The sequence below is a fragment of the Macaca fascicularis genome, chromosome 14 (assembly GCF_037993035.2).
Source record: "Macaca fascicularis isolate 582-1 chromosome 14, T2T-MFA8v1.1".
Taxonomy (NCBI): domain Eukaryota; kingdom Metazoa; phylum Chordata; class Mammalia; order Primates; family Cercopithecidae; genus Macaca; species Macaca fascicularis.
In genome coordinates this window covers 12360966-12643384 of record NC_088388.1, presented here as the reverse complement: position 1 = coordinate 12643384, position 282419 = coordinate 12360966, and the positions used below count along the sequence as shown (strand labels likewise).

At 51.7% G+C, this 282419-nt stretch overlaps 5 protein-coding genes, 1 long non-coding RNA gene and 2 pseudogenes across 48 annotated transcripts; 6 read left to right on the top strand and 2 right to left on the bottom strand.

The window, feature by feature from the left end:
- Positions 1-1693: 1693 nt before the first annotated feature.
- On the bottom strand, positions 1694-30350 carry CPSF7 (cleavage and polyadenylation specific factor 7). Of its 22 annotated transcripts, none has more exons than XM_074013469.1 (11): positions 30196-30350; positions 29536-29644; positions 21357-21575; positions 21159-21224; positions 20424-20527; positions 19877-20049; positions 16090-16504; positions 15589-15707; positions 11664-11832; positions 10832-10999; positions 1694-3686 (listed from the first exon to the last, which is right to left on the bottom strand). In XM_074013469.1, the coding sequence occupies exons 7-10, from the start codon at positions 16350-16352 to the stop codon at positions 10837-10839; spliced, it is 714 nt and encodes a 237-aa protein (XP_073869570.1). In that variant the 5' UTR covers positions 16353-16504; positions 19877-20049; positions 20424-20527; positions 21159-21224; positions 21357-21575; positions 29536-29644; positions 30196-30350; the 3' UTR covers positions 1694-3686; positions 10832-10836. The 22 variants fall into 22 exon arrangements, with proteins under 22 accessions (XP_073869570.1, XP_073869564.1, XP_073869566.1 ...); XM_074013463.1 differs by lacking the exon at positions 21159-21224 and adding an exon at positions 21021-21097; XM_074013465.1 differs by lacking the exon at positions 21159-21224 and adding an exon at positions 21021-21094 and having other exon boundaries at positions 19904-20049.
- Positions 30351-30404: 54 nt separating this feature from the next.
- Positions 30405-49870, top strand: SDHAF2 (succinate dehydrogenase complex assembly factor 2). Of its 10 annotated transcripts, none has more exons than XM_065528074.1 (5): positions 30478-30536; positions 39437-39524; positions 39670-39893; positions 40068-40177; positions 49086-49870. In XM_065528074.1, the coding sequence occupies exons 3-5, from the start codon at positions 39670-39672 to the stop codon at positions 49214-49216; spliced, it is 465 nt and encodes a 154-aa protein (XP_065384146.1). In that variant the 5' UTR covers positions 30478-30536; positions 39437-39524; the 3' UTR covers positions 49217-49870. The 10 variants fall into 10 exon arrangements, with proteins under 10 accessions (XP_065384151.1, XP_065384146.1, XP_065384145.1 ...); XM_065528073.1 differs by having other exon boundaries at positions 39431-39524; XM_065528076.1 differs by lacking the exon at positions 39437-39524 and adding an exon at positions 36682-36740.
- A 33141-nt stretch (positions 49871-83011) lies between these two features.
- Positions 83012-92676, top strand: SAXO4 (stabilizer of axonemal microtubules 4). The gene is made up of 13 exons (XM_005577643.4): positions 83012-83169; positions 83566-83683; positions 83910-84063; positions 85895-86023; positions 86546-86609; positions 86978-87090; positions 87714-87773; positions 88209-88295; positions 88632-88745; positions 88829-88923; positions 91525-91689; positions 92245-92328; positions 92559-92676. The coding sequence occupies exons 1-12, from the start codon at positions 83061-83063 to the stop codon at positions 92312-92314; spliced, it is 1278 nt and encodes a 425-aa protein (XP_005577700.3). The 5' UTR covers positions 83012-83060; the 3' UTR covers positions 92315-92328; positions 92559-92676.
- Positions 92677-97459: 4783 nt separating this feature from the next.
- On the top strand, positions 97460-117551 carry LOC141408441 (uncharacterized). The gene is made up of 2 exons (XR_012423160.1): positions 97460-97535; positions 116082-117551. It is a non-coding gene; the product is annotated as an uncharacterized lncRNA (long non-coding RNA).
- Positions 117552-119053: 1502 nt separating this feature from the next.
- LRRC10B (leucine rich repeat containing 10B) lies at positions 119054-121318 on the top strand. Its single transcript, XM_005578864.4, has one exon. The coding sequence runs from the start codon at positions 119304-119306 to the stop codon at positions 120180-120182; it is 879 nt and encodes a 292-aa protein (XP_005578921.2). The 5' UTR covers positions 119054-119303; the 3' UTR covers positions 120183-121318.
- A 2633-nt stretch (positions 121319-123951) lies between these two features.
- SYT7 (synaptotagmin 7) lies at positions 123952-189636 on the bottom strand. Of its 13 annotated transcripts, XR_012423159.1 has the most exons (14): positions 189352-189636; positions 164491-164594; positions 159828-159907; positions 155614-155745; positions 154472-154696; positions 150655-151023; positions 146648-146770; positions 141504-141639; positions 136436-136706; positions 135614-135723; positions 132884-133053; positions 132347-132461; positions 131631-131830; positions 126986-128982 (listed from the first exon to the last, which is right to left on the bottom strand). XR_012423159.1 is itself a non-coding variant. In XM_005577633.5 (13 exons), exons 1-13 carry the CDS (start codon positions 189380-189382, stop codon positions 128878-128880), a joined length of 2061 nt encoding a protein of 686 aa, XP_005577690.2. In that variant the 5' UTR covers positions 189383-189636; the 3' UTR covers positions 123952-128877. The 13 variants fall into 13 exon arrangements, 12 of the variants coding, with proteins under 12 accessions (XP_005577690.2, XP_073869553.1, XP_065384138.1 ...); XM_005577633.5 differs by lacking the exon at positions 135614-135723 and having other exon boundaries at positions 123952-128982; XM_074013452.1 differs by lacking the exons at positions 135614-135723; positions 189352-189636 and adding an exon at positions 184616-184716 and having other exon boundaries at positions 123952-128982.
- A 6700-nt stretch (positions 189637-196336) lies between these two features.
- LOC107126514 (large ribosomal subunit protein uL10 pseudogene) lies at positions 196337-249982 on the top strand (annotated as a pseudogene).
- Positions 249983-261294: 11312 nt separating this feature from the next.
- On the top strand, positions 261295-261432 carry LOC123568982 (U2 spliceosomal RNA; annotated as a pseudogene).
- The last annotated feature ends 20987 nt before the right edge of the window (positions 261433-282419 follow it).

Below are 282419 nucleotides of genomic sequence, written 5' to 3'. Positions count from 1 at the left end.
TGAGGCTGTGATTAGGAATAGGAAGTCCTCTTGTTTACTGGATGGTTATGTGGAGGTTTAGGACATTGTGCTTCCTGTGGGTTGCTTGATAAATGTTCATTTTTCTGATGCTTGATGGAACCACCTGTGTAGATGCAGTTAGTCACGTGATTAAGACATACAACAGAAACCGAGGCAGTGGAGGACAGGAATCAGTGTACTAGTCTTTGAGATTTATCGTGGCCAGAGGCTGTGCTCACTAGAGTCAAGGGAAGCGCTTTACAATCCACACAGAACTGGAGGTGCCAACATTCTGGGACAGTGGTGAGAACTGAGCAAAGCAACAGGCCCTGGGCATAAACTGGCAGAGGCCTGCTCAGCTACTCACACTCATGGCTAGAACCAGCAAGTGACTGCAGTGGTCTGGCCCAGTTTAGGAAGCATTTAGGACACAGATTCAGATTCTGGCTGCATACCATGGCAGCAGCTTGTGGAGACTACTAATCATCCAGTGCCTGGCAAAGTGTTACTTCATTCATATAATGATCCTATGAGGCAGAAGGAAATTAATCAGATGTTAAGTCATGTGTCCAAGGGCATTCAGCTTAGAAATGGAATTGGGATTTGAACCTAGAGTAACCATAAAGTCCTTCCTTTTCTACACCACCATGGTACCTCCTAGATGCAGCTCAATTTTGCCTCTAAGCTACCAGTCCTCACAATTTAGTTTGTAAGTCATCTGGGGCATAAAAACCAGACACCTAGACCTTAACTAGAGATTGCTACAGCACAGGAACAGGTGTCTTAGCAAGCATGACGTACAACTAAGATGTGGGTTACCATGGAACCCAATTTGAAAGTAATAGTTTACATTCTGAGGTATTCCAACTACTTTTTTTTCCTCCTTTAAGTTTCACATCTTGATAGCCCCTCTATGGAATGTCTCTTCTCCTAAAGCTTGTTTTTACACTCATCTTGCCATTCCTGGTACCAATACACATTATCATCTGGTCTGTGGCTCACTTTTTTATCATTGAACCCTCCTTCACCTGGCTTTTTAAAGCCAAAAGCTTTTCTGGAGCCCAAGATCACCCACACTATATACTTCCTCATATTTAGATAGTTTATAAAACATTCACATTTGTTATGTTTCTTAAAACATTCACGTGCAGAAGGCAGAACAGCTATTATTTTCATTTTGTAGGTGAAAAAGACCAGGGTTACACTGCTTGTCCATATTTACAGGTGGTGAACTAGGCACTACCAGTCAGGTCTTCTAACTCCTATTAAAAGATTCTTCCCTTCTTGAACTTGACATTGGAATTTGACTGTACAAGGTAGAACATTTGCTCTGAAAATAAGTCTTAGGAATCTTGAAGGGTAAAGGATAATAACTTGGAAGTTTAACCAGCTTAAACGTTTAGATGGCCAAGGAAAAAAGCTAAACCTTAAGGGATGCCTCCAAAGGTTTGCATTAGAGGTCTCTTAGGAGGCCTTCCACAGTCAACTAAAGCCATGTATCACTGCCTGACATGCAATCCTGGCTAAGAACTTGGCATTTCACGGTATTCGTGTGTCTACATCAGCCCATGCCCATACCCCAGACACCTCAACAAATCTATTCAATGCAGAATCCATAAAACAGCTCACACCCCATTTATTATTTAAAAATATTTTGTTACAAAAGGAAAAAAATACAATGCAGTATAAAAGATTGACAGCGTCATCAAGTTTATTACACAATTTTCAACCTATCAGAAAGACAAACAAATCACCGACAACAGGGGGACGGGACCTTGGCCTTTTTGAGGGATGGGTGTTTTTTTTTCCTTTTGCTATCAGGAAATAAAACTAAAAATTGTGTCATTGAGAGTAAAAACAAAACAAAAATGGGGAGAAAAAAATTCTCCGGGCAAACGGCATTTCTGGTATTCTATATATATTTTTCCTTAAACTGTCACCTTGTTTTTCTCTACATTTTAAAAGACACCCGGAGTTGCTCTCAATAAGCACATCACTTAACACTTGGCCAGTTGTGGGTGGGGTGCCATGTTCTGAAGTGGAGGTGGGGATGGGATTGGGGGACAGGGGGAAAAAAAGCTCCAACCTGTAGCCTCTGTCCCAAGGGAATGTGCCTCTCCAACCCTGCGGGGGACTCCCTCAGTGACTGAGGGCTATATGAGAAACGTGCTGGGAACAGAGGAAGGGTTTAGTCCAATTCAGTCTCTCTCCTCTGACCCAGAAGGGTCTCTAGTGACCCTATGTCTCACATGCCAAGTCTCATCTCACATGCCACATCTCATGTTAGATGTCAGATGCCCTGTAGATGCATGCAGAAGTAGCATCGCCCCATGGGTACCGCAGGACCTCGCTGCTGCCTCCTCCTTCAGCAGCAACCATATTACAATTTGGATGTTATGGAAAAGCAATTCCATTTGCCTGTAGAGAAAATGGCCCCCAGAATGCTGGTCCTTAGAACTCTTGAGCTGAGTTCATTCAAGTCGGGCTTTGTTTCTTCTGGCTCCTCATCTGAGGCAGGAAGTATCTCCAGGCAGAGTGAGAGGAGCTATTAAGTCAACAGTCAAAAGGTGAAAAGACACCAAATTTGTGACTTTACCTGCCTACTAGTGCCAGGTTATCCCACAATAAGTAAAAGTATGTACCTGGGGGATGCAAGCCCATGCTTACATCAAACCTGAAAGAAGAAAAGCCTATGAAAGTAGGCCATATCCTGCCCAACTTGCTTCTTTCCCCATTCCTCCTGGTTACTTCACAAGGGTTCTTCATTGCTGAGGTCCCAATGTCCCCATCTCCCAATGGGCAGTACCTTCCTCTAAAACAAGGAAGTAGCCTTCTGGGGGAAGGGCTCCATGTGTTAAATGGAAAAGCCCCAGGGAAAGGGAACAACTAAGAGCTGGTTATTGCAAGAGGTACCCAAGCACTAAGCAGCAGAGGGTGGTAATTGGCTCTGCCAGGCTTCCCAGCAGAAAGCAACCTCATAGGCCTTCTCTGCTTAGGAGGGGCAAGTCCACTGAGAAGGCTGGGCAGCGCAGAGTTGAAAGAGTTCAGCCCTCTGGGAGGTCAAGGAAATAAACCGTCAATATGTGAGAGGGAAAGGAGGAACAGAAGTAGCTTTGCATAAGGTAATTTCTGTTCTCATGGTCCCTCCTCAAAGGGCTGGGAAGGTAAAGGAGTTAAACAAAGAAGTGGTATGTTAGCAAGGGGGTTTGGACCCTCTTGGCCCCATTAAATCTAGTGCTGAGGGCAGGACCCTGGGCATATTTTGGCACACCCAGTCACTCTCCTAGATCCTGCATGGAGGATCTATTTTCTTTGGGAAGGAAGTCTTCCCATCAACCTCACCATTGAACTGCTCCCGGAGAATCAGAAACTCATACGTTTTCTTGGACAAAGCACCATTCTCTATGGAGACCAGGGGCCTGGACATGTTCTTTTCTTCCTGTCTGCCACCCCTCCCAATCACACGAAGTCTTTAGGTTCTTTCCCCTGGCAAACAGGAGCTGTGGGATTGGGAGGGCTGCCAAGCAGTCTTCAATCCTGTGGGGCAGAGGGTATTCCCTGGGTGTCTGGAGGGAGTTAGGGGTTTGGAGGAAAGGGAAGGGGGTGGGGCGGCCTCCGTCCTTTAGTCCTGATCAAGGTGAGGAGATGCAAGTCCATTAAAAAAACATTTGCTTCCAACCAGACTCCTGCAATGAGAACATCAGAAGAGAAGAAAGAAAACACAAGTTAGAGGTTACTTTCTGAATGACAGGGGCTTATATAAAACACACATTTTCTAACGCTACAACATAAGAAGTAGGGAATGCAGACAGAGAATGCAAGCCTGGGAAAACAAAGCAGCATTGTCTGACACTAGAAGTGGTGAGGAATGGTTGGAGGAGAAGCTACAGTGTGTAGAGAGAAAAAAAGCAGTGACATCCACTATAAAGATTAGGTGAAAAAACAGAATGAAATGAGGTCTCTGAAAGTTTGACTGAAAAGGAGACTTTGGCTGCCAAAGTATGGAAACTCTGACACATTTCAAGAAAAGTTACTAAAAGGGAATAAGGTGAGTTTAAATATGGGTTCAGAAATCTATTCTGTGCAAGTCATAGCTTACCTTAAGGGGAAGGGGGAAAAATCTGGAAATGGGAGGTTTAGTGGTAAGGAAACAAGTATGTACACAACCAAATCCATTAATCCCCAAACACCCAAGAGGTTCTAGCAGGCAGGATGCACATACACAGGAAACTCCTAAATCCTTTTTTTTTTTCTTTTTAAAGGAGTCCTGGCTAAAAGTGCTTTTATGAGTACGTGTATGCACAAACACAGCCCCAGAGATTTTCCAAGATGTACTAAAACTCAAGAGATTTTTAAGTCTTTCCTCGCATGACAGCCATGGGTGAGGAACCAGGAAACATACTAACACTAAGCAGGAGTCACGTGGCCAGGCCAGAACAGAAAGCAGAGCATGGAAGAAACCTAAATGCAGTTAAGAACTTTTACCCGGCCGGGCGCGGTGGCTCATGCCTGTAATCCCAGCACTTTGGGAGGCCGAGAAGGGCAGATCACAGGGTCAGGAGATTGAGGCCATCCTGACTAACATGGTGAAACCCGTCTCTACTAAAAATACAAAAAATTAGCCGGGCGTGGTGGTGGGTGCCTGTAGTCCCAGCTACTGGGGAGGCTGAGGCAGGAGAATGGCATGTACCCAGGAGGCAGAACTTGCAGTGAGCCAGATCACGCCACTGCACTCCAGCCTGGGTGACAGAGTGAGACTCCGTCTCATAAAAAAAAAAAAAAAAAAACTTTTACCCAAAAGTAAGGGTCTATTAAGCCACCTGTCACATGGCCACCAAACAAAGTTCCTAGTACACTCAGCCCCTGTTCCAATGCTGCAATATCCATCTGTGGGTGGTGGTATGGTCAGTCTGAGCATATAAAACATTATTAATAGTCAAAGGGAAAATGAGGAATTAGAATTTCTCCTAATGCCCAAACCAGCAACACAGCCTACACACAAATGTTTACCTTTTACATAACTACTTCTGTAAAGTGGCCTTATAAAACCTAGAGGAGACATCTACGTCCTCCCTGATCCTTCTACACACCGAAATGACACTATTTTCAGCTTGGGTCCTCAGAATCTATATGACCTAAGCCTTCCTGGCCTGTCTAAACACCTATGCAGGCTGGTATTTGTCCCATTTTCTCTAAGGGAAAACTGAAGCCCTCAGTGCACTCAATTTCATACCATTAGGGCTTCTTAATCTTTGAATTAGATCCAAATTGAAGAGAAAGCTCAGTTTTCAATGGATAATGAGTATAGGAAAGAGGTGAGAATGACTGTATTTCAAGTAGCATAATATCCTAAAATAATGAGATAACTGACATAGTTGAGAACTACAAAAAGTCGAAGACACAGGTTGCAGAGAATAACTTGTACACCAAGAGAAGCAAGCCACAGCACTCAATTCTTAAATCTCCATGGCTACATTTTGGTGCCAATGTTGGAATGCAGGCAGAAATCAGAGATTCCCTCACTGGGCCAATTAGCCTTCAGGCCCCAGAACTGGGTCCTATGCTGAGAAAAGATGGACAAAGAAGGCTACTGTTCTATTGCTGCCTCTGAACAAAATGTACCTTTCACTCTCACGGAACACCTGTCATCATAGAATATAAATACAATTCATTTCTAACTAAAAGGTTGCTATAAATGAGGACCATGTACCATCTTCCCAACATGAAACTTCCTAAGCCATTACTTGGTCACTACAGATGGAAATAAGAGTCCTTAGGGTGAGAATGTAAGAAATTGACATTCTTGGGGTGCCTGATTCAGTGCTTTTAGACTGTATTATTCAGATGAAATAACCACCATATCAAAGGGGTGACCAGGAAAAGTGGGGAAGTAGAAAACGTGCCTCAGAGTTAATTTTTCCCATCTTGTCATGGGCCTACACAAGTCAAATGACTGTTTTCTAGGCAATATTGTTACGGCATTTTCTGTCTTTCTTTTTTTTTTTTTTTTTTTTTTTTTTTTGAGACGGAGTCTCGCTCTGTCGCCCAGGCTGGAGTGCAGTGGCCGGATCTCAGCTCACTGCAAGCTCCGCCTCCCGGGTTCACGCCATTCTCCTGCCTCAGCCTCCCGAGTAGCTGGGACTACAGGCGCCCGCCACCTCGCCCGGCTAGTTTTTTGTATTTTTTAGTAGAGACGGGGTTTCACCGTGTTAGCCAGGATAGTCTCGATCTCCTGACCTCGTGATCCACCCGTCTCGGCCTCCCAAAGTGCTGGGATTACAGGCTTGAGCCACCGCGCCCGGCCTGTTACGGCATTTTCAAAGTTACCAAAAGAGAGTTATCCTCATAATGGGAGAAATAGTCTCGTCTTATTTTATTTTTATTACTATTATTTTTTGAGACGAGGTCTTGCTCTATTGCCCAGGCTGGAGTGCAGTGGCACAAACATGGCTCACTGCAGCCTCCATCTCCCGGGCTCAAGCGATCCTCCCGCCTCAGTGCCCCCAAGTAGCTGGGACTCTTCCCGCCTCAGCCCCCCCAAGTAGCTGGGACTACAGGAGCACACCACCATGCCCAGCTAGTTTTGTATTTCTGGTAGATACGAGTGTTTTGCCATATTCCCCAGGCCAGTCCCTGAGCTCAAGTGATCTGCCCCTCTCGGCCTCCCAAATAGTTGAAGTTACAGGAGTAAGCCACTGTGCCTGGCCCCATTTTATAAGTGGAAGAAATAATGCAAAGTGACAGCTAAAGACTCAGGTTGAGATGTTTAATTCTCAAACTACTGCTGGATCAGTGGATCTCGCTGGTAATTTCCCTGTCCTAGGCTGTCAGGAGCAAAGCCATCAGGAATGGTGACATGCAGTCATGTTCTAACTACTAAACTGAATGCAGCCCCAAAGACGACAGTTCATACTCTGCACAGGTCAGCCATCACCTCCCTGGTCACTCTCATCCCAGTCAGCTCCAAAAGACATACACTGTAGCCTACATGTGCTTTTCAATCCACAAGTAACACCAGCAACTGTGCAGACTCAAAACAAGAAAACGGAGTGAGGACTGGACCAAGACCTACTCTAATGCCTGCCCTCATGCCCACCTGAGACTGAGTTAGGCCAAAGCTGTTTGTGGTCTCCATCTACATTAGTGTCTGCTTTTCCAGAGGATACGTGGGCATCTCCCCAAACTCAACCTGTTGCAAAATCTAGAAAGAAGTACCTAGAACCCACAGCCTAACTGTTGATTCTACATGGGTTATCCTAGATTTCAATGATGTTAAGCACTCTAGGATTTTGTGGAATAAATGAGTGGCTAACAACAGAGAACAGAGACAAAAATATTAGTAATTTTTCATCTTCCCACTTATTTGCCTCTTTTGGGAGAAGATAAAAACAATTCCTGGCTATAAATGTTTTTAAGCTAATGGCCAAAGGACAAGATAGAGGGCAGTAGCCAAACCTAAAAGGAGTATTTTGGTTTTTAGTATTTTCCAACTATTTACATTCCAGCTATTGCTCAAACTACAGGGGCTCACAGGTGGTGAGAGTTTCTTTCTCCTTCTTTATCCAGACATCACCATCCCAAAAACACCAAACAGAACTACTATTCTTTCCCCTCACCTTCCTTTTCAATTACCATTACTTTAGATCAAGCAGGCAAAAGATCAAGGACATCTTTTTCTTTTTTTTTTTTTTTGAGACAAAGTCTCTTTCGCCCAGGCTGGAGTAGAGTGGTGCGATCTCAGCTCACTGCAACCTCCACCTCCCGGGTTCACGCCATTCTCCTGCCTCAGCCTCCCGAATAGCTGGGACTACACGCGCCCGCCACAACGCCCGGCTAATTTTTCGTATTTTTAGTAGAGACGGGGTTTCACCGTGTTAGCCAGGATGGTCTCGATTTCCTGACCTTGTGATCCGCCCACCTTGGCCTCCCAAAGTGCCGGGATTACAGGCGTGAGACACTGCGCCCAGCCAAGGACATCTTCTTAATGTACTTGATATGAGACAGAAAAATGAGAAGTCCTAGAGACAATCTGCAACCACAAAATTGAGAAAGGACCCTGAAGTTACCTGGGTCACGCAGTAGCCTCCAGGAACTACAGATGGACCCCTAGCCAGTCTGGCCTATTTTAAAGATTTCCATAGAAGCAGAGTCAACACCTGCTCCTATATGCTTATATATTAGAAACAATCTTTCCAGAAGCTTTCCTTCAATTGGGATTGCTAAGCTGGTAGAATGCAACCTAAAGATGCAGCATCCCTTCTGACTCCCTACCAATATGGAGCCTGTCTAAGAATGAAAGCAACAGAGAAAAGCAGAGCTGAGAGATGCAGATAAAGTCTGGATGACACAGCCAGAGCTCCTGGATCCAACTAATCTTAACTGAACTTCTCCATTACTTAACAGTTTTTCTCTCCAAGCTTCCTGCTTTCATTTTGCTTCAAAAGAAAATTATAACCAGTCACAGTGGCTTCATGCCCATAATTCCACAGCACATTGGGAGGCTGAGACAGGAGGATCACTTGAGGCCAGGAGTTCAAGACCAGCCTGGGCAACAAAGCGAGACTCTACAAAAAACTTAAAAATTAGCCCTCAGGAGGCTGAGGCAGGAAGATCACCTGAACCCAGGAGGTTGATGTTACAGAGCCATGATAGTGCCTCACGGAAGTGCACTCCAGCCTGGGTGACAGAGCAAGACCCTGTGTCTATTTAAAAAAACAAAACAAAACAGCCAGGCGCGGTGGCTCACGCCTTTAATCCCAGCACTTTGGGAGGCCAAGTCGGGTGGATCACGAAGTCAGGAGTTCAAGACCAGCCTGGCCAAGATGGTGAAACCCCGTCTCTACTAAAAATACAAAAATTAGCCAGGCATGGTGGTGGGCGCTTGTAATCCCAGCTACTCGGGAGGCCAAGGCAGAGAACTGCTTGAAACCAGGAGGCAGAGGTTGCAGTGAGCCGAGATCACGCCACTGCACTCCAACATGGGCAAAAGAGGGAGACTCTGTCTCAAAAACAAAACAAAACAAAACAAAAAATACAACAAAATAAACAACCTTGTCACTAAGTCTTTTCCAAAAGCAAAAAACCCTTCTGTTGAGGTTAATTATCCACCACAAAGCCCCTAAACCTATTAAAAGATAATTTTTCAGATCAGCTTTCTCCTCTCGGACTAAAGCATATTAATTTTCAAAATATTTTAAATAAACTAATTTTTCTTTCTTTTTCTTTTTCTTTTTTTGAGATGGAGTCTGGCTCTGTCACCCAGGCTGGAGTGCAGTGGCCGGATCTCAGCTCACTGCAAGCTCTGCCTCCCGGGTTCACGCCATTCTCCTGCCTCAGCCTCCCGAGCAGCTGGGACCACAGGCGCCTGCCACCTCGCCCAGCTAGTTTTTTGTATTTTTTTTTTTTTTTAGTAGAGACGGGGTTTCACCGTGTTATCCAGGATGGTCTCGATCTCCTGACCTCGTGATCCGCCCATCTCAGCCTCCCAAAGTGCTGGGATTACAGGCTTGAGCCACCGCGCCCGGCCTCTTTTTTGTTGTTGTTTTTAATAAGAGATGAGGTATCAGCCGGGTGTGGTGGCTCACACCTGTAATCCCAGCACTTTGGGAGGTCAAGGTGGGCTGATCACGAAGTCAGGAGTTCAAGGCCAACCTGGCCAATATGGTGAAGTCCTGCCTCTACTAAAAATAGAAAAATCAGTGGGCGTGGTGAGGCGTACCTGTAGCCCCAGCTGCTGAGGAGGCTGAGGCAGAATGGCTTGAACCCGGGGAGCGGAGCTTGCAGTGAGCCAAGATCATTCCACTGCACTCCAACCTGGGCAGCAAAGTGAGGCTCCGTCTCAAAAAAAAAAAAATAGGGTCTCACTATGTTGCTCAGGCTGGTCTCAAACTCCTGCTTAAGTGATCCTCTAGCCTCTGCCTCCCAAATTACTGAAGTGCTGGGATTACAGGCATGAGGCACCCGCCTACCCCTCCTCCCCACCTTTTTTGAAACAAGGTCTCACTGTTTGCTCAGTCTGGAGTGCAGTGGTGCAATCACAGATCACTGCAGCCTCGACCTCCTGGGCTTGAGCAACCCTTCCACCTCCACCTCCTAAGTAGCTGGGACGACGAGATGTGTACCACCACACTTGGCTAATTTTTGTATTTTTTGTAGAGTCAGGGTCTCCCTATGTTGCCCAGGCTGGTCTCGAACTCCTGGGCTCAAACAATCCTCCTGTCTTGGCCTCCCAAAGTGCTGCGATCATAGGTGTGAGCCACTGTACTGAGCCTAATTCTTAAAATCATTAATGTTGCACCTTGAAAACTAAGTAGGCAATGGCGTTACTATTCTTAGTCAATTTTCCTAATTTTTTAAATTGAAAGTTCATAATAATAACGATGGCTATTAATTATTGAGAACTATGTGACAGGTACCATGAGTGCTAAATGGTCTACATGGACTCTCACACTAAAACTTAGCAAGTCATTGGGACAGTTGCTTTTATTATCTTCATTTACAAATGAAGAAACTGTGGAACAGAAAGTAATATGGCCAATTATTAGTGAAGGAACTGGGATTCAAATTGGTGCCTGAATGCAGACACCATGCTCTCACTCAGATACCAAGCTTTTCAGTTAAGAAACAAGCAGAAATCTCAGAAAGAGGTGAATCTCAGAGTCAGATTCCCCACAAATGTGCAGAAAATCTGCCCTGCAATTCCAGTTATGTAAATCAGAAGTTCCCCCTACCCTTGCTGCATTTACTTTTGCTTTAAAGAGAGAGAACTCTTCACTATAAATCTTTTTTTAACAAAAGATCCCCCAGCAGCCAGGAACGGGGCTTCTCCCACCTTTCTCAGTGGTGCCGGTCCCGTTCTCTATCCCGGTGTCTCTCGTGCTCCCGGTTCCTTTCTTGGAAATAATCATCATGCCGATCTTCATTATGAAGCAGATCCCGGTGCCTCCTGCTGCTCTCCCGGGACCGGCTAGGTGATCTTTCCCGGGACCGATGTCTTTTCCTAATTAGAAAGATCCTTCAGCCTCACTCAGAGGGCCTACCACATTCTTTCTGAAAGAATGTGGTGTTTGGTGTCTTCCGATATTTGCCTAAACTACTCCTCTATTACTCTATCATAGGCCCACTGTCTGAGAATTTTAGCTCTTTGAGGACTAGTCTTTTTTGGGAAGATGATTAACGGGTAAATTTATCTGTTGAGAACATAATTTATCAGGTGCAGTGCTAATAGTTTTGTATGGATTATCTGACCTAATCTTTATAGCAGGTCTATAAGATAAATACCATCATTGTCCATTTTAAAAAATGAGAAAAATGAGGCTTGGAAAGTTAACTAACTTCCATATGCAAGAAGGTCATACAGATAGTTAGCAGCAGAACTGGGATTCCAATCCAAGCTTGTAGCATTCCAAAGCCCATGTTCTTAACAATACCTTTCTGTATTTTTTTCCTACATGAGCCCACGCCTCACCTACCAGATTCCAGATGTTACAATACTTATTAATGAAAGTATCTGATTAGTTTCTTCCCCATAAAGACATGAAGGCTTAGGTCCAGACTTTCAGCCAGGTCTTTCCCAGATTCCCTGGGCTCCATTTGTCCATACTCCCTATCCCTGGAAGAGTGCTGCTTGGGGCTGGTAGGTGAGGACACAATCACCAACTCACCTGGAAGAGCTCCCACTGGCACCCACACTGTAGGACTTGGCTTCGATGCCATGAAGACAGTCCTTAAGAGAGGAGATGAGGACACGGCAACGCTCATCATTGGCAACCCGGGACTGTTTGATAACCGCAATGGCTGTGAGCAGCGTCTCAATAGCGTCACTATAATCCCCTGAAAAAGGATGAATGAGAAAGGCCAAGGGTGAGGAGAGATGGTAAACTAACTGGACCAAAAGGAGAACTCAGGAGGACACAAACCAAGAGTAGCTAGCTGTCCTAAACAACCACGGTAAAAGAGACGAGGCAGATGTTGCAAATGTAAAACTGGATGACACCTATATTCCAGCGGTTTAGAATCTGACAGATGTTTTCAGATGAACAAACTGACACGTTGCTGTCCAGGGGCTATTTGACATCTATTAAAATAAACAATGTGCATATTTTTTGAGCCAGCAATTCTACTAAAAATTTTCTACTTCTGTTCACAAGTGTGTATGTTTAACAGTGTTTTAGTGTTGTTTATTATCTTCAATAGGATCTGGCTATATAAAGGAACATTGGTTCTATAGAGTATTACATAGTTGTTAAAAAGCAGGAGGTAAACCTGTATGTAAACAAAGTAATCCATGTAAAGCCATTAGCACAGTGCCAGGCACATAGTAAGGATCAGTAAATTTTATATGTTGATATAACAGGTGTCCAGAATATACTAATTGAAACAAGCAAATTTCAAAACCATATCCCATTTTTGTAAAACAATAAAAATTATATATAAATTGTCATATGCACAAAAAAAATTCTGGAGGAATATATACTAAACTATAAAAGATGGTCTTATTGGTGGTCCTTGTATAGAGGACTATTTTGTTTTTGAGACGGGTCTTGTTTTATCATCCAGGCTGAAGTGCAGTGGTATGATCATAGCTCACTGCATCCTTGAACTCCTGGGCTCAAGCCATCCTCCTGCCACCTCACCTGGCTTATTTTTCAAAGTTTTTTGGTAGAGATGGAGTCTCACTATGGTGACCACGCTGGTCTCAAATTCCTGGCCTCAAGTGATCCTCCTGCCTGGGCCTCCTAAAATGCTGGGATTACAGGTATGAGCCACTGTACCTCATGAGACTTTCTAAACAATGTGTATTTCTACAAATTATTTTTAACCTACAATCAGATGTATATGTGTATATATATGTTATTTACATAAAATACATATGTGTAGTATATGTATACATTAAAAAAATTATGGCTGGATGCAGTGACTCACGCTTGTAATCCCAGCACTTTGGGAGGCCGAGGTGGGCAGATCACTTGAGGCCAGAGGTCAAGACCAGTCTGGCCAACATGGTGAAACCCGGTCTCTACTAAAAATACAAAAACTAGCCAGGTGGTGTGGCATGCACCTGTAATGCCAGTTATTTGGGGGGCTGAGGCAGGAGAACTGCTTAAATCTGGGAGGGAGAGGTTGCAGCGAGTCGGGATCATACCACTACACTACTCCGGCCTAGGCAATAGGGCCAGACTTCGTCTCAAAAAAAAAATAATAATAATAATGCTGTCATAAAAAACTAGACCTTTCATTTCCCAACTCTGAGCAATGCCTGGCTCAGGGATAGTGGTCATGGGGCGGGTACCTGCACTTTGCTTTTCCAAGCTAAGTCAAGAGCATTAAGGACAGAAGTTAATACAAAGAAAATATGAATCTAGGCAGGGGTCCAGTGAAAATGAAGCCTGGCAGCTTCCTCTGTGCAAGGCAACAAGAATAGAAACTATGGAGAAACTGTCCAGTGGAGGCGCAAGAATATGAAGACATCAGCTCCATCCTGGCAGGGAATTTTTGCCTGTTTTTGTAGGCACCTTCAATAAGTATTTGTGGTTTGAATGACTGGAATGAGAACAACAAAAAGGGAAGGAGGTCAAGATTCAGTTATTGATCATCTTAGTGTGAAAGGGTTGATGAGGAAGAAGGAACAATGAGTACTTTCTTTATACTGCTCTGTGTATTTAACCCATATAATCCATGGGTATATATTACTTTCGAATTTAAAAAGAGGAATTTTTTTTTTTTTTTCTGAGACACAGTTTCACTCTGTTGCCCAGGCTGAAGTGCAGTGGCACAATCTTGGCTCACCACAACCTCCACGTCCTGGGCTCAAGCACTTAAGCACTTCTCAATTCTCATGCCTCAGCCTCCCAAGTAGCTGGGACTACAGCGTGTGCCACCATGACTGGCTCATTTTTGTATTATTAGTAGAGAAGGGGTTTTGCCATGTTGGCCATGTTGGTCTCAAACTCCTGACCTCAAGTGATTCACCCGCCTTGGTCTCCCAAAGTGCTGGGATTACAGGCATGAGCCACTGCACCTGGCCTAAAAAGATTAATTTAGATGTCAATGTAGATTTTTCTGGTGGGAAAAAATGAAGGGAACATACATACTTTCTGTCTTTAACCTACTCTGTGGATTCAAGTTTGGCAAGATGGGGGCCGGGCGCGGTGGCTCAAGCCTGTAATCCCAGCACTTTGGGAGGCCGAAACGGGTGGATCACGAGGTCAGGAGATCGAGACCATCCTGGATAACACGGTGAAACCCCGTCTCTACTAAAAAATACAAAAAACTAGCCGGGCGAGGTGGCAGGCGCCTGTAGTCCCAGCTACTCGGGAGGCTGAGGCAGAAGAACGGCGTGAACCCGGGAGGCGGAGCTTGCAGTGAGTTGAGATCGTGCTACTGCACTCCAGCCTGGGCCACAGAGCGAGACTCCGTCTCAAAAAAAAAAAAAAAAAAAAGTTTGGCAGGATGATGCAAAGATGAAAACTGAGGGAAAGCAGATGGTAATATTTAGGGCTAAGTTATTTCTCAGGAGATCTGATAATCACAGACATTTACATTCATGTAGGGAACGCGCAGGAAGGAAGTGAATACGGCTAATGTCATGATGTGAAAACTGGACCAGTACTCTGAAACTTCCTGTAGCCTCTTCTTTTAGAAACCAAAGATCTTATGCTCAGGGCTTTCAGAATCGTGGCTGCTGGTTCTACCCACTTACTACTGAGAGCAGGGCAAAAGTTTGCTGTAAGGGCATAACATGCTTTAAGATGACTATCTATAGACTTGCCTCTTTTTAGAACAGGCTACCTACCAGCTCTGCTTAGACTCCCAAATGTAATGAGATTTCATAGCAAACCATTATCTAGATGTGGTGGCTCACACCTGTAATCCCAGCACTTTGGGAGGCTGAGGCAGGCGGATCACTTGAGGTCAGGAGTTCAAGACCATCCTGGCCAATATGGTGAAACCCTGTCTCTACAAAAAAAAAAAAAAAAAAAATTAGCTGGGCGTGGTGGTAAGTGCCTGTAATCCCAGCTACTCAGGAGGCTGAGGCAGGAGAATCACTTGAACCCAGGAGGTTGTAGTGAGCCAAGATTGCGCCACTGAATTCCAGCCTGGGCGACTCCCTCTCAAAACAAACAAACAAAAAAACACATTATCCAGTCAAGACATCATTCCTAAAAAAAACCTAGGGTCTATATCTGGTATTCGGTAGACACTAAACCTAAAGATCAACCACTGAGATGGAGATTTCCACGAGGCAGGAATTTCATTCTACAGCAAATACCATATTGAGATTGTATTAATTCTTTATATTCCAGGCATTAAGTTGGTTTTCATGAGGGCAGGCCTAGATACAGGCTAAGTAATACAGTCGGACTTCCCCAAGGCCAAGAAATCAGGTTACGTATTGCTCTTCAAAGTGTGCCGCTCTTGATATCTACAGTACTCCAACTTTATCTTGTTGAACTTTTGCCCAGCTACTCAGGAGGCTGAGGCAGGAGAATCGCTTGAACCCAGGAGGTTGTAGTGAGCCAAGAAATGACAAAATCAGGAAAAAAAGTAAAGGTTAAGGAGAAGGCAGTGAAGGTAGGCATGAGTTACCTGCACTGGCTCCAGATACCGCTTTGGAAATGGCACTGCTGGAAATTGCTCTGTTTCGCTTCATGATATCTTCAAATTCGGCTTCACTTACTGTAGAGGGTGGAGGGCCCGAATCTCGGCTGTACAAAGAAAATACCATCCTTGATTGCTCACATCCCTTATTATTTTTACTGTACTCTACAATACTTTTGTAATTTTGGCATAACACACAACAATGCTAGACATCTGTAGTATTCACAACACCTGCTCCAGCATTTAATTTAAGTACCTTTAAAAGGGATATAAAGGACATGGTTTGGGTCAAGTGGTTAAGATGCAATCAAAACATCAAATGAAAACACTAACAAATTGTAAACTACTTCCCAGGAGTCAATGCTGTGACAACAGAATATCCATAAGGGAAAGAACAAGGATTCAGTGCTCACTTTCTCAGGGAGAATACAATGCTTAACACACTTGTTAACCCTGGCTCAAATCTGAAAGGAACAAGATAGTCCTTACCTGCCATGGTGGTTATAGGGGGCAGAGGCCTTCATGTAAGTATCTGGTGGAGGCCCCACTGTAGCGTTTGGTGGGGGGAAGAAGGCTGGATTGAGGTGAAGGGCAGGTGGGATGGCCCCAGGGGGAGGTACAGCAAGATGAGGAGGTAATCGAGGAGGTGGGGGCATGAGATGCTGGTAGTGGATACCAGGAGGAGGAGGAGGGACCCCAAAGCTTGAGGAGAGAGGTGGTGGGGGTGGAATTGGTGGTGGGGGCAGACCCATCAGGGGAAGGGCCGAAGGAGGACGATTGAAGTAGGGCAGCACACTGGGGGGCTTATCCACACGAGCAGATGAGGGTACAAGGTTCTCAGAGGGTGTGGCCCGTCCATCAGCAGAGTCACTAGAATCTCGGGAATGGGCCCGTGGAGGTATTCCTATGAAGCAAAACAGAACTAACGTTACTGCCCAGGCTTTACACAAACCCACAGGACCAGTTCATCCTTCAGGAGTTACCAGACACCCCACAGAGGAAGGTGACTAAAGTGGCTAAGAAGGTAAAATCATCTGCCTTTTCTTTGGCTTCAGAGAAGGTCAGAAGCAACTCAGTAAAGACAAAGACATTAAATCCAAAAAACAGTATCATCCTAAATCCTGTCAAAGAATGTTTTTCATCCAGAACTCCAGAAGTGCTTCAGAACAGATTTAATTTATCCTTACATATATGTTCTATTTTTAAATGTAGAAGGATCCTGATAGCCCACGAGAAAATGACAGTATTCACTGATGTTCAGGTGAATTGCAGTTGACTTGAAACCCCACATCTCCTGAAGAGTTCAGGATCTCTCTCCTTAAACTAATACTAGTTAACCTCTTCCTGTTGCACATTTAAAATGTTCTCTTTGCCACAGGGTGTTGGCTAGGGAATTTATGGGAAGAGAGGGAGTGGCAGGAACTGGATGACACTTCTATTTACATACTAAAACCAGTAATCAGGGTAAGAAAGAGACACGCATAAAGACTAGACAATTAGAGGTTAAGTGAAAGAAAAATTGGGAGATAGGCCAATAAAAGATCTGCCCACAGCACGAGCACATGACACACAGCTGACAGTAAGGATGCTTAGCAAAAGCTTGCTACAAACCATGTCTTAAATCTGGGGAACTCCTGCTACATTTCAATGGCCAAAATCCTCTACTCCTCAGGGCAGCCTAACACGAACACCATCACCACATGCCAGTATGGTGCTGTGCACAACAGGAGCTCAGAACATGTTTTAAACAGCTGGAAGCATGGATTCTGACACTGTCAAGTCACTTGATTAAACTTGTTCCTTCTCTCCAGTTTAACAGTTTAAGCCTGTTTAATGTGGAATCCAATAGAACAAGATCACATTACACCAGGGAAGTCTTAGAAATAGAAAGATGCCATTGGCAGCAAGTGTGGAGGGAAAGAGTGCTCCTTAAACTAGAACACGATAGTTAATCCCAGCTCCTGAGTAAAGCCTAAGGTGGAATCAATTATGCTGACAACCACCTAGACTTCTCTACTACAGAAACAGTGTCAGTGCTGTCTTGTTCTTCATGTCCCAAACACATGGCAACTGGCTCTTTCCTAGAGTTCTCTCAAACTGAAGAACAAAAAGGTATTAGGCAAGTGTCATCTGACAGCTAACCACTTCCCCAGCTACTACTGTTGTCACATCTGCAAGGATTCTGTTTTTTACCTATGGCTACAAGTCCCAAAAGAGGCAACCATTTTTATGCAGAGGAAGTCCACCAGCTTTACTTAGTGATTAACAGAGCCCAGGTTTATCAGCACGACAGAGAAAAACTGCACTCAGTTACTACAATCTTTTCAGCAAAGAAAGGTAACATGAAAAGCAGCTGAGTAGAAGTAGGAATGCTATTCCCAATACAACTGTAAAATTACATACCTAAGGAAGGTCAGCGGCGAATTACAGAAAGACTCCAAAACAGAGGGAACTTGAAAATACTTGTCAAGGAAGAAAAGTGTGTCCTTTCTAACATGGAGCAGTAAGAGTTCACCCCAAATCTATCTAGGCTGTCAATCTAGTTAAAAGAACAGCTGTTCCTATGCAAGAACAAAGTGGTCCTATTTCTACTTGGAGGATAAACCCAATCAATACAAGGCACTATTTTGAGAGCTGGACCTAAGCAGTGACAGAACATTGGTGATGAAACTCTGCTGTTCCTCCCACTGTAGCAAAAGAAAGTAAGGGTGGCTGACTGTCTCAGGGAGGGCCTTGCAGGGTGGCTGCACTTTATCAGGTCAGGAAAATCCAAGGTCTAGTCCTCAGGTTTCTCAGATTCAGAAACTTGCTTCAACCGGGGTGACTAGGCCGTAGGAGACTGATTCATGCTAACCAAACTCACAAGAGACTGACTCATAAACCAGAACACCAATTTATTAATTTACAATGAAAAATGTAACTGCCAAGCAAACCGGAGTACTTAGTACTCTTCCCAGTAGGAGACCCTAATTGGGAAACCAAATTAGCATAAGAAAGTGGCTTAGTGAGTACAGTCAGAATAAAGAGAGTAAGATGAATGTAAGGGAAACTGTCCTCAAACTAGGGTAGTCTGGTGTAGCTTGCTTTTTTTTTTTTTTGAGACTCACTCTGTCACCCAGGCTGGAGGGTGATGGTGCAATTTCAGGTCATTGCAACCTCCACCTCTGGGGTTCAAGAGATTCACCTGCCTCAGCCTCTCAAGTAGCTGAGATTACAGGCATGTGCCACCATAACCGGCTAAGTTTTGTATTTTTAGTAGAGACAGGGTTTTGCCATGTTGCCAAGGCTGGTCTCCAACTCCTGACCTCAGGTGATCTGCCCGCCTTGGCCTTCTGAAGTGCTGGGATTACGGTGTGAGCCACCACGCCCAGCCCCTAACTCTCCCACCCACCCCCGAGACGGAGTCTTGCTCTGTCGCCCAGGCTGGAGTGCAGTGGCCTGATTTCAGCTCACTGCAACCTCCGTCTCCCGTGTTTAAGCAATTCTCTTGCCTCAGTCTCCCGTGTAGCTGGGATTACAGGCATGTGTCACCACACCCAGCTAATTTTTGTATTCCTAGTAGAGATGGGGGTTTCACCATGTTGGTGAGGCTGGTCTCAAATTCTTGACCTCATGATCCACCCACCTTGGCCTCTCAAAGTGCTGGGATTATAGGCATGAGCCACTGCGCCCGGCCTCTAACTTTACTAATGGGATATACCTGCCAAACAGACTAAAACATTTGGTAATCAAAAGAGCACCCTCTCCCCTGGACAATGCTGGAGAAATATTGTTCAATTCTTATTCTCCACCACTCCTCTTGGTTGATTCCTTTCAATATCTTTCCAATTAACGTTTATGAAAAGATTATAGGCACCTTTTAGTTACATTTTAGGGTGGCTGTTTCTTGATAATTTATAGAGAGGCATGTCTTAAAAATTAAGCCCATTCACCATATGCCAATTTTTAGACAGAAACACAGAATTTAGAGCTGATGGAACTTTAAATATCATGTCACTAGTCCAGATGAGGAAACAGGCCCTAAGCAGTAAAGTGACTTGGCCAAGGTCACACAATGAATTATTGGCAGAACCAAACTACAACCTGAACCTGCTTGACTCCCAGCACAATGCTCTTTCTTCTATACAGACCTATTTTGGGGACTACTTGTTGACCATGACACCACTTACAACCACCATCACCCTCCCCCAAACTCATCCACACTGTAGGCTGAGCCTACACCACAGAAAACAAACCCACAAACATCCCCCCCTTCATACAGATGGTCTCCACGTACCCCCTCTTGGGACTCGGACACACTCACGTTTCCGAGCCTGTGCCTCAAACTGTGACAGGTTCTGCCGGGTGGCCGGCCTCACGTCCACTTTTTCTCCATTAAGAACTTTTCCTGGTAGGAGTTCCAACAATTTGTGGACAGAGTTTTCAGAGGCTACCACCACCTCAGCATACCTTAGGAAGGAAAAATTAAAAATGAATGAAATCTGTAGACAACCAAGAGAAGAAAAAAGAAATTCTCTTCTATTTTTAGTAAAAACTGATAAAGCAGAGGACATCTTGCTAAACTAAACACACACACAGCACTACTAACAACAAAGAGCCTAAATCTTTGTTTTTTTGGAATTAAAAATCAGTATTCTTCGCCCCTTAAGAGATAAATGTTCTACCACACTGCAGCTAGGTCCCTTTCTAAGGCAGTTTGCCAAAACCAAGGCATTAAGCTGGGCCAGGGGTGGGAGGGATTAAAATTCAGGGCCAAAATATAGTGCTGATCTGTTATCCCAATGGTTACAAATTAAAAGGGGCTTCTCAAATCCAGACCTCACCCTTTGGACTGGCCATTTGCTCGATTCTCTGCAAATTTCAACTCCACCACATCATAGACTCCTATAGAGCGAATAACCTGGATCAGCTGCTGGTCTGTGGTCCACTGGGGCCGGCAAGATGGAAAAGGAAGAGATGTCAAGAGCTATACCCCCGCCTGCCAATGTCCCAGACCCTGCCCCCCAAACCCAGGATTCTAGTCACAACTAAATCCCCCCAGAGGAAACTCAAAAGCCTGGCAATATTTCAGTTAGTGCAGACTTTTCTTACTGTCCTCACCCATACAGAATTCCAAACCCACTCACCCCCAATCCCCATCTTTAGAGATTGAGAAGATTAAAACTTATTGTAACTTTGACTGCCATTTGGACTGGCTGGTCATCAGTTCAAACACTGACAGCTAGCAATTTTTAAATTATAGATCTGACAGGCTAGAGTTGACCATTGCCAGAACTTCCCCACAGTAAATATATTTTCTAACTTGGAAAAACCACCCCCACCACCAGCCCCAAAACATGACAAAATAACTTGCAGAACAACAGTCACCACCTACCCCAAGTATACTAGAGTTATCAAGGTCTTTAATCCCCATCACCCACCATTATCACAGGACCATCTAATGACCACCAAGAGTTCAAGGTGTTCACTCTGAAATCTCGTCCCACAGATGACCCTGCTAGACATAAAGCCCCAGGGTCAGGGGCAGTAACAAGATGGCAGAAAAAGCAACTACCCACTTAATCATTGCTTTCTTCGGCACCAGTACGTCCTCAGGATAGTTCTCTTTCAGAGATCAATCCAACCTGATCCCAGGAAAAAGAAATCCAACCCCATCAGAGCACAAAACAGTGCAACAGTGGTTTCTGAAAATGCCATCACCTCCCAGTGCTCTCCCTCCAGCCCACCCATAAGCATTTTTGGTTACCCACACTCACCCAGGAGAAGCTGCCCACATAGACGGCAGCTCGTCTATTACGCAGGCCACTGTAGGTATACAGAATTGCAGGGGTCTTGTTGTTGGGCTTGGGAGATGGCTCCTGGCGAACAGGAGGAGGTGGCTCAGTGCTGCTGCTTCTGTCATCTGAGGGCTGTGAGGTGGCTGTCAGCACATCATCATACAGGTCAATCTGATCTGTATTGTTGAACTCTGGGTCCTAAGAGATGAGGGGTTGGCAAAGGTAGGTTTGCAAATTTCATTTTGTTCATTCTGTTTCACTCTAGTTTATTACAATCCAGTTAAATACTTGATAAAACATGTACAAAACTTCCTTGTCCTACCCTAGGAAACAAGGTAAGAAAAACTTCCTGTTGAAACTGTATCACTTAATTCAGATTATGTACATTTTTTTTTCCTCAAGATTCTGGTAACAGTCTGTAAAGTTTATGGCTTTAGCCACTGGCAAGAATCAAAAGGCACTGGGTGATTAAGCAAGCAAAGAGAGAATGCATAATGAGATGCATGGGCTGCTATGATCAATAAGGTCAACTTCTAAAGACCACATCTAAGATAAGCTAATGAAAACTTATTTTCAACATCTTATGCTATTTCCAAAATCAAATGTTACATAAAATTCACTTGTCTACTTAATAATAAATTTATTTAGAAACTGAATGCAGAGGAAAAGCATGAAAGTGGGTACAAAAATGCAAAAAAGATTGGGAGTTACTGATTTAAATCCCTTGATTGGTACAAATGATTTAGGAAAGCTCTAAACTCATTGTATACAATCCCATCTTTCCATTAGAGAAAATAAAAAATAAATAAAAGGGAAGGGAATAACAACAGTGGTTTTCCCCTACTAAGTTCTATTTCTTAAATGACATACAGACCCAATGCATTACCATGACATGTATCTAGGAGATGTACTTTTTTTTTCTGAGACAGGGTCTCACTTTGTCACCCAGGCTGGAGGGCAGTGGTGCAATTAAAACTCACTGCAACTTCAACCTCCTGGGCTCAAGTGATCCTCCCACCTCAGCCTCCAAGTAACTGGGGACTACAGACATGCACAACCATGCCCAGCTAATTTTCAAATTTTTTGTAGAGACAGGGTTTCACCATGTTGCCCAGGCTAGTCTGGAACTGCTGGACTCAAGTGATCCACTGGCCTCGGCCTCCCAAAGTGCTGGGATTACAGGGGTGACTACCATGCCCAGCCGATATTCAATGATATACAAAAAACAGTTAAAAGTTCTCTAAAATATAAGGGCCAGAAAATACGACAAGAACCTATACCATAAACTGTATCACAGTGAGCATTTATAATATGAATATGTATTACAGAAGATGTGCAAATTATACATTCTGCCTATGTGATATATTACTATATACCAAAACCCCTAAACTACAACTATTACTACTACTACTACAATATGGGACCTTAATGTTTAGGATTTTACAGGCCGGGTGCAGTGGCTGACGCCTGTATCCCAGCACTCTAGGACACACAGACAGGCAAACTGCTCGAGCCCAAAAGTTTCAGACCAGCCTGGGCAACGTGGTGAAACCTTATCTCTACAATAAATACAAAAATTAGCTGGGCATGGTGGCACAAACCTATAATCCTAGCTACTTGAGAGGCAGGAGGATCACCTGAGCCTGGGAGGTTGACGTTGAAGTGAGCCATGAGTGGACCACTGCAGTCCAGCCTGGGCAACAGAGTTAGACCCTGTTATTAAAAAAAAAAAAAAAAAAAAGTGTTCAGGATTTTACAACGTAATTATCTCAGAGAAATTGTATCTTTCTTTTTTTTTTTTTGGAGACAGAGTCTTGCTGCAACCTCCAACTCTTGGGTTCAAGCGATTCTCCTGCCTAAGCCTCCTGAGTAGCTGGGATTAGAGGTGCGTGCCACCATGCCCAGCTAATTTTTGTATTTTTAGTAGAGATGTGGTTTCACCACGTTGGTCAGGCTGGTCTCGAACTCCTGACCTCGTGATCTGCCCACCTTGGCCTCCCAAAGTGCTAGGATTACAGGCGTGAGCCACCGTGCCTAGCCTCAGAGAAATCTTTTTAAGGATTAGACAAATATTTTATTTTTATTGCAAGAATTAGACAAAACATTCAAACAATGCTAAAGACAATGCTGCCAAAATGACAGAGACAGCAAGTAGTTCAGTGTTTTAAGGGTGCTACAGCAGTTTCACATTGCTATTCTTTTAAAGAGGGAATAAAGGAGGCACCTAAGTTGGGCCACTTGTCCAGTACCCTGAAGAAATACTTTCTTCAAGGCAACTAAAGACAGGTAACTCCCATAACTTTCTCCCTCCAATATCACGGCAAGAACTGCTAATTCTGAAGTGATCTGAAGAAGACTCACTAAAAAATTTACTCTTAGACCAATCCTTGTATTATAAGAACCTTTGGAAACAATCTTTTAGTTTTTTAGTTTATGTGAAGTATAGTGGAAGAAAACGCACACTAAGAGAATAATCTTGGGTTGTTCTGATAGAGAAGGGGGAAGGATTCTACTTCCTGAAGCATATAAATAATTTCAAATATTATAAACACTCTAAGAAACCCACCAGGAGCAGCTACTCGGGAGGCTGAGGCAGGAGAATGGCATAAACCCGGGAGGCGGAGGTTGCAGTGAGCTGAGATCCGGCCACTGCACTCCAGCCTGGGCGACAGAGCAAGACTCTGTCTCAAAAAAAAAAAAAAGGAAACCCACCAGGAGAGCTTAACCCTTCTAAAAACGTTAGAAAAAGAATAGCAAGAGAGAGTAAACTTTTAGGGGGCAACTTAACAAGAAAAGGAATCAGCGAGGCAAATAAGCACAGGAAGCTTGTTCCATGTAGTCAAACCCATAAGAAAGGATTGTACACAAAAAGGATCAGCATATAAAGAATGAGGAGAGAAGCTAACACTGCAGAGGACAGGGTGGATAATAAAGTAAGATGAGGTCAGCTAGGGCTAATAAGTGGGAAAACATTTTGTGTGTAAGTAATCACCATAAAATATTTCATAGCTCTTATGTCTCAAACCATCCTAACTCTAGACGAAATCACTCTTCATGTACCAGGTATGGTGAGTTGCTTCTGTGGTTCAAGGTAGAGAAAGGATTTATACACATCACTTGATCCTATCCAATGCTCAAATCCTTAGAAAGCACTACTTCACACCAAGATTCTTCTTTTTTTCTGAGATAGAGTGTCAGTTTGTCAGCCAGGTTGAAGTGCAGTGGCGAGATCTCAGCTCACTGCAACCTCCGCCTCCTGGCTTCAAGCAATTCTCCTGCCTCAGCCTCCTGAGCAGCTGGAATTACAGGTGTGCACCACCACATCCAGCTAATTTTTGTATTTTTAGTAGAGACGGGGTTTCAGGCTGGTCTCAAACACCAGACCTCAGGTGATCCTCCCACCTCAGTCTCTCAAAGTGCTGGGATTACAGGAGTAAGCCACCGCACCCAGCCTTCTTTTTTTTATATCAAGGATTTTCAAATGAAACTTAAAGGGAATAAGGAGACACATTATCTCAGATAATCAAATGGAACCAAATTGAGATTCCCTTCCATGCAGTATCTGTAATTCAGATATATGTGTCTAAAATTTCTAATGTAAAAATCATCACTGAAAATTGAGTAGTGGACTAACATGCAGATTTGGACAGCTCAGAGACCAAATGCATCACCAGGAAACCCTTCATACTGTAAGCTTAGGCAACCAATATACTGTTTTAAGATCCCTTAAAAAATAGGATAGACTAGATCCTGGAGGATCTTGGTATGGCTACCACTTTTAGAAACAAAAGGATTGAATGAATACAAAATTATCACAAGATTTAAATGGTCTCTGTGGGCCATAGAGTCTCAGTTCAAAGAAGTTGGTGGGAACTGCACAGGGCAAGACTGTTGAGGGTTCTACTGAAGAAACAAGGTATCAAATTGTTTGGATTTTAATCCCCCAGCATCATAATTCATTTTACTTGTTCAGCTAGTAAAACAGAAACACAGTTAAGGGCCAGAGATTTTTCTCAGGCGATTTATGCAGTGATAGATTAAACTAAAATCAAATTCTATAAATTAAGTGAAAAGTACATTTTACATGCACTGATGTTCAAAGTTTCATTCCAGGGAGATTAAACATGAAACATATATTTAATATTGAACGACTATCTCAAATAATTTTGTGTTCAATAGCACAGAAAGAACTGTGACTGTCTCATGAAACTTCTTGCTTCTCTATAAACAAAAGAGGTGTGTGATTTTCAGTTTAAGTAAGATCTTCTCCACTTGTCTGCTCAACGTTCCTACCCTCCATCCTCTTCTTCCTGATATCCCACTGAGGAAAGTAACTAGCCTAGGATTTATTTTTCTCAGAGCAACCAACTTGATACCATTGTTTCTTTTAATTGTAACCAAGGCTTAATCAAAAATTTTGGCTTTATAATGACCATTTCCACAGTTCTCACTTTACACCCTCCTTTTCCTTCATTGTACATTGCCATTGTCCACCACCCCTACCCACCAGGAGTGGAATCTGTTTTGAGTACAGGGACCCTTTTTTTTCCTTTTACTTCACTAGTCCTGGCACAGCACTTAGCAAACACAAGTAGCTCAATAAATAAATACTTATTGATGGACGTAAGGAAGAGAACTGGGCACACTGTGCAAAGCCTGTCTCAGTATGAGAAGCCAAAACTCCCAGCAGAGCAACTGATCTCAGTCACCTTTCCAGAGTTCTCCCTGGTCCAAGAGAGCCAGTGTGAATCCCAGGACTCCCTATGTTACAGGAATAAAGTAGCTCTGGCAAAAAAGGCTTTTGCAGCAAATGCTCTAAGAGATCTGGGAATAAGCACCATAGGGTTCCATCTAGGAAAAATATTAATTTTCCTTGGGGAGCAAAGTGCACATGAAAGGCTTCCTGTGCATAGGCCAGCCTGGGGCGAAATCGGTAACATTCTTAAAACATTCTAAAACACAATTTGTACTGGGTGCCTTCAGACTAAGCCAGCTTCTAACAATTGTAGCCAAAGTTTTTTTTTTTTTTTTTTTTAAATAATTTCTGTAGGTTCCAGATGACACTAACACTAACTTTGTCAAAAATAACTAATTTGCATGTGTGTGGGGGGGAAACACTCATCCCATCACCTTCCACAAAACATAAGATATTCAAAATTCACACTTTCTTCAGCTTGCCCCGTGTCAAATATTGCCTGTTGGATATATACATCTATTAAAGTCCACATACTATCTTTAGCCTGTCTTAGACCTGTAAAAAAGTCCTTTTTAACAGAGGAGACCAGAGAACAAACTGTCGAGGTCAATAACTTCTACTCTAACAAAGCAGTTCCACTGGACAATGGATTCTGCCTATTTCTCAAAATGAAATGAATGGCACCATTATCAATCCACAGATAAGAAATTAGAAGGGGAAAAACTTTTCATTAATAACAGAGAAGGCGGCTGGGTGTGATGGCTCACACCTGTAATCCCAGCACTTTGGGAGGCCGAGGTGGGCGGATCGTAAGGTCAAGAGATTGAGACCATCCTGGCCAACATGGTGAAGCTCTCTACTAAAAATACAAAAATTAGCTGGGCGAGGCAGCGTGCACCTGTAGTTCCAGCTACTCAGGAGGCTGAGACAGGAGAATCACTTGAACCCGGAAAACGGAGGTTGCAGTGAGCCAAGATGGTGCCACTGCACTCCAGCCTGGCGACAAAGAAAGATTCTGTCTCAAAAAGAAAAAAAAAGAGAAGAACTAAGGAGCGCTCTTGTTATCTTAGTGGGGGAAAAACATAATCTGCAAAAAGTCTGAACTGGGCAGAGTGGCTCACACCTGTAATCCCAACAGTTTGGGAGGCTGAAGTGGGAGAATCACTTAAGCTCAGGAGTTGAGAGACGAGCCTAGGCAACACAGCAAGACTGTTTCTTTTTTTTTTAAGGTAGTAAAAGTCTGATTCAAGTGAATATGGAAAACAATGATTTTGTAACTAAATTAACATCTGGAACTTTTTTATCCATAACTATTCGATTTATTTAAAATTAAAATTTTTTTTTGCTGTGCACAGTGGCTCACGCCTGTAATCCCAGCACTTTGGGAGGCCAAGGCGGGCAGATCACCAGGTCAGGCATTCAAGACCAACCCGGCCAACATGGTGAAACCCCATCTCGATCAAAAATACAAAAATTAGCCAGGCGTGGTGGCCCACGCCTGTAGTCCCAGCTACTCAGGAGGCTGAGGCAGGAGAATCGCTTGAACCTGGGAGGCAGAGGTTGCAGTGAGCCGAGATCGCGCCATTGCACTCCAGCCTGGGTGACAGAGAGACTCCGTCTCAAGAAAAAAGAAAAAAAAAAAAGAGGAAAATTCATGTATTTAAGACAACCAGCAGCTATATTTAAAGGACCATAGTTAGCCAGAGCAGAGACAAGAAACCTGCCATTAAAATGTATAATTGGTGAAGCTGTATAATGGGTACAATGTATTATTCTACTTTTGTGTATGGTTTATAATTTCCACGTTACAAATCCATAATGCATCAAAAAATAGACTTTAATGTAAACTTATGCCAAGTGAAAAATAAATGGCATGTATCCGCCTCTTCTGTTGCCTTCTATCAAAGTCAGGGTCCAACCAGGGAACATTCCTTTTCTAGCCCATTCATTACTCGCTCTTACCAGGTCCTTATGTGTACCCACTGGAAGATGCAAATGGGAAGAGCCAGCTTAACTTATGTAGAATGGTGCTGAAAATAACCCAGGCAACGTATTAGTAAGTTTTCAATAGAAACTTTGGAACATTCTTGAGAACTGACCTCAAGACGGAAAAACTGAACTGCATGGAAGATTATTCCTTTGAGAGAATTTTTCTTGTGTTTTTAAGAGTCAGGAGGATCTTGCTCTGTTGCCCAGGATAGCGTGCAGCAGCCCAATCATGGCTCACTGCAGCCTTGCACTCCTGGGCTCAGGGAGTACTTCTTGCCTCACTCTCCAGAGCAGATGGGACTACAGGCACAAGCCACCACATCTGGTTGTGTTTTTTTTTTTTTTTACATTTTTGTAGAGACTGCATCTTGTTATGTTGCCTTGGCTGGTATTGAACTCCTGGCCTTAAGCAATCTTCCCATCTCAACCTCTGGAGCAGCTGAGATTACAGTCAAGAGTCACCGTGCCCAGCTCTAGATAAATTTCTGTATAATGTTCCCTGGTACAATAAAAACAAATCCAACTGAGGGTCTGTGCATGAGTCTATATCTGTCATCTAAATGGTGTGTCTAACGTCTTTACCCTTTTATTCCCTCTAGAAAGACTAAAGTTAATCAATACAATTTATTATACCAAAATGCCTGTGGACTTCTCATGACTGGAGTCAAACTACTTATTTTTTTTTTTTGAGACGGAGTCTCGCTCTGTCACCCAGGCTGGAGTGCAGTGGCCAGATCTCAGCTAACTGCAAGCTCCTCCTCTCGGGTTCACGCCATTCTCCTGCCTCAGCCTCCCGAGTAGCTGGGACTACAGGCGCCCGCCACTTCGCCCGGCTAGTTTTTTGTATTTTTTAGTAGAGACGGGGTTTCACCGTATTAGCCAGGATGGTCTCAATCTCCTGACCTCATGATCCGCCCATCTCGGCCTCCCAAAGTGCTGGGATTACAGGCTTGAGCCACCGCGCCCGGCCCAAACTACTTATAAAAGCAAGTAAAACTTAATTGGAATGGAGTTGAAACTAAATGTTAAAGTTATCTTTTCTACTTTGTCTTTGCACTGTTTCGGTGGAGGGGACTATACTTCTCCAGCTGCAGGCTGAGAATGTAAAGGAACAGGTATCAACACTGTCCTCATGAATACTGTAGCAAATGTACTTTTGATTTTTAAGTGTGGTTAGTCTGATATCCAACTTTGGCTTCCTGGGGAGTAAATTCTACAGGTTGATTCACCATTCTATTACACTTGCTTTTTATTTGCTCTTAAATCAAAGCCTTTAAAATTAAGCCTGGAGCTTCAAATTAACATAAAGAGGAACGGAGTGTAGTCTTTAAAGTTTCTGCAGGGGAAAAATTTTAGACCGGATAGACGCGTGTTCAAGCCTAGAACTGGTACAGCTTGAAACCACTGCCAGTTTGCTGAAAATGATTCCTCAGATGATCAAGGAAAATCCCAAAGCTCCTGATGACCCCTCACCTGGTTGAACTCCTCATCAGCATATATATCAATCAAGTCCACTCCTTCTGACATGGCTCCGGAAGGAAGATCGCGAGCCCGGAGGATGGACAAAGTAAGGAAGATGCCACTGCGGGATTCGGAAAAATGCAAGAATTAGAAGGCATGAGGGTCCTGGCCTGGGAGGAGGGCAATGGTTGCTAACCTCCCATCTCCAGAGACGCAGCATCCTAGCGGCCCGAGCTCGGCCCCACCCGCTCCGCCCCGCCCCCGGCCTCGCGCCGCCCCCCGCTCTCCCAGGCCGCCGGGGGTCGCTGCCCATCACCCTCGGGCCCGACCCGGGTAGCGCCGCGTCGGCGCCGCAGCTGCCTATGGCGCGACGGAAAAGTCCCACCTTCGGCTCCTAGGGGCCCTAGGACCGCGTTGCGAAGAAAGACCGCGGCGAAGCCCGCATCCCCTGTCCGTCGCACCTGCCTAGGCCCCAAAGCAGCTCCGGCCAGGGCCCCCGGGTGTCAAGCTACTCCAGCCGCCTCTGCTCCCCACCCAGGCCTACTCTTCGCCCCCAGCTAGGCCCGCCCCGCTCCCTCCCCACACACCCGGCCCGGCGCTCTCTCTGCCCCCTCCCTCAAAGGCCCGCGCCTCCCTCCGCCCGCAGACTCCGGCCGTCCCATCTCAACCGACCCCCTCCCCGCCTCAGCGCCGGCCCGGACCCCTCTTCCGGCCCAACCTGCCCCCGGCCGCGCGCCCCCGTTACCGGGAATATGGCGGCGGCAGCGGCGAGTCCGGACTAGGCCCGAAGCGCGCGAACCGCTCTCCGCCCCAGGTCCCGCCCCCCCGCCGCCGGCGTCACACGCACCGCCACTTCCGGCATACGCAAGGACGCACCTTCCGCTTCAGGTCCTCCGTGGCTGCCGTAGTCGGCTGGCCGTGAGGCTAGGAGTTCCCGGAAGTGCCCGGGCAGCCGGTTTCCGGTGCAGGTGGGGAAAATGGCGGTGTCCACAGTGTTCTCGATTTCATCGCGGGTGAGGAGAGAGAACGTTCTAGCGTCCGGGGCGGGCGGCAGCGCGGATTACACTTTGTCTTCTTCTGTGGTCTCTATCTTGGGGAGCGTTCGTCTGCCCGATAGCCTAGGGCAAGGGCAGGCCCAGGGAGAGGCCGATTCTGCAGCTCAGGAAATAAAGGTCGCTTCCATTCTTTGGTGAGCCTACTGTGTGCCGGTCTGGAAATAACTGCTTAAACGACAAGTCATCGTCCAAGACTCAATTCACCTCTCACCTACGTCGCAGGCGGGGTTAGCCCAACTTCCTCTGGACGCCCCTTCTCCCCGTTCTTTAGTCGTTAATGCCTTTCGTGGTTTCACATAGTATCTTGAGCTCTTTGTTTTGTTTATAACGGACATATAATAATTGTACGTGTTTATGGGAGTACAGTGTAATGTTTTAATACGTGTGTACATTGTATAATCAAATCAGCGTAGTTAGCATGTCCATCACCGCAAATCTCTATCATTTCTTTGTGGTGATAACTTTTCAAGATCTTTTTCTAGCCATCTTGACATACACAGTACAGTGTTACTAGCTGTAGTCACTCTAATATGTAATAGAGCACTGGAACTTATTCTTTTTTCCTATCCTGCTCTTACAAAGTAACGAACTTTGTCTCTATCTTCCCCTCCTACCCCCATCCTTGTCTTTGTTCTTTTTTTTTTTTTTTTTTTCCTATAGACCCAGGGACTTGATCTTTATTCTGTTTTGATGTAGGCGTTTACACTATAAACTTCCTTCTTAGTACTGCTTTTGTGGCATCTCACAATTTTGTATATGTTGGGTTGTAGTTTGTCTCAGGATGTTTCCTTTTTGTTTGTTTTTTGTTGTTTTCCTTCTTTTTTCTTTTCTTTTTTTTTTTTTTTTTTGGAGAGACAGGGTCTCACTGTGTTGCTCAGGCTGGTCTCAAACTCCTAGCCTCAAGTGATCCTCCCGCCTCAGCTTTCCAAAAAGTTCTGGGATTACTGGCGTGAGCCACCATTCCCGGCGTGTCTCAAGGTATTTTCTAATTTTCCTTTTGATGTCTTCTTTGACTCATTGATTATTCAAGAGTGTGTTGTTTAATTTCCACATATTTGTGAATTTTTCAGCTTTTCTTTTGCCATTGATTTCCAGGTTTTAATAAAATGTCTCTTGTACAGCATATAGTTGAATCTTTTTTTAGAAATTAATTCAGCCATTTCATGTCTTTTGATTGGGGAGTTTATTTTATTTTATTATTATTAAATTTTTGAGACAGAGTCTCGCTCTGTTGCACAGGTTGGAGTGCAGTGGCGTGATCTCAGCTCACTGCAAGCTCTGCCTCCCGGGTTCATGCCATTCTCCTGCCTCAGCCTCCCGAGTAGCTGGGATTACAGGCGCCCGCCACCATGCCCAGCTAATTTTTTGTATTTTTAGTAGAGACTGGGTTTCACCGTGTTAGCCGGGATGGTTTCGATCTCCGGACCTCGTGATCCGCCCACCTTGGCCTCACAAAGTGCTGGGATTATAGGCGTGAGCCTCCGTGCCCAGCCTGGAGTTTAATCCATTTATACTTAAAGTAAATAGTGGCCGAGGTGAGTGGATCATGTGAGTCCTGAAGTTCGAGACCAGCCTGGGCAACATGGCAAAACCCCTTCTCTACTAAAAAAATTTACAGGTGTGGTAGTGCACACCTGTAGTCCCAGCTACTTGAGAGGCTGAGGTGGGAGTGAGTCTGAGAAGTCAAGGCTGCATTGAGCTGTGATTTTGCAACTGCACTCCAGCCCGGGCATTAGGAGTGAGACCTTGTCTCAAAAAATAAATAAAATAAAATAGGGAAGTACAATTATCCCTTTGTATCCATGGGATGAATGTTGTAGGACCCTCTGTGGATATCAAAATCTGCAGATGCTCAGTCTCATATAAAATGGCATAGTAGTTGCATATAATCTACACATATCCTTTCTTTTTTTTTCTTTCCTTTTTTTTTTAATTATACTTTATGTTTTAAGGTACATGTGCACAACGTGCAGGTTTGTTACATGTGTATACATGTGCCATGTTGGTGTGCTGCACCTATTAACTCGTCATTTACATTAGGTATGTCTCCCCCACCCCACACATCCTTTCATATGCTTTAAATTATTTCTAGATTACTTATAATACCGAAAACAATGTCAAGACTATGTAAATACTTGTTATACTATATATCAGTTGTTTTTTAATTGTTGTATTATTTGTTATTTCTTTTGAATATTTTTGATCCACGGTTGAGTGTGCAGTTGGTTGAGTGTGCAGTTGGTTGAATTTGCAGGTGTGGAACCCACAGATATGGAGGGCCAACCATGCTTGCTGTTGCCATTTTGTGAACTGTTCTCTGTCTTACAATTTTTTTGCTCCTCTTTTCCACTCTTGTCATCCTTTATATTTCATTGACTTTTTTTTCTTTTTGTAGTCACATAGTTTGAGAAATGAATTTCTCATTTCCTTGTATGTCTTACGCAGGTATTTCTTTGTGGTTACCACGTGGCTTATGTAAAACATAACAATCTGTTTTGATTGATAACTTAATTTCCATTGCATACAAAAACTCTGCTCTTTTATGACCCCTTTTATGTTATTGGTGTCACAAATTACATCTTTTTATATTGTCTCCATTAACAAATTTTTATAGTTATTTTTATACTTTTGTCTTTAATTTCTATACCAAAATTAAAAGTGATTTACATACCATAGTTACAGTATTATAGTATTCTGTACTTGTCTATATATATATACACGCAGATATATGTATATATTTTTTTTTTTTGAGATGGAGTCTTGCTCTGTTGCCAGGCTGGAGTGCAGTGGCACGATGTTGGCTCACTGCAACCTCCACCTCCTGGGTTCAAGCGATTCTCCTGCCTCAGCCTCCTGGGTAGCTGGGAGTGTAGGTGCGTGCCGCCAGGCCCAGCTAATTTTTGTATTTTTAGTAGAGATGGGATTTCACCATGTTGGCCAGGATGGTCTCTATCTCTTGAATTTGTGATCCTCCTGCCTCGGCCTCCCAAAGTGCTGGGAGTGTAGGTGTGAGCCACCACATCCAGCCCTGTATTTGTCTATATATTTACCATTAACAGTGAGCTTTATGTTTTCTTTCTTTCTTTTTTTTTTTTGAGACAAAGTCTCGCCTTGTCACCCAGGCTGGAGTGCAGTGGCGTGATCTCAGCCCACTGCAACCTCTGTCTCCCGGGTTCAAGCAGTTCTCCTGCCTCAGCCTCCTGAGTAGCTGGGATTACAGTCGTGTGCCACCACACGTAGCTAATTTTCATATTTTTAGTAGAGACAGAGTTTCGCCATGTTGGCCAAGCTGGTCTCTAACGCCTGACCTCATGATCCGCCTGCCTTGACCTGCCAAAGTGCTGGGATTATAGACCGTGATTTTCTTTTGTTGTCTAGTGTCTTTCCTTTTCTACTTGGAGGACTTCTTTTAGCATTTCTTGTAAGGCAGGTCTAGTGGTGATGAACTCCCTAGCTTTTATCTGGTGAAGTCTTTATTTCTCCAACGTTTTTAAAGGACAGCTTTGCCAGATATAAGTATATTGGGTTGGCAATTCTTTTCTTTCAGCATCTTGAATTATATTATCCCACTCCTAGCCAGCAAGGTTTCTGTTGAGAAATCTGATAGTCTTTTGGAGGCCTTCTCATATGTGGTAAGTTGCTTTTTCTCTTGCTGCTTCCAAAATTTGTCTTTGACTTTTGACAGTTTTTTTTTTGGAAAGATAACTGTCTTTAACTGACAGGATATAAAACATGAGCCAGAGAAGCATACAATTATTTTTCATAAATTTTTTGTAATGTCTTAGAAACCTTTATTCTTAGAGTTTTGGGGATTTTGTTGTTGTTATTGTTGCTCTATCTAGGCTGCATTTTGTTGTTGTTGTTGTTGTTGTTGTTTGAAATGGAGTCTCGTTCTGTTGCCCAAACTGGAGTACAGTGTCCCGATCTCAGCTCATTGCAACCTATGCCTCCCGGGTTCAAGTGATTCTTCTGCCTCAGCCTCCTGAGTAGCTGGGACTACAGGGCACCATGCCTGGCTAATGTTTGTGTTTTAGTAGAGATTGGGTTTCACTGTGTTGGCCAGGCTGGTCTTGAACTCCTGACCTCAAGTGATCTGCCCGCCTCAGTCTCAGAAAGTGCTGGGATTACAGGCATGAGCCACTGCGCCCAGCTATTTTTTATAGAGAGCTATTCCTGCCTGCAAAGACAAATATATTCCAATAGAAATTTCCGGTGATTATTTAACGCAACTCGTAACAGTGTCACACAATTCCCTGGAACTATGTGACAACCATTATTGTTTCTTGTATGGAATGCTGCCTTGATAGTAACAGGAAAAAAAGGGTGAAATTTGGCTAAAATAATAAGACATCCCAATTATTAGAATAATTACCTTGTACTGATGATGATAGTCCTCCCCATCCGCATTTATTTCTGTAGAATTTACTCAACCATGTTATTTTAGTACAGAAAGTAGGAATCCCTGCCTTCAGTCTGCATCAGAATCTCTTAGAGGGGGCCGGGCGCGGTGGCTCGAGCCTGTAATCCCAGCACTTTGGGAGGCCGAGACGGGCGGATCACGAGGTCAGGAGATCGAGACCATCCTGGCTAACACGGTGAAACCCCGTCTCTACTAAAAAATACAAAAAACTAGCCGGGCGAGGTGGCTGGCGCCTGTAGTCCCAGCTACTCGGGAGGCTGAGGCAGGAGAATAGCGTAAACCCGGGAGGCGGAGCTTGCAGTGAGCTGAGATCCGGCCACTGCACTCCAGTCTGGGCGACAGAGCGAGACTCCGTCTCAAAAAAAAAAAAAAAAAAGAATCTCTTAGAGGGCTGTTAAAAATTCATTCACCAAGGCCCAGTCCTAGAGATTCTGATCCAGAATGTTTATGGTGGGGCTTGGGAATCTGAATTTTCATTGCATGCTGTGTTAGTTTACCTGTGTGGTTTGAAAAACAGAAATTAATTTTCTCATAGAAATTTCTAGCCTGGAGGCTAGAAGTCAAGAGCAAGGTGTTGGCAGGTTTGGTTTCTTTTGAGGCCTCACTCTTTGGCTTGCAGATGGCCACCTTTTCACTGTGTCCTCACATTTCTGTGTGCGTGCACATCCCTGGTGTCTCTTTTCTGACTTTTTTTTTTTTTTTTTGAGACGGAGTCTCGCTGTGTCTCCCAGGCTGGAGTGCAGTGGCGTGATCTCGGCTCACTGCAAGCTCCGCCTCCCGGGTTCACGCCATTCTCCCGCCTCAGCCTCCCAAGTAGCTGAGACTACAGGCGCCCGCCACCTCGCCCGGCTAGTTTTTTGTATTTTTAGTAGAGACGGGGTTTCACCATGTTAGCCAGGATAGTCTCGATCTCCTGACCTCGTGATCCACCCGCCTCGGCCTCCCAAAGTGCTGGGATTACAGGCTTGAGCCACCGCGCCCGGCCTCTTTTCTGACTTTAAAGAGATAGGGTCTTGCTTTGTTGCTCAGGTTGTAATTTAACTCTTGGGTTCAAGCAGTCCTCCCACCTCGGCCTCCCAGGTAGCTGGGACTACAGGCACAGGCCACTGCACCCAGCTTTTTCTGACTTTTGACAGTTTGATTAAAATATGTCTCAGTGTGGACTTCTTTGGGTTTGTGCTAATTGAGATCTGTTGGACTTGAATCTGGATGTCCACTTCTTTCCCCAACTTTGGGGGTTTTCAGCCATTATGTCTTTTTTTTGAGATGGAGTCTCACTCTGTCACCGAGGCTGGAGTGCGAAGGCACAGTCTCAGCTCACTGCAACCTCTGTCTCCTGGGTTCAAGCAATCCTCCTGCCTCAGACTCCCCAGTAACTGGGGTTACAGGCATGCGCCACCATGCTTGGCTACTTTTTGTATTTTTAGTAGAGACGGGGTTTTGCCATGTTGGCCAGGCTGGTCTAGAACTCCTGATCTCAGGCGATGCGTTCATCTCAGCCTCCCAAAGTGCTGGGATTACAAGCATTAGCCACTGAGCCCAGCCAATTATGTCTTCTAATAAGCTTTCCGCCCCTGTCTTTCTCCTATAGGACTCTCATAATGTGTATATTGATCTCCTTGATGGAGTCCCTAAGGCTTTCTTCACTCTTTCTCATTTTTTTTTTTTTTTTTTTTTTTTTAGGAAAAACCCTTATTTCAAATGACTGGTCCTTGAGTTTGCTGACTCCGCTGCTTGATCAGGTCTACTATTGATCTTCTCTAGTAAATTTTTGTGTTTATTTTATTTTATTTTATTTTATTTTTTTGAGATACAGTCTCGCTGTGTCGCCCAGGCTGGAGTGCAGTGGCGCGATCTCGGCTCACTGCAAGCTCTGCCTCCCAGGTTCACGCCATTCTCCTGCCTCAGCCTCCCTATCAGCTGGGACTACAGGTGCCCGCCACCACGCCCAGCTAATTTTTTGTATTTTTTATTAGAGATGGGGTTTCACCACATTAGCCGGGATGGTCTCCACCTCCTGACCTCGTGATCCATCCGCCTCGGCCTTTCAAAGTGCTGAGATTACAGGCGTCAGCCACCGCGCCCGGCCTAATTTTCAAATTTTTATATAGTTTTATTTTTTAGAGACGGGGTCTCACTGTGTTGCCCAGGCTGGTTCTCGAACCCCTGAGCTCAAGTGATCCTCCAGCCTCAGCCTCCCAAAGTGCTACAATTATAGACGTGAGCCACCATGCCTGGCCTCCTCTAGTGAATTTTTCAATTCAGTTACTGTATTCTTCAGCTCCAAAATTTTCATTTGGTTATTTTTTAATGTTTTCTGTCTTTTTATTGGTATTCTCATTTTGTTCAAGCATCACTTTCCAAAGCTCATTGAACATCTTTATTATGACTAGTTTGAATTCTTTATCAGGTGATTCATATACTTCTGTTTCTTTAAGGTTCGTTTCTGGAGATTTATTTCATTCCTTTAATTGGACCATGTTTTCCTCTTTATTCATGTACTTGGTAACTTGTACTGGTGATTTCTACATTTGAAAAATCATCTGTCTCTCCTGGTCTTTGTACTGGTGATTGGCCTTCACCAGTCAGCATGGATAGAGATTCTGAGGACCTCTCAATCCTTTCCTGAGGATGTGTCTTTTCTGGACTTGTGGATGTAAATTCCCAATGAGAGGGACTTGCCGGTTTCCTTTTGCAGGAGCTCGTAATTTCTTGCTCCCTCTAGTGTCTGCCTGTGATACTGCAGTTTCTCTGGAGCTGCTGCAAGTCTCCCAGCTGTCTTCTTCGGTGGCCTCCAGACTTTTAGAGTATGCCATGTCCCATCAGTGCCCCAAGCTGGGCAAGACAGAAACCAGTCCCTCTGGTAGCTTCTCCAAAAGACAGAATGTTACAAGGGTGTGGTGGCTCGCGCCTGTAATCCCAGCACTTTGGGAGGCCAAGGTGGGTGGATCACCTGAGGTCAGGAGTTTGAGACCATCCTGACCAACATGGAGAAACCCTGTCTCTACTAAAAATACAAAATTAGCCGGGCATGGTGGGGCATGCCTGAAATCCCAGCTACTCGGGAGGCTGAGGCAGGAGAATCGCTTGATCCTGGGAGGCGGAGGTTGCGGTGAGCTGAGATCACGCCGTTGCACTCCAGCCTGGGCAACAAGAGCAAAACTCAATCTCAAAAAAAAAAAAAAAAAGTCAGAATGTTAGATGCACACTCCACTCCCCCTAACCCTGGGAGAGGCCAATGGGCTGTATTGGCCTTTCTCTGCGGTTTCAGGGAAGCTCTGGATCAGCAGCAAGCCACGAGGCATTTAGAGTGTGCTAGATCCTTTCAAGTGCTTAGAGACAGAAACCAGTTCCCCAGGGAGCCCCTGAAAAGCTAGAATGTTGGATGCACACTGCACCTCTTTCCCTCCCTAGGGAGAAGCTGGGAGGTGGGAGTTTTCTCCTGCTTGTTCTGCACTGAGTCAAGGATGAGTGATGAGGGAGTGAGTGCTTGCCAGTCTAAACTGTCACCTTTGTTCTCCATGGTTCTTTGTTCTCCCTCAACCTGCTGCCCTTTTCTGTCAGTACTTAGATTCAAACAAAACAGAAACCTGATCCCCCCAAAGGTCCGAACATTATACATACTTTTCAGTCTTCTCTTTCCATCTTAGGTAGAAGCTAGGAGCTGGGGGTTATCTCATGATCATGCTTGGGCAGGGAGGGGAGAGACTGGCATATGAGTGCTACAAATTGTTCTGCTGGCTTTGATGCAACTGGTTTTGTGCTCACCTGGGGAGCAGGAGCCTCTCACTGGTTTCTGGATTTCTCATAGGGAATTGGTTTGTTTGTTGCTGTTGGCTCAGTGTCTCCATCAGGGGAGGAAGATCTGGGGTTTCCTACTCCACCATCTTCACCTCTTGCTGAGGTCACCACCTTGACATCATATCTTGATAGTTTGTCCACTTCTCTGGATTGGGAGCCTTTGGGGGATTAGGGATCATGCTGTCTCTGTGTGCTCAGGATTTGACACAGGTGAGTGAGTAGAGTATAAACCATACGGTAAGAATGTTAAGGGAGTGCAAAGGAAGGAAAAATTGTTTCTGCCGGCATACTTTCTGGCAAGGAACTGGCTAAGGACACATTTGCAGTTAGGACTGCGTTTTAATTCTAATTGCAGTTACTATTTGGATGATTTGGGGTGAGTTTTTGAACCTTCCTGAGCCTCTCTTTCCTTGGCTGTAAAGTGGGGACAATATCAGCATAATTTCTTTTCTTTTTTCGGGGGGCTAGGGTCTGTTGCCCAGGCTGGCATGCGGTGGTACGATCACAGCTCACTGCAGCTTTGACCTTCCCAGGCTCAGATGGTCTTCCCACTTCAGCCTCCTGAGTAGCTGGGACTACAGGCATCATGGTGGGACTACCCCACTTTGACTAATTTTTGTATTTTTTGTAGAGACAGGGTCTCACTATGTTGCCCAGGCTGGTCTCGAACTCCTGAACTCAAGTAATCATGCTCGCGTCAACATCCCAAAGTGCTGGGATTATAGGTATGCGCCGCTATGCCTGGCCAGCAGCATAATTTCCTCATGACTAAATGTGATTGAATGCATTCAGCACCTAGTAAGCATTGAGTAAATGATAGTGATGATAGTTGTCATTACTGTAAAGATGTTTGTGGTTTGTTCTTTTCAGATGCTTGCTCTGTCAAGGCACAGCCTGTTGTCTCCTTTGCTCAGCGTGACATCATTCAGACGCTTCTACAGAGGTGACAGCCCAACAGATTCCCAAAAGGACATGATCGAAATCCCTTTGCCTCCATGGCAGGAGAGAACTGATGAATCCATAGAAACCAAAAGAGCCCGCCTGCTCTATGAGAGCAGAAAGAGGGGAATGTTGGAAAACTGCATTCTTCTTAGGTATGGGACTGGGAGCCTTTTTTTTTTTTTTTTTTTTTTTTTTTTAAATCAGGCAGCCTCCTGAGCCAGAGTAGGTTCAGAGAGACTCCCGGGAGTAGGATTCTTGGTGTCACTTCTCTTTTATTAGACATAGCCTTCTCAACCTCTTTTTCTTTTTCTCTTTCTTGTTTTTAGCCTTTTTGCTAAAGAACACCTGCAGCACATGACAGAGAAGCAGCTGAATCTCTATGACCGCCTGATTAATGAGCCTAGTAATGACTGGGATATTTACTACTGGGCCACAGGTACTGGGCACGATAAGCAGCATAATGTGAAAATAGGCTGATTTGAGTCTAGAATTGTATCCTAGATAATTTTTTTCTTTCTTTCTTTCTTTCTTTTTTTTTTTCTTTTTTTTTTTTTTGAGACTGAGTTTCTCTCTTGTTGCCCAGGCTGGAGTGCAATGGCATAACCTCGGCTCACCGCAACCTCTACCTTCCAGGTTCAAGCGATTCTCCTGCCTCGGCCTCCTGAGTACCTGCGATTACAGGCATGTGCCACCACGCCTGGGTAATTTTGTATTTTTAGTAGAGACGGGATTTCTCTGTATTGGTCAGGCTGGTCTCGAACTCCTGACCTCAGGTGATCCACCTGCCTCGGCCTCCCAAAGTGCTGGGATTACAGGCATGAGCCACCGTGCCTGGCCTATAATTTTTTTCTTTTATTCATGAAGTAGACACTCAACCCAAACACTGTTCAAATTTTTGTTAAGTGTATAAAATTTGTTTTAACAGTTAAGGTTCTTTATTTGCAAGACAGAGTAGAAACTTGTCTGTCTCACTTAAGCAAAAAGGAGTTTAGTGGAAGGGTATGTGACGCTCACAGTGTCAAAGGCTGAAGAAGAACCATGCTGGGAATGGAATGGAATCAGACAACTAAGTCTGCATAGCCAGAGCTCCTCAATAGTTTCATTCTGGCTGGGCGCGGTGGCTCATGCCTCTAATCTGAGCACTTTGGGAGGCTGAGGCGGATGGATCACTTGAGGTTAGGAGCTTGAGACCAGCCTGGCCAACACAGGGAAACCTCATCTCTACAAAAAATACAAAAATAAGCCGAGGAAGGTGGTGGGCACCTGCAATCTCAGCTATTTGGGAGGCTGAGGCAAGAGAATCGTTTGAGCCTGGGAGACAGAGATTGCAGTGAGCTGAGATTGCACCACTGCACTCCATCCTGGGCAACAGAGTGAGACTATGTCTCAAAAAAAAAGTTTCATTCAGACACTGCCTTTATGAGGAATGAATTCTAACTGTGTATAGTTAGGATTAACTTTAGCTGTGAGTAAAAAAAAATCCAAAACAATAATGGCTTAAACCAGGTAGAACGGTCTTTCTCATGACAGAAGTCCAGAGGAAGGCACACTCCAGAGCTAACAGAGGGGCGTCAAAAAGTCATGGGTCCAGGTCACCCCAACTTGCTGCTCTTTCATCCTAGCATGTATTGTCTACTTCTTGATGCAGGACAGCTGCTGGAGCTGTCCTGTTCACATTTCAGCCCGGAAAAAGTGTGTGGAAGTGCATACCCCTCCTTGGTAGATCCCGCTCAGGAAATTATCCAGCATACTCCCACTTATTTGCCATTGGCCACAGCTTAGTTACTTGGCTACATCTGACCATAAGGAAAAATAATATAGTCTATTCCATCTGCCCCGCTATGTTGGAGATTCTGTTATCGATGAAAATTGGATATTAGGGGATGTGTCATTCATTTCTGCCACACTCTGCGACTGCTGTTTTTGTGTCTCAATATTTGTATCAGAAATGATACAAAACTCCTGCCTCCCAGGAGTTTGAGAACAGCCTGGCCAGCATGACAATACCCCGTCTCTACTAAAAATGCAGAAGTTAGCTGTGTGTGGTGGTGCACCCAACTCCTCTGGACGCTGAAGCAAGAGAATCGCTTGAATCCAGGAGGTAGAGGTTGCAGTGAGCCGAGATCATGCCACTGCACTCCTGCCTGGGTGACAGAGCGAGACTCTCTCAAAAAAATAAATAAGGCTGGGTGCAGTGACTCACGCCTGTAATCACAGCACTTTGGGAGGTCAAGGCGAGTGGATCACTTGAGGTCAGGAGATCCTGACCATCCTGGCTAACACGGTGAAGCCCCGTCTCTACTAAAACTACGAAATATTAGCTGGGTGTGGTGGCGGGTGCCTGTAGTCCCAGCTACTCAGGAGGCTGAGGCAGGAGAATCGCTTGAACCTGGGAGGCAGAGGTTGCAGTGAGCCAAGGTCAGGCCACTGCACTCCAGCCTGGGCAACAGAATGAGACTCTGTCTCAAAAATAAGTAAATAAATAAAACTTTTAATATGTTTTTTCTGTAATAGGTAAATATAGATAGTAAGCTTTTTCTGTAATAGGTAAATATAGATAGTACATATAGAGAGTGAATATTTTAGGCTTTGCAGGCCATACAGCCTTTCATAACTATTCAAACCTCGACCTTTGTAGCATGAAAGCAGCCACAGACAACGGATAAACAAAAGAATATGATTGTGTTTCAATAAAGCCTTATTGTGGACACTGAAATTTGAATTTCATACTGTTTTCACCAGTTATGAAATATACTTTTGATTTTTTTCCCCCAACCATTGAAAAATCATTCTTGGCTGGATGTAGTGGCTCACACCTGTAATTCCAGCGCTTTGGGAGGCTGAGGCAAAGGATCTCTTGAGGCCAGGAGTTTGGGACCAGCCTGGGCAACATAGACCCCGTCTCCAAAAATAAAAATAAATTAGCTGGGCTTGGTGGTGCGCGCTGTATTCCTAGCTACTTGGGAGGATCACTTGAGCCCAGGAGTTCAGAGACTGCAATGACCTATGATCACGCCACTGCATTTCAGCCTGGGCAAGAGTGAGATCCAATCTCTAAAACTCATTCTTAGCTCACAGGGCATAGTTTGCCAACTTCTGTGCTAAGCAAAAGAGGTCAGACTCAGCCGGGCGCGGTGGCTCACGCCTGTAATCTCAGCACTTTGGTAGGCTGAGGTGGGCGGATCATGAAGTCAGGAGATCGAGACCATCCTGGCCAACATGGTGAAACCTTGTCTCTACTAAAAATACTGGGTGTGGTGGTGGGTGCCTGTAATCCCAGCTACTTGGGAGGCTGGGACAGGAGAATCTCTCAAACCGGGGAGTCGGAGGTTGCAGTGAGCTGAGATCATGCCACTGTACTCCAGCCTGGGCGACAGAGCGAGACTCCATCTCAAAAAAAAAAAAAAAAAAAGAGGTCAGACTCAAAGAGTACATACTCAGTACATAATCGGGCTCAAAGAATGTGATTCTGTTTACATGATAATCTGAAAAAGGCAAAATTTACAGGGACAAATCAGTGATTGCCAGGGTGTTGGACCTGAAGGGAGGGATTGGTGTTCCACATCTTTACCCACACTTTGTATTATCAGGATTTTGTTTTTGTTTTTAGCCGTTCCAAGAAGTATATATTGGTATATCACTATAGCTTTAATTGGCATGTCTGGAATGACTAATAATATTGAGGATCTTTTCATGGGCTTATCAGCCCTTTATGTATATTTGGTGACGTGTCTCTTCAAATTTGCCCCCCACCCCCGCCTCCTCCCTTTTTTTTTTTTCTTTCTAAGACAGGATCTCACTCTGTCACCCAGACTGGAGTGCAGTGGTGCAGTCATGGCTCAGTGCAGGCTCCACCTCCTGGGCTCAAGCGATCCTCCTACCTCAGCCTCCATAATAGCTGGAACTATGGGCCTGCACCACCATGCCCAGCTAATTTTTGTTGTTGTTACTGTATTTTTTGTGGAGATGAGGGTTTGCCATGTTGCCCAGACTGGTCTCAAACTCCTGAGCTCAAGTGATCCACCTGCCTTGGCCTCCCAAAGTGCTGGGATTACAGGTGTGAGCCACCATGCCTGGCCAGATTTTCCATTTTGGAAGATACTTTCACTGGATACAGAATTCGAGGGTCACAATGTTTTTTCTTCTGTTAAATAGATATACTTCTGCCTCCAGCTCTTAGTGTACAAGATCAGGTAGTCAAGAGTTCCACTGGGTTTGGGCTTTGGTTTTGCTCTGGTTACCTTCGGTGTGTCGCCAGCTTCACATTCCCTCTTGTGTTACCATGTGCTATTTTCTCATTTCCATAGTTTGTGACGAGGTCTGCTGTATCTTTGTTCCTTTGTGTGTATCTTCTTTTTCTGAATCTTTTCAATAGTTTGTCTTTGGTTTCTAGCTATTTCAATATTATATATGTAGGTATTTATTTGATATTTATCATGCTTTTGGGTTCTCTGGGCATTTTGGATCTGCGTTTTCATCTTTTATTATTGTTGAAAAATTCTCAGCTATTATCCCTTCAGATATTTCTTCTGCTTTGTTTTCTCCCTCTTTTCCTTCTAGGATTCTAGTTATACTTAGTTAAATGGTTTAATATTGTCCAACAGCTTTTGTGGGGGTTGTTTGTTTTGGTTTTTTGGTTTTTTGAGACAGTCTTGCTGTGTCACCCAGGCTGGAGTGCAGTGGCGTGATCTTGGCTCACTGCAACCTCTTCCTCCTGGGTCCAAGTGATTCTCATGCCTCAGCCTCCTGAGCAACTGGGACCACAGGCACGTGCCACCATGCCTAGCTAATTTTTTTGTATTTTTAGTAGAGACAGGTTTCACCGTGTTGGCCAGGCTGGTCTTGTACTCCTGGCCTCAAGTGATCCATCCACCTCAGCCCCTTAAAGTGTTGGGGTTACAGGCGTGAGCCACTGTGCTCAGTCTGTCCAACAGCTTTTGGGTTCTCTGTTTTGTGTTTTTTCACTCTTTTTTCTCTTTGTATATCAGTTTGGGTAATTTGTATTAGATAATATCTCTTGACTTATCTTCCACTAATTCTTTCCTTGATGATGCCAAATCTCATGATGAGCCTGTTGAAATCATTCTGCATATCTGCTACTGTATTTATTTTTAGCATTTCCGTTTGACTTTTGGAGTTTCTAACTCTGCTAGAATTTCTCATCTGTTCATATATTTTGTCTGCTTTTTCCACGGGCGCCTTTAATATTAGTCATAGTCATTTTTAATTCCCTGTCTGATAGTTCTAACGTCTGGGTCATCCCTCAATCTGCTTCTGTTGATTTCTTTGTCCCTTGACAGTGTGTTGTTTTTCCTTCTTTCGTGTATGTGTCTCTAGTAATTTTGTGTTGATTATTAGACATTGGGGTAAGACAGTAAAGACTGAGGTATGTATTTATGCTTACAATCGGGGTGCTTCTGCTTTACTGTTAGTATGGGGATCAAGTCAGTGAGTTGGGAGGTAAGCTCAACTTGGGTTTTGTTTTTGCTTTGGTTACCTTCATTGCATTACCAGTGTCTAGTGTTAGTTAACATGTGCTTAGGGTGGAAGCTGGCTCTGTCGCCCAGCCATCTCGGCTCCCTGCAACCTCCACCTCCCGGGTTGAAGCGATTCTCCTGCCTCAGCCTCCTGAGTAGCTGGGATTACAGGTGCGTGCCACCACGCCTGGCTAATTTTTTGTAGAGATGGGGTTTCACCGTGTTAGCCAGGATGGTCTCGATCTCCTGACCTCATGATCCGCCCTCCTGGGCCTCCCAAAGTGCTGGGGTTATAGGCGTGAGCCACCGCGCATGGCCTCCAAAGGGTTTCTTCTTTTTTTTTTTTTTTTCTTTTTTTTGAGACGGAGTCTTGCTCCGTCACTCAGGCTGGAGTGCAGTGGCACGATCTCGGCTCACTGCAAACTCTACCTCCCAGGTTCACGCCATTCTCCTGCCTCAGTCTCCCAACTAGCTGGGTCTACAGGTGCCTACCACCACCCCTGGCTAATTTTTTGTATTTTTAGTAGAGACGGGGTTTCACCGTGTTGGCCAGGATGGTCCCGATCTCCTGACCTTGTGATCCGCCCGCCTCTGCCTCCCAAAGTGCTGGGAGTACAGGCTTGAGCCACCGCGCCTGGCCAAGGGTTTCTTAAGAGAAACCCTATTCTACCTTCAGCTCTCAGCCTTCCTTGCATTTCTGTGTCTCAGAGGGAATCTCTGTCCGTGTTCTTGTCATCCCCCAGTGCAGCAGCCTTCCTGTTGCTTTCCACCTGATGCTTGGTTCAGGAGAGGAGAGGTTGGGATGGCACTCTCTGTTGTCCTAGTCTAGCCTTAGTCCCAAGTAGCCCATGTGGTCCTGGGTCTTGGAGCTGGGATTTCTCAGTGATAGTGCCTCTCCCATAGGGGTAGAAGAAAAGAGTCCAGGCTGGGCTTTATGCTTTTTTTTTTTTTTTTTCCTGAGACGGGGTCTCATTCTGTTACCAAAGCTAAAGTACAGTGGTGCAATCTTAGCTCACTGCAGCTTCGAGCTCGGCTCACATAATCCTCCTGCTTCAGCTTCCCAAGTAGGTAGGACTAGAGGTGCATGCCACCACACCCAGCTATTTTTGTTTGTTTGTTTTTGTAGAAATGGGGTCTCACTGTGTTGCTCAAGCTGGTCTCAAACTCCTGGCCTCAAGCAGTTCTGCTTTGGGTTCCCAAAGCACTGGGATGTGCATTTTTTTGGCCGCATTGGCTTTTCCCCTCCTCCTGGTCTTTATCAATGAGGGAGGTTCTTTCTAGCCTCCTGCTTTCTACCCAGTCTTTGTCAAGAGCACACCTTTGTGAGAAGAACCTGTGAGTGGGTGCATATTCCATTTGTCTGGGGTTTTATTTTTATTTTTATTTATTTTTTTTTTGAGATGGAGTTTCACTCTTGTAGCCCAGGCTAGAGTGCAGTGGCACAATCTTGGCTCACTGCAACCTCTGCCTCCTGGGTTCAAGCAATTCTCCTGCCTTAGCCTCCCGAGTAGCTGGGATTACAGGCGCCCGCCACCAAACCTGGCTAATTTTTGTATTTTCAGTAGAGACGGGTTTCACCATGTTGGCCAGGCTGGTCTCGAACTCCTGACATCAGGTGATCCACCCGCCTCAGCCTCCCAAAGTGCTGGGATTACAGGTGTGAGCCACTGTGCCCAACCTGTATCTGTGGTTTTATACACTCATGCTAGCCCACACTTGGCTTTTTTTTTGAGATGGAGTCTCGCTGTGTCTCCCAGACTGGAGTGCAGTGGCACGATCTCAGCTCACTGCAAGCTCCACCTCCTAGGTTCATGCCATTCTCCTGCCTCAGCCTCCCGAGTAGCTGGGACTACAGGCGCCCGCCACTACGCCCAGCTAATTTTTTGTATTTTTAGTAGAGACGGAGTTTCACCGTGTTAGCCAGGATGGTCTCGATCTCCTGACCTCGTGATCCACCCGCCTTGGCCTCCCAAAGTGCTGGGATTACAGGCGTGAGCCACCACGCTCAGCCTCCACACTTGGCTTTTAACAATTCATTGCAAATTTTAGTGGCACAGGCCTGCAGTCCCGGCTGCCCTGGAAGGCAGCAGGATTGCTGGAGTCCAGGAGTTCTGGGCTGCAGTGCACTATACAGGTCAGGTGTCTGCTGTAATAAGCTTGGCATCAATATGTTGACGTCTCAGAAGCAGGTGACCACCCGATTCCCTAAGGAGGGGTGAACCAGCCCACACTAGGAGTGAAACAGATCAGAATTCCTGTGCTGATCAATAGTGGAACTGCACCTCTGACTAGCTACTGCAGTCTACCCTGGACAACATAAGGCTGGCCCTGTCTGTATTAATTTAAAAAAAAAAATTTTTTTTTTTTTTTTTTTTTTTTTGGAGACAGAGTCTTGCTCTGTCGCCCAGGCTGGAGTGCAGTGGCCGGATCTCAGCTCACTGCAAGCTCTGCCTCCCGGGTTTACGCCATTCTCCTGCCTCAGCCTCCCAAGTAGCTGGGACTACAGGCGCCCGCCACCTCGCCCGGCTAGTTTTTTTTTTTTTGTATTTTTTAGTAGAGACGGGGTTTCACCGTGTTAGCCAGGATGGTCTCGATCTCCTGACCTCGTGATCCGCCCATCTCGGCCTCCCAAAGTGCTGGGATTACAGGCTTGAGCCACTGCGCCCGGCCAAAAAAAAAATTTTTTTTTAGCTGAATTTCTTTTACCCATTTGTATGTTGTCCAGTGTCTCTTATTCCTGTGCCTGCCACAGGTGAGCAAGTACACGGCTCTTGTTTCTCCTTTGAAGGGCCTCTTTTTTCTTAGGTTTCATCTGTTGGGTTACCCTGTGACCTCAGCTCTCTGATATCTTTGAGAAGAGTCATGATATTTGTAGTTTATGTGGCTTTTTTTGTTGTTACAGTGAGTGTGATATTCTTTCCAACTTTCTGCATTCTTGGAGGAAGCCAAAACCTCTTTGATCTTATTTTGATTGTCACATGAAAACAGAGCCCTCACTAGATGCCAGGCCCTGTGCCGAGTAAGGGAGAATCTGACTTGGTTTTGAGGAATTCTCTCTCCTGGCATCATACCTAGAGTTGGTGGAAGGGTAATTCTGGAGCACATTTCCTCGGCTTTGGCAGTGGGAGGCTTTGCTTGTAATTGGCATCTTAAATAAGTGTCCCGAGGGTGTAGAGAAAGGTCAGAGGGAGCAGTACACTGCCAGACCTGCTGCCGTAGACCGAGGCTGACCTTCTCATTCTTCTGACTCAGTATCTTTGTTGCCCGTTCACTGAAATCTGGTTCTTTAGGCCCATGACAGTTCTGTGTGCCTCTAATATCCTTCCAATAAATTCCTTTTTGCTTATGTTTACTAGAGTTGTTAGTTTCTGTCTCTTAAAACTGAGGACCTCTAACTGATTGACAAAGGAGAAAGAGGTTTTGTTTCAAGAAATGTATACATTGCAAGGGAAAACACAATGTCTGGGGAACAATGGAATTGACAAATGCAAAGCAAAGTAGTACAGCTAAGATTGTGCGGGCCAGGGGTCAGCAAACTTGTTCATAAAGGATCAGATAGTAAATATTTTACTTGTAGTCATATGGTCTCTGTTGCAAGTACCCGATTCTGCTGTCGTAACACAAAAGCAGCATGGATAATATGTAAACCATTGGGAGCAGCTGTTCCAATAAAACGACTTGCAAATATAGGCTCCCACAGTTTGCCACCCCCTGGTATAGGCTAACATCGTGTATATTTAGAAGAAGGATGGAGACAGTCTATATATCCATCTGTGGTTCTTGGCCAATGTTTCAAGTTTTAAGATTCTCATACCTGAGCATTGACTGATTATGGCATAATTTTTTCTGCCCACTCTTCTCTTGCAGAAGCTAAACCAGCCCCAGAAATATTTGAAAATGAAGTCATGGCCCTGCTGAGAGACTTTGCTAAAAACAAAAACAAAGAGCAGAGACTGCGTGCCCCAGATCTCGAATACCTCTTTGAAAAGCCACGTTGAGCTGTGCTGGCATAGGGGTTCAGTCTGCGGATGGTAACTACTTATGATGGACGTTAGCCTTGGCTTCCAGCTTCTCTTTAGATGCCCAGCTGCCCCACCCCAGACCATTGGTCCCGCCTCAAGTGATGGACACAACCCTTTCCCAGGACATACATGTAAATGCAATGTGACTCATTCTCATACTTTTTTGTTCAACTGTGAGCCTCAAAAGTGATTTGTCAGCAATGCTGGCATGCAGGCCTTGCCTGGCTGCTATCTCTAGAGGAAGTCTGCCACGAGAGGGCGCTGCAGGCGAAGCAATTGTGCTTGTTCATTGCCTCAGCCCAAGTGTACTCAAAGAAAAGAGGCAGCCAGCTGTGCGTGCGGAATGGAAAGCGGCCCGCCCTCCCTGCAGCTCCCTGCCCTCAGTGGCCCAGGGCTTTGTTGAAGTGGAACTCCCCACTTCCAACCTGGTATGGCTCCTTCTGCGAAGGGAAGCTGATCCCAGCCTCCTGAGCCAAATCCTTCAAAGGCACAGCAGGCAGAATGAGGGCCACAGGCAAGAATGGCGTAGGCACACTGCTTAAGAGTCAACATCTTCATCATTGGGCTTTCTTTAAAACATACACTTTGTAAGTTGAAAGAGAATTATTAAAGAATACTGAGAAAAGGAAATTTACAATTTCCCAGCCCTCACAATTAATTTTAATTTTGTCTATTTTCATATAACCCATAGTCATATGTTTATGGAGTTTTACAAATTCACAATTACAGGTTCTATTTTCATGTAGCACTATAGAAAACTTTCCCCCTCATTCCTACAGTCTTCACAGTTATTTTAGTTGACTAAATAATAATACATAAGAAATAATATATTAGAATGAATTAGTTAGAAGTGTTTTTAAAAGCTCTGTGTGACTTCTGTGTTGCTAGTGGTGCCCTCCCTGGAGGGGTTTTGCCCTCAGAGCTGTAATCTAGGCAGTAGAATCAGTCACCCAAACTGGACCAGGTGCATCTAAAGGTGTTGACCAGAAGAAGGTCGGCCAGATTTGATGAGCAGGTGGTGGGTGATTATAGGAGCCGCACAAGGGAAAGACACACGTACATGTTTACAGCATTGTTGAGCTCCAGGGTTCCTACAGAGCCACCTCATGGTTCCTGCCTGCCCTTCAGTATCCCTGGCTCAGGAGGAAAGGGAAGAGATGTAGCCTTTACATAATCACAGTAAAGCCTCAGCACTCCTCCAGACTGGTGGTGGTATCTGTATTTTATACATAAGAAAGTGGGCTCAGAGAGAGGAAGTAATTTGTCCAAGGTCAGGTAGCTATTGAGTCGAAAAAGCAGAATTTAGTATAGCTCCGTCTGCCTCCAAAGCTCCTGAACTGTCTACTAGAACACCCTGTTTTACTGCTGGAAATTTAATAGACGTCTCTGTTTGGAGAAGCTGTGGCAAGTTAAACGTGACAATTCTGAGACATGACCTCTGTGTTACACGGTGGGTAGGAATCTGCCAGGTGCTTCGTCAAGTGAGTAGATCTGAACTTGGCCACTCAGGAAGCAGCGCAGTGCACTGGTTACACATTCAAATCCTGGCTCTGCTGCTTACCTGCTGGATACATTAATTGACCTGAGCCTCAGTTGCCTCTTCTATAAAATGGGGATGATAATGCTTCCTGTCTCAGCTAGTTGATGAGATGAAATGAAACACACAAAGCTCTTACAGGGTAACTTGCACAGTACGTACTCTGTAGATGTGAATGTCAGCATTTAGTCATAGCCTCAGTCTGAGACTTAAAACCTGTCCCTAACACAAATTGCCTGGCATATCAGTGAGGTCACCATAGCTACATCCAGGGTGTCTCATCTGCAGGTTGGAAAGCTGAGCCTATTAATAGAAGCACAGAGTGTCTTACCTCCCAGTGAAGACTAGAGAGAAAACAGACCCTGGTGACGAGACCTTTGATGGAAAAATCTAGCACTCTCCCCTAAGCAAGGAATGGAAGTGAGACTCGCAGAAGCAGGGCAGGCGAGGGAGGAGACATCTCCCTGGGAGCTTGCTGAAGACTCTGGCTATTCTCTCGGGCTGCATTTGAGGTACCCTGGGGAGAATGTTAAGCAGGCCCAGAGTTTATATATAGACATAGATCTGGACTGTACGAAGTGCACATGAATCGGGCGGTTACTTACCCATTTATCCTTTGCATGTTATGCAACAAACCCCAGTAGCCAAGGATGTAGTTGGAACTTTTCTTCCCCTCGGGTTTGATCCCTTCTTAGCCTGATTTTGTCTTATTTAACACAATGTTCAATTGCTGCCACTTTCACCTGGGAATGGCATGCTTCTAGAGGAATTGTTTTCCTCCCAGGCTGCTGGATTGTGTCATCTTTGAAAGTGAAGGATCTTGCTAAGTTCAGCTGCTCAGTTGTCAGGCCCAGGGGTGCTATGTGAACAGTTTTTCCCTTCATTAAGCATTAAGTGAAACTAGGCCGGCCACAGTGCATTTTTTAAGAAATTAATAAACATATAGCAAGGGCCAGCAGCCCTCGAAGGACCCCTGATGAACAGAAGCTAGACTCACTCCTTTTACTTTGACATATCCCTGCTTACTGACCTCATTCAGAGCCTGCGTGGGGCAGATGAGCGTCTGGCCCTGTCCTGACCGACTCAAGTGGTCTTGTGAGTCCTCCTGCACAGGCTCCCCGCGTGACACCTTAAATTGGGTCAGGAAAGGCTGTTCTCTTCCCATCGTTTCCTTTTAATCATCCTAAGTCTTAAAAATCCATGAGCCAAACACCTTGTGCTGGAGCTGTCTCTGCCTTAGATAGAGTATGTCTTTTGGGGGTCATTGTAGAAGCACCTCTTACCGGTACCTCTTACTGGCTTTGAGCATTATCTGGAGGTCATCTGGTATGTCTCTTCTGCTCCAGCCAGGGTGGCACCAGCACAGACCTGGTTCATGTTTTTAAACATCACCGGGAAAAGATTCCGCTGGGATAGTTGAGGGCTCACATTTATCCTTCAGTTCATCTGTAGCTATTTGTGGCTAGACAAAGAGAGGAAGGTTTGATGATAAGCTAAACAGCCTTAAATGGCAAGCAGGTGGCCGGGCGCGGTGGCTCAAGCCTGTAATCCCGGCACTTTGGGAGGCCGAGACGGGCGGATCACGAGTTCAGGAGATCGAGACCATCCTGGCTAACACGGTGAAACCCCGTCTCTACTAAAATACAAAAAAAATTAGCCGGGCGAGGTGGCGGGCGCCTGTACTCCCAGCTACTCGGGAGGCTGAGGCAGGAGAATGGCGTGAACCCGGGAGGCGGGGCTTGCAGTGAGCTGAGATCCGGCCACTGCACTCCAGCCTGGGCAACAGAGCTAGACTCCGTCTCAAAAAAAAAAAAAAATGGCAAGCAGGTCTGTGAGATTTTTGACCTGACAGCCCCACTTAATAGTATGTTCTGTAGTATCTGAGGACAGTGGACTCACCATCCCACAGCTATCAAGTTGATGACACTGATGAGTACCCACTTAAGCTACTTCCTGACACCACAGTTTCCCAGTGAGCCCTCTGGAAATGAGGAGTGGTGTTCGAATTTTCCTGTCAGGGAAGATGGCATTGGTAAGATAGGTGGCTTCAGGCCAGCAGTACTTTGTGTGACTTAAGAAACAAATGTTGTTAGCAGTTTGTTAGAGGGGTGGTAGAAAGTTTAAGCTATCCAGGACAACATCAATCTTTAAAGGAAATGGGTAGATTTATCATCACCTATAGCTGCAAAAGAAGAGTTAAAGCCTTTCGTTGGATCCCGGATCTCAGACCCCAGATACTCTTTTTTTTTTTTTTTTTTCGAGACAGGGTCTCATTGTCTCACTGTCGCCCAGGCTGGAGTGCACTGGCAGGATCTCCCCTCACTGCAAGCTCCACCTCCTGGGTTCAAGCGATTCCATGCCTCAGCCACCCGAATAGCTGGGATTACAGGTGCAGGCCACCATGCCTGGCCAATTTTTGTGTTTTTAGTAGAGACAGAGTTTCGCCATGTTGGCCAGAGTGGTCTCGAACTACAGGCCTCGTGATCTGCCTGCCTCGGCCTCCCAAAGTGCCAAATATTCCTTTCAAAGAGGAGAATGTTTCTTTAAGAAGGGGATTGTATAATCTGTCATGAGATTAGAGTATAAAAGGAAAAAAGTGGGGGAGGGTGGATATATCACTTTCTGTAACAACACATCACAGCATGGAACTTTCAGCAAGTGAGGACGTTAAGATGTACATTCTGTTTCCCAGTGGATTTCAGGTGATTTGGCTAATGTTTAACAAAATGTTCTCCTCTGGTGATGCCCTGGAACATGTGTTCAGGGGAAATAGAGTAGTTAAGAGGAGCTGTTTAGGAATCAGGCCTAACCTAGAATCCTGGAGCTCCCATTGATCAGCTGGGTGGCCTCAGACACGTCATTTAACCTCTCCAAGCTTCTGTTTCTCATCTGTGAAAAGGAAAGAAAAGGAACCCGACCTCACAGTGTGGGTATAAGGACCAAGTAAAGTCCTGCCCCTGGAGAGCTTCGTACAGCCCCTGTGCCCCAAGTAACACTTGGTAGTAGTAACTGCTAATGGTTAGGCTTGTGTACCCAACACTGCTGAGTGCTTTACATCATTTCATCCCATAATACCATGAGATAGGTGCAATGATGATTCCCCTCTTAGAGATAAGGAAAGTGAGGCTCAGTGAGATGAAGTTGCTAGCTCAAAGTCACAGATAGGAAGCGGTGGGGCTAGGGTTTGAAGCCAGGCAGTGGGCCCCAGGGCCCTTGCACTTAGGTGCCATGTGCTACCGTGCCTCAAAACATGAAAACCATCAGCATCTCTCTTCTAACGACTTTTCATCCTGAATCTTGTCTTGGTCCATGGAAGACTGCTGGCGTGGACAACTTTGCACAGATTGGGCTACCCTCTCTTGTCTCCCTATCGGACCTGGGGACCATGACTCAATGTCACAGCCTCAGCTGCTCCAGACTTAACCACCTGAGCCTTATAAGGAGGACACATGCAGCCTAGCTCTCCAGGTGAGAGTTTGGAGTTCAGAGACTTCCTGTGGATTTGGAGGGGAGCCAGAGGGAAGGGCTCAAGTTCTGCCCTGTTTCAAGCGTTTTCTCCTTACCCTGAGCAGTAGAAATGAGCTCTGATGCTTTCTGGCCTTCCCATCACTGGCTGTCCTTTCTATCCAAGTGGGAGGCTGCCTCTGAGAGTTGGATGTGCCTGTTAGGAAGCCCACATAGAACTCATTCCACGTCCCAAGATGAGTTGCACAACCTCTATCGCACCCACTGGCTCCAGTGCCTTTGCTGACGAACTGGTGCTGGTTCCTCCCAAGGCCCAAGGTTCTGGGGCCAGGCCCTCTGTGAGCAGGACCCTCACTCACCTGTCTTCTCGGGGCTCCCATCTCAGCAGAGTCATGCAGCGGTGAGAAGGTTTTTATAGATGGTGTGTGAGATACTGTGTTTCCAGCAGAAGCAGAAACAGGTAGTTGTCTTGGTCCAAATTGGAAAAGTGATGCTTAGAAATCTAACTGGAGGCTGGGCACAGTGGCTCATGCCTGTAATCCCAGCATTTTGGGAGGCCAAGGAGGGTGGATCATCTGAGATCAGGAGTTCAAGACCAGCCTGGCCAACATGGTGAAACCCCGTCTCTACTAAAAATACAAAAAAATTTAGCCGGGCCTGGTGGCACGTGCCTGTAATCCCAGCTACTCAGGAGGCGGAGGCAGGAGAATCACTAGAACCCGGGAGGTGGAGATTGCAGTGAGCTGAGATGGCGCCATTGCACTGCAGCCTGGACAACAAGTGAAACTGCATCTCAAAAAGAAAAAAAAGAAGAAAAAAAGCTAATTGGAAAGACACTGTCATGGTCTTCACTAAATGCTGAGGGTGGAGAAGAATGCATCTTGTCTGTCCTTGAGGAACTCATTGTTCTTTGTGCTTTATTTCATTGATTGCCCAGCAGAAGTTGTCTGCACTAGCACAGTGTGCTCCACCCAGTGCCAGACACGAAGACGCGGAGATCAGTGAGATAGAGCTCGTGCCCCAGAGGTCCTCTGAAGAAGAGATAAGTGAATGGAAGGCACGCAAGGATCTCTCTATGGGTCTTAGGTACTGACCCTGTGAGAGCAGACAGCAGGACATTTAGCCTTGTATGCCAGGTCTATCCTCACAGCATAGATGAGGACACCAGGCCACTGAGCTCTGAGACACCTACTTTTAATACAGAAATAATTTCTTTTGTTCTGAATTCACCCTCAGCAATCAGTTATGATCGTCTGGTAGATTTAATTTTCATAGAGACAGGGTCTCACTCTGCCACCCAGGCTGGAGTGCAGTGATGTGATCAACTCCTGGGCTCAAGGGATTATCCTGTCTCAGCCTCCCGAGAAGCTAGGACTGCAGGCGCATGCCACCACACCCAGCTAATTTTTTTAAAAAAGTTTATTTTGGGCCTGGTGCAGTGGCTCACACCTGTAATCCCAGCACTTTGGGAGGCCGAGGCGGGTGGATCCTGAGGTCAGTAGTTTGAGACCAGCCTGGACAACATGGTGAAACCCCGTCTTTACTGAAGATACAAAAAATTAGCCGGGTGAGGTGGCACGTGCCTATAATCCCAGCTACTCAGGAGGCTGAGACAGGAGAATCGCTTGAACCCAGGAGGTGGAGGTTGCAGTGAGCCGAGATCACGCCATTGCACTCCAGCCTGGGCGGGAGACTCCGTCTCAAAAATATATATATATTTTGTAGAGACAGGGTCTTGCTGTGTTGCCCAGGCTGGTCTTGAACTGCTGGTTTCAAGTGATCCTCTCACCTCAGCCTCTCAAAGCACTGGGATTATAGGCATGAGTCACTAAGCCAGGTCTGTCTGGTAGATTCTTACCCTGTGTCCTTGCTGTTTGCCATGTAGCTTTTAGGGCTTTCCGCCCTGATGCTGGGGTCAACTCATTGCTTTGATCAATGAGATATCAATAATTGGGAAGCAAGCACAGCCTCAGAAAGCACTTCCCCTTTAGCTCTTGTACCCCTGCCACCACCTGACAACCTGCCCATGGTAGACTTCTGGAGGATGAGATGTGTGGCCCAGTCACTCCAGTTGCCTCAGCCAAAGTCAGCTGACAGTTAAGTGAGCCCAGTGAAGACCAGAAGAATTACCCAGCTAAACCCAGTCCAAATTGTGAACCCGCAGACTTTTAAGCTAAGGAATGCTTATTATTTTAAGTTACCAAGTTTTGGGGTCATTTGTTATGCAGCATTATTGTAGCAATTGGTAACAGATACAGATGGCAACAGAGCTTTCCATGTAGATTTGCTTTATAGGGAGAAAAATCACTGACTGGCCAGCATGAGTGAACATCTTGTCCCTTGGATGGGTCGATCTCTCATTTGATTTTTTCTTTATTTTTTATTTTCATTTTTATTTTTGAGATGGAGTCTGTTCTATTTATTGCCCAGGCTGGAGTGCAATAGTGCGATCTTGGCTCACTGCAACCTCCACCTTATAGATTCAAGCGATTCTCTGGCCTCAGCCTCCTGAGTAGCTGGGATTACAGGCATGTGCCACCATGCGCAGCTAATTTTTGTATTTTTAATAGAGACGGGGTGTCACCATGTTGGCCAGGCTGGTCTCAAACTCCTGACCTCATGATCCACCCGCCTCGGCCTCCTAAAGTGCTGGGATTACAGGCATAAGCCACCATGCCAGGCCGTTGAATTTTTAAAAAGGCAGCTGCCTAGTATAGATCAGACTCTAGTGAACTTAGTATAGCAATCGCATATGAACACACGTGATTCCTATTGATCTATTTGAACAGCAGCAATAACATTTACTGAGCACTTACTCCAGAGCAGACATTAGGCTAACACCATACATGGCTTGTTCTGCTGAATTCCATAGCAGTCTGATGAAGTTGCTTATATTGTCTTCATTTTGCCAATGAGGAAACAGGCCCAGAGAGACTGAGTTACACACCTATGGTGACAATGGCTTAGCACTTGGGCAGAAGCAAACAAACTGATGTAGGACCCTTGGAAAGTTGGATATCTGTGTTATGCATTAGCAACATGTTTGGTAAAACTACTGCCTGCTGTAACTTGGGAGGGTATCCCATGTGCTTTCCAGGCTGACAGCCAAAGGCAACGTGGTTGGAAAGCAGAAAACTTGTCATCTCTCTTGGCTACTGTAGGCTATATTTGTTGATATTTGTTGAGGATTTATAAGGAAGGGATGAGCTCAGGTGAGGATTGCCTGGTGGTTGAGCAGTAATGAAAGGAAATAAAGTCCAGAAACCCAGGGTCTTTCAGGGTTGGAAAATCTGCTACACCTCAGATAGGAAGAGATGAGATATGAGACTCATCTGGGCAAGGAAAGCCGGGTGAAACTTTTCTCTTGGATGCAGTTACTCAGGGCAAGGGGCAGGTTAAAGGTGGGCCTCCTATTTATTGTTCCACATAGCCCCAAGCTGGCCGTTGAGTAGAAAGGCCAGGCAGAAAGGATGAACAGGCAAAACATACAGACCTAAGAGCTGGATCTAGGAAAAGACGTGGCGCGTGTGAGCTTGGCCACTGGCCCACAAAACTGACGAGAGCAAGTAGGTTAGACACTCACTATGTAAAGAATTGTATCGCCAAGGAACCGGGAGCCAGCCCTTTGGACAGTTCCAGCTATAAAACAACTCTTGGGCCTCCAATCATCCATGAGCAGGAGGGACGGTGCTCAGCCCCCAGGGAGGACAGGCTCTGCCACTCCCATTTCAGCTGTAGCCAGAGACGGTGATGGAAAAGGAGGAATGTCCCAGAGAGAAGAGCCAGGGCTCGTGTGGAGAGTGGATAAGGAGAGTGTCTCCCGAGGAGCAGCACTGGCGTTTAATGAACGGGTCTCCTCTGAGTCCTGTCCCTGCTCCACCACTGTGTGGCACGGGGTGAGGGGGGCAACTTGCCTGTCTTTTTGGTCATGGCTCACTGGACTGAGAAGAGCCACACTGGATGAGAAGTGACTACTGCACATCACCAGAGACCCTGGGCTTTGAGCCAGATATAAGGACTAGATAGGACTTTGGGTCCCTCGGGAAGAGGGTGAGTGTGTTTCCTGAGTGAAAAGAAAAACTTGATGGTTTGGCAAACAGAAGGGTGGATTGTGGCAGAGATGATGGTGTCCACCCGCCACACCATTTGTTCTTCCTGAGCATATAGAAAGACCATTTCCTGTAGCATCCTGGAAATGCCCTGAGCATGTGGGAAATTAGAAGCAGACTCTCCGGGCCAGGTGCAGTGGCTAATACTTGTAATCCCAGCAGTTTGGGAGGCTGAGGCGGACAGATCACTTGAGGTCAGGAGTTCTAGACCAGCCCGGCCAATATGGTGAAACCCTGTCTCTACCAAAAATATAAAAAATTAGCCAGGTGTGGTGGCAGGTGCCTGTAATCCCAGCTACTCGGGAGGCTGAGGCAAGAGAATTGCTTGAACCCAGGAGGCAGAGGTTGCAGTGAGCTGAGATGGTGCCACTGCACTCCAGCCTGGGCAACAAAGTGAGACTCTGTTTCAAAAAAAAACAAAAAAAACCAGGAGCCGCGCTGATAACAAGGCTGGTGCTATGCGATTGGGTCCGGCCAATAGAATGTAAGTGAAAGCAATGAAAGCCACTTCCAGGCCTGGTCCTGGGAAACATCTTGAGTTGCAGCCCGCTGTTACCCTGCTGCAGACATTCCAGAGACCACACGTCCAGACAATGTGGCACACGAAGGAGGAGGGCCACCTAAACTCTTGCAAACTACTTGTGAATGAGAAGTAAGCCTTCATTGTGTTAAGTCAAGGGGGATTTCATGCTTTATTCATTTCCTCATCATCGTCTATTCGATCCTGACTAGCACCTCTTAGTGTAGCAGGCTCATAGGATATCGCTGGCACATCTTAGTATATCAGACCTCATCTTGGCCAGGCCCTCAGTTTCTGTGGTCCAGCCTCTAAGATAGTCTTTCAACCTCACCGTTTCAGAATTCTTCCTGACACAGGACCTTTGTACATGCTGTATGTCTTTGGCCAGTCTGCCCTTCCATGCTCCGCAATGACTGGGTCAAACCTCCCACCCATTCCTCAAACCTGTGACTTTTCCTTCTCTCCGTTCTCCCATGACCTCACTGACTTCCATCAGAGGACATTGAAGCCCTCAGGAACTCCCTTACCTTCCCACATCTGCACACCCATTCTCCTGTGACACAGGGACTTTGGGTTCTACCCTTACCTTGTTCCGCACCATCACTAGCAGCCTGCCTCTTGTATGCTCATCTGTCCCACTTGGCTCAGTGCTACTCCCAAGCCCCGGCTTCTTTGTCAAATCCAGTGACTCTCCTTTTTCTTTTCTTTCTTTTTTTTTTTTTTTTTTGAGACAGAGTCTCACTCTGTCACCCAGGTTGGAGTGCAGTGGTGCAATCTCGGCTCACTGCAACCTCCGCCTCCCGGGTTCAAGTGATTCTCCTGCCCTAGCCTCCTGAATAGCTGAGACTACAGGCGTGTGCCGCCACACCCAACTAATTTTTTTATTTTTAGTAGAGACAGGGTTTCACCATGTTGGCCAGGCTGGTCTCAAACTCCTGACCTCAAGTAATCCGCCCGCCTTGGCCTTCCAAAGTGCTGGAATTACAGGCGTGAGCCACCGCGCTTGGCTGACTCTTCTTTTCCTTTCCTCCCCTTCGTAATCCAGCTTCTCCAAGGGGTTGACTATACTCGTCTCCACTTTCTTAAAATCTCACTCATTCTTTATCTTAATCTATCCATGTTTCCACTTCATTATGCTATGAAAGCATCTCTAACTAAAGTCACCTGTGACTTCCGTGTTGCTAATCCAATAGGCTTTATTAAAATTTTGTCTTTGCCTCTGACCAATTATGGACACCTCCACTTCCCTTGATTTTCATTATTCTGTTTCCTTCTGCCTCTCTAGCCATGCTTCTGCCTCTGTGAGGCACACCGTCGTCTTCCCAGTCATTCTATTTGGAGTTCTTCACAGTGCTCTCCTAGGAGCCTCCTCTCTCCTCTGGATACTCTCTCTAGTGATCTCACCCATACCAGGGTAACCATCACCGCCTATATGTGGACAGTTCTCACATCTTCCTCTGAGCTCCAGCTTGCATATCTAACTGCCAACTTGACTCCTCCTTTGAAAGAGGCTGAAAAACCCTTCAAACTCAGCCAGGCCACCCTCCCTCCCTGTTCTATTCACCAAAAACTCCCTCGTCGTGAGAGCCTCGGTGAATGGCATAATCAATCATCCAGTTGCTCAAGCTAGGAATTGTCCTATGCTGCTGCTCCTCCCTCCATGGTTATCAATATGGTGACTTAGGCCTGTTGACTTAGCTCCAAAATAGTTCTTGAATCCATCACTTCTTCCCATCTCTAGCACCATCACTGTAGTCAAAGGTACTCTCATCTCTCTGATGGACAACAGGTACGGCCATCTGATCTGCCTTCATCATCTGGCATTCCCTTGAATCTGTTCTCTGCCTGCAGCTCCCAAATGAGTGTGCAGTTAACCCTTGAACAACACAGGGGTTGGGGCACCAACCCCGCATAGTCGAAAATCTGCGTATACCTTGATTCTCCAAAAACTTTACTAATAGCCTGCTGTTGACCAAAAGCCTTACTGAGAACAGTTGATTAACATATATTTTATGTTACATGTATTATATATTGTATTCTTAGAAGAGAGTTAGCTAGAGAAAAGAAATGCTATTAAGAAAATCAGGCCAGGCACAGCATCTCACACCTGTAATTACTTTGGGAGGCTAAGGTAGGAGTTGGAGACCAGTCTGGACAGCATGAGACCCCAGCTCTACAAAAAAAATTTTTGAAGTTAGGCAAGTGTGGTGGCACACCTTGTAGTCCCAGCTACTGGGGGTCTGGGGCAGGAGGTCGAGGCTACAGTGAGCTGTGATCACACCAGTGCTCTCCAGCCTAGACAACAGAGTCAGACTCTGTCTCTTAAAAACATCATAAAGAAGAAGAAATATATTTACTGTTCATTAAGTGGAAGTGGATCATCATAAAAGTCTTCATCTGTGTTGTCTTCACAGTGAGTGGGCTGAGGAGGTGGAGGAAGAGGATGGGTGGGTTTTATTGTCTCGGGGTGACAGAGGTGGAAGAAAATCTGTGTATAAGCCAGCCACAGTAGTTCACATCTGTAATCCCAGCACTTTGGGAGGCCAAGATGGGAGCTCAGGGCTGACAGAGGTGAAAGAGAATCGGTGTATAAGGCCAGACGCAGTGACTCACACCTGTAGTCCGAGCACTTTGGGAGGCTGAGTTGGGAGGATTGCTTGAGTCGAGGAGTTCAAGATCAGCTTGGATAACCTGGAGAGACCCTGTCTCTACAAAAAATATTTTTTAAAAAATTAGCTAGGCATGGCCGGGTGTGAAGGCTCACAGCTATAATCCCAGCACTTTGGGAGGCCGAGGTGCGCAGATCACCTGAGGTCAGGAGTTCGAGGCCATCCTGGCTAACATGGTGAAGCCCTGTTTCTACTAAAAATACAAAAAATTAGCCAGGCATGGTGGTGTGCACCTGTAGTCTCAGCTACTCGGGAGGCTGAGGCAGGAGAATCGCTTGAACCTGGGAGGCGGAGGTTGCAGTGAGCTGAGATCGCGCCACTGCACTCCAGCCTGGGCAATAAATAGAGCAGACTCTGTCTCAAAAAAAAAAAAAAAAAAAAAAAAGGCCAGGTGCAGTGGCTCACGCCTGTAATCCCAGCAGTTTGGGAGGCCAAGGTGGGCGAATCACGAGGTCAGGAGATCGAGGCCATCCTGGCTAACACGGTGAAACCCCATCTCTACTAAAAAAAAAAAAAAATACAAAAAATTAGCTGGGTGTGGTGGCGGGCGCCTGTAGTCCCAGCTACTCGGGAGGCTGAGGCAGGAGAATAGTGTGAACCCAGGAGGTGGAGCTTGCAGCGAGCCAAGATCGCACCACTGCACTCCAGCCTGGGCGACAGAGCAAGACTCCGTCTCAAAAAAAAAAAAAGAGCTAGGCATGGTGGCTCGCACCTGTGGTCCCAGCTACGTGGGAGGCTGAGGTGGGTAGATTGCTTGAGTCCCATGGGTTGAGCCTGCAGTGAGCAATAATCACACCACTGCATGCCAACCTGTGCAACAGAATGAAACCCTGTCTCTAAAAAAATGAAAGAAAAGAAAAATCGGTATATAAGTGGACCCATGCAGTTCAAACTTACTGTTGAAGGGTCACTTGAATTTCAATACCTTGGTCTGAACATGTCTTCCACTTCCTTAAAACCCTTCTGTGGCTGCTGATTGCTCTTAAAAAAATGAAAATTCTTAACACAACCTACAGTGGCGCACTGCAGCCTTGACTTCCCAGACTCAAGCAATCCTCCCACCTCAGCCTCCCAAGTAGGCTAATTTATTTATTTTTTTATTTGTAGAGATGGGGGTCTCACTATGTTGCCCAGGCTGGTCTTGAACTCCTGGGCTCAACTGATCCTCCTGCCTTGGCCTCCCAAAATGCTAGGCTTATAGACATGAGCTACCGCACCTGGCCTAACGTCTACATTTTATTTATTTATTTATTTATTTATTTATTTATTTATTTATTTATTTATTTTTGAGATGGAGTCTGGCTCTGTCACCCAGGCTGGAGTGCAGTAGTATGATCTCGGCTCACTGCAACCTCTGCCTCCCAGGCTCAAGTGATTCTCGTGCCTCAGCCTCCCAAGTAGCTAGGACTACAGGCGCCCACCACCATGCCCAGCTAATTTTTTGTATTTTTGTAAAGACAGGGTTTCACCATGTTGCCCAGGGTGGTCTCAAACTCCTAAGCTCAGGCGATCCACCTGCCTCAGCCCCGCAAAGTGCTGGGATTACAGATGTGAGCCGCCATACCCGGTCTCCATTTTAAATCCATATGGTGATTCTCCCGGGAATGCCTGTCTCTCCACCAGAATTTTAAGCCCCATGAAGACAAGGAAGGACTAGATCTATTTTTTGTTGACTTTATATCCTGGCGCCTAGCACAGCCCTTGGCATATAGAGGGTGTTCCTAATTGTTTAAGAAACGAGTATGGTTCATGCCTGTAATCCCAGCACCTTGGGAGGCCAAGGCAGGCAGATTGCTTGAGGCCAGGGGTTCAAGACCAGCCTGGTCAAACCCCATGAAACCCCGTCTCTACTAAAAATACAAAAAGTGAGCCGGGCATGGTGGTGCACACCTATAGTCCCAGCTACTCTGGAGGCTGAGGCAGGAGAATGGCTTGAACCCGGGAGGCAGAGGTTGCAGTGAGCCAAGATTGCACCACTACATTCCAGCCTGGGCGGGCAACAGAACAAGGCTCCATCTCAAAAAAAAAAAGTAAAAAAAAAAAAAATCAGTTGATGGATCCCTCTGATTTCAGAACTCAGAGTAAACCTTCCTAACAGTGAGAGCTATGCGGGTGCAGGAGCCAGAGGCGCCTTGGGCCTCCCGCTGTGATGACAGATTTTTTTCCCCTCCCAGGTTCAGTGTGCCTGAAGCATTAGTCCCGCTTTCCAGGTGGCTGGATGCCCTGTGGCTGGGGAGAAGAGTTTTAATGAATTAGGTCTGTCTCTCTTGTGCAAAGTGGAGAGTTCTTGGTTCTCTGCCCAGGCCTCCGGAAGACCTGGGATGTTAAAAGAAGCAAACTCCCAAACCCAGGTGTGCTCCAGGAAATAGAAGCTGCATCACATAGTCCTGGAACCTGGGGCTCCAAGATCCGTCCACCCCCGCCGAGGGTGGGCATTACATTTCTCACGAGGAGGATGTGCTGGAGAAGCAGAAATAGTTGGCCATCTAAGTGACTGTGTGGGTGCTCTGTACTAGCTCTTTCTGCTTCCTTACTCCCCATTCAATCTGGTGGGCCATCTTTGACTCTCTCCCACTGCCTAGCCCCAGTGCACACACATATACTCCCTGCTCCAGTTGTATTCTTCAAACTGTTTTCCCAGAAGAGAATGTCCTCTGCCTTTCTCCCCTCAGTGCGAGGGAGGTGCCGCTTACTGAGGCCTCCAAACTACGCTCTCCCCGGGTTCTCTCATTCATACTCGCAGACCTCCCTTCGGAGATTGTATCATCCCATTTCCTACATGAGGCTTGTCCAAGGTCACACCGCTGGGAGGCAGCAGGGCTGAAATTTAAACCCAGGTTGCCCTAGAGATGGTGGTGTTCCCAACTCCCTACTCATCCTCCCAGACTTACTCCGTTCACTCATTGCCTTCATGAGCACTGCGGATCTGTGACCATTTATACCGATATTCACTTAGTCTCTTTTCTTAAATAGAGCCCCTTTTTTATTTAAATGAATTACTTTTAAAAGGAAACTTTACATGACAACTATAAGTGAAAAAATCTCATCAATAGCGTCTTGTGCCACAATTAAAACTCTAAAAACAAATACATTCAATGTTGTCAGAGTTTTTTTTAACATTTTACTATAAAAAATTTCAAACATACAGCTGAAGTTGAAAGAGTTTTACAGTGAGCACTGGTATAGCCTCCACCTAGATTCTACCCTTAACTTTTTTTTTTTTTTTTTTGAGACAGGGTCTCACTCTGTTGCCCAGGATGGTGATCACAGCTCATTGCAGCCTCAACCTCCTGGGCTCAAGTGATCTTCCCATCTCAGCCTCCCAAGTAGCTGGGACTACAGACATATACCACCACACCTGGGGTTTTACCATGTTGCCCGGGCTGGTCTCAAACTCCTGGGCTCAACCCATCCGCCTATTTCTGCCTCTCAAAGTGCTGGGATTACAGGCATGAGCTACTGCACCGGCCTACCCTTAATTTTTTACTCTGCTGGGCTCTTCACATATCAGTTTATCTTTCCATCCCTCTCTCCACCCAGTAATCCATCTCCTTTTTGGTACATTTCAAAGCAAATTACAGACATCAGAGCCCTCTCGCTAAAAGCTTCACAATGTATGTTATTAACTAGAATTCAATATTTAAAGTTATTCTTTTGCTGTAAAATTTACATACAATGAAATTCACACATCTTAAGTGTATGTTTGCTGAATTTTGACAAAGGCCTACACCAGACTCTTACTGAAATGGAAAAATTGCCATCACCCCAGAAAGTTCCCTCCTACTCCATCCCCGTGCCCCACCACACGTCCCAGCTCCAGACAACTTTATCTCTGGTTTTGTCTATCCTATTTGCTGGGTGTGGTGGTGCACGCCTATAGTCCCAGCTACTTGGGAGGCTGAGGCAGGAGAATTGTTTGAACTTGGGAGGCAGAGGTTGCAGTGAGCCGAGATCATGCCACTGCACTCCAGCCTGGCAACAGAGTCAGACTACATCTCAAAAAAAAAAAAAAAAAAAAAAGAAAAGAAAAAAAGAAAAGAGGTTTAATTGACTCACAGTTTTGCAAGCTGTACAGGAAGCATGGCTTGGAAGACCTCAGGAAAATTACCATCATGGCAGAAGGTGAAGGGGAAGCAGGCACGTCTTACATGGCCAGAGAAGGAGGAAGACGGTGAATGAAGAGGTGCTACATACTTTTAAACAACCAGATCTCATGAGAACGCACTATCACAAGAACAGCAAGGGGGAAATCCACCCCCATGATCCAATCACTTCCTCCAACACTGGGGATTACAATTCAACAGGAGATTTGGGTGGGGACACAAATTCAAACCATATCACCAGGTTTTGCCATGTTGCCCAGGCTGGTCTCAAACTCCTAGAGCTCAAGCAATCTGCCTGCCTCTGTCTCCCAAAGTGCTGGGATCACAGGCGTGAGCCACTGCATCCAGCTGTGGTCATTCTTTATATATCTTACATACCAGTCCTTTGCCACATGTGTTTGGAAATATTTCTACCCAGTTCGTAATTTGTCTTTCTCCTCTCCTTCTCCCCTTCCCTTCTCTACTCTTCCATCCCCTCCCCTCCCCTCTTCTTCCCTCCCCTCCCTTCCCTCCCCTCTTCCCTTCCCTCCCCTCTTCCCTCCCCTCTTCCCTTCCCTCCCCTCTTCCCTTCTCTCATCTCTTCCCTCTCCTATTGCCTTCCCTCCCCCTTCTCTTCCCTTCCCTTTTCCCTTCTCTTCCCTCTTCCTTTCCCTTCTCTTTTCCCTTCCCTTCCCTCTTCCCTTCCCCCCTGCCCTGCCCTGCCCTGCCCTTCTTCCCTGCCCTGCCCTTCTTATAGGGTCTCACTATGTCACCCAGCCTGGAGTGCAGTGGCATGGTCATAGCTCACTGAGCCTCCAACTCCTGGGCTCAAGTGATCCTCCCACCTCCACCTCCCATGTAGTTGGGACCACAGGCACACACTACCACACCTTGCTAATTAAAAAACATTTTTTTTTTTGTGGAGACAAGATCTCACTATGTAGCCCAGGCTGACCTTAAACTCCTGGGCTCAAGGGATCCTTCCTCCCTGGGCTCCCAAAGTGCTGGGATTATAGGCCTGAGCCTCTGCCTCAGCCCCATCATTTATTTATTTATTTTATTTTTATTTTTTTGAGACGGTTTCACTCTGTCTCCCAGGCTAGAGTGCAGTGGCCCAATCTCAGCTCACTGCAACCTCTGCCTCCCGCATTCAAGCGATTCTCCTGCCTCAGCCTTCCGAGTAGCTGGGACTACAGGTGCACATCACCACGCCCAGTTAATTTTTTTTTTTTTTTGTATTATTAGTAGAGATGGGGTTTCACCATGTTGACCAGGCTGGTCTCCAACTCCTGACCTCTAGTGATCTGCCTGCCTTGGCCTCCCAAAGTGCTGGGATTACAGGCGTGAGCCACCATGCCCAGCCCCCATCATTTTTATTTTATTTTTCCCCCATCATTTATTTTTAAAAACTTATTTTCCTATTGGATTGTTTGGCATCTCATCAAAAAACATATCTGTGGCCGGGCGTGGTAGCTCACGCCTGTAATCTCCGCACTTTGGGAGGCCGAGGTGGGCAGATCATGAGGTCAGGAGGTCGAGACCGTCCTGGCCAACATGGTGAAACCCCATCTCTACTAAAAAAAAAAAAAATACAAAAATTAGCTGGGCGTGGTGGCGCATGCTGTAAATCCCAGCTACTCGGGAGGCTGAGGCAGGAGAATCACTTGAACCAGGGAGTCGGAAGTTGCAGTGAGCTGAGATCACGCCACTGAACTTCAGCCTGGGTGACAGAGCAAGACTCCACCTCAAACAAACAAACAAACAAACAAAAACATATCTGTGACTATAAAAACAAATGTAAAACAACTACAACGAGTTATTTATTTTTTTTGAAATGTTTAGGCTGCGCACAGTGGCTCACCCCTATAATCTCAGCAATTTGGGAGGCCAAGACAGGTGGATCATTTGAGCCCAGGAGTTCATGATCAATCTGGGCAACATGGCAAAACCATGTCTCTACAAAAAATTTTAAAAATGTATTAACTGGGCGTGGTGGCACGTGCCTATAGTCCCAGCTACTCCGGAGGCTGAGGTGGGAGGATCGCTTGAGCCCAGGAGATCCAGACTGCAGAGAGCTGTGATTGCGCCACTGCACTCCAGCCTGAGTGCCAGAGCAAGACCCTGTCTCACATACATTTTTTTTAAATAAAATGTTTGGCAGGGTGCGATGGCTCACCCCTGTAATCCCAGCACTTTGGGAGGCCAAGGCGGGTGGATCACTTGAGGTCCAGCATTCAAAGACCAGCCTGGCCAACATGGCAAAACCCCATCTCTACTAAAAAATACAAAAATTAGCTGGGTGTGGTGGCATGCACCTGTAATCCAAGCTACTCGCGAGGCTGAAGCAGGGAGAACTGCTTGAACCCAGGAGGCGGAAGTTGCAGTGAGCCGAGATCACACCACTGCACTCCAGCATGGGCGACACAGGAAGACTCTGTCTCGGGGAAAAAAAAAATAAATTAAGTGAAAATAAAGCGCGACTAAAAGTAGTCTGAGTTACAAAAATTCATGTTTAAAAATCAGCTCCTCACTGAGAAAAATGGAACTGATTGTGACTAGGCTATAATAAAGGATGCTCAGTTTGATGTCATTTATATCGAAAATGAAGATGAAATTCTTCATCAAAAGACAAAGTTCTTTTTTAACTTTGATATTAACCAGGATTGAGAATGCCAAAGCTATATGCATGTGGGTGGAGAGAGCAAAAGATTTTAACTGCCTTCTCTGAGTGCTTACCAGTTTGTCACATAAAAAATGGTTGTCAAGGCTGGGCGCGGTGGCTCACGCCTGTAATCCCAGCACTTTGGGAGGCCGAGGAGGGCGGATCACGAGGTCAGGAGATCGAGACCATCCTGGCTAACATGGTGAAACCCCGTCTCTACTAAAAACACAAAAAACTAGCCGGGCGTGGTGGCGGGCGCTTGTAGTCCCAGCTACTCCGGAGGCTGAGGCAGGAGAATGGCGTGAACCCGGGAGGTGGAGCTTGCAGTGAGCCGAGATCGCGCCACTGCACTCCAGCCTGAGTGACTGAGCCAGATTCCATCTCAAAAAAAAAAAAAAAAAAAAAATGGTTGTCAAGGCCGGGCGTGGTGGCTCATGCCTATAATCCCAGCACTTTGGGAGGCCAAGGCGGGCAGATCACTTGAGGTCAGGAGTTTGAGATCAGCCTGGCCAACATGGTGAAACCTTATCTGTACTAAAAATACAAAAATTAGCCGTGCGTGATGGTGGGCACTTGTTAACCCAGCTACTCGGGAGGCTGAGACAGGAGAATCACTGGAACCCGGGAGGCGGAGGTTGCAGTGAGCCGAGATGGCACTACTGCACTCCAGCCTGGGCAACAGAGTGAGTGAGACTCCGTCAAAAAAAAAAAAAGAGGTCATCAATATGCAGAGGTAATGCTTTGTTGCAGTGACGTGTGCTTAAGTTCAGGTCTCAAAAATCCACACCGGACATCCCTGCCACATCTATCGTCCATTGACAGTGCCTTGGGAGGTTCAGGGAACTGGGGTCACATGCTCTGTGTCCCAGTCAGTGTCAGGAAGATACCCAAGACAAAGCCTCCTTTAGCCAATCAGTATCTTCCTTGGTCTTATCCTGAGACTAATAATATGCGCTTATTGTGTGTGAAGCACGTTTCTAATTTATCTCCTTTCTTTCTCATAAGGAAGAACAAAGGCACTCTTGTCAGCCCTACTTGAACTGAGAAACTGAGGTGCAGAAAAGTCATGAGACTTGCCCAACGTGGCTCAGCTGGTTAGTGGGGGAGGTGGGGCTTGGAGCCAAGCAGCCTAGTTGCATGGCCAACCTGCTTAACCCCTCTGCTGTATGGCCTTTTCCTGAGAAAAGGGGTTCGGTATGCTGGTTACTTGAATTTAAAGCTATAACTTTAAATTTTTAAAGTTTAAAAAAAATTTTTTTTCAGAGAAAGAGTCCAACTCTGTCACCCAGGCTGGAGTCATGTGGTGTGATCACGGCTCACTGCAGCCTCAACCTTCTGGGCTCAAACAGTCCTCTCACCTCAGCCTCCTGAGCAGCTGGGACCACCAGGTCCAGCTAATTATTTTATTTTTTGTAGAGATGGGGTCTCCCTTTGTTGACTAGGCTGGTCTCCATCTCGTGGGCCCAAGTGATCCTCCTGCCTCAGCCTCCCAAGTAGCCGGCACCATCACACCTGGCTAATTTTGCAAAGATGGGGTCTCACTATGTGGCCTGATATAGTTTGGCTATGTCCCCACCCAAATCTCATCTTCAATTGTAGCTCTCGTGACATAATTCCCACATGTCATGGGAGGGACCCAGTGGGAGGTAATTAAATCATGGGGGCGGGTCTTTCCTGTGCTTTTCTCATAGTAGCGAATAAGTCTAAGGATATCTGATCGTTTTATGAAGGGGAATTCCCCAAGCTCTCTTGCCTGCCACCATGTAAGACGTGACTTTGCTCCTCATTCGCCTTCAGCCATGATTGTGAGGCCTCCCCAGCCATGTGGAACTCTGAGTCAGTTAAACCTCTTTCCTTTATAAATTACCCAGCCTTGGGTACATCTTTATTAGCAGCATGAGAACAGACTAATACATTGCCCAAGCTAGTCTTGAACTCCTGGGCTCAAGTGATCCTCCCTCCTCGGCCTCCCAAAGTGCTGAAAATTACAGATGTGAGACACCACATCCAGCCCAGAAATTTTCTCGTGATTCTGGAGGCTGGAAAGCCCAGGATCAGGATGTCAGCAGGGCTTGCTTCCTAGGAAGGCTCCTGGCTCGCAGCCTTCTGGCCGTGTCCTCACATGGCAGGAAGAGAGCTCCAGCATCTCCTCCGCTGAGGACATCAGTTCTATTGGGTCAGGGCTCTGCCCTATGACCTCATTTAACTTTAATTGCCTCCTTAAAGGCCCTGTCTCCAACGATCACATCGGGGGAGGGCTAGGGCTTCAACATATGTATTTGTAGTGGGACACAGTTCAGTCCCTAATGAAATGAGAGCTCTGGAGGGTCGCACGGTGGCAGTTAAATGCTTGTCCTGGATGTGACACTTTTTCTTCACTATTGCTCACAACCGTTTGGCCAGAACTGGTCACATAGCCCCACGGGGAGCCCAGAAGTACAGTCCCATCCCATGCCCCAGTGGTGGGGAGTCAGAAGTAAGGTCGAGCAGCATTGATTTCCACCATCATAATAAACTTTTGAATCTTTACTAAGTGCGGGGCCTGTCCTATATGCTTTCTTGAATCAGGTGCCAGGGACCAGTGGGAGAAGGTTTTATACGAGAAAATGGCACATTCTGAAGTGGAGCTCACCAGGTGAGAATGAGACCATCCTAGCATTGAGCCCTGGCTCCTTGGCTGACATGCTGTGTGACCTTACACAAGCATCTTCACATCTCTGAGCCTTTGTGTACACATCTATAAAATATGGACAATGTGGCCGGGCACAGTGGCTCATGCCTGTAATCCCAGCACTTTGGGAGGCCGAGGCGGGCGGATCACTTGAGGTCAGGAGTTCAAGACCAGCCTGACCAACATGGTGAAACCCTGTCTCTACTGAAAATATAAAAATTAGCCAGAAATCGCTTGAACTCGGGAGGTGGAGGTTGCAGTGAGCTGAGATCATGCCACTGCACTCCAGCCTGGGCAACAGAGTGAGACTCCATCTCAAGAAAAATAAAATATGGACAATGCTTTTGGCACACTGTATGGATAAAGCACCTAGCACTGTGACCTGGCCATTGGAGAGGCAGCATTGCATTGCGGCTAAGCTTGCAGGCTTTGGAGTCAGCCAGACCTGCATTTGAATCTTACTCATCTGATTTTTGTTTTGTGCCTTTATATGTGTGTGTGTGTGTGTATGTGTGTGTGTGTGAGGGGGGAGAGAGAGAGAGAGAGAGAGAGAGAGAGAGAGAGAGAGAGAGAGAGAGAGAGAGAGAGAGAGACTGTGCTAAGCAAGCACAGTACATGGAAATAACTGGAATTGGAACTCAGGCACATTGGCCTCCAGTAAGCATGCTTGTACTGTTACCCTACACACCCCTTGGGTTAGCACAGAGAGATTATGTATTTATTTAAGGCCAGGCGTGGTGGCATTAAAAAAAATTTTTTTTGATGGGGTCTCACTCTGTCACCCAGATTGGTGTGTAATGCTGCAGTCTCAGCTCACTGCAACCTCCACCTCCCATGCTCAAGCAATCCTCCCACTTCAGCCTCCCAAGTAGCTGGGACCATAGGCGCACACCACCACACCTGGCTGCTTTTTTGTTGTTGTTGTTGTTTTGTTTGTTAGAGATGGGCTTTCATCATGTTGCCCAGGCTGGTCTTGATTTCCCGAGTTCAGGCAATCCACCTGCCTCAGCCTCCCAAAGTGCTGGGATTATAGGCCTGAGCCACTGCACCCAGCCACAAGATTCTCTTAAAACCCCATACTTACCATCCTCTCTAGATGTTTCCTCTCCCTCCTATGCATGATATAGTTAGCCACTATCTTTCTAATAGAAAGGTGTACTAGTCACGTTAGGCTAGACTCTGATGATAAATAAACCCCCAAATCTCAGCGACTTAACAACGCAAGGCTTATTTCGCATTTGTGCCAAGTCCAATGCGAATCGGGCAGCTGCTCAGGACAGCTCCTTTCTGTGGCGGCCCAGGGATCCAGGCTCTGCCATCTCAACATGTGGTCCCCACGGTTGCTACTAAAGGGAATGAGAAAGTGCAGGTAACTCACATTTGTTTGCAACTCGGAAGCAACACGTGACACTTCTCAGAGCCCTTGGGCCACAGCCAGTCACATGTTCCTGTGGAACTGCAAGGAGCCTGGCAGGTGTGGTTCTCCTTGGTACCCAGGAAGGAAAAGAGAAGCAGATCTGGCTGAGCCTTTAGTGTCTACCACAGTCTGTTCTGCTGGTTTCCTTGTACCACATTGGATTCGCTCTTCTTCCTACACACAACAAACAAAATGAAATGCCTTTCCAAGAGAGAAAACCCAGAGTGATGTGCAGCTCCTGCCTCCAGCCAGGGTCTCATGGGCTGCCCTGGGGTCTCCTTATGAGGTCTAGAGGTGGCCCTTTTTGGTCCAGAGATGTAGGAATTTTAAAAAGTTACCTGTTGGGGGCCGGGCACAGTGGCTCACACCTGTAATCCCAGCACTTTGGGAGGCCAAGGCGGTGGATCACCTAAGGTCAGGAGTTCAAGGCCAGCCTGGCCAACACAATGAAGCCATGTCTCTAGTAAATATACAAACAAAATTGGCCAGGTGTAGTGGTGCATGCCTGTAATCCCAGCTACTCAGGAGGCTGAGGCAGGAGAATCACTTGAACCCAGGAAGCAGATGTTGCAGTGAGCCAAGATTGTGCCACTGCACTCCAGCCTGGGTGACAGAGTGAGACTCCGTCTCAAAAAACAAAAATAAATTTAAAAAGTTACCTGTTGGGCACAGTGGCTCACACTTGTAATCCCAGCACTTTGGGAGTCCAAGGCAGGTGGATCACTTGAGGACACGAGTTTGAGACCAGCCTGGCCAACATGGAGAAACCCCATCTCTACTAAAAAATATAAAATCTAGCCAGGTGTGGTGGTGCACACCTGTAATCCCAGCTACTCGCGAGGCTGAGGCACAGGAATCGCTTGCGCCTGGGAGGTGGAGGTTGCAGTGAGCCAAGATTGTGCCACTGTACTCCAGTCTGGGTGACAGAATGAGACTCTAGATTAAAAAAAAAAAAAAAAAAAAAAAAAAGGCAAGTTACCTGCTTCCCCCTCCCCACGCCATACGCAAAGGCAGAGTAGGGGCAGGGGCAGGATAACCACAGTAAGGATACCCCGGGAAGTGGGAGCTGGGGTCTGCTGGGCAGACCTTGTGGAGGGGTAGGAAGTTTCTGGAAGGAACTACCTTCATTGCTGCTCTCAGGGCCACTTGGCTCCCTCATTTGAGGCTCTTTTTCCCCTACCTTACCTTCCTTAATCATATCTGAAGCAGGGATTGTGTGTTCCGCCCTCCTTGAGGGTCGTGTGGATTTCTTGACCCACTTCCTGCCCATGGAAGTTTTAAGTTTCAAACAGTCACAGTCTTTTTAAAGACCAGGCTCATGGCCAGGGGCGGCGGCTCATGCCTGTAGTTCCAACGACTTGGGAGGCTGAGGCAGGAGCATCTCTTGAGTCCAGGAGGCTGAGGCCACAGTGAGCTATGATTGCGCCACTGCACTCCAGCCTGGGTGACAGAGCAAGACCCTTTCTCTAAAAAAAAAAAAAAAAAAAAAAAAAAAAAAAAAAAGCTCATGGTTTTTTGGGCATTACTGTTTTCTAAAAATTTCAGTAGGCTTCTCATCTGTCTGCTTCCAGTGAGTTTCATATGCCTGAATGTAACAGTTAATTTATGTCTCAATTTGTCTGGGTGACTGGGTACCCGGGTATGTGATCGAGGATATGTATTCTGGGTGTTTCTGTGAGGATGTTTTTGGATGAAATTGACATTTAAATTGGTAGACTGAGTAAAGCAGTCTGTCCCCCTAACGGGGGTGGGCTTCATGTAATCAGCTCAAGGTTTGAATACAACAGAAAGACACTTTCCCGAGTGAAAGGGAATTCTTTCTGCCTGGCTGCCTTCAAACCGAGACACGGGTTTTTATCCTGCCTTCAGACTGGCCTGGGAACATTGGCTCTTCCTGAGTCTCAAGCCTGCTGGCCTTGAGACAAGAACCACATCAGCTCTCTCAGTTCTCAGGCCTTTGGACTTACACTGGAACTAAGCCATTAGCTCTCTTGGGTCGTCAGCTTGCCAACCAACTCATCCTGAAGATCTTGGGACTCACCAGCCTTCATAATCACGTGGGCCAATTCCTTTTTTTTTTTTTGAGATGGGGTCTTGCCCTGTTGCCCAGGCTGGAGTGCAATGGCACAATTATGGCTCACTGCAGCCTCAACCTCCAGGGCCCGAGTGATCCTCCCCCCTCAGCCTCCCAAGTAGCTGGGACTACAGGCACGCGCTACCATGCCCAGCTAATTAAAAAAAAAATTTTTTTTTCTTGTAGAGACGGAGTCTCACTGTGTTGCTCAGGCTGGTCTTGAAATCCAGAGCTCAAGCAACCCTCCACTTCAGCCTCCCAAAGTGCTGGGATTACGGGCATCACTGGCCCAGCCAGAGCCAATTCCATATAATAAATATGTCTCTCTGTGTCTCTCGGGTATGTGTGTGTGTGTGTGCACATTCTGTTTTGCTGGAGAATGCTGACTAATACAGAATCACATCCTAATTTATTTCCTAAGAAGTTCTCAAATCTTCATTTCTTTGCTTACGCTGCAGTAACAAACAAAACCCCGAAGCTCAGAGGCTTAAAGCAGCAAGGTTTATCTCTCTATCACGTCCTGGTGTGCTGCAGAAAAAGCAGCTCCAGGGCAGCTGACTCCATGCAGTGACTCAGAGATCCAGCCTGCTTCCATCTTTTGGTTCTTCCATCCCAAGTGTGATTTCTACCCACAGAGAGTGGAAAACTAACACCCACCCCTAACTACTCAGACTGGGAGTGGCACTGCTCAATTCCACCCACGGAACCAGCCATGTGGCCCTTATCTAACTGCAAGGAAGGCAGGAAAATGCAATGATAATCACAAACATTTCTTGAGTGCTTTCTCTATGCCAGGCTGTGTGCTAAGCATGTAAATATTGTCTTTTCTGTATTCCAAGCCCTAAGTCTCTTAAAGTTCTACTGTGACCTCATCATACAGCCAAGGAAACAGGCTCAGAGAAGTTAAGGAAGTTGTCCAAGGGCACATACCTCATAAAGGCGGGGCTGCAGAATTGAACCAGATCTCTGTGCATTGGAAACCCATCCCTTGACCCCGACCTGGTTTCTTGCTCATCTCTGCCAAGAACATCTTCATTCCATCTGAGGATTGGGAATGGCTTCTTATTTTCTGCTCCATCTCATTTCGTCTTCCCCGGGAGTCATGAATTTTTAAACCTTGCGTGAGATCAACAAGTTCACCCAGAGGAGACAGTAAAAGAACAGAACAGGCAGGAACAGAACAGCCATCAGATACACAGGATAGAGTCTTCCAGGAAATGCCCACCAAGGGGAGAAATGAACCACAAGTGAGGCCAGGACTGTGGGAGGCTGGGAGGGAAAGCAATCCAGTCATCAGGGGAATCATTTCCTTTTACGAAAGAGAGAGAGATGGGACTTAGCCATTAGACTTGGGCTATTTCAGTTCCTGGTAATGACACAGCTCAGTGAATAGAACCCCCAAAGCACTTTCGGAAGGTGGGCCCCAGTCCTGGGCAGCTCTCCTGCCTTAAGCACTGCAAGTCACAGAGCAGAGAAACTGGAGATGGGCAAAATTGATGACAGTGAGGCCTGACAGCGGGCCACTCCCTGAACCCAACCTGCGCAACCATGGTCATTACGTCACCCGTCACTCCTTGGTGCTCACGCAGCTGAGCCCACAAAGCAGGGCAGCCCCCACCCCCAGCACTAGATGGAAAGGTGGTCACATGAATCCAGGGCTCCCTGCTCTACCTCATCACAGGGAAGACAGGGCCTCACAGGCTTGGTGTCCTCCCGGTCAGCTCTTCTCTGTCATTATCCCCTTTATGGTGCATCCCAGCTTCAAACTACTCCCCTGAAAAGGTCAGTTGGAGCAGCTGAGCTTGAGGCATCTCACCTGTGTGAGCTTTGCTGGTGAGATCAGAAGAATCTGGGCTGGGAAACGGTACTCTGGTGGGCAGAATGAGGCGTTCAGTGAGCTCTTGTGTCCTTTGTGGGCACCTCGGAGTCTGGCTTGGGAGAAACTCCCTGTGCAGGTCCAGCCAGCCTAGAGGCCGGGCTGAGTGTGGGTTGGCATGAGGCCGACTCCCCTCCATGCCCCGCTGTAATAAGGCAGAGGGGAAGGACCTTGGAAGGGGTAGGCTGGGGTCCTGCTGTTTCACAGATGGCAGGTGAGGGGACCAGGGGGAGGGGACGTGGAGCCAGCCATCACTTGAGCATATGAAGATAGAGCTCCAAGTCCTCCAGGCCAAACAAACAACACTTCTCAAACTAAAGCAAGCCAAACCTCCTATTCTGGCTCCACCCCCTCTTCACAGGCAACAGGATCAGATGGAGGCAGTTAATTAAGAAGGGTCACATAGCACTATTTGTGCCAGAGCCAGACCTCAAACTCAAGCTTAGAAGAGGCTCAGAAAGGGGCAGGGATGTAACCTCAACTCACCTGAAGCCAAGAAACATTACTCTAGGCTTGTCCCAGCCTCCAGCATGGGAATTTTGAAAGTAGGAGTATAATTACCCTCTCCCTGCCACCCCCAGCCTCCTGGGCTGGGAGGGCTTAGTGCCTTTAGCTGTATCCCAGGGATCTGTTTCTCATTCCTCAATCATCTTAGCTGATTCGAACAATTTCAAACCTTTCTTCTCTGAATTTTTCACCCAGCAGTGCCCAGCACAAACTAAGGAACATGAGAGGGATGAACTCTTTAAAAGGATTTTTAGACTTAGCATGGTGGCTCACACCTGTAATCCCAGCACTTTGTGAGGCCGAGGCAGGAGGATCCCTTGAAGCCAGGAGTTTGAGACCAGCCTGGGCAACAAAGCAAGATCCTGTCTCTATAAAAACTTTTTTTTTTTAATCTTTGCTTTTTAATTTTTTTTCTTTATAGAGGTAATCAGGTTTAAAAAGAGATTTAAAAAGTCATTGGAAGTCAGATTTTGAAAATAGAGAACCCGTAGCTTGACCTTTGAGGCAATATCAAAGTGGTCACCAGCATGACCTTTGAAGCCAGGATGTCTGGGTTCAAATAATGGCTTTTCCCCTTACTAGCCGTGTGACTTGTGACAAGTTACACAGCCTCTCTGTGTCTGGGTTTCTTCATCTATAAAATGGAGGAGCTGATACCACCCACCAGGTAGGAATGCAGTGAAGTTTAATTGTGCTAATCATGGGAAGTGCTTAGAAACAGTCCCTGATACCTAATAAACCAGTGAAAGTTTGCTATTATTGTCATCCTGTCAAGCTGCTTGCATGCCTCCTGGGATGGGGAACTCACTCCCCCCAGGGCAGCCTGTTCCCCTGTTGGATTATTTAGTGTGTTAGGAGGCTTTTCTATCCATTAAGCTGAAGTATGCCAACCTGTCTCTTCCCTACAAGAGCCCTGGCTTCCCTCTGAGGGCAGCCATAAAGACCCACGTCAACCGAAGCAAAATGACACGTACTTGGTGGTGTGTGGCTTATTCACTTGAGTTAATCCTCCTTTGGGGAACTGCAGCCCACACGGCCCAGCACAGAGTGCAGATGGCTGTCTCTGCTCAGGACTCGGCATTCCGCGGTGGTGTGCTCTGGCCTCGGAAGCCTGTGAGGGCCTACCCCACTGATCCCAGCCAAGGAGCTCTATGGGCTGAGACCCAGCATGCCCTCTCACTGGGTCCTCTCTGCTAACCTAGTGTATCTGTAGCCTCTGCCTTCCTATGGTAGGGAAACAGGGGAATCTTTTTTTTTTTTTTTTTTTTTTTTCTGAAATGGAGACTTGCTCTGTCGCCCAGGCTGGAGTGCAGTGGTGCGATCTCGGCTCACTGCAACCTCTAACTCCCACGTTCAAGGAGTTCTCCCTGCCTTAGCCTCCGGAGTAGCTGGGATTACAGGTACCTGCCACCATGCCTTGCTAATTTTTGTATATTTAGTAGAGACAGGGTTTCACCATGTTGGCCAGGATGGTCTCGAACTCCTGATCTCAGGTGATCTGCCTGCTTTGGCCTCCCCAAGTGTTGGAATTACAGGTGTCAGCCACCGTGCCCGGCCGGAAACGGGAATCTTACTGCCTAGGACTGGCAGAGCCAGAAAGTAGGAGGCAGTTGCCCATTTGGCCAGGGCAGTCCATCCCTTTGGAAAATCATCCCTTTGGAAAAACCCAGTGCTACGGTCCCGGCGCTTTCTGGAGAATTTGCTGGTGTGTTCCAGAGGACAGGGCATAGATTCCAGGTTCAAAGCCAGCTCCACCGCTCCCTGTCTGCAAGGCCTCAGGCAGCTTCCTCACATGTAAAATGGGCACGATTACAGTAGTTCCCACATAGGGCTGGGGGTGAAAAGCGACGAGGTGATTCATAGCTCAGCTCTGGCACAACGAAGTGCTGAATAAATGGGGACGGGTATGGAAGGGAGCAGGATGAGGTGGGCCTAGATTTTCCAATATGGAAGGACTTTTAGTCTGTCCCTTCATTTTGTAGATGGAAGGACTGAGGTCCACAGGTGACAGGTCCAAAAGTAACACTGCTCTTGGGCCACCTGGCACCTGCAACCAGGGGAGGGGCCCCTGGGCTCCTGCTCCCTGCGGGCTCCAGCGCTTGCCCTCCCGGGACACTCCTTGCCCAGACCCAACCCTTCTGTTCTGGAGGGATGGGTGAGTGAGGCTTGGGGTGGGGCTGTGACCGGTCGACGGAGCTGCTCTGTGTCCAACCCCTAGGACCCCGCCCCCACACCCCAGTCTTAGGGATGCATCTGCGTCATCTCCTGCAGTTCCGAGTTACGGCCGCTGGGTGTCGCCACACAGCAAAAAACCCACTGGCCGCCGGGAGGACAGGACATAACGGAGGCTCTGATGGGACAGCGCCGCCAGACCTTGATCCACGACCCCAGAACTCCTGCCCAGGTCCTTGGTCGGCTACAGCCTAGAGAAGAGAAGAGAAGCCCTAAGGGACGATTTCAAACCTTTCTACCACCCCTCCTGGCCCCCTCCACCTGTTAAAAGGAAAACCTGGCTCCAGCCTACCTGGGGGCTGCTTCTCCCAGCTGAGCTCCTCCTCCCCACGCAGTGCTCCAGCCATGCTGCACCAGTCAGGGCTCCCAGCCTGCTGGACGCCTGTCCGCCTTTGTGTTGTTGGGCCCTCCACATAGAGGGCCCTTCCTTATCTCTGCCTGGTGCAGGCCTGTTACCTCTTGGGCATAGGGTATTTCAAATCCACAAGCGACCCTGCTAGGTAGACACGGTTACCCCTGCCTACAGGTACAGAAACAGGCTCGAAGAGAGGAAGCCCCGAGTTACACACAGCAAAAGCAGGTTTTGAACTCGGGCTCCCACAGTGAGCTTTCTTTTGCTACATCTGAGATCCTTCCTAAACTGTGGGCTCTCTGAGGCCAGGGCCATGTGGATTTCCTGTTTATAACCCTTGGGACCAACCCTTTGCCTAGAAGGCAGTGAGTACTCAGAAAGGCACCTCTCTCCAGGGCCTTTCCCTAACTCTTAGATGGCACCTACCGTGTGCCAGGTACTGGGCTAAATGCTTCGTGCGTGCCACAACCCTGCAGGTAGTTAGCATTATTATACTCATTCTCCAGAAGGGGAAACGGAGGCACAAGGACCATGCACTGTCTTGCAGTTATCTAGTGGCAGAGACAGGACCCACACCGTCTGGCTTCAGAGTCCAAGCTCTTGCTCGTAGCCACTTCTCCAGGCACACTTAGAGGAGGGCCCCTCTCTCCCTTCACCCTGTGAGCACCTCACCTGTGGTGGTCTCACCCTTTGTGCTTCATGTGTGGAGCTCACATGAGCCTCTGTAGTAGACTGGGAGCAGCTTGCCGAAGGGCAGGGCTGTGTGCACTCACTCCTGTGTCCTTGCCCCCTGTGATCCCTGAACAGAATTGTTAGTCTGGAGGGTAGGTGCCAAACGTGCTTCAGCTTGCCTTCCCATGGGGGGTGGGTGAGGACATGAGCAAACCTCCACCCTGGCAGACCAGGTCGCTACAGGATGAATGCGGCAAGGGCATCTCCTGGGTGAGGAAAGGAGATGCCTCCTTTCCCTTTATTCAGCCTTCATTCATCCCTCACTCTCCCCTGAGAGCAGGGGTGCTCTGGAGCCAGCTCCACCGGCTTCCAGGAGAGCTGAAGGCGAAAATTCCAGGAAATCAGCGAGCTGGTTTTTAACTCTGCCATTGTTAAAAATTAAATTACTGGCTGAGCGCTGTGGCTCATGCCTGTAATCCCAGTACTTTGGGAGGCTGAGGCAGGCAGATCACTTGAGCTCAGGAGGTCGAGACGAACCTGGCCAACATAGTGAAACCACATCTCTACTAAAAATACAAAAATTAGCTGGGCGTGGTGGCGGGCGCCTGTAATCCCAGCTACTCAGGAGGCTGAGGCAGGAGAATTGCTTGAACTGGGAGATGGAGGTTGCAGTGAGCTGAGATCGTGCCACTGCACTCCAGCCTGGGAGACAGAGCAAGACTCTATCTCAAATAAATAAATAACTTAAACCTGCAATTTAATGAATTATATTAAAAACCAAAACTACATACCTAAAATTCATCACCCCTTAATTATGTGAGTACATTTTTCTATTATTTGTGCTGTCGAGGTTACTTATGCCCATTATGTCTGCATGATGGAACTACTCCTGTACAGTGCTGAACGGCCTCCCCACGTCCCAGTTCAAAGACAATTGTAGTGGTGGTTTGAAAGCAGCCCTGATGGGACTATTGACATCACAGAAATTGGCAAATGCTACAAAGTAGGGCTATCCCACCCCACCCAGAGATCCAACTGTTACACCATTTACAAGCCCGAAAGCCAATTTGAGGCAAACAGGCTGTCACGGAAGAAGCTTGTCACTGTGGAGTTTGTGCACTCAGATTTGAGTCCAGGCTCCATCTCCACCCACTGTGGGGCCTGGGCTGCTTGCCCTTGAGCCTCACCTTTCCTATCTGCAAAATAAGGCTGAAAGTACAGCAGTTTTTACAAATTGAGCATTTGCCGAGTGTGGTGGCTTGTTCCTGTAATCCTGGCAACTCAGGAGGCTGAGGCAGGAGGATCACTTGAGGCCAGGAGTTCAAGACCATCCTGAGCAACATAGCAAGATGCTGTCTCTACAACAAATAATAAATAAATAAGCAAGTCAGGCATGGGGGAACACACACCTGTAGTTCCGGCTACTTGAGCGTCTGAGGCAAGAGGATTGCTTGAGCTTAGGAGTTGGAGGCTGGACTGAGCTATGATGGTGCCTCTGCACTCCAACCCAGGTGACAGCATAAGATCCTGTCTCTCTTTAAAAAAAAAAAAAATGAGCATTTACTACCTGCCAGGTACTGAATCCATGCTCTTGCTAAATCTGCCAGCAGCCCTGTGAGGTGGGTGCAGTCACATCTCTTGTGAAGACGGGGATATGGGGGCGTGAAGAGGATAAGTACCTCATCAAAGGTGACAGATCGGATTTGAACCGCACTCTTAACTGCTGCAGTTTATTGGCCCTACAATAATAGTGCCCAGTTCAGAGGGTGGTTTGGGGGAGTACACAACGTAATGTGTGTTAAAGGGCTTAGCACAGATGTGGCTCCAGCGGAACGTAGTAAACATTGATTTACCGCGAGGCAGAAGAGCGGGATCCAGATCCACCCACGTTTGAATCTCAACTTGGCTATTTTCTGATTGCGAGATCTCTGGAGTCAAGTCACTTTGCTTTTCTAAGCCTCATGTTCCCCCAGTGAAAATGGGGATAATCATAGCTACTGAAGAGCTGCTCAGAGGACAGAGATAGAGGATGTAAAGTATCTGCCGAGAAGTGGGTACTTTATGGGAATGAGTGTTCGGGATTATCTTTTATTTTATGTCATGCAGACAGCAACTCTTCCCAGCCCTGTGGAGGAGGCCAGAGGTGGGGGCTGGAGCCCTGGAGGCAGGGCCTTGCTGGGGCAGCTCCTGACCCTCCCCTCCTGGCCAGGTCAGTCCCTCAGTGGGCCCTGGCCCTAGAAGGGCTCAGAGGCCTGGGGACGCTGTTGCTAGGCACCAGTTGCTAGGCTACACATTGTTTCTCCTGCTTGGCCACCTCCAGGAGGGCTGGCTTCTCTGCAGAGCTCTGCCTCCTGCAGCCTCTCCCTGACCTCAGAGCCTCTGCAGAGGAAAGGTGAGGGTGGGGCCGCTGTGGTTGGGCCTTGGGGAGAGCGGAGCCAACTCCCAGGGGAGGCAGGCAAGGCCAGAGGCAGGCAAGGCCATGGGAGCTGAGGGAGAGAGAGGAGCCGGGAGCTGGGAGTGAGCGTCCCAGCCTGACTTCTTGGGTGGGAGCCAAGAATTCCCCAGATAGCGGGTTGTCGGCTCATTCATTCCGAGAGGTGGATATGTAAGGTTCAGGTCGGGGGCCGAGGAGTCAAATATCTAGGTCTGAATCCCGGCAGTACCACCTATTATGAGCAAATCCTTTATCTCTTTAAACCTCACTGTCCCCGCGGTAAATGGAGACAGGAAGAGTTAATAAGAAGGTGTGGGAAAGTGAGAGGAGACACGAGGACTCTTGGGATAAGTGTGAATGATCAGTTTCGCCCTCAGTTTAGGGACGTGGGAGCTGGGGCAGAGAGACAGAGGCCTGGGAGAAGGGGCCAGCTGTGTGGGGGCGCAGATCTTTGCCCCATGGGCTTCTAAGCTGGGCTTGGGACCCACGAGGCTCCCCGTGCTTCCTTTTTAGGCCCCCCGGGGCCCTGCCCCACAGCATCATGATGGGGAAACTTCCCCTGGGGGTCGTCTCCCCTTATGTGAAGATGAGTTCGGGGGGCTACACGGACCCCCTGAAATTCTACGCCACCAGCTACTGCACAGCCTACGGTGAGGGCACCTTTGCGCAGCAGCTTCCCCCAGGACAATGGCGGGAAGGGAGGGGCTCTCTCTGAGGGAGGAGCAGCCCCTCTGGCTGTCACACTGCAGAGCAACCTGTCACGCTGAATCCGTCTGTCCCCTGAGCCCGGCCCGGCTGCTCCCTTCTCCAGTTCTGTCCCTGCAACCCTGTCACTGTGATTCTGCCACCCCGACCTTGTCCCCAGCCCACCCACTCCATTTCCTGCCATCAGTCCTGAAAGGGCAGGCCTGCAAAGCTCCTGCCCGTGGCTCTGAGCCCTTTCCTGTCACTGGGACCCCTGTGCCCCTCGGAGGACGCTGGCCCTGCCTGGGAAGCCCTGCCTGTTTTTGACCTTGGGGTCTGTCTCCTCGTTGCCCCTCTGGCAGGTCGAGAGGATTTCAAGCCCCGTGTGGGCAGTCACACAGGCACCGGCTACAAATCAAATTTCCGGCCCGTGGTCTCATGCCAAGCCAGTCTGGAGGCCTTAGACAACCCGGCCAGGGGGTACGGTCTGTACGGCTCCTTCCCAGCCCCTGCCCTGCTCATCAGACCAACTCCAGGCTCCGTGAATGGGGACCCTGAGCTTTGCCTGGCCTAGGCTGGGGGTCCTGGGTGACACAGGGCACGGCCGACCCCTGAGTCATCTGTGGGAGGGTGCAGGGAGGAAGGTAGCTCCTGAGCAGAGGACAGAGGCAGGCGGCCTGGGGTTCTAGCTCCTCCTCACCCTCAGGGAACAAGCCCAGGACCATTTCCAGTCTGTGGCCAGCCAGAGCTACCGCCCCCTGGAGGTGCCTGACGGCAAGCATCCCCTGCCCTGGAGCATGCACCAGACCAGCTCAGGCTACGGGCGGGAGAAGGCCAGTGCAGGTCTCCCCACCAAGGAGGTCAGTGCTGGTCCAGGGCTAGGAGAGGGAAGCCTTAGGGTAGGGTGGGGCTAGGGCTGCACTGCCAACAGTTGGTCAAGGTGGGGGTGACAGGGCATGGAGCAGCCACATTGTAGGGATGGGGGCCACTCATCTTTCTCCCCTTTGTCCTCATCCTTGTCCCCACCATTCCCACCACCTCCATTCCCTGCCCCAGCCCCACCATTACCTCCGCCTCCATTTCCATCCCCATCGCTGTCCCATTCCCATGAGCCTCACACTTCCTTCCACACCTGCAAGCCCCATCACCGTCCCTACCACCACCACTGTCCCCTACCATCGACATCCTCACCCCATCTTTTTCCTTTCTTTTTTGTGAGATGGAGTCTCACTCTGTTGCCCAGGCTGGAGTACAGTGGCACGATCTCGGCTCACTGCAACCTCTGCCTCCTGGGTTCAAGTGATTCTCCTGCCTCAGCCTCCCCAGTAGCTGGGATTACAGGCATGTGCCACCACACCCAGCTCATTTTTTGTATTTTTAGTAGAGACAGGGTTTCACCATGTTAGCCAGGATAGTCTCGATCTCCTGATCTTGTGATCCGCCCGCCTCAGCCTCCCAAAGTGCTGGGATTACAGGCATGGCCCCATCTTTTTCATTTCTGTCCTCATTATTACCACCCTTCTTATCATCAGCACCACCACCAGAATGGACACTCATTCATTCATCCCGCCAGTATGTTCTGAATATCCTCCTTCGTATTTGAAGATGATAAGAGCTGGTAGAGTGCGGGGTGGGATGGGTGGTAGGAAATATAACGGGGAGAAGCAGGGAGGAAGAGAAGTGAAGGAATTGCAGGCCAGGCATGATGGCTCTGAAGTGGGCAGATCACTTGAGGTCAGGAGTTCGAGACCAGTCTGGCCAACATGGAGAAACCCCATCTCTACTAAAAATACAAAAATTAGCTGGGAGTGGTGGCATGCACCTGTAATCCCAGCTACTTGGGAGGCTGAGGCAGGAGAATCGCTTGAACTCGGGAGGCAGAGGTTGCAGTGAGGCTGAGATTGCCTGGGCAATGGAATGAGACTTGGTCTCAAAAAAAAAAAAAAAAAGGCCAGGCACAGTGGCTCGCACCTATAATCCCAGCACTTTGAGAGGCCAAGTCGGGTGGATCACTTGAGGCCAACTGCTGGTGGGCCAGCCTGGCCAACATGGTGAAACCCCAACTCTGCCAAAAAAAATACAACAAAATCAGCTGGATGTGGTGGCTTGCATCTGTAGTCCCGGCTACTTGGGAGGCTGAGGCACAAAAATTGACTGAACCCGGGAGGTGGAGGTTGCAGGAAGCTGAGATCACGCCACTGCACTCCAGCCTGGGCAACAGAGCAAGACTCTGTCTCAAAAAAAAAAAAAAAAAAAAAAAAGTAATAAATAAGAAGTGAAGGAGTTGCACCTGCAAATCAGGAGGGTTGGGAAACAGCTTGCTATGGAGACACTGGACAAAGACTTGAGGGAGGCCAGCTCCTCCAGATGCAGCTGTCTGAGGGAGGAGTGGCCCAGGCAGTGTCAGAAGCGAGTGCAAAGGCCCCGAGGGGGGCACAGAAAGGAGACGAGCAGCTAGAGCAAGGTGAGGCACTCAGGTCCTTGTGGGCCACCAGGAGGACGTGGAATTCCCTGTGAGCATGATAGGAAGGCTGCAGAGCTCTAAGCAGAGGAGGGAAGCACAGGTTTCATTGTGAAGGGACCCCCTCTGGCTGCTCTGCAGATACTGTACTCTGTAAAGGTCAAGGGCAGAAGCAGAGTCAGGCAGTGACTGCCGCCCCCTCACCTGTAATTGGCCCTTCTTCCTTCCAGGTCCGGAAGGTCCATTTTGACACCCAGGAGCATGGGCCCCAGGCCATCACCGGGCTGGAGCCCAGGGAAGTGCCCCTGCTCCACCAGCAGCAGGGCCAGGGCCCGCTGGAGCGGGAGAACTTCCGATATGTGAGTGGCAGCCCGGCTAAGGTCTTCGGGGTGGGGCAGAGGGGCCACATCCGCCTCCTCCTCCCACCTCAAGAAAAGTGTTGCACCGACTTATCCAAGAAGCCAGCTTAGTGTGAGCTCAGGGCACCAAGAAAGACGGGAAAACAAAGGATTTGATATTGGCTATTTCCAAAATAGCATCAATGTGACTTCTCGCCTTTTAACGCTCATCCTCTTCCCCCAGCCTTCCTCCTCTCGCTCACAGCCCCTCCTGATCTCGGTCCCTCTGGGCCCCCTGCTCATTACCAGGAGTCTGGTGTGGGGTGTGACGTGGTATTCATAGTCACAGGGGCACTGTGCTCTTACGCTGAAATTCCTGGCCCTGCGATGCCCCACCCCAGAGAGACTTGTGTCCAGGGTGCTGTAGTGGCCCACACAGGCCTCCTCAGAGCACAGATAACCGAGGCGCCACTCCACTGCCGCCGCATGCCTTCGGGGCCCTGGTGGGCCGGTGCCGCCATTCTTCCAACCTCTGTGTTCCAGGGCCCACGCTTCATGACTTCGGAGTACAATTCCAAGTATCTCAGGGAGCCTCTAGACCAGCCAGGTAGGCCCTTCCAATCCACCTCCCTACTTCCTGCCCCAGGGGCCCTGGAGCTGGCTTAGGACTAAGAAGGCACCAGTGGAAGAAAGAAGGATGCACAGGTGGCTGCGGGGAAGCGCCTCTCCCAGGCTGACCTCGGTGCCTTGGGCCTCTCAGGAGGGCGGCTTGGCTGGTGCATGCCCTTCCTGCTGCTCCCTCTCCTGTCCTCTGGCCTGGACTCTGGAATCCTCGCCCTGCCACCCACGATCCTCATGGCACAGGTCTCCAGGATCTTGGGATCCACTCGCTCCGCACCTGCTGGGACACTGAGCCTCTGGAGGACACGCGGGGGGCCAGGTGGCCTGGCAGCACATGAGACATTTCCTTTGCAGATTTCTTGCAGAAGAACTCGATCGGCGCCAAGGAGGGGAGCAGCTTCACCAAACAGTCCCGCCAGAGCCCCATTGTCTTCCAACCACCCTCACAGGCCCTCCCTGGGGACCCTGTAAGTCGGCTGGGCTCCTGCTAGAACTTTAGGGGGCTTGACGCCCTCCAGTCTCAGGGTTCCTAGCTTTCCTAAAGAATGTGAGTTGCAGAGCCCTTTGTTCAAGCACAAGATGAAAGAGCTTAGGTGAAACCCACTGCTTTGGTCCAGTTCCCCCGTTTTATAGATGAGAAGACTGAGGTCCAAAGAGATGAAGAGGTGTAGCCAAGGTCATTCAGAGTTCAGACAAGAGCCCTGGCCTGCTGGTCCCATTCAGGGTCATGCCTTCCCCTGTCTTCTCCCCAAACACTTCCCTTTTCTCAGTGATGCCCATTTGAGCTGAGTTCTCCTCTGTGTTCAGCACAGCAGGGGCCTGGAGGCAGAGCGGGTGGGAGCTGCAGGGGCCTGGAGGCAGAGCGGGTGGGAGCTGCAGGGGCCTGGAGGCAGAGCGGGTGGGAGCCGCCGGGGCCTGGAGGCAGAGCGGGTGGGAGCTGCAGGGGCCTGGAGGCAGAGCGGGTGGGAGCCGCCGGGGCCTGGAGGCAGAGCGGGTGGGAGCTGCAGGGGCCTGGAGGCAGAGCGGGTGGGAGCCGCCGGGGCCCAGCCTGCCACTGGGGAGCTGACATCCTCTGTGGGCCTCTTTCCAGGCCCTCCTCCCGGGCCAGAGTGTCACCAAGTCTGACTTCCTCCCCAAGACTCACCTGCACGTAAGCTGAGCTAGGGGGAGGCTGGGGACCGCCTGGCAGGGAGCAGTTAGAACATGGCTCTGGGCCGGGCGCGGTGGCTCAAGCCTGTAATCCCAGCACTTTGGGAGGCCGAGATGGGTGGATCACGAGGTCAGGAGATCGAGACCATCCTGGCTAACACGGTGAAACCCCATCTCTACTAAAAAATACAAAAACTAGCCGGGCGAGGTGGCGGGCGCCTGTAGTCCCAGCTACTCGGGAGGCTGAGACAGGAGAATGGCCCGAACCCGGGAGGCGGAGCTTGCAGTGAGCCGAGATCCGGCCACTGCACTCCAGCCTGGGCGACAGAGCGAGACTCCGTCTCAAAAAAAAAAAAAAAAAAAAAGAACATGGCTCTGGAAGGTGGTGGGGGAAGCAGCCACATCCTGGTGCCAGTGGCTGCTTTGCTCCCTCCAGGGAGATGAGTTCCTACCTGTGTTGGCCAGAGGCTCCAAGTGGGAAACAGCCTTCAGCCGAGGGAATGAAAGGATTCTGAACCCCAAAGTGAGTGGCCTTGGCTCCTCGCTCAGAGGAGGGAGGAGACAGGGAGGTTTCTGGGACAAGGTGGCATTTGGGTCAGGCATTGAGGAATGGGAAGAATTAGAATATTTGGGGATGTGGAGGTAGGGCCCCAGGTGGAGGGCGAGGAGAGACTGGGCCTTCCTGGGGGCTGGAAGACGAGGGGTGTGGTCTGAAATAGACTTGACTGGAAGGGGAAGGGAGGGTCGCTGGGGCTGGGGACAGGTCGCAGCTGTGTGTGCCTCTGCCTGCCCCCTCTCCATCCCTGCTGCCTCAGCCTGGCCACCTCAGCCTCCCTTCTGGTGGCTCTGTCCCCTGCAGGTGCCCCCTCCCTGCCCAGAACCCAGCAGCGTGAGCCACCAGCAGTTCCAGCCACTTCATCGGATGCAACAGACAAATGTTGCCCTGCTTGGCCGGGAGACTGTGGGGAAAAAGGTGAGACCTGCTACACCCAACCTCCACCCCCAAATCCCCACCCCTTCTGACCTGACAATTCTCCTGTCTACCCCCTTATGCAGGAGCCCACAGGGTTCAGCCTTAACAACCCTATGTATGTCCGGAGCCCCTGTGATCCTGACAGGGATCAGCGATACCTGACCACCTACAACCAAGGGTGAGGTCCGCTTCCTGGTCCAAAGCTGAAACCATTTGAGAAAGAGACGGAGACTCTTTAAGTAATGAGGATAAGTAATGAGCTCACAGCCTCGTGGAGAAGATCAACGCTGAGTGAATGTGGGTTCCCCAGAAGCAGACCCTAAGCCAAGGATTGGAGTGCAAGCACATTATTAGGCAGTTATTAGGCGTGTGGGAGTGGAGAAGTGGGATGAGGGAGGGAAGGCAGTAATAATGAGCATGTTACTAAGCCAGCTATTCCACCGGGAAAACTCTAGAAAACAGTGTAAAGCACACAACTCAGAACTACCCCAGTCAAAGGTGAGAAAGCTGGGGTATTTATACCCCCACATCCATCAGTCATTGGTTAAAGGTTATCCTAGGCAACATTAAATCCCAGGTGCCTCCTTGCTCAGGCAAAGCAGGTTCTAGCATCCCAAGGGTAGCTTTCCCACAGATATGCAGTACAGGGCATTGGTGGCCAGGCTGGTGGACATGGAAAGAACAGGGGAGATTGAGGGAGTCTGGAGCAGCAGCATCTGCTAAGACACTCCATCCAGCCAATGGTTGGTGGGCTCGAAGCTCCCTCAGAAGGTAAATTCTGTGCTTTGCATTCCCTGGATGAAGAGTGACTGTCCTGGGCATCAGGGAGGGCTTCCAGGAGGAGGTGGCCCCAGAGCCATGGGGAAGGCTTCTGGGGCCAGGACTGGGTGGGGAGAGCATTATAGGAATGGTATAAAGGAAGTGTAATTCTTCTTCTTCTTTTTTTTTTTTTTTTTGATGGCGTTTCACTCTGTCGCCCAGGCTGGAGTGCAATGGCATGATCTCAGCTCACCGCAACTTTCGTCTTGTGGCTTCGAGTGATTCTCCTGTCTCACCCTCCTGAGTAGCTGGGATTACAGGCATGTGCCACCATGCCCAGCTAATTTTTGTATTTTGAGTAGAGATGGGATTTTGCTGTGTTGGCCAGGCTAGTCTTGAACTCCTGACCTCAAGTGATCTGCCTGCCTCGGCCTCCCCAAAGTGCTGAGATAACAGGCGTGAGCCACCGTGCCCTGCCAGGAAGTATAATTCTTTTTTTTTTTTTTTTTTTTTTTTTTTTGAGACAGAGTCTCGCTCTGTTGCCCAGGCTGGAGTGCCGTGGCATGATCTCCGCTCACTGCAAGCTCCGCCTCTGGAGTTCACGCCATTCTCCTGCCTCAGCCTCCCGAGTAGCTGGGACTACAGGCGCCTGCCACCAAGCCCGGCTAATTTTTTGTATTTTTAGTAGAGACAGGGTTTCACTGTGTTAGCCGGGATGGTCTCGATCTCCTGACCTCGTGATCTGCCCGGCTCCAGGAAGTATAATTTTTCAGACAAACTCCTCTAAGCCAGGAAGCGCAAGCTTTCCTCACAGTATCAGTCATCTGTGTCCACCCTGCTTCCTCTCCAACTCCTGGTCCTCCAAGGTGTCCCTGCAACCTCCCTGTCTCCTCAGGCTCCCCCTGCCCCACCCCCTGCTCCAGGATACCTCCCAGAATCCATTCATGGAACAGACTTTAACTGAGCCCTGACTGGATGCCAGGGCCTGCTGCAGGCCCTGGGAATGTGTGTGCAGCTCCTGCCCTACGGAGCTCAGACCTCAGCATGGGAGGGGGCATGCATGTGGCTGCGGTCAGTTAGTGAGAGCTGTTAGGTGATGGGCAGGGAGAGAGGGATCGGGAGGGCTGCAGTGGGCACGGGTCAGATTTGAAATCGGTGGCCTTGAGCAGGTGACGTTTGAATTGAGACTGAAAAGAGGGGAGGGCGGTGACCTGGAGGAGCAACAGAGAGTCTGAGCTGGAAGGGCCGCTGGTTGTCCTCTGGCCTAACCCCTGAGGCTCAGAGGGGAGGAGCAGTGCTTGCGCCTCGCACAGCTGACTCGCCGCACAGTGGCTGCTCCAGTTCCCATGGAGGTGGGGGGAGGGCCAGAGGCTCAGTCTGGGTGTGAGGGCAACGATGTTCCCACCCCTTCTTAGGCAAACATCTCCTCCTGTGGCTCTGGCAGAGACCAGCTCCAGCCCTCTCTGCTGGGTCCTTCCAGCCTGTCGTGTCCTGTCGTGTCCTGAGCTCCTTCTGGCCGTCAGGCACACTTGCTGGTGCTTTCTGGTGCGCGCAGGGCCCCAGGGTTGCCATCACCGATTTCTGCACTGATCTGTCTGCATCCCCTCTTCATAAGTTCAAGGGTGGGACCCCCATCTTACTTGTGTTTGCACCTTCCGGACCTGGCTGTGCTCAGTTACATGGAAGGAGATGGAAATGAAATGGAAGGAAAGTTAAGTGCCTAGAGAAGTGGATGAGACGGGGTCCCCACCCCAAGGTGCTGGCAGGCCAGGGACAAGGGCGTCACTGAAACTGTCCTTTTACACTCCAAAGAGTGTTTCAGCGTCAGGCAGAGGGCAGGGCAGGCTTTTCGAGTAAGGCTTCACCCAGTGGACGTGGGCTTAGGGAGAGTCAGACGAGGAGGACAGCATGAGCAAAGGCGGGGAGGCTGGGTGATCTGAGGGCCGATGGAGAGGGGCGGGAGGGGCTGCAGAGGTGGGCAAAGGCCAGATTCCAGCCAAGGACCCCTCCTCTCCTCCAGGTACTTCGAGAACATCCCCAAAGGTCTAGACCGGGAAGGCTGGACTCGAGGTGGCATCCAGCCCCAGATACCGGGAGGCTACGCCCTCAGCCAGCCAGTCAGCTGCATGGAGGCCGCCCCCAACCCCACGGAGAGCCTGCGGCACCTGCATCCCCACGTGGGAAGGTGGCACTCCCCCCAGCTCTGTTCCTTCTCCCTACCCCTCATCCAGGCCCTGCGCCAGGTCTTTCCCTTCCTCTCCTCTCTTGCTCTGTTAGTCTGGTTCATTCCTATGAGAGGCCCATCTCCTCTGGCTGGCTCTGGCGTCCCTTCTCCTGCCAGCACTGACTCCTCTCCTCCTCTCCGTCCAGTGACCCCTCCCTCAGATGTCTCCTCCTCCTTCTCCTGCCCCAGTACCCCAGGCCAGGAGGGCTGGAGGGGGAGGATCTGAGCGAGGGGCTCTGGGGTGGTTTGGATCCAGAGGGGGATGGGGGGACGGATCCAGAGATGAATGGACTGTGGTTCCGCCTCACTCAGCTCCTTTCTGCTCAATTCAATTCCTCAGAAATTACATTTATACCAACAAATGCCCAGAGTTGGCAGGCAAAGAATGTTTGTGGCTTGGCTGCCCTGGCTGAGCCCTGGCTGTGCTCTCTCAGGGAGGGTCAGGCAGAAGAGAAGAAGACAAGGTCCCTCCCTGCCTGCCAACGCCCCCAACACTCTCCTCTTGCCTCCCTGCAGAACCCTGACCTCAGCCGACCCCTTCTACCGGGACGCACCTCACAGCAGCCGCTTCATGGCACACAGCTGAGCCCTGAGCCCTTGGTAAGGGGCTGGGGACTCCCACACTCAGCTGCTCCTGGTCTGTGGGCCGCCATTGTGGGCCAGCCCTGCCTCCCCAGCCCTGGGTTAAGCCAGTCCTGCCTGGGGACCCCCGCTTCCGAGTGGGGGGTGCGAGATCAGGGGGCCTCTCAGAACCTCTTCTGTGCCAGGCAAGCACACAGAAACACCCCAGAGCCCCTTGCTCAGGCTTCGCCTCTGCTTCTCCTCCACAGGTTTGTCAACCCTGGGGCACAGGAGCCAGGCTATCGTCTGTACCCCCACTCGATCCCCCAGGGTGACACCCCCGCCCGGCTACTTTCCTAATGAAATAAACAGCATTGAAGCAGAGAAGTGTGACATCACTATCAGGGTGGCTGGAAAAAGGAGGGGTCAGCTGGGGCAGTGGGTGCAGGGGTGGAGGAGCTGGGCCAGATTTGGAGTCGGAAGGGCTCGGCTGGAACCTCTGAAGAACCATGACACGATGGATGGGCACTTCATTCTCCCGACTCAGTTTCTTGTCCTTTAAAGGGTCCTTTATGGCCCGTGCTGTTTGGGAAAGTACTTGGTCAAGTGTGGGTGGAACAACCCCAGGGGAGGGGCCGGTGGGCCAGAGAAGGGGAGGAAAGCAGACTCAGGGCAAGGAGAAAGAGGAGAGTCTCGGACGCATGGCCACCTGGACACCGACACGGCGCGGGGAGCTGATCACAAAGGCTGGTGCCACTCTCCCTCCCAGCCAAGGTGACCAGAGCAGGGCGGCCTGTTTGTGAGAAAGAGAACAAGCTGGCCCTTACATGTCCCAGGTGAGCGCAGGCCCTGATGAGCCAACATCCTGCACGAGAAGAGAAGGGTATCTCTTCCTCCAGATGTTGCAGCCTGACATAGGCCCTCAGCCTGCAAGACTGAGGGCCAGCATCTGGGCCAGCTCTCAGCACCTTTTGTCACCTCAGCCAGGTGCATTTGTGCAGTGCACAACACTACAACTGTATGCCGTGGCCCTGCTAGCACCAGCTCCTTATAAATGAGGAGTGTGGACCAGAGAGGGTGCGTGAGCTGCTCAGGGTCACACAGGGCAGAAAGGCAGCAGCAGCGCTGGGTTGGGGGTGTCCCCTGTGCCTTGCATCCCCGTCTGGGCATGCAGAGGGGGTGTCTTCCGACCCCTTGCCTCCACTTGTGCTCCTTAGTGGAGGTCTGTGGAGCAGTGCTGCTGGCCTCAGAGCCTGGCCGTACCCAGCATAGTCTTGAACGGCAGGCCTGGGGACTGTCCACAGCCTGGCTGGGGCTCCATGTGGGCTGTGGGTGGCTCCAGCTGGTCCCAGCGTGGGAGGAGGGAAGCAGAAGACACAGAGTCTCAGAGCCAGACTCAGGACCCAGTGACAGCCCAGACTGTGGGTGGCGACCTGCCAGTCCATGCCCCAGCAATAGGAGTGAGTCACCAAAGGGACTGGGCTGGGCCCCAGCCATGGCCATAGTAAGGTGGAGAGTGAGCGAGTGCAGGATCAGCCAGCCTCTCCCTGCCCAAAGACACACACACACACGCACTCAACACAAAAGCACACGCAAATACAAACACGCAAGTGCACACAGACCCCTGAAGGCATGCACACACACATCTAGGCACATAAATGCCAACGGAAGTACACATAAACTAACACAACCACACACATGGAAACACAAACGAACGTGCACAAACACCAGATCTTCACATAAACACCCAGGACTCTTAGACACGCAGACACACACACAGCCAGCCTGATGTGGTTTGAGTATTTGTCCCCACCCAAATCGCATGTTGCATTCGAATCCTCAGTGCTGGAGGTGGGGCCTGGTGGGAGGTGACGGGGTCACGGGAGTGGATCCCTCATGGCTTGGTGCTGTCCTCACTATAGTGAATTCTCATGAGACTTGGTTGTTAAAAAGTGTGTGGCACCCCCCACCTCTGGCTCCTGCTCCTGTGTGTGAAGTGCCTGATCCTGGCTGGGCGCAGTGGCTCACGCTTGTAATTCCAGCACTTTGGGAGGCTGAGGCAGGTGGGTCACTCGAGGTCAGGAATTTGAGATCAGTCTGGCCAAAGATACAAATACGAAAAATACAAAATATTAGCTGGGCGTGGTGGTGCATGCCTGTAATCCCAGCTACTCAGGAGGCTGAGGCACAAGAATGGCTTGAACCTGGGAGGCAGAGGTTGCAGTGAGCTGAGATCACACCCCTGCACTCCAGCTTGAGCAATAGAGTAAGACTCCATCTAAAAAAAAAAACAAAAGAAATACCTGTTCCCCTTTCACCTTCCACCATGAGTGGAAGCTTCCTGAGGCCTTCCCAGAAGCAGATACTGGTGCTGTACTTCCTCTACAGCCTGCAGAGCCGTGAGCCCATTAAACCTTTTTTCTTAGAAATTACCAAGTGTCAGGGTTGTTGTTTGTTTTTGAGACAGGCTCTCCCTCTGTCACTCAGGCTGGAGTGCGGTGGTGCAACCACGGCTCTCTGCAGCCTCAGCTTCCCGGGCTCAAGTGACCCTCTCATCTCAGCCTCCTGAGTATCTGATACTACAGGCTCACACCATCACACCCAACTGACTTTTTGTATTTGTTGTAGAGATGGGGGTCTTGCTATGTTGCCAAGGCTGGTCTCAGACTCCTCGGCTCAAGTGATCCTCCCACCTTGGCTTCCTAAGGTGCTGAAATTAAAGACGTGAGCCACCGTGCTGGACACATAGACACAAAAACGGATGGATATACAGAGACTTACAGAACAGACACACAGACAGACAGACAGACACACACACACACACACACACACACACACACACGGCACCTCATCTCTATTTCGTGTCTTCATTTCTTCTCCTCCGAGTGTCCTTTTGCAGCTCATGTTTCCTGCCCGTCCTTCCTCTATCTGGCTCAATGGGGGGTGGAGGAGTTATGGTGCCAGGGACATTGGCGCCTGTTTACACCCTCTCTCCATCGTCTCCACCTCCGTTGTCCTGCACCGGGCAGCAGTTTGGCCAGGGCAGGGGGACAGTTCATGAGGCACTGCATCGGAGAAGGCAGGTTGGTCAGATTTGGGGGAGGCTCGAAGGCCATGCTAAGGAGCCCTTCTCAGTTATGAGCCTCAACAAGGGCTTGGACCGTATATGCCTTGTTCACACTGAAAGTCCAAAGCCCAGAACAGTGCCTGGCACATATGGAGGTGCTCAGTAAATACCAGATGAATGAATGAATGAATGGATATGGCAGATGTGGGCTTCTGGGTATCACCCACCTTAACACCAGGATGTCAGTCGCCCAGCCTCCCTGAGTCCATGCAGTTGGCTCCCGTGTTGCTACCCCCTACCTGCCCAGCTGCCATGGCTTTGCCCCCAGGATGCACCTTTCCTCTCTGAGTGTGGCCTTTGGTCTCCCCTCGCACACAGCCCAGCCTCTGACCAACCTCATCAAGCTCTCCTGCAGTGGCCTAAGGGCCTCTACATTCCAGCCTTGGCCCCTGGTAGGCACCAAGACCAGGGTAGAGTCAGTGCTGGGAAATTCTCTGTGTCCCAAGGACAGGAGGAGGGAACACTTTCTATCTGGTGGCTCCTCAGGATGCCAGTCCCTGTTGAAGGGACGTCTTGCTGTGTGGCTTCCCTCTCCTGCTCTGTGATGTCAGGGGACAGCGGGAGAGTTCCGGCCTCTCAGCATGAGCGTTTACAAGACATGTAAGGCAGTTAGTCTCTAGGGGATGGCCCAGAGGAGCAGGCCAGGGGCGCTTACCACGCGGCTTCATTTTCAGTGGCCTCATCCCCTTGCTTCCAGAGAGCATCAGCCCAGAGCTCCTTCCCAGGCCCAGGCAGTCAGCAGACTGTACCTGTCACAGGCCTGAGCCCTGGAATCCGACTGCCTGGGTTCAAATTCCAGCTCTCTACAACCCAAGGCAGCTCCCTGCCATCGGTCAGTCACCTAAGCCTTCTGTGACCTCCAGTTGTCACTTAACCATTCTGAGCTTCAGCTAATAGCAGCAGCTGCCTTCTGGATAAAATCCAACATGCACAGAGTGCACACAAATAGAAGCTGCCCTGATGCTGGAGCAGAGGAAACAGAGGCCAAGACAGAGGTGGAGACTTGGTCAAGGCCACACTGCAGGCCGGATGTGGTGGCTCATGACTGTAATCTCAGCACTTTAGGAGGCCGATGCAGGTGGATCACGAGGTCAGGAGTTCAAGACCAGCCTGGTCAACATGGTGAAACCCTGTTTCTACTAAAAATACAAAAATTAGCCAGGTGTGGTGGCGGGCGCCTGTAGTCCCAGCTACTCAGGAGGCTGAGGCAGAGAATTGCTTGAACCCAGAAGGCAGAGGTTGCAGTGAGCGGAGATCGTGCCACTGCACTCCAGCCTGGGCGACAGAGTGAAACTTCGCCCACCACCCCCCCATCCCCCAAAAAAAGCCACAATGCAGATTGTCACAGAATCTGGCCTCTGTCTCCTGCGTGGCCCTGGGTGGGCCCCCTCAAGACCCTTGCCTGAGGCCAAGAGAGGTGGCTCATGCCTATAATCCCAGCACTTTGGGAGGCTGAGGCTGGCGGATCACTTGAGCTCAGGAGTTTGAGACTAGCCTGGGAAACAAAGTGAGACCATCTTTACAAAAAATTAAAGAATTAGCTGGGCTTGGTGACACGTGCTTGTAGTCCCAGCTACTCAGGAGGCTGAAGTGGAAAGAGAACTTGAGACCAGCAAGTTGAAGCTGTAGTGAGCTGTGTTCATACCACTGCACTCTAGCCTGGGTGACCTAGTAAGACCCTGTCTCAACAAAACCAAACCAAACAAGCCTTTCCCTGAGAGCAGGCCTCCTCTCTATCAAGGGTGGGTGATCACCTGCACAGCCTGACCTGGAAGACCTTGGCTGACCTTCCAGGGGGTTGCCCCCACTTAACCGCCTCGTCCCTAAGGCCCACTTCTGCCAGGCCCTCCTGGCAGCTGCCTGCTTCTCCCTTCACCTGGTAACCAGACTTCGGGTGTTCACAGAGTCAGTCCTTCCAGCGGGTGACAACGCTGCTGCTGCCGGAAGCTTCCTGCACACTCCCCAGTGGCTATTTTTAAAAACCTGCTGAGGTGTACGGGATGATGATTAACCTTCATTAAGCCCCCACAGCCTTCGGGTGCTGAGAATATTCGTGGGCCTTCACCTTTCCAGCAAGAACACAGAGGGGCCTCCCGCAGGGGGAAGTTTGGGGACGCAGGTGGGTGCGGCGCTGACGGCTTTGGTGTGGGGGTGTGTTGCCCAGAGGGCTGATGGGACAGCAGGTGGGGCGGGTGCTGGGTGCTGTGAGATCAGGCACGGCTTGTGACGCGTGTGAGGCCGCTGTTTGTCCGTCATGGCCTGGTGGCGGCTGATGTTGACAGGTGCCATCTGGCCTGGGTCACGTGCTGGCAGGCAGCAACACTGGCTCGTGGGCTTGACAGCTGTCCAGCTGGGAACACAGGGCTCCTGGGGGTGGGGGCGGTTAGAGGCATCTGTCTTTGGGAACTGGAGGCCTGGGGGTGGTGGGAGGCCCTGCGTGGGGAGGTTGAGGACGGGGGGTATGGTACACCCAGACAGATGGAGTGCGTGAGGCTCTGAATCGGTTCCCTAGGCTCCTCTCTGACCATCTGGAGGGCCACCCATTCCCGAGGAACTGTTCACTGAACAAGCAAGTATGCAAGGGCAGAGGATGAGTCAGACCCAGCCGGCCCCACTGAGGGCCCCTGTTGAAGAGTCAGAGGGGTCTGGCAGGGCCTATGGGACATCCCACCACCCCTCGCTTCCTCCCCACGCTGCTGCAGACGGGCTCTGCCCAGGACCATTGTGATGGGCAGGTCAACCTGACCAGAGGTGAGGCAACCTGCCCAAAGCCATGCGGCGCTGGCCCGGTGAGCCCGCTTGCACTCCCTTCGGAATCCAAGCCTCTCCCCAGCCCATCACTTCCCCGGGGTCTCGGATGGGCAGGAATGGGGCCTGGGAACTTCCTGGGAGAGCCAGGCAGTGATAGGTAGGGGCTTTGACTTCTTTTGCTAAAGAGGTGAGTGCACTTGTGTGAGAGTGTGAGTGCGTGCTAGAGTGTGTGAATATGAGTGTGTGAGAGCATGTGTGTGAGAGCATTAGTGTAAGTGCATGAGTGTGAGTTTGGGACTGTATCGCCTGAGTGTGAGTATATGAGTGTGTGTGAATGTGAGTGTGAGAGTTGTACGTATAAGAGTGTATATGTAAGTGTGGTGTGTAAGTGTATATGTGTATGTGTATGTGTGGGTGTGTGTTGGAGTATATGTGAAAGTGTGAAGACTGTATTTGTGTCTGTGTGTGGGGGTCTGTTAGTGAGTTGGTATATGAGTGTGTGTATGCATGGGTCTATGTGTGTAAGTGTATATGTGTGGGTATGTTAGTGTGTGGGATATGAGTGTATGAGTGTGTGTGTATTTTGTGCATCTGTGAGTGTGAGTATACGGGTGTTAGAGTGTGAGTATATGTGTGTATGAGTGTGAGAGTGTATGTGAGTGTATAAGTGTGAGTGTGTGTGGGAGTGTGAGTGTATGTGTGTATATATGAGTGTGTGTGGGTGTGAATGTGTTACAGTGTGCGTATGAGTGTGTGTATGTATGAGTGTGTGGGTATGAGTGTGTTACAGTGTGCATATGAGTGTGTATGAATGTGTGTATGTATGAGTGTGTGTGTATATATGTGAGTGTGTGTATGTGGGAGTGTATGAGTGTGTGTGTGTGTGTGAAGATGATTGTGTGTATTTGCATATGTGTGTGTCTGCATGTGTGGGTGTTAGTGTGGGTATATATGAGTGTGTGTGAATGTGTGTGTGTGTATGTGAGTGTAAGTGTAGATGTGTGGGTGTGTGTTAGAGTATGTGGGTATGAGTGTATGAGTGCATGAGAGTGTATGAGTGTGTGAGAGTGTATACGTGTGTATGTGTGTGTCTGTGGGCATGGGTATGTGTGTGTTAGAGTGAGTATGAGAGTGTGTATGAGTGTGAATATAAGTGTATGTGTGAGAGTGTGTGTGTATATGTGTGAGTGTATGTGTGTACGTATGTGGGTGTGTGAGTGTATGAGTGTATGTGTGTGAGAGAATGCGTTTGTGTGAGTATATGTGAGTGCATGAGTGTGAGGGTGTGAGAGTGGGCGAGCATGTGAGTGTGTGTGTGTCTTTTTTTTTTTTGTTTGCTCTGTCGTCCCGGCTGGAGTGCAGTGGTGTGATCTTGGCTCACTGCAAGCTCCCCCTCCCGGGTTCACGCCATTCTCCTGCCTCAGCCTCCCAAGTAGCTGGGACTACAGGCGCCCACCACCACACCTGGCTAATTTTTTGCATTTTTAGTAGGGACAGGGTTTCACCGTGTTAGCCAGGATGGTCTCGATCTCCTGACCTCATGATCTGCCCGCCTCGGGCTCCCAAAGTGTTGGGATTACAGGCGTGAGCCACCACGCCCGGCCAAGTGTGTGTGTGTGTGTCTTTAGAGTCCCCAGTTAAAGGGCCAGGGCAGGAAGGTATGTGTGTCGCTCACTGGGCCTAAGCTTGGGTGAGAAGCTGAAGGCGCTGTGCTCAGAAAAGGCTATATGAGCCCCTGGGCCAAGCAGCCTCGTATGGGGCCTGATGACAAGGTGTGGTCCCTATGGCCAGACGGCCTTGGCGCAGAGCCATGCTCTCCTGGTGGGCTCTCGCACTGGGGGCGGGTGGCTGGCGTTGAAGAACACGGGCAAAGCTTCTCCGGAGCACAGAACAGCATTTGACAGTGTGGGGTGCCTGGGAGGACAGTGGAAGCGGGGGTAGGGGGAGGGAGAATGATCACGCGACTCCCTGAGTGGTCACAGGCTGATGAGGTCTGACGGTGGAGGCTATCAGTCAGAGTTCATCACAAGCAACAAAAACCACAGTTGGCTAATTTAAGCAGAAAAGGAATTTCTTTTTTTGTTTGTTTTTTTTTTGAGACGGAGTCCCGCTCTGTGGCCCAGGCTGGAATGCAGTGATGAGATCTCCGCTCACTGCAAGCTCCGCATCCCGGGTTCACACCATTCTCCTGCCTCAGCCTCCCGGGTAGCTGGGACTACAGGCGCCCGCCACCACGCCCGGCTAGTTTTTTGTTTTTTTTTTTTTTTTTTTGAGACGGAGTCTTGCTCTGTAGCCCGGGCTGGAGTGCAGTGGCCGGATCTCAGCTCACTGCAAGCTCCGCCTCCCAGGTTTACGCCATTCTCCTGCCTCAGCCTCCAGAGTAGCTGGGACTACAGGCGCCCGCCACCTCGCCCGGCTAGTTTTTTGTATTTTTAGTAGAGACGGGGTTTCACGGTGTTAGCCAGGATGGTCTCGATCTCCTGACCTCGTGATCCTCCCGTCTCGGCCTCCCAAAGTGCTGGGATTACAGGCTTGAGCCACCGCGCCCGGCCTAGTTTTTTGTATTTTTAGTAGAGATGGGGTTTTACTGTGTTAGCCAGAATGGTCTGATCTCCTGACCTCGTGATCCGCCCGTCTCAGCCTCCCAAAGTGCTGGGATTACAGGCGTGAGCCACCGCGCCCGGCCTAGAAAAGGAATTTCTTAAAAGGTCTTGGGCACTCACAGAATCTTCAGGTGGACCTGAGAATAAAATTTAGAACCCGGCCGGTCGTGGTGACTCACACCTGTAATCCCAGCACTTTAGGAGGCTGAGGTGGGTGAATCACTTGAGGTCAGGAGTTTGAGATCAGCCTGACCAACATGGAGAAACCGTCTCTACTAAAAATACAAAAACTACCCAGGTCCGTGGTAGTGGGCGCCTGTAATCCCAGCTACTCGGGAGGCTGAGGCAGGAGAATCACTTGAACCCAGGAGGTGGAGGTTGAGGTGAGCCGAGATGGCGCCATTGCACTCCAGCCTGGGCAACAAGAGCAAAACTCTGTCTCAAAAAAAGAAAAAAAAAAAACACTTAGAGCCCACTCAGCCAGGAAGCACAGAGAAAATCGCCCCATCATCCTGCGACCACAAAGACCCCAGGCCTCCCCACCGCTGCTCCTCAGACACAGCCCCTGCTGCCGCTCCTCACACCGCCCTCAGGAGGCATCTGAGTGGTTTTTTTGCTCAGCAGTTCTCATTCTTCATTCAGAATCTGACGTGGGTGTATCTGGGGGCGACTTCCGGGTCACAGGCTTCCACCCTGCTTGCAAGGGATGCTGGGAAAGTGAGCTCCCAGCGTTTTCAGCTGCCTTGGGAGGAGAGTTGATTCTGTTTTGCAAGGCAGGTGGATTCTCCAACATAGCCAGGGACTTCAGCTGCTGGGAGGCCCAAAGAATTCAAATGTCCTTCCCACGCGGGTTACCATCACTAATAAGGGCATTTGTGGGGTGTCTTCTGTGAGCGGGGTGCTCTGGGTGCTTTTACACACCTAGGGAGTTTGCTGTTGGCCTGTGAAGACCCTTTATGGGACATGGATCAAAGGTGCTGTTCCTCGAGATACTTACCTCCAGCGTAGGATCCCGCTGTCAAAAGGAACAGTTAGATATGGCTCCATTGTACATGGCATGACTTGTATAGCCAGACAGAGCGAGTATTGTGAGTATGGACTTCAGAAGCCATACTCAAGACCTCAAAAGTGTACCTTGGGGCCGGGCACGGTGGCTCACGCCTGTAATCCCAGCACTTCAGATGGCCGAGGCGGGTGGATCACCTGATGTCAGAAGTTTGAGACAAACCTGGCCAACGTGGCAAAACCTGGTATTTACTAAAAACACAAAAATTAGCCGGACATGGTGACGCACACCCGTAATCCCAGCTACTTGGGAGGCTGAGGCAGAAGAATCCTTGAAGCCGGGAGGCAGAGGTTGCAGGAAGCCGAGACTGCGCCATTGCACTGTAGCCTGGGTGACCAAAAAAAAGTGTATCTTGGTCTATCAGTAACTGGATTTGGCAAAGACGTGGACTCCCCAAGTCTAATCTCTCAGGACACCCATGTCTGCCTTGCATGTATGGGAACTTCTGGATGCCCGCCCTTGTGAGTTCACCTCTATGTCTACTCTACTGAGGCCTCTCCATACAGATAGAGTGACTTGTGGGAGGCCTGTTACATCCTCAGGCCACAGCTGGTAAGGGAAGTGCAGGTGGGTCCCATTTGCCCTGGTGGCCCCCAGTATACCTGGGGGTATATAGTTTTTCTCATGCCACCCCCAGGCTCTGCCCAGATGGGGCTGACGACTGGTTTTCGGGCCGGCATGCGTGTTTCTGGGTGCTGCTTGCCCCTTCTCTCCCACCTGCCGGTGGAACCTTAATCTCCTTTGGGGTGATATCTTCTGGGATGACGCATCCTTCCCCTCTCCAGGGCTTATGGTATCAGCTCTTTGCTGTCGAAGTTCAAAGCCAAGCTTTTTTGGACCTACACAAAAGATTTCTCTTTCAAAACCAGCTCTTGTAAGGGTATAGTCTCAGCTCTGGATTTCAAAGCTGCTTTTGCAACTCAAAGCCAAGGATTTGATTCTTTGTTCTGAGTTTCCCTGGAGAGCAGGCAATATGGGAAACCAACTTAGCATATGAATGCAAGTCAATGGATACAAGGAAATTGTCTACAGTGGAATAAGTATCTCAAATGACAGCACTCAGCTCCCATAGGCTCTCACCGATGCTTTGTGATAATCCTTCGAGGAAGGGTGATTTTGCCCAATCCAGAGCTGAGACTAGGGTGAGGGGAGCAAGGCACTTGCTCTAGGCATCATATTTAAAGAAGTGCCAGAAACCACCACCTCCAATGATGCAATCATTGTAAAGTAAAAATTATTGCCAAAAATCCATGATGAACAAAATATCAAAATTTTAAACGAAGATGAGATTCATATTACTGATTTTTCTTTTGCCCGAAGCTTCCTATAATGGCTCCACACAGCCTTGGCACTGATCTGGTCTTTTTTTTTTTTTTTTTTAGGCAGAGTCTCACTCTGTCACCCAGGCTGGAGTGCAGTGGCATGATCCCAGCTCACTGCAACCTCCACCTCCCAGGTTCAAGCGATTCTCCTGCCTCAGCCTCCTGAGTAGCTGGGATTACAGGTGCACACTACCATGCCCGACTAATTTTTGTATTTTTAGTAGAGATGGGGTTTCACCATGTTAGCCAGGCTGGTCTTGAACTCCTGACCTTGTGATCCGCCCACCTCAGCCTCCCAAAGTGCTGGGATTACAGGCATGAGCCACCATGCCCGGCCCTCTTATCTGGTCTTTATGGAGCTCACATCCTAGTACATCGGAAACAGACTTCAAATAAATCATTCACAGTTATTATTTATTTAGTATGATTGGAATAATTACTTTGAAGGAGAAATGTGGGAGCTCAAGAATCTATAGCAGGGGCTGGACGTGCTCTGAAAGATCCTGGAAGGGAAGTGTGTTAGTCTGTTCTTGCGTTGCTATAAAGAAATACCTGAGGCTTTCCCTCCCTCCCTCTTTCCCTCCCTCCCTCCCTCCCTCCCTCCCTCCCTCCCTCTCTCTCTTTCTTTCTTTTTCTTTCTTTCTCTCTTTCTCTCGATGGAGTTTTGCTCTTGTTGCCCAGGCTGGATGGAGTGCAATGGGGTGATCTTGGCTCACTGCAACCTCAACCTCCCGGGTTCAAGCAATTCTCCTGCCTCAGTCTCCCAAATAGCTGGGATTACAAGCGTGCACCACCACGCCTGGCTAATGTTTGTATTTTTAGTAAAGATGGGTTTTCACCACGTTGGCCGGGCTGGTCTCGAACTCCTGACTTCAGGTGATCCGCCCACCTTGGCCTCCCATAGTGCTGGGATTATAGGTGTGAACCACCGCACCCAGCCAGGGATTACATTTCAATATGAGATTTGAGGGGGACAAACATCCAAATCATATCAGGAGGTTTCAGCTGAGACCTTAAGGATGAGTAGTGTGAACCAAGCAGAATGGGAAGAAGAGAATTCCAAACAGAGGGACTGGCATGTCCGAAGGTCCTGGGGTGGAAAGAAGCTCATCAGGTTAGCTCATCTCCAAGTGGTGACTCTGGGATCCAGGATCCTTTCCATCTTTAACATCCCAGTAGATACACAGAGCGTGGACGATTGTGCATTGATGTGGTATGTTTCACTTCTGCCCACATCTGTTAGCCCAGCAGTCATCCCAGGGTCTTACCCTCTTGGCCAGGAAAAGTAGTTATACTGAGGGCTCAGGAAGAAGAGGAGGAAAAGCAGAAGTTGGTCACTGTCAGTAGCCTCTGCCACAGGGGGACCGGGCCAGGCAAGTCTTTGGTAGTCTTGGTTGGGACCTGGATCTGTATTCTTGGAACAGATTATCTGATTTGCATTTGGCCACAGATCCAAGAAGGTATTAACATAAAGAGCAGCTGCCACCCATGACCCCAGCATTCCTCCCAGGAGGAAGGAGTCGTCATGAGGGAAGAGAGAGACCCTCTCATATTGGTTTATACTGGGTACCTGTTTTAAGAAGAAACGAGGAAGTGAAACCAAAGGCAGGCAGCCCAGTGCCAGGCACCAGACCCAAAACCAGACCCGAAACCAGGCCTGGGCCTGCCAGGCCTAAACCTAGCAGTTAAAAATCAACTCATGACTTAGCAACCAGTGTTATCCATAGATTCCAGACATTGTATGAAGAACATTGTGAAACTCCCTGCTCTGTTCTGTTTCACTCTGACCACCGGTGCACGAAGCCCCTGTCACACACTCCCTAGATTGCTCAATCAGTCACAACCCTTTCATGTGAAATCTTTAGTGTTGTGAGCCCTTAAAAGGGACAGAAATTGTGCACTCAGGGAGCTCGGATTTTAAGACGGTGGTTAAGAGGACAGGGAGCAGCAGTACTAGTAGCAAAGGGACAGTTAGTTAAGGAAGGTTCTCACTCCACCCGCCGAGGGAAGCCGGCACCTAAAGTTCTGTCTGACTCAGAGCTCAAGGACTCATGGCAGGAGATGGCACCAACAGTGCTCTCCCCCGACCCTTATCAAGCGGAGAGCCCCCCTTCTCCTGAGCCCACAGCCCCTAGACTACCCAGAGTAGACCAGAAGGGAAGTGAAGCTGCAGGAGAAACTCCTCCCCTGGCGACCTGCTTACGGCCCAAGACTGGAATCCAAATGCCCCTGAGAGAGCAGCGATATACTGGGATAAATGAGGACGGACACATGGTGGAAAGGCGTGCCTTTGTGTATCACCGTTTCACCTCGGCTGACCTCCTCAATTGGAAAAATAACGCTCCATCTTACACTGAAAAGCCTCAAGCTCTAATAGACTTGCTCCAAACAATTATCCAGACTCATAATCCTACTTGGGCTGATTGCCACCTACTCATGTACCTCTTTAACACAGATGAAAGGCGAAGGGTGCTGCGGGGCGGCAACTAAATGGCTAGAGGAGCACATCCCAGTAGATTACCAAAATCCGCAGGAATACGTAAGAATTCAGCTGCCAGGAACAGACACTCAGTGGTATCCAAATGAAGGACCAGATATGGAGAGGATAAGACGGTACCGAGAGGCATTAATTAAAGGTCTGAAAAAAGGGGCTCAAAAGGCCACCAATGTAAATAAAGTTTCTGAAGTCATCCAAGGAAAGGAGGAAAGCCCAGCCCAGTTCTATAAAAGACTGCGTGAGGCCTATCGTATGTACACTCCTTTCAATCCGGATAGTCCTGAAAATCAGCGTATGATTAACATGGCCTTAGTTAGTCAAAGCGCAGAAGATACCCGGAGAACATTACAAAAACAGGCTGATTTGCAGGAATGAATACCTCGCAGTTGCTGGAGATAGCTAATCAAGTATTTGTAAACAGAGATGCAACAAGCCGCCAAGAAAGCCGTAAGGAGGGCGAACACCAGACCAGGCGAAATGCTGATTTGCTGGCTGCAGCAATTAGAGGAATCCTCCCCGAAAGGGCAGGGAAAAGGGGGTTCTGGGAGGAACGCTTTGTCCAATTGCTCACGTCTGCAGTGTAACCAATGTGCCTACTGTAAAGAAATAGGGCATTGGAAGGATAAATGTCCCCAACTAAAGGAGAAGCAGGGTGATGCAGAGCAAAAGACCTCAGACAAAGATAAAGGGACTTTGTTCAATCTGGCCAAAGGGCTACCAGACTGAAGGGGACCAGGCTCAAACGCCCCCAAGGAGCCCATGGTCAGGATGACAATAGGGGGCAAGGACATTAAGTTTTGGTCAATAACGGAGCCAAACACTCAGTGGTAACTACCCCAGTGGCCCCCTTATCTAAAAAGACCACTGATATAATTGGAGCAACAGGAGTCTCCGCCAAGCAGGCTTTCTGCCTACCGCGGACCTGCCTGGTGGGAGGACATAAAGTGACTCATCAATTTCTGTATATGCCTGACTGCCCCTTGCCTTTGTTGGGAAGAGACTTGCTTAGCAAGCTGAGAGCCACCATTTCCTTTACAAAACAGCTGAAGTTACCAGAAACAGGAGTCATCATGGCCCTTACAGTCTCCTGGGAAGAAAAATGGAGACTTTCTCTAACAGAGCCAGGTCAGGAAATAAAACCATCTCTAGCTAAGCGACGCCCCGAGTATGGGCGGAGGACGACCCTCCGGGGCTGGAAATCTATGAAGCCCCTGTACTCATAGAAGTTAAGCCTGGGGCCCAGCCAATCAGACAAAAGCAGTACCCAGTTCCCAGGGAAGCCCTTAAAGGAATACAGACTTATCTTAGACTCTTAAAAGCCTTTGGAATTATAGTTCCTTGCCAGTCTCCATGGAACAGCCCCTTCCTACCTGTCCCCAAACCAGGTACCAAAGACTATTGACCCGTACAGGACTTACGCTTGGTAAACCAAGTTACAGTGACTCTGCACCCAGCAGTTCCTAACCCTTACACACTGTTAGGATTGCTGCCGGCTGAGGACGGCTGGTTTACTTGCCTGGACTTGAAAGATGCCTTCTTTTTTTGTTTGTTTTTGTTTTTTGTTTTTTGAGACAGAGTCTCACTGTTGCCCAGGCTGGAGTGCAGTGGCACGATCTCAGCTCACTGCAAGCTCCACCTCCCGGGCTCATGCCATTCTCCTGCCTCAGCCTCCCGAGTAGCTGGGACTACAGGCACCCGCCACCACACTCGGCTAATTTTTTTTTTTTTTTTTTTTTTTGAGACGGAGTCTCACGCTGTTGCCCAGGCTGGAGTGCAGTGGCGCGATCTCGGCTCACTGCAAGCTCCGCCTCCTGGGTTCACGCCATTCTCCTGCCTCAGCCTCCTGAGTAGCTGGGACTATAGGCGCCCGCCACCGCGCCCGGCTAATTTTTTGTATTTTTAGTAGAGACGGGGTTTCACTGTGGTCTCGATCTCCTGACCTTGTGATCCGCCCGCCTCGGCCTCCCAAAGTGCTGGGATTACAGGCTTGAGCCACCGCGCCCGGCCATAATTTTTTATATTTTTAGTGGAGACGGGGTTTCACCGTGTTAGCCAGGATGGTCTCGATCTCCTGACCTCGTGATCCGCCCGCCTCGGCCTCCCAAAGTGCTGGGATTACAGGGATGAGCCACCGCGTCCGGCCTGAAAGATGCCTTCTTTAGCATCAGGCCAGCACCCGAGAATCAAAAACTGTTTGCCTTTCAGTGGGAAGATCTGGGGTCAGGTGTCACCACTCAGTACACTTGGTCTTGGCTTCCCCAAGGGTTCAAAAACTCCCCCACCATCTTCAGGGAGGTGTTGGCTCGAGACCTCCAGAAGTTCCCTGCTAAAGACCTAGGCTGCATCCCGCTCCAGTACATGGACGACCTTCTGCTAGGACACTCCACAGCAGTCGGGAGTGCAGAAGGGACGGATGCCCTGCTTCGGCACCTGGAGGACTGTGGGTATAAGGTGTCCAAGAAGAAAGCTCAGATCTGCAGACAGCAGGTACGCTACCTGGGATTCACTATTCGAAGCGGGGAGTGCAGCCTAGGGTCAAAAAGAAAACAGGTCATCTGGAGCCTACCAGAACCTAAAACCAGAAGGCAAGTAAGGGAATTTTTAGGAGCTGTGGGGTTTTGCAGATTATAGATTCCAAACTTTGCGGTGCTAGACAAACCGTCGTACGGGGTTACAAAGGGCGGCGACCAAGAGCCCTTTGAATGGCGGCCTGTACAACAGCAAGCCTTTCGTAAGTTAAAAGAAAAACTTATGTCAGCCCCAGCTCTAGGACTACCAGATTTGACAAAGCCCTTCACGCTCTATGTGTCAGAAAGAGAAAAAATGGCAGTAGGAGTTTTAACTGAAACTGTGGGGCCCCGGCCAAGACCAGTGGCCTACCTCTCAAAACAACTAGATGGGGTTTCTAAAGGCTGGCCTCCGTGTCTAAGAGCCTGGGCGGCAACGGCCCTATTAGCACAAGAAGCAGATAAGCTAACCCTTGGACAAAACCTAAACATAAAAGCCCTCCATGCCGTGGTAACTCTGATGAACCAAAGGACACCACTGGCTAACAAATGCTAGATTAACTAAGTACCAAGGCTTATTATGTGAAAACCCCCACATAACCACTGAAGTCTAACACTTTAAATCCTGCCACCTTGCTCCCAGTATCCGACAGCCCTGTTGAACATAACTGTGTAGAGGTGTTGGACTCAGTCTATTCTAGCCGACCCGATCTTTGAGACCAGCCAAGGGCATCGATAGACTGGGAATTATACGTGGACGGGAGCGGCTTCATCAACTCGTGAGGAGAAAGGTGCGCCGGATATAAGGTAGTAACCTTGGATGATGTTGTTGAAGCTAAACCATTGCCTCAGGGCGCTTAGGCCCAAAAAGCAGAACCCATTGCTTTAACTCGGGCTCTGGAACTCCGTGAAGGTAAAACTGTAAACATCTATATTGATTCTCAATATGCCTTTCTAACCCTTCAAGTACATGGAGCATTACATAAAGAAAAAGGCCTACTAAATTCTGGGAGAAAGGACATAAAATATCAACAAGAAATTCTACAATTATTAGAAGCAGTGTGTGGAAACCCCAAAAGGTAGCAGTCACGCATTGCAGGGGACACCAGCGAGTTTCCACCTCGGTGAGCCAAGGAAACTCCCGAGCAGACACAGAGGCACAAAAAGCAGCATTTATTCCTTACTGGGCATCAGTCACAGCCCCACTACTCCCTCAAACACTTGATCTGGTGCCTACTTATTCTAAAGAGGAAAAAGACTTTCTTGAGGCAGGGGGAGGACAAACAATAAAGGAAGGATGGATAAAGTTACCAGATGGAAAAATAGCCGTGCCACAGCTGCTAGGAGCTGCAGTCGTGCTGGCTGCACATGAAACTACCCATTTAAGCCAAGAATCACTTGAAAAGCTGTTAGGCTGGTATTTCTACATCTCACACTTGCCAGCGTTTGCTAAAACAGTAGCACAGCGATGCGTTACCTGTCGACAGAATGATGCAAAGCAAGGCCCCTCTGTGCCTCCTGGTATACAAGCCCATGGAGCAGCTCCTTTTGAAGATCTTCAGGTGGACTCCACAGGGATGCCTAAATGCGGAGGTAACAAGTATTTACTGGTTCTAGTGTGTACTTACTCTGGGTGGGTGGTGGCTTATCCAACACGAACTGAAAAAGCTCGTGCAGTAACCTGTGTGCTTCTTCGAGATCTCATCCCTAGGTTTGGACTGCCTCTACAAATCAGCTCAGATAATGGGCTGGCATCTGTGGCTGACTTGGTACAAAAGATGGCAAAGGTATTAGGAATCACATGGAAGTTACATGCCGCCTACCAACCTCAGAGTTCCGGAAAGGTGGAGGGAATGAATCGAACTATCAAACATAGTTTAGGGAAAGTATGTCAGGAGACAGGATTAAAATGAATACAAGCCCTCCCTATGGTATTGTTAAAAATTAGGTGTATCCCCTCTAAGAAAACAGGATTCTCCCCCTGTGAAATTCTGTATCAGAGGCCTCCTCCTATACTGTGAGGACTTCCAGGTACTCCCCAAGAGTCAGGTGAAATTGAATTACAACGACAGCTACAGGCCTTGGGGAAAATTACCCAGACAATCTCAACTTGGGTAAATGAGAGGTGCCCAGTCAGCTTATTCTCCCCAGTTCAGCCTTTTTTTCCAGGTGACCATGTGTGGATCAAGGACTGGAACATGGCTCCTTTGCCGCCACGGTGGAGGGGACCCCAGACGGTTATCCTGACCACTCCCATAGCTGTAAAGGTGGAAGGAATCCCAGCCTGGATTCACCACAGCCACATGAAGCCTGCAGCCGCTGAGACCTGGGAGGCCAAACCAAGCCTGGACAATCCCTGCAAAGTGACCCTGAGGAAGACGACAAGCCCTGCTCCAGTCACACCCAGAAGCTGACTGGTCTACGCACAGCTGAAGCATGAGGAAAATCGTCGTAGGACTTATTTTCCTTATAACATGGACTTGTGTGGTAAAAGCTTCCACTGCTTCTTCCCACACAGAGGACTATTTTCAGTGCACACCTCAGGTCACTGAGGTAGCACAAGTTAAGACAATCTTTTTATTTTATAGTTATTATGAATGCCTAGGAACGCCAAAGGGAACCTGTTTGTATAATAACACTCAGTACAAAGTATGTAATCCAGGAAGTGACCAGCCTGATGTGTGCTATGACCCCTCTGAACCTTCCGTGATCACAGTCTTGGAAGTAAGACTAAGGACTGGTCTCTTCCTAAGGGACACAAGTAAAGTAATAGCTGGAACAGAAGAAAGAGGGATCCCCAAACATATAACCTTAAAATTTGACACTTGTGCTGCTATTAATAGTAATCAGCAAGGAATAGGATGCAGTCTCTAGATTGGGAAAAAAGTTACACAGCAGAAAATAAGTATATCTGTCAAAAATCATATTTATGTGAGATGTGTCAATACTGGTCTTGTGTTATTTGGACTACTTGGAAAGAAGATAAAAAAGATACTGTTTGGCTCCGGGAAGGAAAAGATAGCCCCTCCTGCATGAGTGGGAACTGCAACCTTTTAGAATTGGTCATCACAAACTCCTCAGACCCAAAATAAAATAAAGGAGAATACGTATCATTAGGCATTGATAGAAAAGGACTAGATCCTAGAGTAGGCATCCTAATAAAAGGGGAGGTTCGAAGATGCTCTCCAGAACCAGTATTTCAGACTTTCTATGATGAACTAAATGTGCCAGTACCTGAGATTCCTGGAAAAACTAGAAATTTGTTTTTGCAATTAGCTGAACATGTAGCCCAGTCTCTAAAAGTCACTTCATGTTATGTTTGTGGAGGAACTGTAACAGGAGATCAATGGCCATGGGAAGCCCGAGAGTTAGTTCCTACAGACCCAGTTCCTGATGAATTCCTGGCCCAAAAGAACCACCCTGACAATTTTTGGGTTCTAAAAGCCTCAATTATTGGACAGTATTGCATAGCTAGAGAAGGAAAGGGATCCACTCATCCTGTAGGGCGGCTTAGTTGTCTTGGGCAAAAGCTGTATAATGGTACCGCAAAAACAGTTACATGGTGGAGTTCCAATTACACACAAAGAAATCCATTCAGTAAATTTCCAAAGTTGCAGACTGTTTGGGCCCACCCAGAATTCCACCGGGACTGGACGGCCCCCACCAGGTTATACTGGATATGTGGACATAGAGCCTACGCTAAGCTGCCTGATCAGTGGACAGGTAGCTGTGTAATTGGCACCATTAAGCCATCTTTCTTCTTACTGCCCATAAAAACAGGTGAACTTCTGGGCTTCCCTGACTATGCTTCCCGTGAAAAATGAAGCATAGCCATAGGTAATTGGAAAGATAATGAATGGCCACCTGAAAAAATTATGCAATACTATGGACCCACCACTTGGGCAGAAGATGGCTCGTGGGGATATTGGACCCCCATCTACATGCTCAACCAGATCATTAAGCTGTTTTAGAAATTATTACTAATAAAACCGGTCAAGCCTTGACCGTTCTTGCCCGGCAAGAGACTCTGATGAGAAATGCTATCTATCAAAATAGACTAGCTCTTGACTACTTGCTAGCAGCTGAAGGAGGAGTTTGTGGAAAATTCAACCTTACTAACTGTTGTCTACACGTAGATAATCAGGGGCAAGTAGTTGAGGATGTAGTTAAAGATATAACAAAACTGGCACATGTAACCGTGCAAGTGTGGCACGGATTTAATCCGGGAGCCATGTTTGGAAATTGGGTCCCAGCAATAGGAGGATTTAAAACTCTCATAATAGGAGTAATGATAGTAATGGGAACCTGCTTCCTGCTCCCTTGTTTGCCACCTATACTTTTCCAAATGATAAAAAGCTTCATCGCTACCTTAGTTCACCAGAATGCTTCAGCACAAGCATATTATATGAATCACTATCAGTCTATTGCACAGGAAGATATAAGTAGTGAAAATAAAAGTGAGAACTCCCACTGGTAAAATGAGTGAAAGTCTCAAAGGGGGGAAATGAGGGAAGAGAGAGACCCTGTCATATTGTTTTATATTGTTTTATACTCAGTACCTGTTTTAAGAAGAAACAAGGAAGTGAAACCAAAGGCAGGCAGCCCAGTGCCAGGCACCAGACCCCAAACCAGACCTGAAACCAGGCCTGGGCCTGCCTGGCCTAAATCTAGTAGTTACAAATCAACTCATGACTTAGCAACCAGTGTTATCCATAGATTCCAGACACTGTATGGAAGAACATTGTGAAACTCCCTGCCCTGTTCTGTTTCGCTCTGACCACCGGTGCATGAAGCCCCTGTCACACACCCCCTAGATTGCTCAATCAGTCACGACCCTTTCATGTGAAATCTTTAGTGTTGGGAGCCCTTAAAAGGGACAGAAATTGTGCACTCGGGGAGCTCGGATTTTAAGACGGTAGCTTGCCGACGCTCCCAGCTGAATAAAGCCCTTCCTTCTACAACTTGGTGTCTGAGAGGTTTTGTCTGCGGCTTGTCCTGCTATAGTCAAGTCCACTTTGTGGCGTGATGGCCTAACAGAACCCACTGGGGTGGTCAGAGTTCCATCCACAACATTCTGGAATGTGGCCTTGGGAACCAGTCAGCTTCTCCCCCTCTTCACACTCCCTTGGCCTCTGTTGCTCCAGCTCTGGCGTCTCTGAGGGGGACCTGGGAGGACTCTCAGCTTTCAACAGATCAGGCAGGTAACTCACAGAGCTAGGGTTCCAGGTAAATATGATCCCCAGGCCATGCCTAGGCTCTGGTTTCTTAGGCAGGGTGGGAGGAGTAACTTGGTGGTGGCTGAGCCAGCCTGGTGAGTTTGGCTATCACTGATGGACTCTAGGCCAATGGTGGGCCAGAGACTGCCTGGAATTTGCTATCAGATAAGCCCTGAGCCCAGATCACAGGCCTAGGATGACCCAGGACCTGGGGACCTCTTTGTTCTGACTTCTGGGGCCTGATTTGGGGTTCCTAGGTTTGCCCTGAGGATTTCAGGATACCCCCTAGTTAAGCAAACGTATGAGCCCTGGGGCCTGGGATGGGAAAGGGGAAGTGGTATGGCTCGTAGCCACTCTTGTCCTCTCTGACAACATCAAAATCTCCAAGTAGGGCACCCCCAGAAATATTTTTGCTGTTTGCAGGATGGGGGTGAGCGTTTGAGCACACAGCGTGGTTTCTCTAATTTCTCCCAGCCCACAGAATCAATGAGACATAGCAGGCAAAGCCCGGGCTTTGCAATAAGATGGACTGGGTTTGAATCCTGGCTCTGCCCCTTACCAGCTGTGTGACCTTGTAGCTTGGCAGTGGCTGTTTAACCACATTGAAACTCAAACTATTTAACGTCTCGGAATCTAATCTGTTTCTTCATCTGTAGAGCCAGAGGGTGGTGGGGAATATAGTACCTGCCTGGCAGAGCTGTTGTGAAGAATACATTTGACAACCTGTAGGTGTTCAGTAAATGACAGCTATCATTACCCTGTGGGAGAGAACCAAGAGGAGAGAGGTTAAAGTTGCACAAACTCCTTTCCCCCAACACACACACATACACACACATGCACACACATGCACACATGCACACACCCCTATCCTGCAGCTGCAGCCAAAGGGATCATGTTAAAATGTGTATCCTCTGTGCAAAATTCCCCCATGACCTCTCGCCCAGAGTCAAAGCCAAAGTCCTTGTGAACGACACGGGCCCTCCTCGGCCTGCCCCGTTCTTACTTTCTCTCTCTGATCTCCTCGACCACCATGCTTCCCCTTGCTTCCTGGGCTGGGCCCCTTGCTGCTCCCAAAGGCCCAGGCATATTCTTGCCCCAAGGGCTTGGCACTGCCATCTCCACTGCCAGGAGTGTACCCTGCCGTCTTTGCTCAATGCCATGATCTCAATGAGGCCTCCTCTGGCCACTCAGGTGTTTTGTTTTTTTTTCTCTGTTGCCCAGGCTGGAGTGCAGTGGTGCAATCTCAGCTCACTGCAACCTCCACCTCCCGGCTTCAAGCAATTCTCCTGCCTCAGTCTCCTAAGTAGCTGGGATTACAGGCATCCACCACCACCCTGGCTAATTTTTGTATTTTTAGTAGAGACAGGGTTTCGCCATGTTGGTCAGGATGGCCTCAAACTCCTGACCTCAGGTGATCTGCCCACCTTGGCCTCCCAAAGTGCTAGGATTACAGGCGTGAGCCATCGCACCTGACCTTAGCCACTCAGTTTTAAATGATAGCCCCTCCCCACCCCCCACACATTTCTTAGTCCTCCTCTCTCTTTTTTTAAAATTTAAAGTTTAATTTAAATTTTTTATTAATAGAGATGGACTTTCACCATGTTGGCCAGGTTAGTCTTGAACTCCTTGCTTCAAGTGATCTGCCTACCTTGGCCTCCCAAAGTACCGAAATTACAGGTATGAGCCACTGCGCCCAGCCAGTCCTCCTCCTTTCTTATCCCTGCTTTATTTCTTCCATAGCCTGATCATGACCTGACACGTGTTTTGTTGATGATCTCCACTTGCATGAATAATTCCACAAAGGCAGGGGGTTTGTCTATTATGTTCACATTCATAGTAATTCCCCCTGCCTAGGCATAGAGGTAGGTGCTTAAGGTTTGTTGAATGAATACCTGAAAGACGGCAGGAACTGAAGTTCTGGCTGGTGCAGGTAAGGGGAGTGGGCCATGAGGTGAGCACATCATTGCTTTCCTTTTTTGCCAAATGAAGGGGTTGGCCTAGACACCCAAGAGACCGTGAACCCCTGGGAATGGCGCACATCATTGGGTGAGTCTCTGCCTCCACGCATTTTTCTGGAACAAGGGGCCCTACCTTCTTGCAGACATTGAACAGAGCCTGTGACCTCCCAGAGGAGCTAAGCACCCTCCCAGCTCTGACATCTCGTAGTTGGCTCTAATAGATTGAATCCTTGTTTTTTTAAGAACCTAGGATGCTAAGATCCCATCATCTTATTCAGCAGCCAGGGATGTCCTGGCCCCAAGGCAGGGAGGGGAATCCAGAGGGGACTTTGGCAGGGTCAGTGTGGAGGGGGCGGTAGTGCCTATGGGGACATTGGAGGGGAGACAAAGGAGACTTGTATATTACACGTGCTGTTTTCTTCCTTTTGTTTAAAAGAAAATAGGTTTAAAGCAAGTTTGACGAAATGTGAACAATTGTCAATGCTGGGTACTGGGCATGGGGGTGTTTCTCACAGCGCCACACTTTTCCTGTATTTTAAGAAATTCTTTAAAAATACAGAGTTGGGGGTGGGCACTAATAGTTATAGCTCATGATTAGTAACAGAGAGGCAGTTTCTGGGGGCCTGGGGGACCTGCACTTTGGGTGTTTTTGCAGTGTGTGTGTGGGCAGAGGGGCTGGCCAGGGTTCGGGACCCATGCCTGGAGCTGACAGAGCCCTCTCTCCTCCCCTGCTTCCCACTCCCAGGTCTCAGTTTCCTGCCTTCCTGGGAAGTGGGGAAAGGCTGAGAGGCCCCATGCTGGGGGCGAAGCTAATTCATTAGTTACGCCTCAACAAGGACCAGGTGCCTGCAGTGCCAGCGTGATTCATCATGATGATTGCCCCACTGCCAGCCTGCGTGGGCCTGGAACGCCAGCACATTTTACCTTTACCCACTGAGAAGGGCCTGGTGGGAGGTGAAGGTACAGGATCTGCCGAGAGCAACAAAAAGACTCTGAGAAAGAAGACGGCTGGTCCTCCCTGCTCTCAGCCCCAGGAAGCTCTGCCAAGCTGGTGCCAGGGTGGAGAGAGGCTCATGTGGGCTCATGTGGTGCTGCTCGTGCGGATGGAGCCCAAGAGGGCAGCCTGGCGCTGGGTGCCAGCCTGAGCATGTGGCGAGGCTGGGCTGCTGAGCCTCCTCCTCCACAGCCAATGTTCCCTTGGTGAAACTGCTTGGGGGCGGGGTGGGGGGGTAGGGACTCATCCTCATCCCATTAGCCTCATTGGGTATTACCTACCTTTCTGGTCTCTGAGAGCCTTACCTCTTCCAAGAAGTCCTCCCGAATGAGTAGAAGGGAGAGAGCTGGATTGGGACTTAAGTGACATCTGGGAGGAGCCTGAAGCCCCTCCGGTTGGGGCTGAGACTTCTATACCCCAAGTCTTGTGTCTGGGTTCCACCTGGGTCCTCTACCTTGGCCTGGATCCCTGCTTTCCTGTTGCCACTCTCCCAGGATGGGGGTGCATGGCTGGTTCCTGGTTCAGAGCAACATCTGCCTCTGTGTCCCCCAACACCTGTCCGCCCCCGACACCTCTTGCCATATTAGAATTGCTATTGCTCTGCCCTTTCATTTGTTTATCCAACAAATACATATTATCTGAAAAAAAGTATGTGCTGAATAATTTCATTTGTGTGAAATTCAAGAAGAGGGAAAACTGATCCATGAGGATAGAGGTCAGGATTGTAGTTGCCTCTGCGAGGTGGGGATTGACAGCAAGAGGCTTGAGAGAACTCTTGGGGTGATGGAAATGGGACAGGGGTGGGTATGTTTGTCAAAATGCATCCAAGAGTACACTTACGACTATGCATTTCACTGTATGCAATGTTTGCCTCCACTTTTTTTAACATTAAAATTTTTTCAGCCAGGTGCAGTGGCTCATGCCTGTAATATCAGCACTTTGGGAGGCCGAGGCAGGTGAATCACCTGAGATCGGGAGTTCGAGACCAGCCTGACCAACATGATGAAACCCTGTCTCTGCTAAAATACAAAAATTAGCCAGGCATGGTGGTGGGCACCTGTAATCTCAGCTACTTGGGAGGCTGAGGCAAGAGAATCGCTTGAACCCAGGAGGTGAGGCGGAGGCTGCAGTGAACCGAGATCGCGCCATTGCACTCCAACCGAGGCAACAAGAGCAAAACTCCGTCTCAAAAGTAAATAAATAAATAAATAAAAATTTGCATTGAATGTCTACTGTATGCTCTAGAGCCTGTGCCAGTAGGGAAGATTTCCAAACCTCCCTGGCTGGGCAGTTTACATTCCAGTGGGGATGGTTCCCATCCTCACGTTGCATTGGCAACTGCTTTCTGCCCTTGGGCTGTCTTCCATTCCCCTTCCCCTGCAGTGGGGATGGCAATGGGGGTGGGCCAAAGGGCAGCGTGCTGTCCTGAGGTCAGTCCATTCAGCCAGTTACATGGGTCACACCAGCCAGGTTCAAGAGAAGGCAGGAGGCAGGAGGCTTGGAGCCCGAAAATTCGGCTCCCGGGCTGCAATCTCTATGCATTGTGTGACCGTAAGCAGGGTGCCTAATCGCTGTGAGGCCACTTCTCTCATCTTTCATATAGGATTATAATGCTCTCTTTGTAGCTTTGCCCGGAGAATCAGAAGCTCTGTTGTGAGAGAACTCATTGCTGGAGGTGGAGTGACCCTTGTTTCCATCTGTCGGTATGGTTTATGGTTAGGAACACAGGCTCTCGAGTCATACTACCTGGCTTCGAATCCAGCTGCTCATCAACTGGGTGACCTTGGGCACTTCACCCAGGTCAGACTGATCCAGCTCAAGTCATGTCTCTTTGATCCTCAGTTTATCCATCTTTTAAATCGAGGTGATGAAGGTGTCTACCTCAGACTGTGTCAAGGACCCAAAGCAATGCTTTCAGCATAGTGCTGGGCACACGTGTGCTCGAAGCCAGTGGCAGCCAGTGCTTTTCTGCCAGGAGCTCCGGCAGGTGGGCTCCGGATGGGAGGTGGGGGGAGAAGGCAGTGGGGAACAGCTGCTGGTGGTAGCAGGCAAAGGAAGAGTCATGGAATGCGAGTGGCCATGATTGGTGGCTCAAAGGCGTTCACACGTCCCAGTCCTCTGTCCATTGCAGCCACACACAGACTTTGAGCGTCGGTGGAGGGATCCTGGCAGGAGAGAGGGGTGTGAGTTTAGCAATGAGGAAGCTGTAGGGCAATTAGGCAGGGCGGAGCCAAGCCCTGGATCCCGGTAAAGCCAGCAGATGTGAAAAGGGCCAGACAGTAACACAGTTTCGAGTTACTACACTGAAGTGATCACAGCAGGTAGGCCGGCCGCACGCCGCTGGACGTGAATGACCGGCAGTGACCGCGCCCCTCAGCCCCTCCCTGTGAGCCTCTAGTACGGCGTCTTTGATCCACCGCCGGCGTTTCCTTGGCCTTCCTCTTGGACCCACGGCTCTGGGGCGCACACAATTGCACACCAAACGGCGTCGGGCGTCGGGTCTCAGTGCCAGGCTTGGCCGGAGGGGAATCTCTCGGCTTGCGCTTGCTCTGCGGTGGGCTGGATGGGCAGGTAGGGGGCGGGCTCCGGCGCTGGGACCCCGCTCGGGTGGCGCCTTGGCCCCGCCCCGCCCCGCCCTCCCTCCGCCTCATTGGCAGCCGCACGAGCGTCGGGGTTGCCAGGGAGACGGGTCGCTAAGCTGCGAGTCAGTGCGAACCCTAGCCAGTCGGCCTCCGGCGGAGGCAACGGGGGAGGCCAGAGGGCGGGCGGTGGAGCGCAGCGCGCGGCGGCGGTGCCCCAAGTGGGTGCCTCCTCCCGGCCCCGCACGGCCCCCCTCCCGGCGCGGGGGCAGGCCGGGGCGGGGGGCCCGGAGGCCGGCGCGGCTCCGACACCGTCGGGGCGGCCGGGGGGCAGCCGGGGCGGGGCGATGCCGGCCGGTGGCGGTGGTGGCGGCCCCGGCCGGGGCCCGTGACCATGGGCATCGCCGAGTCCACGCCGGATGAGCTGCCGTCGGACGCGGAGGAGCAGCTGCGCAGCGGCGAGCAGCAGCTGGAGCTGAGCGGGCGGCGGTTGCGGCGGCTGCCCAGCGCCGTGTGCGCGCTGAGCCGCCTGCAGAAGCTGTATGTGAGCGGCACGGGGCTGCGCGAGCTGCCCGAGGAGATCGAGGAGCTGCGCGAGCTGCGCATCCTGGCGCTGGACTTCAACAAGCTCGAGCGCCTGCCTGACGGCCTCTGCCGCCTGCCGCGCCTCACGCGCCTCTACTTGGGCGGCAACCGGCTGCTGGCGCTGCCCGCCGACTTCGCGCAGTTGCAGAGCCTGCGCTGCCTCTGGATCGAGGGCAACTTCTTGCGGCGCTTCCCGCGGCCGCTGCTGCGCCTGGTGGCGCTGCAGTCGCTCCAGATGGGCGACAACCGGCTGCGCGCGCTGCCGGCGGAGCTGCCGCGCATGACGGGCTTGCGCGGCCTCTGGCTCTACGGCAACCGCTTCGAGGAGTTCCCGCCCGCGCTGCTGCGCATGGGCCGCCTGCACATCCTCGACCTCGACCGCAACCGCCTGGGCGGCTTCCCCGACCTGCACCCGCTGCGCGCGCTGCGCGTCTTCTCCTACGACCACAACCCCGTCACCGGGCCTCCGCGCGTCGCGGACACCGTGTTCCTCGTGGGCGAAGGCGCCGTCGAGCGCATGGCGGAGCGCGACGAGCCCACGCACCGGCCTCCGCCCCGGCGCCCAGCGCGGGCCTTTGAGGATGAGGAGGAGGAAGACCTGCTCATAGGCGGCGCTGGTTCCCGGGCTCTGGGCGCCCCCAGGGGCAGCCTCCGCGCCCTGGAAGCCGCTCCAGGACTGGGCACCTGAACCTATGTTCTGGCTGACGGGCTTCAGCCCCTCTGAGAGGAGGGGCTCTGGGAAGCTTTGGCTGCTTAGGCCTGCGGGACCGGCGGGCCCCTACTTGGGGCAATGGAGCGGCCACTTTTGGCGAGTTGCCGAGCATAGGCAGGGCAGGGGCGCATCTTCAGACACTCCTAGGTAGTGAGAGGACTGACTATCCCCTGGCTGATCTGTGGGCAATTGTCAGACCAAGAAGTCTGGGCTGGGTCCAGTCCCCGATGGAGCCACTGATAACAGAGGCGCCAGCTTCCACCTGGAACCAGGGTCACTGAGGGTTACAGAATCTTCACGTCTCGCTGAGTCTGGATGCAGGGCGCCCACCACCCTCCCTCCTTCTGGGGTTTGGGTCTCCTAGGCCCACCCTTTCTAGGGCAGGAACCGCTACCTCTGGGGTGGACTGCCTGCCTGTGTGGGGTCGGACTGCCCTTGGGAGGAGGGCCTGGCCCAGGAGCAGGGGCTTGGAGTGGGGCTGGTGCCCGGAATAGAAGTGGGAAACAGATGGGGGCCCCAGCACCGAAGCTGCCCTCACCCCTCCACCAGAGCTGAGTACATACCTCCCTCCCCGGCCCCCTGAGATTCGTATGGGGCACAGAAGGCAGGGGGTCACCCCCACCCTATTCTGTTCTCTTCTCCCAGCCTCCCAGCGTGTGCCTGGAATCTTGCTGGGAAGAGGGAGCTCCCCCTCCACTCCCCACCCCATAGCCTGAGCCTTCCAACTGTCAAGTTTGAAAAGAAGCCACCGTGCCTCCAGGGCCTCCTGCACCGCAGAGAGGGGCTCTCTGCTCTGGGAGGCTGCTCAGCGCCTCTCCCACAGCCTGCACTCTCCTTTCCCTTAAATGGGCACAGCCAGGGTGGCTGGCACGGGACTGGCACTCTGTACCTCCACTCCGTCACCAGGGACAGCCCCGAGGGGGTGAGGAAAGGGGCCTTGCTCTGCAATTCCCAGAGCCAGATCTTCCTCATCCAAGCAATAACGGAACGAGGGAGCCAGGGCCAAGGACACTCAGGGACACTGTTGGGGCCGGAGCCCCACATGGTAATGTTTTCTTTAGGGAGAAGAAAAAACAACTGGCTGTAAACATAAATTATATTTCTTGGAGAAAGAATGTGCATTTCCCATGTGCCTGTTTATTTATAATCCCTGGGAGCACCGGAACCCACTGCTGTGGGGACCCTGGACTCCCTCTGGCACTGCCCCCACCCCACGTACCTCCCGTTCCATGTCAGACTGACCCTGCCAGCTGTTGTGTGCTGTCTGGGGAACAAGTACTGTCGTCAGCAGTGGCGTTTGCCCCTCGAGGCTGCTGTCCTGTCTTGCGGAATCTCACTGCTTAATTCTGCAGAAGATTTTGTATGTTTTTGAATCACCCTCAAGCTGGGCAGATCGTTCTCTATTCTTTCACTGGCGCTGCCCCTCCACCCCCTCCATGACTCCATCTCTCTCGCTCTGTTTTCCTCTTTCTGTCTCTCTCCTTCTTAGTCTCTTTTTGCTCTGTTTTGGCATTTCTTTCTCCCCTTGTTCAGGAAAAGAATAACGATTTAAAGAAAGGAAGAAAGTTGTAAAACCCCAAGCCTGGAGGCCCATCTCATGGGAGAAGATCCTGCCAGGCCTTCATCACCATGGCAACAGGGGCATACCAGGCCAAAAGGTCAGGCCCTGCCCAGAAGCTCTGTGGGCACATGGGGTTGGGCCCTGGCTAAGGAGGAGGCTGGGCATGGATCTGGGGCAGTCAGCTTGCAAATGAGAGTGAAGGCCTTGAATGGACAGAAAGAGGAAGTGGGTGGGGAAGATCGGAGGCTGCCTCCTTCCCGAGGAGGAAGCGGGTCTGGGGCCTGGCTGCTGCAGACCTTGTCCCTCCCATAGCTCCCCCTGTTGGGGTTCCGTCAGGGCCAGTGGGCCTTCCAGGGTCTGGAAACTTGGAGAAAGTAATTTGATGATCACTCAGGTGGGGTAGGAGCTGCAGCTGACTGGGGACTGTCCTCTTGACCTGCCACTTGTATCACAGCATAGGGAAAATACCCTTGGGCCTGGAATCAGAAGAGGGGTTCCAGGCCTAGTTCTGCTGTTGACCAAGTGATCTTGAGCAAGTCATGACCCCCCTGGGCCTTAGCTTCTTCATCTGTACATGAGGAGTTGGGCTTATTTATTTACTTTTATTTTATTTTTTTCCAAGATGGAGTCTCCCTCTGTTGCCCAGGCTGGAGTGCAGCAGCACGATCTTGGCTCACTGCAACCTCTGTCTCCCACATTCAAGCGGTTCTCCTGCCTCAGTCTCCTGAGTAGCTGGGATTAGAGGTGCACACCACCGCGCCCGGCTGATTTTTGTATTTTTAATAGAGACGGGGTTTCACCATGTTGGCCAGGCTAGTCTCGAACTCCTGACCTCAGGTGATCTGCCTGCCTCGGCCTCCCAAAGTGCTGGAATTACAGGCGTGAACCACTGCACCTGGCCCAAGGAATTGGGTTTATTTAGATCTGATGCTGCAGCTCAATACTTGATGCAAGGGGTTTGTCTGCCTTCCTTTATGCAAACCTTAGACACAGGAGCAGGAGGGTGCAGAGGCAGCCATGGTCACTTGCAGTAACTGCTGTCATTAGTGAGCTCAGGTCTCCTCCCTCTGTCTGGTCTGTTTCCCTGTACTTCATCCCCTGCTGCTCTCACCTGAGGACTCTAGGTTGGGGCAAAGTCCTGGCAACGAGTCCCCCTGGGACATCCTGAGGCACTCAGGGCCCTACCCTTTTGCTTTGTCAAACGTGGCACCCGCAGCCATGACTACTCGCCAGCTGAGCAGGAGCTCCCCCGAGGAATGGGAATGGGCTCTGTCCCGGGCTCTGCTACTCACTTGCTCTACACCCTCAGAAGCCAGTCCCTTCTGGAAAGTTTGAATGTGGTTAAATTGGGTACTGATGCCATAGAGCATGACTGAGGGTTTCTGTCTCCATGTGAGTAGGGAGGGAGCTACTGCCAGGGACAGCTGGGTGTCACAGCTCCCCTTGGTGATAGAGAGAGCACTGTATTAGGAGTCCTAGCATTCCCCCACCCACAACTTCCTGTGATTCCCACTTGGCCTCCGGGGAGCAGGGGGCAGGGGAGACTGGAAGGGACGCTTTAACAATGGGATGGGATGGATGGGCTGCCTCTGCGGTTCCCCACATCGTTCCGGGGCAGTCAGAAGTGGGCAGGCCATGGGGGAATAGGGTAGGGAAATTCCGCAAGAGTCATGTTTGTACCAGGGATTCAGGGGCAGAGGCCAAGGGAGCTGGCGGTCAGAGCAAGAAGCTTCCTTCCTGCTGTGGGAACCAAGTGGAGGGAAAGGCAGAGGAGGCGGCAGGGCAAGAAACAGGGTGGGGAGGGCGAGTGACTCACCCATAAGCCGTGTGAGGACTCCCAACCCAGTGCTCACAGAAGAGCTGCGTAGTCCCTGGCTGGCAGTCAGGTCTGTGAGTGGAATGGCTGAGAACTGCACCTGTTCTTGAGGCCCCCGCCCCCACCAGCCTCCAGGCAAGCACCCCTGCTGGCCGATGTGGCAGCGGAGACCCAGGGCTGAGCTTTTTCCAGCCTCGTGAATGCCATTCCTCACCCCCTTCCCACCCACCCTCATGGGACTCAGGAAAGGGGGAGAACAGGTTCTTGGAGCTGGGGGCCCTACCCAGAAGTCCCTCCCTGCCTCCAGTGCCACCACACAGGCTCACTCAGCCATCTGTCCCAAAGCTTCCTCAAGACACCTGGCGCTCTTGTTCTGAAGATGACCATTTATTAGCACACCCGGGCGTGCCACAGGGAACACGTATGCAGACAGGGATCCCTGCCCAGGGGGCTCACAATCTAAACAGGACACGACACACACACACAGGACACAGACACGGGGAGCGGGGCGTCTTCACGGGAAACAGATGGTCAGGGAAGCCACGAGCGGGGGCATCGGCGTGCTCAAGCCTTGTCTTTCTGGTTGTCTTTGCGGGGGAGGGAGAGGAGCGCAGGACGTAACCCAGGATGGCCTTCCAGAAAGTAGCAGTATCCGGGGGCGGGGGGACTCACAGGAGAAAGAAAACACCAGAGGGCGGTGGTCCCAGGTACAGGGAGAGGTGGGGGAGCATCTCAGATCAGGCGTGGATGAAGACAGACCCAGAGAAGTAAAAACAGAGGAAGGGAAAAAGTCCAGGGAAGGGCCCGAGCCAGCAGCAAGAGACTGCCACCTGTGCTGGGCCTGGGCTGTCTCTGATTTCAGGCTCCGTTTTCCGGGGCTGCTCTCACAGAGAAAGCCTGAACAGAAGCTCTGGCCAAGGGCGCCCCTGAGGCTACTTACCTGACCCCAGGGCTTCCTCCGATCTCTGGAACAGAGATCAGAAGGGCTATCTAAACCAGGTTGTGGGGAAACAAGAGACAGACAGCTTTGGGTGGGGTACTTAGTGCAGTTCCAGGAGGCAGCTGCTGGCCCCAGGTGCTGGGAGCAGGGGGCGGATGGGATGGCCCGCTTCACTCCTGGCAGGGCCAGGGGCCAGCAGGTGGACACATGACAACGGGGATGTGCTCGTTCCTTTTGTGCCTGTGTCTGAAACAGATGTAGCACCTTCCTTCTGAAGTACCCTGAGAGCTGCGGGGGCTCAGCTTCCCCTGGGCTGGGTGGGGAAGAAAGGGCAGGGGATGGGGATGGTTATTGCTTTGTCGTGGTCAGAAGAAACAGGTGGAAGGAAGAAAAGAGCTTGCCCAGGGCCACAGAGGCTGGAGAAGGGATTACAACCCAGCTTCCCACACCTCAGGCTGGAACCTGTTCTATTGAGTAGAAAAGACTTTTCTAAAAGAACGAAAGTAGAAGAGGGCTGAGAGAAGCCACAGTTCCAGCCAACAGACACAGAGCTCCTTATCTTTCCTTTTCCCACCTCAGGGACCAGGAAGGAGGCGCTGGCCTGAAACTACAGTGGCCCCGTGGGTGGTAGTGGGAAAACTGGAGCGTCCCCCTTTGGTTTGTCTGAGCTGCCTTGAAGGGTGGTGAGGGTCCTCTGGGAACTGAGGGAGGGGACGTCAGGCTGGGTGACCCTGGAGGGCACCTCTGAGGCCTAGAGGACTCTACTCCCAAAAAGCTTTGCGTCAGGCCTGATCTGGGAGATGTAGCTGCCTCTCTGCTTTCTGGGAAGCCGGTGGGATCATATTCTATAGAGATCTGAGGATGGGCTGGACGCTCAGGAAGGGCCTGGTCACCAGTGAAGTCAAATCCCAAAGGTGACACACTGAGGGGGAGGCTCAGCCCCGGGGCCCCCATCCCCTTCACCCCACTGCCTCTGCCCCTGGGGAGGTGAGGGAGGGCTGGGACCCAAGGAGGAAACAGCCAAGGCCCTACTTTTTCACGATCCTTTATTAATCAGAACAGGCCTTGCCACAAAAAGCAGGACCCATTCCCACAAAAATATGATTTTGCAAAGAGGAAATCTTGCTGGCTTAGAGGGTATGTGTGGTGGAAAAATTTTGTATGGTTCTTTTTTCCTGTTTTTTTTTTTTTTTTTCTTCAGTTTTTCTTCATTTCTCTTCGCTGCAAATTTTTTTTTTTTTTTTTTTTTTTTGGTGATGGTGGGTTTTTGTTTTATTTTTTATAAAACATTTGCACTCAAGGACATACAAACAGTGGCCACCGATCCCCACCCCTGGGGGACTCAGGGGAGGCCCCTGGCTTGTTTGTGGCTGTTTTCCTCTGTCCCTTCCCTGGCATCTGGTGCCGGAGGGCAGGTGTGGGGGTCCTGGGGCAGGTGGAATTTATACAGCAGTTTCGTGGGGAGATGGCCACAAGAAAGGAAACCAGGACAAGATAAGGACTAAGTCTAGGGCACCCACAAAGATGGCAGATGAGGCCCATGAAGGGGCCTGCGACACAGTGAAGAGACAGATGGGCCTGGGTTGGCCTCGGCTAGCTCTGGAGGCTCTGAGGGGGAGGGGCAGGTGGGCCTTGCTGTCAGGATTCGCTAATTACACTTTGCTCACGGGTAGCACCTTCTCTCTTGACCCTCAGGTCAGGTGATGGTGGCCTCACAACCTCCCCTGTGAGGTAGGTGAAGTATTATTACCATCATATTACAGATGGGGAAACTGAGGCCCAGGGAGTGCGGGTGACTTGCCCAAAGTCCTGGGATGGTGACAGGGCTCCAAGTGCCCTCCCCCCACCCTCAAGTTCCCCCATTCCCTGCTCTCCTATCACCCTAGACCACCCCTGCCCCATCCCATACCACCCTTGCCTCCCGTGCTAGCCTACTCAGCCCTTGGCCCACCGCTTGCCGCCCCGACATAGCATCCCAGAGCTCCACCTGCACGTGGGGGGGCTGGGGAAGCCCAAGCCTGGTCGCCAATGTGCCTGGATGGGGTCTGGTTGGGAAAAGACCCCTGCCAGGAGATGCTCTCTGCATAGGATTGGCTAAGAGCTCCATGGGCGGGGCTCGGGAAAAGGTGAAGCCATTGCCCCGCCCACTCGATACAAGTTGGTTGGATTCCCAGGGGCCTCCCTAGCAGGCGAAGAGGCCTGGGAGGCGGGGGCTCGCTCACTGGGCAGTCTTCCGCGGGGCAGGCGGGTGGTGGTGGGGGAACAGGAAACCGAGGCGGATCCAAGGGAGGGGTGGAGAAGGGCAGATCCCCTCCTCCACTCAAAACTTCCCACCACGCCCTCTCCCACATCCACGTGGCCTCGGGGTCGCTGCCCTCCCGTCCCTGCTGGGGGCCGCTCCCCAGACCGCCAAAGAGGAGGGTGCAGTTGGGGCCGACCCCATTTTAAGCAAAGCTACAATATAGGAACATTTGGATTTACAAGGAACGTGGGTGACTATTTGCTTTACATTAGCATTCTTCACTCTACAAAACGATTCACCTACTATGTATGATGTTCTTCCAGATCCCAGGGAGAGGAAATGGTGGGGGTGTGAGATTCAATTTAAGAAAATTTCGCTATGGGCAAAAGGCGACCCATCTACTGCAGCAAGCAGAATGCTCAGCTCAAGGGGAAGCCGACCAAAGAAAATGGTTCCCAAATGCCTATGCTCTCCCCACGCCCTGGATGTGGGGACCCTATCCAGAGTCCCCTTCTTCTCTTTGGGGTGTCACAGGCCCATCCAGGGTGGAACTGTGGGCTGACCAAGCCACAGACTGTGGGGGCTTGGCGCCACCTGGCGGTGGTTCTTGGAATGTCAGGCCCAGGCTCATGGACCCCCAGGTTTGGAGGCTTTGTCACCAGCTGGGTCTTTTATCAATACCAGGACCAGCGTGGGGATGAGAGGGCTTAAGCAGGGATCAGCCTGAAATCTGCCATCTCCAGGGGGAAGCCAGTTCTAGTCTCATCAGTGGCTGAGGCAGAGAAACCACGGCTTCTTTGTGTGTGGCAACCTCAGAACTCTCAGAACCTTCGTCTTCTCCCTGCCTCCTTTCCCTGCACTGTGAGTGAGCCAGGCAGAAGGAGCTGCTCCCGGGGACCAGGGAGTGGGGAGGGTGGGAAGACAGTCCTGGAGAAGATCAGGTGATGGAAGATCAGAGACTACACACGATGAGAGGGAATGAATGGAAGGCCTACAAGCATCGGGGGATGGAGGGGTGAGGAAAGAAGGGTGGGGGTCTGCACAGGCAGGGAGAGACGAGGAAGGGCAGGGAAGCTGGAAAGCATGGAGAATAGGGCAGATGTGGCTGCGTATGAGGTGTGGGAAGCTGGCGGGGGTCTTTTGATGAAGGAGTTAGGGCAAAGCTAGTCAGGGCTCAGGACCCCTTGAGAAGGAAGGGAGATGAGTCCTGGTGGAATGCTATGCACACAGTAGGTGCCTAAAAGGTGTGAGTCAGTGTTCAAGAGATGAAATTGCTGAAAAAGGAGCTATTTCAGATTCTGAGCAGAAGGGGGCACCAAGGGGAGAAGGGGAGGAGATGGGGGGATGGCAGGAGGCAGCCCGGCTCTCAGCCCAGCTCCAGCATCTGCCGCTCTTCTGTTCCTGACCTCTGCCTCACCCTACCCCACTCAGCCCTACGGGCCTCTCCTCTCACACTCCTGGCCTCCACCCCTGCCTGGCCTTCACGAAACCTGCCTTCTCCGCATAGTCCTCCGCACTTCCAGGCCTCTGTCCCCACGCACACACACAATGGACACAACACAAGTACAAAGGGCCGCGGCTCCAGGACCCAGGAGCGGGCTAGATACTGTCTTCGGCATTCAGGGCCCAGCTGGCACCTGAAACTGCCCTGGGGACGGGCCTCTCCTGGCCAGACTGGGGCCAAACGCCTCAGCCTCCCCTCCCCTGGGTCCACCTCGGGGGCTGGACAGGGAGTGGCCTCTCTCCACTCCAGGTGCTGCCTTAAAGAAAACGGGGGACCATGCCCACCTGGCGGGCCTCTGGAGGGGTCTGCCTGTCTGGCCGTCTGGCTCTCGAGGTCCCCCAACTTCTTTAGTATTAGTAAGTCAGGAAGAAAAGGGGCAAAGCAGGAAAATGCCACCCAGAGCCCCTTCCCCCAAGCTGGACCGTGGGGGACGGGGCTGGTACTTCCTAGACACGGGGCCCAGTTGAGTCCTGGGACCCCTCCCTGGCTGAGCCCTCAGGGTCCTCCCCTCCCTATGGCAGGGGGCTCAGGCCGGGCGTTGTGCATAAAGTGGTGAGGGCATGATGGGGACCCGGGCCCTCGGCCCCCTGGGCCTCCCTTGGCCCCACTCAGGCCTTCAGCTGGTGCCACTGGGCCACGGGCTGCCGGGGACGGGCAATCATGTCCTTCCAGTGCTTCACCTCCCCTGGCCCGCTCTTCCAGGACAGGTAGATCTGGGGAGAAAGGGGAGAGGATGGCATTGGCACAGGCTCCAGGGCACTGGCCCTTTCCCCCACAGGGGTGACACCCCAACTCCACCATGATGCCCTAGCCTGTGGCCCCCCAACTTCCACATGCTGTGACAACCTACTCCACAGAGGCGCCCTCCTCCCTCCCCGGCCAGCCTGGTCTATTTTCCTGGTTGTCTACCCCCACACCTCCAAGTCTGGGCACGCCTGACCTCTTGGAATTAGACTGCCAACCTACTTTGCGGTGGGGTCTGGATGGTAGGGGTGGAGGCAGATCGTCTCCACGGCCTTCCCTGCCCTATCTGTTGGGTGCTGTCCAGCCCCCGTTAATTATAATTGTTCCCAGCTCCTGGGCACTCGCTGCATGTGAGTACTGAGCTAGGGACTTATACACACAGATCATCCAATCCTACAACTGCGAGGTAGGGTTATACGATCATCTCCATTTTTCAGATGGGGAAACTAAGGTACGAAGAGGTAAGAGACTTACCCACAGTCACAGTGTTTATAAGTGGCGCAGAGGGACTGAAATCCAGGTCTTTGGAGCTCTACGCTACCGGCCTAATCCTGCTTCACAGCCTCACGGGGCTGCATGCATGAATCCCCCCGGAACCCCCAGGATGGGCCCCGCTGACCTCAGCTTTGGGACTTGGGGGCGAATAAGAGTATGAGCATTGCCTCCATTGCAACCTCAGCCCAGCATGATACCTACAGCCTTGGATGATGCCAGGCAGACAAGGGGCAGACTCTTGGCTTCCAGGGGCTGAGCAGGAGCCGGGAGTCAGAAGGATTCAGAGATCCTTGGGCTCCGTAAGTTACCCAGGCCAAAGTGAGAACAAATCCACGTTTGCTTTGGTTCAGCCAACAGAAGGTAGGACTGTTTCAAAAGGAGCCCTAATCGGTATCTAAGGGACACCCAACTCCAAAAGGCTAAGCTTCAAAAGAACATCAAAGTAGATATGGTCACTTGGCCTTTGGGCTGAGCTGGTCAAAGGGGCATCGGCGGGACCTGAACCCTGGCCAGGCAGGGGCGCATACTCTCTCTGGAGTATGAGTGGCAATGTCCTGGGGAGTTGTCCCACCTGTGACCACAGATTGGCCAGTCATACTCCCCGTGCCATACCCGATGGCAGGCAGGGCTAGCTCTCCTCTTTCAGGCCAGATTGCCTCCTTCACCCCAGCAGGTGAGTTCTCCATTCCCATCTGTCTGAGGGTTGCCTCCAACTCAGCTCCCTTCCCTGTGGGTATCCAGTCCCCCTTTCCCTTTCCCCTACACAGGGTAATGCCCAGGTGTGTGCCCCTCACTCACTCCTGGCATCTCCCCTTCTCCCATGACTGCCCTGAGCACTGGTTCCTCACATGGTCCTGGTCAAACCGCCCTGCCTGAATGGATATACATGCCCCTTTATTATCATACTAGCTAACATGCGTTCCAAGTCCTGTGCTGTTTAGTGAGCTGTTTAGCTCACCTGTGCGATCTTACTTAATCCTCCCAGCGCATTGTGAGGGTAGGACCGTCCTACTCTCGTTTTGAGAGGAGAAAATGAGGCTCAGAGAGGTTACAGCCTTAAAAAGTAAGGCTAGGATTTGGACCAAGGCTATCTGACTCTCAAGCCCATTCTCTCAACACTAAACCATAAATAAACACAGAAAGAGACATTTTAAGGTAGAAACATGGAAGGGCTTATGTCACAGAATCGCATCCTGGGAAAACTCAAGGTCAGGTATGAATTTTTTGGTTATGTGATATGAAGAGATCACTTTTGTTTTTTTTTTTCCAGGCAGAGTTTTGCTCTGTTGCCCAGGCTAGAGTACAGTCTTGCAATCTTGGCTCACTGTAACCTCTGCAGTTCAAGGGATTCTCCTATCACAGCCTCCTGAGTAGCTGGGATTACAGGCACCTGCCACCATGCCCAGCTAATTTTTGTATTTCTAGTAGAGATGGGGTTTCACCATGTTGGTCAGGCTGGGCTTGAACTCCCGACCTCAGGTGATCCACCTGCCTCGGCCTCCCAAAGTGCTGGGATTACAGGCGTGAGCCACTGTGCCCGGCCAACTTTCTACGAGAAGAACATCCACATGCCTCAAGCAATTCTTACACCACCCTGTAAAGTTCTACAGGGACAGTACTAGTTGCTCCACTTTACAGATGAGAACACTAAAGCTTGGAGGGGCCAAGCCACTGGCCCAAAGTTATACGGTTTATCTGAAGATGGGATGGGAACTGAAACGAGGTCTTTGGAGTCTGATCGCAGCTCCCAACGCTGCCCCACGCAGCTCACCCTGTGTAGACCAGGACCCCGGGCAATACTGCCCCAATGTCATCATCCTGTCCAGAAAACCTTTCTTTTGAGATCCAGGCCATTCCTCTCTTGCACTACTTCTTTCCCTGCCCGCTGGTGGTCTGTCCTAAGCTGACCTACCCATAGGAGGACGCTTAGAGAGGAATCCTTGCGAGGGGGTCATCTCACACCCTTATTTTCAGATGAAGAAACAGAGGCCTGTGAGGGGAGGAGACTGATCCCAGTCTCTCCTGGTGTCCAGCCTGTGCCCACTACCCCCACTGCTTCTTTTAAGGAACGGAGCCTCGCTGGTACCAGCTGCGTGCACCACACCACCTGCCTCGCCCCTACCTTGCCGATGACGTCATTGCGGCTGAGCCTGTCCTTGTCCATGACGGTGATAATGATGGTCGTCTCCCTCAGCTTCTCCGTGGGGATATCGAAGGCGAAGGACTCATTGAAGATGGGGTTCAGGTTCCTCTTCATCGTCACCGTCTTCTTCTTCTCCACCCGCTTGTCCTTGTACATCAGCCACACCTTCACGTAGGGGTCTGGGGGAGGGAGTGGGGAAGGGTTAGAGGGACCACGGGGGAGGGACTTCCTAGGATCCCTTTCCCCTTCCAGGAATGGAAGCTGAGGCAGGAGGGCCGTGTGCTTTCCCCAGAGGCAAGGAGAGACCCAGGCAAGAACAAGAGGGACCTGGGAGAATCAGCAGATGGACCTTAGCGATCACCTGGGCCCTCCTGTTACTACCAACGAGGAAACTGAGCCCCAGAGAGGCCAGGTCTTGTCCAAAATCTCAGACAAGTAGCATCAGAGCTGGGGATAGAACCCAGGTCTTCCCACAATGTTCCCTTTCTTCCTGATTCTGGGAAGAACAGAGTCCAAGATGAGGGTGCTCCAAAGGGGGCCCCCAAGGCCTCTAGGGTAAGGAGTGAGGACTGGAGGTGGGGGTGTGGCGGGTTGGGGTGAGGACCGCTGCAGACCCTGCTCTCCACATCCAGTGTAACCCTTGTGTCACCAGCACATCCCCGGCCCGCCCGTCCTCTGCTGGAGGAGCCCCGCACCTGATGTGCCCCCGATGTCCATGGCTTTGAGGTTCCGGGCTTTGATGATGTTCACGATGATGGAGTTGGCAGAGGGGTTGTAGCAGAGAGACAAGAGCAGCTCCCCTCGGCTCCCCTGGGAGGCACAACAGGAGGGGTGTGGGGAACTAGGCTAGCAGAGCTCTCTGATTGGTCCAGCTGCCCCCAGGCCCCCTCTACCCTGACCTTGGCGCTTACCCATGCCCCTGTCTGTCACCTCTGTCTCACTCTGTCTCCCCTCCTCTGGCAGGTGTGTGTACTGCCCCTCCCAGGTCCACCATCTCCTCTCTGTTCCCTGAACACAGCCCTAGGTTCCTTCTTACAGATCCGGTGAGTCCCCCCCAAGTGCCAAGCACCAGTGCTCTGACTACTAGTGAGGACTGAGCTCCATCGGGCCTGCCCATCTGCACCCTCTCCCACAGCCCTCCTGGCCTTTCTAAGGTTGACGAGGGTCTGGGACCAGATCTCCCAGCCCTGCCCTGCTGCCTGTCCAGTTAAGGCCCACCCATGGGGCCTTACACTCCCATCGCTGCATGGCTTCAGATCCTTCCAGAAGGTCTGCATCTGGGTCAGGTCCACCTTGTTAAGGGGGATGGACACCTCCCCGATGGGGTCGTTGCGGCTGAAGCGGTCGTAGTCCAGCACTTGGAGGTAGAGGATCCTCTGCACCACCTTCTCATAGGGAAAACCTGGTGGTATAGATGGGTGCGAGTGAAGAGGGGCACAGAGGGGCCACATGGGGCCCGGGAGGCAAGGAAGGCCCTGGGAAGAGGAGGCAGGCCCTGTGCCCTCCCGCTGCCACCCCACCGGGCCAGCAGGCACACTGGATTGCAATTAGACCTTACTGAAGTGCTAGCAAGAACTGTCACCATCTCATGGGGTTCCCTCAACAATTCTCCAAGGTGAATGGCATCTCGTCCATCTTACAGATGAGGCTCAGACGGCTTAAAGTACTTGCCCAGAGTCCCAGCTAGTAAAGAGTAGAACTGCGATCATCCATTCACCTGTGCACCTTGTGTCCATCTCAGTGGCTGAGCAGCCGCTGCCAATCGTCCCGAGGCAGGTCTGGGCAAGTGGCTCTGCCTAGGTGGCCACAGCTGCCAGTACGCAAGCCCCAGGAGGACTCAGGGCAGAGGGACGTGGGGAAGCATCAGTGGGAGGGAAAAGGCAAAGGCATAGAAGCAGGAGGTGACAAGTGTCCTGTGACTCGGCATCCCTCCTCTCGCCTGTGCTTCTGTCCTTCTTCCCACAGTGTCCCCTTCTCTACTGTCACCTCCCTCGTCCAAGCCGCTGGCACCTCTTGCCTAGGCAGCTGCAAGCATCTCCAAACCGCCCTCCCCACATCCACACTTTCTCCTACCGTCCATTCTCTACGCGGCAGCCAGAGAGATCTTTTAAAAATAGAAATTCCATCATGATGTGCTCCTGCTTAAAGCCTTTCAATGGTTCCCAGTGCACTTAGAATAAAAGCCGGGCACCCTACCTTGGCTTCAAGTCCTTCCACAATTTGGCCCGGCTGTCCTCTCCCTGCTTGGCTTGTGACCGCTCTTCACTCAATGACTGGGCTCCAGCCACATCGGCCTCCTTCCTGGCCCTTCAACACCCCTACTCCTCCCGCCTCGGGGCCGGGCGCACACTGGCCCCACCATGCGCCCCCCTTCTGGCTACTCTCATCCTTCAAGTCTCAGTATTCCTTCCTGGCACCCCAGACAGTGTTGGATCCCATTATACGCTCTAGCACCTTTTCTTCCGCGAAACATACCACACACGGTAATAGATTTCTCTGTCTCTTTCCCTGATTTTTGTCTGGCTTTCCCGGAAGGCAAGGATTCCCAGAAAGGCCTCTCTGTTACCAACCACTGGATCTCGGTGTCTAACACCGTTTCTGGCACATAGTAGGCACTCGATACATATTTGTTAAGTGAATGCATAATTGAACAGATGAATCAATGCCAATGAAATGGCCTGATGGAGCAGCAGGACTGTGCTGAGGTGAAGTGGCAGCTAAGGTCAGAGGGAGAGGAGCAGACGGGGCTTGCATGGGATGGAGAAGGGAAGAGGGGGCCAGGTGAAGGTCTGAAGCCAGGAGTCATGAGCTCTTGGGAGGCTTAGTCAGAGGTGGGGCTGGCCCAGGAGGTGCAGGGGGCACAGGCCAGCCCGGAGGTCTGAGGTGAGGAGATTCTGAACCCGGGTGTGAGCAGGACGGAGGACGCCTGGAACCTAAGCCTGGCTGGTGCAGAAGATGAAGGGAAGGAGGAGCCCCGGAGGATTCCAGCACCTTCCCCCAGAGACTCTGGAAGCACCGAGGAGCTCCGACAGGAGCAGGTGAGTGGGAAAAGGAGACGCTCTGAATTTGTTCAGGGTCCTTTTCCTCATATGGTGGGAAGCTGTGTCCTGCTTATTTCAGAGTCCCCCACGGACCTTGCCCAGGGGACCCCTGGCATCAATTCAGGTAAAATGCACGAGGACAAGTGTTCTGGGAATATTGGAAGCTCCAAGAAGTCGCTGCACCCCAGTCAGCTCTCATCAACACCAGAGGAGGCAGGCTCCTAGCTGGCAAACTCCTACTCATCCATCAGAACCCATTTGGAATGGTCCCTCTTCTGGGAAATTTTCTTCAGCACCATCAAAGGGAGCTCATACTGGCTTCCTGCAGCTCCTGTCATGCTGCGTGTGGCTGGCTTATCTACACATCTGTGTCTCCATTAGGCCAGAAATGCCTTGAGGGCCATAACGGTGCCTCATGCTTTTCTACACCCCCGGAACCTAGAAGAGTGCCCGGCTCGTGGTTGTTGCTGGGCACGTGCTTGTGGAAGAGACGGGAGGATTGGAGTTCTGCTCAGAACCTTCGCCCTGCCAGCTGGCTACCTATACCTCCAGACAGCTGAACCTCTCGCTGGCTGAGCCATCTCTAACCTGGCCCTCGTGGTGCCTGCAAAGGAGGGCATCCAGAAGCACACGGACACTCACTGCTCACCCTCAGTGCCATTTAGTGGGTGACCTGGCTGTCACCTTGCAGAAGAGGTGGGGTGCTAAGTGGGTGGGACGGCAGGTGGGGAAAGGTCCCTGGGATACACGGTGAAGATTCTGGAAGGCTAGGGCTTGGGGCAGCTGGAGTAGGGATCTACTCCCCCTGGATGAATGGGGAGCCATTGGCAAAGGGTTACAGCTTCTCTAAGCGGGGTCCTAGCACCCAAAGGCCCTGGGATAGAAATCACTGCTTAATCGCATGCCCAGCTTCCTGGTTACCTTGAATCCTCAGAGATAAGAGATAAAGACCGGCCTTCAGAGGGGGCTTGCAGGAGAGAGAAAGGACATTTGTCTCCGCGGCCTCCAGGCATGGTTCAGAGCTGTTGTTCCTGTCCCATGCGAGGGAGGGGGGCAGAGAACGGCAACAGATGGCGTGTGTTTAACAACCTGGTATCAAGCATTTGCTGGGTGTCAGGCACTGTTCTAAGTGCTTTTACAATTCACTTATTTGTTGAACCCTCACTATTATTATCTCTATTTTGTAGATGAGGAAACCAAATCATAGGGAGGCTCAGGAACTTGCCCAAGGTCACGCAGCGAGTAAGTGGCAAGAGCTGAGATTCAAACCCAGACAGCCTAGGCCACAGCCTGTGCACTGAACCACTATGCTCTGGTGGCTCCAGGGTGCTCCAGCTCTGAGTCCTGTGGGTGCCTCCCTCCCTCCCTGCCCTCCTCAGGATGAGCTCTGTGTCTGGACTGAAACACCAGGCGGTGGCCCAGCTTCCCTCCTCGGCCTCTGGCTGTGATGCTGGCTCCACTTGGCTCCTGTGACCTGATCCCAACTAGACACAAAATGCATCAGGTTAACCGGGCCAAGTCATTGCCTGTGTGGGCGTTTGTGAGCGCACGTGTACGGATCTGTGCCTGTGCACGCATGCAGGTGTGCACATAAGTGTATCTGATTGCATGTGTTTGTGCATTTGTGGGCCTGCAGGTGTGTGCCCATATGCATCTGTCCATGTGACCACATGTGTGGTTGGGTAGGGGGATGGTGGACGGCAAGAGGTGATCATGGCGGGGGAAGGGGGGCACTAGCCTCACCTTCAAAGAGGAAGGTCTCGTTCCAGTGGGGGTTCAGGTTCTTCCGCTTCACCTTGGTCTCCAGCTTGTGCTTCTTGTCAGGCAGCAGGTAGATCTTGACGAAGGGGTCACTGGTGCCGCTGAAGTCCTTGGCCGGCAGCTCTTGGGCCTTCATGATCTTCACGGTGAGCGTGGACTCCTGGAAGTTGTAGCCGACGCTGAACTGGATCCGGCCCAGGTTCTCTCGGCTGCAGCCCTCGTGGGCCTCGTCCTCCTCGGAGCCTGGGGAGAGCTGGGGGTGGGGGAGAGGCCGGCAGGGTTGGGGAGGATTCTGCTCCCCCCATGTCCCCACTGCTGGCCAGCACGGGTGAGAGGCCAAAGGTGGTGGCCCAGCCACATCCCATGGACACTGCTCAGGCTCAGAGGGCAGGTGCCTTGACCGGGGTCTCCCAGGAGGGGAGGGGAAGGGGGGATGGCAGAGCCTAGACAGCTCTGTCTCCTGAACCTCAAAGCCGTATGCACGACACCCACCTCCCAGGCTCTCCTCGCGGCCCTGGGTCTGCCGCCGGCCCCAAGCTCCAGTTCCGCTGCCTCACCTTCCTGGTTGTAGCTGCCCTGGTGCGTGCTGGGGTTCCCGAGCCCCCCAGACCTCCCTGCCCTCTCGTGGCACGGTAGGGCCAACTGTGGGATGCACGGACACAAACCTGGGCTACACAGCAGATGAGGGAGGCTGCTCACATCAAAAAGAGTGTACCGCAACAATTCTTTGCAAAGTGACTCTCTAGGGTGCGGAGAATGATGTGATTTACAAAATGAGAGAGGTACGTTTTCAGGAGCGATGTCTGTTTGTGTTAGGCAAAATCACCAGGGACAAGAAAACTGCAGACCCCCCAGGCCCTGTCCCCAAGCACTTTGACTGGATGGGGCTGGGGTGGGCCTGGGCATCAGTGCTGGGTACAAGGCGCCTCAGATGACTGTACTGTCCATAGGGGCTGAGGAGTGCTGGGAGGGAGGGCGCTTGGGCTGACCCAGGAACGGACAGTCACACAGAGGCAGGGTGGGCATCTCATCCCATCCTGACATCCAACCACAGGAAGCAGCCGGGAGGAGGGTCTCCCAGCCACGTGTCTGAACCTGTGAGCACACTGGTAGTACCTAGGAGGTTTTGGAACCCTGCCCACCCTCCAGCCGCCTGAGTGCAGCCCCAGACCACTGATCACAGCAGACCCAGTTAGGGGGCTGCATGGCTCAGGTACCCCTGGCTCGAAAGTCTCCCACGATGACTGGATGAGAGACAGGAGCAGGACCCTGGGTACCACAGTAAGAAAAACTGCAGGCATCCGTTCTCTCCCCCGCTTCCCCCGTAGAAACCTGCTCTGTGCCCTCTCCTTCATCCTCGAGAGGCAGTCCTAGGCTCTGAAAGACTAAATAATACAGATAATAATAATGTATCCAGTGTGCTCTTGCCATGACCAGCGACTCTCCCATCGCCGTCTCCTTACTGAATCCTGATCATAGCCAGGCGAGGCAGGTGGCACCACCCTCACTGAAGAGACTGGTTCAGAGAGGTTAAGTCACATGGCCAAGACTGCACAGCAGTATGAATCCTCTCTGACTCAAAATCCTGCTCTTTCCACTGAAGCAGGCCCACACCCCAGCACAACACTGAGGTTTCCCCTCAAGCTGGCAAAGACCTGCGGACTCACCGTGCCAGGTGAAAACCGTCGGAATCACACTCGTGAGAGTTTTTTGTTTTTGTTTTTTTGAGACAAGGTCTCGCTCTGTTGCCAAGGCTGGAGTGCAGTGGTGCAATCCCGGCTCACTGCCACCTCCACCTCCCAAGGTCAAGCGATTTTCGTGCCTCAGCCTCCCGAGTAGCTGGGACCACAGGCGCACACCACTACGCCTGGCTAATTTTTGTCCTTTTAGTAGAGGCAGGGTTTCACCATGTTGGTCAGGCTAGTCTCTAACTCCTGGCTACGAGTGATCTGCCCGCCTTGGCTTCCCAAAGTGCTGGGATTACAGGCATGAGCCATGCATCCAGCCTCACACTCACAACAGTAACTACCACGAACTGGCTGGCCGCCTGTAACCTGTGCCTTGTCCTCACTGACCTCTTACAACATCCCAACGAGGCAGGCACTCCCGCTGGAACACTTTCCCGGTGTTCCAACTGTGGCTGCCAGCACAGAGAGGTTGGGTCACTTGCCTCAAGTCGCCTGCGATTGAATGGCCAGTGGGAACGCAACCCAGTTGAGCGGCCAGGAATCCTGAGTCCCCTCCACCTGCGCCTTGCTCTTGCACTCAGATCTAGAGTCTGGGGCTTTACCCCGGTCCTGCCTAGTTGGGGGCACCGCGCTGCCTTACAGCAGAAGATGTTCCCTCCAGCCCCCACCCCTTGGCCGATCCAGATAACCCCTCAAGCCCCACTGCAGGCCCATGGAGAATGTGGTTTCCTTGTCCACAGTCTGCTTTTCCCCGACGCTCTTTTCTCTGCTTATGCCAGCCCCACACGCACGCTTTGACCCTGTTTTTACATCTGCAGAGTAGGGACCATGACACCTACTTTGAGGGGTCCTGGGAGAGCTAGAAGGGGTCCCTTCTAGAGTTCTGCCCCGTGACCTGACCCACTGGCAGAGGGACCGAGCACCTGGGGCATAGCATGTGTAGACAGTGCCAGCAAAGACCACTCGCCCACCCCCTTGCTTCTAAAGTTGGGGTGGAGTTGCTGATGACCGGAGCCCAGGTGGCCCCCACCCCACCTGAGGTCCCTCTGGTCCCTTGGCTCTTGGCTCCCAAACGTGTGGTCTTGGGAAGGCCTGGGCTGGCTAGGTGGGTTTCACCTCGGAAAGGGGTGGCAGCTCTGTGCCCACTCCCAGCCTTCTTAAGCCACAGCCCTGAGCCCTAATTACTCAGCTGGGGCAGAGCCATCTCTTTGGCAACCAGGTTGGCCACCCCATCACAGTCAGGGAAGGTGCTTCCCGAGCCCTAGCAGAAGTCAGCCTCGAAAAGCAGCAAGCCACCCCCGTACCAGGGCAGCAGGTGCCCAGAAGCACGTGTGGCCTCGCCTCTTCTCGGACACCCCTGCCCCTCAGCCCCTTCTCTGGCCAGCTCTGGGTGCTTAACTCTTGTCTCTCGACCCCCAGATTCCACAGCCCAGGGTCCGGAGACTGGGACAGGCTGAGGTCACAGTGGGCTGATTCTGCCCTGCTTATCTTATCATGGCTGTTAACGTCAACGGCCTAGCACTGGCACAGAGCTGTGCCATCAGACTCTGCCCTCCCACCTCTGAGCATCTTCCCAGCACAGGAGAGGGAGATGGGGCCTGCGCTTCCTTCTGCAGGCTGCAGCTGTTGGCCCCTCCCTGGGGGCAGCAAGGGGCAGGCAAGCTGGCTGTGAAGGGGCCGTCCCTTCTGGGAACCTGGCTACCGGGAAGCTGTAACCAATTAAGGGGCTATGCAGGGAGGCAGGGTGGGCTGTGGTAATGGCCCATCCAGAGGAGAAGACAGCCAGGGTCAGTCTGCCTGGGTGGGGGAAGATGGAAGGAGGGCAGTGGAGGGCCAGACACACAGGGGCCTGGCGGGCGGGGAGAAGGGGAGAGGTGGAGAGGCCCAAGGCGACCAGACCTAGGATGTGGAAAATCTGATGCTCTAATGTGGATTCAAGAAAACCACAGGATAGGCCGGGCGCGGTGGCTCATGCCTGCAATCACAGCACTTTGGGAGGCCAAGGCAGGTGGATCATTTGAGGCTAAGAGTTTGAGATCGGCCTGGCCAACATGGTGAAACCCCATCTCTACTAAAAATAGAAAAATTAGCCGGCGTGGTGGTGCACTACTATAATCCCAGCTACTCGGGAGGCTGAGGAAGGAGAATCGCTTGAGCTCGGGAGGCAGAGGTTGCAGTGAGTTGAGATTGTGCCACTGAACTCCAGCCTAGGGGACAGATGAGATTCTGTCTCAAAAAAATAAAAAATAAAAAATAAGGAAAAAAGCAGACTCTTAGGCCCCACCAAAGGCCCACTGACCAGGAATCTGCATTTTAACAAGGTTCCTGGGTGATTCCTGCACACGTAGCAATTTGAGAAACGCCAGGCTAGAAGGGGCAGTGGGGATGGATGGTTAGAGCTGGCTGGAACTCTACATGGCAGAAGGGTGGGGGCTCTGGTGCCAGGGCAGTGGGGGAGGGGTTGGGAGCTCCCAAGCCTACTTCCTTCTCTCTAGAGAAGTGAGGGGTTCAATCCAAGGAGATGAAGCGTCCCAGGTCAAGTCCAGTAGGAACACAGCAGGGGCTGGATTCCCAACTTCATCCCCTCTTCAAGCCTTCCTGGGACTTCCGACCTTTAACTGATCTCTGTCTGTCAATCTCCCCAGTTTTCTCCCTCCAGGACCTCTTTGGAAAAGTACAGGTGGGGCAAGTGGCTGTGACTCACTGCTGCCCCCGTGGGGGCACCGTGGGAACCACAACCTCTGTCTGGGCCAAGCAACCTAGAACTAGGATCCCACAGGGTTGGAGGCCTCTGGTGGGGCACGGGTGTGGACAGCAGCACCCCATCACAGCTGTCCCTCAGAGGAGCCGGGACCAGTGGATTCCTGCTCTCCTGTTCTCAGGGGCCTCTAGCCATGGGAATGGGGGAGGTCGCAGGCTAGGCCTTCCACCCCAGACCTCCACTTAAGGGGACATCACTCTCGGGAGGGGACACCTTCTGTCCTGAGTCCTCTGCCCACCAGCCTTTCCCTCTAGGATCCTGCAAGTATCCTGCATGAGTGGGTTTTCTTTGGTGCCTTCTCAATCCACAAAGGGATCAAAGCAGGATGGGAATTCTTATTTTCACTTGTCAAAGGAAGAAACTGAGACATGGAGAAGATACTTTGATGAAAGAGCTGGGAAGCAAACCCCGGCCTTGCACACTCAGTCACCAAGCGCCGAGTGGCCACCATGCTGGGCCTGGCTCTCCAGGCTGCTTCTGACCCGGTTCCCCTGCCTGGCCACTCCCATGCCGTTGCTGGTTCCCACACACGTCCCTCTTCTTCCTGCCCCTGGCCTCCCAGCCCAGTTCCTCGGAGCAGCACAGGCTCCCTCATTCTCACCATGAGCATCTCGCTGGTGAGGGAGTTGACGAGGTCTGAGACAGAGGAGCGTGGCTCGGTCCGGCGGTCGGACTCATCGTGGGGTGTCTGGCCTGGCACCGGGGCTGTGTTCACCGCCTTCCCTCCTGCAGGCAACCTGGGGGCAGGGGAGTCCAAATGAGATTGGGCTGGGAAGTGAGCTGGGTTGGGCACCCTGGCCTGAGGGGCGGCAGGACCTTCTCTGAAGACCCCAGCAGCTGCCATCCCCGACGGGCCAGCAGGAGTGGTACTCCTGTCCACATGGACACCTGGTTTTCCCTGGAAACCCATGCCTGGGGCCCATTCTCCTTGCAGCCCCTGCCCCAGGCGACTGTGGCTTAACTACTCCTATAGGGGATATTTGGGGGAAGTGTCCCCATTCTTCCTGTTCCCCAGAAACCCCCCACCCTCCAGTCATTGGCTTGCATAGTTGGTCTGTGAGCTGGCCACCGCCCCCACTCCCCAGAGGCTTGTTCTATCCCATCCGCCCCCAGCCTGGAAGAGGGAGGCTCCGCCGTGGCGTGGTGTGTCCAGGTGCCTCTCTGCGTCATTACCCTCTGCAAACACACCCAGAAGGTCTGTCTCCCAGACGCCCCACCTGTGTTTGCTTGGGCTCATCAAGAATCCTCTTCCCACCCTCTAGACATGAGACTGACCAGGTGAGGTCAGGACAACTCTCCACAGTGACAGAGTATTCTGTATTTGTGCTGTCCAGTGGAACAGCCGCATGCCGCATGTGTGCATTTGAGCATCTGCAATGTGGCCAGTGTGGCTGAGAGCTGAAATTTTAATTTTGTTGAATGTAAGCTCATTTAGGTTTAATGGCCCCATATTGGATAGGGTGAGTCTACACCCCCTTGTTCCCCAGTTCCCATCCTTCTCCCACTTGCTGAAGACTGTGCATTTGGTAAGGCTCTCACCCAGGGTCACAGAAAGACAGGCACCACCAAGAAGCCCTGTCTGCACCTGACTCCATGACGTTCCCAGGATGCTGGGCTCTTTGACCCAGTGGCTGGGTGGTGAGCCCAGGCTCCGTTCAGCTGGGGATCAGGAAGGGGCACTAAAAGCCTGCCCAGGGACCAGGCTGGCATGTCCCATGAGGAGGAAGAGAGGTGGAGGAAGGCAGGGAGGAAGAGACGGGGGACCAGTAGCATGAGGCTCAGAACAGGCTAAAATAGAACAGCTTTGAGAACACACAGCCACAAACTGGGAACCACACGCTGAGGGTGGACATGAGCCATGGCCCTCGGGTAGAGACCAGCCTCCAGTACATAGGCGACCACGACAGGCACAGACAGACATGCACAGAATATGCCAGGCCCTGGAGGGGAGATATCAGGGTCCCAAAGCAGGGTGCGTGTGTGCACACACACACACACGCATGCACACACGTACACACAAAGCATGCACACACATGCGCATACACACACACACATGCATGCACACACACATGTGCACACACAGGCACACACATGCATACGAGCCTCACAGACATCCAGAGGGGCAGGGAGAGGATGGCAGGGGCCACAGGCAGGCCAACCACAGCAGCAGTGATGACACACATACAGCGATGGCACACAGGGATCCCGAGAGGAGACGCGTTGGGGAGACCCAGGCATGCCACGAGTGCACGTGAAGGGGGACAAACTGAAACAGAAAGGGCAGGGAGTGGTTTCAGGGCCCAACATCCTGATTATCAGAAGCATGATACACCTACTGTGAAAACCTGGCCCTGCCTCTACAACACGGAAACGCCCACTCCACCCAGCGATACGCGGGCGCCCTTCCCAGAGGGCCATGGCACGCATGGACATGTGGACACGCACGCACCACACACACACGCACAGGAGAGGACACGTGCTCACACGGGCAGGCAGGGGGAAGGAAAGGAGCCCGAAACAGCTGGAGAGGTAAAGTCAGGTTAGAAACAGAGTGGGAGAGCAGGGAGAGTGCGAGATTGGCTGCTGAAGGTATGAGAACGTTAGAGTTATTTGGCCACGCCGCAGCGTCAGCACAGCTGCCAAGCAGCCTGGGAGAGATGGTCAGCGCCACTGAAGCTGTCGGAGGTCACAGGACAGAGAGACAGAGGTGAGAGGCACAGAGAGAGGCAGAGGGAGAGGCCGAGGGGCCCATCGCCGGCCCAGGGCAGCCCTGTGAGGAGCAGATGGGAGAAAGGAGACAGAGGGAGAGAGAGGCCAAGAAAGTTAGTCAGAGACGTGTGAAGGCTGCCGGGTGGACGAGGGGACAGGGAGGAGCGTGCGGCCAACAGGAGAGGCAGAGAGGAGGCGGGGGACACACACCGTGACAGAACATGGTGGCTTCAGAGTAGGGAGAGCAATGGGGGTGGCCTGGTCCCCGCCTTGCCCTGTCCACCACTCGGGGTGGGGGTGGGCCGCGGTGGAAACCATTTGGATCCCAAGGAGCAGTGGTGAAACGATGGCAGACAGCATGAGGGGGTGGACACGAGCAGAGTGGCAGAGGGTGGAATGGGCACAGCAGGGCGTGGAGCCAGGGCCTCCCTCCCTCCCGGGAGTGCAGTCTGAGGTGTGGTGCTGAGGCCCAGGAGCTGAAGGATCCCGGACGGGGGACTTCAGGGACACCAAGAATCGTGGGGACAGAGGCAGTGACTGGCCCTCCCATCTCCTGCTGCTTGTTGGACACACTCCCACGCTGCTTGGAACCTGGAATGGCCACTCCTCCTCCCGGGGCGCTGTCTCCCATGAGCCTGCTGTTCACAGCCTCACAGGGGGCTGAGTGTCCTCCCCAGTGACAGCCAAGGGCCACTACCCCTTCCTCCAGAGACATCTGGTCAAGGGGTCAGCTGGGGAGGGAAAGGTGGGGCTGGGGTCAGAAGGGCAGACCCTGGGTCTAGAAGGAAAGGCTGAAGAGGGAGGGACAGCCACCCCAAGGCTACCACTCCCAAGTCTGAGGGTCCAGGAGCTCAGAGGGGTGGGGCCCTAAGCTGCCCGGTGCCCAGTGGGTGGTGCTGATGCCAAGCTTTGGGAAGGGGAGAGTCTGCTGGGAAGGAAGCATTGGATTCTGGACCCCTGTGGCAGCCCACCAGCCGAGAAGCACCCCAGTGTCCATGAGGAATGAATTTCCAGGATAGGTGGGCATGATGAGGCTGGAATGGCACGGTCCACTTGGAAAGTCAGGCTGGGTGGTGGCGAGGGCGCACGGCCTCCACCCCCACACCCACCTTTCCCAGGAAGGCAGGGGACAAGCTGATGTGATGATCAGAAGGGATGGGTGTGTTAAATATGGAGTGAGACCTAAGTGGCAAGGAGGTAAAAATAGACTGTGGGTGACAATGGAGCCGGTTCATTAACACATGGGTGATGTGAAATCTTGTTTCCAGCCTGCTTCTGCTCCCTCACGCTTCACACCTTTCCCAGCACCAGTCTCAGCTTCTTAGTGGGCGTTCAGAGGACTCCAGCCACCCCCTATGTCTTCTCGCCCCTGGCTCCTGGCACTCCCAGTGGCCCTCTGACTGCCCTGCAGCCTAGCTTTGAGACCCTGGCTCAGGAAGTCACAGCTGCTGTAGTAGTGCCTAGGTGGGTCAGGGGTGGCAGGCTCCACTCCTCTGGTACCCCTGCACATGGGCTCAGGGCCTGACACCATTTGTGCCACTCAGTGAAAGACCTGGCCCCACTCTCTGGGGACTTCCAGCCTTGCCCACCACAGACCATGCAACTGTGGACTCAGGATGGGAAGAAACTGGGAGGGATGGTCTCCAGGAACCACCAGAGGGACAGGCAAGCCAGCCATCTTGCCTCTCAGTCTATCCACCCTCCCTAGCCCACAAGCCCAGGGCAGCAGCCTGGGACAGTCCCTTCTGGCCCCTGGGGCCTCTCAAGAGCCTCAGGATGGCCTGTCCAAACAGTCCCTGCCCAGCTCACAGGACACATGCCCCAGCCTAAAGACCCGTTTCCCTCATGAAAAGCTTAGCATATCTGAGCCTGAGGGGCCATTCCTTAGAGGTTACCCTGTCCAATCCTTCACTGGACAGATAAGTGAGCAGAGAACCCAGAGAGGGGCTGTGACTTGCCCAGGGCTGCGGAATGAGGCTCTGGCAGAACCAGAGCTGGAAGGCAGATGTCTTGGCTGCCAGGCCACACGCTGTCTTGCAGGCCTTTGGTCTGATGGGAAGCAGACCCGATCAAGGTGAGAAGCCCTCCTCCCATGATTCCCAAAGGCTAATTCATCCTGGAAACCACAGGTGTGGTCAACCCAACCTAAGGTCAGGCATCCACTGGCCCAGCTGTGGGATGTTGCCTGAACCCTGGGACCTCCCACCCTACCCCTTGCCCGTGAGCAGCGCCCCGCCCCTCCTGAGACGGGGACAGTAGGAGATGCTTTCCTGAATTCCTGATAGCTGAGGCTGTGGCAGTTTAAATGCCCAGGCTCCTGCTTGGCCTGTGCTGTGGCCACACAGGCTATGCCCGGTCTCCATAGGGTCCCGAGGCCAGCCGCAGTGACAGGGAGCCCAACAAAGCCAGGCCTCACCCTTGCTCAGGATGGCTGCCTTGACTGCTCCGGGCCCTCCCCAGCTCTCTCCTGGTGCCCCGGCTCAGGGGAGAACCTTCTGGTTATTTCTGGTCACCAGGTCTCTCCCATGCCCCAGACCCTCCCACCATGGGCTCTTCTTCCATCAGCCAAGCAGCCCAACAGGACCTCCAGGCAAGAGGGAGGTTGAGGGGGTGGGGATGAGGGAGAACAGGCTGGCGCCCCTTCCCTAACATCCCCCCCGCCCACCAACCACCAGAGAAACAGGGATTTCCGGTTGGGGTGGGGACAGAGATGAAAGATGGAGGGCAGCAGAGAGGAGCCAAGCAGGAAGATGGGGCAGAAAAGGCTGCGCTTGCTCCGGGCTGGGGCAAGCATGCCGGAGAGCAGGCCTGATCCAGAATGGTCCCAGGATGGCCACAAGTGGCCTCAGACCCCAGGGACACCACCAAGGTGGCTGTGTGTGAGGGCACCGGCTGGGGAGGGGGCTCGTCCTCCCGCTCCAGCATCCGCTGAAGGCACCACCACCTCATCCAGCAGCCGGGGCCGGTCGAGGCAGGCGGCCTCTCCGCGCCTCCTTCTCTGCCGCCGCCGCCGCAGGCCCTCGCCTGTGCTCGTACCTCTTGTCCCCCTGAGCGTTCTGGTTCTGCTGGGTTCCTGGGTTTTGCAGGTCAGGGATATTGGCAAAGTCATCCTGTTCCGAAAGCCCTAAGACCAAGGATAGCACCACCATCCGGCCTTCCCTGCCCGGGGTGGGCAGCCCACCGGCCAGGGTGAAACGAGGAGGCCCCGTGGGCAGGGGCAGGGGGGAAGGAGAGAGAGAGAGAGAGAGAGAGAGAGAGAGAAAGAGAGAGAGACAGAGACAGAGACAAAGAGAGAGAAGAAAAAAGTGTAAGAAACTGGCCCTGCAGGAAAGAAAGCAAACTTCAGCACTGTCAACAGTTGCAGGATAGAGTGGGGAGAGTGGAGGCAGGGAGGGAGGGGAGGTGACTATGGCCTGAGACTCCACTGGCCCGAGCCAAGAGCAAGATTCTCCAGAGCTAAACTGCAAGGGGCTGGGCAGAGGCCTGCAGAGGTGGCCTATGGCTGGGACAGTCCCAAGGGAACACGGGGGGTAGGGTGGGGGGAATGGAGCATAGGCCCTGGGACCCCACAGATTTTCAAAGGCTAATGCATGCCCAGCTGGACTCGCTCTGACCATCTGGGCCACTGGGAGAAGAGGGAGGGGCTCCGTCAGTATCGGGCTCCGTCAGTATTCTGCACCGGCACCACGCAGGCTTAGAAAGTTTCAAAATCCAATGGGTACTGCACCCTGTCCTTATGGAAGCCCTTCATAGACAATGCTGTGTCACGGTCAACCAGATGTCCTTGAAGCCAGGCAGGGTCTAAGGAGCTACCTCCCCTAGGCTCCTGGATAAACAAGCCCATCAGAGGAGAATGAAAGTCCTTTGTGGTATATGGCAACTCGGCCACAGTGGCTGTCTCCTGTGTCCTCCTTGCTGGAGATCCAGGGAAAGAGCACCACCGCTGAGTCCAGGTCAAGGGCCTTTCATTGGAGAAGAGGTCCAGAAGGCACCACAAGCCAAGGCGGCAAGAAAGTGCAGGAACTTGGCAAGGTCTGGAGAAGTTTTGGCAGGACTGCAGGGAGCCTGTGCCTGCAGTGAGAGAGCGCACTTTGAGGGAGCACAGTCAAGGCTGAACAGGCGGGGGGTAGGCAAGAGGGCGAGACTCTCTTGGAGTGGACATGTGGCAGCTGTATGAGGCCAGGTGTGACACCGTTAGTAGGGGCATTCTCAGAGAACCATTGGGCAACTTGCCAGGGTCTTTGCGAGGTTACCCGCATTTGCCGGGAGGGGGGAAAAGGGAGCATCAGTGGTGACCCTGCTGTCCCCATAGGCCATCAGAGTCCGTGAGCGTTTTCTGGGTGCTTTGTGGAGCTCCTCCAGCGTGGGGCCTCTCATCAGAACAAAAGGAGAGGGAGGGGTTCTCGGACAGGCCAGGCAGGAAAGCACGTCTCAAGAAGGGCCAAAGGGAAGACAGTAGGGCTGATGGAATATTCTGGAAGGGAGAGGATGCTGGGTCAGGATGTCTACCACTTCAACGTGAAGGGAGGCGAGGTTTACAGAGGAAGAGCTTGCTCTAACTTCTCAGAGCGGTTGTCAAAAAGGGAACAAACAGGTGAGAAACAGCCTCTGAGGTGAGGGGCGAGGGCACGAGGGTCTTGGAAAATGGGACATTACCTCTGGGGTCTCAGCGAACGGAGGGAGCTAAGTGGCTGCTGTGCCCCTCCCTGTCTTTGCATCTTTGGTCCTGGGCACAGTTACTCCAGGCTGACCCTTGTGCTGGGATCTAACTTTCAGGGAAAAAAAACTCTGCCCCCTCCCTCAGGACAAATCCTCGTTTTCTTTGTTTTCTGCCCACCGGTACTGTTTCAGAGTTGGTAAAATTCCATTTGGCTGCTCGGGAGCTAGTTGTGCTGGGGGAAGGCAAACTCAGTGAAAACAACATGTTTTTTCCCCGGTTAATGCATTTTTCAGATACTCCTTTTTCTCTTCTTAAAAACAGAACAGCTCCTCTGCATAAATTCCTGATTCGTCACTCTCTCCAGCTCTGCAGGCCGCGAGGCTTAGGATGAGGGGCAGGGGCTGGAGAGTGGAGGGAGAAGCTGGCAGTGTTAGGGGAGTCACGACCATCAAGCAGAGGGCTGCTGCCCTCCCTGCAAGGCGTAGGTGGGATCATGGGGGCCAGGACAACCCTTGCCACCTGCTTCTCTACTGGAGCCACCAGCGTTTGGGCAAGAAAAGAGCCTCAGAAGCAGGGCAGCTAAATTGTAAGGCAGGGGGCAAAGTACGGCCCACGAGCTAAGAGTGGTTTTTACATTTTCACATGGTTGTTTTAAAGAAAAAAAGAATGTGTGATGGAGATCACATGCGTCTTGCAAAGCCTAAATTATTATCTGGACCTTTCTAGGAAAAGTTGGCCGACCCTTGATGTGAGCTCTGGAGGTTGCCAGCGACTAGGGGAACGTGAGACTTGGCCTGGGATGCAGAGCAGGGACAGAGGATGCTTTTGCATGTGCGATGCTGGACCAATCCCGGTTCGCTGAGAAGGCAGCAGGCAGGGAAGAGATGGTACCCAGGTTCCTGGCAGGCCCCTGGCCCAGTCTGATGGCTGCTGGAACAGGAAGTGGGGTGACAGCTGTGACGAGACAGTCTGAGGTGGGGAGCAGCAGGGGTGTGCAGGCGCCCGGAAGCCTCTCAGTCCTGTTCAAGCCTCTGTCCCAAAACAAACCACCACCTGGAAGACAGGAGGCTTTTCTGGGCATCTCGTCTTGTGCAGGCGTCCAGTTAGATTCCTGAAGGTCCTTGAGTGGGGTAGAGCCCCAGAGAATAGGGTGTCCTGATTTGCCAAGGAGAGTCGCGGGCAGCATGTCTTGCTGGCCATGGGCCACTCGCACAGGTATGGGAAGCTGGCATGGCAGGGCCTCTTCGGATGGGGTGTCTCGCCCAGGACAGCGCTCCCACCTGCCCAGGAAGCCCTGGCTGAGGTCTCAGAGGAGAGACAGGACGCTCCGAGGAACTTGCTGGCCTTCAGAATCCCTATATCTTGCCAATGCTTCCCTTTCCTCCTCCCTTTCTCCTCTCCCAGGCTTAGTGTGCTGGTCTCCTGCTCCGTGAAAAGTGCTCCCAGGGAAGACCTGGGCGATGGGAAAAATCCCCAGGGCCTGGAAGGAAGCTCATGTTAGGGCAGAGGAGGGAGGTGATGTTGGGGATGGCAGCCCAGACCTGTCTTAGGCTCTGAGAGTGGGGGGCAGATGTCCAGAGGGATGCTGGGGAAGGGGCTTCCTGGGTGGGGCCCCTCCAGGGAGAGCAGGGGGTGGGCGAATGGCTGGAGGGAATGGTTAAGGTTAGACACTGATGGTGTGTTGTTACTTCTTAGACCTGTATGCTTGAAAGAAAGCTCCATTTAGAAACAACCTTTTCTAAAGCTTTGGGGCAACATCTCAGATTTGTCCTCAGGGGATGGGTCATTACTGGAGGAAGGAGACTTGGGAAGTCAGGGCGGGAGCTAGAGGACAGGTGGCTACAGAAGGTCAGAGAGATGGGGGAGGGCTGGTGGCAGGGACAGGGATAGAGGAAGTGAGAGGGAGGGAGGGAGGGGTGTGGGCCAGAGTCGGGCTAGCAGAGTCGGGTTACAGGGGAGAAGTAAATTGAAGGGGAGGAGGCAGGGCTGGAGATGAGTAAAAGGGATGGGTTTGGGAGCAGAGCAGGGAGGAGAGAGGTTGCAGGAGTGAAGGAAGACCGGCTGGGAGGCCAAGAGCAGCCTGGGACTAGCTGGGGAGAAGAGATGTATCTCAGGGCATTGTCCAGTGTCTCCACCTAACTTTTAGGGGGGAACTTCCCTAAAGGCAGGGGTCCTCGTAGGGAGGTGGCTCAGAATCCTTCCATGGTGGCCTTCAGGCATGAGCCACAAGAGGCTAAGGAGGGGGCTGCCAAGTCTGCTTGGCACCCTGCCAAGGGGATGGAGGGCCGGGAGGTACACACAACCAGCTGCTTCCAAGGAGATCTAGGGGGCAGGAGGCTGGGTCGGGGAGGTGGGGGCCGGCCCGCTCAAGGGGAGGACTTACAGGAAGGATTTCATGTCCAAGCCTCGGTTTCGAATCTGCCCCACCACGTGGTCCCAGCTGCCCGGGTTGGAGCGGCTGCGGCCCCCCGCCGCCCGGTACTTGGAGCCGGCCGAGGTGCCCTGCCGAGCCTGGCCCCGGCCATAGGCCCGGGGGTTGGGGCCCGGCGCCGAGGCCATGTGGGCCTGCAGCTGGCCCAGGCTCTGGCTGGTGGTGGGCTGGCTGGGCTGCCGGCCCCGCTGGTGCTGGCTCAGCGGCTGCTGCAGGCTCTGCTGCCGCATCAGGGTGCGGGGTCGCTGGCATTTCGGCTCTCCCGTGGAGCTGGGGATAGACTCAAGGGTAGTGGCCGTGGACAGGGTGGAGTCCTCGAAACTTGGGGCAGGTGGAGGAGAGGAGAGAAAGGAGAAGCAGGTGAAGGGATCACAGTGGAGGAGAAAGAAGCCGAGGGCCAGGACTAGGAGGCCCCAGTGCAGGGTGCGCGCTGTCGGACCTCGCCAGGCCTCCATCGGAGCTGTCGCCGCTGCCGTCGCCGCCACTGCCTCTCCCAGGAGGCTGCAAAGCCCTCGCACCCACCCTGAGTCCCCAGGTCGGCTCCGCCCGCCCACCTTCTGGCCCTGGCTCAGCTAGTGCCAGAATACCTCCTGGCTAAGCCGACCTCCCTGCTGGTCTGAGTGGGCTGCCAGTGCTGCCAAGGCTGCGTGGTGAAGGCAGGTCCCCTGGGCCCTGCGGCTGCCTGTCATGTTGGAGTGGGAGGGGTGGAGGGAGCTGCTGTGGCTCCTCCCGCTGTCTCGCTGGGGGACACGAGGAAAGTCTGCCTCTGTGTTCTAAGTACTGCCATCCTTTGGAGACAGGAAGAAATCCAGGCCAGCACAGAGCTGGCCTAGTAATCCTGGGGAGGCCGGGGAAGACATCAGTTCTTATACTTTGTCCGCAGAGGTGAGGAAGCGGCAGACCTCTGCCCTGTGGCCAGCACCTCCTTAGGATTCAGGCTCTGGCATGGGTCTTTGCCCTCTTTCCAGGGTTCTTTGTTTCAAAGGTCCAGCATCCTCTCCTGGGATCTTGGAAGTATCTCCCAGTCAGAGGACTGGACCAAGGAAAGAGTGCAGACAGGGTGGGAGCCCAGTATCCACTCATCCGACACTTCACCGCAGTTCTAGCAGAGAAGAGGGTGACTGTCTTTGATGCATTTGCAAGGGGGTGCTCTCCCACAGGCCCATCAGCATCTCTGAAGTGCACTGGGAAGAGGGGCAAGGACAGAGAACTAGGACATGGCTGGTCAGATTCTGTATAGCCTCATAGAGACCTGGGTTTGAACCCCACCTCTGCCACTTACTAAATATGGGACTCTGGAAAAGTGACTCCATCTCTCTGGGCCTCAGTTTCTTCATCTACGAAATGGGAGTAACAAAATAATCCCCGAGCTTCCTCTGTCACAGAGTTGCCATGAGGATCTAATGAGGTTGGGCTGTATTGAAAATGCTGTATTGGTAAAAGGTCCCCATGCCAGTGGTTGGAGTCCGAAGTCCCTGGCCTCCCCTGGAGAACCTGTCTGCTTCATGCGCTGGCTGGAGATTTCACCATATCCCACAGGCAGGGCCAGAGCCAGGCTGCCCCCAGGCACCAGAGCGGAGCTGGAGACTGGGCTGAATGAGCAGCTTTGGGTGAATCATTTCTCATCTTGGAACTTCAGGGTTCCAGTCGTCTCCTCCTCTGTCCCTTCCCTCCACCTCTCAATCCAATGGCCCTGGGGAGGGGTTGGGAAGTCATTGCCTGTGGGCCACATCTGGCCTGCTGCTTGTCTCTGTAAATAAAGTTTTACTGGAACCAAGCCATTGGCATTAGTTTACATGCTGTCTCTGGCTGCTTTCATTCCACAATGGCAGGGTTGAGTCATTATGCAAGAGACTATATGGCTTATAAAGCCTAAATATTTTCCAAGTGGCCTTTTACTGGGAGTAAGTTTGCTGACCTCTGGTCTAGGGCCATGGGGCAGTCAAGTATCTCCCGGGCTGCCCAAGGGAGGAGGCCCCAGAGCCCTTGGGAGCCACTTTCACCACTGCAACCAGACCTCAGCTTTGCTCACCCTCTGAGCCTACCCTGGGAACCAAAAGACAACAGTTAGGCTACCCCTGTGGGCTGAGAGAGAGAAAGAAAGAGAGTAAAAGAGAGAAAGAAAGAGTATAGTAAAGAGAGAGCGAAAGAGAGAGAGAAGAAAGCAAAACATGGCTTTAGCTGGGGTCTTGGAGGGGTGGCAGCCTTGCCTGACTCAGGCCTGAAATCAGGGCTACCTCCAGGGGCAGGCCCAGGCCTGGCCGGCCAGGTAGGCCCACAGCTCCCTGGGGGCAGGTGGAGGCAGAGGGAGGGTGGCACATTGGCAGCTGCCTCCTCCTCCTCCTTGGTGACCTCATTTTGGTTTCCTATCACATCCAAAATTAGTCCAATTTACAACCTCTCAGTCACAGGAAACTAAAATTGGTTCCTCCAGGCCTGAAGCCAGAGGATGGCATGGAGGCCTAACTGGCCTGGAGACTGGCTGGGGCAGGCTGGGAGGGTGGGGCACTGGGCCAGGCTCTCTAAAGGGGTGTGTGGCTTCCCTGTGGGACCCTCCTGAGGCCAGATGTTGGGAGAAATTGGCTTGTGTGCACTCAAGCCAACTAGCGAACGAGATCTCAGTACGGTGGCCTTCAGTGCTCCCAATAGCAGGAACCACAGATCTTCTGAAGAGAATCAGGAGGGCCCTCAGTTGAGGCAACAGGATGGCCCAACAGCTAGAAAGGGGCAGGGCTGTTGACCTGTTAAGTGGGAGGCTGCTCCATTAGCTGGGAGTTCCAACTTCTGAAAATGGAATTTATACCCCAAGGGAAACTGGTCACAGCTCAAAGGACTCAGGGTCTAGAAGGGCTCTGCGGAGGGGAATCAGAAGTTTCCAAAGGCCAAGATGAGAATAAAGCTGCCCCATGAGAGGGGATATACTATCTGTGGAAAACAGGGGCCAATCCTACGTCCATCAGCCAAGAGTGGGCCTGACTCTTTGACTAGCTCAGACAGCTATTACAGAGGGGACAGCTCCTTCTGCCTGATGTCTAGAACACCCCATGACATCTGGCGAGTGAAGCTAGCTGGGGTTTGACAACCCAACCTCCAGGAATACACGGTCCCAACAGCCAATGGTGGGATAGCTCGGTAACCAAGACTGGGACAGCCAACAGGGATGGCTGAGATGAGGATGAACCGATGGGGCAGCCTGTGGCTGCTCGTGAGTGGCTTCCACAACAGATGATGTATGGTTCGAGCAAGACTGGGACAGCCAGTGGAGTCACCCCATGGTCAAAAATGGAATGGCTCAACTTCTGGGTCTACAGCCGTCTGCTGGCAGTAAGAGGGAAAGCCTGGGAGCTGATGGGTGACTGTCAGGTTGAGAGTGGGCCAGATACCCAGGATGAGATGGAACAACCACAGGCCTGCTGCCCGTGGAGGGATGACCTGGTGGCTGAGATGGGGCGGCCAATCAAAGAGGATGGGATGACCCGGAAACTGAAATGAAGGTGCCCTGGGGGCAGAAAATGGAATGACCTGGTCACTGGCAAAGGAAGGGACTGATGGGGCATCAGCCAGAGGCTGAAATGCATCGCTGTATGGCTGAGTTCGTCGTGCCAAATGGCAAGGATGATGGGAGAGTCTCATGAAGGGATGGAATGAGCCAGGGGCCGAGGACGGCACCTCTGGGGGCAGCAGCGGGCATGCCAGGGGTCCCGCTGTCCACCCTGACAGGGCAGGCCTGAGCTCACGGCTCCGGCAGCCATGGGGCGCCATCACTCACTTGGACAAGTTGAGCTTCCCTGCGGCCAGGTGGCTCTGCACCGTCCGCCAGCGGCCTCTCCCGGCCTTGCCACTGCTGCCCGGCTCGCTGGGGGCAGCCCCGCCGCTTCTCAAGGCGTCCTCTCCGGGTGGTGGCACCGGCGCCGGCTTCTCCCCCAGCCGGCCTTCCCGCTCCACCGCCAGCCCCGCCGCGGCGGCCACTTTGGCGCCCGACAGGAGGGTGCCACTGGAGGCATGCACAAGGCAGCCAGGCCAGAGGGGCACCGGGGGTGGCGGTGGGGGAGAGAGGGCGGGCCATACGTGGGGGTGGGGGGGTGGAAGAGGAAGAAAAACAACAACAGATAAAAGGAAGAAAGAGACAGTGAGAGAGGAGGAGGAGAGAGACAGACGGACAAGAGACAGACAGAGAGAGAGAGAGACATCAGCACTGCAAATGGGTTAACAGCGGAGCCTGCAGAGAGGAGAGAGGGGGACCGGGCGGGCTGGGGGTCGGAGAACAACGCACCACGACAACGGAGGGGGGGCCCCTCCCCACCGCCTGGGGCAGGGGCGGCGGGGGTTGGGGGAGGGCAGCCACCTCCAACTCTATCCCACAGGACAACGAAGGGTTAACGACGGAGGAAGAGCGGGCTGTCCAGGCCAGGAGGCCCCAAGGCAGGGAGAAAGAGAAAGCCGTGTTAGTCAGAGTTCATCACCACCACCACCACCATCACCGCCACCACCGCCACGAACCACCGACCACCGACCACCGACCACCGAGCAGCCACGGCAGCACACAGCGGGGAGGAAGAAGCGACCACAACCGAGGGGGCGGGACCCAAACGGGCAACCCCATCCTGACTGCACAGAAGGTGGGGTGGGCCCCGGGACCAGCTGGGGGGGCCAAGTATGGCTGCCGAGGGGGCTCTCCTACAAGGCTGGCCCTGGGGGAGGGGACAGGAGCGGGCAGGCAGGTGGGCGGGGGCAGGAGGGGTTGCTCGTCTCCATGGTCGGCCTGCCCATGGGGTGGATGGGTGGGGACGTTGGGGGACAGGAGCGAGAGGAGGGAGTGAGGGGGGCCAGGGGTGGGTGGGGGCGGGAGGAGGGAAGGAGGGCGTGCGCGGATACTCGGTACATATGATCAAACCAGGTAAAGTCACTCACTTGAGGGACAGTCGTGGGTCGCCATAAGGGGCGTAGGGTGAAATGTTTAGAATAAACTCCTTGGGAGGGTAGGAGCTCCATTTCTGCTGCACTGTGCTCTCATTGTTATTCCAAAAGTCTCTGTCTAGATCACTGGAGGGGCAGAGAGAGAGGGGAGAAAACAGGGAGATACAAGAAGAAACAAGAACTGCAAGTCCTGCAGGGGCAGAAGGGACCAGGACCCCGGGGCCGGGCACACAGGGGGCGGGGCTTCGTGGTCAGCTCCTGCGGGAGGAAGAAAGGCAGGCGGGCACCACAGTCTGTGCCTCGCACACACGCGCACACGCACACACACGCACACATGTGCAAGCATACCCATGCACACACGCACGCACCCGAGGGCCGGGAAGCCACACAGAAAGGAGGCAAGCGGCAGGCGGCAGACCGGAGCCTCGCACCTGGGAAGCTGGTGGGAGAGAGAAAATGATGAGAGGCGGGGACGTGGGGGAGAAGGGTTGGGGACGAGGCCCGGGGTGAGCAGGGGGAGTGGGAGAAGGAGAGTGCTGGTTTCTGGCTAGATGGAGCTGAAAGGCAGATCAGGCCCAGGTGCCAACTTGCTAGGCCCTACCTCTCCTGGCCTCAGTTTCCTGGCCGGTCAAAGGAGAAGACTGGCTGTAACTGCTATACTATCAACTCTCTCACTGTAGAATAAAAGCTCTAGTACTGGAGAACTCAAGGTTCTCTCCTCTTCCATGTTCTCTCCACTGAGGCTCTCCTGGGGCAGGCCCAGCCCCTTAACCATCTTTCACCTCCTCCTCCTACTGGCCTGAGGGGCTCCCTGGCTTCCTCTGCTCTCTCTTCTACTCTGTGAGGCGGGGCTGCAGCCTTAACCTAAGACTGGGGGATCTCAGGTGAACTGGAGACCATCTCTACTCCTTGCAAATGTGGCAGCTGGGTCACCCCACCCCCCTGAAAGGGGAGCATTCCCAGGCCTCTGACCTTGCTGAGGATGTCACTAAGGTAACCAGGGCACCCTTCAGTCCTTTGTTCTGGGGCCTGTGTAGCGGGAACCTGTCCTCTGGGTGTGTCCCTGGCCTGCCTGCTGGGGCAGCCCCTCCCTGGGTCCCTATCCCTTTCCAAGGTGGAGCTGCTGGGTCTGGAAGGGACCTTCACCCCGGACTCTCCACCTTCTCCTGAGAACGTGGGGACTTGCAGGTGGGGTGGGTGGCAGAAGCCTTGGCCGGTGGAGGGCACAGCCTGGAACCCCTGGGAGCCAAGGACAAGGGGTGCCACCAGCTAATCAGGCCACTGGGACCCCAAGAAGCAGGGCTGGAAGTACAGGGGAATAGAGACAGTGACTATTATGGAAGGCAGCCATGTTTCAGGCACGGGAATGCCTCTAGAGAAGAGGCCCCGGGAGGAGCACTGGGGTGGGCCTGGGGAGGACTGAGGCTGTGCCGCTCCCCAAAGCCAAGGTGGGGCAGTGTGGGGAAGGGTGCCATCGGGGGCACACACCACCCCCCAGGATCAAGCAAACACGTTCTTGTGGGACCTGCTTTTTCCTCCATTTAGAATTTGACCTTGACCTTGGTTCTCAACCTCAGACTCAGGCACAAAAGTGAGAAAGATGGAGAGAGGCTGAGCTGCCACCATAGGCCCAGATGAGATGGTGGCGTTGGGTATCCCTGGCGTAGACAGATTTCTCTGTCCAGAGTACACCCTGGAAATGTCTCACAGGGGACTCTGTGTACAGGGTTCAAAGCCAAAGCGTAGAGCCAGCTCACAGCGGCAGTAAGTGGTGGGTATGGAGGAGGTAGGACAGGCCCCAGGGGAACCTAACCCCTTGACAAAAAACCCCCTTCCCACCACAGATGTCCCTTCCCAGCAGAGCCTCACACGAGGGCATGGCTGGGGCACCCCGTGTCAGGTATAACAGAGATGGAGCAGGTAGGAGCCTCCCTTTCCCACTCCCTCCAGATCTCCAGAATCTAGGGCCACCCAACCCTAGGTCCCAGAAAAAAAATCCACCCAAAGCCACCACTGCCGGACTTGTCTCCCACCCTGTGTTCTGAAGAGCTCCAGGGTCCCTCAGGTTTTTCCACTGTGGTACTGGAAAAAAGGATCTTTGATTAAAGAAATTTGGGAAACACTGATTCCTTTACCGCAGGACTTCTCAGAGCCTTTAATGTGCCCATGAATATCAGTATCGCCAAGAGGGAGACAGAGTGTACAGTGTTCCCCAAACTTAGTCGACCATGAGACCCTTGATTCGTGGAACAGCTATGACTCATCCATGGGGCACAAGGGCCCTGAGGAACACAGTTTGGAAAGCACTGCTAAAGAACACAGTTTCCTAGAATCCTTGATAAGACGATCCTTTGTGGGGGGTCCTAAGCCCGTGGAGGGCTGTGCAGGAAGGAGGCTCTCCCTCCTGTGACTCCACTGACTTGGGCCCTTTCTGTTCTCTTCTGGAAAGAAGCAAAGGCTGAGGTGCATGTAGACACACGTGGTGGCTTCCTTCCCTCGGGGCAGAGGGCCTGACCACTCAGCAGCATCAGGGGCAGGCTAGGATTGAGTGCGGGAGCTGCAGCACCACACAGAGGCAGGCTGGATGGCCGTGGCTGCCTCACCTTGTCTTAGAGAGCCCTCATGGGCACTGGTCCCAGCCTGGCACAGCCTGCTGCCTGCCCTCCCTCTGGTTGGGAATCCTGTCTCCTCTCGTGGGCCCTTTCCAGGACTCCAGGCCCTGCCACACGCACCCCTATCCAGGAAGGTTATGATCACCTGGCAGAGACAGGCCCCCAGCCCTGGCCCGCAGCTGTAAACGGCCTGTCCTGGAGGAGGCACAGGTGCTGCGCTGGCCGTGCTCCCCCACGCGCTCTCTCGCCTTCAGAAAGCCCGGGTCTGCACTCTGCAAGAGCCCCTGAGCCCTGCCAGCACTTGGCTTTGAAGACTGGAGCCTGCGCAACCAACCCAGCTTCAAAGGCTCCCGCAGCCTCCTCCTGAGTCTCCTGCCCTCCCCCAGCCTCAGCCTGGCCCACCCCTCCTCTTGCCCCACCTCAGACACATGCACACAGATTCTACCAAGGCCCCAAACAGGATCAGTGCAAGAGATGAACAAAATGGGGCAGAGGAAGGCCTGGAAGGGAGCCCTCGGGAGCGGGGTGCAGGGTCGGGGAGTTGAGAAGAGAAGGTGGAGAAAGAGGAAAGGGAAGGGAAGGGGAAAGATGCACAGGGGAAGGCAAGGGAGACCAGCAGTGGGCAAGGGCCAGAGGGCAGGGGAGGGTGGCTGGGCCTTCAGAGGGATGAAGAGTGGGGGTAGGGAGGGCTGTGGGCATTCGGCTTCTAGGCAGAGCCCTTTGGCTGGGAGGCTTGGTCCAGGCCAGGCTGACGTGTAGGGCTGCCACCCCTACCTTGACCTCTGGGTTCAGCAGAGAGGAAGGGGCTGGGGCCACTGACCAGTGGACACAGAGGCTTCCCCCCCAGCGAAAGCCTCCATTTCCAGAGCCCAGGTGGCCTGAGTCCCCAGCCAAGTGGGTGGGGGGCTTCTCTTGGTGTCTCCCAGTGACCTCAGCAGAGGGCTGGCTAAGATGGTCTGCAGTGGGAGGGCAGACCCCTTGAAGAGGGCTCTACAGCAGAACAAGGAGATCGGGGTAAGGCAGAGACAGCCACACACGCAGCGGCTGGTGGGGGTGACGGGGAGGGAGGGACTGCTCCCCAGCGCTCTGCTCCCTGAGTGGCCCAGCACAGGGGCCAGCTGGGGTCCACAAGGCGTGTCTGCCTCCCCACTTCCAGGTCATCCTTAAACACTGGCAGAATCTGAGAAAAGAACCTGGGGTCTACTAGGGAGGGGCCTCCCTGGCCTAGCAGCAGGGGCCCCATGAGAGGGTCTTAGAGGTCCAGGGAAGCCTGTGGGTGGTGGGCACAGTGTGTGTGACAGGAAGGTTGGATGGGAAAGCGGCAACCAGGGTTAAGGTGGGTGCAGACAGTGCTGGGGGTGACAGCAGCAGAAACGGAGGCCAGGGACTCCGGAACACTGCAAGGGGCTTGGGCACAGGCAGAAAAGACAGGGCCCCTGAGTTGTTGGGGCATGTGGAGGGTGTAGAGAGCATGGCATCAGGGTGTGGGGGAACCGAAAGTGTGTGGTCAGGTCTGTGGGGCTGAGGGAGAGAAGGGGCTCCTCCCACCTGGGCTGCTTGTGTGGCCCCATCCCAAACTGGCAGCCTGGCACCTACTTGATAGCCTTCTTCTCACTGCGCCCACGCCCTGAGTCTGGCGTGCCCACCGTCTCCAAGGAATTCTTGTAGCGTTTGCCCTGTGGAGATAGCACTGGGGTCACTCCTGGGGAACAGGACTGTACCCTCCCCACCTCCCCAGAACAGGGACCCAGAGGGGAAGGAGACAGACCTGAGTTGGGCTGTGGCAACAAGGCCAGGACCAGTGTGCGAGGATGTCACAGCGGTGGGGGCCAATCCCCTGGATGCCTGCTCCCCGGTTGGCAGCTCCTGGGCCCCATTGGGCTCTAGGACCTGCCTCATCTGCCTCGACCTGAACCTCATCCCTGACTCCCAGGGATTAGCCCCTCCTGTCTGCCTATCTCCTGGGGCTCTGGCCTAGCTCCCAGAAACACAGTTCCCTCTGCCACGGACAGACGGCTCTCAGGCGCCTGGCCACGTCACACTGTCCACGTCATCACCCCCAGATGGTGGGGGTGGCATCCTGCAGGGCAAGGTTGGCAGTGGCCAGTGATGTGAGCAGTGGGGGCGGGAGAAGGCCATGTCCCCAGTCCTGCTCGGGGCTGTGTCCACCACTGTCGGGCTCTCTGGGGGTCCTTGTGCCCTGGGGCTGTGAGGCAGGAGCAAGGCTGTTTTAGGAAGGCAGTCTTAGGAAGACAGACTGCCCACTGACTCAGAGGCAGTTGTGGGGAGGCAGCCTAGGCCCCTGCTTCCCAGAGTCCCTCACACTAGCAGGAGGAGGGAGGGGGCAGGGCAGCGGGTGGGCACCCCAGGTCCTCCAGCTAAAGGAAGGGCCGTGGCCACAGTGGCAACTGGGCCTGCTGCCGGGAAGGTGAGCACCATTCACCTTCTCAGTTTGGGTTTCTAAATTTAGCTCATGCAGAGCCCAGCCCCATTAACATTCCTGGCTGCCACCAAGCGTCCTCACACGCACCCATGGGCCACGGACCTGGGCCAGGTCCAGGTCCATGGCTGATGTGGGCAGTGGGGGAACAGGGGCTATGCGGGGGTTGGGGCTGCCTCTCCCAGCCCATTCTCCCACTGGGCACTGGCCTACCTCTCCCCGGCTGTACACACACACACGCGCGTGCACACACACACACGTGCGCACGCAAATGCTTCCCAACACTCCGTCACGTGCACCAGCACCACAGCCACAACAGTCGATTATTCCATCATCTCTAAAGCAAAGTAAGAGCTGTCACTGCCATGATCCCTGTCACGGCCATGCTCCCTGACGCTCCCGCCAGGGGCAGCCCCTTCCCAGGCACGGGAGCCGCCTATCTAGGGAGATTGGCAGCAAAGCTCCCTCATGCCACTAGCAGTGCCCTACACCTCAGGGTTGCCTGAGGCTTGGCACCAGCAATACCGCATGTTCCCCCATCGTCCTAGCCAAGTCCCTTCCCTTCTCTGGCCTCTTTCCTCCTTTCTGAAATGGTGTTGCCATGTGAACCTCAGGAGGAAGACTCCTCATCCCTCCAGGCTCTCATCACAGATATGGGCATTTCTGTTTACTTACTTGAGCTCCTATCTCCTGGCACATGCTCCCACAGAAGCAAGGCTGTGGGTTTCTGGTACCTAGTGTGGAACCTGGTACTAGGCAATTCTCAGAAATCATCACCTGGCAGTGTCCCTTCTATGGCCCCGCCCACCCTGGAGTCTGGGCCCCCAGCAGCTGCCTCTAAGTCAGAACTTTAAGACTTGAAATACAGAGATGCCGGACACCCTGGGTTCACAAAAGCTGCCACTCACAGCTCCTTCTCCAATCCCTCCCATCACTACCCAGAGGTCCAAATCTCAATTCCCAGTTCCAACTGGGAAGATCCGACGAGGCTGTGCCACAGTGACCTCAGGCCCCCTTCGGCAGGACCCTCAGGCAGGAGCCCCGCCCCACTATTCTGCAGCACACAGGCAGTGTGGGGCAAGAGGGGGGCTGCTGAGGGCATCCCATGCCGCCCCTCACTCTTCTCTTCCTTCTTTCTGGCTTGGCAAGAGAGCTTGCCCCGGCCAGCACCCTCTCATAGGGCTGGTCCACTGCCCCTTTCCTAAGGCCAGGAAAGGCAGGGTCAGCCCTTTCCGAGCCGCCCCCCCACAGACATTCTGGGAGCCTCTGTCTGCCGCTTTTCCTTCCCCAACTACGAGAACCTTCCCCTCTGGCTTCGACTGTTGCTCTACAGCAGGAGCCAAGGCGCTATGGGGGACAGGAACCAGGCCAGGACTTGATTTGGAGGGCAGGGGGATAACCCAAGTTAACAGGAAATCAGGCAGGGTCCGGGTGACATTAGGCAGCTTCAAAGGAGCCCAACACCACCAGCCCGCTTCTCAGGGAGGGGTGGCCAGGCTGATCCGGAAAAAGCCAGCTGGAGATTAAGGAAGTTATTAATGTTTGGAAATGGGATCTGGGCTGTCAGGGTATCACGTCACTGCTGCTGAGGGGACAAGCAGGCAAGGAGAGCCCAACAACTGTGTGTGTTGGGGGAGGGGACAGCATTTTAAAGTCCCTTCCATGGAGCAAGGAGACAGCCTGATCAAGGAGCTCCCTGGCTTCTGGAACCCCTGAGGCAGAGGGGAGCGGGTGGCAGGGCTTGGATGACTGGGGAGAGTAGCATTCTATCCAGAGCAAGTCAAGAGGGACAGCCTGTGGTCTGGACCCTGGGACGGCTCCTGGCTGGGGATTGAGGGGAGGGGCTGGGACCAGGGAAGAGGCTGCATCTGTATCTCTCAGCTCCCAAGGTCCTTCTGGTGCTGACAGCCCCCATCTGCTGCAAAAGCTGTCGCCTTTGAACTCCTGTCCCCAGGCCCTGCACCTGACTGGAGGTGCATGGGGGTGGGGTAGAGACCAGTTTCAATTGTACCCAGGTCCTGGAAGGCACCTCTCACTGCACGCACACACACACACACACTGCAGCATATATGCAGAGGAGGTCACGAGGGTGGGGCAGACCCCAGCATTGGCTCACACAGGGATCTGATGAGTTGATGCACATCCCACCGCTGAGGGGTGAACAGACACACAGACACAGAGAGACAGACACACACACACACAATGCACCAATACCCTCAAAGTCAGCATACTCAGCACAGACCCCACACGGAACACACACACAAGGTCGCCAGCAGCGCCTGCTCATGCAGCCAGCCTTCTTCCCTGGCCTTCAAATCCAGACAGACAGCAAGACAGCCTAAGGGGCTCTGCAACAAGATGCTCAGCGCTGCAGCTACGCTCAGCCACTCCCCCAGCCTCCGAGCACACTCACACACAGAGGCACATGGCCCAGCCTCCTCTACCACCTTTCCTGAAATTCTGAGACAGACGCAGACACAGGGGACCCAGGAACAAAGCAGGGCAGCCAGCCCAGTTCCACACACCTGCAGGCAGAGGGGGACCGGGTCACGCACACACTCGCACACATGCACACAGACTCACACAGGAAGCAGAGCTGGCCTCCACTACGGCTCCTCCCCAGGGGTCGGAGCTGCCTGAAGTTCAACACCCAGGATGGAGGCGCATGCTCCCAAGCCCTGAGTTTGCCTTTCTTGAAGGAGGCATGTTGGGTTCTGGGACCTCTCCGGTCTTTCCCATGGGTCTCTCACAAGACCCCAAAACCCTTTCCCAGGGGTATCTGCCCCTTTTCTTCCTCCAGAGGAGTGGGGCATGAAGCCTCTACCCACCCAGTGCCCACAGCCACAGCGCTCCCCCCTTGTCCTTAAGGCCCCTCTGTGACTGCGCAGGAAGAGAATGGGGTTCCCAGAGGTGGCGCCCTGCCCCCACTCCCACCATTGGGGGCACTTGCCAGTGACCCTCTTTCACCTCACCCCGCCAAAGGCGTCGCACCTCGGACACCCTGGACCCACCGTTGCTCCTCTGCCCCCTGCTGCCCCCAAAGCCCCACCACACTTCTGGGCCGGGCGGCAGGAAGGGGGACGGGAGTCGGGGTCTTGCGAAGCAGAAGCCCGGGGAGCTGCGGGCGGGGCGGGGCGGGGCGGGGTGGCGCGATGCAGGGCGGGCGGCTCAGCCCCGCTCCCCCTACCGGCGCCCTCGGGGGATGAATGTCCCTCCTGATGGTCTCTTTACTTATTGATGGACTAATCCTGCTCGTTAATTCCCCAGCCCTTGTTAAAAATGAAAAGGAGCCGTTTGTGCTTGTACAAACCCGAGAGCCAGGATGGATGTGCAGGGGGTGGGGCGGGTGGCGCCACCGCATTGGCCTCCGGCTCGGCTACGCCCATTGGGGGAGCGGGCGGAGGGGAGGGGGCGCGGCGCTTAGACTGGGGGCTCGATTCTCAGTCTGCACGTGTGTGCCTGCAGTGCTTTATGCGGAAGGCAGGGCGTGTGTGTGTGTGTGTGTGTGTGTGTGTGTGTGTGTGTGTGTAGCTGCTCGCGTGCGAATGCCTGTGAGTCCTAAGTCTGTCCCTGAATGTGTCCCTAAATACATGGCTTTGGGCATATACACAGAAGTATAGGGCCGAGACTCTGGTAAACGCAGGGTGTGTGTGCATGCATGCGTGTGCATGTGGTCTGAATTTCTATGGAAGTGCCCCTGACTATGTGGACAGGTGAGTCACCTGTGTGCACCCTTAGGAAAATTCCCGAGCCTGTAATTGTGGGGGGGCAGTGTGCAGGGCCAGGCACTGCCCTCCAAGGGGCCCTCAGGAGCCTCACCAGTTTGCGCTGACACCAGTGGCAGAGGCCGCAGAGGACGACAGTGACGCTAAGGCTGACGGTGATGATGGCAGAGACCAGCAGGACGTCGCGCGAGGGCGCCCCTGGGGAGGACAGGTACAGGTCAGACCCTCATTGGCCAGGGCCACCCTCCCTCAGCCCAGAGCCCTCCAGAACAACCACCCTACCCTTCCATCTGGCCCCTTCACCGGGAGCTCTGAACCCAGGTTCTACTCCCAGTTCTGCCTTGCTTGATGAACTTGGGTAGTTTCTCTCTGTGTGCCTCAGTTTTCTCATCTGTAAAATGGGGAAACTGTGCCAGTTGGCATCTTTCTCTGTCTCTCCCTGCATGGACCCTGTGTGAGTCCATGGGATCTGTGCCATCCTCCAAACTTGAAACCCTCAAAGGAGGGCCAAATGTGCTCCTCAGCTCAGCCAGACTTCATCTGTCCATCAAATCCCTCCACAGGCCACTGCTCCTGGATGGCCTTTTCACACAGCACTCTTCCAGTCGCTACCCTGACAACACACACACTCTGAGTCGAAACTCCAGTCAAATTTGTCCAAAGGGTCCTTATTAGCTCTGACAGCCCCTCTGAGGGCATCTGCCTCATGGGCACTAGCCGATCGTCTTGTTTCCCAAGATTCACCAGCCATATGTGTAGTCAAAGGAATCTCTGGAACCCTCTGACCAGCTGTTGCCCCCTTTAGCCCAGCTTTCTTTGGTCTGGAAGCCCACCCACTGGCCTCTGCACATCCCTATCCCCCGAGCTCCCACCCCCCCGCAACACCATGGCTGCAGCCCATCTGTAATTCCTAAATGCTCTCATCCCAAGGGCCAAGGGGCCATAAACCTCAGGAGTGGAAACCTTGACACCCTTGCCAAAGATGAGACCTGTCCTGGGAGGAAAATCTCAGGCCTCTGTCCGAATCCCACCCCTTCCCAGGCTGTGTGGCTTCCACCAGTCACAGAAGCACTTAGTTTCTTCCTCTGTAAATGCAGATCAGACCTCCTCCCCCACCCTCCTCACGGGTGATTGTAAACATTAGCCCAAACCAAATGAAAGGAAGGCAAAAGCCTGGAGGAAAAATTCTCATGTGGGACAGTGAGTGGAGACCCGCATAGATCACACATGCGCTATAAATCTGTTGTGTGTGCTAGGATGAGTCCTAAAGCCAAGGAGATGCTGTTTATTTACAGAGGAGCCTGCGTGGGCTTTTTGGTGCCAGTGATCATAGTAATTAAGAGTTGACGATATCTGTCTGGTCCTGGTTCCTGCGGTTTTAGCTTCTGCCTTTCTTCCTCTCCCAGTCTCTCTTACTTGGCCATGCAGCCTGGTGGAGGAGGGCCCAGCAGTCACCCTCAGGGATGACTCTCATCAACTCTCAGGGGCCTCTGGGCTCCCTCCCTCCTCCACTCCAGCACCCTGGGCAGTCCCTTCTCTACCTGCTCTACTAGAACCCTCTTTGGGCCCCACCTCTCCCTTCCTGACTTCCTGAGCCTCCTAGCTGTGGGGAAAGGCCACCCTTGTGAGGCTCCCACCTGTCCACCTGCCAGGCAAATCCAGTCTCCTCCTGTACCAAGTCTACAGCCTCAACCCCCCGGAAGCCCCTGCACCCAGTTCACTTTCAACCTCAGGGCCCAGGGCACCCATAAGCTCTGACCTGGACAACCTGCAGACACCAAGGTCCTGCCCCTCCCTCTCCTGGGCTGAGGAGCACAGCTCTGCAAGCCTGGAGGGGCCACATTTGTCAAAGTTCTCAGGTCAAATAGGAGAACTAGGGCTCTGATCTCCAAGCTTCTGAGGGAGAATAGGCGCAGGGCACTCCATCACAGCCCCACGGCCCATGGCCAGGCCTCCAGGGAAGGGATGGGCAAAGGTGCCTTCTGGACATGAGATCTGTTTCCCAGCTCTCCCCATGGAACCCGCCCAGCCCCACTGGAAGGGCTAGGGGAGCTATGTGGGCTAAAAGCAAGTGAGCCCACACTTTCCTTTGTTTAACTCACTTTGAAATAAAGTAAACTCCATTCTTACGCTGAGCTTTCCTCGGCAACTCTCTATTAAGAATATATTATGAGTGGGCGTGGTGGCTCATGCCTGTAATCCCAGCACTTTGGGAACCAGAGGCAGGCAGATCACTCAAGGTCAGGAATTTGAGGCCAACATGGTGAAACCCCATCTCTACTAAAAATACAAAAAATTAGCTGGGCGTGGTGATGTGTGCCTGTAGTCCCAGCTGCTTAGGAGGCTGAGGCATGAGAATCGCTTAGCTTGAACTCTGCCATGGGGATTGGAGGGGGGCAGAGGTTTTAGTGAGCCCAGATTGCACCACAGCACTCCAGCCTGGGCAACAGAACAAGACTCTGTCTCAAAAAAAAAAAAAAAAAAAAAAAAAAAAAAAATATATATATATATATATATATATATATATATATACACACACACACACACATATACACACACATAAATTATGAGGGTATGTGTTTGTGGGGGGACAGGCCCTGCCCACAAGGAACTACCACTCCAATGGGGAAGACAAGTTAGAATTGAGTTATCTCGGCTGGGCATGGTAGCTCACGCCTGTGATCCCAGCACTTTGGGAGGCTGAGGCGGGCGGATCACGAGGTCAGGAGATCAAGACCATCCTGGCTAACACGGTGAAATCCCGTATCTACTAAAAATAAAAATTAAAAAAAAAAATTAGCCGGGCACTGTGGCAGGCGCCTGTAGTCCCAGCTACTCAGGAGGCTGAGGCAGGAGAATGGCGTGAACCCAGGAGGCGGAGTTTGCAGTGAGCTGAGATTGCCCCACTGCACTCCAGCCTGGGCAATAGAGCGAGAGTCTGTCTCAAAAAAAAAAAAAAGTTATCTCCTAGCATGCTAGGTGCTCTAGAACCATCAAACGCAGGACACCCAGCCAGCGGGCCCCAGACTCCAAAAGACGTGAGAAAAAGACCCAAGTGTGAGTACCACCTCGCCTCTTTTTGTTGAGACGGAGTTCTGCTCTTTTCACCCAGGCTGGAGTGCAATGGCGTGATCTCAGCTCACTGCAACCTCCGCCTCCAGGGTTCAAGCGATTCTCCTGCCTCAGCCTCCCGAATAGCTGGGATAACAGGCACCCGCCACCACGTCCGGCTAATTTTTTGTATTTTTAGTAGATAAGGGATTTCACCACGTTGGCCAGGCTGGTCTTGAACCCCTGACCTCAGGTGATCCACCCGCCTCGGCCTCCGAAAGTACTGGGATTACAGGCATGAGCCACTGCGCCCAGCCACACCTCTACCTCTTAACAGCTGTGTGACTTTGGACAAGTATCTTAACCACTCAGTGTCTCCCACAGGGTTGCTGTTAGCACTCAATGGATGGGTACCATTAGTATGGTTGTTGGTGTTTGTTTTATCTCAGGCATAAACAAAGGGCCCTGGGAGCACAAATGAGGACTTTATCAATCTTGCGGGACAAGTGAGCTATCTGGGAAGGACACCCTGAGGAGGTGGTGTTTGGCATAGTCTGAAGATGGAAGTGAGGCGAAAGTAGGATAGTCCACGCAGAGGAAAAGGTGTGGAGGTGGGAAAAGTGTTAGGCACATTGTTGAGGAGCCGGACTTAGGGTATGGGGAGTGAATTCAGGGAGACCAGCCTGGAAGGAAAGGAGGGCCTGATGGGGAAGGGGCTCGTCTATCCAGCTGAGGGGCTTGTTTTGTTCTGTAGACCACGGGAGCCATGGTAGGCTTTTGAGCAGGGGAAGGATGGGATCAGAGGGGTGTTTCACAAGCTCATGATCTGGTAGCTACAGTAGGAAGCAGCTGGAGGTCATGGCCACACTCCAGGTAGGCTCCTCTGCTCTGGTGCCCTCTCCACACTTCACCCTCCCCCATATACCTCTTTGCCACAGGGAATTCTCTAAGGGGTCACCTTCCTGGAGCTCCCTCCTTTTTTTGTCAAACAGGATCCTTCTCAAAAACTAATCCTCAATCCTCAACCTGCAGGTCAGAGAGTCCCTAGGGACAGAAGCCTATCAATCCCAGAGTCCAGTGGGCACACTCTGAAAGGCCCCCAGAAACCCAAAAGAACACCCATCTTAAGCAATTAGCATTCTGTGGGCATGGCAGAATGAGCCCTAGGCTTGGGGTCTAAGAGAACTAGGCTGAGACCCTAGTCCAGCTGCTAACCGGCCGTGTGGCAGGCAAGACACTCGACTCTTGGATATCAGTGCTTTCATCTGGGGAAGAGCTGACCCTGACCCTTCCCCCTCAGAGGACAAGCCAGGTATTCCAGGTGCTCCACATGCAGTCACAACGACAACAGAGATAAGCATTATGAGTCATCCCCATTTTACAGAGGTGAAACTGAGGAACAGAGAGGTCAAATACCATGTCCAAGTTCAAAGCCAGGGTTTGAACTGAGGCAGTCCGACTCGGATTCTATACTCGTTGCTTTGACATCACACCAACTACAGAGGTACATGGTTAGTTTTCAAGGTGCACTCTTTGGAACCCCTAGGGTTGCCTGGAGTCTCTCTGGGGCTCTGGGGAGTGGAGGCTGAGCCGATAAGGCTGTGATCCCTCAAGCCCTCTTCAGTCACAGTAGCACTGTTTCCTTCTGTGCTCTTGAGTTTTTGCAGAAAATTCCATTTGGAGAAGGGGTTGTGTTGCTAAGGAAAGTTGAACTCCTCTGGATGAGTGACCCCAGGGTCCCCTATAGTGTGGGTGGCTGCTGTCATCTTCCAGGCAGCTAGTGCAGCCCCCACAGATTCCCCAGACCCTTCAGCCTCCCTCGGACAGCCCTCAAAGGCAGGGTGAAACAAACACTTGCCACTGCAAATTGCACTGATGTTGTGAATAAAAGTGACTTGATGTCCTCGGCCAGCATGCTGATATCCTAAGGAGATCCTAAGGAGATCCTAAGGGAGATGTCGCCATCAAGGGGTACAAGCGTGTTCTTGCCTACCAGCCAGAGTGAACCATTTCCTGCGTATGGAGTCACTGTGTCTCCAGCTGGAAGGAACCTTGAAAGTCATGAAGTCAGGCCCCAGGGATGCACAAAGCCCATGGGCAGCCCTGTTGGTGACAGGGAGCTTCCGCAGGGAGCAGAAGGCAGGAAGCAGGTCCTTCCTGGATGGGCACTGTTAGGGAGGGCTGCTGTGCCTCTTGCAGAACTGAATCTGTCTCCCTAGAAACTTCCCTGCTGGTCCTGAGCCTGCCCTCCAGAGCTGCCAGGAACGAGCCGGCTGCCTCTACCACATGACAGGCCTCCAAATCATTGCCGACAGTTCTAACGTCCCCTTCAAGTCTTCTCCAGGCAAAGCCACCCCAGCCCTCTAACCCCTCCTCAGATGACATACATGGTTTCAAGTCCCCTTACTGTCAGCATATTAACACTGGGGGAAAGAAAATATTGCAGCCCTAGTCAGCCTTTTGACAGGGCTGAGTGCCACAACCTATCCTTGGGCAGAGGAGACATCCTGGGTCCCGGGGGGTAAGGCACAGCATAGACAAGGGCAGACAGGCAACATCAGGAAACCTGGGAGGCAGGGTGAACCAGGAGATAGGCAGAGCCAGACCTCCTGGGTCCAATGCTGGGGCGGGGCGTGTCTTGGGAGTGAGGTATGAGCTGGGGCAGGCTGCTGCCCCTCTGCCCAGGCCTGTGGTGGGCATATCAGCTGACTACAGCTCAGGATGAAGGGTCTGACTGAGTCCTGTGTGCTTTGCTGTGTCCTGTGGGCACAGCCTATGCCCCTGGCCAGGCCACCCCCCAAGGAGATCGCAGGGTAGGGTCTGTGTACCCCAGGAAGTGGCCTGCCTCTGAGGGTGGACAAAATGCCCACGCACAGCCTTCCCTTCTAGCATCTCAGTGCCATGAGAGCAGGGCTAGGTCTCCTATTCACCACTGTATTCCCAGCACCAATAGTGGAGCATATAATAGGTGCTCAATAAATGCTTATTGAAAGAATGAAGGAGGAAGAATCCCAGGCCTCCAGGAACAAAGATAATAATAGGTGCTACTATTTATTAAGCACCTACTATATACCACACTACAGGGCCACAAAGAAAGGGGCTGTATCTGCTTTGCTCACTCCAGTATCCTCTACGACAAGCTCGGTGTCTGACACACAGGAGGTGCTCAGCAAACATTTGTTGAATGTTCAATGCTTGTATGTTATCTCATTTGTCACCCAAATAAGATGGAAGAGAAGAGATGGGAGAGGCTGCAGTGATGAGTTGAGAGCTCTCTTTTACAAGCAGGTGTGTGCACGCGCGCACACACACACACACACACACACACACACACACACACACCAGGACCCCTTCTGTTCTTTCCGCATGTTCAACTTTGCCTGACAAACTCCTGAATTTTTTAGGCCCAGATGAAAAGACCTCCTCCAGGAAGCCTCCCTTAGTCTGCCCAGTGGGAATTAATTGCTCCTGCCTCTGAGTTCTCAGCATACTGGGCCTACATTCTTCTTTTAGAGTATAGTGATTAGTGCCAGGCCTCTGAAGTCAGATTGCTCAGGCTCAAATTCTGGCTCTGATTCTTCCAAGCCATGTAACCTAATTGCTGTGTGCCTTGGTTTCCCCATCTGTAAACGAGGGTTAATAATAGCATAGTCTCATAGGACTATGGTGAGGTTTAAAGGAATTAGCATGTACAAGGCACTCAGCACAGTGCCTGACACGGAATAAGTAGGCACTAAATGCTAGCTATTATCATAGCATTATCACATCGTGCCCTGGATTAGAGATATCTGGGGCACGGAGTTGGCACTCAATGGTGTTGAATGAAATACTGGACTGGATACACTCTAGTTTTCTCCACAGGACGGCAGAGGTCAGAGGTCACATCTTACTCAATTTTGTGCACCACTGACCCCTCCCAGGACCTGCAGGGCTTGACCAAAGCAAGCATCAGTGAGCACCTATGGTATGGAAGAGGGAGGGCTAAGGCATGGGGACATGGGGTCAGGGGTGACAGGTGGAAGCCAGGCTGGGCCTCAGGTGTGAACTGCCGACCCAACCCAGTCCCTCACCAGGGCTCAGCCCTGACTCCCAACTCCTTCTCATCTCCTCAGCAAGACATGATTTATGGATGAACAGAATCAAACAGGGCTGCTGGCTGCTGGGATGCCCTGGGGAGCTGCAGGAGAGGGAATGGCTTTCTGAGGGCAAGCTCACCAGCTGCCCAGAGGGGAACGGGAGGGGGGCCGCAGGAGCAGTGGGCACATGCACACAGGCCACAGACACGAGCCACAGAGACTCACCCTGGCACAGACACCCATGCACACATGCACACACACCCATGGCCGTGGCCACAAGCAGATGCCCAGCCAGCTCCGCCATTCACGAGCTCTAGGCATTCACGTACTTCCTCTAGCCTGGAATTCTCTGCCCATGAATTTGCCATCACTTGTCTACTCAGATTCTGTCTGTCCTTCTCAGGTAGAGAGGTGGGATATATTGTAGACTTGGAGGCAGATGACCTGGGTTCACGCCCCAGCTCTGGCCCTGGCCAACTACGTTACCCAGGGCAAGGCCCATGCTGGGCCTGAACACTTTACCTTCAAATGATGATTATAACCCCTGACCTTCCCTGCTGGGGTGCTGTCACTATCAAATAATAGCTAACATTAGTTGAGTGCACACAGTGTGGCAGATACTGCACCATGAACCATCTCCACAACCTTGGACCATTATTATCTCCATTTCACAGGGAAAGAAACTAAGGCATGGGGAATAATAGGTGCTTGAGCCCATCCTTTCCTACCCAGCCACAGTGACCTCCCTTTGAGCTGACAAATGCGATGGCATTCTATAATGTGCTAGACTGTACAACCTAGCCACACTTTCCTCTTTCCCACAAGCAGGCCAACCCTTGTCACACTTATGACGCTTTGCCTAGGCTATTCCTTCTTCCTGGAATGCCTTTCCTTCTCTATCTTCAAAGCGACTAGACAAAGATGGTCTCCCCTCCTACAGTCCTTTCTGCCTCCCTAGTAACTATGACAATTAACTATTTTGGGTTAATAATTAGCTCTTTCTATGTCCTTCCCCAATTGGGCACACCTAGAGGATTGAGACCCCCAGCTCACTCATCTTTGAAGACCAAAGTCTGGTACACAGGAGAGGTTGGATAAGTAATTGCTAAACAAATTCATGAAATCATTCAAGGTCTCAGACAAGCCCACCTCCTCCAAGAAGCCCTCCCCAATGACAGGCACTCATAGCAATCTCTTCCTTCTCCAAACTTGAATTAATGGATCCATTTGTCAACCCCCTTTTCTTGGGGATAGACCTGACCCCCACAAGCAGGGGCAACAGGATAATATCCTGTCTCCCAATTGCTCAGGGTCTCCCACAGCATGTAGCCTAGGTCAAGGTGCAGAGAGGCTGCTGGACCTACTGGGAATCTGTGTCTACAGGCTCTTTCCCCCAGAATTCATGTGTGCTCACACTCTCAGATGGTGACATGCACACTCCCCACACCCAGCCCTTCCAGAGCTGTTCCATCACCCCCAAGCCCTCCTGACCTAGACTGCTTCTGCTCCTGGAGGCTCTTACAGGCATTCACAGGTCCCAGGCCACTGCTCTCCTTCCCAAGTGTCTTTCATCAAAGTAACTAACATATGCTTGGCATTGAATCATGTCCGCAGACCTCAGCACCTCTCTGAGGGTAAATACTCTTATGCCCATTTTACAAAGAAGGAAACTGAGGCTCAGGAGGGTTAAGTGCTTGCCCAGTAACACACAGCAGAAGAAAGGTAAAGCCAGGATTAGATTGGAGGTCTATAAGACCTCAAACCCTGTGGCTGTTACTCTTGTTCCACCCTAGGGGAGCCATGCCTTGAAATAAGACACTCTGAGAATAGACAGAAAAGAAGAAAGAACCTGAGTGGACACAAACAGCAGTCAGGGAAAGGGCTCCCACTCTCCCAAGAATGTTACCAGTTAGAGCCATGCCCAAATTACCCCAGGTACTTCAGAGACTCCTCTGACACATACACATGTCCTGGGGCTCCTTCTCCCCCTCCACTGGCCCAGGCATTGGCCTCAGAGAAGCACCCTCAATAGATAAAGGCTCGGCTGGCCTCAGGATCCCAGGACAGGTTGGGGGTTGGGTGTCTGGCACTGGACAGTCTAGGAGTGGGAAGAGGAGGAAAATGGGGTGTCCCAAGGACTTGCCCAGGGCTCTGTCTCTGGTACTCATCAGGGTGCAACCACTACTCTGGAGATAAAGCAGAATGCTGCTGGGGGTGGTTGGGGCTACATCTGCCAGCACGTCCCCATCCTGAGCTTGCCTCCTCCCACCTGATTCTGCAATACACGTCAAGCCCCAGCACTTCCCCACCCCCATCTTTTGGTGGCTCCCGATGACGTTCAAGGTGGGAAACAGTGAAAGCTGGAGTCACAGGTTTCCATAGGAAGCACCCTCATGCGCATGCTGAGCAGATGGAAATGGGGGAAGATGGCAGGCATTTACAAGTGGGCAGAGCTTACCAGCTCCAGGGTGATCCGGGCATGGGAAGGGGGACATTTTTGGTGCCTATCCTGCTTCCCTCCCTCCCCTCAACCCAACACACACAAGAAAGCCAGAAAGGCAGAGTTGGGGAGAAAGGAATAGAAAGCCAGTGAGCTAAACCCTGCACCCCAGACAATCAGGTAAAGCTCCAGGTCTTGCCATCTTGCAGAATTTCCTGACCTCTTTCCACTGTAAGGCTCCCCATTCCAGGCCACCCACCTTGGGAACAGGGCCAGCTCTTCTCTTGCAAGAGGACAAAGAAATTGAGATAGGCGAGAAGGAAAAAAGAAGGAGGGGAGAACGACCAGCACTTATTTCCCAGGAAAGCTGGGCCTTGGACCTACCCCCACCCCATGCCCTCTGGACATTCTCTGAGTGTCCTTTGGAAAGTTGTGGAGGTGCCCACAACCCCTCGGGCTTCACCTAGGGTGGGAACTAGGCTAGCAAAAGAGGAAGCCCAAGGGGGATTGTTTTGGAAAGTTACAAGTAGCTGAAAATAGGGGCTCAGCACGAGCAAGCTTCCTCAACCTTGACTGTAATAAAAACAGATAATGTGTGAGTGAGCTAGGGAGAGTGCACTGGCAGGGGCCGCAGAGGCCGGCTGGATGCAGACGGTTTAGAATTCAGAGGAGGTGCCAAGTGAGTAAACAGCCAATGAAGGATTATCTGGATGGGCCAGCAGCCGTTCCAGCAAGAAATTGGACGGGGACATGTAGGGATCCACAAGCACACCTACTCCTCATCAGAGAGCGAGGCCTGGTAAGCTATGAGGACCTTGTCCATACCTTCCCTACCTATTCTCTCCCTTCCAGTCGACACATGGCCTTGGTAATAATGGCTCATATCTGTACAGTGCAGAGCAGTTTATAAAGTGTTCCACAGTTTACCGAGGGTTTCACACGCATTATTGAATTTAATGGAGGTGATGGTATCTTCTGCTCAGTGACCTCCTCACCTCACCTCACCTCACCACAGCCACTCCTACCTCCCACAATTCCTGGCCTAGGGAGGCCTGGTGCATCTGGCTTGAGTATTCAGCCTCAAAAGAGGGGGAAGGGAGACTGGCCATCTGTAGACCCCAGAGAGCTGCTAAGCCCAGAAATCTCAGGGCCAAAGCCATTCAGGATGGAAAGGGCCAGGTGCCAGCTCTGAACTGGGAGCCCAGGCTGAAGAGTGGCTAGCCAGGAGTTAGCTGGGAACCTGACACCCTCCCCACCCACCTTGATCCCAAAGCTGATGAGCCACCTGAGCAGCTGTGAAAATGATCACGTCAGTCAGAGCATCCGGAGTCCAAGAAAGGAGGGGTTCAGACTGGGGGCGGGGGGGCCTCTTCGCCGGGAATGTGGAGCAGAGGCAGGACCAGGGACATGTGATGATTAAGTGTGGGCCTTGACCACTAGTTACTCCTATGAATAATGCATTGTTGTGCCTTGGCCTAAATCAGCATCTTATTGTTATTAATAATACACGCTGCAGAGAAGCTGGGGTTGGAACTGTATGCTATGTTTCATTTGAGAATCTCAGAGCACTTAAAAGCTCCTCATGCTGATGACTCAACTTTATCTCCCCAAGTCATAGGCTTCCTCACGGGCCACCTGCCCGAATGCCCTCCCACCTGAGGCTTGGAGCTGTGAAGGCCACCGGGGCTAGAAATCTTCCATCCTGGGATTCAAATCCATGGCCAGGGCTTATGGTTGGGGAGGGAAGTACACTTAATCTTTGCCAGCTCGAGGGCTCTTGGGGGATGCAACATAATGTGAAGCTCCCAGAGAGGCTTCAGGACAGAGATAACTAGTGGGAATCCAGGGGCAGGAGAGACGGACAGAGAGAGACCACTGCGGATCTGAATCCCGTTCTGTCACTTGCCAGTTGTGTGACCTTAGGCTACTCACTCAACTCTCTGGTCCTAAGCCTCCTGGCTGGAATGCAGGGTCTGAGAGTCCCTCCACGACATGCCGTTCTATCATATTCAGGGGTATCATTTACACAGCAAATATTAGGATGGAGCCATTGAGTGTCCCGCCCCCGAGAGCTGTCCGCGGTGCTGAAACAGCTGTCGGCCACGCGGCTCCTTGTCCTTGGTGCTGAAACAGAAGTCAGTCCTGGGGCTGCGCCCTCTTCCAGGTCGCCCTTTGCGCAGCTCCCAGCGAGCAGGATCCGAGAGACTGTGCATAGTGATTCCGCCTTCCTCTGCCAGTGCCTCCCTGATCAACCCTCAGCTGAAGCTATGGCAGCAACCAGCGACAAGAGCCCCCTTTCCTCGAGTTAGGTCCTCGGATGCTGAAGACCCCAGTCCTGACTCAGGACAAAAAGGGCCGCCCCACGAACGTGGTAAATACCACGCCCCATTCCCTCCCGGGGCCCGCCGCACTGCCTCCTGGTGGCTGGCGCGGGCACTGCACCCCGGCGGGCGCACAGACGGTCCCCAGCGGCGGCCTGGGCCGGCGGGGAAGCAGCGGCAGACGGTTCTCCGGCCCCCGCCGCCCTCTCACCGCTCCCGGGGCAATCTGGCGCTCAGAGCTTGCAGCGTTGCCCGACACCCGCACACTCCAGTCTGTCTGACTGCGTCCTGGCTGCCTTGGGGCTGCCCGGGTCACAGTGCAGGCTCAACACAGGTGGGCAGACCTGGGGTAAGCAAAACTTCCTGCTCCCTCCTCCAAGGTGGGTGGGGAAGGCTTGTTTAAACAAACACCAACCTTTCCTCTGTGGCAGGGCCAGTTCCGCCAAGATGAACACAAAGGCCTCCCCCAGCACAGGCTCCACACCTCTCCCCGACCCAAACAAGAACTTTGCCCACACCCCCCCAGGAAAAAGTGAGGTTGCAGGAGAATGCCATAATTGCAGTCCACTCCTGATTCCCCACCCTACAGGTGGGGGGCTCTTTGAGAGGCAGATCTGCTTGGTGTTTCTAGGGACTGCTTGATATGAACCTTACTGGGTTGTAGAGATTCTCCCCCTTCCAAAAACAAAAAGCAAAACAAATAATACCACCTGAAGATAGCACCCAAAACCACAGCTTCTCTGGAGTCAAGGGAGTCAAGATAATAGCCCTTAATTACAGTAGACATAGCTAAATGAGATATATGTATCATTTATTGAGCACTTACTGTATGCCAAGCACTGTGCTAAGAGCTCTGCAAACATGATCTCATTTAGCCTTCCAGCCACCCTGCCTCCCCAGGAGGGAGCATCATGCTCAGCCTCCTACAGAGGAGGAAAGTAAGGATCAGAAAGGGAGGTGACCACTCGGGCTGCTGCAGCCAGCCAGTGCTGAGACGGGCATGGGAGAGCGCATCGTCTGCCCTTACTCTTGTCATTCAGCTGGATCTACCTCACCATCCTTTCAGTCCTAGAGGCCACACTATCCCTCAGGTTTCTCCAAGACCACTCCAGCCCCCCACCATCCTCACCTCTCGGCTGAGAGCCACGTGGAGGAAGAGAGTAACACCTTGCACTCTATAGCACTTTACAGCCTGCCAAATGCTTTCAGAGCCACTGTCTGAATTGACCCTCATGATCCCGAGGGGTGAAGTGGGCAGGGATGGCCCTGTTCTGATTTTATAGGAGAGAAAAGTATGGCTCAAAGGAATAAATGGCTTGCCCCAAGTCACACAGTGAGCAGTGGAACCAGAACTCAGGCAAAGACGGTGGGACACTCAGTCCAGTGCACTCTTCCCACTTCCCTAAGGCTGGGGTGCTGCGGACAAGCCAGGCAGGGAGTCATAGGGGCTTTCATCTCCTGAGGGGCTTCCTGAGGCCGGGGCCTGGGCTGCTTCCCCTCTCCTCCTCCCTGGGGTCCATTGGTTGGCTCAGCTTTAACTCGGAGTCTCGGAGTCTCATTCTAAATGAATTTTTTTTTTCCAGGCAATTACCTCCTGCTAATTAGGAGGCAGGGCTGCCAGTCCCTGGGCCCTGGACTGACCCTTTTCTCAACTCACAGAAGGCAGGGGGGTTGTGGAGGTACTGGGTAGCAGCTCCAGCCACAGAAACTGCCTGGGTCAGGGTCCTGTCAGGGCAGGGGATGCTGGTGGAGGAGCAAAGAACTCCACAGAACTGGAAGAAGGGAGGCAGGGATTCTGGGGAGGGAGGGACTCTGAAGTGAGAGAGAGCAAGGGGACAAAAAGCTGGAAGGAGCCTGGACATGCCCATGCAGAGTAAGTGAGAGAGACCTGAGCTCTGGGGCAGCAGAGGGAGCCAGGAGGAGCCAGAAAAATGGGGACACATCAAAGGAAGAAAGGAGGAATCTCAGGAACCAGAGAGACAGGAAGGGGTAGGAATCTCCCCTCTATGGAGGGAGAGGAAGTGAGAAGGTGCACCAGAAAATGGTCAAGATTACAGAAGGGGCAGAGGCAGAGAGAGAGATACTGGAAGACTCCAGGAAGGGGAAGGGGAGAGGAAGGACAGGGAGGAAGGAGGAATTGCTGAAGGAAAACCCCAGGGAGAAGGAGGAGAGCGGGGAAGGACGGCTTGGAGTGGCAGCTCCCAGAGCCCCAAGAAGGGCTTTCTCTACGTTATTGTCCTTGAGCTTCCCCCAATGTCAGTGCCCAGCCAGCCGGGCCTGCACACCCTCCTACGCAGCCACAGGTGCGGGCGGGCATGATGGCAGGCCACCAGCCGGCTCAGGCCCCAGATGCTCCACTCACCCGGGGCAGCCAGCTGACCTCCCTCCCTGCCAACCTGCCACCCCCTCAAGTAGGCCGAGCCAGGGGCCCCCCTGGGCCACACAGCAACACAACCAGGAGCTTCTGGGGCTGTGTCCAGCCTCTCCACTTTCAGAGGGAAGATCAAGGCACAGAGAGGAAACGGTGCCTGTCCAAGGTCAAGTAAGTGATGAGGCCAGACGCAGAGGGCTCAGGGACTAAGTCCTACTGGTGGGTCCTGTTCCCTTCTGGGCAAAGGGCAACAACAGCAGACAAAGATAAGTCATGGCTGCCAGCAAGTCAGTCCTGATCAAAGCTCTCTGGAGTGTGGGGTGGCAGGCAGAAGGGAGTGAGGGTGGCCAGGGGCTGGAAGGGAACCAAAGGAAATCACATTTATGGAGCACAGGGTGAGAGGGTTATAATTGTAACAAACATTATTGAGCACTTACTAGGTACAGTGTGCCAGCCACTTAAGACATTACATACAGGATCTCATTTGATCCCAACAACGCTATAAAGTATGTATCACTATTATTCCATTATAGGGAAAAAAACTGAGATGCAGCAGGGTTGGGTGACCTGGCCAAGTCCACACAGCTAGCCAGTGGCATGGTTCTGACTCATGCAGCTGGTCATTTTGAGGCCACTGCCCTGAAGACCCCTCAACATTATCTGAAGATGTGCAGGTCCCTGAGTTCCCAAGGTCCCAGAACAGCCCTGGCACAATCTAAGCCCCACACTCCAGTAGGACTGCAATCCATGAGGTCCACGACTTGAACAAGCCCTGTCTTAAGGCGTTAGAGTCTGGTTTTTAGTCTTGGTTCTGCCACTAACTTACCGTGTGACTTTGGCCAGGTCATTGTCCCTCTGTGGGCCTTCATATTCCCACCTGTACCATCAAAGGGTAGGACAAGATAAGAAGAAGAACTACTACGTACATGGTGCTAAGTCTGTGACAGGCACAGTTCTAGGTGGTTTACAGATACAAACTCACCGAATTTTCCCAACAACCCCATGAGGGTGCTATTATTCCCTCTGTTTCACAGGTGGGAAATGAAGCACTGAAAGGTTAAGTCAGTTGCCCAGGGCCACAAAGTAAGTCAGCACATGGCACATCTGGGATTTGAGCCTCATTACTTTTGATCCAGAGTCCCTATGCCCTGGCCGCCACTCTGCATTCTTTCCCTAAGGACCCTCTCAGCCCCTGCTTGGCACCCCACAGACGTGTGCCCATGTGCCTCTGCACAGACACACCTACCATCGTGTTTCCACGTGGGAAGCACACACACAGTCATGCATCTGCACGAAGTGAGGTATGTTAGCTCATGCTCCCACGGCCACTCCTGTGCCTTCACCCAGTTTCTACCTGAGGTAGCCAGGCTGGGTCACACATGTCCACAAGCATCCCAGCACCAGAACAAGCCGACTCTAGCAGGTCCATGCACACACACACATATACACGTGTTCCCGTCTCTGAGCACTGGTTGACTTGTGGGGGCCATGTGCCATGCTGCAGCGCACAGCCATGTGGCAGTGACGTGGGTCACCACACCCCTTCTCCTCTGCTTCCTTCTAGTGCCTGGGTGGCTGGCACGTCACATCCCGCACCTGCCGGCACCCCCATCCACACTGCCTTCCTCACGCCTCTCCCCTAGCAGAAGCAGGCACCTTCTCCAGGAAGGAAGCAGACTCAGGCACAGCCTGGCTCCCACGGCCCAAAGATGCCAGCCAACCTGGGGGTGGAGAGGGAGAGAGAGGCATCAACTGGAGGCTCCAGGGGGCCTAGGGTCCACAATGGCTCCTATCTGAGACTAAGCCCTCCCTTAGGTCTGAGTGCCAGAGCTGAGCTCTCAAGACCCTCGAGACACTGGCCCCCGCTGTCATTGCCAGATATGGGGTCAGATGGGGACCTTGGGGACAGCGGGTCTCCCATCATTCCTGAGCAGGACTGTGGTGCCACCTGGGCTCCTCTGGCCAAGTTACCATTGCACCCTTCACCACCCTATCCCTGGTCCCTGCTCTCTCCTCCCCCTGCCCAAGCATCTTAGAGTTCTGGGTATTTTTAGGCCTCAGCTGACAGGCTGTGAAATCACTCCCTTCGCACCTCCCCAACCAGGCGGGGGCTGGAGAGGGAGGAATGAGGTTGGGGGGGGCACACAGACAATTCATCAGGCTCCTCCAGGGCTGGCAGGTGCCAAGGAGGGAGAGAGGGGTTCCTCCCCTTCTCCTGAGAGCCTCTCCCATGAGTGAGAGGATCCCTCCACCTTGCCAGTAGAGAGAATGGAGACAGGGTGGGAAGGAGACTCCCTGCCATTCCAGGAAGAACAAAGGCTTTAGGGGATACCCTAGCATTAGAAGAGGCACTGGGACACCCTTTGAGTCCAGCTCTGCAGCCAGTACCAACTCGTAGTGCTCCCTTCTGAGAGACAGGCTGAGAGACGGGCTGGCTTGGAGCCTAGTAGGATAAGGAGGCACCAGGCAACGTAGCCCAGTGGTTAAGACCCAGGCTTTGGAGTGAGGCCAACTTGCAATCTTATTCCTGCTCTACTGAGTGACCCAGGCAAGACACTCAACCTCTCTGAGTCTCCGTTTCCTCATCTGCACCGCAGTGAATTGGATATCTCCCTTGCAAGACTGCTGTGAAGATGACATGACATGATGAATGGAAAGAACAAGGTGGTCTGTGGACCCCCCAGGCACCACCGGGAGCCTCTCCCTTGCGGCTTTCCCTAATCTTCCATTTCTCCTAGTTGCCCCTTCTCTGGGCTGCCTTTTTCATCCCAATCTCCAAGACAGGAGCCCACAGTTCATCCTGGCATCAGGGTCCTTGGCACCTATCTGACCCCCACTCAGGGGGAACAAATCTCTAGCTAAGGTGGGTAGTCAACACAGACAGTCCCCACCTCCCTGCTGCAGGACACACACACACACACACACACACATCATGTGTGCACACGTACCCAAATGCCAACATGCATGTGTGCTGCCAGTGCCTCTGTGTGAGGGCATTTGCCTTGGGATGGCCCCTGAGGGAAGTGGAAGACATACCTAGGCCCTGCTGTGAATGGGCCCCTGTGCCAGGGGCCGTGGGCATGGAGAGGGGGGTGGCCCGCCTAGTTGCCATGGAGACAGGTTGGCTTTGGTGGGGCTCTGGAGCTCAGGCCTGGCAGCTGGAGCAGGAGCTGTGTGGCCCCTCCCAGGCCTGGCCCTAATGCCTGGGAGGGTTATGTGGGTACAGAACAAATCCTCAAGAGGACTAACTGTGTCCATAGGGCCCTGGGCCTGCCCATTTTGGCTCTATATCCCTTGCTGGGAGGCTGTCTCTGATACCCCAAGCACCTGGGAAGCCCCCTCAGGGTGTTCATTCATGCCCACCTGCACCTGGTTACCCCCTGACTGCCTATAATCTGCCTCAAGCTTTCCGAGGGCAGAGCCTAGGCTGGCTGGACACTGCAGATCTCCCGGCAGAGGTAGGAGCAGATGTGTTAATTGCTGAGACTCTAGCTCCATCTATCCGCCTGCCTCCCGACTTCCCACCCTCCACACTACCGTGCTTTCAAAGTTCTTTATAGAGACCTGCTCAAAAGCCATCCATGGCTCTCCAAATGCCTTACTTTTTAAAAGAATTTCAGTTTTCCTCTTTCAAAATGCCAACCCCTTCATAATCTGGACCAACCTACCTTCCCAAGCCTCACTTCCTGCTATTGTGCCCCAAAGGTCTCCCTTCTGGCCATGCTCAAGCACTCACTACTGCCTCAACTGGCCAACATCCCTCAAACCTCTGAGCCATTGCATGTGCTGTCCCCACCTCACCGATTGCCTCACCTCTGCTCGCTCACATGGCAAAGCTCTTATTCTTCCCTCAGGACTCAAGGCCCTGTATCTGAAGCTCGCACCCTTAGGTCTGGCTCGTGGCTGGAATCCCAGACCTACTTCTAACTGCAAGTTCGCACTTCCCAAGGTGGTTCTGAGGACGGAGGGGCTAACGCATGTTATGTGCTTAGAACAGCACCTGGCACATAGTGAGCACACATGTCTCTGCTATTCTGATGGTAACTTAATTGACACTGCCTCCATGAAGCCCTCCCCAACTCCTCCACCATGGAGGTAGCAGGCATGTCCTCCTTGGAGGATCCAGAACCCTCATCCCACGTATCAATTGCTTGGTACAGGACAATTTTGAGAACAGCTGCCTCTGGCTGAGTGTTTACTATGGGTTGGCTCTCTGCTAAATACTTTTTCTGCCTTACCTCAACCTCCAACCACTTGGGAGGTAAGAACCATCATCATACCCATTTAACAGAAGAGGAAACCCAAGCCCAGAGAGGTGGACTGACCTGCTCCAGAGACAGCAGCAAGTGTCTCTGCCAGGATTCAAATCAATAGCTGTTTGACCCCAGAGCCCTAGCTCAAGCAAGCTGTCCCTGGAGGCACATATGTAAAGTGCTCAGCACATACTGAGCACTCCACAAGGCTTGCTATTATCATGCTATTGTTATTATCAGGGGAGGACACAGAATGTGTTTGGTGACCTGAGAGGCGGGATTCCTTAAGCTGGTCCCTCTGCAAAGCACAAAACCCCCATTCCTGGAGAAAGTGTTTCCAAGGGTCCCTTGGCTGCCATCCCTAACCCTCATCCTTGGATGGTGTGCGGGGAGCCCCAGTATCTGGACCTGGGGCACTTCCTCTGAGGGGTGCTGGAGCAAGCAAATGCTTGAGGGGGCCAACCCGGGCCCAGGCCCGGCAGAGCGGGACAGGGCCTGCTATGTGCCGGCCATGCTGGCCGCCACTCTCTGGCCCCGCTGACACCACCCCATGGTAATGAGACGGATCCAATTTGTACCCAGGGCCCCGCCGGGAACAGCTGCCGCGGCAGGGTTTGAAGTAATTTAATTGGACACATTAGCCGCACGCTCTCTCCTCCACTCCCCTCATGCAGAGCCTCACGCAGGCACCCCTTCTGCCTCCGACCCCTCATGCCAGCCTACCCTGGCTGGTGGCAGGGTGCATGCTCCACCAACCAGCTAGGACTAACAGGTAGGCACCATTCCTCTCTCATTCCTGGGGCTCCTGGGGGTTCTAGAACCAGAGGGCTTTCTAGCCCTCAGGTTCTCCCCAATCTGTGATGCAAGCAGCAACTATGGGAGCCCACTGGGGCTGGAGCTCAAACCTCTCCCTCCTGTCTGCTCTAATGGGTAGAACAGTCACCCCCCTTTCTCCTTCGGTCAGCCATGGAAGCCCCCAGCCTTCTGCACTCCAGGAAGGGCACTGAAGGAGCAGGGCCAGCAGCACATGCCTGTTTTACCAGCATCTTTTGTTTTGTCACTATCAGGGTTTGTCACTATCAGGGTCACTACAGAGACGATGGCAGCCTTCCTCTTAGGGCCTGGGGAAGCAGTGCATACACACATGCACAGAAACAGACCCAGTCACAAACACACAGGTGATCTCAGTTTGACCCAGACACATACACACATGCTAACAGCCCCACACCGTCATGGAAAGGCTTGTATCTGTACACATGAAAGCTCCCATGATCACTCCCGTCCACACCCATGTATGCCATACAGCCAGGTAAGGCCCTGCTCCTAGCAGATGAGGACTTCGTGGCCATGCCAGCAGGTGGGAGGGTGTGGCAGGGGGTAGGCAGGGTCCCTGGCACACAGGCCTTGCCTGGCCAGGTACAGGGCCTGGGGAGGGGCCCTACCCTAAAGCTTTCCGTCACAGCTCCCCACGCACCTGAACGCACCTTGCTACAAATACACTCTTTAATTGCTGTTTACAGCGGTCCTGGCACTCAGATGAATGCAGATATTATGGCCATCCAGCTGCCACCGGCACACACACTAGGTACACATACAGACAGCGCCTCTCCCCCCGGCTCCGCCCTCCCCTTCCACGCGTGGGCTCAATCACATGAAGATACCAATTCCCCAAACATGCAGCTTTGCAGGGGTTCCAGCTCACAATACCTCAGCTCCTGGTCCATTCTATCCCAAGGGGGCCTTCCAGGTGGAGGCTGCAGAGACCGCCCAGAGCAGGCCGGATGCACCCGCCCACCTTCCAACCAACTGGACCTGGAATTCCAGGCGCAAGCTCTGGGTACAGTCCAGCCCCTTCCACAGGTCCCATGCTGTCTGCCAACTCTGTTCCAGCCCTTGGGGAATTCTGCTGGGTGAGACCAAAGCTCTGCCCTCTAGACACTAGTTGGATAGGGCCCAGCAGGGCTGCCCCTGCTCCCTGGAAGGTCAGGGACCTCCATGCCCATGGAACTGACAGAATTTGCCTGGCATCGCCAGCTGGGGTTCCCTGGCAAGGCAGGCAGGCACCCGGGCTGGGCCTGGCACCGGCTGGTGCCGGCACCTGGCCAGACCAGTCACTGCCCTGACAAGAGAAAGTTGACCTCTCAGCCACATATGCCACCTGCCGGGCACTGTCCGTGGAGCACTATAGGACCAGCTCTATACAGGGCTGCCCATGCCCACCTGGGATGCCACAGCGCTCTGAGGAGCCATCAAGCCAATTCATTCTCCAGCTGGGGGTCATCAGCTCAGAACTGGGCCTCCCGCCCCCACGTGACCCTTCCCAGCTCCTCTCCCTGCTGTTCTTGGCCTCACTCCCCTGGGGGAACCAGTTATTGACAACAAAAACGGTCCATCAGATTCAATAAGGATTCAAAGTCCCTGAGAGAATAGGGGGTGGGTGGGGAGTGGGATGAGGGGACTCAGGAGGGGGAGGGAACCATATACGGCTCCTCTGCCTGTCCCACACAACATCCTGCAATGACCAGGCTAGAGGGTATAACAAGGGGACAGACCCCACGGGCACTCCATGTTGCCCTCAATGCCCCTTAAGCCTGAGCTTGAGGTCAGCCAGGAGCAGAACCCAGCTGCCCAGGACCTGTCTTTGCTCACCCGGCACCCACCTATTGCCCTACCTTCCAGCTGTCCCCTTACCTGTCACCTACTGGCCTGTATGTTCCCACCTCAAACCAGCCTGCTCTAACGCCCTCCCCAGTGTGAGGAGGGGCTCTGGGGCTGTCTCCCTGCCCGCTATCCCCCAGCCCTCAAGCGGGCAGCTTGTTGATCAAGCTTCCCTGCAAGGCCACAGAACAGTGTGAACCAGCGCCAAGGAGGGGGCCTGTCTCCACGGTAACACAACAGCTTGGGGGCACTGGCTGCCCTGGCCCATGCCCCATTGAAACCATCCTCGTCCCCTCTGGGTTTTAGACTTGCCCAGCCTCAGGTCCTCCACTGTGTCCTGGCCTGTGGGGAGATCATTTGATCTTCAGCCCGGACTCTGACCCAAGCCCAGGATGCAGGCCAGGGAGGCCCGAGCGTGTGCCGATGGGGCAGGCTTTGGGGAGGTAGGTGGGAGGAGAGAGGTTGTTGGTGAAATAGGTGGACACAGTCAGGCTTCCTTGGATCTTCCCACGCTCCAGCCCTGGCCTCTAACCCAGGTGGTCCTCAGGGCACACCCTTGATCTGCCCTTTCAGCCACACCCCTAACTTCTGCACCTCCTTCACCCGCCATCAGCCTCTTCCCCTAACTTGTGCCCAGTGAGTGGAGGGTTGGCCTGGACAATCTCGTGGATCCTTCGCCTTGAGAGAGGAGGCCTGCTGTGCCAAGGCCCCCTGCCCTGCAGGGAACAGAGCCCACTAACAGGTGGGACAAAAGAAGGCTTCAAGCATTACTGCCCCCAGGGACAAGCTCACAGAGGGCTGGGGGCAGGGCAGGCAGCCTTCAGGACCTAACCTCTGTCCTAGTGGTTCCCTCTCTGGCCTTGCTCACCAGCTCACTGCAAGGTCACCTCTCCCTCCCTCTCTCTTTTCCTGCCGCTGTCCTGCCTGCCCACTGCAACGCTGACCCCTGCAGGCCTGCTGGGGCCCGCCTGGTCTGGGGACAAGCAGTCCGAGAGACACAGGGACTTCAGGATGAACGAGAGGGTGAAGGCCGAGGGCACAGAGAGGCCCTGAAGTCTAGGAGGGGGCAGAAGGGAGGCTGCAGGGATGGCCTAGGGAAGCTGGGCAGAGCGTGGAGCTGGAGCCTGGGTGTGCATGGGAGGGGGCTGGTCTGGGTTCTTCATTGGACTCTGATTATTGCCCACAGTCCCTTTCTTCATTCACAATAGATCAGGGAGCCAAGGGCCTGGGGGCCTGGGGCCCAAGTAGGGAGAGAACCACACCTGTCAGGTAAGGTCCTAGCAGTAGCTGAGCCCTGCGGGGATGAGGGAGGGAGTGCCACAGGGATCCTCTGGAACCAGCATGAGGCAAAGGGGAGCAGGAGAGGACAGGTTTTTTTAAGGATTGGGCCGCAGGTGTTCCTGAGAGTGGGATGAGAGGATCAGGATATAAAGGCACCGGCCCCTGGGGGACCAGAGGGGAGGGGAGGGGTGGCCTGAGTTACGCAGAAATCAATTTGCATATCTCAGTCCCAACCAGTACCAGCCAAGGGGAGATTGGGGGGGGGGGCAGAAATGGGGGACACAGAGCCCTGGCTTGGGGAGCTGAGTCTGGGGAACCTTGGGGGAGCTGGGGGGAAGGGGAATCTGACTTGGAACTATAGGGCCTACGAAGGTAGGCAGGGATGCCAGAGGGCAGAGGCCAGAATGAGATCTCTGACTCCTTAAGGACCCCAGACGACTAGGCTCAAAGGCAGACTCTGCCCTCTCCAGCCTATGTCTGACCCCACCCAGCCTAATGCCCACACCAGAGAGCAGTCAGCCTCAGGCCAACCCCTTTCCCAGTCACAGCTGCCCCACCACAGGCACTGGTGGGTCCTGCAGCTGCAACTAGGGTGGGCAAGACAGGTCCCAACTGCAGCCAGAGAGGCGCATTCAAGGAGGGGGTGAGGGAAGAGTTGGGGGCTGCCAGCACACCAGGGATGGCACTGGACTCCAGACCCTTTGCCTAGAAGATGCCAAGCACGTCAAGCTGGCCTCCGTGGCGAGGGCAGAGGTGCTTGAAGGAGTGGTGATGTCATGGTGCCCAGGCATGGGAGGGAAGAGGAGGGAGGGAGAGGGGACAAGGGCATGGCCCCAGGCTAGCGGCCTAACAGGACAGAGGGGAGGCTGCCAGCCTGGTGGGCGAGGGGACAGAGAGTGTCCTTACTGCTTCCCTATCTTCTATCCTCATACCCCAGAGCTGGCTTCTGAACTAAGCTACTGGCTTCTGAGAAGGTGAGCTGAGCAAGAGAACGCTCCTGCCATGGGCCATGTGCTGGAAGCTGGCGGCATCTTGGAGGAAGATGCCAGGGTAGGTGACCTGGGTCCAGACAGATGAGGGGAGGGCTCTCCACAGGCAATGCCCCTTCAGCCCTCACCTAGAGGACATTCAGAGAAGGGCGCAAGGTTCCAGAGAAGGAGACTGAATCACCCTCATATCCAAGTGCTGAGTGAGGGCAAGTCTGGCGCCCAGTGGGTCGTCCTCAATATCGACTAGGCTGAAAAGAATTGAGGGCGGGTGGGAGCAGATTCCTCAGGAGGCAGAGACAGGCTGAGGCTGCCCCTAGAGGGGAAGGAGCAAATGTGGGGCTGGGGCAAGAGTGGGCAAAGCCAGCACCCACTGGACTGCCTTCAGGAGCCTCACGGCTGCAGGCTCCTTCTGTGCAGGGTCTTAGAGCTGTTCCTTCCCCACAGCACCACCACCCCCAGGAGGCTGGCAGCAGGGAGCCTGGAGGCTCTGCATTTGGGAGCACGTCCTGGGCTGAGGAGTTACGCTTTTAGCATCAGAGAGAAGCCCAGAAACAGACCCTGATGCCAGAACTGGCAGACTGGGAGTGCTGGGACTGGGTGGAGCACCCCAGGTGGGAACAGGGATAGAGCCTGGGCAGGAGCTGCAGGGGACCTGCCTACAGGTGGGCACTGGGTGAGGAGGCATCGGGAGCCAAGGAGGAAATGGCAGAGCAATTTCCGAGGAAGACGGGAAGATTCTCTGGCTTTGGCTTAGAGGATTCGAAGCAGACAGTGGGCTCCCAAGCCACTCCCCTGGCGGGCGAAGCAGAAGGCAAAGCAGTTCGGCCCTCTCCCCCAGGATGTGAGAGAGTTTGGGGTTGTTTGCTTCCCCCTCCCCAAACCTAGGAGAACATTCTCTTGGCACCCCCATTCTCAAGAGCCCCTGCTCTCTTTCCCTTCAGGCACCCCGTCTCCCCCATCAACGCCCCTGCGGTTCCCCACCCCCCAGAGCCTCCCTGCCCGGCTGCCGCACCAGATTCCCACTTGCCCCCTGGCACCCTCTCAATTCACAGTTGGCACTGCGATGCCACTCCGCTCCCCTGTGCCCACAATCTTGGCCAAGAGCTGCCGAGATCCTCACCCTGGGGTCCGCCAGAGCTGGCACCCCCGAGGCACCGGTGCTGGGAGCCGCGGGTGTCTCTGAGGGCACTGCCCGGCTCCCACAGGGGCAGCGGCTCCTCGCTCTGCCACACACGTTGTCCTTGGGCTGCTGGGGGGTGGGGGGGGGAGGTCCTTGTGGGGACACTGCGAAGCCCGTCCCGGACATCCAGCCTGGCAGTGTCCGGACTGCGGGGGACCGGGGTCCAAGCCGCTGCCGCTCAAGCCCGCGCCCCCGGGGCTGGGATGACCCCTGGGGGAGCTCGTGCGGCTCCGAGTGGACAGCAGCCCCAGGCTGGGGCTCCGAGACGGTGTCCGGCGCTGCCGCCGTCCTGCCCGCCGGTGCGGGGCGCCCCAGCCCGCCGGGGCCGCGCTTACCTGGGCTGGCCGCCTCCGGGTCCCGGTACATGGTCCCCTCGTCGCCGGTTCCCTCCGGGCTCCTCAGAGCCGCCCGCGGCCGCGCGCTGCTCCGCCGCCGCCGCTGGGCATGGGGCCGGGCGACCCCCGGGGGCGGGTCCGAGGGCGGGGGCCGCGCGGGCTGCACCGAGCCGCGGAGCCGGGGAGCGGGGGCCGCCCGCCAGCCCTCCCGCCCGCCCGCGGAGCACGTTGCCGCCGCCGCCGAGCCGCGCCGAGCCTCCTCCCTCCGGCCTGCGCGCCGCGTGTGCGCGCCGGAGCGTGTGTGTGTACGAGGCCGTGTGTATGTGTGTGTGTGAGCGCGTGTGTGAGCGCGCCCGGGGCACTGCCGGCGCCGCCCGCCCGCCGCCAAACGCCGCGACCACCGCCGCCGCCTGCGCCCGCTGCCGGCCGCGCGCCGCACTGCACCCGCGCCCGCCGCCGCCCGGAGCCGCCCCGAGGGCACGGCCGCCGCCCCGTGCTCCGCCCGCCCGCAGCCCCGGCGGGGAGGGCCGCCGAGCCCCACGGCCCGGCTTGTCCGGTCAGCGGGTCCGGCTCCGCAGCGCGACCCACCCCCGGCCCGTGCTTCCCCGATGGCCGCGTCCTGGCACCGGGCAGGGCCGCAGAGCCGGCCACCTCCTCCGAAGTGCCCTTTGGCTCCGATCCAAAAGGCGTAGAGATCCACTCCGGGATTTCCGCTTGCTGGCGGCTCGAGGGCGTCAGCTCCGAACTCAACACCGCGGCGGTCCCGGGCAGACGGGCTGGTGTGTGCGAAAACCAGGAGTGGAATTTTTGGCAGCGCTGAGCCTGGGTCCACCAGTCCCGTGTTTCTCCAAGCTCGCACACAGGTGGAGCATAAAGGGCTAAGATCCCTGCCCTCGGTGGGAGGTTACGCCTAGTGACCCTCCTCACCTAACCCAGCCCCACGAAAGAAGAAAATAGACTTTTCAGCCTCTGGTTATCCCTCTCCAGCAGCAGCTCCTCCTCTGATCCTCCCCTCTTTTCCTTGACCCTAGCAATTCGGAGGGTAGGAAGGAAATCCCTCCTTCCCCTTCCAACCCTGGACCTCTCTTGGTCCTCTCTGCCCCTCTGCCGGCTCAGTACAGTCTAAATCAGGTGAACACTAGTTCTCATTTCTCTACAGAATTGGGATGATTTGATTCTGGGGCAGGGAGGAGAAGAGACCTGTCTCCCAAGGATATGAAAATCCCGGAACTGAACCATTAGGGGTATCAGGCACAGAGACCTCCCTGCACGCACCTACACACCTAATCACCTACACACACACACACACACACACACACAGACATGCTGCCCCCTCCCCCCCACACAGACATGCTGCCCACACAAAGAGACACATACACTGACGCTCCCCGCAATACAGGTGCTGCCCCTACCCTTCACAGATGGGTTAGGTAAGAGGGTAAAATCCCTGGGTCTGTGGCAGCATCCTGCCCTCCCCTGTGCTGAGAATGCAGTTTGCAGGTGAGCTACGCTTCCCAGAGTCAAGGATTCTTATTTCCACCCTGAGAAATCCACTTCTGCTGGCTTTATACTGCACTACTCACGCCCTGCCACACCTCCACCTGCCCACAGTGCAGAAGGCAGCCAGGAACACCGCTCTATCTCAATTCTCCCCGACACACACACAAACAGACCCCATCCCCTTGAAATCACATGGAGTCTATCCCCAACCACCACCACCACACACACATACACACATACACATTCACCTCCACCTATAGCTCTTCCGGTTGAGAAAAAGATAAGGAAGTTCCCCAGCAAACCTCCATGAAGACTGTTCCAGTAGAGAGCAGATTTCCTGGGAATGAATGTTCTAAATAAAAGTGGAAGGAAAAAAGGCATCTGTAGGTTAAGGCCACCATTCCTCAGTGGCCAGAAATCTCAGCCCTCACCCTCTGGGGAAGGGCCATCCTATTTCATACACCTTGCAGCTGTCCTCCCCAGCTCACCCATGTGCAGCCAAGAACCCACGAGTTATCTACACTCTGCTTTGGGGCCTGGCAAACCCCAGAAAGCTAAGCCAACAGGCTGGGACTGCAGGGTCTGCAATCTTGGCTCATTCCCCCACCCGCCCCAGCTGCCTCTCTCATTGCCCTAGTAAAGAGTAAACAGGGGCTGGGTACGGTAGCTCACACCTGTAAGCCCAGCACTTTGGGATGCCGAGGCGGGAGATCACTTGAGCCCAGGAGTTGAAACCAGCCTGAGCAACATGGTGAGACCCCATATCCACCAAAAAATAATAATAAATAAATAAAGATTAGCCCAGTGTGGTGGTGCGCCCATGTGGTCCCAGCTACTTGGGAGGGTGAGACGGGAGGAGGATGGCTTAAACCCAGTAGTTTGAGGCTGCAGTGAGCCATGATTGCACCACTGCACTCCAACCTTGGCAACAGAGTGAGCCTGGTCTCGAAAGGAAAAGAGCAAATAGGGCACCCTCACCACCCCCCACCCCAGATGGGCACACAGACAGGTTCCCTGCTGAGGAATCTCCCCACTTCAGATCCCTTCACCCATCAATCTGAAAGTCCAGAGAGGGACAGCAGAATTCCTCATCACCGCCACTCAACAGGTCTTTACTAAGCATCTAAAGTTTTTCAGAGTTGACAGGACATCTGAGAGATGCCCCAGGCTGCCCCTTGCAAGTGTCAGGTGATGAAGGCAAGGCCTCTAGAGGAGAAGGAACTGACCCAGGGAGCTAAAGGCCCCGGAGCCAGCACCCTGGGGAGCTGGCGAGAGAACCTGGAGTAAGAATCACTCTTGGTTGAGACTCCCAGCCCTTTGCTAACCACTGTGGGATTCATGAGGAGATCCAGTGCTTGCTCCCATCTGAGGGCTTATAGCCTGTTTCTTACAAGAGTACGAAGTCCAGTCTCATCCTCTCCTCACAGGCATTGGACAGTCCTTGTTCCAGGATGTCAGAGCTGGACAGCTCCTCAGACACACAAGAGGAACGCCATGAAATATAGTTGTGCAAACTGAGGCTCTGGGGCATTGGGAATCTTGGGTGGTTTTTAAATTCCTGCCTGCAGCATTGACACAGAAAATACTTTGAAGACACCCCTTCTCTGGGTCTCAGTCACTTTGTTTAGGGGATGCAGAGTCATGGGAAAGAGGAAAGAATACAGATTTACGTGGCTCTGCCATCATTGCTGTGTTTACCCTGGGCAGACACCTCTGAGCCTCAGTTTCCTCATCTCTAGAATGGGGTAATAATAACAACTATTACCTTTGGTTATTGTTACGTTTAAGCATGGTGAAAAAATCAAATCACTTAAAATGATACTTGGGAGACTGGACGCGGTGGCTCACGCTTGTAATCCCAGCACTTTGGGAGGCCGAGGCGGGCGGATCACAAGGCCAGGAGTTCGAGACCAGCCTGACCAACATGGTGAAATCCCGTTTCTATTAAAAAAAAAAAAAGAAAAGAAAAAAAAATTAGCCGGGCAGAGGTTGCAGTGAGCTGAGATCGCACCACTGCACTCCAGCCTGGGTGACAGAATGAGATTCCTTCTCAAAAAAAAAGAAAAAAAAAAAAGAAAGAAAAAAAAAGATACTTGGAACATATAATGTATTCTTTATACTTTTTGAATGCCATTATTATTGTTGTTGTTGCTATTTGTTTATCCTTAACAGAGACACCACATACGCCCCATTCCCATGTGTTGCCTGTCAGAAAAGTTCTTCCAGATGTCTAACTGTGAACCATTCTGCTGCATTAGAAGGCTACTCTCTCCTGCCGGAATATCGATGAGAGCCGAGCCAACTGGGAGTTTCTAGGAGCTGCTGGGCTCCTTGACCCTGCCAGCCCGAGTGCCAGAATCCAATCCCAATTCTGTCTTCTAAGTACTCACAGAGAACTGGGTAGAGGCAGTAAATGGAGCCTGCAAGAGTGAGCAGGTCCTCTGAGGAAAAAGATCAGAGGCTGTAAATCACCCCTGCCCTGCCCTTGGGTCTTGTCTCTCATTGGGGAGGGCCCGAGCCTCTGGACGTTCAGCTTCTCCCCTTCCAGTCCACAGAGAAGGGGGGCCCAAAGAGCCCCTCTCATTCTGTTTGGTTGCTGGTCCCCTGTCCTGGGTTCCATGACATGGCAGGAAATGCGGGCAGCACCTGGTTCCCCAAGGACTGCCGTGCTGTGTGCTGCAGACCCTTCAGGCCTGTTTCCGATCTGGCACCATCCTCAGGGCCAGGAGTCCTGGGTCGGCTTCAAGGAGGGACATTCTGTCCCTCAGGAGCAGATGCTGGGCCTGCACTCTCCCAAACAGGGCCCCTGAGGCTGCCTGGCTCTGTTGCTAGGCCACGGCTAGGAGGCAGGGCTCCTGAGTTCCCCTCTGGCCTCTACCTGGCGCGGTCTTCATGTTGCTGTCTCCCCACAGTCCTTTCCCCCATCCCCACCCCCTTGGCTATGGGCTGAATTATTAATAAAAATGCTGAGGAAGCTGTTTGTGCAGCTCACGTGACAGAACAAACACACCTCTCTCCTTGCCATCGTCCACGTGGCAAGAGACCCAGGCTGAACATTCGCCTGATTCAGGAGAGACAGGCTGAGACTAGCTGGAAGGTGGCTGTGCAGGGCAACAGCACAGCCCACTGATGGTGACAGGCCAGGAGAGTGAGGATTTGTTCTGTCATCGTGTCCCTGCTCCTACCCCCTAGTCTTTCCCTTCCTCCTCTGCAGACGACGAGTCTGGAGAAGACAAAAGTATAAAGTTAACAGATGTCTCCACCCCAGAAAGGACATGACAGCAAACTCCTAGGAGGCAGCTGCAGCCATCTCTATACCCACCTCATCACCATCAATACAAAATTGCCTCCTCTCGAAAGACCCAGTAACTACCAGATCTCAGAGGCCCACCCAGAGTCTATGCTTGTCACACTTCTGCCGGGTTCTGCTTTGGGGGCCTGGTACTAAAAGGCAGGGTTTGGACCCCAGCATCAAGGGAAGAATCTGATACTCGAACTCAGGTCCTGCCTCTGCCTGTTTCTCTGTTTGGCTTTGGCTTGTTACTTGACATCTCTGGGCCTCAGTTTTCTTATCTGTAAAATAAGGCTAAGAACTGCTCCACACAAAGATGTGAGAATACCCTGGGGAGATGGCAAGGTCTAGATCTTTCCTGGTTCCCTAGGGGTAACCCCAGGCACCAAAGACCCTGCTCCAAGCTGACCTACCATAGCTATAGGCCCCCAAGGGTCTCTCAGGCCACGTTACAGGGCCAGAAACCTTATTCCTACCCCACCCTCACCCCATCTGTCTTCCCACACCCCTTCACCCTGTAACCTCCTCTTTATCCAGATTCTGGCTCTCAGTCTCTCTCTTCTCCATGGTCATCCTGACACTCCCCAAGTGCTTGGCTCAGCCCCTCAAATCCCTCACCACCCTCAAAAGATTAAAGTTGGTATCCCTTCTTCTGGCTTGGGACAGCCCCAGCCTTGGTCAGAAGTTTGGCCTTGGGACTCTGCTCTGAGACATTCCTTATCCCTTGGGCAGCTCAGGCACCCCTGAGACTGACTGAGGGCCATGGGGGCTAGCAAGACCCCCTTCCTGGGATGCACTGTGGAAGCACCTCGGTTTGCTGATTACCAGGTGAGTGACCCGGAGTCAGCCCCTCAGTCCTTCTGAGCCTCATTTTACCAGTCTGTACCATAAGGATGTTGTTTGTTAATCCTGACTGGGTCTTAGACCCCTGTGAAAAGCTAATGAAGCCGGTGGACCTCTCCTCCCTAGAAAAGTGCATATACAAACAGAGACACAACATTTTGCCCATCATTGGGTGTGTGTTGGGGTGGGAGTCCTTTGGGTTCCAGATGAAAACCCCTGGCCCAGAAGCCTGCAAGACTGCTTCCAGCTCTGTCAGTCTGAACCCAGTTCTCTGCCCTCCCCATCCTCTCCACAGTGACTTCTGGGTGTGGGGGAAGAGGGGACAGTTAGGGAGGTAGGCTGCTGCTCTATCCACACCTTTTCTCCCTCCTGCCTCAGTGGGCCCCTCCCCCAGCATGTCCTGTGGCTGGTGCCAGCTTGTCTGCAGCTCAGACCAGCGTTTCAGTCCCTGTTGGAACCCACTGAACTGGCTTCACCTGCCTTTCAAGGTATTTAAAGGTTCTTTGACCAAATGCTTTTTGATCCTTCGCTGATGGGAACCAAGCAGAAGCTCTTTGGCCAACTGTCCCCCCTCCCCCCATATGATTAGTCTCTAAGAGCTCTTTTGATATTGCAGAAACCTTCTGTGGTTTGTTCAAAGCCCTGGGCCTTGCAGCCACCTCCCCTGGGCACCCAGGCCAGTCAGCTCCAGCCTCCACCGCCCATCCCCAGGGGTGGCCTAGTTAATGGGGGCCTCCTAGCGCTGAACAACTCTGGCCTGAGTTTGAACCCCAGACCCGAGCCCAGCTGGTAGAGGGGTCAAGCCCCCCTCTTCTGAGGGAGCCCAGGCCAGGTCTGGTAGTGTGGGATGGGGACCTGTTCCCCAGGCTTCAGCGGGCCATGACTCTTCTTGCCGCCCTGCTGAGGTTGCACAGACAGGCATGCAGGCCCACGATGATAGCAATTGACCTGTTTTCAGGTCTGAGGCTGAGGTTGAGAAGGGGAAACTGAGGCTCTGAGAAGTCCAGGGTTCAGGCCTCGGTGTGTGAGGGGGCAGGAGCCAGAATCCGCCAACCCAAGACCTGCTCCAGCAGCCCCCATCCCAGCCAGCACCACTCGCCGCCCGCGCTCCTGGTCCTCCAGGGCCGCGCAGAAGGCGCGCCTGGGCTGAGTCCCAGCTGCAGAATTCTTGGGGGGCGGGGGACGAGGCGTCTCCGCTCTTAATAGCTGAGCGCCCGCAAACGCCCGGCCTGGGCTCAAGGCCGGCGCCTCCAGCGACTGGCGCCCCCAGCATAGAAATCTTTCTCCGCAACTTGGACTGACCCACCCAGAGCGCCCCGAGTATCCGGCCCGGGGCGGGGATGCGCGTGCGCGGAGGGGGTGCCGCGGAGCCCGCGTGAGCAGACAAATTACCGCGGACCTGAGAGGACGCGTCCGCGCCAGCCCGGAAGGAGGAGGGGGCCGGTACACAGACGGGGGGCGGGGGAGATGACTCTCTCTGAGGGATCCCCAGCCCCAGGATTGAGGCCCCACCCTCTGCCCTAGCTGGAGTTGAAGACCGCAGTGGGGGTGGGGGCCTATCCCTCGCAGGTGGAAGGGTGATCTGCGCCGGGAGAGCTGGGACTGTCCCAGTTCAGCCATCCCTGGCTCTGGGCTGAGGAGGATGACAGGAGAGGCCCCAGCACTCCGAGACTGGGCGAGTTCAGGTGGCCAGGCCCCCTCCCTCACCAAGGCCTCCGAGAGCTGCTGGGCTCCTTGGCCCTGCCGGCCTGAGTGCCAGAATCCAATCCTGCTCAATAATAATCGTCAGAGCAGCCGGCAGCACTTACTGAGCTCTGAGGGACTGCCAGGCCCGGGTGCCAAGTGTATAACACGCATTATTCCATTTAATAGTCACGGAAGTCCCGTTGTGATCCTCTTAGGAAGGTGAGGGGGCTGAGGAGGCGAGGGGCGTGGCTTGCCTGGGGCGTGGCTTGCCTGAGGTCGGGCAGCCGGCGGGGTGGAGGGACAGGTGGGAGTCACACCAGCTCCAACCAGGTCTAGAGCCCAAACCTTCAATGCCTGGGCTTTCCTGCCTTCGACTCCTCAGAGCTCTCCTGGAGGCTGAGCAGGCAACAGAGCCTGCTCCTCAGCTGGGTGTGGCCCGTGGGAGGTGAGGGGGCGCAGAGGCCGGGCACCCTGGAAAGGAGGAAGAATGGGGGACCCCCATCTTCCTGGCTGCTTCATTTCCCGCTCTCTTCCTGCTCCCACCCCTCCCAACGGTGGGCGTCCCCCAAGGCTCCGTCCTCTCTTCCCTTTTCTTTCTCACCCACTCTCTTCGTGACCTCATCCACTCCCACGGCCTCAGCTTTTGCTTCATCCCCATTCCCAGCACTGTCTCTGGGGCCCTGACCTCCCTCCCAAGCTCCGCAGCTGTGTACTTAGTGAAGCCTCTCCACCAGGTGGAGGAAACTCATTACCTCCCTGGAGTTACCCCACGGCTGCTAAGGCCCCATCACTCTCTCAAGCCCCACATCGGTTCCCCAAATCCTCCAGCTGCTCTTCCCCCACACCTAATTAGTGTCCATATCCTTCAGACCCTTTTCTCTGCCCAGCCTCTCACACCCTCTTCTCAGACTCCTGAGCCACCTCCCTAAGTCAGACACTCAAGCCGCTCACCCTCCACCTCACCTGGCTCCTGCCCAGTCACTTGCCTCCCCCAGTCTTTTCCATCCATGCCCTCCCTCCCCGTGGTTTTCTTTTTCCTTTCCTTTCCTTTCCTTTTTCTTTCTTTCTTTCTTTCTTTCTTTTCTTTTCTTTTCTTTTCTTTTCTTTTCTTTTCTTTTCTTTTCTTTTCTTTTCTTTTCTTTTCTTTTCTTTTCCTTCCTTCCTTCCTTCCTTCCTTCCTTCCTTCCTTCCTTCCTTCCTTCCTTCCTTCCTTCCTTCCTTCCTTCCTTCCTTCCTTCCTTCCTTCCTTCCTTCCTTCCTTCCTTCCTTCCTTCCTTCCTTCCTTCCTTCCTTCTTCTTCTTTCTTTCTTTCTTTCTTTCTTTCTTTCTTTCTTTCTTTCTTTCTTTCTTTCTTTCTTTCTTTCTTTCTTTCTTTCTTTCTTTCTTTCTTTCTTTCTTTCTTTCTTTCTTTCTTTCTTTCTTTCTTTCTTTCTTTCTTTCTTTCTGACAGAGTCTTGCTCTGTAACTCAGGCTGGAGTGCAGTGGCATGATCTTGGCTCACTGCAACCTCCGCCTCCCAGGCTCAAGACATTCTCATGCCTCAGCCTCCTGAGTAGCTGCGATTACAGCCACCTGCAATCATGCCTGGCTGATTTTTGTGTTTTTAGTAGAGATAGGGTTTTGCCATCTTGGTCAGGCTGGTGTTGAACTCCTGGCCTCAAATGATTCGCCCACCTCCCAAAGTGTTGGGATTATAAGCATAAACCACCGCGCCCGGCCTCTCTGTGGTTTTCTGAGACACGAGATCCAATTGCGCTACTGTCTTCTCAGCCCCTGGACCTTCGATGGCTCCCCGCGCCTGTGGAAAGGAGCAGCTTCGCCTGAGACAGAGTCTGCCCCAGTGTGACTTTTGACCTCCTCGTCTTGCCCAGTGCCCTGCCTTCAGCTAGAAACTGAGTTCCTCCCTATGGGTTTCCACCTTTCAAAGCCCGTCTTCACTGTCACTTTGTCCAGGGAGCCATCCCTGATTCTCCCAGGTGAGTTTGAACTCCCCTCTTCTGTAGCCCCATGGCACTTCTCAGCATTTCGGTGATGGAATTGTCCAAGTTGATAGCATTTATACAGCTCTTCAATCCCGCTTTCTGCCCACCTGCTCCACCCCTGCAACGGACGGGGAGCTCTTTCAGGGCAAGGATCGCCCATTACTATCCACCCTCATCTTCCTCCTTTCACATTTTTTATTGATCCATTCAGCAAATATTAATGACATAGCTGCTATGTGCTAGGCACTGCATATACAGAATCCTGCTCTTTCTCTGAGTAATTGTCATACAGTGCGACAAGTGCATTAACAGGTGGATTCAGGGAAACATGGCCCTGGTCAAGGATTTCTCCAGGCTCCCGTATGCCAGGCCCTGGCCTGAGCACTATGGGGGTGTGCAAGCTTGAACAAGACCAAGCCCTGCCCTCCAAGATGGTAGCTGTATGGAGACAATAGGATGTGTACAAATGCAGGTCTGAACACAGTGCTTTGGGACTACAGAAAGCAGAGCAATGACCTTGGCCCTGGGGAAATCCTGAAGCTTCCCAAATGCCCAGCACCTTGCACCAAGCAGTAGCCTCGTAAATCTTTGTTGAATTAAATTGGTTATGGGAAGAAAGGGGACATAATAGAGACTGAAAAAGAAAATTAAGGTTATTGGGGGCAGGCGGCGGGGGATGACAGAGCATTTTCACATCTGCATGAAGTCGCCTTGTCACCCATCCCAGAGGGATGTCTTGTGGACAAATGAGATCATGGACGTGCAGTGCTCTGAACGCCTGGGAAGAAAATAACTATACAAATACCGGGGCTATTATTAGTCTATCCCTATCAGATCAGATAAGTCCTCTCCTTGTGGCCTCAGTTCCCTCCTGGTAATATCAACTGTGCCCTGTGGCAATTTGCTTCTCTCTGTCTCTGGGCCTCAGTTTCCCCATCTGCAACATGAGGACATACCATGAGATGATTCTGAGGGTCTCTGGCTCCTCCAGGGAGATGCTCCAGGGATAGCTGTGTCTGACTAGGGGATGCCTTTTGTCTTCTCTTGACTGCCACACCCTGGGCTGAGTTGGGGAGTCCTCATAAAATGTCACAAAGGCCACTCCCTGTGCTGTTTGTCTTTCTGGTCAAACAAGGCTACGCAGAACATGAGGCAAGTATGGGCTTCTCGGCCGGAAGTTCCTCTCTAATTTCTGGGGAACAGCCTTAAGGCCTGTTTTCTGAAAAAGACCTCTGTGTGAGCCCCTTCCCTCCACTCCAGGTCTGAGGTCTGTGTTCCCCTGGGGAAGGCCCATCCCTCTCCAAATCCCCATTGACCTCTCTCTTTATGGCCAGAAGTGTTGGGGTGCCAGATGCTTCAGTGAAAGGGGATGGAAGCTGTAGTGAGAGAGAAGAGAAGCTTCTCGCACAGGAGAGAAGCTCCCCCATGACCTGTCCTTAGCTAAGGCACCACCACAACCCTGACCCTACAAAGCAGAGACCTTGGCCATGTCCCTACTTTCCGTCTTTTCCTTACCTGGAAACATTTTGTTGGTAGTGAGTCCTGGTCTTTTTCCTTCCTGGCTCCAGTCCTTCGCAGCCTCCCCTGCCCCTCATTCATGGCCCTAGCCCCAGTCCTTCCATCTTGCATCGACTTCCTCCCTAGGTCTCCTCCTCTGCCTCCAGCCTGGCTCCCTTCCTGTCCACTATCCTAAGGGCAGCAAAGCGCAAGTGTGACCAGGTTGCTCTTCAGCTCAAAGCCCTTCCATGGATCCATAATTGCTCTTAGGAAAATGCTCAGATTCCCTGTCTGGCAGGCAGGGCCCTTCCTGACCTAACCGGAGAGGCGAAGTCATCTTTGAGAGAGTTCTGCGGCTGAGAAAGAGCTCACTAAGGGATGGGGGCGTGGGGGGCATTTCAGGGACAGGGAAATGTGGTTTCAAAGGTGGGGAGATATGATGGAACCTGGGGTGGGAAACATCAGAAAGCAGATATGGCAGGAGGCTGCAGTGAGTGTCCAGGGTGTATCAGGCACACCTAGTGTGTGCCAGGCTCTGTCGTCATGCTGAAGATGCAACAGTGACCAAAACAAAGATCCCTGCCCTCAGGAGCTGGCATTTAGCAGAGGGAGATAGCAATCAGCAATGAGCAAAAGAAGGAAATGTTATAGTGTGTTAGAAGGTGGTGAGTGTTTGGGAAAAGAAAAGGTGGAGAGAAGTGAGGGTTATCTGGGGGTGGATTGCAATGTTGAGACAGGGTAATGAGGGCAGGCTTCATTGAGAAGGTGGCATCTGAGCAAAGACTTGAAGGAGGAGAGGGATTTAGCCCTGCAGTTATCTGGGTAACAGTGTACCAGGGAGAGGGAACAGCCAGTGCAAACGCTGTAGGGTGGGATAATACCTGGTTTGTTGGAGGAAACCAAGGGGGCTTGTGGAGCTGGAGCGGAGGGAGGAAGTGGTCAGGAGAGTGTAGGGGGAGAGTGTTGGGGGAGAGGGGAGGACAGGTCACTATGAGAACTTAGGGAGATGGGAAGCAACTGGAGTGTCTTTTGTAAGAGGAAGGACATGAGCTGGCGTATATTGTAAAAAGATCACTCTGGGTGTGTGTGTAGGGAGCGGGGGCAGCTGCAGGGAGACCAGTCAGGAGACTGCTGCACTAATCCAGGCAAGTCATGATGGTGGTTCGAATCAGGGTGGGTGCTGTGGGGGTGGTTGGGAGGGCTTGGATTCTGGATCTATTTTGAAGGCAGAACCAACTGGATTTCTTCATGGATTGGACGTGGGTTGTTTCAAAAAGGGAGGAGCCGAGATCATCGCCTCCAAGGCTTTGGCCTGAGCCATGGAAGGCTTGGATTGCCATTGGCTGAAATGGGGTTTGTGTTGGAGCAGTGCCTTTTCTCAATCAATTTTTCACTATCACCCACCCTCAGGAGCCTTTGAAGACATTTTTCTCTAATCACTTCCCCGCACAACAGATTTTTTTTTTTTCCTGATGGAGTCTTGTTCTATAGCCCAGGCTGCAGTGCAGTGGCGTGATATGGGCTATGGGCTCACTGCAATCTCTGTCTACTGATTTCAAGCGATTCTCCTGCCTCGGCCTCCCGAGTAGCTGGGATTACAGGTGCGCACCACCATGCCTGGCTAATTTTTGTATTTTTAGTAGAGACAGGGTTTCATTATGTTACCCAGGCTGGTTTTGAACTCCTGACTTCAGGTGATCCACCTACCTCAGCCTCCCAAAGTGCTGGGTTTATAGGCGTGAGCCGTCGCGCCCGGCCCACAGTGGAATTTTAACACCACAGCTATGACGTATACATGTTCATGTACTTTGGCCCTTTGGAAAATTACAAACCATTGTAATATCAATATTTTTCTGTCCCCCCAAGAACCAATTTTTGCCCACTGGGGAAGGTGGCATCCCTGTGAAGAAGGCATGTGTCAGAGCGAGTTGTGTAACGGAGAACAGGTGCTCAGCTTGGCATGCGTTGGACCTGAGCTATCTAGTGCAGGGAGGGGATGCTGAGTGGACAGTGGAACATTTGAGGTCCAGGCTAGAGGTATGGATGTGAAAGTCATTGGTGTATACATGCTGTTGCCATGAGACTGGGTGAGCTCACCAGAGGAATGAGGAATGAGATCAGAACCAAAGTCTGGGCTTGAGGCACCCCATGTTGGGCTGTCTGGAAGAAGAGAAAAAAGCAGCAAAGGAGACGGAGAGGGAAAGGTGAGAGAAGTAACAGAAAACCAAGTGAGTACAGCAGGTGACCTAGGAGCCCAGTGGAAAGAGTGTTTCAGGGAAGAGGGAGGGCTACGCTGCCAAATGCCATGGGGTCAGGGGCAAGTGGCAGAAAGACTGAGAACTGACAGTTGAGTTTAGCCATGGAGAAGCTCCTTCTTGGTAGGAGCATTTTATTTATTTATTTATTTTTGAGATGGGGTCTCACTCTGTCACCCAGGCTAGAGGGCAGTGGTATGGTCCTAGCTCACTGCAGTCTTAACGTCCTGGGTTTGAGCGATCATCCCACCTCCCGCCTCAGCCTCCTGAGTAGCTGGGATTACAGATGTGCGCCGCCATGCCTGGCTAATTCTTATTTATTTATTTATTTTTTCTTTGAGACAGAGTCTCACTCTGTCGCCCAGGCTGGAGTGCAATGGCGTGATCTGGGCTCACTGCAACCTCCGCCTTCCAGGTTCAAGCGATTCTCCTGCCTCAGCCTCCCAAGTAGCTGGGACTACAGGCGCCCACCACCATGCCCAGCTAATTTTTTGTATTTTTAGTAGAGATGGGGTTTCATCGTGTTAGCCAGGATGGTCTTGATCTCCTGACCTCATGATCTGCCCTCCTCGGCCTCATGAAGTGCTGGGATTACAGGCATGAGCCACCACACCCAGCCTTAAAATTTTTTTGTAGAGACAGGGTCTTGCTGTGTTGCCCAGGCTGGTCTCAGACTCCAGGTTTCCAATCCTCCTGCCTCGGCCTCCCAAATCGTTGGGCTTACAGGTATCAGCCAGCATGCAAGGCCCATAGGAGTGTTTTTGATAGAGTGGTGGGGATGAAAGCCAGATTGGAGTGGGTTTAAGAAAGAACAGGAGGAGAAGAACCGCTGATAGTGGATAAAGACAACCCTGGGAGGAGTTTCGTTGCAGAGGGGAACAAGGAATTGGGTGGCAGCCACAGGGGAAGCAGGATCAAGAGCAGGTATGTGTAAGATGGGAGGAAAAACAGCCACTGACGGGAATGGTTTGGTGAACTGAGACGGGATGACTTGCTGATCAGAGGGACTGGGCTCTGGTGCCTGCCTGGGTGGTGGGTGAGGGCAGGCGTGGACAGTCATCTCTCCTAGGACTCGGGGAGGCAATGTGTGGGTGCAGAGGCTGGTGGGGGCGGATGTGCCCGTGCAAATCTGGAAGTACTTCTGAGAGACTGGATTGTCTTCAGGGAGTGAGAAAAACAAGGTCAACAGCTGAGAGTGAGGACGGGGGAGGGTGGGGTGGGGTTTGAGGAGAGGAGATCGTGAGAAAGCGTGAGTCGCCCACGAGCAGGGGAGGGTGAACGGAGTCAATGGTAAGTGTGAAGGATCGCCAGCCGTGAGCCTTCCTGCCCCACTAGGGCCGGGGTCAGCTGCCCACCTCCGGGCTCCTGGGGCTCCCTGACCCCACTGAGGTTTAAGCCTTTACTGCTCCAGGAAAGGGTTACCAGCAAGCCCCGTGCAGTCCGGCAGGCAGCCAGCATTTGAATTCTCCTCCAGTGCTCACTGGCTGTGTAACCTGGGCAAAGTTTTTGTTTGTTTTCGTTCATTGTCCGCATGCCTCAGTCTTCTCATCTGTAAAGTGGAGGCAGAGGTAGGAGGAAGCAGTTTGTGTTATTGCTATCCTCTACTCTGTTGTTGCTATTTTGTACTGAGGAGGGCTCAGTAAATGAAGAGTGAAGGGTGAATGAGGGGAGGGGAGTTTGCTTGGGGCCCCCACAGGCCAAGGAGTGGAGAGAGGAGGGCAGGTGTCACAGCTCTGCCCCCACCCACGGAGGACTCTGACTCTCTAACCCCAGCGCTCAGCTCCCATCACGTGAACTGGGATCCCTGAGGAAGCTCTCAGGTGGGCAGCCACCAGCTGAGGACAGACCTCCCAGTGCAGCCCAGGACAGTCCCTAGCGCAGCCCAAGGCCAGGACCACGCTGGCCGCTCCCTCTGCAGAGCCCACTAGTGTAGGGAGGAAGACAGGGATAGGTTGGCCCTCTTCCCCGTCCCCACCCTCAGGACGTCCTCCCCAGCCTGGCCCTTCCTGTTTTTCCTCCCTGGCCCCTGGAGGCCATTTCCTCCAAGGGCTCAGGGAAGGGTGTTGCTTTGTTTTCTCCTGAGCCCAGAGCTTTCTGGGCTCATGAACCTCCAGATCTGGGCCTTTGAAACCCTCTGGAAAATAGCCTGGCTGTCTAGCCCCTCCCCAGAGGCCCTGATGCCAGGAGTAGGGTGGAGCTCTGCTGAGGGTGTGGTCAGCGTGTGTGTGTGTGTGTGTGTGTGTGTGTGTGTGTGTGTGTGTAGGGGACAAGAGGATTCACGGGGACAAATGTGACTTGGCTGGCAACAAACCATGGCAAGACCCCAGGTTGGGAGCTGGCAGCCCTGGGAGGGGGCTCCCAGTCCTGCAGGGAACCTGCTCTGTCATGCCCAGCCAGGGCCTCTTGCTCCTAGAACTTCACCCTCCACCCTACAACCCAGAGGTAGCAATAAAGCCTCCCTCACAATAAAGAGCCGCAAGAAGCAGGAGCTAATGGGCAGAGCGGGCACTGGAGACTGTTATGAGAGCATCAAGGTTCCTCACCATTCCCCAGTGCCTGCTGGGGAGGGAACCGCTAAGTGCCAGGTAGTGTGAGGCTGGCCTGGGAGTGGGGGCAGATGAAGTGCTCAGCAAGTCTCCAGCCTTGCCCTTCATCCCCTTAATGAACCAGCCATCATCCACCAGAAGCTTCATTCTCAGGCCCCAGTGGAGGCTGGTGCCTGCACTGACGCCTGGCTACCCTGATCACTCCTGTGTCCTATAAGCTGACCGCCTAATAGAGCAAAGGCTCCCAGGAGCCTGGCAGAGCCTGGCCACTGCCCCATCCCCACCCTTTTTCTCATCTGGGATGCCCAGCCCTGCCCCTCAGCCCTTCCCTCTGGGCATCCCAGAGGAGAAAATTTAACTATCTCAGGCAGAGCCATGGCACAGGGTCCAGGAGCAGTCCTCAAGCTGGGGGACTTAAGTCATCACTTAGCAATGCCCTCCTTGTGCTGGGGGGAAACCAAACAGAAAGGGGAGAGAACTTGTCTAAGGCTGCACAGCCATTCTTTCTAGCATGGCTGGTGGCCTCCCTCTGCAACAGCCAGACTCTGGCTTCTCTTCAGGGGCCAGTGGAATAAAAGAGGTCATCCTGTTTCTGCCCCTGCTACTGATATCAAGCCAGAAGCAGCATAGTACAGCGTGATAATGATTATGAGTGTTCCATTTTGTTGAGGACCTACTATGTGCTGAGCAGTGTTCTAGATGCTAAGAAGACGATAGTAAGTGAGACAGAGTCTGTCCCCGTGGAACTAATGTTATTGCATTAAATTCTTTTTTTTTTTTTTTTTTTTTGAGACGGAGTCTCGCTCTGTCGCCCAGGCTGGAGTGCAGTGGCCGGATCTCAGCTCACTGCAAGCTCCGCCTCCCGGGCTTATGCCATTCTCCTGCCTCAGCCTCCCGAGTAGCTGGGACTACAGGCGTCCGCCACCTCGCCCGGCTAGTTTTTTGCATTTTTTAGTAGAGACGGGGTTTCACCGTATTAGCCAGGATGGTCTCGATCTTCTGACCTCGTGATCCGCCCGTCTCAGCCTCCCAAAGTGCTGGGATTACAGGCTTGAGCCACCGCGCCTGGCCTACATTAAATTTTTATAACACCCTATGTGGTAAGCGCTGCCATCTCTAGTTTACAGGTGGAGAAACTGAGGCTCAGATAAATGACTAAGAAGTAAAGTGAGGTCCCATAGCCAGTGAATGGCAGAGCAGGGATTCGAACCCAGGTGTGTCAGACCCATCCATAGCCTGGCCTCCTAACCACTGTGATACACCAGAAAGAGCCTTGGTCTGGGAACCTGAGACATGCGTGGGTCACTCACTGGGGCTTGGCCTTTGGCACGGCCTTCCTCTCCCTGGCCTGAGTTCTCTCATGAATAGGTGATCCAGGAGGTTCCTTCCAGCATTTCTGCAATTCTGGAACATTGAAAGACCTGGAAATCTGGCTCCCCAGAAGATCCAGGCAAGAATTTCTCTTCTCCTTGTTATTGCATCCAAGTTGGTGGCACAGGAGCTCAGTGTGTAGGGGAGGAATAAAAGCCATGGTCAGGCTTGGACTCTGACCTCCGTGGCAGCCTGACCTGGCTTTGTCACTATCCTCTTTAAGTTATCCTGCATTCCGTTCCCACCACTGGGACTGGATACAGAAGGCCCACGTTCTAGTCCTGCCTCTACCTCCTCTAACTTGCTGTGTGATTGGGGAAGTCTTGGCCCCTCTAGGACCTCAGTTTGCACATTTGCTGGGTAAGACCATTCCTGATGTCCCCCTGGCTCTCTTATCTAATCCTATAAGCTTGTTGAGCCCTTCATCGGGGCCCAGCCCTTTCTGGGCCTTGAATTTGTCCTAGAGTTTATGAGGGTCAGGTACTCCACTCCCACCCCTCACTTCTACCTCCCTATAAACCAGGAAGGGAAGAATGACTTGCTTCACGCTGGTCCTGGGGTTCCCCTCCCACCCTCTGTCCCCCGTTCCCCCATGCCTAGTCTCTGAGTCCTTAGCCCCACTGTGAAGGCTGTTTTCTCTCCCCGCTTCCCTCCAGCCAGTGAGGTGGAGGTGGGAATAGGGGGAGAAAACACAAGGGAGCAGCCAGAGGATCACGACAGGTAGGACTGGGGGTTGGCAAGGGCTCTGCAGAGACCACGCTCCCCTGGAAAGGCATTTCTCATCGTGGGCACGCCTGCCAGGTAGTGGGAGGACCATTTCTTTCTTTTCTTTTTTTATCATCTTCCAATGTGGCTGGGAGTGAGGGGGCTGAGGGAGAAAGACTCCTGAGATGGAAGAGAAGCCAGGGGTCTGTGGCCAGCCTGGGCTCAGATTGGTGGGCACTAGCACTCAGGGTCTCCCCCACCGCACTTCCCCCTGCAGACCCAGACCCAATCCGGGCTGCACCCCTAGTTAGGCAGGGGAAGGGCTAGGGCTTCTCCTCTCTCCTCCAGGTCTCTCGTAAGAATGACGTGGGGCGTAAGTGCCCCACCCCATTTGACAGACGAGGCTGAGGCTGAGGTTCAGAGCAGAGAAGTGATAGGCAGGTTAGGTGCATGTGGTAAGTGACCAGCCACCTGGGAGTTATCGGGCCTCTTCTGGCAGGGATAGGGGTCTGGGAAGCCCACCCAATGGGAAAGAACTATCTCCCCTTCTTTCTTAGAGGGGTGGGGAAAAACCAGTCAACAGAAGAAGCAAAGAGGCCAGCCCGACTCCTGAGGTTTCCCAGAGTCCATGTGCTGTCTCTAGACTCCAGAACTCTGCCTGGGTGCTCCCTCTTTCTGGAACTGCTTCCTCTATCTGGTTAACTCCTACTCATTCTTTAGGTCTCAGTTTAGATGTTGCCTATTCCAGGAAGCCTTCCCTCATTTCCCCAGGGTTAGGTAGCACTGCTGTGTGCTCCCGCTGCTCCCAGGGCTTCCCCCATTAGGGCACGAACCACCTGCTTTGTCATTGTATTTCTTCTCCGCAGACGGGGAGCTCTTTGAGGGTAAGGCTGTGCCTTATTAGCCTCTAATATCTATCCCCAGGCCCAGTGTGGAGCTGAGTACAAAGCTGGCCCAAAGAGCTGTTTGTTGAATTGGTGAGTGACTGAATGGGCATCTATAGAGATCGACTATGTGCCAGGCCTGTGCAGGGGGTTCCAATGTAAAGGAGGCCAGAGCCCCATGGAGTACCCACCTGTGCAATGGCCCAGGACGCTGTCTGGACAGAACCTGGACAAGGCGAGGTGAGAGCTCAGAGAAGGAAAGGATAGCTTTGGAGTCAGGATACTGGGAAGCTCTGGGAGGAAGTCCAAGAGGCCTGGGATGACAAATTGTTTGGGGCAGGTTTAGGGCTGGGGGCTGGTTTAGTGACCTCAGAAGAGGCTCCTTTGTCCAAAACCCAGGACTATGCCTAGGAACGGACCAGTGAGGGGGCTGGCTGAACAGGGAAGCTGAGTCACGTTCTGGAGAGCCATTTCCAGGTGAAACCAGAAAGGGCAAGCGTCATGCTCAAGGCAACACAGATGGGCCACAGCTCCCAGCCAGGGCTCTGTGCCACCCATGCCCCGCTCCTACCCCCTGGCAGCACCCTGGCTCTGAGTGAACAAGCTGCCCCAGTCCCTGAGGGTGCACGCATACCAGGGGGAGGTGACAATAAGAACTTATCAAATGGCTTGTAGGAGGCAGCCACAAATTTCAGCGGCTACGTAATGTGGGTCTAATGTTCACTTAGCAGAGTGAGAGTCTGAAAAGTCAGTGCCCGCGCTCTGACCCTGCTGCGGCCGAGGCTGTTGAAGCCATGGAAAGCGAGTCACTCAGCAGACATCAAGCTCTGTGCTGGGGCTGGTGTAGGTGGGGTGTGGGGCTGGAAGAAGTCTGAGTTTCCAGACGCCAGACCATGCTGTCGGCCCCAGCTGGCTGCTCCTGGGGGAGGAAAGGAAGCAACATTTTTGGTCTTGGAAAGGCCAAAAGCCCGGAGTCAGAGCTGCCCATCTACAGACGGGGCGGCGAGGAGGTGTAGCCCTGGGGAACCCACCGCTGAGTGACTCGAGTTTGGCTTTCCTCACAAGCCTCTGCTGTTTCTCTGAGTGCCCTGGGACCCCTAGTTGGGGGGCAGGAGGGGAGGGGTCCTTCCCTCAGCCAGCCCCCAAATACCTACCGTGGAAATGAGGCCCCACCTGGGCCACATGGGGAGGGACTGAGCTCAGGGCTTTCCTGAAGGTCAAAGCCTCTCCTTTCTGAAGGCCAAAGAGGCATCCTCACCTCTGAGCCCACACGCAGGGCCTGGGGTCTGCCTCTGCCCTGTCTTCCTGTGCGACTCCAGGCAACTCCTCAGCCCTCTCTGGGTCTCGGTTTCCTCATCTGTTAAGTGGCTGGAAAAGTCTCCAAGCTCTTGGCCTGCTACAGAATCTTGCAAATGATACATAAGGCAGCTGCCCACACCCTGGCCCTGCTCTGCTTTTCTGTTCTGTGCGGCATAGGGTCTTTGTTTTGTTCATGGCAGTACCTGTAGCCCTGGAGCAGTGCCTGTTGCATAGTAGGTGCTCAGTAAATACTGGTGGTTTCTAAACTCCCAGAAGCCACCCCACCTCCTCGCTGCAGGTCCCTTCCTCTTGGAAGGCTTTCTGATTCATCCCCTTCTCGTCCTCCAGGTTCTGTTTTGTCCCCTCCTAGGCTGGGCTGCATTACAGACTCCTGTGCACGTGTTGGTATGCAAATCTGGAAACCTCCCCCCTGTTTCTATTCCACCTTCTCCTTTCCATCGTGGGTGCGTGGGAGCCATGTCTTCTTTTAGATCCCCCTGGCGCGGCTAGGATCAGTGCCAGGGCCTTGGTGGTACAGCCAGTGCTCCATAGAGCTGTTTACAGCCTGCCAATGATTCACCCACAACAACTGAGAGAAGGCTTTGCCCAGGCGGGGCCCAGGCCCAGGGGAAGCAAGGGAGACCATGTCTTCAAAGCCCACTGGGATCTGGAAACAGGGGCCTGAAAGACCTCTCAGAATAGCTTTGGCCTAGGAGAACAGGGATTGGGATTTGGGGGTCCAAGCTGGGCCAGGATTGAGAGAATTTGTTCTGGTTCAAGCCCACCGATTCATTCATGTCCAAGCCTTTGTCAGTAGCTCACTCTGGGCACCTTGGGTTGGGAGCTGGGGGATCTGCAATGAAGCAACCCAGGTCTCGGGCTTCGGAAGCTTGCAGGGTGATGGAAAGGGGGCCGGGCATCATGAGCCACAATAGAGACAGCTGTGTGGGTACAGCCAAAGTTGTCATTCACTCAGTGGGCTGAAGCTTCGTCGAAGAAGGGCTGTCCTAGCAGAAGGAACAGCACATGCCAAGACACAGAGGCCACGCCCAGCAGTGAGTGGTTGGAGGTGAGGCCTGCCTTCCTGTTCTACATGGCTCTTGCCACGCCTCCCCTCTGGGGTCTCTGTTTTGTCATTTGTAAAAGTGGAGGTGGTAGCCAGGCGTGGTGGCTTATGCCTGTAATGCCAGCACTTTGGGAGGCTGAGGCGGGTGGATCACCTGAGGTCGGGAGGCCGAGGTGGGCAGATCAGCTGAGGTCAGGTGTTCGAGACCAGCCTGGCCAACGTGGCGAAACCCCATCTCTACTAAAAATATAAAAATTAGCCAGGAGTGGTGGCATGCATCTGTAATCCCAGCTACTTGGGAGGCTGAGGCAGGAGAATCGCTTGAACCCAGGAGGTGGGGGGTTGCAGTGAGCCAAGATGACTCCACTGGACTCTATCTAACCTGGGCAACAGAGTGAGACTCTGTCTCAAAAAAAAAAAAAAAAAAAGAAGTGGAGGTGGTGTTGCTTGGGTAGGGGGTTAGAAGTTGTCCTAAAAGTTTCCCATCGGCCTCTCCAGCTCTGACACGGGTATTCTGTGGGAGTGAGAGGAGGTGAGTTGCTTACAGGGCAGGGATCTGGGTGACAATGAAGTTCTGGTGGCTGGGCAGGGAGGACAAACAGAGCTGTCTGTTTAGGCAAGGAGTGGAGCTGGGAGGAGGACACTGCCAGCCAATTGGACTGTCTCTCCAGGCCCAGTGTTTACTGATGGAATAAGGGAGTCGGGTGTGTCAACAGTGGGGAATGAGGTGGCTCTGCACTACACACACATGGGCTGTCCCTGGACTAGGCCATCAAGAGGACCATGTAGGGCACTGGCTGGTGGGAGCCTGTGGAGCCCAGTGCACTTACCCATTGGGTGCTCAGATGGCTCAGCCCAGGCCGAGTCTCCAGGCCTCTTCCCCTGTCTCTCTGGCTCAGCTTGAGGAAAGGGGCAGGGGCGTAAGCCAACCCACTCTGGGAGGGGAGAGAGCCCTCCACCTGCTCCTGACCTCTCCCGGCTTGCTCCCCTGGGGACATCCCACCATATGGGTTCTAGTCTTGACTCTGCCACCAACTTGATGAGTGGCTCTGGGAGTCCCTTCCCCCTCTCAACTTCAGTTTCATTCTCTGAAAATGAGAGGCTGGGGAGAGGTTTATGGGACCCCATCTTTTTTTTTTTTTTCTTGAGACGGAGTCTCACTCTGTTGCCCAGGCTGGAATGCAGTGGCGCGATCTCCACTCACTGCAAGCTCCGCCTCCCGAGTTCATGCCATTCTCCTGCCTCAGCCTCTTGAGTAGCTGGGACTACAGGCGCCCGCCACAGTGCCTGGCTAATTTTTTGTATTTTTAGTAGAGATGGGGTTTCACCGTGTTAGCCAGGATGGTCTCGATCTCCTGACCTCGTGATCCGCCTGCCTCGGCCTCCCAAAGTGCTGGGATTACAGGCGTGAGCCACCGCGCCCGGTGGGACCCCATCTTTGCTTCCACCAGAGCAGTTCCGATTTAAGCAGTTTGTCTGATGAGCCCTTTAGGCCCTGAGCAATTGCTGAGTGTCTACTGCATGCCAGGTGGGCACAAAGTCATGTGGGGCAGCCAGGTTTTCCAGTCTCAGTGTGTTCCTTCTTTAGAAGGGAAGTCTTCCGTCTCCAACTGTACACTGGGGCCACGTGTGGCTCTGTGGTTCTGTGAGGAGACCCAGAGTCACATGCATTGTGGTTCATACCCCAGAGCTGCCATTTGCTAGTGGTGTGACCTTCTGTAACCCCTTTGTGCCTCAGGTCTCTCATCTGGGAACTGGGATGATAGCGCCAACCTAGCTGGATTGCTGTGACCGCCAACACAATGCCTTCTAAGGGTTCAAGGTGGGTGCTCAGCAAGCCTTAGCTTCTATTGTGACTACCAAGGATCCTGGTGGTCCTCCCAGTTCTAGGAAGGGGCAGCCATGCAGAACAAGTCTCAAAAGCCAGCAGGAGCAGGAGAGGGGGATTGAGAATCCCCAAATTGATAGGCAGCCTGGGGCTGGGTGGGGCAAAAGGTACTAGGAGGCGATGCCTCTGCCTTTTTCCCGTCTACTGTACCCCGTCCACACTCCATAGAAGTCAGCAGTTCAGCTGTCCTCTAATGCACCCCACACCCCAACACACAACACACAGGCGCCCCAGCCCTCAGACGGGAAAAACACCGTCTGGCACTAGGTCTGGTTGGCTGGAGAAGTGGAGAGGGAGCCAGACAGCCCTTCCATCATGCAGATGGAGAGACCTAGAGTCTCAGGCGTTAGGGAAACAAGTCATTTAACATCCATCAGGACCCAAGCCTCCTGAGCCCCCAGCCTGGACCCCTGCACCCCCTCTGGGGAGCAGAGTAAGACACAGAGCTCCCTAACACTAGACCAGGTGTCCCTTAGCTCCACTCTTCTAGGAGGCTCCCTGAGCACACCCTCTTCAGAGCCTGACTCCCACAGGAGAAGCAGATGGTGCCGGAGTCTGCTGGGAACTGGCTGCCCTGGAGCCCAGCTGTTGCACAGATGTGAGGGGGGAGGGTGCAATGGGGGTTACGAAGGCAGAAACCCTTGGCAGCTCATGCCTGAGTCACCCGTCAGCTCCGGGAGTGGTAATGAGCAGATTAGGGTTATTATAGTCGAATGGCTCGGAGCGCACTTGCTCACCCGAGCAACCGTCGGCAAAGGGCTGATCGCCCACGGCTGCCATGGCCATCACGCCAGGCCCGCCTCTCCCCTGCCCTCTTATTGACCGCACCGCTGCCAAGGCAGCCTCTGTGGCCTTCACACACCTCATTAGAGCTGCCGGGGCATGCCTGCCAGCCCATGGCCCAGACATCACCCCACCCGCTCCTCTTCCCAGGTGTGTCAGGGGGACACAGGAGTCTGACGTGGGGCCTCGATAAGTGGACATAGTGATCCCTGACTAGGGAAACAAGTGTATAGTTCCCCACCCACCTAGAATTGGGGCAAGGACAGGTGTGGCAGGGATTCAGCCTCCAGGGCCAGTCCTTGTCTCTCTGGTCACCTACCAGAGCTCTAAAACCAGTGAGGTTCCTGTAGGTCTGGGCCAGGGACATGTCAATCTCCAAGGGGGGAGGCTCCTCCTTCCCCACTGGCCCATGTCATCCCCTCTGCTCCCTCTCAGAGCAGGAAACAGAAGCAATCTGTCCCAGCAGCCCAGGGCTGGGAGGTGGGGCTGGGTGTCGGGGTAGTAATGATTCCGAGTACCGAATCGCAGAGACTGATGGACACTTACTATGTCCTAACAGGCACTGAGTGCTGGACATGTGTCTATCCACTTTGTCTTCCCAACAGCCCCATGTGTGAACAGATTGAGCGTCCCGAACCCCCAAAGCTGAAATCCAAAATGCTCCAAAATTCAAAACTTTTCGAGTACCCACATGACTGATGCTAAAAGGACATGCTCATTGGAGCCTTTTGGATTTCAGATTTGGGACGCTCAACAGATAAGAATAATATAAATATTGCAAAATCTGAAACCCAAAACTTGTTTTCGGTTTTTTTGTTTGTTTGTTTTTCTGAGATGGAGTTTTGGCGTTATTGCCCAGGCTGGAGTGCAATGGTGCCATCTCAGCTCACCGCGACCTCCGCCTCCCAGATTCAAGCTTCAAGCAATTCTGCTGCCTCAGTCTCCCCAGTAGCTGGGATTACAGGCATGCACCACCATGCCTGGCTAATTTTGTATTTTTAGTAAAGACAGGGTTTCTCCATGTTGGTCAGGCTGGTTTTGAACTCCTGACCTCAGGTGATCCACCTGCCTTGGCCTCCCAAAGTGCTGGGATTATAGGCATGAGTCACTGCACCCGGGCCGTTTTTTTGTTTTGTTTTGTTTTGTTTTGTTTTGTTTTGGGACGGAGTCTCACTCTGTCGCCCAGGCTGGAGTGCAGTGGTGTGATCTCGACTCACTGCAAGCTCCGCCTCCTGGATTCACGCCATTCTTCTGCCTCAGTCTCCTGAGTAGCTGGTACTACAGGCGCCTGCCACCACGCCTGGCTAATTTTTTATATTTTTAGTAGACACGGGGTTTCACCGTGTTAGCCAGGATGGTCTAGATCTCCTGACCTCGTGATCCGCCTGCCTCGGCCTCTCAAAGTGCTGGGATTATAGCCATGAGCCACCGTGCCCAGCCTGTTTGTTTTTTGAGACGGAGTCTGGCTTTGTTGCCCAGGCTGGAGTGCAGTGGTGCAATCTTGGCTCACTGCAACTTCCGCCTCCCGGGTTCAAGCAATTCTCCTGCCTCAGCCTCCCAAGGAGCTGGGATGACAAGCGCCTGTCACCACATCTGGCAAATTTTTGTATTTTTAGTAGAGATGGGGTTTCACCATGTTGGCCAAGCTGGTCTTGAATTCCTGACCTCGGGTGATCCACCCACCTTGGCCTCCCAAAATGCTGGGATTACAGGCGTGAGCCTGTTTTCTTTTCTTTTCTTTTCTTTTTTTATTTTTTTGAGACAGGGTATCACTCTGTCACCCAGGCTGGAGTGCAGAGGTGCAATCATAACTCACTGCAGCCTCAACCTTCTGGGTTGAAGTGATCCTCCTGCCTCAGCCTCCTGAGTAGCTGGGACTACAGGTGTGCACCACCACCCCCAGCTAATTTTTAAATTTTTGTAAAAGTGGGCTCCCACCTCAGCCTCTCAAAATGTTGGGATGACAAGTGTGAGCCATGATGCCCGGCTCTAAGTATTTCTGATAAGAGATATTCAACCTGTATTGTTGTCATCATTGTCATATCCATTTTATAGATGAGATGACTTAGTCTCAGATGGGTTAAGTAACTGGCCCAAGGTCACAGCGCTGGTAAGCAGCTGGGCTTCAATCCAACCATCCTGACTCCAAAAGTGTATTTGAACTACCACCTTCTGCACCTGCCCCGGGGCTTCTTCGCCTGAGCTGGTGCCTCGCTGCTGCCCTGCTCATCGTCTTCTGGGAAGACGCCTCTCATCTTGCCAGTCCTGCAGCCGGAAGCCTCGGGTGCTGCCCTAGGGCTCCCTGAATAGGCATCCCTCCTGGCATTCAAACTACATCCTTCCTGACTAACCTTCCATTCCCCAAGGTGGCCCTCCACACTTTGGAGCCTCAGCTCACCTCTCACTCTCACGCTTCAGTTTCACACTTCCCTGCCGAATGGTCCCACCTCTGTGCTTTTGCTTAAGCTGTGCACGCTTCCCGGAGGGCTCTTTCCCCTATGTCTGCCTGGGCTCCAATGCCCTATGCCTGAGCTCCAATGCCCCCTGCCTGAGCTGATCCATGGCATACAAGCACATATGGAAGCCTGGGGGAAGGAGGCAGTGGTATGTGTGTCAGTGTGGGTAGGTCAGTGACGAGGTTTGGGGCTTTGGGGTCAGTTATGTGGCTTCAGGGCAAGTCCCCATCTCCCTGAGCCCCAGTTTCTGCAAAATGAAGATATCCATCCCAGCTTCTCCCGAAGTTTATAATGGTAATCTGTGAGGTTCGGCACACAATGAATCTATAACTACATTTTGTGATAAGTTTCCCACTTGTGAAGTCAAATGAAGGCCCCCGGTGTTGGCAGTGCAGGAAAACCTGTCCCCTGAGCCCCTTATCCCTAGGGAGAACCCTACCTTCAGTGCCTTTCGGAGCAACAGCGCCAGGAAGGGGTCACTGTACACCAGTTGGTCCCTAGTGACCAGGCCTGGCAGAGGGCCTTTATCCCACTTCCAGTAGCCCAGCACCAACCATCCCCAGCTCCGGGAGGGGGTGGGCGGCACCCTTCTTCCTCCACATTGTTGCCACCTCAGAGAGTCAGAATCCAGGGAGACAGTCTCCTGGCAGCGGAGCTCCTGCTCTCTGCCATGGGTGTCTGTGGCGCTGCCGGGCCCACTGGGGGCTGCAGGCACTCCAGCATCAGGACTGACTAGGTCCTGGGAGTGGGAAGGGGACTCCAGCCAGGGACACTGGAGACAGGGCCAGTCTGAGTGCCTGCTCTCCCAGGGGCAGGTGCCAGCATGGTGCCCCCCTCAAGGAGTGTGGCATGTGAGATCGAGGTCCTGGCTGCCCTAGGCTCCTGTGCCATCGAGAGGGAAAGCACCTGGCACAGGTATACAGTAGGTGCTCAGTGATGGGGAGAATCTTCCCTTGGTGGAATTCTGAACACTTTGGGTACCAGCAGAGTCAGAATTCCTGGGGGAGGAGGCAGGCATTTGACAACGGCTGTCGGGAGGATATAGCATGTTCAATTTCCCCTCTCCATGAGAGGAAGTAGTGACCCCAACGCCAGGACCCTTCTCTGCCCATTCACGCCCACCCACTCCCACCTCTCTGCCAGCCTCAGTTGGATGTGGAGCAGAATGTAATGAGGACTTACCTGTCCACAAGGACTTCATAGCTGTTCCAAAGCCATGGATGGGCAGGTGCTAATGCAGCCCCTCAGTCTCCCCCTTCCCTTACTTTTGGGGTGGGCTTGGGACCCCCGGGGGGTCTTAACTCACTGAAGACACGAGGACCCAGCTTCTGAGTATTCCTAGATGCCATTTCTACCCCTAGAAACTTCACATGGAGCCAAAAGCCCATTTGAAGCTCAGTCTGGACCAGGAGAGGCTAATCATAAAATGGATATTTTTTAAGTGTACAGAAATAAGAATTTATTTTTGAAGGCATGATTTATATTTTGAATGGCTAATGCACTCACATGCTTCAAAATTCAAAATTCCAAAAGGACTGACAGTGCAAAGTCGCTCCTCCTTTGGTCCCCACCACCCAGTTTCCCTCTGCAGAGGGAACCTTGTTGCCAGTTCTTGTGTGTTCTTCCAGAAATTTTCTATGTATAAACCGTCACCCTCATAGGGATTCTCATTTGTTATCCTTTTAAAATGCACACACATCCTGCTCTGTACCTGGCTTTCTTCCCTTAAAAACACATCTTGATTATTGTTCTATGTCACTTGCAAAACAGGTTCCTCGTTCTTATTTTGCAGCTGCAGATGACTTCATTATATGGAAGGACTGCACATTATTTAACTGATCCCTTATTTTTTGTTTTTTGTTTTTTGAAATGGAGTCTTGCTCTGTCACCCAGGCTGGAGTGCAATGGCACAATCTCAGCTCACTGCAACCTCTGCTTCCCGGGTTCAAGTGATTCTCCGGCCTCAGCCTCCTGAGTAGCTGGGATTACAGGCACACACCACCACGCCCGGCTAATTTTTGTATTTTTCGTAGAGACGGGGTTTCACCATGCTGGCCAGGCTCTTCTTGAACTCCTGACCTCATGATCCACCCACCTTGGCCTCTCAAAGTGCTGGGATTACAGGCATGAGCCACCAGGCCCGGCTGATCCCTTATTGATGCACATTTAGCTTGTTTCCAGTGTTTGGTAATTACATGAAACGTTGTAATAAATAACTTTGTACCCACACCACTTCACATGTGTGCTAGCAGACCTGTAGGCAAATTCCCAGGAGTGGAACCGCCGAGTTAGACGTGGTTATGCACAGTTATCAAGGAATGGAGAGGTTGGACGGCCCTCCTTAGAGGTTACACCAGGCTACACTTCCGCTGGCCCTGTCTGCATCTGTCTGATCCCCATAGCTTTGCCAGAACAGTGTTATCAAACTCTGTGAGCTTTGCCAATCTGATATTTGAATAATGGTATATCAGCGTGGTTAGACATTTTAAAGCAACAATTATATTGGTGGCTGTTTACCGAGCAGGAGTATGCCATGCCAGGCACGTTTACATATGACATGCTGCTCATTTCTCATGGGGAGCCACTGGAGGCAGAGAGCAGTTGCTCCATTTTATACAGGAGGAAACTGAGGCCCAGAGAGGTTAGGGACTTTCCTACAGTCCTTACAGCCCTGAAAAGCAGTGTGGGGATTCGAACCCAGTTTGTCTGACTCGGGCCAATACTCCTTCCTTATTCCAGGCTGCCTTTCAGCGACAGGCTGCTGAGGATACCCTAGGCCAAGAGCCATCCCACCTGGCCCACCAAGGCTCTGGACCCTCCCAGGGCTATTGCTTCTCTGGAGTTGAGTGATGAACAGAGAGTTGGACCCCCACGGCCCTGCATGGGGGTAGAGGCCCTCCCTGAGAAGGATCTCCAGAGCCCAGCTCTGCTCTCCCAGGGTGCGGTTCCATGGGAGGTGGGCTCCACTGGTCCTAAGCTCTGACAAGTTAGCATCCCCAGAGGGCAAAGCTGACAACACCTCCCTTGGCACCCCCAAGGGTTCGTCTCTCAGCAGCAGCTTCGGAAGGCTGTTCCCCCAGGCCTCTGTCCCTTTCCTGAGCCCTTCCCTGGCCTTTTCCAGGCAACCCACAGCCCCAGCAGCCTGGTCACATTTAGCGCTGGACCCCTGATCCCTTGGGCTTGGCCCCACTCCTCTCTGGATCCATGCCCCCAGATCTCTTTGGCACAACCCACAACTGGCTGGCGAGCCCAGAGATGGGGGAAGAAGGGCCCTGAGCCATGAGTGCACCTCACTGCATGGCCCTGACAGGTTCCTCTGCCTCCCGGGGCCTCACTGTGTCCACAGCCTCCTGCATGCCACAAAGCACCTCTCCGATGTGCCAGCTCCTCCAGTGCCAGCCTCATCCCAAGGAAAGTGGAGGCGACTCCCACTACTCAAGGGGTTGCTCCCCATGGCACCCCTCAGGCCGCTGTGGGAGACTATGAGCCCCTCACAACCAAGACTATTTTCCCCACAGGCCCTAAATGGCCCAGCAACAACTCTGAACTCTGATCCCGGTCAGCCCAGCACGGGTGGGGCAGGAGGTTCTGTCAACAGTGAGAGAAACTCGTTAACTGAATGTCAATAGGATTAAAGGCTCTGATGGTCCAGGAGAAAAGTGTGACGTGACACATTATGACAGATGCATGGAAGGGCTCCCGGGGGTAGGGTCCCGTTTGTGTGTGTGTGTGTGTGTGTGTGTGTGTGTGTGTGTGATAGAGAGGGGGAAGGGAGGCATAGTAGCAAAGATGAGAGAGACAGAGACAAGTGACAGAGACAGAGAGAGAGAGAAAAGCCAGAGACAGAGGATAGAAGGAGAGAAAGGAAGGCATGAGAGACCAAGAAAGGAGAAAGTTTAGAAAAAAAGAAAGACTGAGAGAGACAGAATCCCAGTTACAACCAGAGAGATAGAGCAAGAGAAACCAGAGAGATTGAGGGAAAGAGAGAGACATAGAGAATGAGAGAGAGCGAGAGAGAGAGAGATTGAGTGAGAGAGTGCCTGTGCGCGCATGCCAGCGAGTGTGACAGTGCAGAGGGATGGGGGAGGGGACAAGCAAGTTTGTAAATGAGAGAAAAATGAAGATTGAGCCCTGAGAAGGGTTCCGCCCTGGGAAGCCTTTTGAGGAATCTATGGACGGCATCCCCAGGGACTCAGAATGGCAGCTTTGTCAGTCAGGCAAGGACGAGATGTATCAAGCACCCACGGGGTGTCAGGCTCTGCTGTGGTTGCCGGGGGCAGGCAGGAGCTGGAAGAGCAAAGAGAGAGGGAGGTCGACTCTGCCTTGGGGATTCCAGACTTACAGAGGACAGAGGAGCCTGAAGTCCAGAGAGGCTAGGTGAGGCAGATGAGGTGTTGGGCTTGGGACTCCTGGCCTTTCAGTCACCACACAGTCCCACGACACTGCACAACTGCATGGGACACACACACACAGAGACACACACACACACACACACACACACAGCAAAGGCGTGTGACTCTCAGTGCCTGGTGTGAGGTTTGGAGGCCATCGTTTCAGGTCTGCTAGGCTAAGCAGTTTGCAGAACAGTGGCCAGGAACGGGGGATACTGAGTAAAGATTAGAGTCAGCTCCTTGAGCTGTAGGAAATGATAGAGACATGGATTTAAGTCCCGGCTCTGCCATTCTTTGGGCGTGTGATCTTGTTGGGAGGCTTTCTCTCTGAACCTCAGTTTCCTCTCCTGGAATAGCAGGATGATAAGAGCAGGGCTGTTAGAAGGTTTAAAGGAAAACCCCTGGCACAGAGGAGTGCTCCATGGTCCTGCCTCTCCCTCCCCTCATCCCAAGTCCCTGTGAAGATCAGGAAAGTCATTGAATGGAACTGGTCTTGGAAAGAAGCTGGGTGGAGCAGGATGAATGGGAAAGGGCACGGTTAGTGTCTAGTTGTTCTCCCCACGTCTGGCCCTTTCAGCCGTGGAACCAGGAGAGTTGAGGTTGCAGATCCCAGGCAGACAGCCCGCAACCAGTAGGATGCACTGCGCTCATCCAGCCGGAGCAGACCTGCCCAGTCCCACCGAGGCACTCCCCCATGCACATCAGGGCTCTACTGGGGAGGTGTGCAGAGCAGTGGGGAGTCCCAGAGCTGTCCGTTCCAGCCAGGGCCCACAACATCTGCTGTGCCTGTGCTGCCCAGGCTGCTGGCTGGCATAGAAACAGGCGGGAGGCTGGCCAACAGGCACTCCAGGAGTGTAAATTCCACATTTGCATCATGGATGTTCCCAGCCCCAAGGGCTGCTGACCTTTACGGCTGCTGCCTTGGTCCTTCCTCCCCTTCCAGCTCCCTGAGTGCAGCCAGGCTGGCCACCGGATGCTGGAGCCTTGAAGGGGAAGAGGGGGCAGGTGGTGGTGGCCAGGGGCTGTTTGGCATGGGGGACGGGAAGGTAGGCCCTGCAGAACCCAGCTTGCCCTCCCCTCCCCAACCCATGCAGGAGGAGCCCACTCTTCCCTGATTCAGCATCCGCTGCCCCCTCCCAGCCAGGACCCCTTGTATTCCCACTGCAAGTCAGCCTGACGCACACACACAAGGGTAGCTTGGGCCCCGGATTAGCAGTGTCACCAAGACATCAGTCGCCCCCGGCTGCCTGCGACATCTCCCTGGGGATTGCCCCGTCTGTGCTGAGTGGCAGCGGTACTGAGCAAACTGTCAGCTTTTCTGGACTCAGCAGTCAGGCCTGCACCTTTGAGGGGTGAAAACCCCTCCCTGGGCCACCCCCAGCCCCGGCCAGAGGACTCTCATCAGGGGTGGCTTGGTCAGCCAGCTGGCTGGGCAGATTCCCTGTGATACATCTCAATGAAAATCCATCTACCTGCCCTCAGGAGAGCAGGCTCTGACCTAGGGCCCAGGACACAGAGATGCGGTGCTGAGCCCTGCCCCTGGGGGCTCACAATCAGAAGGATCTATTTATTTGTATCTGTTGTTCATCCCGCAGATATCTCTTGTGCCAGGTGCCTTGCGGATAGTCATGGGTTCAATTGTATCCCCCCAAAGGAAATGTTGAAGTCCTTACTCCCAGCACCACGGAATATGACCTTATTTGGAAATGGGGCCATTGCAGATGTAATCAAATTAAGGCGAGGTTCTGCTGAAGTAGGGTGGCCCTTAATCCAATATGGCTGGTGTCCTTCTGAGAAGAGGGAAGACAGCCCTGTGAAGGCACAGACACACTAGGAGAATGCCAGGCGGTGACAGAGGCCGAGATGAGAGTGATGCATCCACAAGCCGAGGAAAACCGAGCCAACTACCAGAACGTAGGGAGTGGCAAAGGAGGGTTCTCCCCTGCAGGTTTCGGCGGGAGCACGGCCCTGCTGATGTCTGATTTCAGATGCGTGACCTCCAGGACTGGGAAACAATCAAGCTTTGTTGTTTCAAGGCACTCAGTTTGTGGTATGTTGTGATGGCAGCCCTGGGACACTGAGACAGTGAGTGACACCATTCTAGACCTGCAGGGGCTTACAAGAGAGCAAGGGGGAGATGGAGACGTGCAAACAGGTTAACAAATGTGTATGGCCGGGCGCAGTGGCTCACACCTGTAATCCCAGCACTTTGGGAGGCTGAGGGGGGCAGATCACCTGAAGTCAGGAGTTCAAGACCAGCCTGACCAACACGGTGAAACCCTGTCTCTACTAAAAACACAAAAATTAGCCGGGCGTGATGACATGTGCCTATAGTCCCAGCTACTCAGGAGGCTGAGCTTGCAGTGAGCCAAGATCACGCCACTGTACTCCAGCCTGGGTGACAGAGCAAGACTCCATATCAAAATAATAATAATAATAATAATAGTAATACCTTCCAGGCACAAGTCCAAACATCCTAAAGTGACCTAGAGCAATGGAGACACCCCACAGACAGATTCCCTTTTTTTTTTTTTAATTTTTGAGACTGAGTCTCACTCTGTTGTCCAGTCTGGAGTGCAATGGCGCAATCTTGGCTCACTGCAACCACTGTAACCTCTGCCCCCTGGGTTCAAGCGATTCTCCTCCCTCAGCCTTCAGAGTAACTGGCATTACAGGGGCACATCACCACGCCCGACTAATTTTTGTACTTTAGTAAAGACCAGGTTTCCCCATGTTGGCCAGGCTGGTAGTCTTGAACTCCTGACCTCAAGTGATCCACCCGCCTCGGCCTCCCAAAGTGCTGGGATTACAGGCGTGAGCCACTGCGCCCAGCACACCCCACAGACAGATTCTAATCTGTGTCTATGAGGAGCACATTTGGTCCTAAGACAAAGGAAACCCAAAAACTGTGACTTAGACACTTCAGGGCTTTCTCTTGTCACGTAACAAGGACCCTGGAGGCAAGCTGCCCAGAGCCAGTGTGCTGGCCTCAAGATGCCAGCTTCCTGCTCCCAGAGCTTTACATGTTGACTTTCAACCTTATGGTGCCACAACGGCTGCCATACCTCCAGACTTCACATTCAGATTCCTGGCAAGAAAAATGGAAGTTAGGACCAAAAGAAACCCTACGAGCCCAGTCTGCCCCTTATTTTTTTTTTTTTTTTTTTTTTTTTTTGAGACGGAGTCTCACGCTGTTGCCCAGGCTGGAGTGCAGTGGCGCGATCTCGGCTCACTGCAAGCTCCGCCTCCCGGGTTCCCGCCATTCTCCTGCCTCAGCCTCCTGAGTAGCTGGGACTACAGGCGCCCGCCACCGCGCCCGGCTAATTTTTTGTATTTTTAGTAGAGACGGGGTTTCACTGTGGTCTCGATCTCCTGACCTTGTGATCTGCCCGCCTCGGCCTCCCAAAGTGCTGGGATTACAGGCTTGAGCCACCGCGCCCGGCCTGCCCCTTATTTTTAAAAGTGAAAACTCTCCTGAAATCCCACACTGTCAACTTCTGTTTATACAGATGTGAGGTGGGGGAATGTGGCAACCCTGTACAAAATTGGAATCTGGTCAGCAAGTAGGGAGGGAGGGAAAAGGAATTTGGTGGGCAACCAACAGGGTCTGCACTGTTACACAACGGAGGGGGCTTGGAGCTGGTCATCCCCCAGCCAGGCCCATTTATAAATCAGGGCACTGGAGTATAGAGAGAGGAAATAACTTGCCCAGGGTCACACAGCAAAGCAGGAGCAGGACTGGAACCCAGGCCTCCTAAGGCTGCAGCCAGAACTCTTTCTACAGCCCCGCAACGTGATATGACTGCTTGGTTGACAAGCCCCCTTTAGAGGACTAGGGGGCTGGGCATCTTCAAAGCTCCAGCACCCAGAAGCTTTCAGGAGGCGGGAGGCATTGGCCATATTGGGAGGTGAAGGAAGCCTTCCCCTGTTGTCATAACCTCCCAGGGCAGAGCCCGCTCCTCTGGGTGGCTAGCTGGTGGGTGGGAAATTACCCTTGTCACCCCCTCTTCCGGGAGAGACGGCTACATAATCTGCCTGTCAGCTGGGGAGAGGGGGTAGCCCCTCTCTACCCCCTGCTGAGGCTGACGCTTGGCAGACAGGGGTGGCAGGACAGCCAGTGAGGAAGGGGGTGTTGGGGCCAGCTGGTAGGCAGATGGACAAGCAAGAGAAGACAGTAGGGTCAGGGGACCAAAGAGGCAACTCTCGCGAGAATTCATCCACTGGGATGTGTGACCCATGGAAGGGCTGTGCTTTCCTTCCGTCCCACTGGCAGACCAGGGGAAGAGGCATCCTTGGCCTCAGCTCAGGACAGCCCTAAACAGCCACTCCTGTGACTAGAACCATCCATGCCCCAGGGGACCACTTCTCCTCTTCTCTTGCTCTAGGTCCTGGATACAAAAGGTGATCTAAGTCTAGAATGTGTGAAGGTTTGGGGGTTGTTCAACTCCTGAGCTGAGAGACAGATTCTGCTTCTGAGGACAGGGTAGACTTGAGAGGCAGCAGTGCTTATGTGAGAGAAAAGCCTAAGATGAATGTGTTAAATCTTCGCTCTCGGAGAGCTCGAATGCAGTAGATTCTTGCAAACCAAAGCCTTTCCTCGGCAGAGTCAACTGTCCATTTTCTTAACTTTTCTTCATGTACCAATTCTTGGTTCCAGAGTCTTGTGGATTAATGCAATATCCACAATGATGCCTATAGCAGCTGAGGAACCTTTTACAATGTTTAAACCATTCACTTATTCTTATATTTGTGTATATAAATTTAGATATAGCATGCATGAAGTGTGATACTGATTATTTACAGTACCAACTAGATGGGTGTTTGATGTGGTTTGGCTGTGTTCCTACCCAAATTGCATCTTGAACTGTACTCCCATAATTCCCACGTGTTGTGGGAGGGACCCGGTGGGAGATAATTGAATCATGGGGTTGGTTTCTCCCATACTGTTCTCATGGTAATGAATAAGTCTCACGAGATCTGATGGTTTCATAAGCGGAAACCCATCTCACTTGGCTCTCATTCTCTCTCTTCTCTTGTCTACTGCCATGTGAGATGTGTCTTTCACCTTCTGCCATGATGGTGAGGCCTCCCCAGCCACGTGGAACTGTAAGTCCAATAAACCTCTTTCTTTTGTAAATTGCCCAGTCTTGGGTATGTCTTTATTAGCAGTGTGAAAACGAGCTAATAAACTAATATAGTGTTAAACACTGGAATTGCTAATATGTCATTTTTCTAAAAATGGTTAATAAAATGTTATTACAATTTCAAAAGATTAATGAAAATTCAGATTTAATATATTTTTTAAATGATTATTTTTCTAGAGACAAGGTCTCACTCTCTAGCCCAGGCTAGAGTGTAATGGTGTGATCATGGCTCGCTGCAGTCTTGAATCCTTGGGCTTAAGTGATTCTCCCACCTCAGCCTCCTGAGTAGCTGAGGTCACAGGTGTGTGACACCATGTCTACCTAATTTTTAAATTTTTTGTGGCGATAAGGTCTTGCTATGTGGCCTAAGCAACTCCTGACCTCAAGCGAACCTCCCACTTTGGCCTCCCAAAGCACTGGGATTATAGGTGTGAGCCACCATGCCCAGCCCCAGATTTAATTTAAAATGATTATTTAAAATGCTACACTAGGCTGGGTGCAGTGGCTCACACCTGTAATCCCAGCACTTTGGGAGGCCAAGGCGGGCAAATAACTTGAGGCCAGGAGTTCAAGACCAGCCTGGCTAACATGGTGAAACCCTGTCTTTGCAAAAAATACAAAAATTATCTGGGCATGGTGACATGCGCCTGTAATCCCAGCTACTTGGGAGGCTGAGGCGTGAGAATTGCTTGAGTCTGGGAGGTGGAGGTTGCAGTGAGCCAAGATCACACCATTGCACTCCAGCCTGGGTGACAGAGCATGACTCTGTCTCCAAAAACAGTTACACTCATTATAATTTGTATTTTACCTTTTAATTTCAATAAATAATTTTGGATATTTTAGAAAAATACCTTTTAAAAATATTTAAAATTTTACCTTTACTATAATTTACCTTTTGGATAAAAACTATATTTTATTTCTTTAGTCTTTTTGGATGGGTATTGTCACTAAAACACAAATTAGCAATTTTGGTGAAATAAAGGCCTGAACATTTTTATGGACTAAAACTATAAGAATTTATGAATTATGTATGTCTTTATTTGATCACTTGTCTAAACACAGCCGGCCCTTCAACAGAATACCCAAACACACCAGCTTTCGAGCATATAAAAACCAGAGCTTTACGCATGCTTTGCAATTGTGCCACTATGAAGGTATATTTGTCAAGGTAGAGAAGAGAACATATTTTATTTAACAGCTTGTTCGCTTGATTTTGAAATATTTAAGCATATGGTATGTGGGTCTTCATTTGTGCTCTTGCAAATATTAGAGACGAGTCTGGGAGGTTTTTTTAATAACAGCTTTATTGATATATATGTATATATAATTCACATGTAATTTATGGGTACCTTAGCTCCCCCTTCGAAGTATACGCTTCAGTGGTTTTTAGCATATTCACAAAGTCATGCATTCATCACTAGTATCTATTTCAGAACATTTACATCACCCCCAAAAGAAACCCTGCACCCAATAGCAGTCACTCCCCATTCCCTCCCACACCCAAGCCCTGAAAATTACTCATTTACTTTCTGTTCCTGTGAATTTGTTGATTCTGGACATTTCATATCAATGGAATTATATCAAATGTGTCTGGCTTCTTTCACTTAGAATAAGGCTTTTAAGGTTCACTCATCTTGTAGCATGTATCAGTACTTCATTCCTTTTTATTGCCAAATAATATTGCACTGTATGGGTATATCCATCAGTTGATGGACATTTAACCTGTTTCCACTTTTGCCGGGGGGCAGTGGCTCATGTCTGTAATCCCAGCACTTTGGGAGGCCAAGGCTGGTAGATCACCTGAGGTCAGGAGTTTGAGACCAGCCTGACCAACCTGGTGAAACCCGAGTCTACTAAAAATACAAACATTAGCCAGGTGTGGTGGTGCACACCTGTAATCACAGCTACTCATGAGGCTGAAGCAGGAGAATCGCTTGAACCCAGGAGGCAGAGGTTGCAGTCAGCCGAGATCCAGCCTATGAACATTCAGATTCATAGGAGCACTATTTTTTTTTTTGTGGGCTTATGTTTTCAGGTATCTTAGGTATACACCTAAGAGTGGAATTGCTGGATCATATGGTAATTCATGTTTAACTTTTTGAGGAACTGCCAAATTGTTTTCTACTGCACTGCTGTGCATTCCCAGCACAAGGCACAAGGGTTCCAATTTCTTCACATCCCTTCCAGCACTTGTTATTGTCTTTCTTTTTTACTGTAGCCCATCCTAGTGGTGGGAAGGGGTATCTCATTGTGGTGTTGATTTGCATTTCCGCCATGACTAATGATGCTGAGCATCTCTCTTGTGCTTAGGGGCCATTTGTATATCTGCTTTGGAGAAATGCCTATTTAAATCCTTTGCCCATTTTTAATGGGATGATTCAGGTCTGGGTTTTTTTGTTTTTGTTTTCGTTTTTTTTTTGAGACAGGGTATCTGTCAGCCAGGCTGGAGTACAGTGGCACAGTCTCGGCTCACTGCAACCTCCACCTCCAGGGTTCAAGCGATTCTCCTACCTCAGCCTCCTAAGTAGCTAGTATCACAGATGCCTGCCACCATGACCTGATAATTTTTGTTTTTTGTTTGTTTGTTTTTGGAGATGGAGTCTTGTTCTGTCACCCAGGCTGGAGTGCAGTGGCACCATCTCAACTCACTGCAACCTCCGCCTCCCGAATTCAAATGATTCTCCTGCCTCAGCCTCCCAAGTAGCTGGAAATACAGGTACACAGCACCATGCCCAGCTAATTTTTGTAATTTTAGTAGAGATGGGGTTTCACCATATTGGCCAGGCTGGTCTTGAGCTCGTGACCTCAGTGATTCACCCACCTAGGCCTCCCAAAGTGTTGGGATTACAGGCATGAGCCATTGTGCCCGGCCTTAATTTTTGTATTTTTAGTAGATATGGTGTTTTACCATGTTGGCTGGTCTCAAACTCCTGACTTCAAGTGATCCTCCCGCCTCAGCCTCCCAAAGTGCTGGGATTACAGGCATAAGCCACGGTGCTCAGGCTTCAGGTCTGATTTTGATACTTACAGGGATAAAGCAACAGTTGTGAAGGCTCCAGCACAGAAGGTTCATGCTTGCTTTGACATCAGCCTGTGCACTTTGGGGTTGGCAGACTTACCTTTTAGTCTTTACAGAGGCAGTGTCTGCCACCTACAATGACTTCTCATCTCTTCAGCAAAGCCTTCTTTAAACCTTCTTCATAATCCTCTGATTGCAGAGTGATAGCTGACCGTGTTGCAGTGGGCCAGAGTTAGCTGTACCCTGCAGCTAAGCACACGGCTCTGGAGCCAGCCTGCCTGGTTCAGATCCTGGCTCCCCCAAGCCTCAGCTGTGCAACCTGGGAGGCTAACTCTTCAGTTTCCTCTTCTGTAAAATGGGAGTGATAACACCTTCCTTATAGTGTTGTTGCAAGGGCTTGCTGAGAACATACGTGTAAATCCTGTTGCGTCTTGCCCCTGATCAATGCTTGCTTGATTTCCTTTTGGGCAGAGCATTTCCAATGGCAGGGGTCACTACCTTCAGGGCAGGATTTTCCATTTATGAATGGTGTTAATTGAAGGAATCCCTCGGGGTTATTGGCTGAAAATTGCCTCCCTGTGATTCAGGCAGCCGTCAGGTTTGTGGAGGAGCTGTGGGTTTCTCCCACCTCCAGCTCCAACTGTCCATCATTCCTCCCCTCTCCTCCCCTCTATCACCCACGCCTCCTTGCTCCTTCCCAAATGGCGTGTGACTTCTCAGGGGATGTGAGAGGCGGCTGGAAAGTGACACCACACCCCTTAATTACCCTTGTTCCTTCTATGCCCCAGCACCTAAATTTAGCCGGCAGACCTGGGCACTAGGGACCCAGCTCCTCCCTCCCCAAGGCCCCACCCTCTCAAAGGCAGGAAAAGCGCTCCCAGGCACGACTTCTCACCATCCTGAGGGTGGGGGCGTCAGGGAAGTTGCTAAAAGGCCCGGGTGAGGGCACTTGGCTCCAGCAGGGACCCTTCCTGCTACAGTAGGCAGCTGGGCTGCGAGTTGTGATGGAGCAGAATGTCACCTGCCCACTCCCTGCCCTTTTTAATGATGGGGAAGCCTGAGAGGGAGCGTCAGTCAAAGTGTCCAGAATGTTAGGGGCACAAGCTCGAGAATCTGACAGCCACCCTCTCTGACATATGCCAACTGTGTTACCTTGGGGAAGTCACCAGACTTCTCTGGACATGCTTCCTCATCTGAAAAATGGAGACCTCCCAAGTAAGGTGACTGTGACATTTAAATGAGATAATATATGTAAAGCATACAGCACCACGCAAGCACCAATCAGCCCAGCCATGACCATTATCCACATTGCTTGACCTGTTAGCAGTGCAGTGGGGACCCAGGCCTCTGGACTCACACTTTAGTGCTCATTCCATGAAGTCACACTCCTTCATCAGTGACTTGATGCCTCTGTTCCAGATGGGGACATTGAGGCAAAGACAGGTTAATTACCAGGACAAAGGTTACCCAGCTAGGTGGCAGCAAGGCTGAGATCTGATCCCAGGTCTGCAGGCACTCATTGCCTTTCATGAATTGTTTTGGCCAAAAGGCCCCATCTCTTCCAAGCCTGTCTCAAGGTCCACCATCTCCAGGAAGCCCTCCTGGCTGTCTCCAGGGCAGATCTCTCCAACCTCCCTGGCTACAGAATGTCTGCTCCAGACCATAACCTCCTCCCCAGCTCCCAGACAAGTTCTAGAAGGGAGGGCTTCCTTTTTACCTCTGTGAGTCTCTGAGGTTCCATGACAGAGTTCATAGGCATGAAAAATCACTGACCTTTTTTTTTTTTTTTTTTGAGTCTCACTCTGTTGCCTAGGCTGGAGTACAGTGGCATGAGCTCGGCTCACTGCAACCTCCACCTCCCAGGTTCAAGCGATCCTCCCACCTCAGCCTCCCAAGAAGCTGGGATTACAGGCGTGCACCACCATGTCCAGTTAATTTTTGTATTTTCAGTAGAGACAGGGTTTTGCCATGTTGGCCAGGCTGGTCTCGAACTCCTGACCTCAAGTGATCTGCCCGCCTCGGCCTCCCAAAGAGCTGGGATTACAGGGGTGAGCTTTCAGATACATAGAGAAAGCGGGGAACCAGCAAGTGGGAACAGAAAAGTGAGCTGGGGTGGAAAGTTAGACCTGGAGGGAGGGAAAGTATGTATGACTGACTCTGCACCTGAGATGGAGGACAGTGGCTTTATCCCAGAGCGGGGAGGCCAAGGATGTCCTGGTGAGGAATGAGGCCACTCCAGGGTCAGTCAGGCCTGGAATTGATACCCCCATGTCTGGGTCTCTGGGCCTTAGTCCCTTGTCTGCAGAATGGGGCAGTAAATGCCAGCCTCCTGGAGGTAGGTATAGGGAGGCTTGAATGAGATGACCAAGTGGGGACCAGTGTGCCCCACCCTGTGCCCTGCACAGTCAGCAGCCTCCAGCTTGGAGGGAGCTGGACAGAGCCTGAACCTGTCTGGTCACCTGAGGCAGCCACTCGGGCCCCTCTGCATTGAGGGCTCTTCGGAGAGAGGAGCCTATGAGGGAGTTATGGTGTGACTTTGCCACCCCCCCCCTTGGTCACACTGGAGCTCCTGGGCACAACCCCTTAGGGACACCAGCGGGGGTGGCCTGTGGCAGCCCCGACCCTCCTGTACCCAGCCCCTAGTCCACAGTGCCACCAATGCCAGGCCATCACCAGGGCTCACCAGACACACATGATCTCACTTAAACCTCGCAGATAGGTGCTTGCGTCTTCCCATGCCTCAAGTGAGGAAACCAAGAAACAGAGGGTTAAGGAAACTTCCAGCAGTGCAGAGCTCAGATTCAGACTCAGGCAGTCTGGCCCCAAAGTCTGCACTTAAAACCACTACACTCCTCCACTTCCCTAAACAGGATGAGACCCTCTTCCCGATGGGCTGGAGTGACTACATAACTTTACAGTGGTGCGGAGTCATACTTCAAGGTGTGTGCTAGAGAGAGCATGTCTGCGGTGGCATTTCAGAAGTTAATTCCTAACTAGTTCTCTTCCCTTAAGGGGCTCACTGAGTTTGAGTTTATCTCTTGAAATACTGTAACAATCCAGGCGCAGTGGCTCATGCCTGTAATCCCTGCACTTTGGGAGACCGAGGCAGGCAGATCACCTGAGGTTAGGAGTTCAAGACCAGCCTGGCCAACATGGTGAAACCCTATCTCTACTGAAAATACAAAAAAATTAGCCAGGTGTGGTGGTGGGCACCTGTAATCTCAGCTACCCTGGAGGCACAGGCTGCAGTGAGCTGAGAACGCGCCACTGCATTCCAGCCTGGGCGACAGAGTAGGACTCTGTCTCAAAATAATAATAATAATAATAATACTTTAACAATAATCCTAACGCTGATACTAATACTAACAGCTATTCTTCTTTGAGCAGGTTTTATGTGCCAGCACCATCCTAAACTTTGACACGTGTTAATTCGTTTAATACTCATGACAACCCTAGGAGGAAGGTATTATGAGTTTTCTTGTTATCCAAATGAGGAAACTGAGGCTCAGAGAGGTCAAGTTATTGGGCAGCTCCCAGAGCTGGTAGTGGAGTCAAGATCAAACCTAGGCGGTTCTGGGTCCTATCATTCATTCATCCCACGCTCTCTTAACCTCAAACTTGCCGGCTCTTCCTGCCTTGCCCGTGTGAATGTCCCCTCCCCATAGGGTGTTGGAAAGTGTGTCCCACTGGGTATGATGCAGGACCAGGAGGGACCTTACTAGCAACCAGGGTAAGGAGGAATGACCAAGACATTCCAGCCCCAGCATGGGGAGTAGGTTGTGGGTTGGGCCTTTGCAGTGTCAGGGATCTGGGCGGCCCCTCCTAGCTCACCTGCAGATCTCCCTCCACAGGCGGGACCCCCATACCCTGGGAACACCACAAGCCGCTCCTGAAGGCAAACAGAAGACTCAGAGACAGAGCAGCAGAGCCTGAGCCATAAGGTGGAGGGAAACATGCCCCAGCCACCTCCTGTTCTTGACACTGCTGGCCCCGGATCCAGTAAGTGGCATGACCATGCAGAGTGGTGCCTGGGCCCCTAACAGCTGCTCCCTCAGTTCCACATGGAGAAGGCTGTTCCCTAAAAGGGCTCCATTAAATCCTTAGCCAAGAGCCACATCCCCTCTGTTTCCGTCCCAGCCAGGGGGAGAGGGCACATGTCCAGGCCGCTCCTAGGGTGCTGATCTCGTAGGGGCACACGGTAGCGTCTTCAGTGAATGGCAGCTTCTTGTTCTTATGTAGTTATTGTGGCCGGGATAAGACCACACAACCATGTGTTTTGGAAAAGGAGACAAAGGAGCCATCCAGGGATGCCAAAGGGGTCAAATAAAGTTTCTGGGACCTCTGTGAGCCCATGGCTCTCGGGGCCCTGAGTCACAGGGTCCAGAAAACCAGGCCTGTCCGGATGGGGGGCCTGGCATGGGAATCACGCTGTCATAGGATGTCGCATGTCATCTGCAACAAAGACAGCTCATTTTCAAGCATCCTACTGAAACTTCCTTCCCTGTATTGGGGCTCAGATAATGATATCCCAAAGTATGGTGCTGTGGCATGCTGAGTACTTTGAGCTAAAGGAGACTGGAAGGTCTCAGAAGCAGCCCCGGAAGCAGTATCTCTCTCTCTGACCTGTCCCCCTTTTCTCCCTCAAAGCAGCCATAGAAATGAGAATTCCTCTTACCTAAGGGAGGTCATAGAAAGTAGAAATATTGGGGGCCGGGTGTGATGGCTCATGCCTGTAATCCCAGCAGTTTGGGAAGCCAAGGAGGGTGGATGACGTGAGGTTAGGAGTTTGAGACCAGCCTGGCCAACATAGCGAAGCTCAGTCTCCACTAAAAATACAAAAATAGCCAGGCATGGTGGTGCACACCTGCAGTCCCAGCTACTCGGGAGGCTGAGGCAAGAGAATTGCTTGAACCCAGGAGGTGGAGTTTGCAGTGAGCCAAGATCGTGCCATTTCACTCCAGACCAGGTGACAGAGCAAGATTCCGTTTCAAGAAAAGAAGAAGGAAGAAGAAGAAGAAGGAGAAGGAGAAGGAGAAGGAGAAGAAAAAGGAGAAGGAGAAGAAAAAGGAGGAAAAGAAAGTACAACTATTACTCTAACCTTCCCCTGCCTTTCTGTGTAGGAGCTGGTCACAAGGAAATTCTCTGAGCCTACTTGGTCTGATAGTAGGCCGTAAGACCCTTGCTCTTAGCAGGGTCCTGCCCCATACTAGAAATAAGGAATATGGCAGACAGGCCAAGAAGAATGTGAACACACAGTCATTGCTGAGTTCCCTCCCTTGGCCTATTACCCTTAAGTCACACTCTTTTGTTCCAATCACGGGTTTTTTTTAGATGGAATCTCACTCTGTTGCCCAGGCTGGAGTGCAGTGGGTGAGATCTCAGCTGACTGCAACCTCCAACTCCTGGGTTCAAGTGATTTTTGTGCCTCAGCCTCTAAAATAGCTAGGATTACAGGTGCCCACCACCAAGTACAGATAATTTTTGTATTTTTAGTAGAGACAGGGTTTGACCATGTTGGCCAGGCTGATCTCGAACTCCTGATCTCAAGTAATCCACCCACCTTGGCCTCTCAAAGTGCTGGGATTACAGGTATAGAGCCCGTGCCTGGTTGGTCCAATCACATTCCTCTATGACTGTCCATTCTGCATTGAACCTTTGCATAAAAAGGTACTGTACAGTTTTCTCTGGGTATTCATTTCTTTTCTTTTTTTCTTTTGGTTTGTTTGTTTTGAGATACAGTCTTGCTCTCTTGCCCAGGCTGAAGTGCGATAGCATGATCTCAGCTCACTGCAACCTCCACCTCCCGAGTTCAAGCAATTCTAATGTCTCAAGCCTCTCGGGTAGCTGGAACTGGAAGTGCGTACCACCATGCCTGTGTAATTTTTTGTGTTTTTAGTAGAGACACAGTTTCACCATGTTGGCCAGGCTGATCTTGAACTTCTGACCTCAAGTGATCCACCCACCTCGGCCTCCCACAGTGCTGGGATTATAGGCGTGAACCACCACGCCCGGCCTAGGTCTTCATTTCCGAAGGCCCCCGTGTCATGTAAAATTTTGATTCAATACATTTGTTATGCTCTTCTCTTGTTAACTTCTCTCTGTCTTTTAGTATAGGAGTGTTGGCCGTGACCCTTATGATGGGTGAGAAGAGGTATCACACCTTTTCCATCCCTACACCTGGAAGGAAGGTTCTGCAGAGAGTTCATGAGAGACGATATCTGGAATGTAATCAGAGCATACCTCTCACTATTTAAGAGGTAAGGCTGGGTGCGGTGGCTCACGCCTGTAATCCTAGCACTTTGGGAGGCTGAGGAGGGCGGATCACAAGGTCAGGAAATTGAGACCAGCCTGGCTTACACAGTGAAATCCCATCTCTACTAAAAATACAAAAAATTAGCCAGGCATGGTGGTGGGTGCCTGTAGTCCCAGCTACTCGGGAGGCTGAGGCCGGAGAATCACTTGAACCCGGGAGGCGGAGGTTGGAGTGACCCGAGATCATGCCACTGTACTCCAGCCTGGGCAACAGAGCGAGACTCCATCTCAAAAAAAAAAAAAAAGATATATAAAATGCCCCTGGGGTTTTTCTTTTTTTGTCTAGTTTGTGAATTTATTTCAGTGGTATAAGAGCTCTCCAGGTTAATTCCTTACCTGTATGTGCTTAGGTTATGTTCATCTGAAGGAAAACTTAAGAAATTATGTGGTAAACTATAATATAGAAGTTTATTTTTCTCTTGAGTAAACAATATTTGGAGGTTCTGGTCCAGGGCTGGTGTGGCAGCTCCACAAACATCAGAAACTCAGATCAATTCCTTCTTGTGGCTTGGTCATCCTTAACATGGGGCTTCTACCTCATGATCCAAGATAGCTGCTTCTCCTCGAGCAATCACATGCATATTCCTTTCCAGCAGAAAAGGAGAAGAGGTAACAGGGTGCAACCTCCTGCCTCTGAATGGCACTTCTTCTTATAACTTACACACATGGCCATACCTGGCTATAAGGGAGGCTGGGAAATATAGCTTATATTTCAGGGGGTTGTTTGCCCAGCAAAAAACCGGGGTTCCGTGGCAAAGAAGACAGAGAACAGATGTTGGGGAATAGTTAGCAGTCTCTGGCACACCTTGGTATTTCTCCATTCCACGTGGGAAAGATGGCCATGTACTTTCTGGTACTCTGCTCCAGGTGACCTTGTTCTTGTATGTTACATGTTCTTGTGTGTTACTTTTTTTTTTTTTTATTTTTTGAGATGGGGTCTTGTTCTGTTGCCCAGGCTAGAGTGCAGTGGCATAATCTCAGCTCACTGCAACCTCTGCCCCCCAGATTCAAGCAATTCTCTTGCGTCAGCCTCCTGAGTAGCTGGGATTACAGGTGTGCGCCACCATGCCCATCTAATTTTTCTATTTTTAGTAGAGACAGGGTTTCACCATGTTGGCCAGGCTGGTCTCGAACTCCTGACCTCAAGTGACCACCTGCCTCAACCTCCCAAAGTGTGGGATTATAGCCATGAGTCACTGTGCCCGGCCTTGTGTGTTACTCTTAACTCCTCAACTTAAGTTGAGTTTCTCTTAACTCCTCTTACTTTAAGAGCAAGATTCAGGCCTCCAGAACAAAGCCCTTAGCCTGACATTCACAGCCCTTGACCACTGGGTCTCAGGAACTGCCACAGCCCTGTGCAGCCTGCGTCCGGCCTCTTGGAGCCACCTGCCTGCTCCATTCCTTGCCTCCCCAGACTGTTCCCTCTGCCTGAATGGCCCTCCCGGACCTCCGATGCCAGGGGCAGTCCTATCCAACCTCGAAGACCCAGTGCTGAGGCATTGCTCTGTCAGTGCAACCTTGCAGGGCCTTGCTGGGGGAGAATCAGAATCCCTTTCTCCTGCCCTCCCTTGGGCTTCCGGAGCCTTCCGTCATCCTCTATTTATAGTTCAAGTCAGGTGCCCCTGGACACGTTGCTGGGAGGGAAGGGCCTCAGCTGGGAGAGCCGGTTCTGTGACCTGCTAGGGAAGGGCTGGGATTTTCCAGGACGGCTCCTCTAGCCCTATAGTCTCCCTGGCTACATGTGTCTACTGGGAAATGGAGTCCCCTACCTGGACAGCCTTAATCTGGTGCACCTGGTGGCTGCTTGTCTCCTTGGCTTTGCTGTGAGCCCTGGGGCCTGGGGATGGGCTTGTCTCCAACCCTGGGCCTGCTCCTGCCTCTGCTGTGGTGAGGTGACCTGAGTAATGGGTTGGGTTAGGTGGTCTCTATGTTGGTAGGGGTCTGAGTAGGGTCAGGCTTGCTCTAGGGGAGGGTCCCTGTTGCAAGAGTTGGGTAGAGAGGGCAGGAGCCGGCTGTAACTTTGCAAAGCTCTGTCCCGGGACGCTTGGCTTCCCTCCTGTTGTCCTCCACCCTCCAGAAAGCCCAGCAGGGCGAGAAGAGCCCTGTGTCCCCATACTCAATGTCATTGTCACCTCCCCTCCCTCAGCCCAGCCGGTCCCAGTCAGCTCCAGACCAACTCGGAACACTCGGGAAGCTGAATCCTTCGACCTCCTCAAGCCATTGTTCGACATCCCCCAATCACAGCCTCCCCAACTCCCATCTCCAAAGGCCTCTCTCCTCCCCACATCCCCGGCTGTCACCGTCCTCATTCTTCTAACAAGCTGACAAACTTGAATTCTGAGTGAGCATGACCTGGGGTCTTGGGCCTGAGCCACAGCCCTCTGTCTCCACCCCATCCCCCACTTACACGCCCACTTTCACATACAGACACCGATCCTGATGCCAAGGACATCCGCTGGCTAAATACCTCCTCCTGCCCTTTCACGAGCCCCAACACCCGGTCCTGACTACCTGCACCCAGCCCTGGACCCTCAAGTAACTGTAGGAACCCCCTCTACAAGACTCAGCCCTTTTGCCACCAGTGGGACTTGCAGGCCCAGCTGACCAGCACCTTCTTGCCTGCTGTGGGCCATGTGACCGGCGGAATTCCATCACATCTGCCCTGAGCCTCGCCTAAATCAGGACAAAGTTTAGGTGTTCAGAATCAGATGGACCTGACTATGTGACCTTGGGCAAGTGACTAACCCTCTCTGAACCTCTGACATTTGTAGCTGACTCCAATCTGATACATGGGCTCCCCAAGGGCCTGAGGAAGGGAACTAGTGGGCCCCACGTCCTCATGGGTTTGAAACCTCACTCTTCCCTCCCTTGCCCTTGGAAAGTGAGGGCAGGAGGCTCCTTCATGGGGGTGGCGAGAATGAGGAGGGAGGACCAGGAAGCCTCCTGACCTTGCCCCAGGAGCTGGCAGCCCCCAGTCCCACCTTACCCAGAGATCACCCAGGGGAGACCACTCTGGCTGAGGGATGCAGGTACTGGTGCCAACTAGGAGACGCAGTCTAGGGCGCCTCCCAGTGGACACCAAGGGAACGTCTCCCTGGCTAGCCTTTGGGACAGCCCTGTGATTTCAGCCCTTGGCCTGCAGTCAGGCTCCAGTACTGACCCCAGCACCAGCAGTGGCAAATTCCACCTCATTTGAGGAATCTCAGTTTCCTCTTCCACAAAACAAAAATAATGATAACATCATCATATAAGACCACAGTGAGACTTCCATCGGGTGACCTAGGCGACCTGCCTTCCACACTAATGTTTTCCAGGTCTAGAGAGGCTGGGGCTTGCCTGGGGACCACAGCGAGCTGTGGTGAGGAGTCAAGGGTTCAGGCTGTCAGACTCCTGGTCCACTGCTCTTTCCACTCCTGGGAGGTGCCTCAATGTGACCTTGGACTCTCCAGGCCTATTAACTCCTCCGTGTGGCTCTGGAAGTTTTCAGATGTTTTAGTGCTATTAACACGCCTGTCCCAGGAATAAGCTTACAAATGCATCCAATTAACCTTCTGCCAACAATTCTGGGACGTGATTTCTTTTCCAGCCTTTGCAGGGAGATCTCTGTTCCCATCTCCTTCCTGGAAGACAGAAGCCTTGTGTGAGCCCCTTGTCTGATGTCACTGCAGCTGGGGCCACTGGATGTTGGTCCTCAGCAGGGAGACTTTGGGTCCTCCACCAGAACCCAGGGTTGACCTGCATGGCCAGGCCCCATGGCCTGGGTGGAACCTTGTTTCTGCTTCAGATGAGGAATTGCAGGGTTGAAGGTGTGGGGAGGAAAGAGGCCTCCACAGTGGGGAAGGGGGCTGCAAAGGGAATCCCAGCCCCAGCCCCAGCCCCAGCCCCAGAAGACCCATTTATTTGCGCTCTAACTGTGGCGAAGGGGCCCTTTCTGAAATGCATGCAGCGCCCGAGTTCCTCTACGGTGGTGTCGGGCTGGTGCTGGGCGCTGAGCGGGGCAGCAGGGGAATTCAGCCACGTCAGGTGCTGTGGCTGTGCTGCGGGCTCTCTGTTTTCACTTAGGCCATGTGTTCCTCTGGAAGTGGCTGGCCGTGGGGCCCCTGGAATTGTGGGCTGGAGCTCTCCTGCTCCCTCTGGCTGCGTCTCTATTGCTGTAGCCCCTAGAATCACCTCTGACAGCCTTGAAAGGCCCGGGGAGGCTTGACCCTGGGGCTGGGAACCCTCGGGCAGGAGGGATGTGTTCATAAACACAGGCACACTGTGCCATACCAGTTTTAGACAGTCAAAGACGGAGACTGGGTGACCACACGACCTTCAGGACTCACACAACAACGACAACAACAACACCACCACACACACACACACACACACACACACACACACACACACACACACGCACACGGGTGAGGGGAAAGGAGAAGCGTCCAGGCAGGCCCTGAGAGAGGAAGGCAGAGAGCCAAGGGTATGAACTGAGTGATAGTGGAAGCCATAGGGCCCCTGGGGGAGCAGACAAGGAACATGTTCCCGTCCTGACCCGATCGCCTTGCCCAAGGCCCCCACCAACCAGTGGGGAGGTGGGGCGGGGGCGGGGAGTGAGGACAAGGGCCTGAAGCTGGTAACCTGCCCCTGGCAGGACGGCTCTGGGAGGCGATGGAGAGGCTCACCCCCTCCCTGCTTCCCAGCTGAACTGGACTTTCACAGTCTGTCTGCTCACTACCTCTTCCCACCCTCACCTTTCCCTCTTCTCCCAGCTCACCCAGCCCCTGCCTGCACTGAGGGGGACATACTCCCCAACACCTCCTTGGCTTTGCAGATGCTATCCCCCTTGCCTGGAATCCCCCTGCTGCCACCGCCTTTTGCCTTCACCCTACTCTCCTGACAAACGCCAGCTCACTCGCAAGGCCCAGCTCAATGCCTCTTTCTCTGGGTAGCCTTCCCACCACCTCTCTCTTCCTGGCAGAATTCATCTGTGCCCCCGCCCCCGGTGCTCCCGGGGCCCTTGCACGGACCTCTGCTGCTCCAAAGGCTTCCTGCTGTAATACTCCATGTGCACAGCTGAATCCCTGACTTGACTCTGCTGAGAAGGTTGTGCTTTTTTCTATTTTGTACCGAGGGCAACGGGAGGCATTGGAACACTTTTAAAGGAGCTGCGCAACAGGATCGAATTTGTGCTTTGAAAGATCACCGGGGCAGCCGCGTGGCAGACGGAGGCAGGGAGAGGACGGAGGCAGGGAGAGGGCGAGAGGGCTTCTGTCATTGTCCAGAATGGAGTCGCAGCCGTGGAGACGGAGGTGGAGGTGGAGGTGGGAGAGGTGGAAAGATTCCAGAGATGTTCGGGGGAAAGCTTCCCCCTAGCCAGTGGTCCCCAAGCCTGGCTGTGCACCCAAATTCCCTAGGCAGATTTTAAAAAATAGGTTTCTGGGCTCTACTCAAGATGCACTTAAATGGGATCTCAGGGGCTAGAGCCAGAATCTGTTTTTTCTTGTTTTGTTTTTTGTTTGTTTTTTTTTTTTAGACGGAGTCTCACTCTGTCCCCCAGGCTGGAGTGCAGTGGCTCACTGCAACCTCTGCATCCTGGGTTCAAGTGATTCTTCTGCCTCATCCTCCCGAGTAGCTGGGATTCCAGGTATCTGCCACTATGCCCAGCTAATTTTTTGTATTTTTAGTAGAGATGGGATTTCACCATGTTGGCCAGGCTGGTCTCGAACTCCTGACCTGGTAATTCGCCTGCCTCGGACTCCCAAAGTGCTGGGATCACAGGTGTGAGCCACGGCGCCTAGCCCAGAATCTGTTTTTTTTAAAAAATTATCATTATGAGGCTGGGCATGGTGGCTCACGCCTATAATCCAGCACTTTGGGAGGCTGAGGCAGGCAGATCACCTGAGGCCTGGAGTTCGAGACCAGCCTGGCCAAAATGGTGAAACCCTGTCTCTACTACAAATACAAAAATTAGCCGGATGTGGTGGCATGCACCTATAATCCCAGCTACTCAGGAGGCTGAGGCTTGAACCTGGGAGGCGGAGGCTGCAGTGAGTCGAGAGCCACTGAGTCACTGCACTCCAGCCTGGGCGACAGAGCAAGTCTTTGTCTATCATTATGGTGGGGAAAAAAAAGAACATATAACATAAAATTTATCATCTTAACCATCTTTAAGTAGACAGTTCAGTAGTGTTAAGTATATTCACATCATTGTAAAGCAGACCTCCAGAACTTTTTCATCTTGCAAATCTGAAACTCCATACCCATTAAACAACAGTTTTCCATTCTCCCTCCCAACCAGCCCCTGGGCAACCAGCATTCTACTTCTGTTTCTATGGATTTGACTGCTTTAGATATTTCATATAAGGGAGTCATACAGGATCTGTCTTTTCGTGACTCAGAATCTGTATTTTAAAAAAATTCGGTCGTCACAGTGGCTCACGCCTGTAATCCCAGCACTTTGGGAGGCTGAGGCAGGCGGATCACTTGAGGTTAGGAGTTCAAGACCAGCCTGGCCAACATGTTTAAACCCCATCTCTACTAAAAATACAAAAATTAGCCGGGCGCAGAGGTTCCAGTTAGCCAAGATCGTGCCACTGCATTCCAGCCTGGGTGACAGACCGAGACTCCATCTCAAAAAACAAACAAACAAGCAAACAAAAAACGAATCGCCAAGTACTTCTGATGCAGCTGGTGTGTGTTCTGCAGTTTGGGAACCACTGTCCACCTGGCTCCAGCTGAAAGGTGCCCTCTGCCTGTGTCTTTGCTCTTAGGAGCAAAATCAGATCTAGCACCCCCGGAACCTGGCGGGGGGGGGTTCCTTTTGACCTCTGGGGAGAATTTTCTCCTAGACAGGCTTCTCTCAAAGTCTACTAGAGTCAGATCAGGTAGTAACTCCACACCCCACATTATTATTAATGTTCATGACCTACATTTATATCATGTTTTAGATGCTGCTACTCAAAGCGTGGCCTCGCATTCCTTGGAGCTGATTAGAAATGCAGGGTCTCGGGCCACCCCCACGGCTGAATCCGAATCAGCGCATTAAGAAGTTCCTCGGGGAATTCGTGTGCGTGGTGCATTGTGGCGTAGGAGCACAGCTCCAGGGTTTACAGAGTGGCATCTGGCGGGAGTTGGGGGAGGGAGGCCTGACCCCAGAGAGGAGAGGTAGCTGAGAGGCTGGGAGGCAGCACATGCTGATGCGAGCCTGGTTTTGTCTCTCTCATCCCACTGCCTCAGTTCCCATTAAACGAAGCTGCCCCCACGGACCTGTCAACGGCCTCCTGGTGGCTTAGTCCCTGGACCTCAGTCACAAGCGGCCCTCCCAGGCCTCAGCCACCAATTCCCAGGGCCGCCTGGCTATGGGAAGATGGGCCTGTGCTTGGCTTACTGATTCCACGGCTTGGCCTGCCACAGACCCTTCCGGCAGGGCACCTGCTCTCGTGACGTCCCAGCAAATCCCATCCGTTTGCACTAGTCGCAACAGCTTATTGGGCACTTACTAAATGCCAGGGACTGAGCAAAGGACTCCGCAGGCACCAGGTCATTTGGTCCTCACAAAACCCCATGAGGATGCTGCAAAGATTATCTGCATTTGGCAGACAAGGAAACCAAGGCTCAGAAAAGTAAAATAACTTGTACAAGTTCCCATAATTCATAAGTGCTCAAGGTGGGATTTGAACTCTTGTCGGTCTGCTGGGCCTGAGTCCTTAACTAGAATGCCTCCATTTTTGCTGTTTTTATGGAGGACACTGAAGTTCAGTTTTGCAATCTGCCTAGGGTCATATGGCTGTTAAGTGCTGGGCCTGGGGCTTGAACTCAGGATGGTATATTCCCAAACCTCAAATTCTTAACTGCTGGGCTGGTTTCTTTATCCCAGGGGCCCCCAGCTCCCAGGTTGTGGACTGGTACTGGTCTGTGGCCTGTTAGGAACTGGGCCACACATCATGGGGTGAGCGGGGGGCAAGTGAGAGACGCTTCATCTGTATTTACAGCCACTCCCCATCACTCTCATTACTGCCTGAGTGCCGCCTCCTGTTAGATCAGCAGCAGCAGTAGATTCTCAGGTGCATGAACCCTACTGTGAACTGCACATGTGAGGGATCTACATTATGCACTCTTTTTTTTTTTTTTTTTTTTTTTTTGAGGCAGAGTTTCGCTCTTGGTGCCCAGGCTGGAGTGCAATGACGCGATCTCGGCTCACGGCAACTGCCGCTTCCTGGGTTCAAGCAATTCTCCTGCCTCAGCCTCCTGAGAAGCTGGGATTACAGGTGCTTGCCACCATGTCTGGCTAATTTTGTATTTTTTTTTTAGTAGAGACAGGGTTTCTGTGTGTTGGTCAGGCTGGTGTCAAACTCCTGACCTCAGCTGATCCACCCACCTCGGCCTCCCAAAGTGCTGGGATTACAGGTGTAAGCCACCGCTCCTGTTCTTATGCACTGCTTATACAGGTCCCTGATGCCAAAAAGTTTGGGGACCCCTGCTTTACCCCATGTTACAGATGTGGGAGCTGAGACAGAGATGCTGAGCAAGTCAGCCTGGGTGTGTGAGGGTCTCCTATTGCTGTTCTGTCCACTCCAATTCCAGCTGCCTGGGCTCACTCTGGTATCAACCTTCTCTGTCTGGGCTACCTCAGCAATAACCAGCACTGGGGGCTGAGTAATCCCCGCCCTGTGGGAGGCTGAGGCCGGAGGATCTTTTGAGTCTAGGGGTTCAAGACCAGTCTGGGCAACGCAGCAAGACCTCGTCTCTACAAAAGATATAAAAATTAGCCAGGCGTAGTGGTGTGTACTTGTGGTCCCAGCTACTTGGGAGGCTGAGGTGGGAGGACAGCCTGAGTCTGGATGGTTGAGGCTGCAGTGAGCTGTGATGGTGCTACTGTACTCTAGCCTGCATGACAGAGTGAGACCCTGTCTCAATAAATAAATGAATGAAACCAGCACTGATGAACCAGAGTCCTTGGAGCCACACCTGCAGCTTAGGATGCCCAGGAGCAGGCCGGGTGCGGGGACTTTTGCCTATAATCCTCACACTTTGGGAGGCCGAGGCAGGCAGATCACGAGGTTAGGAGTTCAAGACTCGCCTCGAACTAAACATATTAGGAACTCCTAATAGCTGCTGCTCAGCCCAGCCCCAGATACATCTGTCTGGAATAAGAGAACAGGATCCTTGAGTGTGAGGGCAGAAGACCCTTTGAGATCATCCCCTTCCCACCCCAAAATGGGGAGGACCTGCCAAGACCACGTGGGCCCCAGTGATGGGGCAGGATGAAGACCCAGCCTCTGAGTCCCAGCCTGGGAGCCCCATCTGGAAGAAGCAGCTCAGGCCTCATGAGGACGCCAGGGCTCCATGGCAGGAGGAGGCTGTGCTGGGGAGGAGGGGTGTGGGGAGGACAGTGCCACACCTGTCAGCCTGGGCTGTCCCTGCAGGAGTGGAGGGAGGAGTTTTTGTTCTCTTGGCTTCTCTGTGTTTTTTTGCAGTGGCACAAATTGCTTTTGTAATAACAGGAAAAAACGATCAACGAACCTTCATTTAAGAAAAAGCACAGCGTTCTCATGGGAACCAAGAAGACAAGGCCTTAATGCAAAGTATATTCTGAGAGAAGAAAACAAGAAGAACAGAGACGATTGGATTACAGCAATTGCTCTTATAACTCCTCCCCGCCCACCCCCTCGATGAGAAGCTGGTTTGAAGAACTGAGTATCAAATCCCTGCTGAGCTCTGAGGTTCCAGGTGTGGATGGGGTGTGGGGCCCACGTATGTGTCAGTGTGCGTGGGTGTGACTATGTGAGCAACTGGGTGTGTGAGATTCAGGCCCAGTCGGCTTGTCCAGAAGCCAGGCCTGAGATGCCCTGGGGGTGCTAACAGGAGTAGAGAGACACCAAAGGAACACAGGCTTTGAAACGAGGCAGAATTGAGTTGGAGTCCCAACCCCACCAACCCCACCTCTCTTCACTCCCCAGGCAGCATAGAAAACAGCGCCTGCCTCTCTCCAGGCGTCCTCGTGGAAGTGACATCGTCTTTTTTTTTTTTTTTTTTTTTTTTTTGAGACGGAGTCTCGCTCTGTCGCCCAGGCTGGAGTGCAGTGGCCGGATCTCAGCTCACTGCAAGCTCCGCCTCCCGGGTTCATGCCATTCTCCTGCCTCAGCCTCCCGAGTAGCTGGAACTACAGGCGCCCGCCACCTCGCCCGGCTAGTTTGTTTTTTTTTAGTAGAGACAGGGTTTCACCATATTAGCCAGGATGGTCTCGATCTCCCGACCTCGTGATCCGCCCGTCTCGGCCTCCCAAAGTGCTGGGATTACAGGCTTGAGCCACCGCGCCCGGCGACATCGTCTTTAAACCCTGCGTGGCAATCCCTGACGCACCGCCGTGATGCCTAGGGAAGACAGGGCAACCTGGAAACCCAACCCCTTCCTTAAGATCATCCAGCTATTAGATGATTATCTGAAATGTTTCGTCGTGGGAGCAGACAATGTGAGCTCCAAGCAGATGCAGCAGATCCGCATGTCCCTCCGTGGGAAGGCCGTGGTGCTGATGGGCAAGAACGCCATGATGTGCAAGGCCGTCCGAGGGCACCTGGAAAACAGCCCAGCTCTGGAGAAACTGCTGCCTCGTTTCCAGGGGAATGTGGGCTTTGTGTTCACCGAGGAGGACCTCACTGAGATCACAGACATGCTACTGGCCAGTAAGGTACCAGCTGCCACCCATGCTGGTGCCATTACCCCATGTGAAGTCACTGTGCCAGCCCAGAATACTGGTCTGGGGCCCGAGAAAACCTCCTTTTTCCAGGCTTTAGGTATCACCACTAAAATCTCCAGGGGCACCATTGAAATCCTGAGTGATGTGCAGCTGATCAAGACGGGAGACAAAGTGGGAGCCAGTGAAGCTAAGCTGCTGACCATGCTCAACATCTCCCCCTTCTCCTTTGGGCTGGTCATCCAGCAGGTGTTTGACAATGGCGGTATCTGCAATCCTGAAGTGCTTGACATCACAGAGGAAACCACATTCTCGCTTCCTGGAGTGTGTCCGCAATATTGCCAGTGTTTGTCTGCAGATCGGGTACCCAACTGTTGCATCAGTGCCCCATTCTATCATCGACGGGTACAAAGGAGTCCTGGCCTTGTCTGTGGAGACTGATGACACCTTCCTGCTTGCTGAAAAGGTCAAGGCCTTCTTGGCTGATCCATCTGCCTTTGTGGCTGCTCTCCCTGTGGCCGCTGCCACCACGGCTGCTCCTGCTGCTGCTGCTGCTGCAGCCTCAGCTAAGGTTGAAGCCAAGGAAGAGTTGGAGGAGTTGGATGAGGATACGGGATTTGGTCTCTTCGACTAATCACCAAAAAGCAACCAACTTAGCCAGCTTTATTTGCAAAACAAGGAAATAAAGGCTTATTTAAAAAAAAAAAAAAAAAAGAAAGGAAGAAAGAAAAAAAAAGAAAATAAAACAACACCTGCTTCCACGGTTGTGGCAGTGGGGTTTAAAGAAAAGGAGCAGGCAGAAAGAGCACACAGTAGTGAAGCACACCGCCAGCCTCTTAAAGGCCACGACAGCCTCAGAGCAGGCAGAAGGAGCACACAGTAGGTGTTCAGCCCTCATGAAGCAGGCCCCCAGCCCCTGACAGGCTATGACAGCCTGAGGCAGGACCTCATGGTGATCTGTAACCTGACCCCAGAGGAGGACAGCAGGGAGGACGAATGGCACCCTGGGAGGCCAGAGCCTGGCGTCCCACCCTGTTACCCTCGTGCTCAGTGTCCAGGGGCTGCGGGTTAGCCATGGCCTGCCGCGGAGCCTTAGGAGAGACCCTCCAGCCATTCGGTGGAGCGTGGAGACCCCTCGTGGCCACACGGAGGACTGCAGCTGCACCGCGTGACCTCTCGCCAGCAGCGGAGCTGCTCTACAGCCCTGGCAGAGCTCCGCAAACATTGCTTGAGCTCCTTTTTATTTTATTTTTATTTTTTGAGACAGGATCTCACTCTCGCCCAGGCTGGAGTGCAGTGGCACAGTCTCAGCTCAACACAGCCTCTGCCTCCAGAGTTCAAGCGATTCTCCTGCCTCAGTCTCCTGAGTAGCTGGGATTACAGATGTGCCCCACGACGCCCGGCTAATTATTGTATTTTTAGTAGAGACGGGTTTTTGCCACGTTGGGCCAGGCTGGTCTCAAACTCCTGGCCTCAAGTGATCCACCCGCCTCGGCCTCCCAAAGTGCTGGGATTACAGGCATGAGCCACCGCACTCGGCTGCTTGAGCTCCTTTTAAGGTGCCAGGGTTTATGCTTGGTGTTATGGACAAAGAAAGGAAGTGATTCCCACCCCAGAGAAGCTACCACCGGGAGAGTTACAGAGGCTGGGCCGCCCTATTCCTACCTCCCACCCCTGTATACATCCATATAGAAGAGAACTCAGGGTTCAATCGGGGGACCTAGAGCAAGACACCCATTTTCCCATACCTTGCTCCCCGTGTTGGCCTTATGGGGGTGGCACCCTGTAGAGTACCTGGAATAGTCAAGAGCTCAAAAATTCTTATGATTATTGAAGGTATAAAAGGACAAGTAAATTGAAGCCAAGTGCAGTGGCTTATACCTGCAATCCCAGCACTTTGGGAGGCCAAGGTAGGAGGATGGATTGATTCCAGGAGTTCAAGACCAGCCTGGGCAACATAGTGAGACCCCATCTCTACAAAAAATTAAAATTAAAAAATTAGCTGGGTGTAGTGGCACCCACATGTAGGAGGCTGAGGCGGTAGAATTGCCTGAGCCCAGGAGTTCTGAGGCTACAGTGAGCTAGGATCCTGTCACTGAACTCCAGCCTGGGTGACAGAGTGAGGCCCTCTCTCAAAAAGATGGTGGGGGCAGGTAAATTGGGTCAGAGTCATGCCCCCTTACTCCCCTCCAAGCAGTAGAAATTGCTAATAAAATGCTTAAAACAAGGTTCATGATGTGCCAGACACTAGGAGAAGCCCTTTGCATGTGGTGCCTCATCTGATCCCTGAAGAGCAGGTACTATTCACCTGGATGAGGAAGCTGATGCCCAGAGAGGTTTAGGCAATTAGGTTAAAGTGATAGATTTGGAATTTGAACCCAGGCCCACGTGGTTCCAGAGCCCAAGCTTTGGTGCACAAAGTAATGAGTCTGCCTAGCAGTGTCAGAGGTGTTTGAACCAGAGCAACTCCATCTTGAATAGGGGCTGTGTAAAATGAGGCTGAGACCCACTGGGCTTCATTCCCAGGAGGTGAGGCATTCTTAGTCATAGGATGAGCTAGGTCGGCACACGGTACAGGTCACAAAGACCTTGCTGATAAAACAAGAGGCAGTAAAGAAGCCAGCCAACTCCCACCAAAACCAAGATGGCGACGAAAGTGACCTCTGGTCATCCTCATTGCTCACTATATGCTAATTATAATGCATTAGCATACTAAAAGACACTCCCACCAGCGCCATCACGGTTTACAAATGCCATGGCAACATCAGGAAGTTACCCTATATGGTCTAAAAGTGGGAGGAACCCTCAGTTCCAGGAATTGCCCACCCCTTTCCGGGAAAACTCATGAATAACCCACCCTTGTTTAGCATATAAGCAAGAAATAACCAAAAAAATAGCTAACCAGCAGCCCTCAGGACTGCTCTGCCTATGGAGTAACCATACTTTATTTGCTTACTTAATAAACTTGCCTTCACTTTACCGTATGAACTCACCCCGAATTCTTTCTTGCACGAGGCCCAAAAAGCCTTTCTTGGGGTCTGGATCGGGACCCCTTTCCAGTAACAATGGGGCCGCCCATGATTTACTAAGCAAATGCACTCACCTCTCTGGGCCTTGGGGTCCTCCCCATTCAGGCCAGATATTTAGTTTTATTTGTTTTGTTGTTGTTTTAAGACCATGCGGGGGCTAGCTCCCAGCCCTGGATGCCCTTTGGATTCACTAAGTTTACTTGGTCTGGGAGCATCCTGGAAACTGAGATTTTTTTTAAGCTTCACAGGTGGTTTTAATGAGCAGCAAGGTTTGCAAAGGGCCTCGCAGGCCATAGCTTTAAACTTTATTCTGCTGGGTGACAAACCAGTGGTGGCTCCTCATGTCCCCCCAACCCTAGGTCTACTCAGTTGCCTTTTGCTATTTATTTATTAGATAAAATTGACCCCTTGGAAGTAAATAATTCAGTGGGGGGTTAGTATATTCACAAGGTTGTACAACCATTACCATCAGATTCCAGAACATTCCATCCCCCCATAAAGAAACCCTGTAGTGGCCAGGCACGGTGGCTCACGCCTGTAATCCCAGCACGTTGGGAGACCGAGGCTGGTGGATCACGAGGTCAGGAGATTGAGACCATCCTGGCTAACATGGAGAAACCCCATTTCTACTAAAAACACAAAAAATTAGCCAGGCGTGGTGGTACGCACCTGTAATCCCAGCTACTCAGGAGGCTGAGGCAGGAGAATCTCTTGAACCCGGGAGGTGGAGGTTGCAGTAAGCTGAGATGACGCCACTGTACTCCAGCCTGGGTGACAGAATGGGGCGCCATCTCAAACAAAAAAAAAAAAAGAAGAAGAAAAAAAAGAAAAAAAAAGCAACCCTGTAGTGATGAGCAGTCACTGCCCATTTCCCCTCCACCTAGCCCTTGGCAACCCTAACCTACTTTCTATCTCTACGTATTCGCCTATTGCGGGCATTTCATATGAATGGAATCCTACAAGATCTGGTCTTTTTGTGTTTCATTTTTGCTCTTTTGTATTCTTCCACTTGGCATAATATTGTCAAACTTCATCCATGTCATAGCATGCATCAGGACTTCATTCCTGTTTACTGCTGAATAATATTCCATTGTATGGCTGGACCACATGTGTAAAATCCATTCATTGGTAGACTGATGGCTTTAAGGCTCTGGCCTTCTCTTAGACAAGAGAAGCGACCCAGTTGACACAGGTGGTAGGGCTGAGAGAGGCACCAGAAAGCCCAGACCCTGCCTCTCGAGCCTGCAGGAAGGAAGGAAAATCCAGAGGAAAAGGGGTGTGAAAACCAACTCCAGAGAGTTCCAAAGGAGCACATCAAGGTAGACCCTGAGCAGCCATGAGGGACGGGCCACACTTGTCCCCTCACCTCCCTCAGCAGAGGTAAACAAGGGATCGGGATAAAGCTATATCCACCAGGCTGCATCATCGAAGTAGTGCCGAAAACACAGAAATAACCTAAATGTCTAGCGACAAGGAATTTATCCAACAAACTATGGCGTGTCCATCCAAGGAAACACCAGGCAGTCAAAAATGATGCAGCATCGGCTAACATTTATTGTGTGTGGGGGGGGGTGGATGGGTGTGTGTGTGTGTGTGTGTGTGTGTTTAGATGGAGTCTTGCTCTTGTTACCCAGGCTGGAGTGCATGGTGCAACCTTGGCTCACTGCAACCTCTGCCTCCCGGGTTCAAGCGATTTTCCTGCCTCAGCCTCCACAGTATATGAGATTACAGGCGCCCACCACTACGCCTGGGAATTTTTGTATTTTTAGTGGAGATGGGGTTTCACCATGTTGGCCAGGCTGATCTCAAACTCCTGATCTCAGGTGATCTACCTACCTGGGCCTCCCAAAGTGCTGGGATTACAGGCGTGGGCCACCGCGCCTGGCCACATTTATAGTGTTTACTGTGCCAAGCTTTGTTTGCTCGTTTCATGTGTTCTGATGCACTCAACTCTCACAATAATTCTACAGGTAGGTGCTTTTATGATCCTCATTTCACAAAGAAGAAATTGAAGCCTGGAATACTTACATAATTTGCCCAACATTGCACAGATAGACAGCAATGGAGCCGAGATTTCAACCCGGGTCCATTGCTTAATTAATATCTCTGTTCCGTTGTCGCTCTGAAGGTATAATGAAAAAATATTTACAGACATGAGACAACGCTGTTCACAAAATATTGGTGGAGTGAATAAATCGGGTTCTGGAACAGTATGCAGGGTATGAATCAAGACTTGAGGGAAATATGCCAGATTGCAAATCTGGGAGGTCTCCACACATTCTGATTCTGAGTAATTTTTACTTTCTGCTCTGTGATTGTATTTCCCAGTCCTCCATGAGGACTATGTTTTTGTTTTCAATAAGAAAAGTATTTTATTTGGTTCCCTTAAGAAAAATAAACCTTCGTATGTTGCCGGTGGGAATTCAATGTGTTATATTCCCTACGGAGGGCAATTCCGCAATATTTATCAAAGTTGTAAATGCATTTGCCCTCTGAGTCAGCAGTCCTGAGTCTACATTTTATTCTTATAGGTAGAGCTGAGCAAGGATGATGTACCAGGTAATTCACAGTAGCATGGCTTCTAATAACGAAAGACTGGAGGCCGGGCATGTTGGCTCATGCTTGTAATCCCAGCATTTTGGGAGGCCGAGGCGGGTGGATCACTTGAAGTGAGGAGTTCGAGACCAGCCTGGCCAACATGGCGAAACCCCATCTCTACTAGATATACAAAAATTAGCCTGGCCTGGTGGTGTGTGCCTGTAATCCCAGCTACCTGGGAGGCTGAGGCAGGAGAATCACTTGAACCTGGGAGGCGGATGCTACAGTGAGCCCAGATTGTGCCACTGCACTGCAGCCTGGGCAACAAGAGTGAAACTCCATTTCAAAAAAAAAAAGAAAAGATTGGAGCCGGGTGCAGGCACTTTGGGAGGCTGAGGCAGAAGGATTGCTTGAGCCCAGGAGTTCGAGACCAACCTGGGAAACATAGGCCCCGTCTCTATGAAAAAAAGAAATTAGCCAGGCATGGTGGCGCATGCCTGTTGTCCCAGCTACTCGGGAGGCTGAGGTGGGAGGATTGCTTGAGACTGGGAGGTCGAGGTTGCAACAAGCCATGATTGTGCTACTTCTTTAGCCTGGGTGGGTGTCACAGCGAGAACTTGTCTCAAAAAAAAAAAAAAAAAAAAAAGATTGGAAACAGTATTAAGTGTGCATTTTACCAGGGTCTGATTAAACAAAGTATGGAAGGAACACTATTCAACTGAAAAACAAACAAACAAACAAACAAAAACAAAAGAGCTTCTTATACTGATAGGGAAGGACCCCTGGGATAGTTTAATAAAAAAGGCCAGATACAGAACAGTGTGTTTATAATGTTACTTCTGTGTGAGAAAGAAGGGCGTTATCATCATCAGTTTGAGATGCTATAACAGAATACTATCAACTGGGTGGCTTGGAAACTATAGAAATGTAGTTCTCAAAGTTCTGGAAGCTGAAAGTTCAAGACCATGTGCCAGCATGGTTGGGTCTGGTGAGGGCCCCTTCTGGGTTGCAGACTGCCAACTTGCCACTGTGTCCTCACATGGCAGGAAGAGGACCAGAGAGCTCTCTGGGGTCCCTTTTATAAAGACACAGATCCCATTCATGAGGGCTACACTCCCATGACCCACTTACCTCCCAGAGTCCCCTCCTCCCAATACCATCACACGGAGGGTGGAGATTACACCACAGGAATTTGGGGGATAGGAATGTAGGCATGTGAGGAACAGAGGAGACACAAACATCCAGCCCATGGCAGGAGGCAAGAAAAAATCTATTTTTGCATGTCCTTGTTCTTTGTCTCAGAGACGCGGGAAGTCAGGGTGATAATCAAAATATTTAACAACCAGTGCAGAGCAGACCGAAACAGCAGCAGTTCTAAGACAGGGACTTTCAAGGAACGGAAAAGGGGGTCATCTTAGAGACGGGAGACAAGCGAACAAGACGGGATGGAAACAAGACTTCACAGGCCCTGCTTTTTTTTTTTTTTTTTTTATTGAGACGGAGTCTCGCTATGTCACCAGGCTGGAGTGTACTGGCGCGATCTCAGCCTCCGCTCACTGCAACCTCTGCCTCCTGGGTTCAAGCAATTCCCCTGCCTCAGCCTCCGGAGTAGCTGGGACTACGGGCACGTGCCACGACGCCTAGCTTTTTTTTTTTTTTTTTTTGGTATTTTAGTAGAGACGGGGTTTCAACATGTTAGCCAGGATGGTCTCGATCTCCTGACCTCGTGACCCACCCGCCTTGGCCTCCCAAAGTGCTGGGATTACAGGCATGAGACACCAAGCCTGGCCCAATCCCTGCTTTTTCATCCTGTTTTGATGTTTGGACCATGGGACTGTATTGCCTGGTGCAAAAATCATCGTTCTTTTAAAAAGCACTGTACATGGAAGAGTAGCCCTTCCTTCCCTGTTCCCCACATCACAGAGGCATGGGGAGGCCTTGGGAGAGGAGAAGGCTTGCTGGACGGCAGTGAGCTCTGTGTGTTCCTGCAACACCTCGGCTATGTCTGTCAGTCTGTCTGTCCGGTGCTTCAGCTCAGGGGTGAAGCCTCAGACTTCCTCTGGGGGTGTTGACCTCCATTATATTAGCCGAGGTATATGGAAGATGACACAGGGTAAGGGACAGGGTGCTTCTCCCCTCCTCAAAGATTCCTCAAGCCTTCTGTTGGGGGCAAAGACCCTGGAGCTTCCTCAGGTGCAATGCCCAGCACATAGTAGGCACTTAGTAAGCCTCTGTTTAATTAACCGCTCCCCCGTCTGCCTGGCTGTTTCACCCTTTGGGTGGTAAGCCTCTTACTCACACAAATCTGCCCCTGTGGCTTAAGCCTCAGAGTTGCTGGTACAAGGGACCATATTACCATAATCAGATCATCAGATTACTTCCTCTTTGCATCTGGCAGAGATCAGTGCACTGAGCAAAGGGAAATGAAAGCACAAAGCATCCATCCCATTGGGCAGAAATTTATCAAGTACCCGCTAGAAAAGAAATGTATCAAGAACCCAGGCCATGGGTCTAGGTTCTGCGACACAGCACGCCTCAGACTACCTTTGCCAGGGCACTCCCTTTGCTCTGTGCACTCCCTCTGTGGGGGTGACAAGTTGTAGCTAACATTTACGGGGCACTCACAAGTGCCAGGCCCTGTGCCGAGCACTCCACACACAATGTCTCACTCAATCCTCACAAGTGCTTTCGTTATTAGATGTGTGCAGGAGCAAGCAACAGAAACAAGACCCAAACTGGCTTAAGCAAGAGGAGATTCTACTGGCTCACACAACCGCAGGTTAGTAAGCCTCAGCTGAGTATGGTGGGATCAAAGCTCTGGCTGTTTCTCTGACTCTTTTTCACACAGGCTTCCCTCATGGCTGCGAGATGGCCACCAGGAACAGCCGGACGGAATGCTTCCGATTCCTGTCCAACAGGAGAGAGACTGACCTTTCCAGGGCCTGCTTTCCAGAATGAGGAAGAGGCCTTCCCAAAAGCCGCAAGTAAGCCGCCTCCCTTTACGTCTCATCTCGTTAGCCCAATTGGCTTACACCTGCCCATCCCATAATCCAATAATTCTTTTTTTTTTTTTAAGACGGAGCTTGCTGTGTCACCCAGGCTGGAGTGCAGTGGTGCGATCTTGGCTCACTGCAACCTCCGCCTCCTGGGTTCAAGCAATTCTCCTGCCTCAGCCTCCAGTGTAGCTGGGACTACAGGCACACGCCACCACTCCTGGGTAATTTTTTGTATATTTAGTAGAGACGGGATTTCACTGTGTTAGCCAAAATCTCCTGACCTCGTGATCCGCTTGTGTGGGCCTTCCAAAGTGCTGGGATTACAGGCGTGAGCCACTGCACCTGGACTCCAATAATTCTTAACCCTGACTGCCCATCAGAATTCACAGGAAGTTTTTGAAAAAATATTGATGCCTAGGAACCACCCTGGCCCTATCAAATCAGAAACTTTGTGGGTGAAGCCCAGGCCTCAGCATTTTTAAAAACTTCCCAGACTTTTGTTTTTTTAAGACAGGGTCTTGCTCTATCGCCCAGGCTGGAGTGCAGTGGCGTGATCTCAGTCCACGGCAACCTCCACCTCCTTGGTTCAAGCGATTCTCATGCCTGAGCCTCCTGAGTAGCTGGAATTACAGGCGCCTGCCACCACACCCGGCTAATTTTTGTATTTTTAGTAGAGACAGGGTTTCCCATGTTAACCAGGCTGGTCTCAAACTCCTGACCTCAGGTGATCTGCCCGTCTCGGCCTCCCAAAGTGCTGGGATTATGGGCCGAACCATCGCGCCTGGCCCTTCCCAGGTATTTCTAATGTGCAGTGAGTGCCTCAGGGTTAGACCTTGGGCATTGTCTCCAAAGGAGGTTGCCTGCTCAGTGACAGGGAACCTGGCCCAACTGATGACAGCATTCATTGGGAAGCTTCATACCTGTGGCCCACTGCCCGAAGTGTACCGGCAATTAATAATTCGAATAAATCCTATACTTTTCTTGTGAATAGCATAATTATATTGCTTGGCAATTTGTGTGTATGCTAAAAGCATTAATTTGTTAAATGTAAACATCTAAAATATGTCACAATCATTGTAAGCGGTATTAGCATGTCTTGATTTTTTTAAAAAAACCAGGATTGGCCGGGGGCTCACGCCTGTAATCCCAGCACTTTGGGAGGCCGAGGTGGGCAGATCACGACGTCAGAAGATTGAGACCATCCTGGCCAACATGGTGAAACCCCATCTCTACAAAAAATACAAAAATTAGCCGGGTGTGGTGGTGCGCACCTGTAGTCCCAACTACTCAGGAGGCTGAGGCAAGAGAATCCCTTGAACCTGGGAGGAGGAGGTTGCCGTGAGCCAAGATTGTGCCATTACACTCCAACCTGGGCGAGAGCATGAGACTCCATCAAAAAAAAAACAAAAAAAAAAACAAACAAAAAAAACAAACCAGGAGCTTCCAAAACTGGAAGAAGCTTGGAGCCTCCCTTGGCTTCTAGAGATTTCCCAGCCTGATATCTGGCCACAGGCTGGGTCGCCCAGCCCTGGGCCCCTCCTTTCTGTGAAAGTTTGAGTTCTTGATCCCAATTCTTTATTACCCCGTAGTGGTGTTCAGCATTTTATCCACCAACCATGGCCTCCTGGTGGGTGGAGTGTACTCTCTTCTTCTCAGTTTTGAGCTTGATCATGTGACTTGCCAGGACTTGCTGTTCAGAGGTGAACAGAAGCTGCAACTAGCTTTCCTGGTTCCTTGTGCTTTTGCTGTAGCCACTGGAAGAATAAATACCTCCCAGATGGCTGCTGCAGCCCCTTCAGTCTGACCCTGTGATGGTTAATTTTATGGATCAGCTTAACTGGGCTAAGGGTATCCAGATAGTTGGTATTATTTCTGGGCGTGTCCGTGAGAGTGTTTCTGGAAAAGAATAGCATTTTAATCAATGGACGGAGTAAAGAAGGTTGCTCTTAGGCCAGGCGCAGTGGCTCATACCTGTAACCACAGCACTTTGGGAGGTTGAGGCAGGTGGATCACCTGAGGTCAGGAGTTGGAGACTAGCCTGGCCAACATGGCAAAAACCCATCTCTACTAAACATACAAAAATTAGCAGGGTGTGGTGGTGCACACCTGCAATCCCAGCTACTCCGGAGGCTGATGCAGGATAATCGCTTGAACCTGGGAGGCAAAGGTTGCAGTGAGCCAAGATCGCACCACTGCACTCTAGCCTGGGTGACAGAGTGAGACTCCATTTAAAAAAAAAAAAAAAGAAGAAGAAGAAGAAGGTTGTTCTCGCCAAAAGAGGTGGGCAGCACCCAGTTCATTAAGTGCCTGAATACAACAGAAATGCAGAGGAAGGGAGAAGTCTGTCTCTCTTCTTGAGCTGGGATGTCCATGTGCTCCTGGCTCTTGGACCTTCAGATTCATACTGAATGATATATATGACTGGCTTTCCTGGTCCTCAGCTTGCAGACGGCAGATCACGGGACTTCTTGGCCTCTATCATCACGTGAACCAATTTTCGTAATAAATCTCCTCATCTGTATACACATACACGCTATCGGTTCTGTTTCTCTGGAGATCCTTGACTATTTTTGGGCCCCAGGGTAAGACATGCAGCTGGGCTGAGCTGGACCTACTGTCTGCAGCAGAGCCACACAGCTAAGTCCGACCAAGTTACAGGCCTGTGGGCCTGAGAATAGATGATTGCTCATTTAAGCCACTGAGCTTTGAGGGTGCTGTGCAGCATTATCACAGCATTAGTTACCTAATACGCCTTTTCAAACTGTGCTGTGCACAGACATATCAGCCCTTTGACCTCAGAGAACTTAATGGGCCTAGCACAACAGAGGAGAGTGAGTGGACAGAGAACATTTCCCTTTTGGGACCTGTGATAGCATCTAGCCTTTCCAAGGGTTATGGCCAGGTCATAGTCTATTACAAGCTACTTTTTTTTTTTTTTTTTTTTTGAGGCAGTCTCACTCTGTTGCCCAGGCTGGAGTGCAGTGGTGCAATCTCGGCTTACTGCACCCTCTGCCTCCCGGGTTCAAGCGATTCTCCTGCCTCAGCCTCCCAAGTAGCTGGGATTGCAGGCACCTGCCACCACCACCTGGCTAATTTTTGTATTTTTAGTGGAGACAAAGTTTCACCACGTTGGCCAGGCTGGTCTTGAACTCCTGACCTCAGGTGATCCACCTGCCTTGACCTCCCAAAATGGTAGAGTTACAGGCGTGAGCCACTGCACACAGCCCTGGCTGATTTTTGTATTTTTAGTAGAGACGGAGTTTTGCCATGTTGGCCAGGCTGGTCTTGAACTCCTAACATTAAGTAATCCACCTGCCTCAGCCTCCCAAATGCTGAGATTACAAGCATGAGCCTCCGTGCCTGGACATACAAGCACCGTTTTCAAAGAAAAAAAAATTGAGACAGGGTCTCATCACTCTGTCTCCCAGGCTGGAGGGCAGGGATATGATCGTAGCTCATTGCAGCCTTGGGCTCCTGGGCTCAAGGGATCCTCCCACCTCAGTCCCCCAATTAGCTGGGATTACAGGTGTGTGCCACCGAGCCTAGCTAATTTTTTAATTTTTTTTTTTAACAATTTTTTTTTTTTTTTTTTTTTTTTTGAGACAGAGTCTCCCTCGGTCGCCCAGGCTGGAGTGCTGTGGCCGGATCTCAGCTCACTGCAAGCTCCGCCTCCCGGGTTCCCGCCATTCTCCTGCCTCAGCCTCCCGAGTAGCTGGGACTACAGGCGCCCGCCACTTCGCCCGGCTAGTGTTTTTGTATTTTTTAGTAGAGACGGGGTTTCACCGTGTTAGCCAGGATGGTCTCGATCTCCTGACCTCGTGATCCGCCCGTTTCGGCCTCCCAAAGTGCTGGGATTACAGGCTTGAGCCACCGCGCCCGGCCAATTTTTTAATTTTTTGTAGAGACAGAGTCTTGCTGTGTTGCCCAGGCTGGTCTCAAATTTCAGCCCTCAAGTGATCCTCCTGCCTCAGCCTCCCAAAGCACTGGGATTACAGACATGAGCCACCATGCCTGGCCCCACAAACATTACTTTCTTTTGAAACCAGACTACCTGCCGAATTTGAAGCCCAGCTCCACCACTTACATGCTGTGTGAACTTGGATAGGTTGCTTAACTTCTCTGGGCCTCAGGATCCTAATCTGTAAAATGAGAATGATAATAATAGTACCTACCTCTGTTGTACAAATTAAATAAATCTTTGTGTAACACATAGAACAGTGCCTGGCACATAGTAAGCATCATATAAGCATGAGTTTCTGTTATTAAGTACTCTACATGTATTTACCTCTCTCAACAAACCAACCAGTGAGTTTTATCACTATTTTTGGATAATGGAATTGAGATTAGGAGAGGTCAAATGACTTGGCCAACATCACACAACACATAAGTCACTGAGCCAAGTATGAAAACAATTCCATCTGATTCTAAATCTTTATTTTTATTTTATTTTTATTTTTTATTTATGTATTTATTTATTTATTTTTTTGAGATGGAGTCTCACTCTGTTGCCCAGCCTGGAGTGCAGTGGCGAGATCTCAATTCACCACAACCTCCGCCTGCCAGGTTCAAGCAATTCTCCTGCCTCAGCCTCCTGAGTAGCTGGGACTACAGGCACCTGCCACCACGCCCAGCTAAGTTTTTGTATCTTTAGTAGAGACGGGTTTCACCATGTTGATCAGGCTGGTCTCGAATTCCTGACCTTGTGATCTGCCCGCCTTAGCCTCCAAAAGTGCTGGGATTACAGACGTGAGCCACTGTGCCCGGCCATCTAAATAATTTTTTATCTATATATCTCCCACATTTAGTGGGAGCTTGGCCCACATTGGGCAGCAATGAATGACAATGAATGCCTGCATGAACAGGCCTGGCTAGGTGGAAGGCAGGCTGGGTTGTGACTGGAGTTCACCCGGTGCCCTCTTTACTTCACCTGGCTTCTAACTGGACTGGGGACTGGTTGGCCAGAGGGGACCTCCCCCAGGTTGGTTTGCGGGGCTGGTACATAATGGAAGCTGCCCTGGGTTGCGAGTGAAGTCAAGCCATATCGCTTGGGCACAACCAGCTCTGCCGTATCTGGCTGTGTGTCCAGGGCTAGTTGCCTTCCAGGCTCTCTAAGACTCAGTGTACTCCCGAGTCAAGAAGCAGAACCAGGGAGCAGCAGGACAGACAAAGCCGGGGCTACCTTCAGAGCCCCAGAGCCTCCCACTGTGTCCTCTGCTGCCTGCAAAAAGGCTGCATCCCTCTCAGAGGGAAACATGAGACCTGCTGAGCCAGCAGATTCGGAGGCCCAGACAGCTGTGTTCCCTCCCCGCCCCTGGCCCAGAGTGAAGGCCCATCCCTCTGAAAGGCAAGGACAGGTGCTGGGCTTCCCTGGAGCCACAGCATGCCCTGAGCACCCAAGAGCCAGATACACTAGGCCTCTCCTGATGCAGAAGGTCAGGCAGAGGCCCGGGGCCTGGCACAGGGGAAATGGAAAGCATGTCCCAGCTCTGGTCCCTTCACCCCTAGGAGTGTCAGTTTCCTTAACAGAGAAATCAAGGCCGGGCACGGTGGCTCAAGCCTGTAATCCCAGCACTTTGGGAGGCCGAGACGGGCAGATCACGAGGTCAGGAGATCGAGACCATCCTGGCTGACACGGTGAAACCCCGTCTCTACTAAAAAATACAAAAAACTAGCCGGGCGAGGTGGCGGGTGCCTGTAGTCCCAGCTACTCGGGAGGCTGAGGCAGGAGAATGGCGTGAACCCGGGAGGCGGAGCTTGCAGTGAGCTGAGATCCGGCCATTGCACTCCAGCCTGGGCGGCAGAGCGAGACTCCGTCTCAAAAAAAAAAAAAAAAAAAAAAAAAAAAAAAAAAAAAAAGGCCGGGCGCGGTGGCTCAAGCCTGTAATCCCAGCACTTTGGGAGGCCGAGACGGGTGGATCACGAGGTCAGGAGATCGAGACCATCCTGGCTAACCCAGTGAAACCCCGTCTCTACTAAAAAATACAAAAAACTAGCCGGGCGAGGTGGCGGGCGCCTGTAGTCCCAGCTACTCGGGAGGCTGAGGCAGGAGAATGGCGTGAACCCGGGAAGCGGAGCTTGCAGTGAGCTGAGATCCGGCCACTGCACTCCAGCCTGGGCGACAGAGTGAGACTCCGTCTCAAAAAAAAAAAAAAAAAAAAGGAGAAATCAAAACTCCTTGGCCAGGCGCAGTGGCTCACGCCTGTAATCCCAACACTTTGGGAGGCCGAGGTGGGCGGATCACCTGAGATTGGGTGTTCGAGACCAGCCTGACCAACATGGAGAAACACCTCTACTAAAAATACAAAATTAGCTGGGTGTGGTGATGTATGCTTGTAATCCCAGCTACTCAGGAGGCTGAGGCAGGAGAATCACTTGAACCCCGGAGGCGGAGGTTTCTGTGAGCCAAGATTGCACCATTGTACTACGGCCTGGGCAACAAGAGCGAAACTCCATCTCAAAAAAAAAAAAAAAAAAAAAAGAAAAGAAAAGAAAAAAGAAATCAAAACTCCTGCATCTTGGGCCTGTGGAGAAGCCCCTGCAGGTTCAAGAAAACCCTCTATAAACTGCAAAGGCTTGTGCTCCAGAAGGCTGCTCTCGGGTCCTCCGTTTCCATGTCTGTAAAATAAGAGCAAGGAGCTCACAGGGGCCTTCCAGCCAGGAAGGCCTCCAATCCAGTCCTGTAGGAAACCATCTCCCTAGCTCAGTATCACTCCTGATGTGAGGGTGCTTCTGGTGTCACGCAGCGTCGCATACCACCATCACCCACAGTGTCTTTTTACCCAAAATGCCTAATAACATGGGTCCAATAATTGCCAGTTTACCAGAAATACAGGAGACTAAGGAATAAATGAAACAAGAGAAAAACAACACAATAAACCCTGAAGGTGAGGCATTTTGCAAACTATTAGTCCAGTTTTATGACATGTCATTGTCATAAAAAAGGACTTGCCAGACTAAAAGAGACTTAAGGGCATCCAACCAGAGGCTTTGCAGAGTCCTTGACTGCACTCCCGTTTTCAGGAGCCAGCATACAGGACATTTTGGGAGCAATGAGAAAATTTGAATGTGGGCTGAGCATTAGATAAGATGGAGATGTATTGACAGGGAGAGGCTGAGATAACTGACAAGGACAGCATGATCTCATTTTGATTTAAAAAATTGCATATGGCTAGGTGCAGTGGCTCACACCTGTAATCCCAGTACTCTGGGAGGCTGAGGCGGGTGGATTACTTGAGGTCAGCAGTTCAAGACCAGCTTGGCCAACACGGTAAAATCCCGTGTCTACTAAAATACAAAAATTAGCTGGGCATGATGGCGGGAGCCTGTAGTCCCAGCTACTAGGGAGGCTGAGGCAGGAGAATCACTGGAACCTGGGAAGCAGAGGTTTCAGTGAGTCAAGATCGCGCCACTGCACTCTAGCCTGGGCAACAGAGCGAAACTCTGTCTCAAAACAAACAATCAAACAAAACACAAAAAATTACATATGCAGGACTGGGCGCCGAGGCTCATGCCTGTCATCCCAACATTTTGGAAAGCTGAGGCAGGCAGATCGCTTGAGCCCAGGAGTTTGAGTCTAGCCTGGGCAACATAGTGAGACCCTGCTTCTGAAAGAAAAAAAAAATTACATAGGCATAAAAAGAGATTCAGGGCCAGGCACAGTGGCTCATGCCTGTAATCCCAGCACTTTGGGAGGCCGAGGCGGGCTGATCAGTTGAGGTCAAGAGTTGGAGACCAGCCTGGCCAACATAGTGAAACCCGTCTCTACTGAAAAAATACCAAAAAAAAAATCGCTTCTTGGCCTTTTGGCTAAGATCAAGTGTAGTATCTGTTCTTATCAGTTTAAGAAAATACAAAAGTTAGCTGGGCGTGGTGGCATGTGCTTGTAATCCCAGCTACTTGGGAGGCTGAGGCAGGAGAATTGCTTGAGCCTGGGAGGTGGAGGTTTCAGTGAGCCAGAATCGCGCCATTGTACTCCAGGCTGGATGACAGAGAAGATTCCGTCTTTAAAAAAAAAAAAACTTTAAGAGATATGGGAGGACAGAAAATGAGGATACTCCCTGGGTGGTAGGAATAGAGTGGTTTTGTTTTCTTGGTTTTGCTCATTGGCAAGTTCCGACTTTGTACAATGTACATGCACAGCTGTTGGGGCTCAGAGAACGATACTGCAAAGTATGGTGCTATGGCAGCCTGAGTACTTTGGACTAAAGGAAATTGGAAGATCTCAAAAGCCAAGTCTCTCTCTGACATTCTCCCACCCTCCTGTCTCCTGCCCCTGTTTCGCCCCCAGAGGAAGCCATAGACACCAGAATTCTTTTCCCCCAGTCATAGAAACTAGAACCCCTCTTCCCTAAAGCAAGTCATAGAACCTAGAAAGGGTCACTCTCTCCCTTCTCCCCTGCACAGAGAGGCCAAGAGGTATCTCAATAGACGGGCTTTGCTGGGTGTCCCCACTCAGTCTATTCCCATGAATCACGCTCTTTTGTCCAATCACCTTTCTACACGGCTGTCTGCTTCGCATAGAATCGAAGCATAAAAATAGACAGGTTTCCCTGGATCTTTGGGTCTTCATTCTGAGGTTCCTGTGCCTTGTAAAACTTTGATTAAATAAATTTGTTGCGGCCGGGCGCGGTGGCTCACGCCTGTAATCCTAGCACTTTGGGAGGCCGAGGCTGGTGGATCACGAAGTCAGGAGATCCAGACCATCCTGGCTAACATAGTGAAACCCCATCTCTACTAAAAATACAAAAAATTAGCCGGGCGTGGTGGCGGGCACCTGTAGTCCCAGCTACTCACAAGGCTGAGGTAGGAGAATAACACGAACCTGGGAGGCGGAGCTTGCAGTGAGAGGAGATCGTGCCACTGCACTCCAGCCGGCGTGACAGAGCGAGACTTTGTCTCAAAAAAAAAAAAAAAAAAAAAAAAAAAGGGTTATGCTTTCCTCTTGTTAACCAGTCTTTTGTTATAGGAGTGGCAGCCATGACCTTTATGATGAATGAGGCAAGTTAGCACACCTTTCCACCCCTACACAGCTTTGCTGATAATAAAAGATTTTATTTTATTGTACTGTTTTTGAGATGCAGTCTCGCTCTGTCACCCAAGCTGGAGTTCAGTGGCTAAATCTTGGCTCACTGCAACCTCCACCTCCTGGGTTCAAGCCATTCTCCTGCCTTAGCCTCCCGAGTAGCTGGGACAACAGGTGCGTGCCACCATGCCCAGCTAGGTTTTGCATTTTTAGTAGAGACAGAGTTTCACTATGTTGGTCAGGCTGGTCTCGAACTCCTGACATTAAGCGATCTGCCTGCCTTGGCCTCCCAAAGTGTTGGGGTTACAGGTGTGAGCTATCGCATCCAGTCAAAGGTTGTTTTATTTATTTATTTATTTTTATTTATTTATTTATTTATTTTTTTGAGACGGAGTCTCGCTCTGTCGCCCAGGCTGGAGTGCAGTGGCCGGATCTCAGCTCACTGCAAGCTCCGCCTCCCGGGTTCGGGCCATTCTCCTGTCTCAGCCTCCTGAGTAGCTGGGACTACAGGCGCCCGCCAGCTCGCCCGGCTAGTTTTTTGTATTTTTTAGTAGAGACGGGGTTTCACCGTGTTAGCCAGGATGGTCTCGATCTCCTGACCTAGTGATCCGCCCGTCTCGGCCTCCCAAAGTGCTGGGATTACAGGCTTGAGCCACCGCGCCCGGCCCAAAGGTTGTTTTAAAGTAGATAAGTTCTTGGCATAGTCCCGGGCTCTGATGGTTTCCTGTGGCCTCAGCTTCCTCTTCCAGCTCCTGCCCCATCCAGGACTTGCCAAAAACATTAACCAGGCAATGGCATCTTGGGTCACAGCTTTCCTCCCCTCTGAGCACCGCCTTTCCTTCCTCCTCTCCCTCCCCGACATCATGGTGTCCATGGGGAAGTGTCCATTGAATTACAGCAACGCCATGTGCTCACTCCCTCCTTCTCCCCTGTGGAGAAGTGACTTACCTGATGGCCAAGCCTGGGAGGAGCTCCTGGGCAAGCCCAGCCCAGCGCGCCATCTCTTTTGAAAGCCTTTATTGGTCTGTTGCTGCCTGGCAGTTAGCCTCTGGTATCCCCACTGAGCCAGGGACTAGGCATTTTCAGTGGGTGAATGTCAAGTTCAAGGGTAGGATAACAGGAAGCCAACTTGGCCATTGCTCTTAAGTCACAGGAAAATATTTTGATCTCTCTCTGTCTAACTGTTGTGTGTCTCTCTCAGTCGCTTTCAAACTTAGGTGGCGAAGAGGAGCGTCCTTTACTGGATCCTCTAAAATCCAACATCTATCTCTTCCCTGCCCCAGTGGCCCCTTCTCCTCTGCCCAACTTCACGCCCAGGTGGAAGCTGATTTTTTCTTTTCTTTTCTTTCTTTCTTTCTTTCTTTTTTTTTTTTATTGAGACAGAGTCTTACTCTGTTGCTCAGGCTGGAGTGCAATGGCATGATCTCGGTCAGCTCACTGCAACCTCTGCCTCCCAGGTTCAAGCGATTCTTCCATCTCAGACTCCTGAGTAGCTGGGATTACAGGCGCACACTACCACACCTGGCTAATTTTTGTATTTTTGTAGAGACAGGGTTTCACCATGTTGGCCAGGCTGGTCTTGAACTCCTGACTTCAGGTGGTCCGCCCGCCTCGGCCTCCCAAAGTGCTGGGATTACAGGTGTGAGCCACCTTGCCTGGCCTAGAAGCTGATTTTCTAGAGACATCTTCAAGACACCAGGAACTTCAGGACTGAGTTTCTAATGAAGAGAAGAATTAGAAGTCCTTGGGGACAGTCAAAAATGGAGGTGAAGGTGCAGGGGGTACGGGGTGGTGAGGGTGCAGGGGTGCCGGGAGGTGAGGGTACAGGGGGGTGCATGGTGGTGAGGAGGCAGGGGTGAGGGACGGTGAGAATGCAGGGGGTTGTGGGGTGGTGAGGGTGCAGGGAGTGCAGGGAGGTGAGGGTGCAGGGGGTGCGGGGTGGTGAGAGTGCAGGGGTGCCGGGAGGTGAGGGTACAGGGGGGTGCATGGTGGTGAGGAGGCAGGGGTGAGGGATGGTGAGAATGCAGGGGGTTGTGGGGTGGTGAGGGTGCAGGGGGTGAGGGGTGGTGAGGGTGCAGGGGTGCAGGGTGGTGAGGGTGCAGGGGAAGCAGGGTGGTCAGGGTGCAGGGGGTGCAGAGAGGTGAGGGTACAGGGGGGTGTGTGGTGGTGAGGATGCAGGGGTGCGGGGAGGTGAGGGTGCAGGGGGTGTGGGGTGGTAAGAGTGCAGGGGGTGCAGGGAGGTGAGGGTGCAGGGGGTGAGGGATGGTGAGAATGCAGGGGGGTGCGGGGTGGTGAGGGTGCAGGGGGTGAGGGGTGGTGAGGGTGCAGAGGTGCGGGGTGGTGAGGGTGCAGGGGATGCAGGGTGGTGAGGGTGCAGGGGTGTGGGGTGGTGATGCAGCATTCCAGACAGAGGGAACAGCATGGGCAAAGGAGCAGAGGCTGGATACAAAATGAGAGAGGAGGAGTGAGCTGAGCTGAGGCTTTGTCCTGCACATAGCTCAAGGGACAAATGTAAATCATGGGGGATGTGGACCACATGAGTGTTTCAAGCTGAGAAGTGTTGATATGCTGGGAGTGTCTCCTGGGGCCACTCGGTGGAGGACAGGTCCAGGGGAGAGGCCTGGGAGCAAGAGATTAGAAATGGGGTCATGAACCCAGAACACTCACAGGAAAGAGGAAAAAGCGACTGCAAAGACTAGAGGGCAGCAACGGCCTGCACCTCCGGGCACTTCATCTCAGAAGCAAATCACTCCCGGTTGCTGAGAGTTCAGAAATGGATTTCTTGAATTATGCAAAGGTAGAGAAGTCAGACCCAACCCCTGCCCCCCAATTACAAATATTTTGTAATGTTCCCTTCACCAAGCTGAAATGAAATTCATAAATAAACTAACCTACCCTCACACATGCTTTAAAAACAACGATATCCTAACTATAATATGAAGGAGAAATAAAAGGAGGGTAATTTCTAATAAAATAATATCAATTTCAGGATGAAAATCTGCAGGCAGGCTGGGCGTGGTGGCTCATTCCTATAATCCTAGCACTTTGGAAGGCTGAGGTGGGTGGATCACCTGAGGTTAGGAGTTCGAGAGCAGCCTGGCCAACATGGTGAAATCCCGTCTCTACTAAAACTACAAAAATTAGCCAGGCGTGGTGGTGGGCGCCTGTAATTCCAGCTACCTGGGAGGCTGAGGCAGGAGAATCGCTGGAACCTGGGAAGTGGAGGTTGCAGTGAGCCAAGATCGTGCCACTGCATTCCAGCCTGGGCAACAAAGTGAGACGCTGTCTCAAAAATAAGTAAATAAATAAATAAAAGAAAAAGAAAATCTGCAGGCTGACTACAGCAGGAGATGAGGTGGCCCCACACTTGCTCCTAGAGGTGGGGCCACAGGGACCATGGTGGCCACAAGGCAGATGGACACAGGTAGTTGTGATGGTGATTCAGACCCCACAAGCGGTGTTGTTGCCAGTGACATGAAATGGGCAACGAGTCTTGGCCAAATTCCAAACAAAACAAAGGACAATCTTCTCTTTGTGTACACAATAGTCATGTTCCTAGAAAATTCTGTGTATGTTGAAAGCATGCAAAAATTATTTATTTTGTGTTTCTATATAAACAGGTCTCTGTCTCCCATTTTGACAAAGAAAAATGCCCTTGCAGATTTCCCAGACTTCTCTGAGGGGACCGTCTTGGCCTCACTGGGTGTCATTGTCTTAGAGCCTTTTCTGTAATGACAGCAGCTGAGACCAGAATGCAGATGCCCTGTAAAACCAATTTTGCATCTTCTTCTGGTGGCTGAGAGGCGGGCGGGAGGCTGTGGAACTTAGAGGACAGTTGGGAGAAGGGTCCAGAGAGGTGGGAAGTGAGCAGCCCGCAAGAAATGGCAACAGGCCAAGGCCAGAGGAGATGGCAGGCTGCTGAGATGCTTCCTAGGTTGGGGACGGACAAGACGTGCTAACCTGTAAATCTGTAATCCCCCTCTGCTCTTCCCAAACCGTCCATCAAAGTCAGTTACACAGGCTGGGTGTAGTGGCTTATGCCTGTAATCCTAGCACTTTGAGAGGCTGATGCTGGTGGATCACCTGAGGTCAGGAGTTCGAGACCAGCCTGACCAATATGGTGAAACCCTGTCTTTACTAAAAATACAAAAATTAGCGGGGCATGGTGGTGCACACCTGTAGTCCCAGCACTCGGAAGGCTGAGACAGGAGAATCACTTGAACCTGGGAGGCGGAGGCTGCAGTGAGCTGAGATTGCACCACTGCACTCCAGTCTGGGTGACAGAGCCAGATTCCATCTCAAAAAAAAAAGTCAGTTACACACTATAGTGCTTGGAGGAGGATCAATGAAAATGATGGCTCATATTCTCTAACTAACTGCTGATGCTTTATTCACACTAACTCATGTGACCTGCAGCAAGGCCTAAGAGTTAGGGGCCACACTTACCCCCAGTTTATAATGAGAAAACCAAAGCCCAGAGAGATGGAGACCATTGCCCAAGGCCAATCAGCTCATCATTTGCAGAGCAAGACTTTGAACCCAGGCAATCTGGCTCCTGTGGCCCCAGTTTGATCACCCCACTAGCAAGGGCCAGGCCTGTGCTCTAATGAAGCATTGCGAAGGGAAATCACAGCAGTATGCAGGGAGCTGGGGTGGGTTTGAAGAAATCTGGGCTGAGAGGTAGCAGGAGATCATAGGTGTCCAGTGGAGATTCTCAGAAACATTGAGAAGGATGCTAGCCTTCCCTTGTATGAAGGACAGGGACTCAGCCATTTTCACTGGATCTTACAAGGAAGGGTGACTCCAGGTCCAGGGAGGTGGAAGATCAGAAGCATCCTGTCCCAGTGGAAACCCCAAAATGGCCATATTGGTTTACATCCAGGGCCCATCTGAACTCTGTTTGTTTCTGAACTCTTAAATTTCAACAGCTTCACCTATTTCCATCCCATTTGTTAATAGCTGTATTTTAATATATTCATTGGCTGAGAAAATACAGCACAAAAGACTACTTTGAATTCAGAAATGCTTTCAGCGAATTCGAATGTTATTAATCACAGTGGCATCCACATTCATTTGAAAAACATTACATCTGTAGAAGCCAAATGCTTTCCAGAGACAGTGCTTGGGGCACTCATGGCCAATGCTGAGTAAAAGTCATAGGTGGGAACTGGGAAAAGGTAAGAAAGGAGTGATTGATGCACCAGCGCCACAATCCCCCAGGCTCCAGATCAACCCCCTGGGGTGGCTCAGGGTCACTACCACAGTCCTGATCAATGTCACCTACTCCCTGCTGGTATATGCGCTGAGAAAAGGCTTTGATTGGGCCGTCCTAGTGCCACTCATTATGGAGTAACTCCACGGGGCAGAGCTTAGGCCAGCCTCCACCAAGGGGCTAGCTGACCTCCTGTCCAGCCCAAATGGAGGTGCTAGACAGATTGGAGGTCAGTCTAGGGCAATCACCTGTGCCCAGTGGGGCCCTTGCAAGGGATGGATGAAGTGTCAGAGGCGTTTGAACCAGAGCAACTCCATCTTGAATAGGGGTTGGGTAAAATTAGGCTGAGATCTACCGGCTCTATTTCCAGATGGTTAGGCATCATTTGAAGTCATAGGATGAGATAGGTCAGCACAAGATACAGGTCATAAAGACCTTGCTGATAACATGGTCTGCAATAAAGAAGCAGGGTAAAACCCACTAAAATCAAGATGGCAATGAGGCTGACCTCTGGTGACCCTCACTGGTACACTCCCACCAGTGCCATGACAGTTACAAATGCCATGGCAATGTCAGGAAGTTACTCTATATGGTCTAAAAAGGGGAGGCATGAATAATCCACCCCTTGTTTAGCATGTCATCAAGAAATAACCAGTTGGGCACGGTGGCTCACTCCTGAAATCCCAGCACTTTGGGAGGTTGAGGTGGATGGATCACCTGCGGTCAGAAGTTTGAGACCAGCCTGGCCAATGTGGTGAAACCCCTGTCTCTCCTAAAAATACAAAACATTAGCCTCGTGTAGTGGCAGGTGCCTGTAATCCCAGGTACTCGGGAGGCTGAGGCAGGAGAATCTCTTGCACCTGGGAGGTGGAGGTTACAGTGAGTGAGGTCATGCCATTGCATTCCAGCCTGGGCAACAAGAGCAAAACTCCATCTCAAAAAAAAAAAAAAGGAAAAGAACACGTATGTTTATAGCAGCATTATTCACAATAGCCAAAGTGTGGAAATAACCCAAACGTCCATCAGTGAATGAAATTTGGCTTTCAGACATGGATGAAAATATGATACATACGTCTGGGCGCAGGGGCTCACGCCTGTAATCCCAGCATTTTGGGAGGCCGAGGCGGGCAGATCACCTGAGGTCAGGAGCTCAAGACCAGCCTGGCCAACATGGCAAAACCCCATCTCTACAAAAATACAAAACTTAGCCGGGCATGATAGTGGGTGCCTGTAATCCCAGCTACTCAGGGAGGCTGAGGCGGGAGAATCACTTGAACCCGAAAGGCAGAGTTTACAGTAAGCCGAGATTGCGCCATTGCACTCCAGCCTGGGCAACACAGCAAGACTCCATCTCAAAAAAAAAAGAAAAAAGAAAATATGATACATACAATGGAATGTTATTCAGACTTAAAAAGGAATGAAATTCTGATACATGCTATTACATAGATGAATCTTGAAGACATTATGCTAAGTGAAATAAACAAACCAGTCACAAAGGATAAATATTATATGATTCCAGGCTGGGCACAGTGGCTCATGCCTGTAATTCCAGCACTTTGAGAGGCAGAGGCGGGTGGATCATCTGAGGTTGGGAGTTCGAGACCGGCCTGGCCAACATGATGAAACCCCATCTCTACTGAAAATACAAAAATTAGCTGGGCATGGTGGCAGGCACCTGTAATCCCAGTTACTCGGGAGGCTGAGGCAGGAGAATCACTTGAACCCACGAGACGGAACTTGCAGTGAGCCAAGACTGCACCACTGCACTCCAGCCTGGGTGACAGAGAGAAACGCTGTCTCAAAACAAACAAACAAAAACATATATATATAATTGATTCCACTTCTGTGAAGTATCTAGAATAGTCAAATTCATGGACACAGAAAGTAGAATGCTAGTGGCTGAGGCTGGGGGGGAAGAGGAATGGGAGTTAGTGTTTAATGGTAACAGAGTTTCAGTTTGTGAAGTCGGAAAGTTCTGGAGTTGTGTGGTGGTAATGATAGCACAACAATGTGTTTTTGAGATGGGATCTTGCTCTGTCACTCAGGCTGGAGTGCAGTGGTGCGATCTCGGCTCACTGCAACCTCCACCTCCTGGGTTCAAGCGATTCTCCTGCCTCAGCCTCCCGAGTAGCTGGAGTGCACCACCACGCCCAGCTAGTTTTTTGTATTTTTTTTTTTTTTTTTGAGACGGAGTCTCGCTGTGTCTCCCAGGCTGGAGTGCAGTGGCGTGATCTCGGCTCACTGCAAGCTCCGCCTCCCGGGTTCACGCCATTCTCCCGCCTCAGCCTCCCAAGTAGCTGAGACTACAGGCGCCCGCCACCACGCCCGGCTAGTTTTTTGTATTTTTAGTAGAGACGGGGTTTCACCATGTTAGCCAGGATAGTCTCGATCTCCTGACCTCGTGATCCACCCGCCTCGGCCTCCCAAAGTGCTGGGATTACAGGCTTGAGCCACCGCGCCCGGCGTTTTTTGTATTTTTAGTAGAGACTCCAGCCTGGTCTTGACCTCCTGACCTCAGGTGATCCACCCACGCTGGCCTCCCAAAATGCTGGAATTACAGGTGTGAGCCACTGCACCGGCCTCAGTTTCTTTCTTTCTTTCTTTTTTTTTAAGACGGAGTCTTGCTCTTGTCGCCCAGGCAGGAGTGCAATGGTGTGATCTCGGCTCACTGCAACCTCTGCCTCCCGGGTTCAAGTGATTCTCCTGCCTTAGCCTCACCAGCAGCTGGTATTACAGGCACCCGCCACCATGCCCGGCTAATTTTTTGTATTTTTAGTAGAGACAAGGTTTCACCATGTTGGCCAGGCTGGTCTCGAGCTCCTGACCTCAGGTGATCCACCCACCTTGGCCTCCCAAAGGGCTGGGATTATAGGCGTGAGCTATTGTGCCTGCCTCAATTTCTTTTTTAAAGCTACTAAGAAAAAGGTTCTGAGAGCCGAGGCTGCCTGAGATTTCCTGGATTTCCCCGTCCTCCTCCAGCCCGTCCCGTTCTTTGAGACCCCATCACAAACCTGCCTTCAGTGCTCTGGAGTCCAAGGGCTTGCGGATCCTTCTTGACATCAACTTCCCAAGGCAGAAAAGTCTCTGAAAGGGGCTTTGGCCCCTTTGGGGGCCCATTAGGAAGCCACCATCATTCATGAATTTACCAAAAAGGCCACCTTCTGGCTGACACCTCAGGAGAGGATGGGATGACTTCAGTTTGCCCAATCAAGGGATCACCCTTGAGTTTCTGCTAACTGCTCAAGCTCAGCCTTGAATGTCGCCAGTACCCCAGCACAAAAGCTCAGGGAAAGCACCTCGACTGAGCACCTACCATGCACCAAGCACCACACCTAGAATCCTTACCAGCACCCAAGGAGGACATTTTTTTTTTTTTTTTTTTTGAGACGGAGTCTCGCTCTGTCGCCCAGGCTGGAGTGCAGTGGCCGGATCTCAGCTCACTGGAAGCTCTGCCTCCCAGGTTTACGCCATTCTCCTGCCTCAGCCTCCCAAGTAGCTGGGACTACAGGCGCCTGCCACCTCGCCCGGCTAGTTTTTTTGTATTTTTTAGTAGAGACGGGGTTTCACCGTGTTAGTCAGGATGGTCTCGATCTCCTGACCTCGTGATCCGCCCGCCTCGGCCTCCCAAAGTGCTGGGTTTACAGGCTTGAGCCACCGCGCCCAGCAGGAGGACATTTTTGAACCCATTTCCCTGATTAGGAAACTGAGCCTCATAGAGTCCCACAACCAGAAAATGAGGGATTCACACTTTAGAGCCCGCTCTAAATCCCAGTTACGGACCTCCCAGACTCATGGCTGGCTTTGGGGGTGCAGCAGGCTCCCCGAGCTTAGAGGCAACAGCAGCCCTTTCTCAGAGATAAGAGGCAGGAGAGAGAGGGCAAAGTCCATTCTCAGCCCCCTCTGCAAGGCCTATCAAAATAGAAGTCCTTGCTCCCTGCATATACGGCAGGGTCTCTTCACCCAGGAGTCTTTTGGGTAGAGGAGGCTTCTGGCTAGAGGGACTTCTGTGTCTCCCACAGAATACAGCTCTCCTCCCCTTTCTGCCTGCCTCCTTGCCAACAGCCAGTGTCATCCTGATCCTTTCCAGAAAGGGAAGCTTTGGGAAGAGAGAATGTTTGTGTGTTGGGGTGGTGAGCATATCTTTTTTATCTTTTTTTTTTCTTTTGAGACGGAGTCTCGCTCTCTTGTCCAGGCTGGAGTGCAGTGGCGCGATCTCAGCTCACTACAGCCTCTGCCTCTCTGGCTAAAGCGGTTCTCCTGCCTCAGCCTCCCTAGTAGCTGGGATTACAGGCACCTACCGTCACGCCCAGCTAGTTTTTGTATTTTTAGTGGAGACGGGGTTTCACCATGTTGGCCAGGCTAGTCTCAAACTCCTGACCTCAAGTGATTTGCCTGCCTTGGCCTCCCAAAGTGTCAGTATATCAGGGGCTCAGATCCTGAGTTGGGGGCTCCCACCCCTGCTTTCGCCATGAGTCTGAAGGTAGACATAAACTGTCTCCTCGGAACTGGAAACTCCTCGAATCAACCAGAAAGGGGTGAGAAGGTCAAAGGCAGAAGGGTCCATCCCAGCGAGGTTTGCAAATGGGAGAGTTGGGACGGACTGTGGAGCTTCCTGAGGCTCCTCCAACAGGCGAAGGCAGAGCCCATTCCACATTAACAGCGGAGAAGCAAGTCCTTCTGTCAGAGGCATTCGAACCAGAGCGACTCCATCTTGAGTGAGGGCTAGGAAAATGAAGCTGGGACTTGCTGGGCTGCATTCCCAGAAAGTTAGCTATTCCGAACCTCTAGATGTTTACGGTTAATGAAACAGATTGATAACATTTACTAAACAGACCCAGACTTAGGAGTGTCTTGATATCCTGATGCCTTGAGAACAGAAGCATTCCTAATTTTGCTTTGAAGATAAGAATATTGATTCTTGCAAAATACAGTAATTAAGAAAATTAATCCTTTATCACAAACCCTTGTAGCAGAGCACATCTCTCCATAATCTTTTTTTAATCCTGTATATAAATGAGTATTGTACCTAGGGTGGACACGTTCCTCTTCTTACTTTTGGGAACTCCCTACTCTGTCAATGGAGTAGCTGTTCTTTCACCACTTTTCTCTCTTTCTCTCTTTCCTTCTTTCTCTCTCTTTCTCTCTCCTCTCTCTCTCTTTCTTTCTTTCTTGAGATGGAGTCTCACTCTGTAGCCCAGGCTGGAGTGCAGTGGCACGATCTCGGCTCTACTTCAACCTCCGCCTCCCGGGTTCAAGCAATTCTCCTACCTCAACCTCCCGAGTAGCTGAGATGACAGGTGCCCACCATCACACCTGGCTGATTTTTGGATTTTTGGTAGAGACGGGGTTTCACCAAGTTGGCCAGGCTGGTCTTGAACTCCTGACCTCAGGTGATCTGCCCGCCCCAGCCTCCCAAAGTGCTGGGATTACAGGCGTGAGCCACCACGCCTGGCCTTTACTTTCTTAATAAACTTGATTTCACTTTGCACTGTGGACTTGTTCGGAATTCTTTCTTGCACGAGATCCAGGAACCCTCTCTTGGGGTCTGGATTGGGACCCCTTTCTGGTGACACTTCCAGCACAGTGGTTTTCAACCCCAGCTGTGTGCTGGAGTCAGGAGTTTTGAAACTCCTGTTGTCTAACCCCCAGAGTTTCCGAGGTAATTGGCCTGGGGTGCAGCCGGGGCAGGGGATTCTAATGTGTTAAGTTGGGAACAGTGGCCTGCCTGAAGGCTGGAGTACCCTCAGAGGCCAAAAAGGAAGGAGGCCAAATGGGTCAGAGGGTGGCCATCTCTGTCCAGGGAACAAACACGCTGTGTTGTGGGTAGCATGAGCAGGGTCCCTAGAAAGGACTGCTTGGTGGTGAAGCAAGGATTATCCCCACCACCACCCTGAAGCCCTACCCCGACCCCAGATAAAATACAGAATGCCCAGGGAAATTTGAATATCAGATGGACAGGTAACTTTTTAGTATAAGGATGTCCCTTCCCATCTTTGGGGGTAGACTTACATTAAACAATTACTTGTTGTTTATCTGAAATTCAAATTTAATTGTGTGTCCTGTTTTTTGATTTGCCGAATCTGGCAATCCTATCTCACCCCATCCCTGAGCTGGGAGTCAGGAGTCCCAGTTGTGGGTCCCAGCGCTCTGATTCTAACATGTTTGTGACCTTGGGCAACTCACTGCCCCTCTCTGAGTCTTGGTCACCTCACCTACTTACCATGTCCCTCCTGCCTCAGGGACAGGGCCAGCTGTTCCAAAGTGCAGTCAGAATGGATCACAAGATCCCTGGAAAGGCATCGAGTTGTCTATAAAGGAATATAGAGCCTTTCTCACTAAGAAATCAGCATTTTCCTTCTGTGGTTTGATCCCATCTGCCCATCCATCCATCCACCCACCCACCCACTCAAGATTCTTGAATGGTTTTCAAGAATCTTCTTGTCATGGGATGTTGACCTGAGACTAACGCTGAGGGTATAAATTTCTCTATCTTTCTCCTCTCTCCTTCCTTCCTTCTCCTCCCTCCTATTCTTACGCTCTCTGACATCCTCGTGCATCCAGTTGACAACTTCCCCTCCCTACCAAACAGAAATAGTTCACTTCACATCAAGCAAGTAGCTGTGGTGGGCCTACTATGTGCCAGGCACACAGGCTACTAAGTGCTGAGGATACCATGGTGGCTCACTTCCTGCCCACATGAAGCTTCTAGTCTGAGGGTGGAGTGTGAGGGGACAAAGTTAAATAATCACTGAAGTGAAGACGGCATGGCAAACCTTGGCATGAAGGAAAAGAACAGAGCACCGAGAGAGTACAAAACAAAGAATCTGGCCTTGCTCCCTTGAGGAAATATCCTTTGAATTGATAACTGAAGGGCAGGAAGGGGAAAGGCACTTCAGCAGATGGCGCTCACATGCAAAGGAGACCTTTGAGGAAGGGTAAGAAGGCTGGCATCAGGTGGGAGTATGGGGGTGGGGCAGAGAGTGGCAGGAGACGGGGTGGACATGTTGGCAGGGCTGGCCGTGCTGGGTGGTGGAGATCATGCAAAGAATTAGAGTCTTGGCCAGGTGCTGTGGCTTTCATCTGTAATCCCAGCACTTTGGGAGGCCGAGGTGGGAGGATCGTGAGGTCAGGAGATCGAGACAATCCTGGCCAACATGGTGAAACCCCGTCTCTACCAAAAATACAAAAACTAGCCAGGCGTGGTGGCACATGCCTGTAGTCCCAGCTACTTGGGAAGCTGAGGCAAGAGAATCGCTTGAACCTGGGAGGCGGGGGTTGCAGTGAGCCAAGATCATGCCATTGTACTCCAGCCTGAGTAACAAAGTGAGATTCCATCTCAAAAAAAAAAAAAAAAGAGTCTTTAGCCCATCCCAGGACCCAGCAATCCTACTCCTAGGCTTCTTCCTGTTTCAGTTTCCTATTGCCATTATAACAAATTGCTGCAAACTTGGTGGCTTAAAACAAATCTACTATCCTATGGTTTCAAAGGTCAGAAGTCAGAAACTGGGTGTCACTGGGCTGTCATCATGGTAGCAGCAGGGTTGCTCCTTCTGGAGGCTGTAAGGGGAGGACCCATTGCCTTGCCTCCGCCAGCTCCCTGAGGCTGCTGCCTCTGCTCCCTGGCTTATCCTCAAAGCCAGCAATGGCCGGCTGGGTCTTTCTCACGCTGCCATCTCTCTGGTCCTCTCACTCTGCTGCGCTCTTCCACTTATAGGGATCCTGTGATTACATGGGGCCCATCCAGATAATCCAGGATAATATCATCATCTCGAGGTCAGCCTATTAGCAGCTTTAATTCCATCTGCAACCTTAATTTTCCTATGCCAGACAGGCGTGGCGGCTCACGCCTTCAATCTGGGCACTTTGGGAGACTGAAGCAGGCAGATTACCAGAGGTCAGCAGTTTGAGACCAGCCTGGGCAACATGGTAAAACCCTTTCTCTGCTAAAAATACTAAAATTAGCCAGGCGTGGTGGTGGGCGCCTGTAATCCCAGCTACTTGGGAGGCTGAGTCAGGGAGAATCACTTGAACCTGGAAGGTGGAGGTTGCAGTGAGCCGAGGTTGTGCCACGGCACTCCAGCCTGGGAAACAGAGCGAGACTCCATCTCAAAAACAAAAACAACAAAACAAACAAACACCCCCAAAATTAGCCGGGTGTAGTGGCACGCACCTTTTATCCCAGCTACTTGGGAGGCTGAGGAATGAGAATTTCTTGAAGCCGGGAGACAGAAGTTGCAGTGAGCTGAGATTGTACCACTGCACTCCAGCCTGGGCGATAGAGTGGGACTCTGTCTAAAAAATTAATTAATTAATTAATTAAAATTCCCTATGTCATGTAACCTAACACATTCATAGCTTTTGGCAATTAAGACACAGACATCTTTGGGGAACCATTATTCTGCCTACCACGCTAACGCAAGAGAAATAAGTATAATATCTACCAAAAGACTTGTATAAGAATGCCCATAGCAGGCTGTCTTAGTCTGTTCCTGCTGCTATAACTAAATACCTTAGACCGGGTAATTCACAAGTAACAGAAATTTATTTTTCACGGTGCTGGAGCCTGGGAAGTTCAAGATCAAGAAGCTGGCAGGACTGGTGTCTGGGGAAGGCTAGCTTGCTGTTTTCAAGATGGTGTCTCTTGTGTCCTCACATGGCAGAAGGGACAGAAGTTCCCTTGTACCCTTTCATAAAGGTACTAATGCCACCTGCCCTCATAGCCCAATTACCTCCCAAGGGCCTCATCTCTTAATACCATCACTTTGGGGGTTAAATTCCAATGTATAAACTTTGGAGGGACACGTACATTCAAACCATAGCAAAGCTTTATTCATAAGAACCCCAAACTGGAAAAAGCTCCAAAATCCACCAACAGCAGAATAGATTATCAAATCATGGTATATTCATCTCATGAAATATTACACAGCAATAAAAAAGAATGTACTAGTGATACACACAATAACATGGATGAACCTCACAGACATAATGTTGAGCTATAGAAGCTAGACACTAAAGACTGCATACTAGATGATGCCATTTATAGGAAGTTCAGGAACAGCAAAGCCAATCCATAGCACAGAAATCCAAATAGTGGTTACTACTTGGGAGTGGAAATTGACTCTGAAGGGCACAAAGGACTGGAAATGATTTGCATCTTCATCTGGGTGTGGTCACAGGTATGTACATTTATGGGTTTGTCATGCTGCATGCTTTACCGTCTGTGAGTTATAATTAAGAAAAATTGAAGTCTATATTTCTTTTTTTAGTTGATACGGGCTTTCACCATGTTGGCCAGGATGGTCTCGATCTCCTGACATCGTGATCTGCCCGCCTCGGCCTCCCAAAGTGCTGGGATTACAGGTGTGAGTCATTGCGCCCAGTTGAAGTCTGTATTTCAAAAACAATGGGAGATCACAACAGGGTTTCAAGCAGTGACATGGCATAATCTGGTGTTCACTTCTAAAAGGTCATTCTATCTGTTGAGAGCAGCTGCTGCTGTCCTGAAGACAAAGGTGCCTGGGCTTAGGAGGTACTGAGGGAAATGGACAGAAGTTGGTGGTTTCAAATATATTTCGGAGGAAGAATCAATAGCACGTGATCTAGGAGATACAGTAGTTGAATAGATGGATGGACGGGTTGAGAGGTGGATGGATGGATGGATGGATGGATGGATGGATAGATGGATGGATAAATGGATGGATGGATGGATGGATAGGTGAGTGGATGGATGGATAGGCGAGTGGATGGATGGATAGGCGAATGGATGGATGGATGGATGGATGGATGGATGGATGGATGGATGGATGAGTGGATGGATGGAAAGGCGGATGGATGGATGGATGGATGGATGAGTGGATGGGTAGGTGCATGGGTGAATGAACAGACTGGGTGGATGAATAGGTGGGTGGATGGTTGGGTAGGCAGATGGGTGGGGGGGTGTGCAGGTGTGTAGATGGGTACATGGGTGAAAAGGTAGGGGGGAGAATGAGTGTGTGGGTGAATGGGTGGATGGAACACCTTCAAGAGGACAGACTCTCTCCTCTGGTTGTTGGTGCCCAGAAAGCGCAGATGAATCACACTAGTCAGTAAATACCCCAGTTTTCCCTTGAGACATCTGTGTTTACTCTCCCATAGCTCCCCAGTGCCCCAAGGAGAAAAACTATTTGCTACAATACCCATTAGCGAGCAGACACAAACAGGCTGGTTTAATGAGGTGCAAGGATCTCCCAATCCTCTGGGCATTTCAGGGGAAGTACTGGTGAAACCCAAGCTAATGGGGATTAGGCAGAGGTGAAAAAACTCTTGGAACTTCCTCTAGGAAGCCATCAGTCCTTGTTCTCCTCCCTCTTGTCATGACCACCAGACTGTCACCACTGTCACCACCTCCAGCACCTGCTCCGTCACCACCCCCATTACAACCACCGCCACACGGATTTTTGAGACTCTGACTGCAAATTGTGTTTACCAGGTAAAAGCTAGGGGCTTGTAGGCACCTCTCTGGCAAGAGAGAACAACTCATCTCCTGGTGGTGGGTAACATTTTAACCCCTGGGCTACCAGCAAAGCCATGTGGTCCAGCTCCCACTTCCAGCCTGTTTGGTCCTGTGACCCATCCACCTCATAGCAGGAGGGACAAGGAAGGCAGGGAGAGAAAAGTTCTGGCAGTGCAGGGAGAGTTGCTGTTTTCAGAAGCAAGAAGGTCTGAAATCCTGCCAGGAGAAGCCCTGGTAATCCAGAGCTGGCTCCAGGTGTCCCGAGGTGCATTTCACGTGGACTTCCTAGACCTTGCAACTGGCTAATTTCTCCCTCTGTGGGAGTCTGCAGTCCAGCCTCCAGAGCTTTTCTCTGGCCTCCCCAGACAGGCTGAGTGTGTGCTATTTGGGTAAACAACGTTCCCCATGGTTGTCAGAGGCAGACTTATTTACCTGGTAGCAGCAGTTCCTTCCTACCCACCCCGTCAGATGCATTAGGACTCAGGGTGGGAACCAGCACCCATCACATTCAAGGGTGGAAGACCCAGCAGTGGAGGGGTGGGCAACAGACCTCACACAAACTAGGGGGGTCCAGGGCTGTGTATTGCAAAGTCACATTCACTGTTTAACTCGGAGGTCTCTCAGGACTTTCTACATCTGGGAATAAGCTAGGCTAAAGCTATCGTGCCCCAGAGCTGTGGTTTCATCCAGTTATCCTATACCCTGCATCCAAGCTAAAATATAGTCACTGTATCTTCCTCGGCCACGAGCAGATACTTTATACTTTAAAACCCTGCATGCTTTGAATTCCCCTGACTCCTTAGCCAAGGTGTCATATTGGCTCCCCCTATCTCAGGCAGTGAGGAAAGTGGTCACTCAATCCCTGCCTCCACAGGGCAATCCATTCAGGGGGTGGTGCCCAGCTCAGGAATTCCGCAGTTGTCTTTCTGCAGGCAGCTCTACCCTACTGCAGTTACTGACCAAGCCATCCCATCCTGCAGCTGCTGGGAGCTGAGTCGGGGCAGGATACAGCTGTGCCAGCTGTCGGAGATAGATTACACTATGAAGCTCGGCCGTGACTCACATTCCAGCACAGGGGAAATGCGCAAAAGTTATATGCTGTCTTTGGGGTGCTAAAAATCATCCTGGTTTTGTCTTGCAAGATGTTCAGCTTGTGGAGCATGGGGCAGATGGAGGACCCTTCCATCTAGGTCCTCCATGGGGAGGAGGCAGGGGACAGATCTGTCTCCAGCCAACTGCCTGTCACACAACCGCCACAGCTCCTAATAACAACACTCAGCATTTAATCAGCCCCTTTGTGGATGCAGACGCTGTCACACTCATTAATTAGTTAATATGCACAGCCCCCTGGGAGGAAGAGTCATGTTATTATCCCCACTGGGACTCAGAGGGAAACTGAGGCCAGAGGGGGAACTTGGCACAGAGTGGACGGAGCACAGCCTGACAGCTGGACTGGGACCAGTCTATGACTTGTCTGTTCTGGTGCCCTCGCTCTTGTCCTCCTCCCCAGCTCCTGTCTGCTCACAGTGCTGGTGACTATCTCCAAAGACACCTGGCCAAATGCTGTCAGAACTGAGCCTGAAGGAACTGGGCCTGAAGGTGCTCAGAGAGAAGGCCAGGTACAACTTTGGCGTGGAGAGGATGCAGCTCCGGTAGCTGGACCAGGTCAGGCTTGTGGGGAGTGTGTGCTCTGGAACAGCCACTCTTTCTGATGTTTCTTCCAAAGTGTCTTGGAACTAGAAATAGAAGTGATGAGGGTGCCTCTTATCCTCATCAAATTGCCTGTTTCCTGTGCAGGCAACTCTGGGTTTTGATTGTGTGTCTGGTGGTTTTAGAATGGAAGGGAGGAACAAATCCATCAGAAGGCACTATTGTGGTTCCGCTGGAAACTGGGACTGGCCATTAGGGGATCTTCCACACACACACACCCACACACACGCACAACATGGGTAGAACCCATGCCCCTGTGAAGGACCTCCTACATCATTGTGCCCAGTGGTCAATGTCGCTGGAAGCCTGCTGAGATGCCTTATGGCCACAGCTCAGCCCTCAAGAAGAAGACTTAGGTCAGTCTGTCAGGCAAAGAATCCTGAATGAATAAGATGCAGGCAGGAGACCTGCAGAACACAGAAACAAGGCGTTAGAGGAATTCGCAAGTACCTTCTAAGAGTTTGTGACCAATTGCAAAAAAAAAAAAAAAAAAAAAAAAAGACTGCTGTCTCTCCCTGTCTTTCCTTGCTTGTTACTAGAGTTGTTGAAGATTAAATAATTAACCACTCCCCGCTTTAAGAAAATACGAATCACAATTTGAAAATGTTTTTCTTATCTTTCCTTTTCCTTTCACCTAACATGTATGAATGTATGTATGTATGTATGTATGTATGTATGTATTTTTTTGAGAGGGAGTCTTGCTCTGTCTCTGGAATGTAGTGGCGTGATCTCAGCTCACTGCAACCTCCGCCTCCCGAGTTCAAGCAATTCTCCTGCCTCAGCCTCCCAAATAGCTGGGATTACAGGTGCCCATCACCATGCCCAGTGGATTTTTGTATTTTTAGTAGAGACGGGGTTTCACCATGTTGGTGAGGCTGGTCTTGAACTCCGCCCGCCTCAGCCTCTCAAAGTGCTGGGATTACAGGTGTGAGCCACCGCGCCCGGTCACCTGACATTTATAATAGTGGTGTTTCTCAGCCTTTCATGTGCATTCAAATCACCTGGGAATCTTGTTGCCAAGCTGAGATTCTTGGGCCTGAGATTATGCATTCCCATCAAGCTTCTGGGTGGTGCCAATGGCTCACTCTGAGTAGCAAGAGTTCAAAGCATTTGGTGATGGTAAAAGTTACCCTTTAATTCAGTTAAATGACCAGATGGGACCAATCACCTTGAAGATCTTGAAATAATAGTAACCTCATGATATCAAGTGTGAAGGTAACTGTTGGAACTTGTCTGGTGAGGACAAGTTTACAGGAATGGGAAGAAAGGCTGGTGTGTGTGGGGACACGTGTGTGCACATGGACACATGTGAGTTTGTGTACGTGGGGCAGCTAAGGGGTGGATTGTAGTAGACAGTTTTTGTTTTGTTTTGTTTTGTTTTTTAGATGGAGTCTTGCTCGCTTGCCCAGGCTAGAGTGCAATGGCCTGATCTTGGCTCATTGCAACCTCTGCCTCCCAGGTTCAAGTGATTCTTCCACCTCAGCCTCCCGAGTAGCTGGGATTACAGGCACCCGCCATCATGCCCAGGCTAATTTTTCTACTTTGGTAGAGATGGGTTTCACCACGTTGGCCAGACTGGTCTCGAACTCCTGACCTCAGGTGATCCGTCTGCCTCTGCCTCCCAAAGTGCTGGGATTACAGGCATGAGCCACCGTCCCTGGCTGACAGTCTTTGAACTGGCTGTTCAGGTCATGATTCTCCTCCTCTGAGAGTGTCTCTCAACAGGGAAAAGTGGACTGACATGTTTGTATCACAAAGCACTTTCTGCCCTGGCCATAGCTGATTGACCGTGGCCTGATCTGGACTAATAAGATTCTTTTTTTTCTGGGAATCTGGAACTTTGAACCAAGAGACATCCAGTCTGGCAGTTTTGATTCTGATTAATGGCAATGATCTAGAAAGAATATCCCTAAACTGATACTGCTACAGTGGGCCCTTAAATCCTCTCCTGATCTCTGCCCTTCCTGAGCCTTGAGGAATTCAACTCCTCCTTGAATCCCCTGAGGTGCCCCACTGGGTATATATGTGCCCACTCTTCATTTTCCTTGTTACCTACGTTGAGTTTGCTTTCTAAATAATCACAGGTAACACAGAACTCCTTCCAGAAGTGGCTCCATCTGCTTCAATAGAAGGCAGTCCTGGACTCACAGTCTCATTTCCAACCCAAATGTCCACGTAATTTTCAGACCGAGACTTCTGCTCAACCCGGGCACCCCACTACCCACACCTCCTTGTTCACCTATGGCTCCCACTTGTACTGAACTGCGGGATCACTGTGATTTTGGGGATGGCAACAGGGCCTAGGAAACATTTAGAGGCACTTCTCTTGCCTGAAAGAAACATGTTCTTCCCCTCTTTGTCTCTGATGAATCTTTACTGGATCTTTGGGACCCAGCTGAGTCATCCCGACCTGCAGACTGGACTCCCACCCCCAGGCTTAAATTCCTTTCCAAGGGCTCTGTCTGTCCTCTCTGC

Coding starts and splice junctions, on each gene's coding strand:
- CPSF7 (XM_005577653.5), bottom strand. CDS start 29,589: ATGTCAGAAGGAGTGGACTTGATTGATATATATGCTGATGAGGAGTTC. Junction 21,576..29,535: donor CTGATGAGGAGTTCAACCAG/GTGAGGGGTCAT, acceptor CTCATCTCTTAG/GACCCAGAGTTCAACAATAC. Junction 11,833..15,588: donor GGTATCTGGAGCCAGTGCAG/GTAACTCATGCC, acceptor ATCCTTTTTCAG/GGGATTATAGTGACGCTATT.
- SDHAF2 (XM_005577645.4), top strand. CDS start 30,501: ATGGCGGTGTCCACAGTGTTCTCGATTTCATCGCGG. Junction 30,537..39,669: donor TGTTCTCGATTTCATCGCGG/GTGAGGAGAGAG, acceptor TGTTCTTTTCAG/ATGCTTGCTCTGTCAAGGCA. Junction 39,894..40,067: donor GAAAACTGCATTCTTCTTAG/GTATGGGACTGG, acceptor TCTTGTTTTTAG/CCTTTTTGCTAAAGAACACC.
- SAXO4 (XM_005577643.4), top strand. CDS start 83,061: ATGATGGGGAAACTTCCCCTGGGGGTCGTCTCCCCTTATGTGAAGATG. Junction 87,091..87,713: donor AGGCCCTCCCTGGGGACCCT/GTAAGTCGGCTG, acceptor GCCTCTTTCCAG/GCCCTCCTCCCGGGCCAGAG. Junction 88,296..88,631: donor AAAGGATTCTGAACCCCAAA/GTGAGTGGCCTT, acceptor TGTCCCCTGCAG/GTGCCCCCTCCCTGCCCAGA.
- LRRC10B (XM_005578864.4), top strand. CDS start 119,304: ATGGGCATCGCCGAGTCCACGCCGGATGAGCTGCCGTCGGACGCGGAG.
- SYT7 (XM_005577633.5), bottom strand. CDS start 189,382: ATGTACCGGGACCCGGAGGCGGCCAGCCCAG. Junction 159,908..164,490: donor ACTGGTGTCAGCGCAAACTG/GTGAGGCTCCTG, acceptor CTATCTCCACAG/GGCAAACGCTACAAGAATTC. Junction 154,697..155,613: donor GACCCACGACTGTCCCTCAA/GTGAGTGACTTT, acceptor GCATGCCTCCAG/TGGCACCCTCCTGTCGGGCG.